This window comes from Mytilus galloprovincialis, chromosome 6 (genome assembly GCF_965363235.1).
Source record: "Mytilus galloprovincialis chromosome 6, xbMytGall1.hap1.1, whole genome shotgun sequence".
NCBI lineage: Eukaryota > Metazoa > Mollusca > Bivalvia > Mytilida > Mytilidae > Mytilus > Mytilus galloprovincialis.
In genome coordinates, this window is record NC_134843.1 from 57,208,571 (window position 1) to 57,474,963 (window position 266,393).

Below are 266,393 nucleotides of genomic sequence, written 5' to 3' on the forward strand. Positions count from 1 at the left end.
CCACTTATGAAAATTTCTGGATCCGCCACTGGTTTTTGCTTCTCAGAATTTTAACATGGAAAACTGTCAGCAGATTGCTCCTTGTTTGGGTTAACGAAAGAGGGTCCATATTTCTCGTGTTGAAAAAATCTCGTTGTTTACACACATATAATTTGTATGATATTTTGATTATTTAGTCATGCAACCTGGAAGCTTTCTTCATATAGAACATCTTGTGTCATTAAACCTGGAACTGCACTATACATTTAATGGTATATATATAACTAGATTTGTTACACCAAGAAATACACTTCACCAAAAATACTTCTTCAGTTGAGGCGTGGTAATATTTGGAAATTGTCAACGAAAACAATGTGATATTACAAATTAAATTGAGTTTTAGATACTTCATACAACCTCAATTACTAGGGTACAAAAAATAAGATCTCATAAAGATTTTGTAAAAACGCAATGAACCCCATATTCGAGAAATATTTGCCACTGATGCTCTCATGTAGCTTAGAAATTGAAATTTGACAATTCTTCACCATACTTTTCATTGATCAAATTGAAAAAAGGATTTTCATTATTAATTCAAATTTGTTGTTTTTGTTCTAGACAATTCCTGTTAATATAAAGCAAGTCGTTGTAAATGTTGCCATTAAACATAAGATTTTGAAACAAAAATATACTATTTCATCTATTTATATAGTTCACTATGGTATGGGTTTTGGTCATTGTTCTAGGCAGTTCGATTTCGGAATTCCTCAAGTTTACTTCTGTGTTGTTTGGTCTCTGAGGAGAGTCTTATTACTTACCTTTTATCGGGATAAGAATGTTCTTTTTCTTAAATGGCCATGGAAACCAGAAACGGAAGAATAATATAAAAAAGAAGATGTGGTATAATTGCCAATGAGACAACTGTCCACAAGAGACCAAAATGACACAGACATGTACAACTATAGGTCACCGTACGGCCTTCAACATTAAGTATTGTCACACTCGGGCCACTGATATATAGCTTGACGTTTCGATTGACAAGCACCTGCGGTTGCTGCTTCTTTTGTAGTTTTTTGCAGTCTTTTCAGCAGAGACGTAGTCATCGTCAGATTCAATATCTGATGCAGTATAATCACTCCGTTAAAGATCAAGAATTGAGATCACTTTCATCCCAAGATAAAAAAAAATCATTGTGAATTTGAAAATAAAAATGACGGCGATTTTATTACTGACTATGAAAGGCATCCTTATTAGCTGAATCTTTAATAGAAAGCAATGACTATATGTGATCAGAAATAAACCGCACCACCTAATTATCAAACTGAAAATTAAAAAAAAAGACACAAGAGAAAGGGAGTTGAAACCGAAAAAAATATGGGTTCAAAAATAAAATTTACGTAGGATAATCTGAATGAGGTTCTTGGTGGGGTTTCTTTATTTACTATAATAAAATATTTGATTTGATTATTTCTGTGTTATTATTCTATATTCTTTAAATTGTAACACCGAATTAGTTTCTAGTCTCTATTCTTTATTTGACGGTCCATTTTTCTCCATTCTCTACATGTTTTTGACTATTGAAAAACCCCATTTATACCCTCCTGAATCCTACCCCAGTGCAACGACGGTAATTGACAAGGTTTACTGCAATACATATGTAACTTGGGTAAATATACCTTGTACAAGTATACAAGTTTATTGCAATAAACGGAGCCTCGTGTATCTTGAGGGCACCCAGCTGTGAAACAAATTCATCTCCCATGCTATTGAGACTACCTGTCTTTACAGGTAAAATATTTGTATATAAGATACAATTAACGGACCTGTAGCAAAACAATGTACCTAACTGTAAGATGGATAAGATTAATCACATTTGCATTTATTTTTAATTATATCCGATACTGAAATAGACAATTAGTAGTCTTGGTGATTAGGTGGTGATATATAATTATGTCGTCTGCTACTGATAAATACGAAACTACGGTTAAATACGAAACTACGTTATTTAACGTAGCTGAAAAGGTGAAGACCCACACTACACGATAAATCGGTAGTGACCAATCTCTGTGTTATAGTAGTCTCAGCTCGAAAACGTACATCAACCTAAATTTCGGCGGCAAAATAAGTTTGTTACTTCATTTAAACGTGATAAAAGTTGCCTCCAGTATATGTTTAATCCATTTATTGCTTTTTAAAAACGTCATGTTCCTTTCCAAATAACTTGTCAAACATCGTTTATTTTTGTAAATTTTCTTGCATTCGTCCGCCATTGACCGATTTCTAAACTACGGATCTGAACCGGACCAGCTATGAACGAAATCCGTACTTTTACAATAATTACTAAGGACGCACGTATGGAACAGCTGACAGAAGAATATTGATCCCAAAGGGAAAAATTACGTATTCCACACGCATTAAGAGACTTTTGGTTACATCTAATTGATTGGTGTATATAATTCCCTATATTTTTTATGGATTGTTTCAAAGTTGCTTAACTCTGAGACTTAATTATATTATGGCCCAGTTTAATAACTTTTATATTTTTTGATTAGAAACACTGAATTTCATACACAAGATAGGTTTGAATTGAATTGTAATTGATATATTATAATTTCTTTACATTTTTTAAAATAAAAAATATTTTTTTAGTGGTAGCTGAGACTACTATAACACATGTGTTATAGTTAAGTCTCAGGTGCTAGGTATTAACTATTTAGTTGATAGTTTCTCACAAGAACTTTAGTAAAACTTAAACAACTTTTAATTTGAAATGTTACTTCAATTGTATACTCAGATATGAATTGAATAATATAAAAAGAACATTATTTACATATGACCCTTATACTATAGTAAAATCCAAACATTGTAGCGAACCGCGCGAATGAGCACTTCTCTTTCAAATCTCACCACTTCTCCCTATCAGTTTCAAAAAGAGAAGTCACTTCTCCCTATAATTCTGAAGTAGTGTGAGCCCTGTTATAGTTAAGTTTTTGTGTTTTGGTCAGTTTTTCTCATACTGTATGCAATAGGTCTACTATAATTGGTGTATGGAATTATTAAAAGGTGTACATGTCAAGCTGGCAGGTGTCATCTGACCTTTACCTCATTTTCATGGTTCAGTGGTCAAAGTTAAGATTTTGAGTTTTGGTCTTTTTTTTCTAATACTATATGCAATAGGTCAACTATATTTGATGTATGGAAATATTTTATAATCTATATATATCAGTCACCCAGGTTTTATTTGACATTGACCACATTTTCAAGGTTCATTGCTCAGTGTCAAGTTTTTGTGTTTTGGTCTGTTTTCTTAAACTATAAGCAATAGATCAGCTGTATTTGTTGTATGGAAGGATTAATAGGTGAACATGCCTGCCTGGCATGGCTCATCTAACCTTGACCTATTTTTCAGGGTTCATTGGTCAATGTTTAGTTTTCTTGGTTAATGTTAAATTTATGTGACAGTTGTAATAAAGCTTTATATTTAGGACTATCAACATAATATCAATGATTAGGAAAGAAGGCGAGACATTTCAGCGTGTGCACTCTTGTTGTTTTGTTTTCTGTTTCGTCAAAAAACATTGTGATCATGGCTAAACATACTAAATAAAAACATAGGAGGAAAGGTAGTTTTGGCTTTTATCTCAAAACCCAAATTAAAGGATTAAGAGCAAATCTGACAAAGAGTTAGTTGTTCATTATAGGTGAAGTTCTATCAACAATAAATTTTCAGACAAGTGTAACAACCCATTGTTGGGTTGCTGCCACTAGATTGGTAATTTTAAGGAAATATTGCACTTTTTATGCGACTGCAAAAAGTTTTTTGTGATCATATATTGGTATCGTGTAGTCGTTGTCTGAAGCCATTTGGTTTTCGCATAATTACTTTAGGATAAGTTAATAGAAATCTATGAAATTCAAATAAAAAGGAAGGTTGGGATTTATTTTGGGAGTTTTTGTCCATTGAGTTTAGGAATTAGGCATTTTAGGGACCAAAAGGTTCCAAAATTAAACTTTTTTTGATTTTATAGAAATTGAATTATGGGGGTTCTTTGATATGCCAAATCTAACTGTGTATTTAGATTCTTAATTTTTTGGTCCTGTTTAAATTGGTCTATCTTAAGGTCCAAAGGGTCCAAAATTAAACTTATTTTGATTTTAACAATATTTAAATTCTTGGTGAAGAACTTCTTTAATATCATGAATATGTTGAATCTGAATATTTACTTAGATTTTTTATTATGGGCCCAGTTATCAAGTTGGTCCAAACAGGGGTTCAAAATTTTACTTTGTTTAATTTCAACAAATTATCAAATTGGTCCACATGGAGGTCTGAAGGGTCCAAACTTGAACTTTATTTGATTTCATCAAAAAATGAATAATTGGGGCTCTTTGATCATGGTGATATGCTGCATCTAACCATGTATTAAGATTTTGAATATTGGACCATATATTAGAGGTTAATTATCAATTTAAAATTTTTAATTACTTGGACCACATTCATTCTGTGTCAGAAACCTATGCTGTGTCAGAAATTGAATCACAATCCAAATTCAAAATTCTGAGCTGTATCAAGCTTAAATGTTGTGTCCATACTTGCCCTAACTGTTCAAGGTTCAACCTGTACAGTCGTATCAAGCTGAGCATTTTTTTGGTTATTATCTTGAATCTTATTTCTTATAAAGATATACTGTAAACAGCAAATATAATTCGCAAAGTAAAGTCTACAAATATGATATTAATACACCAAAAATTGTCAATTGACCCCATAAGGAGTTATTGCCTTTTAAAGACAATTGTTCACAATTTGTTCTTCTAGTTTGCTCAATACTCTAAAGAATCTTCTCCTTTGAAGTGACATTGCACAATATATTACAGCTAAACTTGGACTGAATGAGTTTAAGAGTAACTAGTTTAAAGTTTGTATTTTATTTCCTTTTAGGTCAAGAAACATAGTCACTTTATAGTTACATGGCTAAAATGGAACATAGGGGTAAAATGATCACAAATGGAAGATTGATGCAAAAAATTTCAGGTGAGCACTTCAGGCTCTTGAGAGCCTCTTGTTTAATTGCTTCTGTAAGTAATATATATATTAATTTGAAATTCCTACGAGTGAGACACATGCAGATTATACTGTAAACAATATTTCAGAGTTAAATGAAGTCAAGCAAACAAATCATATTAGAATATGCGAATCATGTCTTTGATGTCCAATGAAAAATTAGTACAAACACGAAGAAAAAGTATGGGAATGTTTGTTTTTTAAACTATTGACCAGGGTGAAAGTCTTTGAAAATGATGACTGGCAAAAAGTCTGTGAAATGAAATAGCACAAATATTCCATTCTTTTAAAATATTATTGTATATAAAGAAAAACACATACTGATGTTTAATAATAGTTTTTACCCTTTTTAGGTTTAGAAAAACATGGACAAGAAATATAGAAAAATAATGAAAAATATAAACAGTTACAATAAAAATGAGTGGCAAAACAAGATAAACAGAATACAACAAGGCCTAAACGGTAAAACCACTTCTATATACTGTAAATTCAGAAATTATTGCTTGCATTTATTATTGTGATTTTTCACGAATGGACAACTTATTGTGATTACAAAAAAAAATCTGCATAAAGATCTATATATATCATTTATATCATGTATATATATATATATATATATATATATATGTTTCTGTTATCAAAACATGAGTTCTTATTTTTACAATACTCACCAGTCACATATTATTCCTCTCGATAATTTGTGAATTACAGAAATAAAAGTATTTGCCTTTGAATGATGACTTATATAGAAATAAGAAGATGTGGTATACATTGGTATACATGGTAAACAAGTGACTTATCCACCAGAGTTCAATAAAGTGGATGCAAGAAATTAAAGGCCAATGATGGGCCGGCCTTCAATAATGAGAAAACGCTTCCTTTATAGGTCAACCAATAAAGATCCCAATATGAAAAGATTTAAACAATCCAATTTAGTTCAACATGTTCAAAGTCAATAACAAACAAAAACAAATCATGTCTGTGAGCACCCAACCTTACCATAATCATGATAATATAGGACAGTGGTTCAAACAACACAACATATGAAAATTCTATAACAACTATTGCAAGTGGCTCAACTTTAAATATCACTGCAAGGCACTAAACAACGAATATTAAATTTGGACACAAAGCACTGAAATAAGAGAACTCATAAGTACGAATATCAAATGAAAGTTTCTCAAAATGTTCATTAAACATGATAAAATAAGCTTATTTATATTGCTGTTTTTTTGTCCATTTAAACTTTTTTTTTAATTTTGTTTATTTATAGGTCAGATATCTTGGTTTTTATGATCATCAACAGGTCCTGCAGGGTCTATTCTGAAGAGGAAGCTTAATTGTTAATACTTTTCTACATAATGTGCTAATTGTATTAAATAATGTGAAATGAACTGTGTGTTTTTCTGGAAAAAGAAATAGAAAAAATTCTACAAAATTGCTTTTAACAAATGGGAGTACTATCAAAGATGCACAAGAACACAATTGTGTAAAATGTAACAACCTACATATTCACTGATGGATTATAGAGAAATTAAGAAAAAAATAGTATCTTTGTCATGTTTGTTGTCGAAATAAACAACTGTCTTATCCATTCATGTACATGGCTCCATCATATCAAATATACAGAGAAGATGTTTGAAGAACAAGTTGCCAAAATTTATTCAACCAATTGAAGGAAGATGTCTTGTGGATGGAATTATTTATGCACTGTTTATGAACTGTTATGTAGGGGGTCGAATAATTGTACACAGCAGCTGAAACAGAAGACAAGTTAATTTAACATGAAAAGTGTTTATTTTATTTAATATGCAAATATGAGCACAATATTAATAACATCACAAGTGGTATGATATTCATAGCGTTTTGCTTATTATTGTATTGTCTTAAACATGCTAAACAGTCAGCCTTTTGTTTTTGTATGTCAAATACTCACCATGAAAATTTGTATTAAAGTTTCAATTATCTTTTGTATCAATAATTCAGTCTAGGAAAAATTAAGGGAAAACATTTCCTGAAGGGAAATTTGATGTTCAGAAATTTCCTTAGAGGAAATTTGAAGAACAATGATTTCCTTAGAGGAAATTTAATGTCTTTAATTTTCCCTCAAGGAAAAGTGTTTGTCAACAATTTCCTCACAGAAAAAAGTTTTTCCTTCAAGGAAAATTTGAAGCTGCAAATTTCCTCACAGGAAAAAGTATTTCCTCAAAGGAAAATTTGACGCCGCAAATTTCCTCAAAGGAAAATTTAAAGCCGCAAATTTCCTCAAAGGATAAAGAATTTCCTCCAAGGAAATAGAATTTCCTCTAAGGAAATAGAATTTCCTCAAAGGAAATGTTTATGCAACAAATTCCCTAAGGGAAATCTTTTTCCCTTGAGGAAAAATCTTTAGGGAAATTTGATTTCCCTTGAGGAAAACTACTTTTCCTCTGAGGAAATTGTTGAAAAAAGGGGCATAACTTTTTCAACAGTGGTGCTAGAGCCAAAAATTTTTAGGACAAATATCAGGGAACCAATGCCAACCAAGTTATCAACTTCATTTTGACTTAACTCCAAAAATTAAGGTGACAACTTTTGCACTCAGCGGAATTGCAAACTTGTCCCGGAGACTGTTATAAATTCTTTAGGCACATCCAAATTTGGAATTTGAAAAATTTGAAGAAAAAAAGGAAAACAACTACCACCCCCCTATTTTTGGCAATATGTCTAAAACCTGACATTTCTTTATACATAATATACAAGTAGTGTAAGGGAGGTAAATCCGAACATACCCAACATTGTATGTTAAATGTTTTAGAATTACCTCCCTTACAATACTTTTAAATTGTCTAAATTGTCCATTTACCAGAAATACCTAGTTTTTCCCCTTTTTGCCCCTAATTCCGAAATATTTTGAGCCATAACCCCCAAAGTCAAAACTAACCATTCCTTCATGGTATGGAAACTTGTGTTTTAATTTCAGAGAGATTCATACACTTAAACATAACTTATTGTTTGAAAACAACAAAAATTACTATTTTGGGCCCCCTTTTTGGCACCTAATTTCTAAACTATAGGGACCATAACCCCAAAAATCAATCCCAACCTTCCATTAGTGGTATTGAACCTTCTTGTAAAAATTTATAAAGATCCATAAACTTAAACCCAAGTTATTGTCTGTAAACTAGAACCAGATGCTCCGCAGGGCGCAGCTTTATACAACCGCAGAGGTCAAACCCTGAACGATTGGGGCTAGTATGGACACAACATTTAAACTGGATACAGCTCTGAATTTGGATAATGATTAAATAGATGACACCGCATAGGTTTCTGACACAGAATGAATGTGGTCTAATGAACTTAAAATGTTTTTTTTTTTTTTTTTTTTGCTTTTAAGCAATTCACTATGCTGTTGATTATTAATCCTTTGATATTTGAAGACATTTTCTTTTTCATTTTTGAAATCTGAAATAGAAAAAATTAAACCCCACCAATTTTTTTTTCACCTCCCCCTTTCCCTTATTCTAATCAAAGCGCGAAAGCGCTGTAAAGGCAGTTGATTACAGGTTGTGTGTATTTCTAGTCAAGTTATAGACTGTCGGCATTCCAATGGGAACAAACTGTGCCCCTCTACTTGCCGACTTGTTTCTTTATTATTATGAGGCTGACTTCATGTAGGAACTTCTTAGGAAGAAAGATAAGAAGTTAGCAATATCCTTTAACTCTACTTTTCGCTATATAGATGATGTTCTTTCACTAAATAATTCAAAATTTGGTGACTATGTGGAACGCATCTATCCAATCGAGCTAGAGATAAATCTAGAAATTGACAATGAGGGTCGGTTGAAAACAACACTTTACGACAAAAGAGATGATTTCAGCTTTCCAATTGTGAACTTTCCATTTCTAAGTAGCAACATTCCAGCAGCACCTGCATACGGGGTATATATCTCCCAATTGATACGATATTCCCGTGCTTGCATTTCCTATCATGATTTTCTTGATAGAGGGTTGCTGATCACAAGGAAGCTATTAAACCAAGAGTTCCAAATGGTGAAGTTGAAATCATCCCTTCGTAAATTTTACGGACACCATCACGAGTTGGTTGACCGTTATGGAATAACTGTTTCACAAATGATATCGGATATGTTCCTTACGTCGTAACTACAATCCCCTTCCCTTTCATGAATGTGACCTACCGAATTAGACTATTTACCGGATTTGTTATCACATAAGCAACACGACGGGTGCCGCATGTGGAGCAGGATCTGCTTACCCTTCCGGAGCACCTGAGATCACCCCTAGTTTTTTGGTGGGGTTCGTGTTGTTTATTCTTTAGTTTTCTATGTTGTGTCGTGTGTGCTGTTGTTTGTTTGTCTTTTTCATTTTTAGCCATGGCGTTGTCAGTTTGTTTTAGATTTTATGAGTTTGACTGTCCCTTTGGTATCTTTCGTCCCTCTTTTATATCATTATCTTCCATAGTAAAGAGGTGGTTTATAGTATTTAAGATTAAGAGTTCTCTTGTACCTAGTTCACCTATATTCATAGTCTACTATTTCAGTATATTTTCTGTACCTCGCTATGAAATGCATTTTTAAGACATAAAAGATCTTTTCCTTATTAACATAAATAGACTATTTTTAATTATTGATTATATACGCATATTCAATGACTCCAATCCTATGAAAAGTAGTTCACAAAGATTGACTAGTCACCGTACTGTGTGTATTACAAGAACATCAAGTAACATAATGGTAAATGTACATAATAACATGTCAACTCTTTTTTCTAACTCCAAAGCAAAATTATTTTTCAGTATAAAAATGGTAAAGTAATTTACCGGTATGAATGAAAAGGGAGTTTTTAATTAAGAAAACAATGACATCTGGTGGTCATTTATAAGAGCTGTCTCATTAGCATTTTAACCACTTCCCTTATTTGCAATTAAGACAATCATGACAATAGAAGACCAGATGCTCAGCAGGGCGCAGCTTTATACGACCGCAGAGGTTGAACCCTGAACGGTTGGGGCAAGTATGGACACAACATTCAAGCTGGATTCAACTCTAAATTTGGATTGTGATTAAATAGTTGACACAGCATAGGTTTCTGACACAGAATGAATGTGGTCTAATGAACTTAAAATACTTTTTTTTCCTTTGAGCAATTCACTTTGCTGTTGAATATTAATCCTCTCAAAAAAATGTTTGAAGAAATTTTCTTTTTATTTATGAAATCTGAAATGAGAAAAATTTAACCCCCCCCCCCCCCCCTTCTTTTTCACATCTCCCTTTCCCTTTTTCCAAAACTGATCTCAATTCAAATTTCTAATGGAGTTTGCAACAATAACTACTCATTTAAATACATCATAAAATATTAAAATGTAACAAAAGGTGCTTGTTATCACTGAATGGTAAAGATTGTTTTAATTTATCAGTTGGTAGTAAAAGTGAATATACATTGTATATTGTATAAAACAATGATTTAAGTTGATTCAACTACTATTCTGGACAAAGAAAGATAACTCCAATCAATTGAAAATTTCTTGCTATTGCACAATATTGTGCAATTAGATATTTCTTGCTATTGCGCAATACTGTGCAATTGAAAATATTTGCTATTGCACAATACTGTGCAATTGAAGATTTCTTGCTATTGCGCAATACTATGCAATTGAAAATTTCTTGCTATTGCACAATACTGTGCAATTGAGGATTTCTTGCTATTGCTGAATACTGTGCAATTGAAAACTTCTTGCTATTGCACAATACTTAATATAATAATTTTGGATCCTGATTTGAACCAACTTGAAAACTGGGCCCATAATCAAAAATCTAAGTACATGTTTAGATTCAGCATATCAAAAAAGCTCAAGAATTCAATTTTTGTTAAAATCAAACTTAGTTTAATTTTGGACCCTTTGGACTTTAATGTAGACCAATTTGAAAACGGGACTAAAAATTAAGAATCTACATACACAGTAAGATTTGGCATATCAAAGAACCCCAATTATTCAATTTTTGATGAAATCAAACAAAGTTTAATTTGGACCCGATTTGGACCAACTTGAAAATTGGGCCAATAATCAAAAATCTAAGTACATTTTTAGATTCAGCATATCAAAGAATCCCAAGGATTCAATTTTTGTCAAAATCAAACTAAGTTTAATTTTGGACCCTTTGGGCCTTAATGTAAACCAATTTGAAAACGGGACCAAAAATTAAGAATCCAGATACACACTTAGATTCGGCATATCAAAGAACCCCAATTATTCAATTTTTGATATAATCAAACTAAGTTCAATTTTGGACCCTTTGGGCCCCTTATACCTAAACTGTTGGGACCAAAACTCCCAAAATCAAACCCAACCTTCCTTTAGTGGTCATAAACCTTGTGTTTAAATTTCATAGATTTCTATTTACTTAAACTAAAGTTATGGTGCGAAAACCAAGAATAATGCTTACTTGGACCCCTTTTTGGCCCCTAATTCCTAAACTGTTCAGACCTCAACTCCCAAAATCAATACCAACCTTCCTTTTGTGGTCATAAACCTTGTGTTTAAATTTCATTGATTTCTATTTACTTAAACTAAAGTTATTGTGCGAAAACCAAGAATAATACTTATTTGGGCCCTTTTTTTGGCCCCTAATTCCTAAACTGTTAAAACCAAAACTCCCAAAATCAATCCCAACCTTTCTTTTGTGGTCATAAACGTTGTGTCAAAATTTCATAGATTTCTATTTACTTAAACTTAAGTTATTGTGCGAAAACCAAGAAAATGCTTATTTGGGCCCTTTTTGGCCCCTAATTCCTAAAATGTGATCAAAACTCCCAAAATCAATCACAACCTTCCTTTTGTGGTAAGAAACCTTGTGTTAAAATTTCATAGATTTCTATTACCATTTACTAAAGTTAGAGTGCGAAAACTAAAAGTATTCGGCCGACGACGACGACGACGACGACGCCAACATCATACCAATATACGACCAAAAAATTTTCAATTTTTGCGGTCGTATAAAAACCAAGAAAAATGCTTATTTTGGGACCTGTTTTTGGCCCCTAATTCCTAAACTGTTGGGACTTAAACTCCCAAATTCAATCCCAACCTTCCTTTTGTGGTAATAGACCTTATGTTAAAATTTCATAGATTTCTGTTTACTTATTCTAAAGTTATTGTGCTAAAACAAAGAAAAATGCTTATTTGGGCCCTTTTTGGCCCCTTATTCCTAAACTGTTGGGACCAAAACACCGAAAATCAATTCCAACCTTCCTTTTATGGTCATAAACCTTGTGCTAAAATTTCATAGATTTCTATTCACTTTTACTAAAGTTAGAGTGCGAGAACTAAAAGTATTCGGACGACGACGACGCAGACGACGACGCCAACGTGATAGCAATATACGACGAAAAATTAAAAATTTTGCGGTCGTATAAAAATGATGCAACGTAAAAACAAAACTTACTTGTAAATCTATGAAATTTTCTTTACAGTATGAGTTTTGCTCATTGTTGGAGATTGTACAGTAGTACCTGTAACTGCTTATACCCATTTCTTATGCACTTAAGTTTGATAAACTCACTAAATATCATGTATATACCACATCTCCTTATTTTTCTATGCATTACAATAACATTGACAATTGTAATTCAAATCTATTTATCAAAGCAAAATGAATTGCACCACTTTCATTTATGCATCCTTTGGCAAAATACAAGTTCTTAAATTACACAATATAAATTTATTTATATAAAAATAAAAGTTAGTATGCGACTAATAACAGGTAAAATAAAATGCACGGCTGTGTCATGATTTGCGAAATCTGTGCTGAAAACATAGGCATTGATGGTGTTTGCGTAATTTCATCTGTGAAGCTCAACATTAGCTTGTCAGTCGTTGGTGGACAGTCATATATCCTTTCTGCAGGATGAATGACTTTTCAGGAAAACTAATTTCACAAATCAAAACTTTCCTCCAGATTTCTCCTACAATATTAATCCAGTTTAGTTATTTTGGTTTAACTGGACACTGTCCTGATTTTTATTTTTGCAAACCATTCAGTCTCTTGCTTGCAAATGGTGCATGAAAATAGACTGGGAATAGCAGTAGACATATGTCTCTTTAAGGTGGGTTTGTGCCCTGAAAAAAGTTTTATAACATTAGCTTTTTTGAAACTTGTGAAAGCCTTATGCAACACACATACCTAAATAACTATAATATAGAAGAGAGCATCATTCATGTCATTGATATTTTTCAAGAAAGCCTATGCTATGCATTCCTGTCATTACATCATAAATTAACATAATTACTGCTAAAATAATTCTGAGTATGATATACCTCTTATAGGAAAACCGTATTATTGTAGCATTCACCAATAAATCTCAAACAGATCATATTGAATCGTAATCCCAAAAATTATGACGTCTTGAATTAACCCCATTTCTTTTAATTCTAAAACGATAAGTGAGGTTACAAACAGACTGTGGTTTGATTGCATGGCGATTATATAAATAACAGTATATATTTCTTAATTGTCGCTAAGTAGTATTCTTGACGCTTCGTGTCTCTAATTAGTGAGACCCAGATCGGCTACAACAGCGCCACATATTCAGTAACGATCAATTCATACTTTATTTAACTGAGACCGAAAATAACTATAACGTCATACGGCTTCACGTACGGAAATATGCTTTTAAATTGTATAACTTGCAATATAATTCATGTTCAGTCGACTTTTAATTGTAATATCAACGACTGAAATGATTTAAAAATATCCTTAGATGGCAGATACTTGAAATTGACCCGACCTCTTTCCACACGGAATTCAAATAATGATAGTTTGTAAGCAGGTTGACTGCTTATAATGCAAAATACACATTAATAAAAAAAAAATTAAAACGAACAATACACACTGGTCGTTTCTTTATTTCCCAATATAAATGAAAGAAACAAAACCATTCCATATCACAAAAAGAAGGAGAAAATTAAGCATTTCCGGATCTATTTCTGTCCAAATGACCCCCCACATAGATTTTTTGGATGTCGCGTAAGGAAAGATGACCACGATGACTTGAAAGTCAGGCCTTAAAGCACTGTCTTTAAAAAAATACTTATTGAATCTTGTTTTCTGACAATATAGTATATATCTTCTCCCGAGATTTTTTTTCTACAGGAAGATGTAATGATAGAAAGACATAATTATGTGACGTTACAATATGTTACGTTAACAACAAATATTGGTCTCTGTATTGTGGTTAATTCGTAACAAGTATACAAGAACTTGAACACACTACATGCGCATCCAAAAGTGGCAAACTCATCAGTTAATTGATGCCAATGATGATGGCAGTAAAATGGTAAAGGTAGAAGTTCTCTTTTCTAGTTTACACTATAAATGTACAGCCCTAGTCTTCAGTATATAATTGTTGCATTCATTCAGTCGTTCAGAATATTTAAACATCAACAAATATTAAGGAAAAGAAAACACTAGGTCTACATCAAGAGAAGAGATACGTACATACAACCCGTGTTTATGTGTAAGAGAAATATATCTGGTTAAACTATGTATAAAGGAAGAGACAATGGTATAGTGTGTGATAGCATTGTGCGAGGGAATTCGACGTTTGATGTACCACTGTTCACTCCAGTGCAATTTATGACAATGCCACTGCATCAATCAGAATGATTTTTTTTGCAGTGTTTTAAGAAATGATTTTGCTTTGTTGTCGCGTATTATTTGTGAAACATTCAATGTTTTAAAAAGGCGAATTTTCTTTATAAAGTCAATGCTTATGTTGACTTTTGAAGGCCAAACTTTCTACAGCCTTAAATACGCTAATGAAAGATCCAAAAACTATACCAATACATAACGACATGTTTATGAAATTATAACAAATCTATTGGTTAACAAATTTTTACTCGTTATTGCAAAATAATGAACTTAATATATCTGACATTTTCTCCCTACCCAGTTTACCCCTATACATTTTTATGATGTGGACTGGTCATTGTTTTTGAATCGTAGGCAATTTGATTGGATTAAGTTGTTATTAGTTTACCTTCAAACTTGTTTATGCTTTTCATATATGACTATTGATTAATTAGAACGTGCATGAATGTGTACGGTAACTAAAATGACCTTCAAACTGGATACTGGACGAGTCAATATTATGTTTTATCAATGAAAGTTAAGGTATGAAAGGTAAGAATTGCCACATATTCGATTTTCACAAAATTTTCGGAATATACAGTTGAAAGGTTATTTTTTAAAAGTCTATTGTGAAGAGTAAAGAGAAAGTTTACAAATAATACGTTTTGTTCCATTAAACAAGTCATTTTCGTAAGAGAAATACCGAAATATATTTTACGCACGACTACGGCAGGTAAAATTATTATTTATCATAATAAAAAAAAGCATTTTTCAGTCTCATTGGAATATGTTGATTACAATTAATCCCAAACTTAAGAAGTAAGTAACTAAAGTCAAAATATGTCCGATCTGCCTATTTCTGCACATCAAAAGTCAATACGATCGTTTTAAAGTCAATTTCGTCTACCTCACACAATCTTGTTAGGCACTATAGATATATTGCATTACGTTACTTTCTACCTAAAATCACGTGGATATGTTTACATATTTAGGCTTGACACGGTTTGACACGTGCCAGTGGAATCCATTTTGTTATAATTATTATATAACGATAAAAAAAAAAGTTACGATCAATTATGAATTTGCATATCATTATACGGAACGTTTATGAACTATTTTTCCATAGCTGTAAGTCGGTCATTTTGGCGGGAAATCATATACACATACACGCGTAGATTGACTGGTACCCGATCGTAATGTTACATATTAATCAAATAGCTAATGCCCGGAACGTAGTAGCGGGAACCAGGATAATACGTAGACAACATACATAACTAACGAAATTGAAAACGCTTACGGTTTCTCGTTCATAAACCGAATTCCGCTTTGAATTATAGAAAATGCAATATTAATCATGTTCAGTTGACCTTTCATTGTTATATCAACGTCTGAACTGATTAAAAAATCTTTAGATGTCAGATATCACTCGAAATTGAGCCGACCTCTTTTCCACACGGAATACAAATAATGATAATTTGTAATCAGGTTGACTGCTTATAATGCAAAATACACATTAATAACAAGTTTTTTTTAAAACGAACAATACACACTGATCGTTTCTATATTTCCCAATGTAAATGAAAGAAACAAAAACCACATCATACCATAAAAGGGAGAGGAGAAAATTGAACATTTCCGGATCTATTTCTGGCAAAATGACCTCCTACATAGATTTGTTGGACGTTGAGTATGAAAAGATGTACCTCATGACTTGAAAGTCAGGCCTTAAAGCACTGCCTTTAAAAATGATTTCAATTCAAATTTCTAATGAAGTTTTCAACAATAACTACTCATTTAAATACATCATAAAATATAAAATGTCATACAGTCATGATTTAAGTTGATTTGACTACAATCCAACATTTTATATTGGCAAATTTCCAATGAAGTTCATTAAACTAAAGTTTTTGGCAAATTTCCAATGGAATTCATTAATAACAAAGTTTTTGGCAAATTTCCAATATACATAATTTAAGAGCAGTTTATGTGAGCTATTAAAATGAGTTTCAATTACCAACCTTATACTGCTTTTAAATTATGTTTTGTACTTAATTGCCCATTAACCTGGAAACCCTTTCCCCCATTTTTGCACCTTATTCCTTAACAATTTGAGCCATAACTCCCAAAGACAATTCTTATCATCCCTTTGTGGTATTCCAATATCCAAACTCTAAATACATGGTTAGATTCATCATATCAAAGAACCCCAAGAATTCAATTTTTGATGAAATCAAATAGAGTTCAATTTTGGACCCTTTAGACCTCAATGTGGACCAATTTGATAACCGGTCCTAAATATTAAAAATCTAAATACATGGTTAGATTCAGCATATTGAAGAACCCCATATATTCAATTTTTGTTGAAATCAAACAAAGTTTAATTTTGGACCCTGATTTGGACCAACTTGAAAACTGGGCCCATTATCAAAAAATTAAGTACATATTTAAATCTAGCATATCAAAGAACCCCAAGAATTCAATTTTTGTTCAAATCAAACTAAGTTTAATTTTGGACCCTTTGGAACTTAATGTAGACCAATTTGAAAACGGGACCAAAAATTAAGAATCTAAATACACCGTTGGATTCGGTATATCAAAGAACCCCAATAGTTCAATTTTTGATGAATTCAAACAAAGTTTAGTTTTGGACCCTTTTGGTCCCTAATTCGTTGGGACCAAAACTCCCAAAATCAATCCAAACCTTCCTTTTGTGGTCATAAACCTTGTGTTAAAATTTCATAGATTTCTATTAACTTATACTAAAGTTATTGTGCAACCAGATGCTCCGCAGGGCGCAGCTTTATACGACCGCAGAGGTTGAACCCTGAACGGTTGGGGCAAGTATGGACACAACATTCAAGCTGGATTCAGCTCTAAATTTGGATTGTGATTAAATAGTTGACACATCATAGGTTTCTGACACATAATGAATGTGGTCTAATGAACTTAAAAAATTTTTTTGCCTTTGAGCAATTCACTATGCTGTTGAATATTTATCTTCTCAAAAAAATGTTTGAAGAAATTTTCTTTTTATTTATGAAATCTGAAATGAAAAAAATTGAACCCCCCCCCCCCCCCCCCCCCCATCCCAATTTTTTTTTCACATCCCCCTTTCCCTTATTCCAAAACTGATCTCAATTCAAATTTCTAATGGAGTTTGCAACAACAACTACTCATTTAAATACATATTAAAATGTAAAAAAGTGCTTGTTATCACTGAATGGTAAAGATTGTTTTAATTTATCAGTTGGTAGTAAAAGTGAATATATACATTGTATATTGTATAAAGCAATGATTTAAGTTGATTCAACTACTATTCTGGACAAAGAAAGATAACTCCAATTGAAAATATGAAAATTTCTTGCTATTGCACAATATTGTGCAATTAGATATTTCTTGCTATTGCGCAATACTGTGCAATTGAAAATATTTGCTATTGCACAATACTGTGCCACTGAAGATTTCTTGCTATTGTGCAATATTGTGCAATTGAAAATTTCTTGCTATTGCACAATACTGTGCAATTGAAGATGTCTTGCTATTGCTGAATACTGTCCAATTGAAAATTTCTTGCTATTGCACAATACTTAATATAATAATTTTGGATCCTGATTTGGACCAACTTGAAAACTAGGCCCATAATCAAACAATCTAAGTACATGTTTAGATTCAGCATATCAAAGAAGCCCAAGAATTAAATTTTTGTTAAAATCAAACTTAGTTTAATTTTGGACCCTTTGGACTTTAATGTAGACCAATTTGAAAACGGGACAAAAAATTAAGAATCTACATACACAGTTAGATTTGGCATATCAAAAAACCCCAATTATTCAATTTTTGATGAAATCAAACAAAGTTTAATTTTGGACCCCGATTTGGACCAACATGAAAACTGGGCCAATAATCAAAAATCTAATTACATTTTTAGATTCAGCATATCAAAAACCCCAAGGATTCAATTTTTGTTAAAATCAAACTAAGTTTAATTTTGGACCCTTTGGACCTTAATGTAGACCAATTTTAAAACGGGACCAAAAATTAGGAATCTACATACACAGTTAGATTGGGCATATCAAGGAACCCCAATTATTCAATTTTTGATGAAATCAAACAAAGTTAAATTTTGGACCCTTTGGGCCCCTTATTCCTAAACTGTTGGGACCAAAACTTCCAAAATCAATCCCAACCTTCCTTTTATGGTCATAAACCTTGTGTTTACATTTCATAGATTTCTATTTACTTATACTAAAGTTATGGTGCGAAAACCAAGAAAAATGCTTATTTGGGCCCCTTTTTGGCCCCTAATTCCTAAACTGTTGGGACCTCAACTCCCAAAATCAATCCCAACCTTCCTTTTGTGGTCATAAACCTTGTGTTTAAATTTCATCGATTTCTATTTACTTAAACTAAAGTTATTGTGCGAAAACCAAGAATAATGCTTATTTGGGCCCTTTTTTGGCCCCTAATTCCTAAACTGTTAAAACCAAAACTCCCAAAATCAATCCCAACCTTCCTTTTGTGGTCATAAACCTTGTGTCAAAATTTCATGGATTTCTATTTACTTAAACTAAAGTTATAGTGTGAAAACCAAGAAAATGCTTATTTGGGCCCTTTTTGGCCCCTAATTCCTAAAATGTTGGGACCAAAACTTCCAAAATCAATCCCAACCTTCCTTTTGTGGTAAGAAACCTTGTGTTAAAATTTCATAGATTTCTATTACCATTTACTAAAGTTAGAGTGCGAAAACTAAAAGTATTCGGCCGACGATGACGACGACGCCAACATCATACCAATATACGACCAAAAAATTTTCAATTTTTGCGGTCGTATAAAAACCAAGTAAAATGCTTATTTTGGGACCTGTTTCTGGCCCCTAATTCCTAAACTGTTGGGACTTAAACTCCCAAATTCAATCCCAACCTTCCTTTTGTGGTAATAGACCTTATGTTAAAATTTCATAGATTTCTGTTTACTTATTCTAAAGTTATTGTGCTAAAACAAAGAAAAATGCTTATTTGGACCCTTTTTGGCCCCTAATTCCTAAACTGTTGGGACCAAAACACCCAAAATCAATTCCAACCTTCCTTTTATGGTCATAAACCTTGTGTTTAAATTTCATATATTTCTGTTTACTTTTACTAAAGTTATAGTGCGAAAACCAAATGTCTTCGGACGACTAGGGACAACGATGACATGCCAACGTGATACCAATATACGACCAAAAAATTTTCAATTTTTGCGGTCGTATAAAAACGTTTCTTTTTGGCCCTTTTTTGGCCCCTTATTCCTACATATTTGGAAAAATTAACTCCAAACTGGATCCCAGCCTTCCCCGTGTTATATGTAAACTTCTGGTACAATGTCAGAGAGATCCATACAGTTACACACAAGTTATTGTCTTAAAACTAGAAAAATGCTTGTTTTTGGCCCCTTTTTGGTCTTTAATTCCTAGACTGTTTTCCCAAAAAACCCTTAAAATAAATCCCAACCTTCTACTTATGGTATTAAACATTGTGGTACAATTTCAGAACAATTGAAACTAGATAAATGCTGTTTTTGGCCCATTTGGGCCCTAATTCCTAAACCTTTGGGACAATAACCCCCAAAATCAATCCCAAGCTTCCTTTTGTGGTTATAAACATTGTATTAAAATTTTATTGATTTCTTTTTACTTATTCAAAAGTTATTATCCGGAATCAATCCATCTTGGGACGACGCTGACGACGACGACTAAAATGACACTGTGATACCAATATACATGTACTACCAATGGGTCGTATAAAAATAAGAAATAAATCTTAGTTTTCAATGTGTATAATGACATAAAAGAACTAACACCAGATAAGAAGCTAAGATACATATTTGTTTTATTTGAAATTTGTTGATTAAATCACAGACACTGACATAATAAATACATGATTCTACATTAATGATCATGGTCTATATTAATGATCACAATTTACATTTAATGAGTATATACAGAAATATTATATTAATGATTATGTGTACAATTTTCAACCTTTAATCTGCTTATTGCAGTATACATTAACAAAACATGATACCCTGGAATGCAAAAAAACAATATTAACAACATCTTAATGAAAAACTGTTTCTGTGATACCCATGTTGTCTTTGGAAAGTGGTTTTACCTGATGTGCTTCTTCTGAAAAATTGAATGGGTTTTGGAACAAAACCATCAGATGTGATATAACAAAAACCACAGTCCAAGGAGAATGGGTCACATAATACATTATACTTTAAAATGGGAGGAGCTAACAAATAACAGCACTTCAAAATGGGAGAAGATTAAAGCTTGATAGAAATTTCAATATCAATGTGATAAAAAAATATTTTAAAAACTTAGAAAGTTTAAAAAGAAAATATAATGATCCTATAGATGAAATATCCGACACTTGCATCTGATTCTATTAAAAATGCTAGGTCATAAACATACAAGTTACTTAAGTTTTAAACTCTCACCAACCTGTCAATGTCTGTTGTCAAACAACAGGTACTATAACTATCTAATTTACTATTAAACACTGTTAGATAAATAATATTATACAATATGAGAAAGAGGGTAAAAGTAATCAAGGATAATCTCACTACCACACCAGTTTAATCATTATATGAATACTGAGAAAAAATTGTATTCTAGTTCCTTAGTATTTTGATTTGTGAATAAAACAGAAATCAAAAAAATCCATGACACCTCCAGTGTTCTCCCCAGGATTTTGGGATAGCACCGGGGTAACGCGTGTCGAAATGATTTGTACAATATGTCGTGTCGCGTTGCATCGCTTATTTTTTCTTCTTGTTAGTTTTTGTGCCATTACCTTTTTGTCTTTTGTTTTGTTTACTGTGTTTATGTAGACTTTGGGTAAAAAGAAGTAAATCAAACAGTTTGTATACTTTAATATCTTTTAAGAATAACAGAAAGGACTTTTAGTCTTTAAACTAGTCACTTTTTATACTTTGATTTAGCCAATTTTGTCCTGATACTTGTATAGTTACACTACACATTCCCCATTTTTGTTAGATTACACCATAACAATTAACTTTAAACAAGATTAAATTTTAATGTAGAACGTTTAGTAAATTAAATACTATTTTCCATAGCTTTAGACATGATTCTTTTAGACATCAATAAAATTATTATTAAAATCATTATTGTGTTATTTCATGATAGACATGAAAAGTATACTTATATTATCTATGTGGACACTCGTGAAAGGTTGTCATGTCTAGCTGAGTTACAATCATTGTAAATTCATTTTGTAAAAGTTAATCATCAAACTTCTTTAATACTATTCAGCTATATATAGATGTTTTCAACAACCTTGGTTTAATATACAGCCCTAGCTCAGTCAGTAGATGTGTAAATGGATATACTACCTATTTAATATAATATGTCTGTGCTTTAATAAAAGTATGATTGTCAAAAATAATTTGCAATATATTTTTGTTGGTATATTCAAAGAAACTTGTTATCCTTATATAATTTTGCATTCAATTTGTACTTTATTTCTATTTTAAATGATGGATAATATTTTAGGAGCACATTTTTGTAATAAGCTAAATCAGGGGAAGTAACTCACATTTTAAAACTACGCAAATCATTTATGACCAAAGGCTGGAGTAATAGAGTTTATTAACAAATGTCTGCTTGTCCCTCAAAAGTCTCATAAGTCTGTGATCATTAAGTTATGATATTTTAATTAATTAAAACACAAGAATCATGTATATCGATTAAATCCAATCATCAAGGTTAACCTCAAAAGGTTAATCGATCACGTGGTGTAAACAATCTTCGTTGTCAAAACTGGATTGAACTGGTTTGAACTGGTCAATTTTCATCTGAAATTATATACCCCACGGAAAGGTTTACCGTTATATGATTTTTTTTACCGAAAATTTTAGCACCACGGTGAAAAATTATACATCGCGGCAAGAACGATACCACCACGGTAGAAAATTATACATCGCGGGCCCGTGGTCCTTTAAGGGCCTGGGGAGAACACTGACCTCTGCAATTGGAAAAACAGATTTTGACAGGAAGAAGATCCTTTTTCACAGATTTTATAGCAAATACAAATGTGGGGAAACATATGTTTTCGTAACCTACATCATCATTAACTGTATTGAAACATGGGATAAAAGAAGCATTTTTTAATCACCATTAAAACCTTTTTGCCTGAACAAACAACAAATCACAGACTAAAATGATGTCCTACAGGTTAAACTAACACACTATGAAATCATGTACCAGGAACCATTACTTCAAGCACAAATCACTTTGATATCAGCCCTGAATGATGCTGATTAAAAAATCTGAACACAATGGCAATGTATCTTAAACCAGAATTAATCCATCATTTCCTACATTAAGAAATGCCAGTACCAAGTCAGGCCTTAAAGTCATAAAACTTTCCAGTGAGTTTTTTGTACTCATACTCCAAAATCAACCAATCAAAATGTTGGATTTCATGTTTCGAGCATGATTTTTGTACTCTGTGCACTGAGCAAAGGTTTATGACTTCAACCCCAGGAATATGACAGTTATTTTCCATTTATACATATGATGTGTTTCAGCTTTTGATTTTGCCATTTAACAAGGGACTTTATGTTTTGAATTTCCTTGGATTTTGGTATATTTGTTATTTCACTTTTTTCCCTGCATCAATACACACAAAGAATATCATGACTGCTGAAAGATTTTGTTCCACTGAAAAATCAAGTTGATTTTCATTACAATCTACAACACATGTATATTGAGAGTGCTCAGGTTTCTAATACCAAAATTTCATTTGTCATAATTACAAAGATTTTCCTTCTTTTGTATTTGGTAAAACTTAAAAGATTCTTCAAATTGCATTTGTCAGTTACTGTATGTGTTAAATGGACTAAAATATAAATCATTAGTATTAAATTTTTTTGTATAGTTAATCGTTATCTGGATTACTCATATCCATTCTCATTCAAAATTATATATGGTCAACAAGCCAGGCTAACCTAAAACAGTATGTCCAGTTGTGAGTTTAAATTGTTTCTGGTACTTTCAAATTGTATGTATTTTGCTGTAATTTTAGAATCAAATAATCTTTTAAATACGTAAAATTGTATTTCCATTCCTTAAAATAAATGTTATTTTATGATGTTATATTTTCTAACACTCTTTCTATTTACCCCTGAACTGAATCTACTAACCAGCGAAAAAGTTCAAAATTCAAACCTATGACAAAATGAGAAAAAGAAAAACAAACAAGAAGGTGAAAGCTTTATGGAAGTTAGGCAAGGTGAATAATTGAAGTTAAAAATATAGAACTAAATATTGCAAAAACGGATTAGCATTAGTTTTTGCTTGAACGTTGAAAAGGATCCGTGTCAACTTGATTGGGATATATAATTTATCAAAATCATTACTTTTATTTTTTCTGCACTTTATTTTACAAACCAATATATCATCTGTTCAAATATTTTCTCGTTCATTACAGAGGTTTCTCAACAGGCTGATACTTAAATTATTTAACAGACTCTCCGACATATAGAGTATATATCTTTGTATCTTTGTATATATACATAAAATGCAATTGTAATGGAAATTGGAACATTTTTTTATTTGTTTTTTTTTTTAAATTGAAGTGGTTTTCTTTGACCAAAAAATATATAAATATTAAGCTATAATTGTTACTATGCTTCCTGAGAAACCTCTGTGTAATTAATTGATCTAATGACTAAAACTAGACTTCCTTTACATACAACATTAAACACTGACAAACTAATACCACCATCAACGGATCATGAACACATTCAATAAAATGCAAAATAACAAAGTATCACAGATTTCAAATATTAAAATAACTCATATTAATAATTTTCTAACACTATTCAAACATAATTGTTTTCTCCCCCAAATTGCACTACAAAAAAGTTGATCACAACACAAACTGAACATAAAAGTTCTATTTTCTTTAGAAATTTAGGGTTTTGGGACTTTCCTTTTTGAATTTTCCACGGAGTTCAGTATTTTTGTGTTTTTACTTTTTAGAAGGGTTTACTTTAGTTGAACTTGACACAATTTGAACATAAAAATCATATTTTCTTTTGAAATTTAGAAGGGTTTACTTTATCTACGAAAGGCAAAAAACTAAAGTAAAATATATTTCTTCATGGCACTAGCTGTAGGATATACTAGCATAAACACTACCAATAAGCATATCTGATAAAGGATATTAGACCTCCATAATATTGTAGCTACTATGTCCTGAGCGATAACAAACAGCTCTGCCGTACAATAATTGTCTTTAATCAAATGTAGGCATGCTTTTTTTCTATAAATGCAGTCTTTATATATTGAACTTTGTTCATACTATGCAAATAATAACTTTTAATGGTAGGCACACAAAATGCATATATGCTATAGCTTTTCATTAACAAATAAAATAAATATTATCCAATAGGGAGAAAAAGCCATTAAATGTTGCATTTTAATCAACTGTTTATATACCTACAAAAGAAGTGTGAATGAAATTCACTCAACTTGTATTTACTAATAAGGCTAACATTAGAAGGAACAAACCACAGAAACCAAGATACTGACCTTGTGTATATAATTTTAGTCAAGTTGGTATTAAATTTAGTCTGTGCTTTAATTCTCTATCAATGATTCCCCCTTTCTACAGTCTAATATGTAAAGAGCCTTCCCAATTTCTAACTTTTTACTCTTGAAGCAGGACAACTTTATCTAACAATGTATATCACTAATAAAAGCATACAACTCTTACACAGATAACAAGCTTTACATAACAATAGAACAATATCATGATACATCATTGACGACAATAACACTCGGAGAGTTATGTTTCTGCAGCACCATCTGACTAGAGTCTGACGTGTAGGTCACAAACACTGATAGTCTATTGAGGTTGAATATCCCTGGTTTACTGAAACCTGCTGACAATCTGACAGGTTTCTGTTGATTAGGTTCTATTTTCAGTTGTGTCATAGTCTGGCTCACCCAATTAAAACAGCTACTGTGACTAGGGTAGGCTTGGTTTGTCAAAAGATTTTCTGGTCGAGAATTCAATCTGGAAAAAAAATTAATATTGAGGATCCTTGCAAAATAGTCGTCTAACTCACATACATTAAATTAAGAATACCATTTTGATATGTGTCTTTGAACACTACAGCAGAACTTGTCTTCTTGTACATCAATAACTATCATGCCATTTTATAAAATAAAAATAGTCCCTGTAGTGTAAATTTTTAAAAAGGAACCCTTAATAACTAAATATCCTTGTAACTCAAACATCTTTTGATTGAACTTTAGAATAAATGCTTGCAAAATAAAACTTTTAGCTTTCATCTTGAAATCTTGTCCATCTGTCAATAAAATAAGTAAATATAAGGTTGGAAACTATCACAATTTCTTTTTAAATCCTTTGACCCAAGATCTGAAAATAAATCAATCATGAGTACAATCCTACTAAGCTTTAACATTTAGACAAGAATTCAGATCAAACATTAACTATTTACCTGTCAGGTGATTTACTGGTGTCTATTAACACCTCTACGGGAACTTTGGAACAGTTGTGTAGCATCACAACCACAGGTACAATACACACTCTGGAAAATAGAAGAAAAGTTTTCTCATGTAAATAATAACAATGTTGATGGCTCCTGTACCAAGTAAAGTATTTTCATTTGTTTTCATTTGTTTGACATGTTTGAGCTTTTGATCTTGCCATTTGATAAGGGACTTTTTATTTTGAATTTTCCTTGGAGTTCAGTATTTTTGTTATTTTACTTTTCATTGAAATAGCATGATACAATAGATAGTGAAACGTAACATTTTGAGGTCTTTTTATATCTCAATGAAACAACCCACAGCCTGGACCTGTCAATTTGACAGGATCATCACTGTTAGTTCGGCCATATTGAATAGGTGGCAGATTTTCATAATGGAGGTTAAAATGGTTTGAAAAATATGAGAAAACATCATTAAAACGGAGCAGTTGCATAGGATTTCCCGTCTAATCATACTATTTCAAAAAAGTCTGCCCCCCTCTTCAATATTGCCGAACTAACCTTGAAGTGGCCTATTTTAGGATTGGGCATTGAACTTTTAGAACAATGAACAATTTTCATACACATTAAATAAATGACTGTGTTAAGAAGTATGAAATTGTCTAAGTTCAAACTGCAAGTCTGATTTTGTAATCGGAAACAACATATAAAATTTTGAGATGAATTTGGTAATAAAAGATATTGTATTAATTACCTTGATGTCCGAAAATTGTGTGTTATATTACTTTTATGGCTAAAACTAATATCCACCAGTTGTGTAGTTACTTCTGAATCTAACTTTTTGTTTTCATCTTCATCTTCTTCAGTTTTTATAAACTTTAAAGGTGGTGGATCAGGTTTTATCTACAATTAAAGTCAAAGTATACAACATTTACATAATAATGATCACACAAGAAAACTAATGCCAATGGCTTAAATGCTAAAACATTTAAACATTATAATCACAGGTGTTCAAAACATCCACCCGACATTATTTCAATCATTTTCAGGGGGAAAACATGTGATATGATAATAATGAGTAGAGTATAAACCTTAACCAAGACAGACAAGCTGGTCCAATTTTTTTTTAAAGCTAGATTACAAGATAAGTCACCAGAAAGACAAGCAATTGCATCTGGAAATATTGTTCTGAATACAAAACCAATTAACTTTGCTTAATCCTTGGTTTGACTTAGCCTTAGTTCTTAGTTTAAATCATGACTTCAGAGTAAATGAGAAAATGCTATCACAAGACATACTGCATATATTTTTTGTTGCAAACATTGTAATTTTTCATACAATTTATCATGTAAAGAAACCAATCCTTAAACTGAAAAAGTTAATTAAAACAAAATCAATCAATTGTTTCATGTAGGATTCAGTTATTAATGAAAGTAAATAATCGTTATATCCCTTGCCACAGCCATTTTTGCCTTCAGATCCAAGTTGTATGTATACTTTCTTATACACCTATTTTTTTTTAAAAAGACGATATATTTCACTCAATTACATTGAGGGACACACATAATAGAAAGTTTTTAAAATAGATTTATATAAAAGTGGATATCAATCAAACTGACCTTACCAGCAAAAAATAAATCTCAACCATTATACTGCATGTACTGTGGATTCATTTAAGTTACCAATTTTGTGTTAGAAGAAAAAATTCTATTTCCAGGGTGATTAATTTCATGCTTTCATTATTTGCTCCTATTACAGTAACTTAACCAGGTGCTCCGCAGGGTGCAGCTCTATACGACCGCAGAGGTTGAACCCTGAACAGTTGGCGCAAGTATGGACACAACATTCAAGCTTGATACAGCTTGGAGTGTGATCAAATTTTTGACATAATATAGGTTTCTGACACAAAACCTATGTCAAGATCTCACAAATCTATTGTGCAATGCTGTGCAATTAAAGATTTCTTCTTGTAACTGTTCAAAAATATGAAATTTGAGAAATTTTGAAGTAAAAATTTTTAACCCCTTAAAAAAATTGGACAGAGAGATCCATACACTTAACCAAAAGTTATTGTCCAGAAACTAGAAAAATGCTTGTTTTTGGCCCCTTTTTGGCCCTTAGTTCCTCTACTAGTTTTTCCATAACCCTTAAATTAAATCCCCAACCTTCTGTTTATGGTATTAAACATTGTGGTACAATTTCAGGGCAATTGAAATACTTATACACAACTTATTGTCCTGAAACTAGAAAAATGTTTGTTTTTGGTCTCTTTTTGGCCCTTTATTCCTAGACTGTTTGCCCCATAACCCCTAAATTAAATCCCAACCTTCTACTTATGGTATTAAACATTGTGGTACAATTTCAAAGCAATTGATATACCTATACACAACTTATTGTCCTGAAACTAGAAAAAAAACGTTTTTGGCCCCTTTTTGGCCCTTAATTCCAAAACTGTTTGCCCCATAAACATTTAATTAAATCCCAATCTTAGAATTATGGTATTTAACAGTGTTGTACAATTTCAGAGCAATTGAAATACTTATACACAACTTATTGTCTTGAAACTAGATAAATGCTTGTTTTGGCCCCTTTGGGCCCTTAATTCCTAAACCCTTGGGACCATAACCCCCAAAATCAATCCCAACCTTCCTTTTGTGATTATAAACATTGTGTTATTGATTTCTATTCACTTATACTAAAGTTATTATCCGGAAACCATCTGTCTTGGGACAACGCTGACAACGACATGATACCAATATACGACCAAAAAAATTTAAAATTTTGCGGTCGTATAAAAATCACATTTGATCTATTGTTTAAATTAGTGGTGACGAAATGCATGAAATTGGTATCCCATAAAAAAGGAAATGAATCTACAGTAGATCAGCTCAAGAAAACCATGCTATTAGGTATTACATCAAAGGAGAAAGATGGTCACATGATGCAAAACATAGTCATTAATCTAGAGGAAGAAAAAAAAATCATTCTTATATATACGGAAATGCGAAATGAGTACCAACAGCAAATTCTAGGAAAATATCTGTATTTTACATTGCAGACATTCTCAATTGTATAGTAACATTATTTTCAAGCATTCATACATGTCAAAGGAATTAGCTGTCCTTGCCCTAAAATAATACAATTTAAGATTGCACATATCAAAGAAATTGTACTTTAACGACCAATCAATAACCAGAGGAATAGACACAATAAAAGGTTCCAGAATTTGCAAAAAAACTGTCAAATTCTTTAAAAATAGTTTATAAATGCAAAATAAATTTTTGTCCGGATAATTTAGTACAGAAAGGTCACTAAGACATAACAAAACATAATTTACATTTTTTTATGTTATTCTTCAAAACTATGAAGGTCTAATACACATAATGTTTTCCCAATGTTATTATTAATGATATCTGACAATAAATTCTAGTGAATATCTGTCAGTACTTTGGAAATGATAATTAATTGTGTTAAACCTTCATTTACTTTGTTGGAAGTTGAAATAAAGAAAAAGTATATCCAATTCCACACTCAGTTGATGTCAATACCAAAAAAAACGAAATAAGCAGAGTATATACAAAAGAACACATTTCTCCAAACAGAAAGTCTGGACAAATATCAATCCATATTAGAGATGCTATATATTTCATTCTTTATCATAGAACATATGCATTACCTACCACAGTTAATCCCTGAGTTAATCCTTGATTAGATGTATCTGAATTATCCTAACCAGAGGTAAAATTATTAAAATATGCTAAACACTTTCATATTTGATGCAACACGTAATAAAAACCGAATTCATTTCAAATCTATGCTTTGATAATATTAAATGCTCTTCAAGGGAAAGGTACATTTTAGGTGTTACTTGGTTGTGTTAATTCATCAAAACTCAAAAATTGAATGACAAATTAATTTAATCTCAGAATAAAAACTCTGGAGTCTGAAGTGGGACAGACCTACAGACGAACGGACACACAGACCGAAAAACAATACCCTAGGTGGGGCATAAAAATTCTTATCGGTCGTCCCACTGTCTATATCACTCTGTTCAGCTCTTAATATTATTCCGTATCATGTCTTTGTGACGTCAAATACGTTGACCCGGCCTTAATAACTTTGACCCGGAGATATCAGCGACGTCATAATGTTTGAACAGACGTTAATAACTTTGACCCGAACTTATCAAGTCATCTTTTGTGTGCTGGTGAAACAAAGAAAACAGTTCTGAAACACGCAAATATAGCCCGATAAATTGATTATCAGATTATCTGCATATTGATATTGTAAAATATCAGCTGCTTGACATTATATGAAGGCTTTTTGATCTCGTTCGCTACGCTCACTTGACAAAAAGCTTCATATTATGTCTCGCAGCTGATATTTTACGATATCAACATGCAGATAACCTGATAATCGGTACATATCACTCCAGCAGAAGTGATATATTCCAAAATTATTTATAACCAAAAATAAATTAAGAGCAAATTTTTAAAAAATAGCAATAACTTAAATTTATCCTTTATTAATAATTTTGTTACAAAATATTTAATTGAATGCGTACCTACAGAAAAGTAGCATTCTTATTTAATCTTATTTTACCAAATCAGATTTATAGAAACAGGTAACAAAAGAATAACATATGACCTGCCCAACAAGTTAGTGTCTTTTTGACTCAATTTTAAATGAAATGTTAAAGTCCAGTCAAATATATTTAGTTTCTTGTTTTCAAAATTGTTTAATAGTATCTTAAACTCAGGAAATTTTCCCAAAATTTGGGCAAAAGGATATATAGTTCCTTTATTTAAAAGTGGTTCAAAAGATGATCCTTCAAATTAGAGGAATTACCATTGGGAGTTGTTTAGGCAAGTTATTTGTGAAAATTTTAAATATTCGTTTAGAGAAATTTTTGGCAAATAGAAATATTATTAAACCGGAACAAATTGGTTTCTGTAAAGGCAAGCGCACCAGTGATCATCATTTAGTTTTGAGAACTCTTATAATAGAAAAGTATACTCAACAAGGCAATAAAAAATTCTTTACATGCTTTGTTGACCTACGAAGAGCCTTTGATACTGTTAATCATGATGGACTTTTTTATAAACTGACAAATATTGGAGTCAGTGATTTATTTTATAACACTCTAAAAGATATGTATAATAATATTGAACTTTGTGTAAAGGTAGACAAATATTCTATGACTGAAAACTTTACATCTAACAAAGGAGTCAAACAAGGGGATAATTTAAGCCCCACTTTATCTAAAATTTTTATAAATGATATTCTTGACTCTTTTGATGAGACCTGTAAACCTGCTATTTTAAATTCCTTACAGCTTAATTGCTTATTGTATGCAGATGACTTAGTATTAATGTCAGAAACAGCTGATGGTCTACAGAGGTGTATTGATAAACTATATAATTACTGTGATAAATGGGGACGCCAAATAAATATAAAGAAAACTAAATCAGTAGTTTTTAATAAAACAGGAAAACTAGATGAAAAAATATTTAATATTAATAATATACCTATTGAAAGGGCTAGGGGCTATAAATATTTAGGAATTTATGTGAGTGCAAGTGGAAGCTTTACAGAGGCTAAAGATGATTTATATAAAAAGGGATTGAAAGCTTTATTTAAATATAAAAAAAGTTTGAACTTATATAAACCTAAAATTAACACACTTTCACATATATTTGATCATACTGTGAAACCTGTGTTGTTATATGGGAGTGAAATATGGGGATCTTCAGTAATAAATAAACTAAATAAAAATGAACATAATCTTTTAAAACTATGCAAGGACATGATACAAGAAAGTATTCATGTCAAATTCTGTAAATTTTCTTTGGGTTTAGGTAAAAAATCTACAAATATAGCTGTATTGGGTGAAATGGGAAGATATCTCTTATTTCTTGAAGTAATTTTAAATATGTTTAGATATTATAAATATATATTAAAGTCTGATGATATCCTTCTCTCTGAAGCCCTGAATGTCTCTAGATCACTAAATAGTTTAAACAAAAATAGTTGGTATAGTTGTATTGCTATTCTTATGAAATATCTTGATATAGATCTTAAACTTGTTAAAAATTCAAAGATGGATTTAAAATCACTAATTTACCGGAAATTAAAACAGAAATATTCTTGTATCTGGAAATCTGAACTTTACAATGATAGACAAAATAAACAGCATGGAAATAAACTAAGAACTTACAGATTATTTAAAGAAAATATTTGTATGGAAAAGTACTTATTAATTTTAAATGAGGATGAAAGGCGACTGCTCACTAAGTTCAGAGTCAGTGCACATAAATTAGAAATTGAAAGAGGCAGATATGTGGGGCTTCGAGTGGAGGATAGAATATGTTAATTATGTAACACTGAAGTTGAAGATGAAATTCATTTTCTTCTTCAGTGTCCTGTTTTAGAAAATAAAAGATCTGAATATATAGATTACTTAAATAAGGTTAACAAAAACTTTAAAAGCCTCCCAAATAAATCAAAATTAATATGGTTAATGTCATCTGAGGATAATGTTATAATTAAAAAAGTAAGTTTATTATTGTGTACTTTATTCAAAGAGAGAAAATTAATTCTAGATACAGTTTAGTTACCGGTAGTTTGTCCATCTATATTATATTGTAAAACTATATATATATATATCTTTTCTGCAGAATTTATTTGGTTGAAAAAGACTTGACTTTGTTTAATTGTTAAATAATCAATGTAATCAATATGTAATCACTTGTATGAAATTGAACTTAATTGTACTGCTCAAATTATTGGGCGTCATAATTGACAATAAAAACTTTGTATTATCTACATTAGCTAATGAAGAATCCAGAGTTCCTGTCATTCACACAGTAAGAAATGCCAAACATCGATTATATATAAAACTAACTGGATATCAGAATGTTTTACACTTACTTTTATAGGATAAGATGTAAATATAGTGTCAATTTTTTCTATATGTACATGGTGCTGACCCACTCTAATCTGTACCTCACCAGTATCATTGATAACAAATGCCTACAAATAAATTCATGGTTTTTACACTAAACAACAAACACATCTGAATAGCTTCCATTTTATTTTCAGCCTTAGCTAAAGTATGAAAAAGTGATAAATAAAACATTTGAATGTCATGTAGTTGAGAATCTGAATGTTTATTTTTGGTTTGTGTTGCAGGGTTACCGTTCCATTGATGCTGAATAGACAAGGTGCTTCCTCTATACCCCCACTAGCCAAATTATTTTGATGGGGTATAATGATACAGTCCATATTAACAATGGTAAATCAGGTATGGTTAAAACTGATCTTCTTTAGACCACTCTGAAGAGTTATTGGTTTAAAAACCTACATGAAACATACTTTCAACATGTACCAATGATTAAACAACTCTGTAAAAAACAAAACATGAGTGTGTGTTCATACATTCAAAACATCATAAAAGGCTTACCAATATGTGTTAAAAATATGTGTTGACAATAATAGCTTACCTTCCATATTATTACTAGTGTTAATCCTATCTGTATTGCACATTTCAGATCACTAAATTCTCCAGCAGTTTTACCTAGAGTATCATCGGAGGATAATTTGGCCTTGGAGCAGAAGTAGAAGTCAGCACAAGGTGTTAATGAGCTACAAATCTGTAAAATAGGCATGGAAATTTAGAAATGATCCATGTAAACTTGTTGCTCCTTTAAATAAACTTATTCTAAAAGGTTACCTATTCAATACTGTAATAAGATCATTGAATATTGCTTTTATTGGTATACATATTGATTTTGTTATCAGTAAATTAAAAGCTAACTAAATATTACTAGTATGTTATATAAATATATGCATTCATGGACCTACAATCTGTCGATACCTGTAACTTGGCATTGCACAAGGTCATGTTTCTCTCTGGATGTTTATGACGTCTTTACACTAAATCCATTGGATGTTGGATGTGTACTGATTGATAGTTTAGTCTTAGATGCATGATTTTTTTATTAGTTGTTAGTGGCTTTGAACTAGCTGTCAGATAATTGTGAGTACTCTCAGATCTGTTCATTGTGTCTTTTTGTGTCGGGATGTATAAGTACCCGGCCACGTCCACTTGTATTTTTGTCCATCTGATGAGTTCAGCCTTTTACAACTGATTTTTATAGTTCGTTCTTATGTTGTACTGTTATACCACTGTCCCAGGTTAGGGGGAGGGCTGGGATCCTGCTAACATGTTTAACCCCGCCACATTATTTATGTATGTGCCTGTCTCAAGTCAGGAGCCTGTAATTCAGTGGTTGTCGTTTGTTTATGTGTTACATATTTGTTTTTCGTTCATTTTTTTATATAAATAAGGCTGTTAGTTTTCTCGTTTAAATTGTTTTACATTGTCTTATAGGGGCCTTTTATAGCTGACTATGCGGTATGGGCTTTGCTCATTGTTGAAGGCCGTACGGTGACCTATAGTTGTTAATGTCTGTGTCATTTTGGTCTCTTGTGGACAGTTGTCTCATTGGCAATCATATCACATCTTCTTTTTTGTATACGATGACTAAAGCGTGACAAAACAAAGGCTCATAAAACGTGTCACTGATCATAAATACCAATGATGTTTGAACGATGGAGACAATATCTTTTGTTACACGCTAGATTCCTGATAGTACTGCAGTTTCCAGATATTATTATGCATTACAGCATCAAAGCTTAATCTAAATAGTTCATTAATGGGTCAAATTTTACAAACACACAAAAAAGAAATCAGCTTTTCCTTTATGTCGGTCAAACTTCATAAAGAGGCAAGCATTATTTGTCATAATAGTGAATTTTTTGGCAGCCTCCATTGTTTTAAGAATTTTCTAAAAGGAGAACATAATTAATATTTTTTTTAATTCCTGAAAAGATTTCATCTTATTTCATAACTAAACATTTAACAATTTTTGTTTTTAATTTCTCAATATAAGTTTGAATGAATTCTATGCAAAAAGCTATACTTGTTGCTATATCATACTTTTTAGAATCCTAGTTTGAATCAGTTAACATATGGTGCAGTTCAAACAACAGGAAGTAAGTTCTATGGGAAACAAAATTCTCTTCTCCAACTAACAGATTAATTACCACTTACCTGTTGATTGTCAAAGGAAACATCACTAAATAATACACAGTCTTTCCCTTTTATTGATTCTAAAAATACAATTATTTAAATAAAAACAGTTTGTAATGATTGATTTTGTCTAAATAGAGAACATACTATAGTTGAATAATATAACATGGATGTGAAAAGGGTGTCCCCTGTGCTCCCTCTAAGTTGGCAAAAAATATAAGTACAACCTGGGCTGGAAAATTTACCAAAATATTACTGTGCTACAACCCATTCAAATTTAATTGCTTCTAAGATAAGTAAAACATTGTAAAACAAGAATGTGTCCCAAGTACACGGATGCCCCACTCGCACTATCATTTTCTATGTTCAGTGGACCGTGAAATTAGGGTCAAAATTTAATTTGGAATTAAAATTAGAAAGATCATATCATATGGAACATGTGTACTAAGTTTGAAGTTGATTGGACTTCAACTTCATCAAAAACTACCTTGACCAAAAACTTTAACCTGAATTTCGCACTATCATTTTCTATGTTCAGTGGACCATGAAATTGGGGTCAAAACTATAATTTGGCATTAAAATTAGAAAGATCATATCATGGGGAACATGTGTACTAAGTTTGAAGTTGATTGGACTTCAACTTCATCAAAAATTACCTTGACCAAAAACTTTAACCTGAAGCGAACTGACGCACAGACGGACTGACGAACAGACGAACGGAGGCACAGACCAGAAAACATAATGCCCCTCTACTATCGTAGGTGGGGTTTAACAAATATTTTTTTGGTCAAATTCATAAACATCTAATGCATTTGTTACTGAGTTAGACTGCATGGTCTGTATCTTCAAAAATTTGTATAAATATAAGATTTATTTTTGTATTCTAAATTACACTCACCTATATTGGTAGGACTTCTTATTGCTTTTAAACATATTTGCATAGTTTCTCTACTACCCACTTGTATTTCTACAAAACAATAATGTATTTGTATTATATAACCACCAGTAAGCTTGTGATACTGTAATGATATGTCAAATTTGTAAACATCGTCACATAGTTTTTAAAAACTGAATGTCTTAATTTTGTCTAAAGTTATTTACCTGATTTTTTTTGTTGGGAACTGAGGTGTTGTATTGTCCATCTATCACTGGCACAGGAGACTTGGTTAATCTGTACTTCTTTAACATGGGCTCTTTGTGCTTGGACCTGTTGTAAAATAGAAAATGTTATTTTAAAACAAGGATGTGTCCAAAGTACACGGATGCCCCACTTGCACTATCCTTTTCCATGTTCCATGGACTGTAAAAATTGGGTAATAATCTAATTTGGCATTAAAATTAGAAAGATTATACTATAGGGAACATATGTTAGAAAGATTATACTATAGGGAACATATGTACTAAGTTTCAAGTTGATTGGACTTCAATTTCATCAAAAACTACCTTGACCAAAAACTTGAACCTGAAACTCCCACTTACATTTCTATGTTTAGTGAACCGTAAAATTGGGGTCAAAAGTCTAATTGGGTTTAAAATTAGAAAGATCATATCATAAGCAACAAGTGTATTAAGTTTCAAGTTGATTGCACTTCAGCTTCATCAAAAACTACCTTGACCAAAAACTTTAACCTGAAACTCTCCCTTTCATTATCTATGTTCAGTGGACCGTGAAATTGGGGTCAAAAGTGTAATTTTGCTTTCATTAGAAAGATCATTTCATAAGCAACAAGTGTACTAAGTTTCAAGTTGATTGCACTTCAGCTTCATCAAAAACTACCTTGACCAAAAACTTTAACCTGAAACTCCCACTTTCATTTTCTATGTTCAGTGGACCGTGAAATTGGGGTCAAAAGTCTAATTTGGCTTTAAAATTAGAAATATCATATCATAAGCAACAAGTGTATTAAGTTTCAAGTTGATTGGACTTCAGCTTCATCAAAAACTACCTTGACCAAAAACTTTAACCTGAAACTCCCCCTTTCATTATCTATGTTCGGTGGGCCGTGAAATTGGGGTCAAAAGTCTAATTTGGCTTTCAATTAGAAAGATCATATCATAAGCAACAAGTGTACTAAGTTTCAAGTTGATTGGACTTCAGCTTCATCAAAAACTACCTTGACCAAAAACTTTAACCTGAAACTCCCACTTTCATTTTCTATGTTCAGTGGACCGTGAAATTGGTGTCAAAAGTCTAATTTGGCTTTAAAATAAGAAAGATCATATCATAAGCAACAAGTGTACTAAGTTTCAAGTTGATTGAACTATCGTAGGTGGGGCATAAAAAAACACACTCAAATAAATTATTGTAAAGAAGTATTACTAGCAGCTAAAATTTTCCTTTATTAAAATCCAAAGACAATAACCTTTTACCTAAAACAAAATTGCTACTTTCCAAGAGTATGTTAATTCCATTGACACTTGGACGTGGAATATATAAAGAAAAGATATAATTTGCCCTGATACTTCACCTAAATGGGCAGAAACATATATTCATAACAAATATGCTTTCTATTGACCTGGAAATAATATCATTTTTAAAAATATACTGTAAGACTAACCTGGCTCAAGTTTTCCAATTCACAGAAAACAACACAGGAACCAGTTGTGCCCCCTGTTTGTGATGAGTTATTTCCCCTTCTGGCTACAGCTCTCACACTGAGGGATTCTAAAGTGTTTATCACAGCAGTATGTCTTAACAGTCTATATCTGAAATATTTACAATTAACAGTTATAAATACCCTGAAATGATATGAAATCTTAACTTTTCTCAATTTATGTAAAATACATTAATGCTCATTGTATTAGTCTTGTATTATTTAAATTTTAGTTTCTTGTGTACAATTTGGAAATTAGTATGGCGTTCATTATCACTGGACTAGTATATATTTGTTTAGGGGCCAGCTGAGGGACGCCTCCGGGTGCGGGAATTTCTCGCTGCATTGAAGACCTGTTGGTGACCCTCTGCTGTTGTTTTTTATTTAGTCGGGTTGTTGTCTCTTTGACACATTCCCCATTTCCATTCTCAATTTTATCACAATGCACATGCTTTAGTTCAAACCACTCTTGGAGATTTACACAGTGAGTGTAAGTAATGTTGGTGATTCAACCTCAGAAACATGTCGTCTTTGAGTAATCAATTAGATACTGACATCGCTATTGTAAATAACATTGAGATTCCTTACCATTATTTGATTTTGCCAAAGGGACAATAAGGGAAAAGGCAACCAAGATTGATAATGCCATGTAAAAAGGTCACAATATCAATAAAAAGTGTATCATTTTTGATCTATAAAAAAATAAAAATAATGGGAATTTCTTCTTACTACCCTATACCACATAGAAAATGATAATTCTCAATTTCCCTATGATATATATTCAGATAATCCAAAAAATTCAGTTAGCCAACCTTTCAAACATATTTTATTGAACTAATTAGAATCTGATTTTTTTTTTTATCATAAATTTAGATATAAAGCATATCATAACAATAACAAGTAACTATTTAGGAATGCCTTCAGTTCTAGTGTTACTTAAAATATAAAGCTTAGGCCAGGGTTTTTTAATTTGTTGGTTTACGGATTTTACCAATGAAAAAGTCGGGTCGGTCGGTCGGCAAAAAAAAGAAAAAAAATATGCTATTTTGTCATCATTTCTTAGATTTTAGTTCCATGAAATCAGCTGTCATAAACATCGCATGACATTCTAATAATTTCCCGTAAACAAAAAGTGGACAGGGACTGCTTGGATATCGTCATTTCACAAACATGAAAAACAGATTCGCGTAGCTCTTAATCAATTCCCGATAACTTGGTGGGCTTGGTGAATTACGATCTTCAAGCACGAAAACTGATAAAGAAGAAAAAATGTAAAAACGTCACACATGTCAACAAACGTAATGGACTCGTCCACTGGAAAAACGAGAATATCGGATTAATCTGTTGTCATGCATTCCCGTTTTTTTTGGCCAAATAGACGAAATTTTTTTATGATCTATGAAGCAAGAAAATATCAAATGCATTTGTTAATATTTAGTACTTTAACTTGACGTCTTCTACCTGTCCACATTTGGACAAGTCTATTTCTATCAGATGATGCATCTTACGGACTGATGACAAATACGGTAAACGAATTGATTTTGTAATTGGTTTTAAACACAGGTTTCGTTTCGCAAAATTATTTGCGCAAACCACATTTCAAGGTCAGTTATAATTGATTTGTCTATTTTTAGAAACGTAAAATGGAAGTTTTATTTTTTTCACTACAGAAAGTGTTATCAATTTTAATAGTGATTAATGCATTTCATTTCATAAAAAAACGAGTATTTTAATTATTTTTTAGGGATAATGCATTTGTTACGGTCGGCGGGAATAAAAAAGCATGAAAAGTGAATTTTATTTTTATTCTGGAAATCGGCAAAATCGGATCGGCGGATCCGTAAACCAACAAATTAAAAAATTCTGGCCTTACCTTGGTTTTGGTGTTGAATGAATAGGTTCATAATAAAACATAAAATGTGTTTCGTGTACTCCTCCGATATCATTCCCCCGTATCCAGGCTGGCACAGATAATGTATTTTTTGGTTGTAACACACCATTTGGAAGAGCAATGTCTACGACACATGACTTAATGTTTGTCATTTTGGAATTAAATTCACAAGATGAGCTTTTATTTGGCACTTCAGATGACTCCTGATACACAGTTGGAAATTTGGGTATTTCACCGTGAGATCCTAACGTGAAAAATTCAGGACTGGATGATCCTACTTTGAGTTTGTGTAATGGACTTGAACCAATGTTCGTAAACTGTAACATGATGGCATGCACCTCACCGCACAATAATGTTTGAGGGAAATTACAAAACGACACTTGTAACTGTGGCATTTCTTGTTGAATAACTAAATCTAATCTACGATCAGGTCCATACATTTTACTGGCCTTTTCCTCTTTTGAATTATTTAATCGAGGTCCTTGAACTTCAAGTTTTTGTTTACCACGAACATATAAAGTATTGGAAGACTTGGGTCCTTCAGTTTGTGCTGTTCCTAAATGGAATGCAAGTCCAACTATCCTAAGTTCTCCAGTTTGGTGAGGAACAAGCACTAACTGCACCTAAAATATCATACATTAGTAATAAAAAAATAATACTTATAATCAAATCATAAAAAATGTCATTCTACATGTATATAATTGTTTTCATCTTGGTTGTAAAAAAACAATTAAATTGATGCTTTGTTATTAAGTAATCATAACAAATTTTAGGATTACTGAGATATATTTAAAAGAATATCATGGATTTATCATTATTTCAAAAGATACTAATTTTTCGTGGATTTTCATGTCAGAAAGACAAGTATGATTTACCAGTTATTTCAAAGATTATGGCAACCTTAAATTTGCCCTTCACTCATCTACCTTTTTAATTGTTTTTCAGATGCACAATGTTTTAAGTACACTTCAATAATCCTTCCCCCTGCTGCATTTTACAATACAATTACAGCTTTGTTTAATGTAGGAGTTACCTTCTTACTTTAAAAGTATGAGTATTTCCCTCATCAATGCAGACAATGTAAATGACATGAAGAACAGCAATAAAAGTGCCATTATCTCCCTTTGGTATTTTAATTGTGAAGTACTTGAAGATAAATAAATATTCTACCACTGTATAGAGTCAAATTTTGAGTGTGATACAATATTTATCCCCTAGAGACAGTTAAATTTTTAAATTTAAAACTTAACTGTCGAGAGTAGATAAATATCCTATTACACAAGATTGGGTGGAATAATGTTTCTTTAATGATTTATAAACAATATGCAGACAAATTCAATGATCTTCAAAAAGATGTGTTCTTTTTATGTGACGTCATCCGCCTTTTTCATGACGTTGCAATAGGAAATTCTGAGAAAAAGCAAGAAAATTTGATGTCACAATTGAAATTTGACCAATATAGAACTGAGATAAAACACATTTATTGAATAAAAATAATCTACAGGTCAGGAAAAGGATAAATTGTGTAAGAATTAGGGATAACTTATCTTATTTCAATCTGTAACTTTGATTTTCTCAAGTGTAACTACTTAATTTGTTCTTTAAAATTCATCAAGTCTGTTTTCCAGACAAAAGCTATTAATTTTGCCTTTTCAACCCATCCAAACTAGAGTTGGGGCAAAATTCCTTTGTTTTAATCTTTAAACTTAAAAATACAATATATTAAGAACAAACAGCAGCAATCAGTCCTGCTATTAATTAGTATGTGAAAACTCAATTGGGTAACAAAGTGCTTAAATATATATAGAATGAGTTGAAACAGTAAAATAAACTTGAGCAGTAGTGTTTGAATCATTATAAAATAACTTACAGGTAACTGTTCATTAGCCTGAAGAGTAACACTATCTATTACTTGAGTGTAGATGATTTCATTGGCTAAGGTATTCTGGAAAAAACACAATGCTTAATCAATCATATGACAAGATATTTTCAAAAAATATCATCATTCATTTCTTGAACTCTTCTATATAGTTTAGGCCAGACTTTTATTATTATCTGTTTAACGAGATCCGCCGACTCCACCTTTCCCGATTTTAGAATAAAAATAAAAGTAGTGCTTCTTACTTTTATTATTATTTTTCCCGCCGACTGAAAAAAATAAAATGTGTTATTCACGATACTCGCTTTCAGTCAATTTCGTTATCGGTAATATTTAATTTTTACCAAGTCAATGAAACAGTAATTTTCATTTAAAAGTAAAGAAATTCAAGGCATAAACGATATATTTTCTTCTAAAAGATTTTTAAGCTGGTGGCATGCTTTTCATACTTGTTACACGAGAGCGTACATCAAATCATTCTAACTTTCGGCAAAATCAGTTATTACATTGTACTTCATCAGAACTTGATGAAATTAGCCTAAAGTAAACTTGTCATCCATGTATTGCATTAGAAACGTCATATTCCTTTCCAAATAGCGTATCAAACATCGTTTATTTTTGTAAATTTTTCTTCGTCCGACATTTAAATTTGTAGAACTACAGATAGGAATCGGGATTTCATCGGAAACGGACCCGCTATGACCGAAATCCGGATTCTTGCGATAATGACTACAGACCCATGAATGGCACTGCTGACAGACAAAAATTGATCCCAAAAGGGAAAATTACGCATTCCACACGCATTAACATACTTTTGGTAAGATCTTCTTGATTAATGTATATATTTCCATGTATAAGCATTGTTTCAATTTATTGGTTAAAGTTGATTAAGGTTCATCATGACAAACGGACAAATATGGCTGTATTTACATGCCAAAAATTACTCTGAGTACAGACTTACCTGTGTAGTTGGAAAAGTTTTAATGCCTGGCATCCACTAGATATAATAAAGTTAAATGCATTTTGTGTTTCAGAAAGGTAAAATTTCTATTGGATTTTGATTGGCATTTTTTTTCCTTCATGCAAAAGGTCTGAAAATTGACTAAGTTGTGGACAACTATGAGATGCTCCCTCAGGTAAAAAACCGGTTTGTATTGTTTTGATTGTCCTTAATTGACATGGAAAAGAGGTATCTTCACAACTACAGGTGAGATAAAGAGTTCGTCTGAGTCAGTGAGTGGACAGTATCAAAGTAAGTCAGGTGTTTGTTTATTTTTACACCTTCTGCAGAAAGGAAAAAAAATGCCCAGCAAAAACCAATTTTTTTTTTATCTTTCTTTAACACAAAATGCATTTAACTTTTATATATCTAGTGGATGCTAGGCATTAAAACTTTCCAAACAGCACAGGTAAGTCTGTACACAGAGTAGTTTTTGAGGTGAAAATACAGCCATATTTGTCCATTTGTTATGATGAACCTTAACTCTGGGACTATTACACCAGAGACATATATACGCATGTGTATATATATATATGTGTCTCTGCATACACTAAGAGGTTCCTGACTGGGTGACTGGTATATACATATATAGTGTATATGCAGCGAGGTTGATATATTTGAGTGGTGCATGATGGCTCTATATTAGTGGAAATATAGAATCAAAACATAGTTTTTATGTTTATATTAATAGAAGGGTTAACCAGAGACATATATAAACTATATGTATTTATATTTCTCTTGGTTAATATACTGGTCTGTTCTCATTTCATTGTTCTTGTATTTTGATAAATTCTAAAAAAGAAAAAGAAAAAAAAAGTCACTTATAATGGTTTTATTTTTATTTTTAGTGTCGACTGGACCAATTTTGCACTTTTATTTTTTTTCTTATTTCGCCCCCTCGACCCTAATTTTTTACAAATTTTCTCGTTAAACAGATAAAATTAAAAGTGTGGCCTTACTATCATTTTTGGAGGGGGGTAAACAACAAATTTGCAAAAAATGAATATACTTTTTCTTTGATTTTCAACAAGCCATAAATATTTTGACAATATCTAACTGCAATAATTTTCAAACAAAACTTTCTGTTCTCATTATACCATTTGTTCATACAAATATTCAATATTTTTTCATGATTCAGTTTAATTTAAATTTTTCTACAAGAATAAATATTACTGGTAGAACTGAATCACACTATAGTAGATTTGTTGAGGCTGTATTGAAATTTTTGCTCAGAGTTTCATTTTGCATGGATGTCAGTGTTTATTAAAACCACAATATTACCACTTAAATCATTGAAGTTCTGAAAGTGATACATCATTTATTTTAAAACCTGTTTTACATGTTTTAGGCAGATGATGAATTTACCAAAATGCAAGATGTTTAACATGAATATCATCTGTCGAGGTAAGTTTCAATCAAACTTGTATCTTTAACATCTAACATATATTGGGGCTATTCCATTAAAATGTATGTGGTAGGGTAAGAAGGAACTTTCATAAGACCCACGACCCACATTCAATAATTTAACTTGTCTTCCTACCCTCCCACATACATTTTAATGGAATAGTCCTTACATTTTTTTATTTTGATTAATGAAATTATTGCATATAGTGGCTAAGATTTCGTACAATGGCATGAAATAAAATAAGACTTCTTGCTAGTTTGATAATGTATTGAAAGCAAAAGGAAGTATGTCAACTATAGTGACGTTACAATGGAGCAGTGCGCTTTACTGTACATCTAGTAAGCAGACTTCACATCAGAAATAGTAGGATTCATTAAAAAAATCTCTTATTTGAGTTCTACTATTTCAGTGATTGAAACAGCACCTTATTATTACCTTTACATTAGAGAGTACTTCATTGGTAATCAGCTGTGGTTTCTCTGTTCCTGGTAATGCAGGTAAGAATGTCCATAATAGGGACACCTCTGTCAACATTAACATCACTTTCAATGGGTTAACTAGCTGTGCTTCAACAACAATTGATTCTGAAAATAAACATCTTCATCATACATGTTATATTAGGAGTATCAAATTGATATGTTAAGAGTGGAGTTGGGAGGGGATGTTTGCACATTTAATATGCCTAATTTGGACCTAAAACATAAAACTCCAAGATTGGCCATCTGATATATATTTTCATTAATATATCAACATTGTATTATCAGAGTCCATTTGAAAATACTGATAACAAGAATGTGTCCACAGTACACGGATGCCCCACTCACACTATCATTTTCTATGTTTAAAGGACTGTGAAATTGGAATAAATTTTCTAATTTGGCATTAAAATTAGAATGATCTTATCAAAGGGAACATGTATACTAAGTTTCAAGTTGATTGGACTTCTACTTTATCAAAAACTACCTTGACCAAAAACTTTAACCTGAAATTTGCACTATCATTTTCTATGTTCAGTGAACCGTAAAATTGGGGTCAAAACTCTAATTTGGCATTTAAATTAGAAAGATCATATCATAGGGCACATGTATACTAAGTTTCAAGTTGATTGGACTTCAACTTCATCAAAAACTACCTTGACCAAAAACTTTAACCTGAAGCCAAAAACTTTAACCTGAAATTTGCACTATCATTTTCTATGTTCAGTGAACCGTAAAATTGGGGTCAAAACTCTAATTTGGCATTTAAATTAGAAAGATCATATCATAGGGCACATGTATACTAAGTTTCAAGTTGATTGGACTTCAACTTCATCAAAAACTACCTTGACCAAAAACTTTAACCTGAAATTTGCACTATCATTTTCTATGTTCAGTGAACCGTAAAATTGGGGTCAAAACTGTAATTTGGCATTTAAATTAGAAAGATCATATCATAGGGCACATGTATACTAAGTTTCAAGTTGATTGGACTTCAACTTCATCAAAAACTACCTTGATCAAAAACTTTAACCTGAAGCCAAAAACTTTAACCTGAAATTTGCACTATCATTTTCTATGTTCAGTGAACCGTAAAATTGGGGTCAAAACTCTAATTTGGCATTTAAATTAGAAAGATCATATCATAGGGCACATGTATACTAAGTTTCAAGTTGATTGGACTTCAACTTCATCAAAAACTACCTTGACCAAAAACTTTAACCTGAAGCCAAAAACTTTAACCTGAAATTTGCACTATCATTTTCTATGTTCAGTGAACCGTAAAATTGGGGTCAAAACTCTAATTTGGCATTTAAATTAGAAAGATCATATCATAGGGCACATGTATACTAAGTTTCAAGTTGATTGGACTTCAACTTCATCAAAAACTACCTTGACCAAAAACTTTAACCTGAAATTTGCACTATCATTTTCTATGTTCAGTGAACCGTAAAATTGGGGTCAAAACTGTAATTTGGCATTTAAATTAGAAAGATCATATCATAGGGCACATGTATACTAAGTTTCAAGTTGATTGGACTTCAACTTCATCAAAAACTACCTTGATCAAAAACTTTAACCTGAAGCCAAAAACTTTAACCTGAAATTTGCACTATCATTTTCTATGTTCAGTGAACCGTAAAATTGGGGTCAAAACTCTAATTTGGCATTTAAATTAGAAAGATCATATCATAGGGCACATGTATACTAAGTTTCAAGTTGATTGGACTTCAACTTCATCAAAAACTACCTTGACCAAAAACTTTAACCTGAAGCCAAAAACTTTAACCTGAAATTTGCACTATCATTTTCTATCAGTGAACCGTAAAATTGGGGTCAAAACTCTAATTTGGCATTTAAATTAGAAAGATCATATCATAAGGAACATGTGTACTAAGTTTCAAGTTGATTGGACTTCAACTTCATCAAAAACTACCTTGACCAAAAACTTTAACCTGAAGCGGGACAGACGGACGAACGGACGAACGGACGAACGAACAGACGGACGAACGGACGCACAGACCAGAAAACATAATGCCCCTCTACTATCGTAGGTGGGGCATAAAAAGTCTGTTGTGATGTATCTTCAAACACCCCCAAGGGTGACTGGGGAATAGAAATATGGTCACTTAGTCTTCTCCCGACTGGCAGTAAAACCCTTGCCCAAGTGGAGCGTCCATTTGGCTGTGCGGGATGTATTAAGTTCGCAGTCACGTCCAGTCAGAATGGGGATGTTAAATCCGATGTCTCGTGTGAAGAGAGTGCCACGCTCTTTGTACGTTAAGAACCCTTACAACAACTCTTTGAGGGCCCATAGGTGGCCTGTTGTAAGGCAAAATTTCTGTCCCTATCCAATATACCCTCATTTTCCAGTGGCAGTCCAAATTTCCCCGACCATCATCCCTTATGGCCTCTATTATGACAAGACCTACCTATTGTATTTATTGTGAACTTGTTCTCGTCCTGAATATGCATGAAATATTTGCCACTGGACGTTAAGCAACCAACAATCAATCAATGTATCTTCAAACCGTACTAAACTTCACAATGTTTCCTCAATGATATCATGGATGTTCCCATAAACAATAATCTGTTCAGTCTTATGTAAAACAAGTTTTCTAGCTGTGGTTAATTAAAGTGAGTGCTAGCTGTTGTAAAGCAGTCTTGAACTTCATGTAGAGTATCACAAAATGACGTCTCTAGATACAATAAGAGAAAATAATCCCTTACATGTAGCTTTTTGATTTAATTTGAATTACATTGTTATGTAAATATTCCAAAAGCACTAGTTTTCATGGATTTTTTAAGACAAAATCGACCTTTAAATTAATTTAAAAATATAATTCACAATAAAACACATCACATGATGTGTTCAATTCCTTAGTTATAATACAAATACAAATCAACTCACCACCTACAAAACCAACTGGATTATATTTGTTGTTGGTTTTATTTGTGAAGACCTGCAGTGTTGGTCGGAATGTTGGTGGAAGGAATCCATTATTAGCTGAGGACACCAGCCTCTCTTCCATCTGAGTCCACCGTGGATGATTGCATTCACTGTGATCAAACCATACACCTGACACAGCTACTTTGTCAGATACTGGAAAATTATAAATAATAAATGATTGATACTTTCTCTAGTTCTTAAAATATATCTCAGAATGTGAAAGGGTTTTAAAACTAAAATTGAATATTTCCTCCTTTTTCACCAATTATTGAATCTTTATTTAAAAAATATATATTTTATCATTTTCTTGAGGGAGTATAAAAATACAATTTAAAATTTTTCACTCAGAATTTTGCAAAAATCTTCATGCAAAGGATTAATAGACCTTTTATCAAGGATATGATGTATAAATTAATGACACAAAATCCATAATGAAAAATATCAAATTCTGGCAGATATCATCTAGTTGATTCCATTAAGCATAAAACAATGTACTTATAATATAGACAAGGTTGTTAAGACTTTACCTTGACTAGGTTGAGGCCTACTGCCTAATAATACTTTAGTTTCGTTAGAGTCTACGATTGGCAGTGGTAATTCAGGTAAAGGTCCAGAATGGTCACCTAATTCTCCTGCTTCCTGGGTAAGTAATTGCTGAAATATATCGAAGCGTTAGGTTTAAATAGAATTAACCATACTTCGGGTTAAATTTATCATTTTCATTATAATTTAGTTATTAAATGTTCTTAATGTACATGTATAATGTTTTTTTTCCAGCATTATTTATAATCAAACTGTGAACAAAGATATTTCGCATGTGGCCTTTACAAACACCCCCTGAGAACTGTGGTGCTGGAAACAACATGCTGAGGTTTTGTCTCCACAACTTTTCAACACAATTGATATAACAGAGTTGTCAAAATAATTATAAATGATATGTCAACCTGGTTTAATGAGAAGTTATCATTTGAGCTGAGTCAGATAGAAATCGACCTTATGTAAGTTTATGTACGCATGTACATGTATAAAGCCTATGGTGGATTTTCGAACATTTAAGGTAGCACAATACAAAGATTTTTCATCACCAATCAGACATCTTGAAACTGATGTAATTCCACTCATCTTTCTTAAATTTAATAAGTGAGGTACCAAAAGAAAGAAGAAAGATTAATCTTTCAAATTGTGATAATTTCATTATGACATAATTATTACATAATTAATTATTATGTAATTAGTCACTATATTGTGATGTCCATACTTGAATGAATTTAGCTTCTTTGTTCTTCATAGCATCCTAAATTTTTTTATAGATTCTTGCACAACACAGTTTGACCTCCAAAACTGTGTCTCAAATTTTTCCTATTGTATTTCATTCTCTCATAAATCTTCAATGAAGTTTGCAACATCAATTCATTAGAGACCACTAAATTCAATTGGGTATAAAATTTGTTCTATTGATGTTTTTGGAAATCTGAGATACAGTTTTGGCGGTCAAGCTGTGTTGTACAAGAATCTATAAAATATTTTGGGATGCTATGAAGAATAAAGACGCTAAATTCATTCAAGTGTGGACATCACAATATAGTGACTAATTACATAATAATTAATTATGTAATAATTATGTCATAATGAAATTATCACAATTTGAAAGATTAATCTTTCTTCTTTCTTTTGGTACCTCATTTATAAAATATAAAGAAGGATGAAATGAATTACATCAGTTTAAAGTTGTCTGATTGGGAGTGAACAAATCTTTGTATTGTGCTACCTTAAATGTGAAATAAAAGACGAACTTTGGCTTATTTTGTAGGGTTCATGTAACAACTAAATTTTCAAATAAGCACAGACTTTCATACAGATTTTGTCAATTGTCAACCTGACATCAAAGTTAACATATACATGTATTGATATTCATTTGCATAAGGTCGATTTCTATCCGACGCAGCTCATGATTAGTGTACACCCCAAGGCACATATTTTATCTGCCTAGGGGTAATGGTTCTTTAATATCTTAGAGAAATGTAGGCTTACAATGTTATTTTCCATATAATCAATATTTCCAAGGGGATGCAACTCTTTAAACTAGTTGATAGGTACTGATTTTTTACTTGTTGGAGACACTGAAGATAACTAATTAAAGTTTGATCAAAATCTGACAATAATTGTACCAGAGAGTGCTTAAAAGACATGATGTAAGGACAGACAGACACAGAGTATTTAAGGTCCTCTTCACTCAAGGGAAAAAAAATCTAACATATAATAACAAACCTTGTATACAAAGAGGTACTCTCTGAAAAAGGCTCCTTGCTGACCAGCTGTCTGTTTACTGTTTTCTGTCAGTAAGTGCTTGAAAGCAGCAGTAGCATTCTCCAAATGTTTTAAGTTGAAAGACTGTCGACCAAGAGTAAAATTAATGTGATCCTGAAATATGAAAAACTTTAATGTACAAAAATATTCAAACCTAGAAAGTCTGGACCAAATAGCAAGACAATATTAATCATGATATTGACATTTGCTTAATTTATTAGTTTGTCTTAGCCCATGATTAAAAATGCAAGAGGTTTCACAATGAATTATGTTTCAATTTCTGATACTGTGAATTCATTAATTTATATGACTTTTTTTTAGGACAGAGGATAGAAGATAGAAAAAAAAATAACTAATGAATATATTTCATGGTTTTTAACAAACTTTACATAAAAGACTGTTAAAAAAATTATTTTGTTGAACATTTCAAATTCAAGGCCTAACAATGACCTGTGAACCCACTTTACTCAATACATAAAATAAACATTAAGGATCATTTTAATTCCTGATTGTTAAATTTTAGATTTTTTCTCACCTCAGCTAATGCCCATCCTTTTCCCTTGTAAACTTGTAATGCTTGGGAATATGACCGTAAGGAATGTTTACGCTGAAAAGAAATAATAATTTAAATTTCAAGTTTATACGAAGAGTTCCATGTTCAAACTTTTTTCAGCTTATGCTCAAGTTTGTATTCGGTTTGTTCTCCAAACTCACAAGTAGACACTATACACCATTTGAACATGGTTATAACAAATCATTCTTCAATATTAAAATTAAACTGTAGTATAGATTGAGGCTTTTTTTAAGTTGCTGATATAAATAATGAGCTTTTCATATATCCACTTTGGTATTTTCCTCTAAATGATTCTTAAGATATCAGACATATCATATTTGGTGTTCAAGACCTTTCAATATATTATACTGGAGTGAAGATTACCAGTTAACCATACACTCTGATTGGTTAAATTGACATGGCATATGAGACAAAAATACCCTGTGAACAAAATGAAGATCAGAATAGTTATTAATGCTGAAATCCAGACACTCAAGTATAATATTGTTATTCAGGGTTTCGAAGGGATATTGGCTCATAATGTTACCCTTCAATTTGTATTATCCAATTCAAAATCAAAAAAGAAAAAAAAGAGAGATTTCAGTCATAATCTATCATTCAATTTGTTTATCACAAGTAATGACAAGTAGTGTTCCAGTATCATTTTCCTACTAAAATTATCAATCTATTATCAACAATGCATGACATTTTGAGTAACAATTTTGTGTTTCTCTTACCTGTCCAGCTTTACTAAATCGATGACCAGCTAAAATCATGTGGAATGAATACTTTCTGACTTTAGGAACTTCAATGTTAATGTAACAATGAGCAGCTTGTTCTAGCAGTAAGGCACTTCTCAAGTCGGAATCCTAAAAAAATGATGTAAAAAAAACAATTAAGTCGGAAAAAAGTATGATTGATATTAACTGTTTAATGTTCAGTAAGAGTTAGAACACATAGAAAATTAAAAAATCATCAGTTGTTCAGATCTGATATAAGGTTGAATAAACATAAATTAATCAGTACCAAATTACACCATAAGCTAAATTAGTAAATAATTTGAACCTGAAAAGCAATAAAAAATGGTAGACTATTGAAAAGTTTATATAAAAAAAACTTTGCTTATCTGTACAACTTGCTTTCACATGTCACAATAAAAAATCATAAACTGTGGAAACCTTTCTTTTTTTGTACAAATGTTTATTAAAGTGAGAAAAAAAAATTGCAGTACTCCACCAATGAAAGTGAATTCAAAATGGTCAACAGTGACTTCGACATGTTTAAATACAAATAGCTCTAACATTAGATTTATTTTCAAACAGATTAAAGAAAACGGGTTAAAATGTCTATTGTTTCAAATGTAAAGACAGAGACCCTTTCAAAGTACAAAGTTCAGTATTGAGGACATGACAGTTTAACTTACCTCACTAGTTAATTTGATGAACTGTAAAGCAGCTTCATGGTACATCCGTCGACTCTTTAAAGCTTCTGTACTAACAACTGTGGCCCGAGCAGCATACAGGGGATTTCTGGGAATATGAAAAATATGTTTGTACTAATTTTTAGCACCAGTAGAAAAAGCAAGGTTTGTGGGGACTTACTTTTTTATAGGTAGTTAACAAATATTTTCAGCTTTGTTATAAATTGCACAAAACCCCAAAAATATAAGTAGTTATTTGTCTACTACCATCATCAAAACAAACAATACATTAATTCAAATTGTCAAGTATACACATATTTAGTTCAAGGGCACTGGAACACATTCATTTAAAAATAAAACCAGAATCCTCAACTAAAAAGAAGTATTGAACATAAGAATGTTTCTATTAACATAAATTTTCCATGACATACTTGCAGGTCTGTAGGTAAGTCTGTATAGCACTCTCCATATAATGGAAAGGATACTTTTGTTCCTGTGGATCCATAAACATAGCTATACAGGCCATTTCCTGAAAAGAAAATATTTTTGCATTAAAAGAATAACACTTGAAACTGTTAGCTACTGATGATATCCTCCCCCAAATATTGTTGTTGAGTGAGAATCTGGAAACGCATAACAAGGGATAGCTGACTTTTATAAACCATGAACCTTAATTTCAAAAGTCCTTGTATTCTAGTTCCAGAGAAAAGTGTGATGAAAAATTTTATACTATCATGTGAAAATGAATATAAGGAAGTTGTTGAGGGAAGAATCTGAAAATGCATCACACGTTAAAGCTGCCATTATATATAAATCCTGAAACCAAATGTCAGAAAACCTTGTATTATAGTTCCTGAGAAAAATGTGACGACAAATATTCATGGGACGGATTGACGGACAGACAGTTGGATGGATGGACAGACAGAGGTAAAACTACAGGCTCTTAAGAGCCTGTGTCGCTCACCTTGGTCTTATGTGCATATTAAACAAAAGACACAGATGGATTAATGACAAAATTATGTTTTGGTGATTGTGATGTGTTTGTAGATCTACTTTACTGAACATTCTTGCTACTTACAATTATCTTCATATATAATGAACATGGCCCATTAGTTACAGAGGAAAATATTTTGGTAAAACTTTACAAAATTTTACAAAATTGTTAAAAATTGACTGTAAAGGACAATTACTCCTTAAGGGGTCCACTGATCATTTTGGTCATGTTGACTTATTTGTAGATTACTTTGCTGAACATTATTGCTGTTTACAGTTTATCTCTATCTATAACCAGGTGCTCCGCAGGGCGCAGCTTTATACGACCGCAGAGGTCGAACCCTGAACAGTTGGGGCAAGTATGGACAAAACATTCAAGCATGATACAGCTCTGAATTTGGATTGTGATCAAATTTTTGACATTACATGGGTTTTTTTTACACAAAACAAATGCCAAGATTTTACAAATCAATTAAAGATTTCTTCTTCAAACTTTTTAAATCTAAAATTAAATAGTTGACACAGCATAGGTTTCTGACACAGAATGAATGTGGTCTAATGAACTTAAAAGGTTTTTTTTGCCTTTGAGCAAATCACTATGCTGTTGAATATTAATCCTCTCAAAAAAATGTTTGAAGAAATTTTCTTTTTATTTATGAAATCTGAAATGAGAAAAATTTAACCCCCCCCCCCCTTTTTTTTCACATCCCCGTTTCCCTTTTTCAAAACTGATATCAATTCAAATTTCTAATGGAGTTTGCAACAATAACTACTCATTTAAATACATCATAAAATATTAAGATGTAAAAAAACTGCTTGTTATCACTGAATGGTAAAGATTATTTAAATTTATCAGTTGGTAGTAAAAAGTGTATATACATTGTATATTGTATATAACAAAGATTTAAGTTGATTCTGGACAAAGAAAGATAACTCCAATTAAAAAAAATTCTTGCTATTGCACAATATTGTGCAATAGGATATTTCTTGCTTACTATTCTGGACAAAGAAAGATAACTCTAATTAAAAAAAAATTTGCTATTTCACAATATTGTGCAATTAGATATTTCTTGCCATTGCACAATACTGTGCAATTGAAAAGACTTGCTATTGCACAATACTTAATATAATAATTTTAGATCCTGATTTGGACCAACTTGAAAACTGGGCCCATAATCAAAAATCTAAGTACATGTTTAGATTCAGCATATCAAAGAGGCCCAAGAATTCAATTTTTGTTAAAATCAAACTTAGTTTAATTTTGGACCCTTTGGACTTTAATGTAGAATTTGAAATTTGAAAACAGGACCAAAAATGAAGAATCTACATACACAGTTAGATTTGGCATATCAAAGAACCCCAAGGATTCAATTTTTGATGAAATCAAACATAGTTTAATTTTGGACCCTTTGGACCTTAATGTAGACCAATTTGAAAACTGGACCAAAAAACTTCAATAATCAAGAATCTAAGTACATTTTTAGATTCAACATATCAAAGAACCCAACCGATTCATTTTTTGTCAAAATCAAACTAAGTTTAATTTTGGACCCTTTGGACCTTAATGTAGACCAATTTGAAAACGGGACCAAAAGTTGAGAATCTACATATACAGTTAGATTCGGCATATCAAAGAACCCCAATTATTCAATTTTGATGAAATCAAACAAAGTTTAATTTTGGACCCTTTGGGCCCCTTTTTCCTAAACTGTTGGGACCAAAACTCCCAAAATCAATACCAACCTTCCTTTTATGGTCATAAGCCTTGTGTTTAAATTTCATAGATTTGTATTTACTTATACTAACATTATAGTGCAAAAACCAAGAAAAATGCTTATTTGGGTCCCTTTTTGGCCCCTAATTCCTAAACTGTTGGGTCCTAAACTCCCAAAATCAATACCAACCTTCCTTTTGTGGTCATAAACATTGTGTTTAAATTTCATAGATTTCTATTTACTTAACCTAAGGTTATTGTGCAAAAACCAAGAAAAATGCTTATTTGGGCCCTTTATTGGCCCCTTATTCCTAAACTATTGAAACCAAAACTCCCAAAATCAATCCCAATCTTTCTTTTGTGGTCATAAACCTTGTGTCAAAATTTCATAGATTTCTATCAACTTAAACTAAAGTTATGGTGCGAAAACCAAGAAAATGCTTATTTGGGCCCTTTTTGGCCCCTTATTCCTAAAATGTTGGGACCAAAACTCCCAAAATCAATACCAACCTTCCTTTTATGGTCATAAACCTTGTGCTAAAATTTCATAGATTTCTATTCACTTTTACTAAAGTTACAGTGCGAAAACTAAAAGTATTCGGACGCCAGACGACGACGACGACAACGACGACGACGACGACGACGACGACGACGACGACGCCGACGCCAACGTGATAGCAATATACGACGAAAATTTTTTCAAAATTTGCGGTCGTATAATAATATTCAAGATATTAACCAACAAGAATGTGTCCAAAGTACACGGATGCCCCACTCGCACTTTAATTTTCTATGTTCATTGGACCGTGAAATTGGGGTCAAAACTTTAATAAAGATCATATCATAGGGAACATGTGTACTAAGTTTCAAGTTGATGTAACTTTAACTTCATCAAAAACTACCTTGACCAAAAACTTTAACCTCAAGTGAACGGACAGTGGCACAGACCAGAAAACATAATGCCCCTCTACTATCGTAGGTGGGGCATAAAAATGGCAAAATTTCCTTAAAACTGCCAATTCAGGGACAGCAACCCAACAACTGATTGTCCAATTTGTCTGAAAATTTCAGGACAGAGAGATCTTGACTTGATAAACAATTTAAACCCATGTCAGATTCGCTCTAAATGCTTCGGTTTCAGAGTTATAAGCCAAAATCTACATTTTACCCTATGTTCTATTTTTAGCCATGGTGGCCATCTTGGTTGGTTGGACAGGTCATCGGACACATTTTTTAAACTAGATACCCCAATGATGATTGTGACCAAGTAATTTCAGAGGGGAAGATTTTTGTAAAAGTTAACGACGACTGATGACGGACGACAGACGAAGACGATGGACGCCAAGTGATGAGAAAAGCTCACTTGACCTTTTAGGCCAGGTGAGCTAAAAAGTATAACCCCACTTTTATTAAAGCAGGGGTATACTTATCAAAGATACACACAAAAAAACTCATATGCAAAAATAAGTACTTTATACTTTTGTCAATTAAAGATCCTATCTTAAGACTCTTACATTTGTCTTTTTTGTCTAGTTTTCATTTCAAGATTAACTAACTGCTACCTGTTGATAATTTAAAATACATCAATTATTGAAAATTCTAAGAAATGTTTTTTAAACCTACCAAAGCTCCAGCATAATGAAGCCATGCATGGTCATTATTGAAATCTCTCTTGGCTGTATGGTATGTTCTGTAGGCAAAGTCATACATCTGGAAAAGGAAGGCTAAATCTGCTAATCTTCTCATCTGTAGCTCAGGTGCTTCTGTTGTGTATCTAAAATTCATCAGATAAAAACATATTAAAAGCTGCTGTTCTTTAAGTTGTCAATTAAACTCAATACTTTTATACTCGGTCCAATATACTTTATAAATTTAATTCCCAGTCCAAATGATTCAAGTTTAAATGTGTATCCTGTACTTTCCCTTCACCTTTATATAAACAGAACCTTAATATTTTTAGAAGTAGTACAGACAGATTACAAAATTTGTTGCGATCATGCAAGTTCCAAATTTGACACATTCCCTATAATTTATAGTGGTCACATTATTTTTCTACTTCCAATTCACCAAATTTGTTTGTTTATGGTATCTTATAAAAATAAAACTTCCACACTTTGTCAGCTAAGAGCCATTAAAAAAATATCGATTGGAAACATATCTTCCCTTGAGTTGGCATGTTGATAATCAGGTCCATGCTTAGGTCTTGTACAAAGCAGGGTTCATTCTCACATCTTTTTATCTTGAAATGTCTGAAAACTGCCTGCATAACACTAACCATTAATTTATACATCCTTTTGAACTAAAGAAGCAAACTTTTAAAATAACCAGAAGTATTAATGTTGTTGTTAAGATTTTGTTTTTATAAAACTTACACAACAGTGGTGTTCTGATTTGTGGCTGCTTGGTTGACAGGTTTGTTTCCACCAAACCATTTCTTTGTAGCACTAAATAATGATCTGTGGATGCCCTTCCTTGAGGTAAGCTGGAATGAAATATGAATAATAAGGGATCACTTAATTTCTAAAATACTACCATAGTTTAATAAACAAATAAAGACTATAGGACATTTACTTTCTTATTTCCCAAATCTGTGTCTTTTAAAAATGTTTGACATATACAACATTTCATTTATTAAATATATAAATAGGGAATATGTCCCTGGGACAAGATGATGCCCCCACTTGTATATAATGTTATAAAGAGACATAAATCTAGAACAGTAAAAGTGACGCTATCAAAATTTGTACTTGATCTGTGTCTTGTGGTAATTAGCATTGTGCATAAGTTTCATAACATTTGGTGTGAGGAAAACTAAAGAATGGAAATGAAAAATACAGCGTTTTTTCATTTGTAATGGAGTATAATTTAATTTTGGATGTAACGCATCTTCTGATTGGCTGACATTATTTTGATATGAGGTAAAAGTGACGCCAACAAAATTCACACTTGGTGTGTTTTAAGGTAAGCATTGTCATAACATTTGGTTGAGGCATACTTAAGTTGGAGAACAGAAACCAATTTTGGGACTTAAAAATGGATGGACAGACGGACAAGAGTCAAATTCAATGCCCCCCATTACAGCTGGGGCATAAAAATATAACGTAAAAAAAATGATTAAACTCCTGAACTGATTTCCTGATATTAAACCATTATTTCTTATCAGTTATTATATAAATATAATATTAAGTGTTTTATGTAACATACTGGTAGCCCAGTCAAAATTATTTCAATACAAGAAAAATAAGCATTCTGTTAGTATTGCTTGGCAATATATAGTCCCCTACTGGTTAAAAATTCATTGTTTTGGAACAAAATGCTAACTTGATTTAAAACTTGTCATGGTGTAAGATATATAACAAATATCAGGTCTATTTCTTAAAGCATGATGAAAAATAATGTGGAAAATTTGTTATATAAGTGAATTTTATAACTCTGACGGATAGACAGAGAGCACGATAAATGCTTTTTTGATGAATTTTATTGATTCTATTAAAAACATGTCACATTAATGTCCTACTATTTGACATTTTGACATGTATAAATACAATTCTGTACAAATGTTTCTGTATTAACAGTAATTTTGAGAATCCAAAAATTACAGGAGGCACTTTTAATATAATTTGAAGGGTGGTGGATAAATTAGAAATATATCATGGAAATTATTGGAAAGCATCAATTAGATTTCTATGTATGGCTTGGTAAATAAATCTTCCAATCGCCCCTAGTCCCACACATACATTTAGTTTTGGCACATCCAACAGTGTTTTCATCACAATCACCAACCTGATCATTTAGAATCCTCATATGCTTTTCTGCCCATGGGATCAATGCTCGAACACAAAATTCATGTATAAATATTTTAAGTCTATCCTGATCACTGGTTGTCAAGCACATTCCATGTCCTGAAGATGGTTTGTTCTTATCTGAAGATTTGTTTTTTGAATAAGAGTAATTGTGACTTGATTCAGGAGATGAGGTACCATCTGGTGACAGCTGATCATCTATATGATTGATGGAGTTTGAAGAATGGTCCATCAATGACAGTGGATGGTCAAATAAATCACTGGAGCCTGAAGAAGCTGCTGAATATAAAGAGAAATAGAATAATTTAACAGTTACCAAGAATTTTAATACAATTTCTAAAATATATCACAAAATTCTTTGAATGTTAGAAAGTAAATGGGTTATTTGATAAATCCTTGATAAGTCAAGACTGGCATATAAAACTTAAAATCTTAAGGCCTTGAAGATATTATACTATTAAAACTACCAGCAATCTAAAAACTGATATTTTGAATCAGACTTTAAATGTAAATATAAAGGAGTAGGTTCAGTAAGACCCCTTTTTGGCCCCAAAATATAGCAGTTTTACAAAATTAATAAAATATAAACTTTTAGTTATTTATTGAAAGGAAGAATGCTTCTGCTACATAAATATGGGCTGTTTTAACAATACAATGCACATATATTGGGTACCAGCATCATTCAGTCATGCTAAATTATTGAAATCTTTACAATTTTAGTATTTTAGTCAAATTTTAGACGGTTTCCACCTTAAATGAAAGTGGCCACATTTGTGTTCATTCTCAATATTGAAATATAAGTTGTATTTGATGATAATACAGAACATATATAAATGTTGAGGATGAAAATGGATGCGGCCACTTTCATTTTTGACAAAAACTATCTGAAAGTGACATTTTTTGGCATATTTGATAGATTTTTCATATTTTAGCCTGAATCGGAGCGTTTTAATGACTACAATAGTTAAAATCTTGTACAGAAACTAATTGAATCAACTGAAATAGACACTTAAGTGTTTAAAAAGTGTCCAAAATCTTTCGTTAGATGAACCTGAAATTTGAGGCCAAAATCGGACCTTACCGGACCTACTCCTTTCTATGGATTCAATAATGTAAATGCATGGCTGAGACAATTCTAAAATACGCACCATCACCAGTATCTGACAGGTCTGCCATCATACTGTCTGTGACACTAGTCTGATCAATATTTCCTTCCGTCACTTTACCAGGAAAGCCAGCATCATCAGCACCACTTCCATTGGCTATATCATAATCTGCTCCTTCCTACAAATATGTAAGGCTTACACTGTCAGGTATTGTTTAATTATTAGACCACTGCCGAATTAAAAGGGATGAACATTTCATATGTATTTTGAGTTTTTGGCAGACAGGAAATGGAACACCGAAAGAGCTTACATACTTGTCACGCTATATGTCAAAACCAGATGAAGCTTTTTGCCATATATCAAGAACTGATGATGTGTTGTTGCTGAAAAAAATGTAATAGGGATGTGCTAGAGTCAGATGTGAACACACAGACACAAATAGATTTCCTGCATCATGTCCAACTATACACTTATATAGCTAAGTATATTGTATACAAAAGGTCATTATCTAATTTACAACTTTAGTTTTTATTTTAGATATTTGCAAAGTATGACATACAGTATGATACTATCCCTTGCCTACCAATTACTAAATAGGAAGTAAAGTTTATAATTGGACAATGAACTATATCCTCATAACAAAGGTCAGAATGACAAAAAGTAAAGAAATAAAAGAGGCTTCCAATAAACCTCTGAAATGCCTGCACATGACTGCATTGTGTTTTTTTGGTGTGTTTCCTTTTAAAAAAGAATTAGCTCATGCACAAAAAGGTAACTAAGGATATTTTGAAATATGCATTATCTCAATAGAAAGCACAACCATGCATTAAATTCTCCAGTAGAATGAAGGCCAAAAGAACCAAATTACAGAAAAACTGCAAATACATCAAAAACAAATGTGTATGCATATTAAACAAAATTAATTCTGAATGCAAAAAAAAAACAAAAAACAAATGAACGAAACATATGAACAAAGGTTTTTTAAATACACTTTGATAAAATAGGTTATTCCCTTTTAAACAAGTTTTTTTAATAAATGATAAAAATTCTTACAGATTTTCAAATTTCTCTCTTAATCTGTTTTGTTTACAAAAATCTAAACCATGCAGCTAAACTAGCAAACTATTTGGACAAAAACACAAGCTTTCAATGAATAATACTTTTATCAGCTAAATATCTATTTTTAAATGCTTTATTTCCAGTTTTTGACAGAAAAATAAAAACGGATTGATTGTGGCCTATAAAGTGAAGAAATTACAAAATTAAAGAAAAAAGTCATTACAATATGAACAAAATACATGGACAGCATTGATAAAGCTAAAAAGAACGACCCCACATACAATGGACTTACCCATGCTATGAAATATCTAGTTTTTTGTTGTTTTTTCTGGAATTAAAATTAACTAAACTATCTAGTTACAGCTATAGAAACTTATTAACTCTAGTAACATATTCTAGAAGTTTAATTTTCATTTAAAAAAATATGTACTTAAATCAATACCAAAGGCAAAAACCATAAACAAACCATTCTTAAAACAGAAATGTCTTTGCAAACATTTTGCAGATTCATATCAATTTAATAAATCTTTTATACGTCACATGTGAATATGAATTGCCATAAAGTGAGAAAATAATATTAACAGTACAATTTTTCTACTACCCTTGAACAATAATTAATTAATTGTACTAAAACACACAAAAAGACTATGTTCTATTATAGAAAAATCTAGGACTTTGTTTAAAAGTCTAACTACAAGTAATGGAAAATTAATTTTAGTATCAGCAAAATCATTTTCACAAGAAAATTGCACACATGGTAATAAGTTACAAATTAGTCTAGCAGCTAATGAATACCAGTTTTGCAAAAACTTTAAATGTACTAAGCAGTATGACGGTATCTCTAGTTTTAAACCTACCACAGGTTGTTCAGTGTTTTTTTTGTTAAGGAACTGACTCCATGGATCAGGAAGGTTATTGTCTGTCTTTAGACTCTCAGCTGTATGGATACTTCTGGAGTTAATGTTTAAAAGATGGCACACATTTGCTCCGTAAGTAGACTTCATACTTTGGTAAATAGCATCCGCTCTGAAATCAAATCCAAATAAGTTAATTCAATTATCTATAATGAATATTGTTTTCAGTTTCATGTAAACCACTTTTAAGTTGAAATATTACCTAGGTGGGCCATGAATATAATTTTGAGTTTGCAGTTAAAAATTTCAAGTATCATTTGATAAGATTTTTTTTATTATTTCTAAAACTTCTTAAAATGTACTAGATGAACAAATTGGTATAAATAGAATTTATTAAAATCTAAGGTATCAACTGAAAATTAGTCTGAACATGTATTTACCCCATACTATGTCAATAGATGCTTGACATAATAGTTACAAATACAACTGACATGTGGAAAAAGAAGAAATGTTTGCATGATGATTTACAACCTAGATTGAACAAAGCACTTAGCTTTTCCATTTAAAGTTTTATGTCTATAAGAAATCAGGTGATCATGTACTTGTTTCATTCAATCATTGGCTAGTTTAATTGTACAGTGTTTTTAGTAATCTTATTTTTTAGTGTAAGTCTAGTGCCTTAAATTTTACCAAACTGTTTAAAAATATTTCACATAAAGCTAAACAACATCTTTTGAAGATATGACATGCAAAATACTAAGGTTTCATATGTTTTCTTGGGAACTACAAATGCACTAGTATATATGGATTGAGAAACAAATTAAAATTGTAAACATTTTTTTCATTTAGCACTTAAGGATGTACACCTCTGAGAAGCCAAAAATTTCTAGAATTTAAACTTTTTTTCTAAACCTAATTTTTGGGTTTATATGACTGTAAAAAAATAATTGGTGAAGAAAACATGATATGGTGGTGTGCTTCTTTTTTTGCTACGGCCCTTTGAAAGTAACTAATTTTGATGATTTTCCCATTTTTCATTAATTTTTACCCATTTTTGGGCTATTATCGTGAAAATAATCACAGTTCCACAATTAAATTTTTTTTCATACGCTCAATAAAGGTGTTAATATAAGATAGTTTATCATATTTTGATGCTTTTTCTTGTCAAATTTACCATGTTGTCAATTTTGAAAATTTGTGATTTTTCTCGTTTAACTATACAAGAGTGCACACACTGAAATGTCTCGCCTTCTTTACTAATCATTGATATTATGTTGATAGTCCTAAGTATAAAGCTTTATTACAACTGTCACATAAACTTAACATTAACCAAGATAGCTAAACAAAGACCAATGAACCATGAAAATGAGGTCAAGGTCAGATGAACCATGCCAGGCAGACATGTACAGCTAACAAAGCTTCCATACAACAAATGTAGTTGACCTATTACTTATAGTTTAAGAAAAATAGACCAAAACACAAAAACTTAACACTGTGCAATGAACCGTGCAATTGAGGTCATGGTCAAATAAACCTGCAGGACTGACATATAGATCATAATATATTTCCATACACCAAATATAGCTGACCTTTGGCATATAAAATTAGATAAAAAGACCAAAACTTAAAAACTTAACTTTGACCACTGAACCATGAAATGAGGTCAAGGTCAGATGACATCTGACCGCTAGACATGTACACCTTACAATCATTCCATACAACAAATATAGTAGACCTATTGCATAAAGTATGAGAAAAACAGACCAAAACACAAAAACTTAACTATAACCACTGAACCATGAAAATGAGGTCAAGGTCAGATGACACCTGCCAGTTGGACATGTACACCTTCCAGTCCTTCCATACACCAAATATACTAGCCCTATTGCTTATAGTATCTGAGATATGGACTTGACCACCAAAACTTAACCTTGTTCACTGATCCATGAAATGAGGTCGAGGTCAAGTGAAAACTGTCTGACGGGCATGAGGACCTTGCAAGGTACGCACATACCAAATATAGTTATCCTATTACTTATAATAAGAGAGAATTCAACATTACAAAAATTCTGAACTTTTTTTTCAAGTGGTCACTGAACCATGAAAATGAGGTCAAGGACATTGGACATGTGACTGACGGAAACTTCGTAACATGAGGCATCTATATACAAAGTATGAAGCATCCAGGTCTTTCACCTTCTAAAATATAAACCTTTTAAGAAGTTAGCTAACGCCGCCGCCGTAGCCGCCGCCGTAGCCGCCGCCGCCGCCGGATCACTATCCCTATGTCGAGCTTTCTGCAACAAAAGTTGCAGGCTCGACAAAAATGCATATTATTTCAACTTTCTCGTTATAAATGATTGACAAAATACATCTCTAGGAAATTTGACAAGAAAAAGTAATATTGGATGTTTAACTTTCTGGTAAAATCATTTTATGTTCCCCTCACTCATTTCTCTCAAAATTTCAGCTAAAAAGACTGACTTGGTTAGTAAAAAAATTATCAAATTTCATTACTCTAAAACTACGTATTGGAAATACATAATTCTTTCACAGAGTTAAGTTTGATTATGATAATTATCAAACTCATTGCTATTTTCCACTTGTATCAATTATTTTGGAAATAATTCCAGAACGAGATTTCAATGAGACTGAAATGTCAGCAGAATACATCCTTAAATTCAACAACAATAATCCTCAAAAATTAGTACCTAGCATACAATAAATAAATGAAAGTTATTAGAAGAAAACAAACCATTACAACACATTAGAACAGAACAATCAGAAAAATACAATAAAATGAAGATTAGAACAACCAAACAAAATGGTGGAATAAAACATGACAACACACATAGCAAATGACCAATCAACATCAAGTTTGGTAAACACCTGACGCCTAGACTTTGATACTGATTTATGTCATACTTTGCATCCTCTCCTTCAATGACATCATGAAGTAAAACATAGTATCGTAGGGTACCAGGACAAAACCAGCGAGGGATTTTACTGGGATTCTGTGTCTGTTGTGTCGACTGCTGGTTCACTAGACTGTTGAACATGCTCAGTGGATCTGTATGTCCTGACGAAACAACAAATACACCTTCAAATTGTTAAAGAATTTTGGAAATCTTTATTTAACTTTTATTTAACTTACAATTTAAGTGTACACGACATGAGTATTTATGTGACACATATCAAATTACTTACCATTACTCTTAATATGGAAATTTACCTTTTTTATGTAAAAATGCATGAAATATATTTCATTATTCTTGTCCATTTAACTATGTGATCTATCAGCTCAAACAAAAGACTAATATACTTGTAAATGAATGTCCATCATAACTTTCACAATTTAGCATTATGTTGTTTATTTTGTTGTCAGACATATTCTTAAAAAATATAATCTATAATCATTTCCTTTGTAGTCAAGTATCCAATGCCTTCATGCATTCTTCTTGAATCAGATGTTAGCTTCAATTTTTTAGTTTCCAGTTTTGGTCTCTTGACATAATGCTTGAGATTAATTGCTAAGCATAACCAGATGCTCCGCAGGGCATAGCTTTATACGACCGCAGAGGTTGAACCCTGAACGGTTGGGGCAAGTATGGACACAACATTCAAGCTGGATTCAGCTCTAAATTTGGATTGTGATTAAATAGTTGACACAGCATAGGTTTCTGACACAGAATGAATGTGTTCTAATGAACTTAAAATTTTTGTTTTCTCTTAGAGCAATTCACTATGCTGTTGAATATTAATCCTCTCAAAAAAATGTTTGAAGAAATTTTCTTTTTTATTTATGAAATTTCAAATGAGAAAAATTGAACCCAATTTTTTTAATCACATCCCCCTTTCCCTTATTCCAAAACTAATCTCAATTAAAATTTCTAATGGAGTTTGCAACAATAACTACTCATTTAAATACATCATAAAATATTAAGATGTAAAAAAACTGCTTGTTATCACTGAATGGTAAAGATTATTTTAATTTATCAGTTGGTAGTAAAAAGTGAATATACATTGTATATTGTATATAACAAAGATTTAAGTTGATTCTGGACAAAGAAAGATAACTCCAATTAAAAAAAAATCTTGCTATTGCACAATATTTTGCAATTAAATATTTCTTGCTTACTATTCTGGACAAAGAAAGATAACTCTAATTAAAAAAAAATTTGCTATTTCACAATATTGTGCAATTAGATATTTCTTGCCATTGCGCAATACTGTGCAATTGAAAAGACTTGCTATTGCACAATACTTAATATAATAATTTTAGATCCTGATTTGGACCAACTTGAAAACTGGGCCCAAAATAAAAAATCTAAGTACATTTTTGGATTCAGCATATCAAAGAACCCCAAGATTTCAATTTTTGTTAAAATCAGACTAAGTTTAATTTTGGACCCTTTGGACTTTAGTGTAGACCAATTTGAAAACAGGACCAAAAATGAAGAATCTACATACACAGTTAGATTTGGTATATCAAAGAACCCCATTTATTCAATTTTTGATGAAATCAAACAAAGTTTAATTTTGGACCCCGATTTGGACCAACTTAAAAACTGGGCCAATAATCAAGAATCTAAGTACATTTTTAGATTCAGCATATCAAAGAACCTAACTGATTCATTTTTTGTCAAAATCAAACTAAGTTTAATTTTGGACCCTTTGGACCTTAATGTAGACCAATTTGAAAACGGGACCAAAAGTTAAGAATCTACATACACAGTCATGACAGTTAGATTCGGCATATCAAAGAACCCCAATTATTCAATTTTGATGAAATCAAACAAAGTTTAATTTTGGACCCTTTGGGCCCCTTATTCTGTTGGGACCAAAACTCCCAAAATCAATACCAACCTTCCTTTTATGGTCATAAACCTTGTGTTTAAATTTCATAGATTTCTATTTACTTATACTAGTACGTTATGGTGCGAAAACCAAGAAAAATGCTTATTTGGGTCCCTTTTTGGCCCCTAATTCCTAAACTGTTGGGACCTAAACTCCCAAAATCAATACCAACCTTCCTTTTGTAGTCATTAACATTGTGTTTAAATTTCATTGATTTCTATTTACTTAAACTAAAGTTATGGTGCGAAAACCAAGAAAAATGCTTATTTGGGTCCCTTTTTGGCCCCTAATTCCTAAACTGTTGGGACCTAAACTCCCAAAATCAATACCAACCTTCCTTTTGTAGTCATTAACATTGTGTTTAAATTTCATTGATTTCTATTTACTTAAACTAAAGTTATTGTGCGAAAACCAAGAATAATGCTTATTTGGGCCCTTTTTTGGCCCCTAATTCCTAAACAGTTGAAACCAAAACTCCCAAAATCAATCCCAACCGTTCTTTTGTAGTCATAAACCTTGTGTCAAAATTTCATAGATTTCTATTAACTTAAACTAAAGTTATAGTGCGAAAACCAAGAAAATGCTTATTTGGGCCCTTTTTGGCCCCTAATTCCTAAAATGTTGGGACCAAAACTCCCAAAATCAATACCAACCTTCCTTTTGTGGTCATAAACCTTGTGTTAAAATTTCATAGATTTCCATTCACTTTTACTAAAGTTAGAGTGCGAAAACTAAAAGTATTCGGACGACGACGACAACGACGACGACGCAGACGACGACGCCAACGTGATAGCAATATACGATGAAAAATTTTTCAAATTTTGCGGTCGTATAAAAATACTTGGCTAGAATAACACATGCTTTATTAAACACAAAGTCTAATAACCATTAATTACAAACAAATGGTTAAACTTGTGACCTTTAGATGTTACTTCAGTTATCTTAAAGGATACATCCTAAACAATGATTGAGGAAGTCATGGTCACTTGGTGGTAACATCTGCAGAAACTTTTCTCTGTATGCCTCAAACCATGGGGTTGTAGCTGTAAACATAAAAATATATGCATTAGTTTGTAATATCTTTTGTTCCTGTTAAGAATGATAACACATTTTATATAATGAATTTAAATGATTACCCTTGGCATGCTATATCAAAAGCAGTAGTATTGCATATATGAGCATAACTTTAATAATCTACAATTCTCTTAGATTAAAAATACCAATGTTATTATTCTTGAAATACATTTTTTCTGTAAGCAAAAACTATCATTGCGAATTGTTATAATTTCACTTACTTCATCATTGTTCATACACATTTCTTAATACATTGAAACAGGGATGTTGAAATCTTTCAACCATTGCCAAGTGACGTGAAGTGCAGTTAATTATTAATCATAATAAAACAAAACAGAAACTAGATCTATGATTTTGCATTAAACAGAAATGAACCCAAAATGAGCTCAATATCTGATATCTCTAGCAGATGTACTGGTAACAATGATGGAATAACAAACAATGGTTATGACAACACTTTATGCTAATGAGTGGCCATCTCAAGAATGATAACTATGTACATTCAAGACTACTGTTTAACTGGACTAAACAAAACAAAATTGTGGTTTTACAATATTAAGACCCACAAAACAAATGTGTGTAATATGGACATGAAACCAGTTAAACATGCTCCCCCTGCTAGGTTAATTAAAAAAAGACTGAATATTGTTGGAATACACAAGACTACACACTTTAGAAAACATACATGTTAATTGTAAATCATAGTTGCCAACAGATACCACATTCCCTCTGTTTCCCTCTACCAGCTGTGGTTGTGCTCCAGCTACAATATCATTGAGAATTTTCTTTGCTACCGACTGCTGCGGCAAAGTTGCTGACATGTCCCTCATGGTGATTTTCAAATGTCTTATCGTGTGAGGAACATTGTTTGGATCCCGTATGTGAACTACAAATACAAAAGTTATTTTCTAAAACTATGCATACATATTTTGAATAAAATAAGTCTTGTTAATTTATAAATGTGAAAAATCTTCACCTGACAAGAAAAAGTTTTTAAGTTCCAGGCAACTCTGTGTAACCCCAAATCTCAAGTAAACTAAACCAACATGTTGTTCTTAGTTTTGGTATGGTTTGGTTTAATACAGCATAGAGTGCTTCATATTTGAATTTGTTTCGAAATTCATATCCAATATGCAATCAGTTCTATTAGGACAGAAACAAATTGATATATTCCATTAGTGTCAATTCAATTAAATGTACTTAGATGTCGTAAAAAAAATCCTTCACTGTTTTTTCATCATTTATTAATTATTCATTTAAATTAATCATACAATTGATATTTACTAATTGTAATTTAATCAATAACATTGCAGGAAATCCGACCCATCTCTGTTTGCATGCATTTTTTTTTAAATCTAGTAACTAAAAGTGCAGCTTTATTTCATCTTAAATCAATTTGTTAAGTGTGCATCACACTTCACAGCATTTTCTGTCTGTGGTCTGTGGATATAACAAAAAATTTCTACAGACTTGAATATAAATTAGGAAAAAGGCTAAGGATATGTTTTTTTGTGATATGCTAGGGTCTTTTTCACTAGAATACAGTACAGACAGAGACAAATCAAATTAAATTCACAATCAAAACAATAATTGTTGCATTCTGAAGTTGTAACGTGGATTCTCTTAAACAGTTTATATTACCTTCCTTTCCTTTGTATTTAGAGTGAATTTTATGACCTTCGATGAGCCCTGCTTGTACTATAATATTGTCATGTTCAATAAACAGCAAATTATGGGTCAAACCTCATTCAATCATAGGCGCAGAAATGTTTTTTTTTTTAAAGGGAGATAATCTCATAACAGTAAACTATCAAAAGGTATGATTTTCTGTCTCTGTCTGTATTGTAAGTGGTGACACTAGCACAATGTGCATCTTTTTATTAGGCCAAATAAAAAAATATGTGTGGTTCCAGTTACATCTGAAAAAAAGTTAGGGTAGGTAGGTAGGGATTTTTTTTATTTTATGTTGTTTTTTTTACATTGAGTCTATTGGAGCAACATTCTGACTTCAACAGTGATTAATGAAAAATGACAATAAAATCTTAGGGTAGGCTATTTTTAAGCCGAAAAAGTAGGGACAGTAGGGTTACTGGAACCACACATATATTTTTATTTGGCCTTACTTACCATTTATTGCTAATAACAAAAAATCATAAAATCATGTATTTTTGTACAAGTGTTCTACCATTGTTACTAGTAGAGTAAGGTTTATTTTATTACACCTGAATAAAACAACTCTTCAGTTTTGTTCAAAACTTTAATTATAAATTATAACAGCAGATTTTTTTTGCTTTAAATAAATGATGCAAATGACACAGACCTCTTATTGGACATTGTTGGATAAAAAGGGGTCACATGACATTCATTATTCTTCATTATTAACCAACTAAGTACATTATTGCCAAAAATGACTGGTTATTAAAAATAACATATTTTCTGTAATGGCCCTGTTTTTCTGTAATGGCCCTGTTTTTTTCTGTAATGGCCCTGTTTTTTTGTAATGGCCCTGTTTTTCTGTAATGGCCGTTTTTTTCTGTAATGGCCCTGTTTTTCTGTAATGGCCCTGTATTAATGCCCGGTTTGTCTGTATAAAGCACAGTTAGGGTTTTTAATAAAGTTAATAATATTAAGTTGTAAAGAGTATAATACTTTTTTGTATTTTATTTAATTTAGTAACCAGCAACCAACATTAAACCAGATGCTCCGCAGGGCGTAGTTTTATACGACCGCAGAGGTTGAACCCTGAACGGTTGGGGCAAGTATGGACACAACATTCAAGCTGGATTCAGCTCTAAATTTGGATTGTGATTAAATAGTTGACACAGTATAGGTTTCTGACACAGAATGAATGTGTTCTAATGAACTTAAAATTTTTGTTTTCTCTTAGAGCAATTCACTATGCTGTTGAATATTAATCCTCTCAAAAAAATGTTTGAAAAAATTTTCTTTTTTATTTATGAAATTTCAAATGAGAAAAATTGAACCCAATTTTTTTAATCACATCCCCCTTTCCCTTATTCCAAAACTAATCTCAATTAAAATTTCTAATGGAGTTTGCAACAATAACTACTCATTTAAATACATCATAAAATATTAAGATGTAAAAAAACTGCTTGTTATCACTGAATGGTAAAGATTATTTTAATTTATCAGTTGGTAGTAAAAAGTGAATATACATTGTATATTGTATATAACAAAGATTTAAGTTGATTCTGGACAAAGAAAGATAACTCCAATTAAAAAAAAATCTTGCTATTGCACAATATTTTGCAATTAGATATTTCTTGCTTACTATTCTGGACAAGAAAGATAACTCTAATTAAAAAATTTTGCTATTTCACAATATTGTGCAATTAGATATTTCTTACCATTGCGCAATACTGTGCAATTGAAAAGACTTGCTATTGCACAATACTTAATATAATAATTTTAGATCCTGATTTGGACCAACTTGAAAACTGGGCCCATAATAAAAAATCTAAGTACATTTTTGGATTCAGCATATCAAAGAACCCCAAGATTTCAATTTTTGTTAAAATCAGACTAAGTTTAATTTTGGACCCTTTGGACTTTAGTGTAGACCAATTTGAAAACAGGACCAAAAATGAAGAATCTACTTACACAGTTAGATTTGGTATATCAAAGAACCCCATTTATTCAATTTTTGATGAAATCAAACAAAGTTTAATTTTGGACCCCGATTTGGACCAACTTGAAAACTGGGCCAATAATCAAGAATCTAAGTACATTTTTAGATTCAGCATATCAAAGAACCTAACTGATTCATTTTTTGTCAAAATCAAACTAAGTTTAATTTTGGACCCTTTGGACCTTAATGTAGACCAATTTGAAAACGGGACCAAAAGTTAAGAATCTACATACACAGTCATGACAGTTAGATTCGGCATATCAAAGAACCCCAATTATTCAATTTTGATGAAATCAAACAAAGTTTAATTTTGGACCCTTTGGGCCCCTTATTCTGTTGGGACCAAAACTCCCAAAATCAATACCAACCTTCCTTTTATGGTCACAAACCTTGTGTTTAAATTTCATAGATTTCTATTTACTTATACTAACGTTATGGTGCGAAAACCAAGAAAAATGCTTATTTGGGTCCCTTTTTGGCCCCTAATTCCTAAACTGTTGGGACCTAAACTCCCAAAATCAATACCAACCTTCCTTTTGTAGTCATTAACATTGTGTTTAAATTTCATTGATTTCTATTTACTTAAACTAAAGTTATTGTGCGAAAACCAAGAATAATGCTTATTTGGGCCCTTTTTTGGCCCCTAATTCCTAAACTGTTGAAACCAAAACTCCCAAAATCAATCCCAACCGTTCTTTTGTGGTCATAAACCTTGTGTCAAAATTTCATAGATTTCTATTCACTTAAACTAAAGTTATAGTGCGAAAACCAAGAAAATGCTTATTTGGGCCCTTTTTGGCCCCTAATTCCTAAAATGTTGGGACCAAAACTCCCAAAATCAATACCAACCTTCCTTTTGTGGTCATAAACCTTGTGTTAAAATTTCATAGATTTCCATTCACTTTTACTAAAGTTAGAGTGCGAAAACTAAAAGTATTCGGACGACGACGACGACGACGACGCCAACGTGATAGCAATATACGACGAAAAATTTTTCAAATTTTGCGGTCGTATAAAAACCATATATAGGGATCACTGTTCCTCCTGTTTTTCAACACATAACTTCTGTCAACTTTATATCTTGAATATTTGGTATATTAACACATACACTGTTATTCAGTTGGTTAATAAATGTATTAAGAAATGGGTGTTTTTATAATGGCTCTGTTATATGTCCTTGGTCAGTAATAATGGCCTCGGATGTCTGTAATGGCCCTTGGCGTTGCCTCGGGCCATTACAGACTTCCTTGACCATTATAACAGACCTTGGACATATAACAGGGCCATTATAAAAACACCCATTCATTAATACTATAGTAATAAATTCCATCGGTCATTAACAGAAAAAACGGACCAGAAAACAGGTCGTTTACGAACTTTTACATGATAATGACTGTTGGGGCATGGTTTCCGTCTGATAATGTCGGTTGGGGTATGGTTTCTGTCTGATAATGACCGTTGGGGCGTGATTTCTCTGTTAATGACCGGTGGGGCGTGGTTTCTCTGTTTAGAGAGATTTACCTATTATGAAACATGTTCCTGATTTTAATATTATATTTAAGTTGTTGAATTGTTTATTATATGTTTTCGTTAATTATAAAATTAAAGATAACTTGATTGAGTAAAATGAATGGCAGTATTATTACGACTGGTATTCACTATTTGTTATAGAAATCGTACAACTACTCGAGTTCGCTTTAGGCATTTTGAATTTACGAGAATTTTCCAAAACATGGTTTCTCAATGAAATAAACATAATAGTTCTTGAAAAACTGGTCATTATCATGATACACGGACTGCCCGTAGGAAGGTGGTATTGACTGTGACAGCGAACTCGCCTTCGGCTCAGTCATTATCACTATCTTAGTCAATACCACTGTCCTGTGGGCAGTTCATATATCACAATAATGACCAGTTTTTCAAGAACTATTATATTATTATTATTCCTATAATTTAACGTTTTTTATGGAAATTTGCAATGTCAAAATTTACCTACAGTCTAAACTGCTTACAAAACCTGCAATATGTCCTTCTCAATATTAATCTAGTACATGTAGATAGAACTTCATTGTCATACAAATACTTCAAATCTTATAATTTTGAAATTAATTAGTCTACAATGAGGTAAATAATAATTATAAGTAAAGTAAGGAATGCCTTAAAACACCAATTTTGTATACAAACACTAGTTATACATTTTTGAATATACATTTCTCTCATTCGTGCATTTGTATTACCAATGTTATTTCATTTGCATGAGGACAGTCGATTTGAAAATGTGTGTGATTACGATGATTGCCGTTATAGTTATTACTGATTTCTAATCACCTAACAGTGACCTCAAAGGAATTTACAAAAGAATGACTGGACAATGCATTGATGAGTGTATCCTAAAACACCTGTAGCAGACAGAGTTATTAGTTAATTTTTAGCTCCCTTTGGTAAAACTCTAAATTTCATATTTGATGTATTTCATTGTTAATTAATTTACATGAAGCTTATTAAGGATATATTTGTTAAATTACATAGCTTTTGCTATTTTAATTCATTGGTTAAAGATATTTATTTATATTGTAAAGTTTAATATTTGCATCGTTGAATACAAGTTGTACTTATTGATTAAATTATATATTGTTTTCAGTTTTTGGTTTTCATTTACTGTGGATTCATTATTATTCGTTGAATACCAATTTTCGTGGATTTCGTGGGAACGGACGAACCACGAAATCAAATCTTCAACGAATACCAAATTTTCTATAGGCTTGTATGCAGATTTCTCCAAAACCACGAAATTAAATATCCACGAACATATAAGTTTTCCTCAATCCACGAAAATTGGTATCCACGAAAATAAATGAATCCACAGTACATAGATATATTATAGCGCATCACTTTTGGCATCAGTCGTTTTCCGCACACATCAGTTTACAAACTAGAATTAGCTGTGGTCCGCATCCCCGAATCTTAGGCAGAATTGTTCCTGCTACATTTGGTAGTGCGGGTGGGGTGCGGAGTTATAAAGCAACTTTTTCTGGTTTGTAACTGAACAAAATTATAAGAAATGGAGCAGACATTTGAGTCAATGTTTGGTGCCACTGGATATGACAGTCCTAATCAGAGCAGTTTTGAATAGTTGTTCCTGGGGTATTTTATTTTCATAGTTTGGTTCATTTTGTAAATGTTTATTCAGTTATGATTAGGTTTGAAGAAAAACCTTGTTTGTTTGATGGTATCAGCATTGATATTACTGATTATTTTGTTCATTTTGAGACAGTTTCTCTTTGGAATCAGTGGAATGAATTTGAAATGGCATGTCAGTTGGTAATGAGTTTGAGAGGCGATGCTCAAACTATTTTGCGTTTCTTAAAGAGGCCACAGTTGTATAATTATGACTGCTTGAAAAATGTTCTCATTCAGAGGTTTAATCCTAAGGAGAGGGTGGCATATTTCAAATTTCAACTGCGAGTTTGCAGTTTGAAGAAAAGTGAAACAATTTCTGAATTTGGTCAGCGTTTTAAGATACTAGCTCATAAGGCTTATCCTGATAATTTTTCCGATTTGGATTCGTATTTTACTGACTTATTTACATCATGTTTGAATATTGAGATGGCTAAATTTGTCACATTTAAGCACCCTCATAATTTAGATGAGGCTTTATCACTTGCCATTGAATATGAAGCTGTTCATTTTTCTGGTGATTCAGAGACTATTGGTGAGACAGAAAGTTTAGATTGTTGTAAAACAGTTCATAACAGTTTTGAAATTTTAATTAATATTTTGAGAAGGCGATTGAAATCACAGAGGAAACATAAACCTAAGAGATGTTTTAAATGTCACCAGTCAGGTCATGTCAGGTCTAAGTGTCCAAATATGTCTATCAAAGTTCATGCTAGAGATGAAAGGTCTGCAGATAGTCAAGTAAAGCTCTCAGAAAAAGGCGGGATGTTGAGGAATGATCATTGTAGTTCAGATTGTGTTACCTTTGTTTAATATGGTTGTTTTTACATTGTGTTGTAAATATATAGTTATACTTTATTTTTATGTCAATGTACTCATAGATGTCATGCGTCTCAGTTATGGCTGTTTGGATATTCTTTTTCCAAGGGAGGGATGTCTCACATCCCAATTTGTTCTATTTTCATTTTCAATACTGGCTTGAATTATGGCTGATCTTCTGTGTAGTTTGAAGTGTAGACTGTTAGCTAGTTGTAGTTGGAATTGGCTTGTTTTATGAGTTGTTGCTTGTTTGTCAGATTGTAATCTCGAGCTAAATATTTAGTATTTAGGGAGTTTATGAGAGTCTGACTTCTTGACTTTCGTCATGGCAGAAACCAATAGAGTGAAAGTTAAGCTTGAAGTTAGGAACACTTCTAGCCTATACAGATGGATCTGATCCATTATTTGGTACCATGCACATTTGGGCATCGTCCATTTTATTTTGAGAACCTTGCTATAAAGCTGGGCATCGTCCAACTTTATTTTGAGAACCTTGCATACAGATGGACCCGATCCATCTTCGGTGGCACAACGTCTGTGTTACCGTTATCAACAACGTTGGATTGCAGAAATAGAACCCAGTGGTACACGTCAAATGTGCCACTGTGAGATCAACATTGGTGGACATTGCCTGGTATAAATTTTCATGTTGGATTTTAACATTAGCTGTGCCGTTACCGTATATGCCGTACCACTGATTCTGAAGCCTACTTACCAAGAAGACCTCAAGTCGCGTCCGCCAAAGATGTACCTAATTCCGATGTGTGTTTGTGTATGCCTTAAACAGTGACATTTATTTAAAAGGGATATTATAACGTGCGTTTGAATGACATTTAATCTGACAACGTTAGTTATCAAATGTTATTTCATATACATTTGTTTTCGAAGGGAGGAGGAGGGTAGCAGATAAGTGAAGTGGTCACCATTGAACAGATTGAACTGTCTCGGGATTTGGATTTGACTTATATATATTTGATTTAATGTTTACATGACTTTTGAGTTTTGTGTTTTTTATGCAGCAGATACATCAATTTGATAGATATTTTAGTGTACAGACTTTATTTCTGAAATTTATCGTTTGTCTTAGGGGGAAGGAATGTAGCAGACAGAGTTATTAGTTAATTTTTAGCTCCCTTTGGTAAAACTCTAAATTTCATATTTGATGTATTTCATTGTTAATTAATTTACATGAAGCTTATTAAGGATATATTTGTTAAATTACATAGCTTTTGCTATTTTAATTCATTGGTTAAAGATATTTATTTATATTGTAAAGTTTAATATTTGCATCGTTGCAAATTCTTTGGTTACCTTCTGTGAGAAATTTATATATTTTATATAACTAGTTTTAGATTCTTATTTTGAATCCTCTGAGGACTGACATTCAGTCCAACCAAGGAAAGCCAAGCTTTCCAGCCAGAATTTAGGTTAGTGCATTTGCTACATGCCTCCATAGTACGTAAGTGCATTTGCTACATGCCTTAATAGTACGAGTTAATTTGAAGTGTTTGAATGTTCCATTTCTAATTACTTTTGGCATATGATAATAAAAGTTGTACTTATTGATTAAATTATATATTGTTTTCAGTTTTTGGTTTTCATTTACTTAGATATATTATAGCGCATCACTTTTGGCATCAGTCGTTTTCCGCACACATCAGTTTACAAACTAGAATTAGCTGTGGTCCGCATCCATGAATCTTAGGCAGAATTGTTCCTGCTACACACCTATGTATAGATGGACTGGTTTATTATGAGCGAACTGGATAAACTCGGCCCAGTCAAGTGAAATAAATTGAGTAATATATTTGGGTCATTCCACTAATTTTTTTCCCTTTTGTTACAAAAATTCACTATATTGAATAAAAGTTAGTAGATATTTGAAGTGTACATAAGTCCTAATGATTGAATAAGGCTTAAATTAAAATATTGTTTGTTTGCAGTTTACCGACCGACCCTTGAAAATCCTCCCGACTGTGAAAATTTTATTGCTTTAAATTTGAAGAAATTTTTTTTAATACTTCTATTGACGCGATCCGGAACTTTGTGTCCTTTCCAGAAATGATTTAAAGTCTGGGTCAATAGACCACTTTCGAGTTCATCCGTCACCGGAAAAAACTCGTCAATTATACGCGCCTTTATGACGTCATTTACCAGATTGAGGGGGTCGCCTGTATCCCTGCACTATTTACGTTCATCAAGCGTCTTTGTGATCGTCATTGTGCAGGATAAACTAGAAATAATGGTTGTTCTGTAGGTACTGAATGGCAATTCCCGAATGACAGCAATGCTGATTGTCACTTTTGAGAATTCAGTTTGCCGAATAATTCGTACAATATAGAATTATAGTTTTTAAACCACTCGCTCGACATTGGAACGGAAGTGACGAAGCCCCTAAACGCACAAATGACGTTCACTAAAACCAGAGCTTTTGACGGAAATTCATCGAACTCGAAAGTTGTCTATTACGCATTTCAAGTTCGGTTTTTTTTAGCTTCCCGTCAAGCGTTCATGTGACCATTTAATGATAAAGAACATGGAAATTGTTTACAGGTATCCATGAAGTCACGGAGGAGTACTTTACGCTGTCGTCTCGTGTCAATTTTAAGACAAATAACAAACAAAAAAGTTTATTAGTAAACTGTTTATACAGATTCAGGCACATGTAATGATGTGTGATGATATCATTGACGATGATGCAGCGGATATTCATAACTGACACGATAACCATTCTGTCTCAAGCAAATCGAGTACAGAATCTTTGGAGCCTGACTTTATGGAACCAATTTCAGTGGTTAAATAATTCGACAGCAGCTTGAAGTATGGCATATTTTCTACAAATCATTGTAAAGACGACAAAGATGAAACCACTCCGTGCACAGGCACTTGTTTCTATCCATTGGAAGACCCACTATCAACATATGTTTCGTAAATATACTTTGATAGTGGGTCTTCCAATGGATAGACACAAGTGCCTGTGCCTCCGTGACTTAAATCTTCATGGATATCTGTAACACGTCTGTACGGAGGAAGGGCTCATTTGAAATGTTAATGGATATAGATCATGCCAAATCAATAAGAAGCAACGCTAACTACACAAAGATGTAGAGAAAATGAATGGTTAGCTTGAAAAATAAATATACTCTCTCTATATTAAATCTATCTTCGATTGCAATGAGTATGCTCCTTTAGGATAAGGGGGGCTGCCCCACTCATTGCAATTATTCTCTTTATTACAATATTAAATATACCCAAACTGTGTGGCCTGTGTGAATTCAATTAAAACATGTCCTTAGGAGCTATGCTGCCAATTTTTTTTATGCATTAAAAACATTTCAGTACAGACCATTTACTGTTAATGGGGTGCTATGGATTTCGCCCCAAACTTTAGATTTCTCTGGTTTTCATTAAAACCTGGCAAAAATATAACCTTATCACATATAATTAAATATTGTTAGAAATATGAAAACAGTCAAATGTCTTAATACTTTTTTTTCAAGTTGCCTTTTTTTCAATTGAGGAAGATTCAATGGTTATTTTTTTTTTTATTAAAAATACACTCTTTAATACATTGTCTTATAAATCTTTAATATCTACATTTTTCTGATGAAAATACCCTACTCATGAAAACATTCTAGTCAAGAAGCATACATGTCTGAATATATTTCTTTAAAACCGTTCTAGTCATAATGAAATTCCTTGTTTATAAGTGTTCCAGTATTTAATAATTATGCCATATTTTATGTCATAAATTGGATAATGACACTATGTTAAAGTTTCAGTTTTGGTTAAAAAGTTTTTTTTTATCTGAAAATGCCTGTTCATTTGATGTTGGTTTTCAGCATGTCCAGTGTTTGTTGTTTTAAAATGTTTTTTTTTTCTTCACAAGAAACTTGGTTTATAGTGTAACTGCTTGTTTAAACTGTATTTTGGCTGATAAAATAAAATATTTTTCCTACCTACCGACCCTTCAGTCTGAAGGTACAGTCGGAAAACTGCAAACAAACATATTTTTAAGGTTGGCCTAAACATGAAGCATTCGTTATCAGTAGAAATAAATTTAATGATAATTTTGACAATTAACAATTTGAAGGTTTTAAATGTAATCAAAATTTCCAGTTAAGATTCTACTATCAAAGTATTCAAGCCCAATAATGTCAGGAAGAATTGCCATAGAATGCACAAGTATTTCTCAAGGAGAGTGTTGTAATCTTTCACTCAGTTTAATTGAGGTCTGGAGCTGGCATGTAAGGAACTGCTAGTAGCCCTTTGTTTATATATACATCATTATCATTTTTTTTTTAGTTTCTTTTGTTACCTATTCTAACATCAGACTGAGACTTCATTGGCTAGAGGTATAGGGGAAGGGTTGAGGTCTCACAAAACATGTATTACCCCACCCAGTGTTCTAGGATTTTTTTGGCACCTTGACTTACCACGGGTAAGATCAATAAAAAAATTACTTACCCACATCTAAAAGTTAAATCCGCCAACCAATGCGGACGGCGCAAAGCGCCGTCCGCTGCGGCGAGCTTTAGCTCGCCGCCCTTATGGCCGGGGGTCTGGGGGCCGCTCAAGGCCCCCAGAAGCTCTGGGGTAAATGATGCAAAATCCTGCATTCTAGCCATTTCCTGGCACCTTTTTCATGCTTCAGAAAGTACCCTTTTTTGTGATGTCAAATGATGTTTTGTATGAAGCAATGATGACTAAAGTGTATTGAAAAGTATTTGAAATATATGGCTTCATTGTAACTATATACCTATACCACCAGAAAAGTACATTGAACTATAACAGTACTTCACTGACTTTCATACAAATAATCCACTGTAAAAAAAATAAGGGACTTACATGCAACTCTTTTTAAAAATCAGACATGCTCTTTATAAAATACTGAATATTTTCCAGGCTGATTCACTGAACATTAATGATTAAGGATAAGTCATTTGTTGCACATAGATTTTAAATTTAAAAACTTTTATGACATGCTTTAAATTATATGTTGTGAAGTTTGTCTGAACAAAGCTGGATTCGGATACGATTGAATTTTGTACAAAATTTAAAAAAAACGATTTCTTACTAAATTTGACAAATATGTTATAGTTAATACTATGTCATTTATTAAGAGCTATAATAAATGCAACTGTAAGTTTATTTTCCTCCGATGACAAGAAAAAAAATCGTTTATGTCCCGATTTAAGCACCAGTTATCAATCCGGATTTTCCGATTTTACCGACACCGTGACCGACTTTTAGAATGATAGGAGAAGAATGTGGTCTCTTTTGCGCTTGATTACACCTAGTACACGAGTGCTTGAATAAAAGCGCCGATAGACATCGACAAAATCTTCGATCTTTTATCAAAGTTTTTTCTCGTGATTTAATAAAAATAAAAAGCAGATATGGGAAAATTGAAGAGGACCGGGAAATTTCAAGAGTTTTTCGGCTTCCCCGAACTTGAAAATTGACTTACCACCGGGTGACAAAGGCTAAAAAATGACTTACCCGTTGTCCTAATCCACTTACCCCGGGTAACGGGTAATGGGAATCCTAGAACACTGCCGGCACCACATTTTTTAACCTGTCCCAAGTCAGGAGCCTCTGGCCTTTGTTAGTCTTGTATGTTTTTTTAATGTTTTTTTAATTTTAGCCCATTTATATAGTTTGGAGTTAAGTGTCACTTCTATTTTTACTGAACTTGTACTCAATTTTATTTAGGGGCCTGATGAAGACCATCTCCGGGTGCAGGATTTTCACACTGCATTGCAGACCCATTGGTCGCCTTCGGCTGTTGTCTGCTCTTTGGTCAGGTTGTGGTCTCTTTGATATATTCCCCATTTCCATTCTCAATTTTACTTAATTCCTTCATTATTAGCATTATGCTACATATAATTCAAAACCCATTATAATCAACCAGGTGCTCCGCAGGGCGCAGCTTTATACGACCGCAGAGGTCGAACCCTGAACAGTTGGGGCAAGTATGGACAAAACATTCAAGCGTGATACAGCTCTGAATTTGGATTGTGATCAAATTTTTGACATTACATGGGTTTTTTTTACACAAAACAAATGTCAAGATTTTACAAATCAATTAAAGATTTCTTCTTCAAACTTTTTAAATCTAAAATTAAATAGTTAACACAGCATAGGTTTCTGACACAGAATGAATGTGGTCTAATGAACTTAAAAGTTTTTTTTGCCTTTGAGCAATTCACTATGCTGTTGAATATTAATCCTCTCAAAAAAATGTTTGAAGAAATTTTCTTTTTATTTATGAAATCTGAAATGAGAAAAATTTAAACCCCCCCCCCCCTCCTTTTTTTCACATCCCCGTTTCCCTTTTTCCAAAACTGATATCAATTCAAATTTCTAATGGAGTTTGCAACAATAACTACTCTTTTAAATACATCATAAAATATTAAAATGTAAAATAAAGTGCTTGTTATCACTGAATGGTAAAGATTGGTTGGTAGTAAAAGTGAATATACATTGTTTATTGTATAAAACAATAAAAAAAACTTCATCAGCAACATTTTATATTGGCAAATTTCCAATGAAGTTATTTACATAAAGTTATTGGCAAATAAAAATAGAAAATGACATCATAGTCATGTCTGGCAAATGTCCAACATACATTATCTAAAAACATTTTAGATAAGATAAGGAAAAAAAGCTTCATCAACAACATTTTATATTGGCAAATTTCCAATGAAGTTATTTACATAAAGTTATTGGCAAATAAAAATAGAAAATGACATCATAGTCATGTCTGGCAAATTTCCAACATATATTATCAACTACTATTCTATACAAAGAAAGATAACTCCAATTGAAAATTAATTGCTATTGCACAATATTGTGCAATTAGATATTTCTTGCTATTGTGCAATACTGTGCAATTGAAAATTTCTTGCTATTGCACAATACTTGATATGGAATCCTGATTTGGACCAACTTGAAAACTGGGCCCATAATCAAAAATCAAAGTACATATTTAGATAAAGCATATCAAATAAGCCCAAGAATTTAATTTTTGTTAAAATCAAACTTAGTTTAATTTTGGACCCTTTGGACCTTAATATAGACCAATTTGAAAACTGGACCAAAAATTAAGAATCTATATACACAGTTAGATTTGGCATATCAAAGAACCCATTTATTCAATTTTTGATGAAATCAAACAAAGTTTAATTTTGGACCCCCATTTGGACCAACTTGAAAACTAGGCCAATAATTAAAAATCGAAGTACATTTTTAAATTCAGCATATCAAAGAACCCCAAGGATTCAATTTTTGTTAAAATCAAACTAAGTTTAATTTTGGACCCTTTGGACCTTAATGTAGACCAATTTGAAAACGGGACCAAAAATTAAGAATATACATACATAGTTAGATTCGGCATATCAAAGAACCCCAATTATTCAATTTTTGATGAAATCACACAAAGTTCAATTTTGGACCCTTTGGGCCCCTTATTCCTAAACTGTTAGGACCAAAACTCCCAAAATCAAACCCAACCTTCCTTTTATGGTCATAAACCTTGTGTTTAAATTTCATAGATTTCTATTTACTTATACTAAAGTTATGGTGCAAAAATAATGCTTATTTGGGCCCCTTTTTGGCCCTTAATTCATAAACTGTTGTGACCTCAACTCCAAAAATCAATCCCAGTTCCTTTTGTGGTCATAAACCTTGTGTTAAAATTTCATTGATTTCTATTTACTTATACTAAAGTTATTGTGCGAAAACCCTTTTTTGGCCCTTAATTCCTAAACTGTTGGAACCAAAACTCCCAAAATCAATCCCAACCTCTCTTTTGTGGTCATAAACCTTGTGTCAAAATTTCATAGATTTCTATTCACTTAAACTAAAGTTATAGTGCGAAAACCAAGAAAATGCTTATTTGGGCCCTTTTTGGCCCCTAATTCCTAAAATGTTGGGACCAAAACTCCCAAAATCAATCCCAACCTTCCTTTTGTGGTCATAAACCTTGTGTTAAAATTTCATTGATTTCTATTCACTTTTACTAAAGTTAGAGTGCGAAAACTAAAAGTATTCGGACGACGACGACGCAGACGACAACGACGCCAACGTGATAGCAATATATATACGACCAAAAATTTTTGCGGTCGTATAAAAATTAGAACAGGGCATATTCCGTTTCATAGACAATAAATTTCCAGCCAATTCCCTTCTTCTTCTACCACTAAGTCCAAATAATTATGACGTCTTGAAAGGCTATTATAATAATTTTTTCTTTGAAGCCTTAGTTCGACGTCATAACGCCAAACTCATATTTTCAGTTGGACTTTAAGAGGGAATTTACTGCTTTATTAAAACGTTTAGCTGATTTCTCCTCAAGATGCTTTATTTTAGGAGTATAAAATATATTTTTGAACCAAACTCGGTACATTTTGAAGGACCTGAATTTTCAGATAATGTAAAACAAAGGTTTCGGAAATTCGGGTCTGTCAAATTTTACTGAGTTTGGTGTAAAAATTATTTTATAATCTCGTAAAAAGAAATCAGAAAAACGTTTTAAAAAATGCAGTCGACATGTTCCCGCCTCGGATGGAATTGTTACTTATATTATTATTTTTGTAGGGATTAATTTGAAATATTTTGAACTATCAAACACATAAAAGGTAAGAATTTTTATATATGCAATTTTTTTTAGCTTTCAATGAAAATTTGCTGGCTCAATTGGGTCTCAAAGTTGAGAGCAAAATATGCTTTCAAAGTCCAACTGAAAATGGCGGCTTCAGCATTATGACGTCAAAGTAAGGCGTCAAAGAAAAAAATTATAATAGCCTCTGAAGACAGTGATTTTCCAACCCTCATTTTGGGGCCGAATTTCGGCCCCATTCCCAAAGAGAAATATGCTCTTTTTTTCCCAATTTTCAGCTCTAAAATTCCCAATCGTATATGGACATCGTCGCGAGATTTTGTTATTGTCGTATCTCCGTATCGTGTATTATTTTGTTGACAAATCTCTGAGCGTTCGGGGTATTTCGGGAGTTATCATTATCTTTCACTTAAGACGATGATTGGTTTGCAATCTTTTTTGGATTGCATTGCAATCTACGATATTCTGGTCACGTTTGCGCTTGAAACATCCGAATGAATAATTCAGTGACAAAGCAAAAAAATGAGACATAATGTAAACAAAATGAACGTAGATCATGTCTCATAATTCCAAATATTACACAAAGAAGCTAAAGGCGGCGGACGGTAGTAAATGCCGGAAGCTGGAAGCTTTTGGATTCAAAAAGTCGTTTCTACTTCCTTCTGATGAAACAAGTGAAAGAAGGAAAAGACCGACTCTCAGATACAGAACTGTACAGAACTGGAACAACTAGTTGACATGTTTAAAAATAAACATGAAGGAAAACTTGGAATTTTAAATAAAACTAAAAAATAAATGCTTCAGATTTCAAATGTGTCTTTTTAGAATTTCTATAGATTCTCATCATTATAAATAGAATCAGAAGGGATAGGTTGAATTTTACCTTTCAAGAGTAAAGTTACAAAGCTTGAGTGCATGCAAATGTGTCCTCAGACACATTCAACTTTTATTTTTAATCCTTTTCCTTAAAAAGATAGCTTATTTTGTAGGCAATTCATGCAGTTAATCCTTCTCAGAATGCAGGATTTTGCACCTAATTTTCAAAATTTTCTTGGGGGGGGCATGCCCCCAAACCCCCCTAGCGAGGCGCACACGGCTTATGCCGTGTGCCCGCCGTCGTAAAGACCAATCATATTTTTCCCAAACCATAATTTTTTTCCCAATTGCATGGGCCCCAGGACCCTTCCCCTAAACACCAGGAAAATCACTGCAAGACGTCATAATTATTTGGACTACCACTAAGTAACCATCATCAGACCTGCCAACTTTTGAAAATCTCCATGGGGGATTTAGCGCACGACCAGATTTTAAAGGGTTACAATTTAGGGACTTTTCTCTGTGCATTGTTTTTTACTCCTAAAATAGTCTAAGTTCTCTTCTTTTTTCTTTTGGTATACTAATGATGAGCTTGTAGGCCTTTATTTCTTTTATTTGCATGATTCTTGTACAATTACATTATAAAATTGACAAAATAACTGAAGAATAGAGAAAAATGGCATAAAAAAAATAAAGGATTCAAAGTAGAGACCCCCCCTTTTTCCCCTCCAAAGACCTTCTTATCTATGAACCTTGACTCAAAAGATCTAAAACTACATGTCCTAAAGTTAGAAGGATGAAGACAGATTTTGATTTAGTCTTACTTACAATGTATGGTCTTATCAGTATCAATGAGAAAATGGATAAAATTTGAGTTATCTTTCTTTGTATTCAGAGGTGCTCTTACTGGCGGAGGCTTATACAGTAACACAGTAGAAGTGAATACAAAATGGCGTCGATTTTAAATCAACAGACACACGACGTCTGGTTTCAAAAATTAAAAAGGATTTCAAGATAAACGATGTTTTCTCGAGAGTTCATTACAGTTCTCATCTTTCAATTAATTATGATTTTGTTGTGGAACTACGGCAAATGTTGCAAATTGTGCTTGTATGATATATTGATTAAAATTGAAAGGCTGTTTGACCCATTAGGTAATCTGATTACATACAACCAATAATTATGACACCTGTTGTGACTGTTGATTCGGGTAGGGTCGTTAACTTGTCATAATATGTCCCCAGGTAAAATTATAGATTTTTTAAAATTGATCAGAAAAACTTCAAAATCGGTAAACAATAATTTTTTCGGGTATATTTGGTGAAAATCGGGATTTTGACTAGTTTTACGATCCCGATATCGGGATTCGGGTTGAGGGATAAAAATCGGGATGATACCGCGAAAATCAGGATAGTTGGCAGGTCTGCATCATCATTATAGGGTTCAATTTACTGTCAATACATTTATTCAAGTAGCTGCAACTTGACAAAGTATTGGGTTAAGTATCCAACAGATAAACTGTATACCCTTTCAACTACTTCTCAACTTTGGATTTAATAATTATAAGGACAGTCAGTTTGACAAGTGACTGATGTGGTATCAGGTCCGTTCGCACCCAATATAGTTTCGCACCCTACACGTTCGCACCTCACATTTTCACCCCCCACGTCCGTTCGCACCCTACGTGTTCGCGCCCAATTTTTAATAAAATTTAAGTTAAATTGTTAGAAATTATTCATATGAATATAACAAATAATTGTATTCTTTTTGAATAAAATTTAAGAATTTATTAAATAGATTTTTTTTTTTTTTATCAATCTGATGATTAATTATTAAATGTTGATTATGTATGATTATTGCTAATTGGTATTTATAAACAGCCTAACTTGGTGTTATTGTTTACTGTTGTTTATAAATCATGATTGTTGTTTTAAATTGCTTTGATGTAAATACTAATAAAGTAAATATTAATTATAGCAATACACTTACCATGCATACCAGTTGTTCAACATGTTGTCAGATTCGCACTTAATTGACTAGAAACAGTGAAAAACAAATTATTTCAATACACTAACCAAAACACGATTAAGAATTATTCAACACACAAATGAAATAGTTGTTGTCAGAATAACATAATCTGAATTAAAAACAAGGACTTTTTTTTTATAAACTTGTCATGACACAAAAAAACTTGTCAGTATCTCGAATTATTTAGAAACAATGGCATATATATTTATACCAATACACCTCCAAAAAATTGGTAAAATTGGGTGCGAACGTGTGGGGTGCGAACGAACTTTTCGCAAAATTTGGGTGCGAACATGTGGGGTACGAAAGTGAATGGGGGCAAATGTGGAAGGGTGCGAACGTGATTGGGCGCAAACAGACCCGGATTCGACTGATGTACGTGTGTCACTGTCAGTTTTGAAAATTGATTTAAAATATATCGGGTAAGAGACATACATAAAGCATGCAGTGTGATAATTCCTTTTGCAGCTGCAGTTGTCATTGACCAACTTTTAGCAGAAAAGTAATGTCATGCTGTTTTGAAATTGCAAAATAATAAACATAGGGACCAAGTCTGACATAAGGTCCGCCCCCTTTTACTGATTATGCTCAAGAACTTATCTAAATGAAACGGAATCATTCTTCAGAGTTAAGACAAAGCATATATAAGTGTGGTTAATATACTAAAGAAGATTCACCTTCTGACGTTAACCGGCAAAAAGGTTGAACAAGTTCCACAAATGTCAAATTATTTTTCTGACATAGGACTTCCGCATCACGGCTGCATAACACAGCAACATGTGGATTAAACGTGTTCTGCACAAACTCTTGTGCATTCTGTTTGCACTGTGCCATTATTTCTATATATTTAAGAAGTTACAAGGCTGTTATTGATCGATGAGTCGTCGTTTTTTGCTCATGACGATCTGGATTTCATCTGCCATATTTACGATCATGCGCATTATAATCTTGAAAAGGGGAGGTAAATACATTACCTATTACCGAGCTTGCAATTCAATCAATTCATAAAATTCGTCTGTATTGCTTTGATCATTGAAATTTATTAAAATACAGACACTTTGTTCAAGCAAAGTCTGACTATTCTTCTACACTTTCTGCTGTTTAAAAACCTTTTGACTCCTTTGATCTTGTCGCAATGAAACATATCTTCAATAGTTTTCAGCCTGGTATTTAATATGCTGATGTTTATAATATTCAGAACAGAGTGCAGAAGTGAGTGTTGTCAGATCCTTGTATTCAAAGCATGATCATGGGATCTTTTTTTAATATATCAGATTGTGATCACTGTAATATTTGTCTGAATTGATAATTGTAATATTTGTCTGCATTGATCATTGTAATATTTGTCTGCATTGATCATTGTAATATATGTCTGCATTGATCACTGTAATATTTGTTTGCATTGATCACTTTAATATTTGTCTGCATTGATCACTGTAATATTTGTCTGCATTGATTATTGTAATATTTGCATTGATCATTGTAATATGTACTGTGTCTGCATTGATTATTGTAATATTTGTCTGCATTGATCATTGTAATATTTGTCTGCATTGATCATTGTAATATCTGTCTGCATTGATCATTGTAATATTTGTCTGCATTGGTCACTGTAATATCTGTCTGCATTGATCATTGTAATATTTGTCTGCATTGGTCACTGTAATATCTGTCTGCATTGATCACTCTACCTTGATCATTGTAATAGTTGTGTGCATTGATCATTGTAAATTATAAACTACCGGTAGACTTGAATCTTGATAATTTTATTAAAAAAAACCTATTTTTTATGATCATGCTGGATGGCTGTTTAATGTAAATTGAAAATAAAATGTCCTTTATCCTATTATTCTTATTAAAATGCCTAACTTCATCCCAGTTTGGACTTTGTATGCCTTAATTGATCCATGAAAGTTCTATGAAATGATGATAACATAAAAGTTTAATTTAGAAGATATGTATATCACAAGTTAGATTTCCAAAATTCAGACAGATCCCACTTTCCTCAATAAGAGCAAGGACTTATATTAGATAGTTAAATCCTTCATCAGAGTGATTGTTTGTATGTCAGTTTTGGTTTCTGTTGCTATGTGGGTTACAATGGAATCATTGGAAGAAACACCATCTTCCTAATAAATATAAACTGGTATAGAACTAAGATTAAGGTTTGGGTCAAATTGATAAAGTAAAATGTACTTCATACACCCTCTAGTTTGCAAATGTTGAATAAATGTATTATTTATCAAATGCTGTAGTTTTGTTTAAAAATGTAAAACAATTCCTAATCTTGTACAGCTAAAGATTACTAGTAAATGAAATTTAACCAAAATGGTGAAATTATACAAATGTTCTTAAATTAGCCTATTTTTACTAAAATTAGAAAAGTCTGCTGTAGAACGTCCCATTTATGAAATCAGAGACAAATTGTGTCATCAAGGCTTGGGTTTTTCTCATTGTTGAAAGCTGTATTGATGCATATAATTGCTAAGTTACTTCAGCTGGGATTTGATAAATAGTTTTCCCATTGATGATCATACCACATCTCTATGTTTTTATTTTGACAAATATTTCAATTTTCTTAACTTGATTGTTTGATTGTTGATGTTTTAACGCCATTCTTTAGCGCCTCTGTGGGGCTATTTCGTTGCGGCCAGTTTTTATTAGTAGATTAAGCCAGAGTGCCTGATGAAAAACACTGACCTTCAATAGGAAAACTGACAATCCTTGTCAATTAAGATTGGAGTCAAAATTACTTGCACAAGAAGGTTCTAACTCACAACCTCAACGTTGACTGGTTGAGTGATTACAGAAGTAGAACTTGACATAGTTCAAGTTGAACTAATAATGATTGTACAGTATTTTTTTTTTTTTTTTTAAATTTACATGGCCAAATAAATATACCTTGTCCTCAAGTAGTTTAAACAAAAATGCCCTAAAGATTTTAGCAGAAGATTCATATATACTAACTCTGTACAATGACTATAGTCATATGAATCAACACCTGAATTGATTGATTTTTTGGTGTTGTAACACGACGTCTTACAGCATTATATAATATTTCATAGCTGCCAGTTTGTAAATGAAATTTATCGTCATATGTGGTATTAATTGAGCAACTGCCTCAGCAATAGCATGATTTAGATTATTTATTTAGATTTTTACTTTTCAGGTTCTAAATTACATTGGTTTTTTTTTCTAAAATCTCAATTAAGCAAATTTAACCTAAAAGCACTAAGATGAATGCCATCTTCTACATTTTTATGGCATGTAATTTTATTGTAGAAACCTAAAAAATTGACATGCTCTTGCAACCTTTGGTGACTTGCTGACTAACTCCATCACATTTTGTGTGATTTTAAAGTGTTTCTTTATCGTTTTCCAATGACTGGAGCCAAAAAGAACAACTCACATTTTATCCAGAAATCAAATGTTATTTATTTTTTAAATAAATATAAGAGATCATAATAAAACTATGACTACTGCTTATTAAAAACAAATGGTTGACATGCTTCATAAAATGGTTCAAATATGACAAACATTATTGCACTTTAATTAAAACTAAATGCCTAATGTGATATTTTCGATATCTATGTTATCTGAAAACGTAAATAATTACTGTATACATTTCAACTCATTTGTTAGGCATAAATTGAACAAAGCGTTTAACAAGCATATCTTAGATGACAGTTTGACAGTCCTACTTAGTGGGAGTTGATCGGTTATACATGTATTGTTTATCAGCAATCCACCCATAAAATGTTTATACATGTATCTGAAATTTTTCCTAGAAATGAAAGTGAGAAATAAGTTTTTAACCAATTTTAGTGCAGAAAAACACACTTAGTACAGTTAATTATCAACTTTCACTAATAACTGTCATAATCTAAATAATAAACTAGACTCAAAAATGGTTTCAGCTATTGTTTAAAACATGAACTTTTCAAAAAGATGATCATAGAATATCCTTTATCATAAAGTATTCTTTCAGATAAATTAACTGCTCATACATATGTACAATACTTCCAGCTAGCATTTTAAGTCTTGTGAACAATAAAAAAAAAACTCATATTAAAACCAGAAAGCTATTTACAGCTTAAAAAAACACTTGAAATATACTTATATTGGAAATACTTATACTTTCCTTGACACTGAATATATAATCCCTAAACTAAAATTAGGAAATGATTATGAAATACACTCATATCCTCATACAACTTCCAAAGTTGAATTTCTTTAATATTCTAACTTAATTCTTCCTCGTTTTTTATTTTGATTGCATTTTTCATTAAACCCTTTCTTTCATCAGTCTATCAAATTAAAGAGAATAAAATATTTGTACTCTTTGGTATTGTTGTTTTGCAAGAATTTTAGCTCATATAAAACTGTTCATTCAAAAATTTTTCTCAGAAATAATGATTAATTTTATACTCTTAGAGATGCTAATACCAGCAATAATTTTGGATTAAAAATGATTATGTATTCAGAATTATGTAGTTTGATCATTATGCTTAATAATTCCTTAAGGTCAAGACATACATCAAGGGACATAACTCGTCAAAATCACTAGTAGGTTTGAATGAACCATTTCCATAAATTAACCCTGAGCTTTTAAGCAACCCTAACTACTTTAATTCTGTAACCTGTAAAAGCTTAAAAATCATTGAAGAAACTGCTTATTACAAACCCATTACTGATATTAATAATTATCTCCCTTAGTCCAGGGATAGCACTACATATCATCACATATATCTTTTCACAAAATTGTTATCAAATTACATTGGTCAATGTTTATAAATTATGGATTTCGTGTAAATTATCATTCATATAAAAATCTAACATCACACATTTACTCCTCACACAAAAATCATAACATCCCTCAAATACATCATAAAAAACTTTGCATTAAATATACATATGCATTTAATTAATTAAACATTTGACAAATTGTCAATAAAACATTACAATAAAATAATAATTTTGGCAATTAAACATATCAAACACAATGACAAAGAGACAAATGATAATTGTATTGCTCTGGATATAAAATGTGGATTATGCTTTTCATCAACGAAAAAGTTTTTCAATTGGCAGTTTTTACTCAATTGCAGCCAATAAGGGAACACTTATCCTTTTAAATCAAAAATTCCTCATTCAAGAACATTTCCGGAATTTGTTTATAAAACCAAAAACATCCAAGTGTTTTCTTAAGGGGGTAGACCTTGGTTCAGGGAGATAACTCTTTAAATCAGTTATGCGTTTGTAAAAGTCAAGTTTCGTCAATGAATTTTAAGCATTTACCTGAAACAGATTGGAAATAATCTATGTATCCTAGAAGCTTAGAACATATTTATGAAAATGGCTGACACAAACGTACTGATGATTTTAAGAGTTTTTTCCCTTAACCTAGGTCTACCTCCTTAAAATCAAATGAAATAACACTTTATAAATTTCATGTGTTTGAATATTGAAAGTTGATGGTTGTTAATTCTTATAAAAGCTGTGTGAAATAATATCATCAGTTGGGACCAATCTATCAGATTGGAACACAGTTATACAGGTCTCCCTGAAGCTCATTGTCTCACCTCAGAAATCTTTATTTCAGACAGAAGTAATTGTTTAGATAGTTCTAGATAGCATTTTTAAAATAGAACTAGACAGCTGTAAGTATACAAGATATCAGTTGTATGGTTTTGATGAAACTATAACTGCTGATTGCACTCAAATTTGTGACCATTTATGTATGTTATTTGATATGGTAGTTAAAAGTATTAGGTTATGAGCTTCTGTGATATGGAGTGATGAAAATATGTCTGGAACATGGTTAATGATTTATTATGGTTCAAAAACTAATAATGTATGAAAGAAACATGGTAACCCATTATTTTATTTATTTCACCCACTCCTGCACATTAATTATCAAAATACGATAATGTGTACAGGAATTACAATTTCTTTCACAGGATATATTAACAGGTCAATTTAAAGCTTGAGAGGAACATTCTTAAATATCTTTAACTAATTTTATGCTAAACTTTTAAGTAAATAAGTGGTCAATAATCATAAACTTTGTTGCAATAAAAAAGGAAGTGTGACTATAAAAAAAGGTCATAGTGACAAAATAAAAAGCCATACTATAGCAACGATTATATCATTTATACATTAAGAATAGATTCTAGAGACTGGAGAAGTTGTCAGACTTTATGGCACATCCCTGTGTAGTGACAGGGTCACTTTATAATGATGAGGGTGGTTTTTAATGACCTTGACTTCCCAAGAGGGTTTTTAACAACCTTGACTACCCATGAAGGTCTTGCACGGTCGTTAACTTTATTTCACTACTTGAGTATATATAAACTGGAATACCTATAACAGATGTGACAGTATGAATTGAATCAAATTTTAGAAGTGTAAATCAGTAACCCCCTACATACATTGGTAAATTATTGTCTCATGAGAATAGGTGATGCTTCTAATTTAATGTTAAAATGTTTAATGAAGTTTAAATATTGATTTATATAATGCCATTTTTATCAAATAAATCATTACCACATAAGAGTATCACAGTGTTCATGTAAATGATAAAAACCAAAACTCATTAACTGTGGAATCATTATCATTTCACAGGATACCAATTTTCTTTGATTTTGTGGTTATAGGTGAACCACACATTTAAATGTCCAATGAAATACAACTTTTTTGTATGCTTGTATGTAGATTTTGGCATAACCCTGAATTTGATAATCCACAAAATTACATGTTTTGTTCAATCCAAGAAAATTGGTAACCACAAAATTAAATGAATCCACAGTAACCAAAACCTAATATCACATGTCAATCAAACTCCAGGGGTTTTAGTCCCATACACTGAATAATTTGACCTTTTGAACCTTGACCTCTTTTTCTTTGTTTTTGCCTTGCCTTTATAATACTGATTGAGTAAAAATAACAGCACTAATCCTGTGCCTACAAAGGCTAGTACAGGGTATACCCCTGCAGTATCCACACTATGCACTGAATGTCTGTCTTTCAAATGAGGTTCATGTGGAAGCCCAATAGGTTCCTTAATTTCCTTTACTCCAATGTCTAATGTTTTTCTTTCATTTCCTATGATAACTGCTTCATCTAAACCCACTGAAAGTAACTTCTGCTGTTGAAAGAGATTTCTAAAATGAAGAGAAACAATAAATATAAATCCTGTTTACAATCAAAATTAAAAGTATTGAAACTAAAACTGCTCTAGTAGAAATATCTCCTTCAAAACTAATTCGCCTGAGCAATATTGACTAAACAAGTTAATGTTGAATTGTAAATTGAATTGACCAGTTGCAAAAAATGAGTAAACACTTGTGTGAGTTCTAGTGCTTGTCATGAAGTTGTCATTTAAGCTTGTTAAAGTTGAGACCGAATGCAAAAGGAAGATGAAAATGTGCTATATTGTGGTCTAGCAAATATTTGGTGAGAAAATTTCTTCCATATTTGCTTTTATACTTTTAAGTCCCAGAGTAAGTCTGAAAATAACTTATATATTTGCACAGTAGTTTAAAGCTAGTGGTTTAGAGTATGAGAATAAAACTTGTTTGCAGACATTTTTTCTTTATTATGTGATTTAATTTAATGCATTATTATTAAATCATGTCTTTTCTAGTGTGGCTTTACTAAGTTTGCTCTATAATGTGTCCATACTTATCTATGATAAACCATTTGGGGAACTTCAGTCGTGCATTTTATTCCCATGTATTCAGGGTCACTTTAATAATTTTTCAGTACATCAATGGGATGTGCATACACTTTCATGAATGTCACTATATGTGCTATTTTGCCACTTACATATTTGCTGTCTTGTTGATAGGATGTGGTTTAGCCCATACTTGATGAGGACAAGGAGGAAGTTTCTTTGACACTGTAGAACCAAGATGTCCTTCTATAACTTTAGAATATCTATGGAGGTGGTTACCTATAAATAAAACAAACAGTACTTCAACCCTACTTACTTAAATCATTTAATGAAACCAAATTCTACACAAGAAATTGACACAAGCAAACAACTTAACCAAAACATATTTCATTTAATCAATGAAATAACTATCTTTTTTATGTTTCTTTTCTCTAATTTTCAAAAGTATGATTTTATGACTTCCTCTCAGAAAAACAAAAAAAAAGATTAGTCAACTTCTTGTATCCTTTAGTTTTATAATCATCTCTTTTTGCTTCTAGTTTAATACCTGTGATAATAAAACCAATAGCCCAAAAATGAAAAGAACATAGTTACTTAAACAAACTCAGGGGCTGCCTTAAACTTGCAGTGAGGTGAGATTTTTTCTCTCTCTCCGTGTTTAAGTCCACAATGTGACTTTTAAGATGAAGGACAGCAATAAAAGCGGTGTTCCTTTGTTTTTTGTGCTTTTTTTTAACGTGCATGTACTGATTTTGTGTCATGGACGAATACCCATATCCATTCTTTTCATTAATCTTCATAAAAGTTTTTTTCAAAAATAAATGTTCATCACTAACGGAAAGCTGAATACTAAAATTTATGATAAAAGAGATGATTTTTCATTTCCTATCGTTAATTATCCATTTTTAGATGGTGACGTTCCCTTGTCACCATTTTACTGTGTTTATATATATCTCAACTTGTACGATTCACTCGTGTATGTAACAATGTTTTAGATTTTAACGAGAGAAATTTATGTATTACTGAAAAATTATTACACCAGGGTTTTCAATATCACAAACTAGTGAAAACATTTACTAAATTTTATCATCGGTATAAGGACATCATTCGTAAATATAGCTCAACATGCAGACTTCTTATACGTTCAGGCATTTCACATCCAATTTTTTATGGAAATATTCTTCATAAAGCACAAAGGTGTCAGTATTCACCTCAAAAACTAACAAAACCTTTGAATAGACTTATTAAGAAGGGATATAGTTACGAGACTGTTGTCAGGTCATTAAAGATTGCATATTTTGGCGTTAATATTGATTCACTTATAGGGTCTTTGCATCGGAACTAAACACATTTATTCAAAAACCAGTTGTTGGCATGACACGGGTTATGTTCTTCTCATATATGTTATGACGGTATGATACTAAACCCCTAACGGGAAGGATTGTGCCTGATATTCATATGATGAAATCATAATCTTTCAATTAGTTCAATTGAAGTCTGGAGCTGGCATGTCAGTTAACTGCTAGTAGTCTGTTGTTATTTATGTATTATTGTCATTTTGTTTATTTTCTTTGGTTACATCTTCTGATATCAGACTCAGACTTCTCTTGAACTGAATTTTAATGTGTGTATTGTTATGCGTTTACTTTTCTACATTGGCTAGAGGTATAGGGGGAGGGTTGAGATCTCACAAACATGTTTAACATTTTTGCGCCTGTCCCAAGTCAGGAGCCTCTGGCCTATGTTAGTCTTGTATTATTTTAATTTTAGTTTCTTGTGTACAATTTGGAAATTAGTATGGCGTTCATTATCACTGAACTAGTATATATTTGTTTAGGGGCCAGTTGAAGGATGCCTCCGGGTGCAGGAATTTCTCGCTACATTGAAGACCTGTTGGTGACCTTCTGCTGTTGTTTTTTTCTATGGTCGGGTTGTTGTCTCTTTGGCACATTCCCCATTTCCATTCTCAATTTTAAGTTTAAGATAGTGTTTTCTATAACCTATCAGGCTATGATTTCATTAACATAAACCCCCTCCTTTAGAGAACATATTATGTTAAAGCCTTATATACAAACCTTCCATTCTGGTGGGAAGTTCTAATGAGGTCAAGGACACATGATCTTGGCCAGTAAATAGAGGAACCATGTTGTTATAAGCTGTGTACTCCAACAGGGCACTCAGTAGCCAATAACAGTCTGCAATATAACAAACATTTTCTGAAGTACATGTGAGGAAAACAATATCAATTTCAACATTTTGAAGTTCCATACATATGTGATTTAATCAAAAGATAATAAGGTATTCATGAATGCAAACCTAGTGAAAGTGCTATAGGAGAAGCTGAGGGACATTTCAGGAATTTAGAATTGAGCTGTTTAATTTGTGGGAATTTCAGAAATAGTCAGTTAAATCATATGGATTTCAAGATTCTGGATTAAATCATATAATTATTTGGAAACTGGAAATCAGGTTTTGGCATTAATTTTCTATAATTTTTGTGCTATTTTCACATACCTGACCGATGTGAGAAAAATATTTCTCACTAGTGAAAAATCTGTTCTCAGCAAATGATTGGTTGAAACTTAATTGTGACGTTAAATTTTCTTGTTTTCTTCTGAATTTTCTTATTGTGACGTCATTGTGACCATGCCTGATGACGTCACATCAAAACTATACAACTATCCTCAAATCTTTGAAAAAGAAGGATAAAAAACAGATTCCACCACTGTAACTCATATATTACGATATTTCTCCACTCTCAACAGTTAAATTTTAATTATTTAAAAAGCTCTGCAAAGTCTCACGCTTTTAATATTAAAATTTAATTGTCTCGAGTGGAGAAATATCGTAATACACTTGTTGCAGTTGTAGAATCTATATTTCACTGGAATTGAGGATGTGTCCTTCTTTACCCTATATAATAATACAATCCTTACCTTTCTGCATATGACTGTTGTCAAGACAATTAGAATCACCATATAAGGCAACCCTGCCACTATCTGGTCCCCCTGATGATGTCTGATGTATTCCTAGTATAGGCACTGTATCCACTGATTTTGATTCACCTTTTAGCACTTCATGTCCTTGAAATAAAATGTACACAGTTATGATTTGCAAACCATGTCACTTTTGACAATTTTGTCTGTTATAATGGGGATGTCATCCTGTTAAAATTGGTACAAAGATGTTCTGGTTTTTGTTTGCTCTTTTCCAGTGCTAAGCAAAGTACTGTTCTTTTTTTAACTCCATAATTTACAAAAAAATAACATATAAATAGCAAATACACAACTTTTTTTTACACTTACCTTGGTCTTTAAGATTCTGTGTTATAAGAATCCCATCTGATGGAAATTTGGCAATACTTGTACCAGAGGCATAATACACTGCAAATAAAAGTACATGTTTTGATAATTTTGTCTTATTTTTCTGTCATATATTCCATTTATTCATTTTCTACTAGATTATATAGCAATAGTTGATGGTTTTATGAAATAAATTGTTTTTCAACCAAAAAATACCTGAAAATGTAATTGGACATGCCAAGCTAGAAGACAACATCTTTTTGGATGGTAAAGGGTAATAAAATGACACTTCAAACGAAATTCATAACCATATTGCTAATATTGTACAAGACTTTTCTGTAAGTTGAAAAACTCACGTTATTCAAATAATGAAGGGAAAAAAATTGCACAAAAACTGTATGGGACAGTTTGGACCTGTGTAACTGTTATTAAGCTAAATATGTCGAGATGATTTTTGTACTTAAGGAATGACTGTAATATTTTTTCTGTCTATTTGAAATAACCTAAAAAATTTGGTGCACACTTAATAACGTACATAGTGCGTTATTTAACAGTGTGCACCACATTTTTTATGTTATTTCAAACAGACAGAAAAAATATTACAGTCATTTCTTATAATTTAATTCTAAATTCCATTTTAAACCGTAGAAAAGAATGAAAAAACGTTGATGACGTCATGGTCACATGACTAAATTATGTCTATGGGCTCATAACAAAATAACGTCAGTCAATCAGAAGACACGTTACATCCAAAATTAAATTATCAGTATTTGAACAATATACTTACTATCATGATCTCCGATCATAAAATCTCCTTCATAAACTTCATCACTGAAAATATATATTCTTACATCATCAAAAATAGTAAAACATATCAAAAAAAGTATAAACCAGGTGCTCCGCAGGGCGCAGCTTTATACGACCGCAGAGGTCGAACCCTGAACAGTTGGGGCAAGTATGGACAAAACATTCAAGCGTGATACAGCTCTGAATTTGGATTGTGATCAAATTTTTGACATTACATGTTTTTTTTTACACAAAACAAATGTCAAGATTTTACAAATCAATTAAAGATTTCTTCTTCAAACTTTTTAAATCTAAAATTAAATAGTTGACACAGCATAGGTTTCTGACACAGAATGAATGTGGTCTAATGAACTTAAAATATTGTTTTTGCCTTTGAGCAATTCACTATGCTGTTGAATATTAATCCTCTCAAAAAAATGTTTGAAGAAATTTTTTTTTTATTTATGAAATCTGAAATGAGAAAAATTTAAACCCCCCTTTTTTTTCACATCCCCGTTTCCCTTTTTCCAAAACTGATATCAATTCAAATTTCTAATGGAGTTTGCAACAATAACTACTCTTTTAAATACATCATAAAATATTAAAATGTAAAATAAAGTGCTTGTTATCACTGAATGGTAAAGATTGGTTGGTAGTAAAAGTGAATATACATTGTTTATTGTATAAAACAATAAAAAAAACTTCATCAGCAACATTTTATATTGGCAAATTTCCAATGAAGTTATTTACATAAAGTTATTGGCAAATAAAAATAGAAAATGACATCATAGTCATGTCTGGCAAATGTCCAACATACATTATCTAAAAACATTTTAGATAAGATAAGGAAAAAAAGCTTCATCAGCAACGTTTTATATTGGCAAATTTCCAATGAAGTTATTTACATAAAGTTATTGGCAAATAAAAATAGAAAATGACATCATAGTCATGTCTGGCAAATTTCCAACATATATTATCAACTTCTATTCTATACAAAGAAAGATAACTCCAATTGAAAATTAATTGCTATTGCACAATATTGTGCAATTAGATATTTCTTGCTATTGTGCAATACTGTGCAATTGAAAATTTCTTGCTATTGCACAATACTTGATATGGAATCCTGATTTGGACCAACTTGAAAACTGGGCCCATAATCAAAAATCAAAGTACATATTTAGATAAAGCATATCAAATAAGCCCAAGAATTTAATTTTTGTTAAAATCAAACTTAGTTTAATTTTGGACCCTTTGGACCTTAATGTAGACCATTTGAAAACTGGACCAAAAATTAAGAATCTACATACACAGTTAGATTTGGCATATCAAAGAACCCCAAGGATTCAATTTTTGATGAACAAAGTTTAATTTTGGACCCCCATTTGGACCAACTTGAAAACTAGGCCAATAATTAAAAATCTAAGTACATTTCTAAATTCAGCATATCAAACAACCCCCAGGATTCAATTTTTGTTAAAATCAAACTAAGTTTAATTTTGGACCCTTTGGACCTTAATGTAGACCAATTTGAAAACGGGACCAAAAATTAAGAATCTGCATACACAGTTAGATTCGGCATACCAAAGAACCCCAATTATTCAATTTTTGATGAAATCAAACAAAGTTTAATTTGGACCCTTTGGGCCCTTTATTCCTAAACTGTTGGGACCAAAACTCCCAAAATCAATACCAACCTTCCTTTTATGGTCATAAACCTTGTGTTTAAATTTCATAGATTTCTATTTACTTAAACTAAAGTTATTGTGCGAAAACCAAGAATAATGCTTATTTGGGCCCTTTTTTTGCCCCTAATTCCTAAACTGTTGGAACCAAAACTCCCAAAATCAATCCCAACCTTTCTTTTGTGGTCATAAACCTTGTGTCAAAATTTCATAGATTTCTATTAACTTAAACTAAAGTTATAGTGCGAAAACCAAGAAAATGCTTATTTGGGCCCTTTTTGGCCCCTTATTCCTAAAATGTTGGGACCAAAACTCCCAAAATCAATCCCAACCTTCCTTTTGTGGTCATAAACCTTATGTTAAAATTTCACAGATTTCTATTCACTTTTACTAAAGTTAGAGTGCGAAAACTAAAAGTATTCGGACGACGACGACGACGACGACGCCAACGTGATAGCAATATACGACGAAAAATTTTTCACATTTTGCGGTCGTATAAAAATATACAAGTGAAATAACTCAAATACAATTACAAGAGGCTGTCAAAGAGACAGCAAACCAGATTTTCCTGCAGAGGTTAAACCCTGAACAGTTGAGTAAGTATAGACACAACATTTAAGTTCAAAACAGCTCTTAATTTGAATTGTGATTTAATATTTGATACAACATGGGTTTGTTTTTTAATCTTTCAAGAACCATAACTCCTCATCTGTAAAAGTGAAAATCGAGAACATCAAACTTGACCTCCATTTTGTCATCAGTAACAACATATTAAAATTAAATAAGCATTGGTTGAACGGTTCATGAGTAAATGCATAGACATGAATAGAAACTCCATTTTTTTTCAATATTTCAAGAACCATAACTACTGAACAGGAAAACGTCAAAAGTCATTATTGCACTTCACCTCTATTCTGTTGTCAGTAGCAACATATTAAATTTGTAAAAGCTTTGATTGAATGGTTCAAGAGTAAATGCATGGACAACATTTAGCTGCCGCTTACCCGCCATCCATCCCAAAATCAATAACCGATATTTTCTTCAAAATGGTTAAAAATGTAATAAAAATAATGTAAATATTAACAAAAGCAATTGCGTTGTATGGATCATGTCATCCGATCCAGTATAATTCAGTGAAATTTGGTTAGAAATTACAAGTTACACTGTATAACAATTTGAAAACAAACTTATATCAATATAAATCTACTTTCTTCATCAAGACAGTCATATGGCATGCATCTATAAATACATACCTAAAGGCCATGCCTAGAGACATTATCAAATCATTTAAGGCTGGGATATTGGCTCCACCTGTGTCTGGCATCCACCATTGTCTGAAATAATCATTCTCAATCTTAATAAACCAATACATATAAAACTGTGTTTAAGTTATAAATATAATTCTATAAACTAAAAAGTCAAGATTACACACACAACTTGTTTCAGCTATTAGTATTCTGTACCACTTAATATTTTAATTTGATCTATGACCTTGTAGTCAGCTTTAATTAACATTTTAAAAGGTCAAACAATGTACCAAGTTTGAAGACATTCAGATGTAAACAGAAATTCCTCCATCTATCTAAATCCTTTATCTTCTATATCATTTTGTCCTTTTTCACTATAAATATTATTGATCTTGAAATTGAATTGGTTTAAGGTCTCTCTTATTTAAATAACCAAGGTGGAAATATACAGTTGGGTTTATCCATGGTCAAACAAACTTCATACTTTATACCCTCTAAAACCATTTCTCCCCTGTTTTAAATCAAAATACTTACCCAAGTAAATGAAGATTGTGTCCATGGGACACAGATGCTCATGCTTGTAAATATGCGGCAAATTTTTCAATTTTATGAAATTTACAAAAGGACGTGACTTATGAACGAAGACAGTGACACCACCCTAATTCGAACTTGATCTATGTTTGGTTATGATAAGCATTGTGTATAAGTTTCATAACATTAGGTTGAGGCAAAGTAAAGTAAGAGAACGGAAAATAATTTTGGGACGTATGGCAGACAAACAAAGGTAAAATGTAATGCCCACGCCCCTACAACTGGAGCAAAGTTAATCCTGGCAACCTTAACTTACCTAGTATTTTCATCATAGAATTTGACCTTCTTCATAACTGATACATTATACCAATCAGCAAATATTATTACAGATAAACCATTGTCTATATCTCTCTTTAGTTTTGTCACTTCTTCTGGAAAGTATTCTTCCTCTGCATCAACAATCAACAGAGTACCGTATTGACTAGCATCAAAACATGTGAAAGGTGAACCTGAAAAACAGTAAATCAACAATCAACAGAGTACAATACTGACTAACATCAAAACATGTGAAAGGTGAACCTGAAAAACAGGAAATCAACAATCAACAGAGTACAATACTGACTAACATCAAAACATGTGAAAGGTGAACCTGAAAAACAGTAAATCAACAATCAACAGAGTACAATACTGACTAGCGTCAAAACATGTAAAAGGTGAACCTTAAAAACAGTAAATCAACAATCAACAGAGTACAATACTGACTAGCGTCAAAACATGTAAAAGGTGAACCTTAAAAACAGTAAATCAACAATCAACAGAGTACCATACTGACTAGCGTCAAAACATGTAAAAGGTGAACCTTAAAAACAGTAAATCAACAATCAACAGAGTACAATACTGACTAGCGTCAAAACATGTAAAAGGTGAACCTTAAAAACAGTAAATCAACAATCAACAGAGTACAATACTGACTAGCGTCAAAACATGTAAAAGGTGAACCTTAAAAACAGTAAATCAACAATCAACAGAGTACCATACTGACTAGCGTCAAAACATGTAAAAGGTGAACCTTAAAAACAGTAAATCAACAATCAACAGAGTACCATACTGACTAGCGTCAAAACATGTAAAAGGTGAACCTTAAAAACAGTAAATCAACAATAATCTTTAGTAAGACAAGAGATGACTATGAGAAAACTATAAAATCAGAAATATAATTGCTGTAAAACAACTTATTTTCACAAATACTTTATTTCATGGTTAAACATTTCTAAAAGACTTCCAGACAATTTATTTTCAAAATTTTCTGGATTTGTTGATGTATTCATCATGGAATGTCCTAGTTTGACATAACAATTTATATATACATTCTTTTCTACTCTTTAAACAAACAAAGATATATTGACTGTGAAAATAAGTTGCTTTCAGTATTTTTAAATATAAAAAAATAAGATATAAGCACCATAAATTACTTTCTCAATCATTCAAAATGACAAATAAACGCTAAAAGTTTTGCTTTGATTCACAAAAATTTCTATGTCTAATTTGGACTTGAATTTATCAAAACTATCTAAATTTATGCTTCAATTTTTTGTATTGCATAGTCACATGACATTCTTACCTAGAACCTCTATAAAGTAACCATTACTTCTCAGATGATGATACATATCTTTGAAATTTGTATGAATATGGTCTCCATTCCTGTAATTACAAAGACTTAAATATACATAGAATTGTATAAGGTTTTCTTAGTGTATTTAGCAATAATGAAAAAGGTCTGGAAATCATGGTTATCAAATCTCTTTTTTAATTGTTCAATTTGAAGAGAAAAGCTTATTATTTACCAATCTGTTTGTCCATTGTTGTCCTAATGTTTCCAAAAACTTATTTTTAGTAAGAGATGTATTAGTTTTAATAAAGTATCTGATACTATCAATGACAAATATCATGGCAATAATAAAATATTGCAACATTTCCAAATTAATGACACTTTAGACAATTGGTAAAAAAAACCTAATCAATGTTCCAAATAAGCGTTTTACTCACCAATCTAAAGGATCATTCTTCATTCTCAGATTGTCTCTGGGAAAGTAGCCAGGTGGGTATCTCAAATTGTGAAACTGATCCCAAAGAATTCTTTTGCTGCAAATAACTCATATAAATAAATTACACTTTAAACTGGTGGAAAACTTCATAAAATGTTATACATACATTCATACCAATGCCCAATGCATATCTACAGTTCAAATCTCTCATGCAGGAACAGTTTTTATTCACTGGAGATAAGTCTTGTTCACTTATATAGAAAATTTGCTCCTGCTTATCTTTTAAACATTGCTATGTACCTTATGTTGACAAATAAAAGAACATATGGCATTCAACTGTATTCTCATTTATCATTGATTGATATTTATTTTGGCTATTTCATGACAACCACCAGTTCCAAACCATTGCATTAAAACACACTGTGATATAAGCAGATTTTTAAGTCCCAATCTCAGTGCTGACAGGCTAGTAATCACTGAAGATGCCATGCTAAGACCAGTTGGCCATAGTAGCCCTGTATAATAATTCAAGTGCAGATCAAGCCTACAACTTTAGGTAACAAAAATACATCTATAGAAGCATTTGAAATATTTAAAAGTAATCTTCACTAGCTGAATTTACTTATATAATTATTTCGATTCATATTCACGCCTTCATATTTTCTATAACGGTAATGATTTTGATTTAGACTAATTACCTTCTAGGTGGAGTAGGTATAATTTTGACTTTGACAGGTAATCTAAGTTCAGTTCTTCTGGGTTCTGCTTCATCGTACTAAAAATTCACCATAAGTTGATAAAAATCAAATATTTAGTAGGTTCTTTAGCTTTTTAAAGTATATTACAGCAAATAGACTTGAGTGTACATAAAATCCAAGCTTACTTATTTGTTGCATGAACAATAGTTTTTACTTAACTATTGTAAATATAGAAACTGCTGAAGCTGGTTATTCAGTCATCTTTATGTAATACATATTCTGTGATTAGTTTGGTTAATGATGACAATGCTGTGCTCTTTGAAAACACAGAAACAAAGTTTTCACCAATCTAATGGTTCATGTAACAAACAAGCAAACTTAACATTATTGTCTTTTGTTCACAATTAACTAGATAAACTGTAAAAAAAAAATTTACACTTTCATCATACACTTTGATAAATGATGAGCTTGAAAACTACATCAACAATTCAGTATTGGAAACTGTGTTAGGGCATAATTTAATAGGATAAGTAGGTTAATTTTAACCCCGCCACATTTTTGTGCCTGTCCCAAGTTGGGAGCCCCTGGCCTTTGTTAGTCTTGTATTATTTTTAATTTTAGTTTCTTGTGTATAATTTGGAGTTTAGTATGACGTCCATTATCACTGAACTAGTATATATATTTGTGTAGGGGCCAGCTGAAGGACGACTACAGGTGCAGGAATTTCTTGCTGCATTGAAGACCTATTGGTGACCTTCTGCGGTTGTCTGTTCTATGGTCGGGTTGTTGTCTCTTTGACACATTCCCAATTTCCATTCTCAATTTTATAATGTAAATTCCATGATTCGAAACTGTAAACATAAATACTAAAGAATTATGATTGAATTAGTGTACCTTCTATCTGTACAGTAGAATGTGTGCATGAGCTTGAGTTAAATACTGCTATATTTTATCAGTTTTGGAGACGTTTGTTTTTGTATAGACACTTTTTTTATGTTGATTGGTTTTTTCTCTTTGATGTATACCCCACACCTCCTTTTACTAACTCAAATTGCAAATACTATATCCTCTGTCATATATACCTCTGGTGGAGATTCTACTGTTAGAGTTATCTGTCCTTCAGCTATTCCTTCCCAGGTGGCAGCACTTTTACTAACTGTTATGGATACAGCCAGATACCCTGACCACGGCCAAAGTGATGATGAATATGTGAAAGCAACCTCAATATGTGTACCATGCTGTGGAACATAGGGCTGCCATTCAGGCTGTCATACAATATAAAATAAAACTAAGAACGCATGTTGATATGAGCTGTCTAATAAATGCATGCAGCCTCCTAGGGGCTCTGAAAAGTGTTGAAACTTGTTTTCAATGCAAAATTGCAAGTAAAAGATTAAAAATAACTTCTTTTGATAACCTTCTGTATGTAGCAAGTTTGTTCAAATGGAACAGGTCTGAAAGGAGAAAAAAAAAGAAAACCGTTCTGGAGTTCATTATGAAAATTGTCTACTCTATGTATGGTGGATATCCTTCAGTTCAAAAGCTTGATGTTTTACTAATTTCTGAAGGAATCACATTTTATGATTATACACTTTTTTTTTATTTTCTTCTGATTTTTTTTTGTCACTACATACATGCATACCAGCTTTTTCAATTAAAAACAATAAGATTGTTAAACAAGGATGAAGAAACTATCTAAACCTCTTAAATTACAAACCTTATTAATAATCTTGCCTGATACACCCATTCCATTTAAAATGGTTACCTGTCAAGTAGAAAATTATTATTATAAACCACAATTCTTAAATACATTAAATCTATGCAAAACATTTATTTGTGAATGACGTATAAAATTATCAAGCAATATATTTTTTAAATGATGTAACTCATTTTAAAATCATTATAAAAATGTATAGTGTTTCTCAAATATGACATCTTGAAAATATATTAGCTTTGAAATCAAACTTTCTGGCAGAATGGCTACTTTTTGTTTTTATTATTCATCAACAACTTCATATAACAGATCTACATGTCAGTACTATAGCTGTTTCTGTGCGTTCTCAATCATTTATTAACACAAAACTTGTCAAAGTTGTTTAAAATAAAAAATAATTCATGTCTGATTATTTTAGACAGATTTCAATTCTTTAATTTCCAAGCCAGCAATTTGCAGTGTCACATGATTTGACCCCAGTCATCTGCATACTGTTTTCAGAACAGACATGACCTAAGTAATTTTAATTTCAAACTTCTAATGACCTACATTAACAATAGTTGGCATTCCCCCATAATAAATTGGCTGTGTACAATATGGCCACATGTAAGGACATTCTGTTAGGTCGATGTAACTTGGACTCAGACTGCAAAGAAAATATTAAATCAAATAATTTACACCAGCAACACTGTAAAAATTGTTTTTATTATTTTGAAAGAATGGAAGAGTGTATATCCCATTTATAAATATCTTCAACTTGAAGTTCAAGTATAACATTTTGACTAACAAGCAAGAAAATCCGTCTTAATCAAATTTCTTTCAATTTATGGTTTGTGAGGCCTCTTTTCAGGAAATCTTACTGGCTAAACAACATTTGTATTCCACTGGTCTTGAGAGTTGTCTCATTGGCAATCAAGGTTAATTCAGAATACTTGAATATTAGATCTTACATTCTAAATTCTGATCACATTACATTTTGTATTTGTAAAAAGTTTCTGATTTAGCATTAATAAACATGTGCATTAAATGAAACATAAACTTATGAATTTTAGTTGAATTTTTTAGCTGGAGTTTCCTCTAAAAATGTAGACATTTATACCTCCAGTTGAAGATTCATGTCTATACCAAAAAAAGAACACTGGTTACAAATGATGTAAAATTTATCTATACCTGGCCTGAGGTTTATATGTTCTGAGTGTCTGGTAAGCTCTGATAAGATCCAGTTTTCCATGACCTTGCTCAAACATGTTGACCTCTGGAAGTCTTCTTGCTGATGCCATCAAGGCTTGTTTCATACTGGCAGGATTGATAACATGTGATCTATCTAGTACAGCACTGTAAAACAAGTGAGTTTCTATGTAGGGTAATGTTATAAGGTCAAGGTTGATATACAGTAACCCCCATAGACTGCCATAGTAGCAGTTTAAAACCAGTTACATTTGTACAGAAAATGCATGGTATGTCTTTATAAGAGAATGAGTAAAAAGGTTTTCATTTTACACAAAGTTCAATTCACACATTGAAATCACTGCAATTGCTTCTTAATTCATTAACTTCAAATTACAGTTACACATGTTTTAGATTCTCAAAAAATTTCAAATTTATTTTCAAATACTGTAAATTCAAAAATTATTGCGAGGTTTTTATTATTGCGAATAATGCGTCTGAGTTGTAAACGCAATAATTAAAACTCGCATTTTGTAATATTTTAACTGAATTAAGCATGACTTTTCTCAAAATCGTAAAAAATTAAAATCGCATTCAAGTGTAAATTGACAGAATCGCAATAATAAATGCACGCAATAATTTCTGAATTTACAGTATATAGAAAAAATTATTAAAATGTACTCTATAAATTGAAAATTCTCTCTTACCTATACAAGAGAGTTACTGCCCCTGCTACAACTGGTGATGCTACACTTGTTCCAGATAGTGATCTACATCCTCCCCTAAAAACAGGAGTTAATTATTATTTTTAAATAAATAGAGTATAAACTCAATATTCATCAACACTATAATGCCTTGAATTCTAAATTTAGGCATTAAACTAGACAAAGTGATGCCCACACACTCCACTCTGAAGTAACTGCATTATAACAAAATCAATGTAGGACTTTCTTTGAGATAAAATGTGTCTGGGAGACACAATTGATACACCTGCAGATGCATGTGTATTTTAAAATAACTATAACATTAAACAGCTTATTCCCCAAAAATGACAAAGTTCAACTATCTTCCAAAAGAGCAAATATTAATAATAAACTGTGACCACAGAGATATGTCTCGCCTTTTTGTAATTTTGATAATGCATATGTTGAAATCAAAATTTAAATACATCTGCTGCATACAAAATACCATTGACTTATCATAAGTCGTTCCCTTTAAACAAACCTAACACAAACATTAACTTGTAAAATATATATGTAAAAATTTCAAAGTCAATGAAACAATGAACCATGATAAGGGGGTGGGACTTTATAATCTCCATGGAAATAAGAATTTCAAATGCCAATAAATTCCATACCAAATATTATTGACCTAACATAAGCAGGTCATTTAATCACAAACTAATACATATAAACTAAGCAAAGGTTTCAACTGAGAGAGTAGGGCCAAATATTCTCTAATGCTAATATAAATACAACTGAATACCATTAACATTGGCCCACCACTAATGGTTCCCCTTGAAAAATGTTGTACTGCCCTTATCACATACTAATACATGTAAAGTAAGTAAAATTTTCAAAATCAATAAACCATGAATAAGGGGGCGGAGCCAAATAATCTCCATGGAAATGAGCTAAGCCAATGCCTATACAACTGCATACCAAATATCATTGACCTAACACTAGTGGTTCCCCATACATGTAAACTATATATGCAATAGTTTCAAAGTCATTAGACCATGACTGAGGGGGCACGGCCAATGCTTATTCAACTGCATACCAAATATCATTGTCCTATCACTTGTGGTTCACCATGAACTATACCTAATTACAAACTAATACATTGTTGACGTCGCCTCCTACACCAGCATACCTATGTCTCGCTATTTGACTCCTAAGGCAAGACGAAAATGGTCACAATAGTATACACATATTGACTGGGTGTGAGGGTAATAGCAAGTTTGTTGTCCCTGAGATACCAACTATTGCTTGAGGCGAAGCCGAAGGGACAACAAACTTGCTATTACCCACACACCCAGTTATTAGGTGTTTCATTATACTGAACCACACAATCATTAAGTGTTTATTATACCAAGCTAAGTAACTTTCTAAAAGTGTACATATATCATCTGAAAGAAAAGAAAAATGTCACATAACTTGACATGCACAAGATGAACAATACGTTTGGTTTTTTTATATTCCATGTTGTATTTGTAAATATTTCATTACTTGCAATCAAGACTTGGAATAATTGTGTTAAACTTTAAGTGCATATAATAAATTCAACTTAAGTACACTAAAAGCAAATACAGGACTAGAAGACGACAACAGACCCATATTATAACGACAGAAATTGGATAAAATGAACAAATCTGAATTTAATCAGAGCCTAATATATCACTTTTAACTGCTATTGATAGTGTGTTTTATTAGACTAATAAAAGTTATTGACTTTTTTTATCAGTTGTACTTCATAACAAGTCTACAAGGTGAAGATAATCTCAAAATATTTTTGTATGTAAATACAATGTACATGCACAACACTTTGTAAATGTGTGTGTCATAATAAAAAGATAATGTGTTGTTTCTTAGCATATAAAAGCATACCTGTTATTTTTAAGATTATTAAATAATTTTGGACTGTTAAACTCCCAATTTGCTTTTTTGGAATATATGGGTGTTGTTGGAAACAAATATCACTTTGAGACGGGCCTATCTACACAAATCTATACTACAAATAAGTTATGGCCGATTCAAAAGAAGTGTATGGAGAAGTGCAAGCTCCCATGTTATGTCAAATCTGTGAGATTGCCAGAGGTATAGAGTGGAAGTGCTTGGATTGTGATTTACTTATGTGTCAAAAATGTAAGGAAAAAATTCATCCAAAGTTCAAGTTAGCCAATGAACACAAAATTATCCACATTAAAGATGTCGGAAATAAAGAAGTTCAAGTCAGCAGTTTTGAAGAAGAGTTACATTTTGGCGATATAAAATGTACCGACCATTCTGATCAAACCTGTTGCATGTATTGCAAGTCATGTGATAAACTTGTCTGTGTGAAATGTGTAATAAAAACACATAAATCTCATGTTTTTGAAGAGATAAGCAGTGGATATTCTTTAAAGAGAGAAAACTTGAGGAAACATAGTCTTACAATGAAAAAACAAGAAGAAATTTTAACAAATGAAATTGAAAAATTGGAAAAAATCCAAGAAGATAATAAAATTCAATACGAAGAAGTAAATGAGAAAATTACAACTCATGAAAAGGCAGTAAAAGATGAAGTAGAAAAGTTTACAAAATCAGTAAAAGATGGACTGGATACAAAAAGGGATTTAATACAAGTAGCCACTGAGAGAGAAATATACAGGGTCAATGAAATAAAAATGAAAATACAAAAAAGAATGAAGAAAGCAGAGTACCTTATAAGTATTAAAGATGGAAACAAGTTTTTCAAGAATATAAAAGATATGGAAATTTCTTTGAGAGAGGGTTTTCAATACACTGCACAAGACAATGATGTCAAAGAAATCTTACCAAAATTTGTTCCAGGAAAGTTCATCCAAGACCATTTTGGACTACTGGAATTAAACAATGGCTCTTCAAATGATGAGGAAAATCCTTGTACAAAGATTCAATTAAAGATCGGAAAAGAATACCTAGCTACTGTTGACACTGTTTATAGAGTTGCACACTGCACTGATGGACACATATGGATATGTTCAAATATTGGAACTTCTGGAATCCTACGGAAATTCAAACCAACAGAAAACAAGCTTAAAGAAATCTCAAGCTATGAAATTATTGTATATGATATGGCTGTTTCCCAGTGGAATGATATTCTATTATGCACAAATGACAATCGAATACAAGGAATTGAAGAAAGGACTGGTCGGTTAAGAAATTGTAAATTAGATGTAGGAGTAGGATATTTAATCCCTTCAGCCATTTGCAGTAAGGGATTTCTTACCGTGGTAGGAGCCATTAATAATGACTACCCTAAACATGGAACAAGAGTAGTGATAAAAATGAATGAAAAGGGACAACATGAGCATGTAATTGAAAATGATACATATGGACAACCAATTTTCACATATCCTCTTTCTGTAGCTTGCACAAATGACCTGCAAACTGTATTTGTGATTGATGGATTATCTCACGATACCTTTAGTGCATTCAGACTAGTCATTCTATTAGGAACAGATGAAATGGCGTATTACCAAGGACACTCAACCTTGAATAATTCTTTTAACAAGAAATTTTGCCCAATTGCTATCCAAGCTGCACCATCAAACAATATCATAGTAAATGACATCAGCATCAATGCATTACATATCCTCAGTCCAATTGGACAACTTTCAGCATATGTGAGCTTGAGTGACTTGGGTATACAATGTAGCTTTTCTCTATGTTGCACTTCAACCCAACTTTTTATTGGGTGTCAATCATTTCAAGGGAATGGATGCGAGTCAAATCAAGAAAGTACAGACATGGCAAAGTTATATGAACTGAACATAGAAGGATGTTCATATTTAGTTTAAAGCAAAAAACAGAACCATCTGCAAGTGATTTTTTATTTTAGTGCTATAATTGCATCCATTCACAGGAGTAAAATATTATGAACTTTCAAAATTACTCTGCGTGAAATCAATGCTTGATTGATATTTTACTGCAGACATGGTAGAATTACTATCTAAATTAAACTATCAAACAAATTTGTATCTAAAAATTTGATAGAATATCTTATTATCTGTCAGTTGACTGGAAATTGATTCAGATTCCAATAAAAAGGAACTTTGCACGTTGTATAAATAGTTTAAACCTGCCATATCTTAATATGCCTGTAAAGTCCTATAGTAAGAACATCCTCAGTGGTCAAAGTCCATAAAACACCAACACAAACTGTCAAAATCTCAATGGTGACAAAACTATGGTTAGAAAAATATTATAAGGAGGTAAAAAGTAATATAACAAAAATACTAAACTTCCAAAACGGACAGTCCCTTATCAAATGGCAAAATAAATAGCTCAAACACATCAAACAAATAAAAAAGAACTGTCATATTCCTGACTTGGTACAAGCTATTCTTTATGTATACAAGAGTGCACACGCTGAAATGTCTCGCCTTCTTTACTAATCATGGATATTATGTTGATAGTCCCAATGTAAAGCTTTATTACAAGTGTCAAATAAACTTAATATTAACCAAAAAAACTAAACATTGACCAATGAACCTTGAAAATGAGGTCAAGATAGACATGTACAGCTAATATCACAATATGTCCATACAACAAATATTGTTGACCAATTGCTTATATAGTTTAAGAAAAACAGACAAAAACACAAAAAATTAACACTAAGCAATGAATCATGAAAATGAGGTCAGTCGTCAAATAAAACCTGCGTGACTGACATATAGATCATAAAATATTTCCATACAACAAATATAGAACTTTGACCTATTGCATATAGTTTTAGAAAAAAAGACCAAAACTCAAAATCTTAACTTTTGACCACTGAACCATGAAATGAGGTCAAGGTCAGATGACACCTGCCAGCTAGACATGTACACCTTACAATCATTCCATACACCAACTATAGTAGACCTTTTGCATACAGTATAAGAAAAACAGACCAAAACACAAAAACTTAATTATAACCACTGAACCATGAAAACAAGGTCAAGGTCACATGACACCTGCCAGTTGGACATGTACACCTTAGAGTCCTTCCATACACCAAATAAACTAGACCTATTGCTTATAGTATGAGAGATATGGACTTGACCACCAAAACTAAACCTTGTTCACTGATCCATGAAATGAGGTCGTGGTCAAGTGAAAACTGTCTGACAGGCATGAGGACCTTGCCAGGTACACATATACCAAATATAGTTATCCTATTACTTATAATAAACGAGAGAATTTAACATTACATGTACTAAAAATTTTAACTATTTTTTTTTCAAGTAGTCACTGAACTATGAAAATGAGGTCAAGGACATTGGACATGTGTCTGATGGAAACTTTGTAACATGAGGCATCTATATACAAAGTATGAAGCATCCAGGTATTCCACCTTCAAAATATAAAGCTTTTAAGAAGTTAGCTAACACCGACGCCGCCCGATCACTATCCCTATGCCGAGCTTTCTGAGACAAAAGTTGCAAGCTCAACAAAAATTGAAGATTAAACTTGGTTTTTATAGCTGCATGTAGCTGAACATCTTACTCGTTTGACTATTGCATACAATCCAATTATATTGCAAACAATTAGCGAGAAAAATGAACAGACTAAATAAGGAAAAAGTTAGGGTACAGCAGTCAACATCTGACAGTGTTATAATCCTAACCACTATAAAAACAAATAACCATAATCAACAAGTGAAACTGCGAGCTACTGCTCACTGATGATACCCCCGCCGCAAGTGGATAATATTAATAGTGTAAAAATATGCAAGTGTTCGGTAAACAGGAAGTTGTCAAGTGATGAATCTGAAAACGCATCACACGGTATAGCTGACTTATATAAATCCTGAAACCAAATTTCAGAAATCCTTGTATTGTAGTTCCTGAGAAAAATGTGACGAAAATTTTCAACTTGGCTATCAGTGTAAAATCATACAAGTGTTCGGTAAACAGGAAGTTGTCGAGTGATGAATCTGAAAACGCATCACACGGTATAGCTGACTTATATAAATCCTGAAACCAAATTTCAGAAATCCTTGTATTGTAGTTGCTGAGAAAAATGTGACGAAAATTTTCAACTTGGCTATCATGTGTAAAATCATACAAGTGTTCGGTAAACAGGAAGTTGTCAAGTGATGAATCTGAAAACGCATCACACGGTATGGCTAACATATATAAATGTTGATACCAAATTACAGAAAGGGTGGATGTGTAGTTCCTGAGAAAAATGTGACGAAAATTTTCAACTTGGCTATCATGTGTAAAATCATACAAGTGTTCGGTAAACAGGAAGTTGTCAAGTGATGAATCTGAAAACGCATCACACGGTATGGCTAACATATATAAATGTTGATACCAAATTAAAGAAAGGGTGGATGTGTAGTTCCTGAGAAAAATGTGACGAAAGTTTCATGGGACGGACTGACTGACAGACTGATGGACGGACTGACGGACGGACTGACGGACTGACAGACAGAGGTAAAACAGTATACCCCCCCTTTTTTAAAGCGGGGGTATAACTATGAAAAACAAAATGGCATATAGACTTTCTAATGACAAAGTACAAACAAAATAAGCATAAACTGTTATAACAGAGATATGTCTCGCTTTTATGTAATTTTGATAATGCAAATGTTGGAATTAAAATTGCAACACTTTAACATGTATGTTTTGCAAATATTCAAAGTCAATAAACCATGACTGAAGGTACATGGCTAAACAGTCTCTTTGGAAATGAGATGTACCAATGCTAATATAACTGCAAACCAAATACCATATAGCGCATTGACTTATCATAAGTAGTTTCCTTTATACCAACCTAAACACAAACTATTACATGTAAACTAAGCAAAATTTCAAAGTCAATTAACCATAACTCAGGGGGCAGGTCAAATAATCTCCACAGTAATGAGATGTGCTTATGCTAATTTAACTGCATACCAAATATCATTGACCTACCACTAGTGGTTCCCCATAAACCTACCTAATCACAAACTAATACATGAAAACTGAGAAAAAGTTTCAAAGTCAATAGACCATGACTTAGGGGGCGGCGCCAAATAATCTCCATGGAAATGAGATATGCCAATGCTTATACACCTGCATACTAATTATCATTAACTTATCACTAGTGGTTCCCCATAATCACACCTAATCACAAACTAATACATGAAAACTAAGCAAAAGTTTCAAAGTCAATAGAATATAACTGAGGGGGCAGGGACAAATAATCTCCATGGAAATAAGATGTGACCATACTTATACAACTGCATACCAAACATCTTTGACTTACCACTAGTGGTTCACCATAAACTACACCTTCTCACAAACTAATACAATGTTGACACCGCCGCTGCCGCTGGAAACAGCATACCTATGTGTCACTTTTTTTCACTACGTCAAGCCAGACAAAAATCAAAACCCTGACGAAATGCACACTTTCAATATATTTAAAAATAAAACAGCCAGCAAAGTAAAAACTTATACTCTAAAATGACAAAGTTTAACTATCTTCCAAAAAAGCAAATACCAATAAAAATCAAAAACCTGACTACGTGCACACCTTCAATATATGTACAAAGACACAGCAAAGTGAAAACTTCATAGGATTTAAACTGTAGGAGGAGATATGTGGAATAACTATATACCCATAATGGGATGGATGGATGGGCCGACGGATAGGGGTAAAACAATATGCCTTCAAATCTTTCAGTTGTGGGGTGCTGCGGGGGCATAAAAATGTATACATATATATTGAGTGAACTATAAAATATGAATCATGCTCCATTTTGTAACAAGCCAACAAGTTTTAAAAAATGACCAGTGTCAATGTTATTTATTGCAATGTTTTATATTTATGAAATTACATTTAGAAGAATGTATCTGTTTATACTTACTTAAGAGCAGAGCCTCTAACAGCTGAACCATAGGTTACAATATCTGGTTTTATTCTGCCATACCCTCTAGGTAGTTCCTGAAATAATATAATTAGTAGTTCTTAAAGTATTGAAAAATATAAAAAAAACTTAAAGTAAACAAAATATTCTGCCACTAGGTAAATGAGGGAAAATATTAACTGCTAAGACTATTTAAAGTTAAAGTTAACGATTATAACAATATAATAAATTGTTTATTATACTTTTAAATATATATAAAAATAAAACAATGTGATATGATTGACAATGAGAAAACTATCCACCAGAGTCTGAATGACACAGAAATAAACAACTGGCATGTCAGTTAACTGCTAGTAGTCTGATGTTATTTATGTATTATTGTCATTTTGTTTATTTTCTTTGGTTACATCTTCTGACATCAGACTCGGACTTCTCTTGAACTGAATTTTAATGTGCGTATTGTTATGCGTTTACTTTTCTGCATTGGCTAGAGGTATAGGGGGAGGGTTGAGATCTCACAAACATGTTTAACCCTGCCGCATTTTTGCGCCTGTCCCAAGTCAGGAGCCTCTGGCCTTTGTAAGTCTTGTATTATTTTAACTTTTAGTTTCTTGTGTACAATTTGGAGTTTAGTATGGTGTTCTTTATCACTGAACCAGTATATATTTGTTTAGGGGCCAGCTGAAGGACACCTCCGGGTGCGAGAATTTCTCGTTGCATTGAAGACCTGTTGGTGACCTTCTGCTGTTGTCTGCTCTATGGTCGGGTTGTTGTCTCTTTGCACATTCCCCATGTCCATTCTCAATTTTATAGGTCACCATTCAGTCTTCTTTATTATCAGTTTACAATACTGAAATTCAACATAAACATGAATCTGAACCTACCCAGGTTGTCATTCCTCTTGAAGAAAAGCGAGCTATTTGGTTTTCAAAGTTAATTCCCCCGACTCCAATAACGTCCATCTGGTCTGCTGGATTGTTTAAGGTCCTGAAATTGAAAAAGTTAAATAATAAAAAATGTAGTCTCTTTGCAGTCTTTAGATTTCTATGTTGTGTTTTGCATACTGTTAGATTATTGTGTTGTTTCTTGTTTAATGCCATGTCATTTTGTTTCTGACATTTTATATCTCTTTGGTATCATTTACCTTTCATTAACTACATTTGCACCATTCTGATTCAGAAAAAAATATTTTAAGTAAAGTCAATGCAAGATATCCTTTTCAATAATTAATACATATAAATCATACAAATCATAATGCTGTATCCAGTGTCTTTCTAGTTAAATTTAACAAATTGTAAAATTGAGGCTTTGCTTGTCAAGCATTTTAGAAATTGAAACAAGAGGCTCTCAAGAGCCTGAATCGCTCACCTTAATTTTTTTGGTTAAATCTCTCATCAATGATTATTTTGGCTTTTCAATTTATTTAAATGTTCTTTGAATCGTCCTATTTATTTCAAAAGCAAAAAAAAAAATCATTTTCTCCTATGTTCTATTTTAGCCATAGGAGCTATGTTTCTGACATACAAGGAAATGAAATATAAAATTTATACTAGATACTCTGAAACTCATTTAGCCTAAGTTTGGCTGAAATTGATACAGCAGTTTCAAAGGAGAAGATTTTTTAAAGTAAGTCAACATGATGAACAAATTGTGAAAAAAGTCTTTAAAGGGCAATAACTTCTTAAGAGGTCAATTGACAATTTTGGTCAAATTGACTTATTTGTAGATCTTACTTTGCTTAACATTTTTGCTATTAACAGTTTATCTGTATCTATAATAATATTCAAGATAATAACCAAAAACTGCAAAATTTCTTTAAAATCATCAATTCAGGGGCATTATACCTGAAAAACCAGTTACCCAATTCGGCTGAAAATTTCAGGACAGGTAGACCTTGACCTAATAAATACTTTAACTTCTTGTCTTATTTGCTCTAAATGCTGGAGTTTTTGAGATATAAGCCAAAAACTGCATTTTACCCTGTGTTCTATTTTTAGCCATGACGGCCATGTTTTTTGACGAAATAAAAAATAAAGCACAAACTTTATTTTATACACCCTACTGATCATTCAGTTGAAGTTTGGTTGAATTTGGTTTAGTAGTTTTAGAGGAGAAGATTTTATAAAGTTAGCAAATATGATGAACAAATTGTGAAAAATTGTCATTAAAGGACAATAACCCCTTAAGGGGTCAATTGACAATTTTGGTCATATTAATTTATTTGTAGATCTTACTTTGCTGATCATTTTTGTTGTTTACAGTTTATCTTTATCTATAATAATATTCAAGATAATGACCAAAAACTGCAAAATTTCCTTAAAATTACCAATTAAGTGGCAGCAACCCAACAATGGTTTGTTTGATTCATCTGAAAATTTCAGGGCTGATATATCTTGACCTAATGAACATTTTTACCCCATGTCAGATTTGCTCTAAATGCTTTCGTTTTTGAGATATAAGCCAAAAACTGCATTTGACCCCTATGTTCTATTTTAAGTAACGGCGGCCATGTTTTTTTAAAGAATTAAAAATCGAAGCACACACTTTGTGCAGAATAATCTAAGGAACAATCATGCTAAGTTTCATCCAAATCCATTCAGTAGTTTCAGAGGAGAAGATTTTTTAAAGTTAGCAAATGTGATGAACAAATTGTGAAAAATTGTCATTAAAGGACAATAACCCCTTAAGGGGTCAATTGACAATTTTGGTCATATTAACTTATTTGTAGATCTTACTTTGCTGATCATTTTTGCTGTTTACAGTTTATCTTTATCTATAATAATATTCAAGATAATGACCAAAAACTGCAAAATTTCCTTAAAATTACCAATTAAGTGGCAGCAACCCAACAACGGTTTGTTTGATTCATCTGAAAATTTCAGGGCTGATAGATCTTGACCTAATGAACATTTTTACCCCATGTCAGATTTGCTCTAAATGCTTTCGTTTTTGAGATATAAGCCAAAAACTGCATTTGACCCCTATGTTCTATTTTAAGTAACGGCGGCCATGTTTTTTGACGGATCAAAAATCGAAGCACACACTTTGTGCAGGATAATCTAAGGAACAATCATGCTAAGTTTCATTCAAATCCATTCAGTAGTTTCAGAGGAGAAGATGTTTGAAAAATTGTTAACGACGACGACGACGACGGACGCCAAGTGATGAGAAAAGCTCACATGGCCTTTTAGGCCAGGTGAGCTAAAAAAGAGTTATGCAAAAAAGAAATAACCGATTATGAAGAAAACATTGTTTGTTATTGCCTAGATCAATATCTCACTGCAAATACATAAACATATCTATGTTAGACTTACCCATAAAGTGGTCCATCATTTCCAATGGCTGACACCATGATCACTTTATTAGCTGTAAGTTCCCAAACCTTGAGAAAAGATAAAACAACAAAATAATTTATGGTGTCAAATGCCTTCTTCTATAAATGTTGTAAATTTTTGACTTATTCAATGTTTTTCTTCTGAAATTTGATGGCCTTTCTTTAGTTTCAGATCAATATATTTAAAACATTTTTTTCTGAAATCTGGTATTGACAGTATTATTAATGATCCTTTATATTTATAGGCTGGAGACAAGCAGAAGAGTGTCTTGTTACTTTAACTAGAGGCTCTAAAGAGCCTGTGTCGCTCACCTTGGTCTATGTGCATATTAAACAAAGGACACAAATGGATTCATGACAAAATTGTATTTTGGTGATGGTGATGTGTTTGAAGTTCTTACTTTACTGAACGATTTTGCTTCTTACAATTATATCAGAGAACTATATTTGGTAAAAATTTACATATATTTACCAAATTAATGAAAATTGTTAAAAATTGACTATAAAGGGCAATTATAACTCCTTAAGGGGTCAATTGACCATTTAGGTCATGTTGACTTATTTGTAGATCTTACTTTGCTGAACATTATTGCTGTTTACAGTTTATCGCTATCTATAATAGTATTCAAGATAACCAAAAACGGCAAAATTTCTTTAAAAATTACCAATTGGAGGGCAGCAACCCAACAACCAGTTGTCCAATTCATCTGAAAAATTCAGGGCAGATAGATATTGACTTGATTAACAATTTAACTTCTTGTCAGATTTGCTCTAGATGCTTTGAATTCATAGTTATAAGCCAAAAACTGCATTTTACCCCTATGTTCTATTTTTAGCCGTGGCGGCCATCTTGGTTGAATGGCCAGGTCATCGGACACATTTTTCAAACTAGATACCCCAAAGATGATTGTGGCCTAGTAGTTTCAGTGGAGATTTTGTAAAAGATTACTTAGATTTATGAAAAATGGTTAAAATTGACTATAAAGGGCAATAACTCCTAAACGGGTCAACTGACCATTTTGGTCATGTTGACTTATTTGTAGATCTTACTTTGCTGAACATTATTGCTGTTTACAGTTTATCTCTATCTATAATAATATTCAAGATAATAACCAAAAACAGCAAAATTTCCTCAAAATTACCAATTCAGGGGCAGCAACCCAACAACCGATTGACTGATTCATCTGAAAATTTCAGGGCAGATAGATCTTGACCTGATAAACATTTTTATCCCGTCAGATTTCCTCAAAATGCTTTGGTTTTTGAGTAATAAGCCAAAAACTGCATTTTACCCCTTTGTTCTATTTTTAGCCGTGGCGGCCATCTTGGTTGGTTGACCAGGTCACGCCACACATTTTTTAAACTAGATACCCCAAAGATGATTGTGGCCAAGTTTGGATTAATTTGGCCCAGTAGTTTCAGAGGAGAAGATTTTTGTAAAAGATTACTTTAATTAACGAAAAATGGTTAAAAATTGACTATAAAGGGCAATAACTCCTAAACGGGTCAACTGACCATTTTGGTCATGTTGACTTATTTGTAGATCTTACTTTGCTGAACATTATTGCTGTTTACAGTTTATCTCTATCTATAATAATATTCAAGATAATAACCAAAAACAGCAAAATTTCCTCAAAATTACCAATTCAGGGGCAGCAACCCAACAACCGATTGACCGATTCATCTGAAAATTTCAGGGCAGATAGATCTTGACCTGATAAACATTTTTACCCCATGTCAGATTTGCTCTAAATGCTTTGGTTTTTGAGTTATAAGCCAAAAACTGCATTTTACCCCTATGTTCTATTTTTAGCCGTGGCGGCCATCTTGGTTGGTTGACCGGGTCACGCCACACATTTTTTAAACTAGATACCCCAATGATGATTGTGGCCAAGTTTGGTTTGATTTGGCCCAGTAGTTTCAGAGGAGAAGATTTTTGTAAAAGTTAACGACGACGGACGACGACGACGACGGACGACGGACGACGGACGACGGACGACGACGGACGACGGACGCCAAGTGATGAGAAAAGCTCACTTGGCCCTTCGGGCCAGGTGAGCTAAAAATGAAATATATAATTCTCAACAGCCTTTTTAAGTAATCTACAAACATTAACTATTATATTTATACAAAATAACTATTCTAGTGTTGTAATGATTCAATGTTGACAATGGAAATAACTAAATTCCCTTGAGGTTTAGTATACCTTATCTACAAATGGATGGTCCATGAAATCAGGTCCACCAATACTTAGATTCAGGACATTGATCTTCTTCAATATAGCATAGTTAAAGGCATCTAAAAACCAAGAGGTGTAGGAAACCTGAAATATACATGTACAATGGAGATAGTTATGCTATAACATTGGTGACAGTGGAAGTGTTAAAATCTAGAAATACAGTAAATTCCTAAATATTTCATTCATGCAATACATACTACTGGATCCCTTGACAAATAATGTGTATTTCTGAGACATTATAATCTGAATTGGTTTTTTTCTAAATTATGCTGCATAAATTAGGGAACATTAAATACGCACTTAATCAAGAAAGGAGTTGTAAAAAATTATTCATACTGAAAAACTTCTCTCAATTCAAATGGAAGTCATTGATAACATTAAAATTCGTAAAAAATGAGGAAAAACATCAATAAAAATTTCCCTCTCGATACTGTCTTTTGATTGAAAGAAGCTTCCAAGTTTGGTAAAAAATCCAGGATAGTTTAAGAATCTAATAAATGTTTTATAAACTTTAACTGCAGACTGTATGTAATGTTAACTGGAAGAAAAACTAAGTTCATTTATAAGTAAAATACGGAAAAGGTGATTTTTTTTTTTACAAAATTTACTTCTGAATAATATCTTATGATCAGAAACAAGCTTTTGTCTAAGTTTGGTAGAAATCCAGGATAGTTTAAGAACATTATAAAAATTTTAAAAACTTAAACCACAGAGTGAATGTTTTGTTTCTGGCAAAAAAACTAAGTCCATTTATAAGTAAAATACAGAAAAGTGGAAATTTATTTTTACAAAATTTTCTTCTTGATACTATCTTATGATCATAAACAAGCTTCTGTCCAAGTTTGGTACAAATCAAGGATAGTTTATGAAAGTTATTAAAATTTTAAAAACTTTAAGTGAATGTAATGTTTCCTCGCAGAAAAACTAAGTCCATTTATAAGTAAAATACGGAAAAAATGGAATTTTATTTTTACAAAATTTACTTCTGGATACTTTCTTATGATCATAAACAAGCTTCTGTCCAAGTTTGGTAGAAATTCAGTATAGTTTAAGAAAGTTATTAAAATTTCAAAAACTTTAACCACAGAGTGAATATTTGTGGCCGCCGCCGCCGCCGACGGAATGTAGGATTGCTTAGTCTCGCTTTTTCGACTAAAGTCGAAGGCTCGACAAAAATGACACAAATCTCCCATCATCATTGTTTATCAATTTTATACACTAACCTGATTATTAGTAAATACTCTGAAAACATAAATATCAGCATCTGGTGCAAAACCAAGACATTCTTTAGAGCTGGTTATAACACCTGCTACAAAGGTACCATGACCTAGTCCTGGAATAAACAAATGCATGAGGGTCATTCCATTATAAAGTGTGGGGGAGGACAGTATGTTGTAAATCAGCCTAAAATGAAGGTGGTACCTAACACTACAGGGAGATAACTCTGTAAAATCAGCTAAACGTTTTAATTACGTTGTGTTGTTAAAGGAATATTAAGCTTCTCAATGATCAAAATAAATGTTTGTCAAACTGCTATATAACCAGTGTAATTTTTCTGATAAAACGGTTGGTTCAAATTTTTATTTTTTTTTTATATTTTTGTCATAGGGTCAAAGTTAATACTCTGTCAAAATTTCAAGAAAATTAAACGAGCCAGATTAATTTTAGTTTAAGTGTTGGGTATATATATATATATACACTATTAGATCAATGTCAGAAAATATAAAGTTTTTTGTATGAGGCTGAGAAACTGAGCTCTTCCCCAGTTTTGTGTCGAATACAAAAAGTTCATATTTTTATGACATTGACCTTATATTGCTTTTATACTGCAACTTAAATCAAAACATTAATGGCTTTTTAAATTGTAATACAAATGTCAAACTTATTTTCATCCCTTAATAAACCCCTGATTGAGGAGAAAGTCTTCTTTGATGAAATTGACATTGCACAAAATATAGATGTGTTACTATGTTTAGGAAATAACAAAACTAGTTGCAGTATAAAGCCTTTAAGTGCTGATGCATCATAAAGCAAACACCAATAAATCAATTCAACAAATGAACATACATTTATATATATTGACTGTCACCCATTTCCAAAAATTATACCCTCCAACATTTTTTTTTTTACTGGAAAGCAAAGAAAGGGTGTACACTTTTTTAATACAAAAGTTGGTGGTTAACCTTGAGCTACAAAATCCATGAAATATTGGCATGCCAAAAATAATACAGAATGCACTTTAACATAAACCTAAACTCTAATTGATTGTACAGCCTATATTTATTTTTTTACAGTTTAATAAACGCTGTGACATTAATTAGTTGGTTGGAAATTTAATTGGTATTCTACAAAGGCTTTACCTTATCTAATAGAATATTCTTTAATTATATTTCTTTGTAAGGCATCTCCAATCAGAAAAAAATTATAGTGTAAAACTGATCAAGTTAAATCTGAACTAAAAGTTTAATTACAACATTACCATCATCCAATGACTTTTCATTGGTCCAATTTGATCGATCTTTTATTTTGCCTCTTTTGAAATGTGGATGGTTTTCAGCTAGACCAGTATCAAATACTGCTACCTTGACACCAGCTCCTGTGTATCCCATGTTCCATAAAATTTCTGCTTGAAGTGCACTTACAATCTACAAAAATAAACAATATAAATAAAATAACAAGTTATGGGGACAATAGTTAAATTAGTTATCACTTGTTCATGTTAGATTGGGAAATTTTCTGTATTTAATATTATACAAAAATACAAAAACATAAAACCTAGTAGAAAGATGTAAATCATAGGTTTTCACTTAAATTTGATTGTGCAATGTATTAAATCTTTTGTCCACATTGTTTTTTTTTATCCTAAAATCCTAAATCACATTTTTCATACTGAAAACAGTTTCACTTATCATTCTTAAAATTTTAACATTCTATATAATTCAAACTTCTTGAGAAATAATGCCAGGGTGGTTTTGCAATTATTTATTTAAACCAAAAAGCTGGATATATATGTATAAAGGTATACCTGTTTGGGAACTGCTCTCAACAAGTTTCTACTTCTGTGACGATTAGGTGAATGCCAGTAAGTTGCACTCTAAAAAAATATGTTATAAGAAATAATGTTATCTCTCATACATCATACTGTTGAGACAAAGTATCATCAACATCCTTCATGCAAGTTTAACAAAGTTCTGAGCTGGACACCAATTTTTCTATTATTGAGTATGGGGATTTTAAATTTTAACCATCCTCAGGTTGTAGAAAACAATCATTGAATATAATGTTCTCATTGACCTTGTCAAAGTGAGCAATATCTTTTAAATTGTTAGGGTAGTACACAATTGTAGTTAATGGTCAAGAAATTAAGGCTTATGAATGATGAAAAACAGCACAACCCTATATTTAAACATTAGCAAAAATATGTTGCACATATGAACTTTTCATTCAAGTTGATATTTTTTCATGAAATTTTATAGCATGGATACACTTTTAGGTATAAAAGGAGTAGGTATAGAAGGGTACATGTACCTTTGTAAAATAAACACATCATAGATACCAGGATTAAAATTTTGTATGTATATGCAGATTTCATCTACAAAAGAGACATCATTGATGCTTGAATCAAAAGTGTTTTAAACTAGAGGCTCTTTAGTAATGTTTAGCTAGAGGCTCTAAAGAGCCTGTGTCGCTCACCTTAGTCTATGTCAATATTAAACAAAGGACAGATGGATTCATGACAAAATTGTGTTTTGGTGATGGTGATGTGTTTGTAGATCTTACTTTACTGAATATTCTTGCTGCTTACAATTATCTCTATCTATAATGAACTTCGCCCAGTAGTTACAGTGGAAAATGTTAGTAAAAATTTACAAATTTTATGAAAATTGTTTAAAATTGACTATAAAAGGCAATAACTCCTTAGGGGTCAATTGACCATTTTAGTCATGTTGACTTATTTTTAGGTCTTACTTTGCTGTACATTATTGCTGTTTACAGTTTATCTCTATCTATAATAATATTCAAGATAACAACCAAAAATGGCAAAATTTCCTTAAAATTACCAATTCAGGGGCAGCAACCTAACAACGGATTGTCTGATTCATCTAAAAATTTTAGAGCAGATAGATCTTGACCTGATAAACAATTTAACCCCATGTCAGATTTGCTCTGAATGATATGTTTTTTTTTGCATTTTACCCCTATGTTCTATTTTTAGCCATGAGGGCCATCTTGGTTGGTTGGCAGGGTCACTGGACACATTTTTTAAACAAGATACCCCAATAATGATTGTGGCCAAGTTTGGTTTAATTTGGCCCAGCAGTTTCAGAGGATGGGTTTTTGTAAAAGATAACTAAGATTTACGAAAAATGGTTAAAAATTGACTATAAAGGGCAATAACTCCTTAAGGGGTCTACTGACCATTTTGGTCATGTTGACTTATTTGTAAATCTTACTTTGCTGAACATTACTGCTGTCTACAGTTTATCTCTATCTATAATAATATTCAAGATAATAACCAAAAACAGCAAAATTTCCTCAAAATTACCAATTCAGAGGCAGAAAACCAAACAATGGGTTGTCCGATTCATGTGAAAATTTTAGGGCAGATAGATCTTAACCTGATAAACAATTTTATCCCGTATCAGATTTGCTCTAAATGCTTTAGTTTTTGAGATATAAGCCAAAAACTGTATTTTACCCCTAAGTTCTATTTTTAGCCATGGCGGCCATCTTGGTTGGTTGGCAGGGTCACAAGACACATTTAATAAACTAGATACCCTAATGATGATTGTGGCCAAGTTTGGTTTAATTTGGCCCAGTAGTTTCAGAGAAGAAGATTTTTGTAAAAGTTAACGACGACAGATGACGACGGACGACGGATGCCAAGTGATGAGAAAAGCTCACTTGGCCCTTCGAGCCAGGTGAGCTAAAAAACAAATTGCCTAGAGAGCTAAAACAATAAAAATCTTACAAGTGAAAGGCTCCTTCTACTCTGTGTTCTGGATGAAGTGAATGTCTGCTGCCAATCTGTCTTATTACAACTATTCAAATCTTTTGGTGTTTTTGTATCTTCACTTGGATAGTCAGGATCTAAGTCAAAAGAAATCTATTTTACTTTTGGTCCAAAATATTAATCATAAGGAAAAGTCAGACATATTATTATAATAGATAGATCACTGTCCATTCAATCATTAACAAATGTTTGGTAGCTACATTTGTACGATCATATTTTCAGGTAGTATTTATAACTTTTTACATTAAATTGGACAAATTAATAGTGCATATTTTTTTTGCTGTATTCTCCTATAATTCCTACAGTTTAAAATTGATGGTTTTCATATTTTTTGTGCAAGATTTTAAAGACAGTTTGATTTTAGACAGATTTTTTGTGATAAGCTGTTGATTATATGTCTATGCTCATAGTAAAACATGAACCATATAGCTCAAAAATTGTATTTAATAGTAATTTTTTCCTGTCAAACTGTCTTCCCTGGTTACTTTGTATTTTCAAATAAAACAACCCCAGAATCCTAGTTTTATACTGGTTTTGACTTCATATTGGTCTATTAAACATACCTTTAACATATTTGAGTGACCTTGTAACCTTTTTATGAGGAGTTATTCTCTTCACAACTGGGTGGTTTTCCAATGCATCAAGAGCTTCCTTCTTTCCATCATTCAACTAAGAAAGAGATTAAAAAACAAATTTCAAAACTGTAACATCTATTTTTGAAGTTTTGAAGTTTTAAGACAGGAATAATAAATACATGTATTTGACTTTTTGTGTATGAATATTAATGATTTCCACAATATAATAAAACAAAACTGTAAATACATAAACAGTTCTGTCTAGTAAACTCTGGTCTTTGTTAGTCTTGTGTGATTTTTAATTTTTATATTCTTTTATATATAACGGAGTTTAGAATATGACATTCATTATCACTGAACTGGAATACAATTTTGTTTAGGGGCCAGCTGAAGCATGCCTCTGGTTGTGTGATTTTCACACTGCATCAGCTGTTATCTGCTGTTTGTTGTCTCTTGACACATTCCCAATTTCCATGCTCAATTTTATGAAAATAGTCGCAGCAATCATAATATTAAGTGATACTTATTTGGTTCCTGCAACAGTAAACACTATTTCTATATTAATAAATACAATAGAAAAAGTAGCATCTTCATGCTAAACTTCAGCATAAACTGAGAGACTGACCACCTTTTTTATCAATAGTAATGTAAAACAACTTATTTTCAGGGTATTTTTTTCAGACGTCTTGGTCATGATTTATTTAAGAGGCTTTCTAATTTCTTGATATATTTAAATAAGGAAAGAGCAAAGAACTAAATTTTCGGGAAAATTTACATTCACATTATATTTCTACTTGTGAAAGCCATGCAAACAAACTGTTTGCAAAAATTATTTGGTTAACAATATTTCAAGCCTTCAATAAAAAATACAAGGTTGAATTATCATTACAACATTAGAATCAAGATTATTAGTTACCTTAACGACATCAAAATCACTAGGATAATCATAGGCTGGGTTATCTCTTGGTAGAATCTTCCATGACGGAACACCTGATTCATGTAAGGCAGCTGTTAGGTAACGTTTCCTCGTCTGTGTTTTATAGTATCCATTGAAAGATACAATGTATTCTAAAAACAAACAAAATTATAAAAAGTGGCTAAATTGAATGAAGATAATCTGGTTTGAAACATTGGGACTACATCATAAACTATGCAAAATGTAAAATAAAGGTAAATATAATACTGTTGATTTATGTACTATTTGTGGGATAGCAATTTTTGTGGGTTTTGTTGGTATAGGGAAACCAAAAATGTAAATATTCAATGAAGTACAAAATTTCTATAGGTTAGTATGCAGAGTTTGACAAAAGAAGGAAATTGATTATCCACAATACTACATTTTTTCCACAATTCATGAAAATTTGTATCCACGAAAATAAATGAATCCACATTATCCTATTTGTTTTATTACAGTTGAGCAAAATTGATGAAGAAAGAAGAAATAAAGTATTGCATGTTTTGATTTTCAAAACATTTTCAAAATACACAAAATCCGGATCATTTTTGAACTTAAACAATTTTTTTAATTGACTTTTCTTTTTCCTGTTGGTACATACCAAAAAATTTTATAAAAAATATGCTTATAAATCTTACAGACCAAATTAGGATTGATTGATTTATATTTGGTTGCTTAACATCCAGTGGCAAATATTTCATGCTTGTTCAGAACCATCAAATTAGGAGGTAATGTATAATTACCATGATAATTATCTGAGACTAAGAAAAATAAATGTATGCTTACATGTTTCAAAAATAGGCTAAGTAGATCAGTAAATTTTATTTTTCACTGATAACTTATAGAATAATAAATGGGAAAAGCCTCTACTTTTTAATCATGTTAATAATATATAATAATGTACACATGTCCTAATCCTAATAAAAAGGGATAGTGTCTTTAAAGGTAAACAGAACAGGTGTATAACATTTCTTACAAGACTTACCATGGTCAATTATAGATGAACTATATTCCATTTTCACTTCTTTAGCATTACCAGATGTGAAGTTGCAGTCACCATGAACAGGACTATAACAGCAGAGAGCCAGTAAGAGAATTAATCCTACATGAATAGGCCATTTGTATCTCTCTGTATTCAGTAAAACCATTCTTCAGTTATTTAATCTATTAGTGTCTAGCCGTTTTTCAAGTATATCCATTTCTTTAGTCTGGAAAAGAATTTTTCAATATATTGACAATATTTGGAAAATCATTATCTAGCATGTATTTTGATAACAATTTTAAAAGTCAAAAAAACTAAATTAATTTATTGCTAGCTTAAATTAACAAATACAAAAAGAAGGTTTTGCTAGGAATATTGACAAGTATGAAGGTGCGGAAAAGAAAATCATCCTTCAAAATGTTGCTTCAAAATCTAAATAAATGTGGAACGTGTTCATGATGCCTCTGCTTGCACATAACATTTTAAAACTCCACTCCAATCTTAATTGACTAGGATTGTCAACTTTCCTACAGAAGTTTAGTGGTTCTCTTCGGGCACTCCTGCTTCCTCACCAATAATAATGGACCATCATGAAATAGCACAATAGTGTCAAAAGAGGCGTTAAACACCAATCGATCATTCAAAACAAAGGGACATAACTACGATAAAAGTGACACTACCAAAAATTTGTTCTTGATCTAAGATTTGTGGGAATAAGCATTGTGTATAAGTTTCATAACATTTGGTTGAGGCAATATTACAGTAGTCTAGTGAACAGAAAAGACAAATTCAGTCATTTTCCATTTGTAAAGGGGCATAACTCTAGAAAGGTAAAAGTGATGACACCAAATTTCAAACTTGATCTATTTTTTGTGGTGATAAGCATGATGTATAGGTTTCCTAACATTTTGTTAGCTAGGAAAACTAAAGTGAGAAACAGAAAACAGTTTTGGGACGTTCATGGTTAAACGTAATGCCCCATTAGCTGAACTATGGTAAATGTATAACAAATTTGACATCATAATTGAAAATTAATTGTTACATGATGTCAGAAGGTTATTCTGAAACAGATCTAGGGTAATTGTGACATTCACATACAAATTACGGCTTGATAACAAAGTGACAATATGTCTATACGATGTAATATCTTTGCATCGGAACTAAACACATTTATTATTAATAAACCAGTTGTTGGCATGACACAGTCACAGGTTATGTTCTTCTCATATATGTTATGATGGTATGATACTAAACCCCTCACTAGGAGGATTGTGCCTGATATTCATATGATGAAGACATAATTTTTCAATCAGTTTAATTGAAGTCTGGAGCTGGCATGTCAGTTAATTGCTGGTAGTCTGATGTTATTTATGTATTATTGTCATTTTGTTTATTTTCTTTGGTTACATCAGACTCGGACTTCTCTTGAACTGAATTTTAATGTGCGTATTGTTATGCATTTACTTTTCTGCATTGGCTAGAGGTATAGGGGAGGGTTGAGATCTCACAAACATGTTTAACCCCGCCACATTTTTGCGCCTGTCCCAAGTCGGGAGCCTCTGGCCTTTGTTAGTCTTGTATTACATGTATTATTTTAACTTTTAGTTTCTTGTGTACAATTTGGAGTTTAGTATGGCGTTCATTATCACTGAACTAGCATATATTTATTTAGGGGTCAGCTGTAGGAAGCCTCCGGGTGCGGGAATTTCTCGTAGCATTGAAGACATGTTGGTGACCTTCTGCTGTTGTCTGCTCTATGGTCGGGATGTTGTCTCTTTGGCACATTCCCCATTTCCATTCTCAATTTTAATATCAATGAATATATTTAAAAGAAACACAGCAATGTCAGCATTGAGAAGCTGGCATAAATCAAAACATCAACATTTGAGTCCTTCCAGCAGCAATAGGGTTAATAGGTCTCTTCATAATTAGTTTGGCCATATTGTCTAGGGGGCTGATTTTCATAACAAAGGTAAAAAAGGGTGTGAAAAATACGAGAAAAAAATCATTAAAATGGAGCAGTTGCTTGGAAACATGCATAGGATTTCACATACTTTCATACTATTTCCACCTCTATCAAAATAAGCTGCTCCCTATCCAGTATGGCCCAACTAACCATGAAAGGGCCTTTTAGTTTTAAGCATAAATAAACCTTATCGCTATTTGTCCGCCATTACTGGATATCACACAGGTTCCCGTAAAAATTTGACGTCATAAAACAAACTATCTGACGCCACAATGGAAAAGTGATTGTTGTATGCATCAAAAGTTCAAGCGGCCGTGTCACCTGGGATTAGTGATAAGGTGAATTGCTATTGTTGATTTGACCAGGTGCCTATTTTCTAGATTGTGTTTGACTAGACCAGGTGCCGAAATGACTAAAATACTGATTAAATCATAATGGTAATTAAAAGAATTATTGGTATTTTATAACTCGTAATAAAACGTCTAGTGCCTGTGCTTTGTATCAGTTTTATAAATTTGTTAATTACGGTTTACCTACTGGGTCGATCACTTCACTTTAATTTCGTTTCAACTTTATGATATCAAGTTTATGTATTGAATTAATAGGTCATCTTAAAATCATATTTATTCTATTTCAAGAGAACCTTGAGATTATGTTTTATGTTTTTGTGTTTTCTTTCTCAACCAAACTCCATTTTGTTCTGTTTAAATGTATTATTTCCCTTTAAAAGCGGTAAGTCATACTGAAAGCAGAAAAGACAGTCTTAATTTGACTAGTACCGAGATTTAAAAAATGATTTTAATCCTTTACTCATCCACAAATTTGTGACTGGTTTCGCTTAAATGTATTTCTTTTGCTCTCTGAAAAGTACCTTACAACTAGACGAAAACTAAAAAGAAGTCCGAATGAATGCTAATCGTAATGGCGGAAGGAGGATGAGCAATTTTAAAGTTCCCCTAGAAAAACACTACGTTATTAGGGTAACTTATGTTATGTATGAATCAAATTTGATAAGTGAAAGGGTTAAATGATCATTGTATAAAATAAACAAACCATTCCCTCTCATCAATATCCTGTCTTATGTAGGTCATGATAAATAATATATATTTTCCAGAAAAATGCTATTTTGGGTAGTTTTGTCCAGTTCAAGGCAGTAAACAGCTCAAAACTTGTAGTGACAACATATGAAAAGTGTGTAATTATGTCCTGTTTCAAAATGTTAATATACTATAGAAGGGCCTGTGTCAAAATAGGTTATGTATTTTTTTTTCATGATCATATGAATTTTCTATCATTTGTTTTGGTTAACTCTTTAAGCCTTTAGTTGCGTTGGTAGACTGCCCTAGGGACATATATCACATGTACAACAATGTTAAGGATTATTTCCCAAACACATATTTACAAACTTGATCATATTTATATTATGACAATCATGTCAATAGTCACAATACACATGATACATGTAAATTTTTTTATCAATCCATTCCAAGATATTCCACACTCTGGCACCAGAGTCTTTCCTGTAATTGAAAGATGAAGATCATAATATTTCAATGAGTAATGACAAATAAGACATCAGAAAATGTAACTTAGAAAACATTACCTGACATTTGTGCAATCAAAGTTAAAGATAAATACTGCCAGAGTCTATAACTCGACGAGGTGTGCAAGCTGTACTACATTATCAGTCTTCATGCCGAGGGGCAGCCCAGGCTGGTAAAATTGCTCTCGGGCCTGTAAAAATCAGACCTACAGACCAACAGAATCAAACTAAAAATTTTCAAAAATTGAGCTGTGGGCCTGTATATTTAGCAGTTCAGCGTGAAGACTGCATTATACATATGTCCATCATTACGTTCACCAACATAAGATGTATATGTGAGTTAGCAACGTGTAATAGTCCTTTTTGTTCTTAGATACTCATAAGACTGAAGACATCTGTAGATCATGCAGATTAAAGTTTTTTTTATTTATCATGTGTTGCTAGTTAAACATTCAGTGGCAAATATATAATGCATATCCCATCAAAGATCGTAACATTCATCCTGAATATGTGATGTAGTGGATTTAAAGTGCCTCCTCAGATCTGCTGTTGCTGCTATTAATGTATACATCATGATCACACACTTGTAAGAAAGGGGTTTACTGTTGGTCATTCTAGGTATTATTTTATATCTTTATGACCCAGCATAAACTTTAAGATTGATCAAGCGTTTGAAGAAATTAAATTAAATTGTCCTACATGTACAGCAAGGTTTTTGAATTAAAACTTTGTCATAATATAGCCTGAATACTACTTACATACAGAATATATATCTATTACTCATTTGTTTACAAAGATCGTGATTGCAACTTTTTCTACAATTTCTACCTATAAAATTTATATGTCAAACGCATGTGTTGTTAACTGCATTTTTTACATGCATTTTAATGGATTAATGTAACAATATCTGACTAAAATGACAATCTGTGTTTGTCTTCACCATCAACTGAGGTAGTATTACCATCAAGATCTCAATTAAGCTGCATCTAAGATATTCGAAATTGACGAAAGGGCATTAAATTATCTCCCCCCCCCCCCCCCATCCTGTTGATTTTGCTTAAAATTATTATATCTGCAGAACTCCTGTGAATAACTTGAAATTTGTAAATTGTAACATATATTCTTAAAATAAATATAATAGAATATTTATTATGATTAAAATCATACCTAATCAGGTTTTACTTGTAACTGTATATATGGATACACCAACCTCAGACCCAACTTTTTAATGACATTTTTTTTTACAATTAACTCAAAACCCAAATGTTTATTGTATTAAGTAGTGAGCTTTTGAACTACATGTGACCATTTTTTTCTAAGGTTATACATGTATACATAAAAACAAACAAGAAAACATCACATACAAATGACATAGTCCAGATAATTTGGTCTTGAACATGCAAAAAATATGGTGGAATTGAACCAGTTTTATGGCACACACACACACACACCCTTTCCATCTTTGTTTACAGTATCTAGTCATACATATATGTTGTATAAGTAAAGCACATCATAAAAAGTCTGCAACAGGATCGTGATTAAATTTGAACTAGGAAAACAGATAGCACATACATACATGTACATGTAATTTGTAAAGCTGGATAACAATGTGCTGGCTAATATCAATAGAAGTTAGCTAAGGTAGCCACATGTGTTCAATGGATCCTGATGCTCAAGAAAGTAAATTAACCAGAAACAGCCCTCAGAACAGAGTTCATTAATTCAAATCAACTTTATGATTTATTTGTGACATCAAAGACAAATGTATTTCAACATGTTCAAAGAGATGTTAGTGTTTCAATTAAAAAAAAAGATTGATATGTACTATACAGAAAATGTATGGCATAATGTTCAATTATACAATGTATTCTGTCTAAAATTTACTTCTTGACCTAATCTAAAGTAAAAATGTCTTGTCCTGTCCTACTTCAAAGTTTAGGGATGATTTGCTAAGGCCACCATAAGCAATGTTATACATGTACAAAGGTTGACCAGCAAGTATTTAGAACAATGCAAAAGTGTGCTAAATAATATTTCATCATTTCTTTTTTAGGTGAAATGAAAAATTGTATAGATGGATAAAAACCGAAAGGAGAAACATAAGCATCTCAAAGCTGTTGAGAAAAAGATTAACTTTGTGGAACGAGATGAAGATGAGATGCCTGTTTTCAGTGGTGCTGTTTTACATGTCTTGTCCTCAAACGGTCTGACAAGCTGTGATAAAAGTGGAATTATACAAAAGGGAAAAATTATTAAAAACAATGATATGGGAAAGAAAGACATTAATTCGTTTGTTTTATCGCAGGCTAATATTGATAATCGCCAAAATAGGGACAGTTGTTATTGTAAAAATATGAATGGGTTGGATGCTATGGAAAATGGGGCTGCACAGAATAGGAATGATCAAGAATCTGGTACTTCTTCCAAGAGGCAAACAAGAAAAATCCAAAATGGTGGATCTGATGTCACCTTAAATGGATTTAACAGTTCTCCAGATTCAAGCCCAGTTAAGCCTGAAGCATGTGCATGTAGCAAGACTGTTAACGGAGATGTGCAGCACTTTTCAAATGAGACCAAGACAAGCCCAAAAAGTCCAGCAGTGCGTCCAAAGTCTATGTCCTGGAGTAGAATGGTAAAACAAAGAAAGGAAAATAAAATGAAAGAAAGAAATGGAAAAGGGAATAAGAAATCACACAAAAGATACATATATCCTGAATTGTGTTCTAGTTCAGAGGAAAGTTCTGATGATAATGTTAAATCATCTGATAAAATCACAACACTTGAAGGGAACTGTGATAATAATGACCGTAAAATGAAATCAATTAATAACCAAAGTTTGAAACTGTATGGAAATAACTTGGTTAGTGAGGATGGTACAGAAAAGTTATCATTAGCTCAATATATGAAACCTGTAACGGTACCAGTAAATAGAGAAAATGGTCATGCACAAAATTTGCCTAACTCTCAACCAGATTTAACATTATTGAGGGTAGCACCCTTAGCTGTTCCTGAGGACAGTGATACTGGACATTCATCAGTCTCAAGCTCAGAGGGGAAAATGAATGGATCAGTCATAGAAAATAATATTACCAGAAGTATGTCACAGGAAAATATAGACCATGAACAAGTAAACACTGTTGAAGAGGGTGCAATAGCAGGTCCTAGTAGTTCTGTAGATCACAGAGAGATGGAAAGAAATATTCTACCTCTCTATAGAAATCCTAGTATTGATAGTTTAGAAGAAGTAGGGGATTATATAGAAACAGATTTCCCATCTAAAGCCAGTCGACTTTTATTTCAGTCTAGTTCTCGTAGTTCGTCTCCATCAACTGATGAAGAAGACGAAGGATATGGAGTTAATAAAGCAAAAGATAAGGTGCTTTTGAACTGTGATGAGGTCGAACAGTCTTTTGATCCTTCTTGTCCTCAGAATCCTCCTAGTCATAATGTAAATCCTGATCACTTGAAGCTGAAAATCCTTGAGCATGTTGAGCAAAATAGTCCTTCAGTTCAAAGACCAAACTTTGATAGTGTTAATCATGCTGCCCATAGAATTGCTAGGTTGAGTAGTGGTGCTGGAAGTGAAAGTGAAAAAGGTGGTGTCATAGGTTCAGACTCGTCCTACGTGTATACACCTGAAACTGACTATCAGGAATTTATAGACTCTGATCTTCCGTCTTCAGAGGCAAACAATCATTATGCCGGAAACAGTGATAGAGATTATGCAATGCCGCCACTTGGCAGTTATGCAGAAGAATATCTTGATACTGATTCCAATTTAGGAGCAAGTAATCACCTTGTTGGCGCAGAAGGCGGGCCTACTAATAATCTAAACCTTGAAGGTCGTTGTTATCCTTTTGATTATATTGACAGCAATATGGAGGTATACGATCCTCATTGTGATCAGCCGGACGATGACAATTATTTGCTTCGGGTTATTTATAAACATGAAAAAGTACCCATTGCTAATTTTCAGAACTCTGAGAGTAATAAACAAGAAAAGATATTCTGTAAACTTTCTCTGGATCGTGACAATCGATCGTTATCTGCATCTTCTGAGGAGGAAGAAAATGCACTCCATCATTTCTGTCGTGATACACCTGGTCTTGCCTCATCTGCTCAGCAGACGAATAATGATTGCTCAGATTGTATGGGTGTAGAAGATTTAGAGAATTTAACTCATACACTGCAAAATGCTGTGATTATGCACCTTCCCTCTAGGCTTGAAGAATCATCAGAGTGAGTAATGTTTTTATACGACCGCAAAATTTGAAAAATTTTTCGTCGTATATTGCTATCACGTTGGCGTCGGCGTCGGCGTCGTCGTCCGAATACTTTTAGTTTTCGCACTCTAACTTTAGTAAAAGTGAATAGAAATCTATGAAATTTTAACACAAGGTTTATGACCACAAAAGGAAGGTTGGGATTGATTTTGGGAGTTTTAGTCCCAACATTTTAGGAATTAGGGGCCAAAAAGGGCCCAAATAAGCATTTTCTTGGTTTTCGCACTATAACTTTAGTTTAAGTAAATAGAAATCTATGAAATTTTGACATAAGGTTTATGACCACAAAAGAAAGGTTGGGATTGATTTTGGGAGTTTTGGTTCCAACAGTTTAGGAATTAGGGGCCAAAAAAAGGCCCAAATAAGCATTATTCTTGGTTTTCGCACAATAACTTTAGTTTAAGTAAATAGAAATCAATGAAATTTAAACACAATGTTTATGACCACAAAAGGAAGGTTGGTATTGATTTTGGGAGTTTTGGTCCCAACAGTTTAGGAATTAGGGGCCAAAAAGGGACCCAAATAAGCATTTTTCTTGGTTTTCGCACCATAACTTTAGTATAAGTAAATAGAAATCTATGAAATTTAAACACAAGGTTTATGACCATAAAAGGAAGGTTGGTATTGATTTTGGGAGTTTTGGTCCCAACAGTTTAGGAATAAAGGGCCCAAAGGGTCCAGATTTAAACTTTGTTTGATTTTATCAAAAATTGAATAATTGGGGTTCTTTGATGTGCCGAATCTAACTGTGTATGTAGATTCTTAATTTTTGGTCCCGTTTTCAAATTGGTCTACATTAAGGTCCAAAGGGTCCAAAATTAAACTTAGTTTGATTTTAACAAAAATTGAATCCTTGGGGTTCTTTGATATGCTGAATCTAAAAATGTACTTAGATTTTTTATTATTGGCCCAGTTTTCAAGTTGGTCCAAATCGGGGTCCAAAATTAAACTTTGTTTGATTTCATCAAAAATTGAATAATTGGGGTTCTTTGATATGCCAAATCTAACTGTGTACAATGGTGTATGTAGATTCTTAATTTTTGGTCCCGTTTTAAAATTGGTTTACATTAACGTCCAAAGGGTCCAAAATTAAACTAAGTTTGATTTTAACAAAAATTGATTCTTGGGCCTCTTTGATATGCTGAATCTAAACATGTACTTAGATTGTTGATTATGGGCCCAGTTTTCAAGTTGGTCCAAATCAGGATCCAAAATTATTATATTAAGTATTGTGCAATAGCAAGAAATTTTCAATTGCACAGTATTCAGCAATAGCAAGAAATCTTCAATTGCACAGTATTGTGCAATAGCAAGAAATCTTCAATTGCACAGTATTGTGCAATAGCAAATATTTTCAATTGCACAGTATTGCACAATAGCAAGAAATATCTAATTGCACAATATTGTGCAATAGCAAGAAATTCCAATTGGATTTCAATTGGAGTTATCTTTCTTTGTCCAGAATAGTAGTTGAATCAACTTAAATCATTGTTTTATACAATATACAATGTATATTCACTTTTACTACCAACTGATAGATTAAAACAATCTTTACCATTCAGTGATAACAAGCACTTTTTTTTACATTTTAATATTTTATGATGTACAGTTAACTCTCGTTGTCTCGAACTCGGTTGACTCGAAATTTCGGATGAGTCGAACTTTTCACGTGGTCCCGAACTTTATTCCATACAAAAGTATGTAATTCGACTCCTGATGAGTCGAAATTGGATGAGTCGAAATTTCGGTTGAGTCGAACTAAATTTACGGTCCCAAGGTTAACAAAAGCATTCAAAATTAATTTTTTATCTCGAACAAATACACATATGTCAAAACATGACCTCCGGGATTTAAATGGATTGAATAGTTAATCTGACAATACACGTGTAATTAAATTTCCGGTCACTGACCACTGTATTGATTTATGACATGCTATTTTCATGAGTGTTTACCTAAGATTATCTTTTATAGAATTTTGACAAATAATTGGTGATACATTGTTAATGTTCATGAAAAAGTATTTAAAATGTTTACAAAACAATTTATTTGTGATTTACGCTAATGAGCTTGGGTGTGTATAAAGTGAGGATTATGGCTTCCATTGATGATCACCTAAAAACTACTCAAACGGCATCTTTAATCTTGTTATATTTTCTTTTGAAAAGAAAGACTGAGATAAAACATAATGAATAGAAATCAAAATTTTCTTAAATCTCTTGTAATCGAGAATAAACAATGTTTGTCAGCTATAACCGACCTGAATAAAGAAACTATCAATTGGAAATTACTCTCTTGGAAAAGCCATAGGATTTTTTTTTAATTGAAAGAATTGAATAAATAAAAATAATGTCATCATAACAATAAAAGACTGTGACATACAAATACATCGATCTGATACTAGAATATCGATCCCCTTGCCATATTCACCCGGATTTATTTTAGCTTTACCAAGCTAAGCAAGAGTTGTGTCCCTTAGATTGTCGAACTTCCGGTGTTCGTTTGAGTCGAACTACGTGTATCTCGAAATATTTCTCTGGTCCGGCTGACTTCGACATAACGAGAGTCGACTGTATTTAAATGAGTAGTTATTGTTGCAAACTTCATTAGAAATTTGAATTGAGATCAGTTTTGAAATAAGGGAAAGGGGGATGTGAAAAAAAAATTGGAGGGTCAATTTTTTTCATTTCAGATTTCATAAATAAAAAGAAAATTTCTTCAAACATTTTTTTGAGAGGATTAATATTCAACAGCATAGTGAATTGCTCAAAGACAAACATTTTTTTTTAAGTTCATTAGACCACATTCATTCTGTGTCAGAAACCTATGCTGTGTCAACTATTTAATCACAATCCAAATTTAGAGCTGAATCCAGCTTGAATGTTGTGTCCATACTTGCCCCAACCGTTCAGGGTTCAACCTCTGCAGTCGTATAAAGCTGCGCCCTGCGGAGCATCTGGTTAATTATTGGCCTAGTTTTCAAGTTGGTCCAAATGGGGGTCCAAAATTAAACTTTGTTTGATTTCATCAAAAATTGAATAAATGGGTTCTTTGATATGCCAAATCTTACTGTGTATGTAGATTCTTAATTTTTGGTCCAGTTTTCAAATTGGTCTACATTAAGGTCCAAAGGGTCCAAAATTAAACTAAGTTTGATTTTAACAAAAATTAAATTATTGGGCTTATTTGATATGCTTTATCTAAACATGTACTTTGATTTTTGATTATGGGCCCAGTTTTCAAGTTGGTCCAAATCAGGATTCCATATCAAGTATTGTGCAATAGCAAGAAATTTTCAATTGCACAGTATTGCACAATAGCAAGAAATATCTAATTGCACAATATTGTGCAATAGCAATTAATTTTCAATTGGAGTTATCTTCTTTGTATAGAATAGTAGTTGATAATATATGTTGGAAATTTGCCAGACATGACTATGATGTCATTTTCTATTTTTATTTGCCAATAACTTTATGTAAATAACTTCATTGGAAATTTGCCAATATAAAATGTTGCTGATGAAGCTTTTTTTCCTTATCTTATCTAAAATGTTTTTAGATAATGTATGTTGGACATTTGCCAGACATGACTATGATGTCATTTTCTATTTTTATTTGCCAATAACTTTATGTAAATAACTTCGTTGGAAATTTGCCAATATAAAATGTTGCTGATGAAGTTTTTTTTTCCTTATCTTATCTAAAATATTTTTAGCTTAAAAGTTGTGTCCATACTTGTGCTCATTTCAGATTTCATAAATAAAAAGAAAATTTCTTCAAACATTTTTTTGACAGGATTGATATTCAACAGCATAGTGAATTGCTCAATGGCAAAAAAATTTTTAAGTTCATTAGACCACATTCATTCTGTGTCAGAAACCTATGCTGTGTCAACTATTTAATTTTAGATTTAAATAAGTTTGAAGAAGAAATCTTTAATTGATTTGTAAAATCTTGACATTTGTTTTGTGTAAAAAACCCATATAATATCAAAAATTTGATCACAATCCAAATTCAGAGCTGTATCACGCGTAAATGTTTTGTCCATACCTGCCCCAACTGTTCAGGGATCGACCTCTGCGGTCGTATAAAGCTGCGCCCTGCGGAGCACCTGGTTTAACATATGAACATGTATATATTTTTTTTACCATTGAACAAACTTTGAACTGACAACTTACTAGATTTATAACCTTGTAAATGACAGATTAATTGATTCGAACTATGTCACAAATTCTTTAGTTTCTATGCCAGTTTTACATCTTTTGGCTTATCTGAGTCTTATAAGTTATTTGAAAGGTCACATTATTTTGAACACAGAAGTTCACCAATACATTGTTTCATGTTTATAACAAAATTGAAAAGAAAACATATTAAATCACTATATACACACACATATAAAAAAAGCTAAGCAACAGCCATCATCTCCTGTCTGACAAAATTTTTTTGAAGAGTTATGCCTCTTTTTATGAATATTACTTGTTTTATAAATATATTTCTATCATCTAATTACAGGGAAAGTTGTGAAGACCCAATATATGAAGAAATAGACAGCTTAGATTCGTTTTTATCTACCAGTGATAACAGTCTACAGGTGGTGGAAGAAGAACCTTGTCATGGACCCAGAACTAAAGTTAATGTTAGTTTAGTCTTATAGTTATTTAAGGAATGACTGTAATATTTTTTCTGTCTATGAAGAAATAACATAACAAATTTGGTGCACACTGAATAACGCACATAGCGGGTTATTTAACAGTGTGCACCACATTTTTTATGTTATTTCGAATAGACAGAAAAAATATTACAGTCATTTCTTATAATTTAATTCTAAATTCCATTTTAAACCGTAGAAAACCATAAAAAAACGTTGATGACGTCACGGTCACATGACCAAATTATGTCTATGGGCTCATTACAAAATAACGTCAGCCAATCAGCAGACGCGTTACATCCAAAATTAAATTATTGTCAATTATTTAGTTTAATATCATTGTACACAATGATACATAACATATTGTTTCATCACTACCATGACTACAGCATCGTAGAACATGGGTGCAATCATTACTGTGTAATGAATGGCTTTCTAATAGATAGGTAGTATATCATTGATTCATGATACAAGGATTTCTATAGAGAGGTAGAATATTTCTTTCCATCTCTCTGTGAGTAAGGTCACTACTTGGACCTTCTACTAGATCCTCATCAACAGTGTTAACAACAAAAACATGCAAAATTAAAATCAAAATCTTATAAAGCCAATACAATGAACAAAAAATACACAGAACATTTATTGTGACATTGATAACTATTTCCATGTACATATTGCCAGTATTTTCTTAAACAAAAAGACCAATTTTAAGATATATTTCTGTTATGCCTTATTCTTTGCTTTTTTCCAGACTCTTCCTAAGTATGAACGTAGAAGACGTAAAGGCCATAGAGGATCAGATGTGGATAAAGTGATGATCTGGAACGAATATGAGGCATATGTTTTACAGGTCAAACAGATTGGAACGTCTGCTTGTGGTCCTACAGCTGTTCTTAATATATTGGTAGGCTATACTTAAAAACAATGTATAAATACAAGTGGGAGGTTGAGCTATCTGTACTATAACACCAGGTTTAACACACTATTTTCTTTAAAAAAAATGACGGTCTATCTAAACCTTCCTAAACCAACTTCTGAATTAACATGTACATGAAATATTTTGCTTTGGATTGTAAAGCTCCATTTTTGTGTCTCCTGGAAGTGTTTATTGTCTTAACACGAACTCAGTTAAGCAAATTGCATGACAAAAAACATTTGAATATGGAAACAAATCATGAAAAAACTCATTGAAAGTTTTCTCTTAATATGATTTTCTCTTTTTGGAGATTTTTTTATCGCTGCTGTGTAAACTCATCTATAGAATATTTTTTTTAAAAGTTTAATTACATTTTTCATTTTCTATTTGTTTATCAGAAAGCTTTTGATTATCAAGTTGACAAAGAAGAAGTATGTAAAAAGGTGACTACAAACCTAAGAATGGAAGCTGCACCAGTACCATATTATCTTTTCTCTAGATACAATGCAGGTAAGATTTAGTATAATAGTGACACCATAAAATGTGAATTCATTTCTGGTATCATTTTTTAGAATACCAATTTATTCATGAATGTTGTAGCCACAGGTCAACCAGAAATTTAAATGTTTAATGAATTACAAATTTTATATAAGCTGGTATATCATGTATGAATTTGACAAGACACTGAAATCAAATATCCACAAAAAAAATATTCAATCCACGAAAATTAGTACCTACAAAAAAATGAATGCACAGTATTACTGTTTTTGATGTGTAATCACTTTATAATAGTTGTCTGACAACAAATAATTGTTGTTCAACTAAATCAAAAGCTTTATCCTGCAATTGGGTGTTCTACTAAACAGATACAGCCCTACAGATATTGCTATGCTGTATCTGTATACTATACAGATATCGCTTTAAAGCTCCACCCACTGCCGGACAGAGTATTGTATGAACCTGTGTGACCTCAGAATGTGTATTGCAGTTGCATTCCAATGATTAACTAATTGCAAATTTATGATTACTTTTACATGTTCTGTTTGTTTTCAAACATTTCTTTAGAACAATAAGAATCACACCAATTTTCTGATAACATACACACATGAACGACAGTCTTTTCTACAATGACAACTATCGATTTCAAAACTTTAATGCGTATGATTGTGTAAAAAAAACAACCATGTCAATTTCAGCATGCATGTTTAATGAATATTGAGTCTTAAGCGTAGGACAACTCGTACACTCCTGTTTCAAATTGGACAATGTTTTGTTATTTGTTTTTCCTGTTGAAGTTAGTTGTCATGTTAAAATAGATAATTATTCGTTTTGAGCAATGTATTATTGTTGACCATTCGGGATTCTTTTTTTGTGAACCCGTCTTCAGCTGAACATGCTGAATGTGTGATTACTGTATCGTATTACTACACGGGCCTCAAGGGATTTCAAATCGAAAATAAATGCAAAACATTTGTTTTTGTGTCTTTCAAAACACAAATAATATACAAATACAGCTGATATTTAAAGACAATAACTGTTTAGTGTCTTTAAATATCAGCTGTATTTGTACTCGGCTCGAAACAGGTGTAGTAGCTCGCTTGTTTCCTACCCTCTAACAAATACAGCTGATATTTAAAGACACTAAACAGTTCTTGTCTATATATATGTTCAACATCTTTTTGTGGTAACCACCTTGCCTATCTTGTAGTGTGCTCGCCTCTAATGCTGGAGTTAGTTAATCCCCTGGTAGGTCAAAACAAACGCTTAAGAATTGTTCTTTGCTACTTTTTCACTAAGCATGCTCATTTAGGAGTAAGGACAAATACTGGTTGACTAGGATTTAAAATGACGTGTTCTCTAGGAAGACATTTTTTAATGTGTACAAGTACTGCCTGTTTCTCAGTCTTATATTATACAATTTATTTAAATAAACAGTGAAATCTTTATTATAACTTGTAAATGTTTTAGTAAAAAGTTTGTGTTCAAAGCCAAGTTAACAAGAATGTGTCCACAGTACACAGATGCCCCACTCGCATTACCAATTTCTATGTTCAGTGCCACTGAATCAGTGGACAGTGAAATTTGGGTAAAAGTTTAATTTGGCATTGAAATTAGAATGATCATATCATAGGGAACATGTGTAATAAGTTTCAAGTTGTTTGGACTTCAACTTCATTAAAAACTACCTTGACCAAAAACTTAAATAAAAAATTTTAACCTGAAACTTGCACTATCATTTCTTTGATCAGTGGACCGTGAAATTGGGGTCAAAAATCTAATTTGGCATTAAATTTAGAAAGATCATATCATAGGGAACATGTGTACATGTACTAAGTTTCAAGTAGATTAGACTTCAAATTCATCAAGAACTACCTTGACCAAAAACTCTACTATCGTAGGTGGGGCATAAAAATGTGTGAAAAGGTTTGCCTATGTACTGTTTCATGTAACATATTGTTTATCAAAAATGAATGGAAACGTGAAAATTTAAATGGTTTGTTGAATTAAGTCGATGTGATTTTAAAGTGTTACTGATGAGTGTAAAACACAAGAAATTCAACACGACTATGTCTATTTATTTACAGGGACAACTGCAGATTCTTTAATAGATGGGATAACAAAGCTGACTAAAGGTACAATAAAGGGTCGATTCTTCCACTTCTATCCGGCTAGAAAAGTACAACTATTGAAATGGTTGGGATATTGGATGAGGAAAGGTTGGTTCAAATTTAATAAATTAAAAACTAAATGAAATTGATTGACTTGCATCATGAAAAATAATAATATTAAATTATTTTTATTTTATTTTTTAGTTAAATGGCAAATTCATGTTTGAAATGTCTGGACTAGCCAACAATTTATACATCAATTCTATTGCAGGGGGAAAAAATTAAAACCTTTAAGAAAAATGTTTCCTCAAGGTTAATTTACAAACCTATTATAAAGTTATCTTGAATTGCTTTTAATAAATTATGAATACTAATAGTTAATAGACAGTCAGTAATGTTGAAAGAGCCTAAACTTATGTTATCAACTCTTAAAGTTTTTGAATTAATTAATTGTCTAGTGATATATTGACATATCACTTTCTTGTCATAATAACATTTTTGGACACCTACAATAATTGTGAAAATAAAATTTATTTCAATTTGCAGTCTGAAAGAATAAGAGCGTTCAATAGATTTTTTGAATTATTTATACTGAACGATTTGATTTGTTTTCTCAGGGGCTGTGCCATTAGCTACACTTAATCTACAAAGGGGAGTTAAGCCAGGATGGACAATCCCTGATGCTTGGCATCACCAAATGGTTTATGGTGTTAGTTCTAAAGGTTTGTACCTTATGGTTAGGCTAAATTTTATTTAAGGGGACCTTAATGTCTAAGTAATCTGTCTAGTTTGACTAGCCTGACAACACTGAGGTTGTGAGTTTGAACCCGACTTTTGTCAAATATTCAACTGATTTTAATGGAGGTAGACCTAGGTTAAGGGAAATAACTCTTAAAATCATCAGTACGTTTGTGTCAACCATTTTCATAAATATGTTCTACCGGTAAGCTTCTTGGATACATAGATTATTTCCAATCTGTTTCAGGTAAATGCTTAAAATTCATTGACAAAACTTGAATTTTACAAACACTTAACTGATTTAAAGAGTTATCTCCCTGAACCAAGGTCTACCCCCTTAATGGACAAGGATTTCAAATTTTCTTGCAAAAAGTTGATTGTTCTCTCTTGATAATCTGGTTTCTTCCATCAATAAAAAAATTGCCTTACAAAATACCCAATGTACTGTTTAACAACAACAAAAAAGCAGACAAATTCATTTTAAACTCTTGAATTTTTCGAAGAAAAGATGAAATAAACTAACATTTTTTGGGGAAAGACGGCTTTGAGCCGCCAATAGTCCATTTGCCAATTACCGATTTGATTATATTATTACCCACTTTTTAAACGAATTACACCCTTTGTGAATCGTAGACTGGTTCCACACCGGACAAAATGGGCTTTTGCCAATACAAAGCATAGCAAATTGAAAGTGATGTATCAGCGGCTCAACTAATTTTTCACGAAAAGCAAATTCTGATGACAAAATTATTTAGCTTATTAACAAATTAATGTAATTAAAAGATTTGAAAACCTTAAAGACTACTCACATTACGCACAGGTAAATTTGCTCTTTCTGCTAGCTCCCCATTGTAAAAAAAATTAATGTCCCTCATAAGGGAGACAACTTAAAAGGGATCTCTAATAACAGGGTTATTTGATGGGATTTGGCAAATAGCCTATTCCCTATGTGGTTGGCCAGAGTGCCAAGCTCTTGCGTCAATCTATTTGTTTTTATTGTTTGGAAAACCCCCCAAAAAAGGAGACACACATATGAAAAGATTGACTTAAAACACTTTTTAACACATATCTATTTCGTTTCTCGTGAAATCATCGCATCTTCAGCTCTACCTTACACTGTTTACGTTTCTTTTACAATCCGGAAAAATCAGTATTACGAAATTTTATAAATATATCCAACCTTCAAGGCTACATGGTAGTGACGTTATTGTTGGAATGCCACACTACGTAGAAGCAGGGATATCCCGTTTACTGATTATTAAAACCATTCTCAAAATTCGTGTACTAATTAAAAATCGGTATTTGTTTAATTTAAACATAATTATGTTTGCGGTAGATGATTCAAACATCAACATGAAGTGCTTTAATTTGTAGGTCATTCAACTTGCAAATTTCGTGGTAAACAATGCTAATGGGGATACATAAGATTGGAGAGAGAAACGGCTTTTTCATTCATTGTGTAAAAGTCTGTTTTGAGAATCTTTCTCCAATACAGAAGCACCTCAATTGATGAGTTATTATCCACTAAAATAAAAGTTAATGTATCTGAACACTTGAAATGTGTATATGATAAGTAGTCTTCCATTTAAACAAAATTTTGTGTACCAACATGATCATTGTAATGGTAAAAAAAATATACGAAAATTAAAATGTTGCATGTTGTAGTTTAAACCTATTTATTCATGAAATTTACAATATATCAAAATCCGCTACATTGACAACAACACTTAAGTAAACTGCATCTTTTATTGTCGACATGTTTCGCCGATTAGATCGGCTTCATTTGATTTTTTTATCTGACAACCCTGCATACCATCTGGTATCCACTTAAGGGAACTCTACCAGCACAAAACATAAGAGGCGTTGGTTCAGCAGCTCTTTATTTATCTTTTGATATTCCATCTGAACCCCTGCATCCACGGATCTGCCTATACCACACAGCGCCGACCCCACGGCCATCTCTAAACCAAGCAAAAACGAAGAATTCCAAGAAGCCAACAAACAACTGATACCATCAATTACTGCCAAGAAACCACCAAACAAAAGGAAACTTATATGAAGAACAAACAGAGGACTACATTCCTACAACAGGACGGACAATATATCAAGATTTATATGTACCATCATTCTGTGCCATCAGAAAATTAAATGTAAAATTATTTTAGTGTGAAACCTTAAAAAGGATCTTTCAAAAGTAAATGGAGATGACACAAAACAGCCAAGATAGATTTCTAGTACTATTTAAAACCTGCAGGAAATTAAAGTTAAAAGAAGTAAGATACAAAGAACATAAATCCTTCCCACCACCATTTCCAGTTCAACCAACATTGCCAAGAAATTTTGCGACAGTAAACCACTTTACGGCATTCCCGACGCGATTGGAAGTAGTACCTCCGGCCAAAGGGAACCCAGTCGAAGTGGTAGGGGTGTGCCCTATAAGTGTTGTCCAAATTAGGAAGAAACTTTATAAAACTGTACACTGACATTGCACTTTTATGTTACACAAATTTAATTTCTATTTAAAAACACATTTTATTTATACACTTACTGTTATAATAGTTTACAACCATTTTAGAGTTAAAGACAATTCGAAAAATTATAGATTAACTCTAAATTTAGTAACTTCATTTGCATTGTACTATGTTTGATTCATATTCTGTTCAACATTACATAATGATATAGAGTATCCCATAGCAACGTCAACAATGGACATATGAGTGTTAAGGCAGGACATACGTTTTGTTGTAATAAAAATATAGGTTTTGGCAAAAAAAAGAAAGAAAAAAAAAAAGGGTCCTGATGAAGCCGATCTAATCGGTGAAACATGTCGACAATAAAAGATGCAGTTTACTTAAGTGTTGTTGTCAATGTAGCGGTATTTGATTTTTTTATCTGACAACCCTGCATACCATCTGGTATCCACTTAAGGGAACTCTACCAGCACAAAACATAAGAGGCGTTGGTTCAGCAGCTCTTTATTTATCTCTTAATATATCAAAATGTAGGATCTGGAAACAAGCTTCACACAGCTTATATCAATCATATTGGTTTTTATAAGTACATGTATCTCTATGATGAGAGTTATAACTGAGAACTTTATCAATGGAAATTTAAAACTGAATAGATTTTTCAGTCCTCACTTGAGAAAAAAAATAAAAATCTTAAGAGTACTGTCACAAAAAAAGGAGAATGGCCCTAACCTGCAGTTCAGTGGTACACAAATAAAATTTTGAAAAACATTGTAGTAGTTGTTAAATTATAGAATTCAGTTGAATATTAGATAACTATAAACTTTCAACTTTTATCAAATGTTTTGATTGAGAAGGTACAGATCTCTCCCATTGGTCCAAATTGACTCCATGATGGATTTTTAACTAAGGAAATGAAATAACATAAAACAACAATTGATTGCAATATTGTCAAACTTTCTACATGTTCTACCTGTTCTTTTGTTCATTCTTTGTATGAAGACTATCAAAAGATACCCCCCCCAAAAAAAAATTAGAAACAATGGCCGTCTTTCCCCTCAGAGCTCTTCAGCTCTTTGATTTATGAAAAATGATTGCAGACTTGAATATAATTTCCTCAAGGAGAGAATTTTCTTGAAAAAAATAATACTGCCACATTATTTTTAAGCTCTTGCTTCTTTAGAATTTATTTTATGAATAACTGAGTTTGATTAACCTGTGTTTTAATTATAGGTGTCCACTTGACAAATCCATTGGAGATTGTTCCAGAGGAGATAATAATGGAACAGTTGACAAGTGATTCTGTCTTATTGATACGGAGACAAGATGTTGTAAACAGATTCCGGGACTGGGCTCCACTCAATGAATTCCTGAAGAAAAGTGATGATCGATGGCAGACAATGAATGTTTTAGGTTTGTTAGCGATAATATAGGTTGATAAAAAAAAAAATGTTTGGGTATACTTTGGGCTTCTAAAAGGGTGAAGAAGATTTAAAAAGGGGGGAGGCAATCAGAAACCTTCATTGAAATTTTAAAGAATGACAGGATGCTGCAATGGTCAAAAGAAAATAACAAACACACAATATTTGCCAAATTAATACACAGAAACTAAATATTGGGAAACATGAACCCCCTAAATGAACTTGAATGTCACTCAGGTGCTCTGGAAGGGTAATCAGTTCCTGTTTAAGAGTTAGGTACCTGCCACTACAAGGAATATTCATGAAGTTGAATGTAAGCTTTTTATACGACCGCAAAATTTGAAAAAATTTTCGTCGTATATTGCTATCACGTTGGCGTCGTCGTCGTCGTCGTCCGAATACTTTTAGTTTTCGCACTCTAACTTTAGTAAAAGTGAATGGAAATCTATGAAATTTTAACACAAGGTTTATGACCACAAAAGGAAGGTTGGTATTGATTTTGGGAGTTTTGGTCCCATAATTTTAGGAATTAGGGGCCAAAAAGGGCCCAAATAAGCATTTTCTTGGTTTTCGCACAATAACTTAAGTTTAAGTAAATAGAAATCTATGAAATTTTGACACAAGGTTTATGACCACAAAAGGAAGGTTGGGATTGATTTTGGGAGTTTTGGTTCTAACAGTTTAGGAATTAGGGGCCAAAAAAGGGCCCAAATAAGCATTATTCTTGGTTTTCGCACAATAACTTTAGTTTAAGTAAATAGAAATCAATGAAATTTAAACACAATGTTAATGACTACAAAAGGAAGATTGGTATTGATTTTGGGAGTTTAGGTCCCAACAGTTTAGGAATTAGGGGCCAAAAAGGGACCCAAATAAGCATTTTTCTTGGTTTTCGCACCATAACGTTAGTATAAGTAAATAGAAATCTATGAAATTTAAACACAAGGTTTATGACCATAAAAGGAAGGTTGGTATTGATTTTGGGAGTTTTGGTCCCAACAGAATAAGGGGCCCAAAGGGTCCAAAATTAAACTTTGTTTGATTTCATCAAAATTGAATAAATGGGGTTCTTTGATATACCAAATCTAACTGTCATGACTGTGTATGTAGATTCTTAACTTTTGGTCCCGTTTTCAAATTGGTCTACATTAAGGTCCAAAGGGTCCAAAATTAAACTTAGTTTGATTTTGACAAAAAATGAATCAGTTAGGTTCTTTGATATGCTGAATCTAAAAATGTACTTAGATTCTTGATTATTGGCCCAGTTTTCAAGTTGGTCCAAATCGGGGTCCAAAATTAAACTTTGTTTGACTTCATCAAAAATTGAATAAATGGGGTTCTTTGATATACCAAATCTAACTGTGTATGTAGATTCTTCATTTTTGGTCCTGTTTTCAAATTGGTCTACACTAAAGTCCAAAGGGTCCAAAATTAAACTTAGTCTGATTTTAACAAAAATTGAAATCTTGGGGTTCTTTGATATGCTGAATCCAAAAATGTACTTAGATTTTTTATTAGGGGCCCAGTTTTCAAGTTGGTCCAAATCAGGATCTAAAATTATTATATTAAGTATTGTGCAATAGCAAGTCTTTTCAATTGCACAGTATTGCTCAATGGCAAGAAATATCTAATTGCACAATATTGTGAAATAGCAAATTTTTTTTAATTAGAGTTATCTTTCTTTGTCCAGAATAGTAAGCAAGAAATATCTAATTGCAAAATATTGTGCAATAGCAAGATTTTTTTTTAATTGGAGTTATCTTTCTTTGTCCAGAATCAACTTAAATCTTTGTTATATACAATATACAATGTATATTCACTTTTTACTACCAACTGATAAATTAAAATAATCTTTACCATTCAGTGATAACAAGCAGTTTTTTTACATCTTAATATTTTATGATGTATTTAAATGAGTAGTTATTGTTGCAAACTCCATTAGAAATTTTAATTGAGATTAGTTTTGGAATAAGGGAAAGGGGGATGTGATTAAAAAAATTGGGTTCAATTTTTCTCATTTGAAATTTCATAAATAAAAAAGAAAATTTCTTCAAACATTTTTTTGAGAGGATTAATATTCAACAGCATAGTGAATTGCTCTAAGAGAAACAAAAAATTTAAGTTCATTAGAACACATTCATTCTGTGTCAGAAACCTATGCTGTGTCAACTATTTAATCACAATCCAAATTTAGAGCTGAATCCAGCTTGAATGTTGTGTCCATACTTGCCCTAACCGTTCAGGGTTCAACCTCTGCGGTCGTATAAAGCTACGCCCTGCGGAGCATCTGGTTCTCATTTGAAATTTCATAAATAAAAAAGAAAATTTCTTCAAACATTTTTTTGAGAGGATTAATATTCAACAGCATAGTGAATTGCTCTAAGAGAAAACAAAAATTTTAAGTTCATTAGAACACATTCATTCTGTGTCAGAAACCTATGCTGTGTCAACTATTTAATCACAATCCAAATTTAGAGCTGAATCCAGCTTGAATGTTGTGTCCATACTTTCCCCAACCGTTCAGGGTTCAACCTCTGCGGTCGTATAAAGCTACGCCCTGCGGAGCATCTGGTTGAAATATAAAATATATAAAAAAACAGTATACACTATAAAAAATTTAAAAAAATAAAATACTCTATACAATTACAATTACAAACTATAATTGTTAATTTATTTCTTTTTAATTGAGTAGTTATGTTAATAGTTGTGAATTGCTCAGGCGCATTTTTGGCCTCTGGCCTTTGCTAGTCTTGTATTATTTTAATTTTAGTTTCTTGTGTACAATTTGGAAATTAGTATGGCGTTCATTATCACTGAACTAGTATATATTTGTTTAGGGGCCAGTTGAAGGACGCCTCCGGGTGCGGGAATTTCTCGCTACATTGAAGACCTGTTGGTGACCTTCTGCTGTTGTTTTTTTTCTATGGTCGGGTTGTTGTCTTTTTGGCACATTCCCCATTTCCATTCTCAATTTTATCATAATAACCAATAATAATTAAATTGTTTATAATTTGATAGGTCAGGTTGTAAATGTTTTAAGAGAGGCTTGTACTGCACTGTCACACCAAGGACCTCGGTATAGAGCACAGCTAACATCACATATAACGATACCTGCTGCATATAAAGCTGGAATCACTTTATTTGTTCGTCAGAATACAGAAGTTTGCCAGGAATTGTTCAATGCACCTGATTTAGAACTGATGAATCCAGAAGAAACAGAAGAAGGATATTAATGATAGAAATTGTTATTTATAATTTAATTTATGCAGTTTTTTGGCCAGTTTATGAGTTACTTTATTCAAATATTCCAATCTCTGTTCCCATTGGACTGATAGATTTTGTTGGGTTATTCCTGTAAAATTTATGCCTTTATTCAAAATAGAACTATTTTTTGCATATTCCATTGATACACAATGGCTTTCTTTGTCTACTATCTTTCACTTAGTTTGTAGTCTCTGAAAATAATCTTACTTATTAGGTACAAGTGGGATCACTTCATGACTATCTATATTTTTTGTGCATGCATTTCTCAATGCGTTAGAAAACATGACAAAATATTTGACTCTGAATATTTATATTATTTGTTTTTTATTAGTCATCGTTAGGAGTTGTATAAATTAATAGTTAAATAAACATTTACATTTATAAAAAGTTCTGAAATGTTACTTGTATAATAAGATCATAACTTTTTATAATTTGTGCATAATATATTTTACAAATTTCTTAAAATATTGGTTATTAACAACATTTTATATGTCTTCATGTTCTTTACTAGAAATACAAATCTCATCAATCCCATCTTATTTTGAAATTTGATATTGCTTTAAAAAAATGTTAGATAGCCTATCTTAATTATTTGTTTACTTTGTATGAATATCGTTAACCAAGAAATCCAGAAATAATAGAAATTGATTCCCCATACAGAAAATGTGAGGTTTTAATTTGTATTTAAAAAAAACAGCTGATAGGAGAAATAAATTAAGCCTCCCTAGATAGAATTTATCCAGACCAGGTTATAAGTTTAAAGAAATACTGTCAATTCTTTATAACCATGACCTGAAAGTTATTATGTTTAAACTTGTGATATGATATGTTTCATTAATCTTATGAAAATGAAATTCTAGTTCAAAGCAGTGCTGGATCCTTATTATAATAAATTGTATTTCAGTTCGATCAGTAGTGCTCTGATTTAGTAATTACAAAATTTACACAATCATATTTTTACATGATAAGGAACAAAGTATCTGTTTTAAATTTCCTACCCATTTTGGTAAACCTTAGTGAATATTTGCCTGTTAAGCAAAGGATAACCAATCAACCAATTTTTAAAACAGGAACCAGTTACAAATTCTTCATTTCAGTAAGGGGAGTAACTCATGACATTTATACATAAAGTACATAAGAGTAAAATCAATTTTCTTGAATGATTTCCTAAAAACTGTCATACAGCATCTCCTTACAGATGGTGAATCATAGCATGTTATGTTTTTACATTTGATGCCTGAATGAATATTTTGTAAGATGTAAATCACAGACATGACCATTAAATTTTGGATTTTTTTTTGTAAAGTACCTGCAATGTGAAATTCTTCTGACAATTTTCTATGCCCAAGATGTGCAATTGTTCTATGCAGCGTCTGTCAATATATTCAATTGATATATAATGTATTCCAATGTGCTTAGACACAAATAATTCAACCTGTCTATCATCATTCATTTTTTTGACTCATGTTAATTAGTGTTGTGTAGATATGGATATTTTAGGAAGTGTGGTACATTTGTATTTTCCAAAGTATAATGAGTGTATTTTCAAGATTTATTACCATTTGTAATTTAAGAATACCTGAGAAGAGTGAACATTTTCTTGTACTTCATTTAACTGTAATATATACCCTGTGTTTGATCATGAAATTTAAAATTGACATTATGAAAACCTTGTTCCGCTTTTGCTTCTCAGGTGATGTGATACTTTTCTATTTTCATCAAGTAAAAATGAGCATGCTTTCAAAATTACTTGAAAATTTTTTTCAGAGACTACTAATGAATAGACATACTATTTATTCATTATAATTTGGGAGTAAAACAAATTGTTTATTTTTTTGGAATAGAAAAATCACAAATGATATGTGTTTATGTATTACTTGTTCTGTTATTTTGTTCATTAATAACAATTGTTGCTCCAAATTGGTTGTTAAAATAAATATTGCAAAAATTATGAGAAAATAAGTTTCTCTAAAATTAAAAAGTAGAAATTTAAAATTAGATAGCATAAATGTATGGAATATTTCCTGAAATAGCAATAATTTAAATAATTTAATGTCTGATCCATTGTACTCTTGAAATATAAATATGTTAAAAGCTATAAAGAAAGCTGGTTTGTTGATGAAATATTAAGTTTCATACAACAATCAGATTGGAGAAAAACAACTGTTGATCAATGACAATGACATTAAACTGCATTCATGCTCTCTCCTCTGTATGATTTGAGAAACACCTTAAAACAATATATATATTTCATAACTGTAAATTTGAAGTGGTTGGTCCTCTAGCTTTGCATTCAATTATTATCTCCCTTGTTTTCAGTTCTTATCTCCCTTTGATTTGAAATGAGTAGCTTCCCTTTGCATGTTTTGCAAGAGCAGGTTCTCTCTGCTTAGTCCTTATGAGAAAATTGTAACCTTTATGCAAATGGCTTAACCATGCTGATATAATCTAACTAAAGTTCAATTATGAAAAAGAAATATTATTAGATTAAAGGTTAAATGTATTTATATTCCCTATAAACCCATGGTTCATGTTGCTAGATAAAACCTCAGTTAATTAATACAAAATTCATCTTCAGCAAATAAAATGAAAACTTCTAAAGAATTAATAACTAAATATTCAGCCATTTTAATCAAATTTTTCTCTGTATAAGTATGACCAAATTTTTACCATTTTCAGACAAAGTTTTAAGTCATGCACACAAATTGAATCAGTCCATAGGTGAATAAAACAAGATGTTCTTATTCACAGAGCTCAAAATTTTTATTGCAGAAGTATAGGTTAAATTAGGTGTTTCATGTGGATTTTTCAGTTTGAACAAATAATTTTTGTAAATGAGATATGAAATTTGCAATAAAACTGTAAATACCACAAATGGGAGATAACTCTTTCAAAATGACATAAAAGAAACTTGTAACAAGTAATTTACATTGTTATTATAACATTTATGATATTGGTGAGTGTTTATATAATAATTGTAAGTGCTTTATGCTGATTTGTCTGTGATGTGCTTTGTACACAAGGTTTAAAGATACCATTGAAAGTTCAACATCTGTAAATAGAACAGTTCATTCTTTGGTCACTATTTTTAACTGGAATATTTAACAAATAAATTTCTGTTGGAATTAATTCATTGACACATTCTGACGTAGTAAATTGAACAATCTATATTGATAATCACTTCTTTCGGTTGTCCACACCTAGCCAAAATTTCACTTAGAAAGGGGGGCTTTGTCCGAATTATCAGAGAGATGTATAAAGCTTGTGCTCAGTTTTGAAGGCCTCACAGTAACTTATAAATGATAAAACAGCAATAACAGTGTTGTACTTTTCCTGTTTGTTTGTCAAGTTTTTGAAATGATTTTGTGCCATGAAACATAACACCATGTACTTTTCAATTTATTTCTTATCCTGAGAATAGACATGGGGTAATTGAAATATGTAATTGTAATTGACCATAACTAATTACAATTTCTCAAGTAATTGAATGTAATGTGTCATTAAGAATTTTTTCAATTACATAGCAAAAGTTGTGTGTAATTGACAATTACATTTCAATTACATCTCAATTGCATTTAAATTTTGGATCAGAAAGATTGAATTGTGAATGTTCTCAAAAAAATAATGAAAATCGATGACCTTAGTAATTGTTCTTAGCTGACAAAGCAAAGCCTGTACATTATAATCTGAGAAACAATTTTCAAGGTAATCTAGACTAAGAACTTTCATTGGTATTTTTATACCATGTGTTATATTAGTGGATATGTATATATATATATACACTGTTATTTATAAGTCATTATGTACTGTTTTACAGTTTGCAAATAAATTGTAACATTATACAATACAAACGTCATTTTTTAACCCAGATCTGAGTTATGAATCTACAGGAGTCCGTTATATACTGTGGATTTATTATTATTTGTGGATTACCAATTCTCATGGATTTTGTGGTTAAATGTGAACCATTAATTTAAATGTGAATCATTAATTTAAATGTGAATCATTAATTTAAATGTGTACTAAAGTGCCATTTTTTTATAGGCTTTGTATGCAGACTTAAGGATGTTCGCTGCTCAGTTTTAAAATAAATAACTTTTCATAAAACTAGTATGTATTGATAGGGAATAAATTGGAGAATTAAAAAAGCAAAAAAAAAATATAGGGGTCAATGTGCTTGTTTTTGAGATATTAGACTGACAAAAAATTCCAAAACATGACAAGCAGACATCCTTAAAAATACTTTTTTCCCTCAATCAAAGAAAAATAAATGAATCCACAGTATCATTTGTTTTTTTTTTTTCATATTTAAATGTAGCACTACAGTTAACTTAAGTTGTTCCCATTAGTTTGTTTGTCTTATATTTCATGCATTTTCAGAATTATAACTAATTTATGATAAATTACTTCATAGTATCTGAGCAGTGTTTAGACAAATTTCAAAATGTTTTCCTCAGTTTTCCTCATTTTAAGACATGGAACATACCAAAATGCACACAAAATCAGTTCACAACTGAAAACATTCCCACCAAGGGAAATTCTGTTTTTATGCCCCACCTACGATAGTAGAGGGGCATTATGTTTTCTGGTCTGTGCCTCTGTTCGTCCGTGCGTCCGTCTGTGCCTCCGTTCGTCCGTCCGTCCGGTTAAAGTTTTTGGTCGAGGTAGTTTTTGATGAAGCTGAAGTCCAATCAACTTGAAACTTAATACACATGTTCCCCATGATCTGATCTTTCTAATTTTAATGCCAAATTATAGTTTTGACCCCAATTTCATGGTCCACTGAACATAGAAAATGATAGTGCAAAGTTCAGGTTAAAGTTTTTGGTCAAGGTAGTTTTTGATGAAGTTAAAGTTACATCAACTTGAAACTTAGTACACATGTTCCCTATGATATGATCTTTCTAATTTTAATTCCAAATTAAAGTTTTGACCCCAATTTCACGGTCCACTGAACATAGAAAATGATAGTGGGAGTGGGGCATCCGTGTACTATGGACACATTCTTGTTAAAAATATATAAATAACCTGCTTATGGTACTATAAGAATGGAATGCACATCAATAGGACCAATTTTGACATTTTCTGTGTGTTATCATTCTGGACAATAACTATAGGCATACATTCAAGACTATTTATAAGAATATCCCTTGGTGTAGATGATTAAATGAAACATCCCTGATACAGTTAATCTCTACATATTTTATTTCTAAATGAATTCAATACTGTTCTTGTTTAAAGTGAAATTGATTCAAATATATCAGAAATAACAATAAGTTTATCAAGTCTGTATGAGAATCTGTTAAATATGAATAGAACTGGTAAACATCAGAAATTGTTGTTATTGTCACTACCTTGTGAGCTGCTATTGAGTTTTCGCTCAATTTAGTAAAATGTCTGTAATTGACAACAGCTGATCTTTTGATAAGCTGTCGGTTTGAAATGTACAACATTTCAGAGTCTGATTCTTTGCTGAAACTTTCACTATTTTTAAATCCTGAATTCACAAGATCAGTTGGCACTTTATCGTCCTTTTTCAATTTTGATGACTGATTTTCAATTTCAACTTCACTCCTACTTTTAGATATGCATTTTCTTTTAGAAATATCACATTTCATGTACAGAGAGTTACATCCATTGTAAGTTTCATTACAGAAAGGCCTAGGTGTATATTGTACATATTGATTCCAAATGTCACTTATTCCATCAATAACCATAACACTTCCCAAAGACATTGGAGCAAACGGTGAGTGTGTCGATCTTCCATAGAATTCAGGATAATCAGAAGTAGGATCAATTCCTTTTGCTTTTTGTTGTTCTCTGAATTCTGTCCATATACAGTCTGTGAACGAGTGAAGAGGATAAAATATTGGATCAAAAGCAGCTATTTCTATTGTTTTCATTTGCCCACCAATCCACACATGAACATCATTGTGAATTTCTTCAATGTTGAATTTCTTTTCGGCTGCAGGATTTGTTATTTCCCCTAATCTGCTCTTTGATAAAATATCCTCTACATTTTCTTTTGACATTAATTTCCCTTGTCCGCCTAAAAACCTCATGAGGTTGCCATACCCAAATTGTGTTTGCCAATGACCAAAGGCTCCCTTTTTGATGACCCCATCACCACTTCCTATAAAGTCAGGTGACCAGATGATAGAACTGTATGGCTTGTCCATTGCTTCGTCCAATGTTACATCCCAGTACGGTATTGTTACAGTCTTTACTTTCTGTCTTAATGCATTCTCCATCCTTTAAAAAGAGAAGATTAGTCAAGTCATATAATTATGATGATGGATGGCTGCTTATCATTCAGTGGCAAATGAAATGCATGTGTCAGGACGAGAATATGTTAATGTTTTAAAAATATTAATATAAAAAATAAGGAGATGTGGTATGATTTACCATGCTTTGTACTAGACTGACAGGCTGATCTGGATATTTGGAATGATAGTTCACAAGGTAACTTGTAACCATTCCCGAACACATCAATCAGACTTCAAGCCATCAGCCTTTACTCCTTAATGTTATGTGACTGTTTTATTTGAGATTGTTAGTTGATTAATGTCCAGTGGCAAATGTTTCATGCATGTTCAGGACCAGATCAAGTGACAGTTTGAAGGATACCTATTAGATATTTTAATGTAAGGACCAGAACAAGTGACAGTTTGAAGGATGCCTATAAAATATTTGAATGTAAGGACCAGAACAAGTGACAGTTTGAAGGAAACTTATATGACAGTTGAATGCTGATTATGCATATATGTATAACTTAAATCACTGGACGAATTTGAGTCTGAACATTTTGTATAGACACATGTCTATTGTTGAAGTGTGTATGTTGTCCTCTATAATTATCTTGGTTTTTTTTTCATTATTTTTGTCGTTGGGTTGCTGTCTCGTATTCTAGATTCATTTAAGTTATCAGCTTGTTGATTATCATGTGCGAAAATTGGACCTGGTCCTAAGACCATACTCAGTATTTATTTTTAACCTGTCCTTTAATCCATCTGTCATGATGATGGATATAAAGAGTGAATGGATGTCTTCATTTATAGAAGTATTCTTTTTTTCTAGCTCTTTTTCGTTATTCTGTCCACCATTGTCTTCTATTTCATAAACCTTTCCAAAACCCTAATAATACATATTCGAATTAGAACTCTTTGCTAGCCTTTTGAAGATTTAATTCAGATACTTACATCAGTAGAAAAACTCTATGCCAGCCCATAAAATTTGGTCCCTGATGTGCATTAGCATTAGCAGACGATCGAGCATGGATATTAGCCAGCAGGTCATATTTGTTTAAACTAACTGACTAAAAATAAAGTAGAAACATTAAAAGTTACTTCTGATGATCAAACTTCATTAGGTTGAGTAGTGATTGAAATATTGGATGAAATAGTTGTGATGGCTCAATAATTGGTATTTTTCTGTCTCCGATTTTTCCATTTATTGACAGTGTTCAAAAATAAAATATTCTTTCTGTAGAACAGAATCACTTTTTTTCCTGTGTTCTTAAAGAATAAAATTGATTCAAGCCGGGTTTTTATGCCCCACCTACGATAGTAGAGGGGCATTATGTTTTTATGCCCCACCTACGATAGTAGAGGGGCATTATGTTTTATACCCCACCTAAATAGTAGAGGGGCATTATGTTTTCTGGTCTGTGCCTCCGTTCGTCCGTGCGTCCGTTCGTCCGTCTGTGCGTCCGTCCGTTCGCTTCAGGTTAAAGTTTTTGGTCAAGGTAGTTTTTGAAGAAGTTGAAGTCCAATCAACTTGAAACTTAGTACACATGTTCCCCATAATATGATCTTTCTAATTTTAATGCTAAATTATAGTTTTAACCCCAATTTCATGGTCCACTGAACATAGAAAATGATAGTGCGAAGTTCAGGTTAAAGTTTTTGGTCAAGGTAGTTTTTGATGAAGTTAAAGTTACATCAACTTGAAACTTAGTACACATGTTCCCTATGATATGATCTTTCTAATTATAATTCCAAATTATAATTTTGACCCCAGTTTCACGGTCCACTGAACATAGAAAATGATAGTGCGAGTGGGGCATCCGTGAACTATGGACACATTCTTTTTTTTCTTTAAAAAAAACTTTTAAAGCATTTTTTGGGGTTATTTTTAGGCATCAGAGGCATTTATGTAACTGTTTTCCATCTGTTTATCGTCTTGAAGATGCTTGAAAAATTACTAAGCCACTAGACGTTAAGCAACAAACAATCGACCAATCTATCTTTTACACACATCTGACATTGTGGGATAACTATTTCTATTGTTAAAGACATATGATTAAGGTGTCTGATGTTTATTTTTTTATAAAATTTGTTTTGTTCGATCGATTGCTGTGTCTGAAATTACTCGACATCTGTTACTCGTATCTACTTATTACAATGTACTTCAACATTAAAATAACCACCATCATACTATTAACTTCATAGAAACATCAGAAACTGTTCACTCAGATAACGGACCAACACAAAAGCAATTTGAAAAGTCATTCCCATATAATAATTAAAAAAAAACAACGCCAAGCTGCATATCCCAAATTATAAAGACCATTAAATGATAACATTGTGTTGCCGGTTTCTTTGTTAGCCTAAAGACATATATGTACATAAGATATGATTACAATAATTAAGTTTTAGGCAATTAAAATATCTTATTATAAAAATAAAGAAATTAACCATAACCAGAACACGAGTTCTGATAGTGGGGGATTGAACCATATTTAAATGACAACCAAAAACCATCTGATCCGTTCTGAATGTTTCTTGAAAGTACTTTCAAAGAGAATGGCCTTTCGCCTCCTTTGTAACGTGACGCTTTACAAAGGACATTCACGTTGATTGAATATGGAACATATGGTGTAAATGAATATATATAATAACTCTTACCGTGTCATTCTTTAACAGATTAAATGCTACATTTAAATCTCCTCTTTCCTTTTCAGACAATTGTCTGTACTCCTTTCTTAATCGAATATCACTTTCATTAGGATGGTACAACAGAGATCCGAGCCATTCTTGGTCAGCAGACGATAGTGGAATCTCGAACTTTCCAGAGTTCAGTTCAGCTGCAGTTTTAGGGCGGGTATTTCCAAATGAGGATGCCGTCGAGTTCACTTCGGTGGCAACAATTTTCTTTTTTCCATTGACCACCGAAGAATGGATGAAAAAACTTTTTGATTGTATGCTGCTTACAAAAAGGCATAGATATACTGTTATCCACAGAATCAGTATTCGTGTGTCCTTCAAAAAGAGTAAAACGATTAAAAGTTGACGATTAGAAATGAAATTATTTAATATCGCTATAAAAACGTTCAAAATGTTTGTTTTAATCCTCAGGCGAAGTATATACATTTTGCCCTCAAATAGTGGTGAGTAGTTCAAATCCCACAAATACTTCTATCCTTTTGCCTTTACAAAACAAATACACCAGAAAAAAATTTGGTTTAGTTGACCTCCCTCCCCCTCTCAATTTTTTAAACCAAAATTGATCTTTCATATTTAAAAAAAAATGTCATCATAGCTTTATTTTTTATACTTTTATATGATTATACATGTATTAGAATGTGGCCACTGGACGTGAGGCAACCAATAACCAATCAATCTTAAAATTTGGACAGACTGTCGTTTTATTATAATTTTGTGTATATATACATAAAGTAGAAACTTCAATTCAATGCTTAACAGTTTCTCATATGTCTCTAAAAAAATCAAGTTAAAATTAGAAAATAATTGTTTTAAACATAACTTTCTTACCATCTCATTAACTTGTTACAATACCAGAAACACGAGCTTTCTTTTCATTTCAAATCCGTTTTCAAGTTTCATTAAGTGTTGAATATAAACATAACTATCCGTATTTCACCAAGTAGATCTAACCATGTTCTCAAGATATTGATAGAAATCTGCACAGTAATAAGGAAGTGCCTACGGTAATCATCTGACAAATTTCGCGACATAAATATAAACATTTTCTTCTTCACGCTATTAAATTTTCTAAAAATATTAATAGTGTTTTCTTCTTATTAACAGGGACAACACTTGTTAAATAAAGCCCTATTAAATGTCGGTATGACTATATGAGAAAAGGGGGACACTTTTGACAAATTTTCAAAATGGGTGGAAGTTAGTTTTAGGTAAAATATGATAGTTGTGTTTTGGTCTGCCTCATTGGATTTAACTTACAAAGTCTTCTTTTATTCAAATAACAATGTTGAATTATTTTTTATTCTCAGCCTTTGTAAAAGCAATGCTACGTTTCTGAAACGAGTTAGTTAGTCGGAGGAATTGTATCGTGTAACACAACCATTTTCCGTAACAGAATATTATATTATTAAATACATAGATTGGAACAGTATACTGAATCATAGTTCACGGTATACCCATGTTGCATTACCACGAACTTAATTGACTAAAATGAATATCGTGTAGTTTCTCGAATTACGAAAATCTACGATCTTTTCATCATACATGTATTTGTAATGTATCCTATATTGTTTCTTATGATATCCTAAATAATTTGACTTATTACTAGAAACAGTAATGAAGTACAATATACTAAATGACATAGTGGCGTTGGAAGGATTTAATCAACTTTGAGAAAAGATATTAGGTATCCAATCTTTATTCAAATTACATTTATCGATAAATTTTAGATTTAAGAGACCACAGAATGGGCCTTGAAGAAAGACAATACTGCTATACAGTTGTACATTAACAGATTAGTTCTACTAACCCATATTTCATGTGTGTCAGTGGTAAATATCTATTTCTTTTAACGTATTAACCTAATCCTTGATACCAGTCACAGTAGAGTGGATAATAACGCCCAACATCATATGAGTAGGCGAAATTCATCTCTGAAACAACTCTTCCTTTTCCATTTTTTTCCAAGTACAAGTATACTTTATAGCCAATGCTCTGTGTTGAAGACCGTACTTTGGCCTATTATGGTTTACTTTTATAAATTGTGACTTGGATGGAGAGTTGTCTCATTAGCACTCATACCACATCTTCTTATATCTATATATTTAGTTTTAATTAATAATTAATTGGTATTTCGCATAAAAATCTTAATTCATACGTTGACAAATAGAATGAAATTCAAAACAGTGTGGCTGTGGCCATTGATTGACAAATTAAATGCATCCATTGACTGGGACAATTTATGTGAACGTTTGTATGTAACGACCACTGCTCACTATGTACTTTTTAAAGACACTTAAACTATGGGGTCACCAAAGGTTCTCAACACCTTAATAAAGTAATTCGAAAAATTAATCCGAAATAACACGATGTTTTGATTTATATCAATTATATAATTCAAAACATAAAGGTTATTCCTGATTAATTTTTCGAGTTATTTTATAATTACAGGCGTTAAGAAACCTTTGGTGACCCCACAGTTTAAATGTCTATCGTAGGTACGTCGTGAACAGTGGTCGTTACAGACAAACGTTCACGTAAATTGTCCCAGTCAATGGATGAATTTAATGTGTCAATCAATGGCCACAGCCACACTGTTTTGAATTTCATTCTATTTTTATCTTTAAAACTCAGCTCCCCAATATCGATCTGTTCAGTGTTTAATAAATTGGGATTTCGCGTAAAATTGATGTTCCATTATATGTTCAATAAATTAGTCTCCCCCTTTTATTTTTCTTAATACGTTTTATTTTGTTTTGATTTGTGGTGAAAATAAAATTCCTCACGTTGGCAAACAGTTTTCAGGTTGTTCAAGTATCTAAAATTTTCAAGTTCTAGAAATAGTTTGAATTAACTTCGTTTCTTTAGAAGAGATTGTGATTGTAATATAAATGCCCTACATAATGTAATAGGCTTCTGTCACAGTTTATTTTTACATGTCCGACCCAGAGACCTACTTCTTCTTGTTTCATAAAGAGAAAGTGTTTAACTTTTGTTTGATATTATATGAAAAGTGCAGCAATTATTTTATAAAGTCATACTAAGGCTGCTATACAATGATCATACAAAAAAGTTAGCTAGTATAATGACCAAGTGGTTGTACAACCTCTTTTGACATACTGATACAAAAAAATGAATAATATTCATATTTAAACAAAGCAAGCTATAAGTATTGCCTTATGCCCTTACTTAGAATTGATTATTCCAACTTTTCTCCCTCGTCCAATGAGTTTTTATTCTTCTCTTTGTTTCTATTCTTTTTTCTTTTTGAGAAAAAAGGGGGGCATTAATCATCTCTTTGCTAATGATAATAGTTTGATGCATTTTTTTTCTGTACAGTTGATCTGGAGATTGCGGAAGAACGTGTCTTTTTGTATGTACATGTATATGTATTTGTAAACGCTACGAAACGGCAGGGAAAAGCTTGGAAAGCAAATACAAATACATTATATTTTCCGACAATGTTCATTTATTGTTTTTATCCTGAAATTTACACCCAACCCTTTAAAGGTTAGTTGTTTTAAAAAATCTAATTCATTGTCTTTAATTTTTCAAAGAATCGCCATAGTTTAAACGCGAACCGCGAAGAGGACCCCAAACTGAACTTGTCGAAGTTCAACATGGAAGTGGGGTTTTGTATAAGACTTGTACAAATAAAGCAAACATTTTTAAGACACGAATGTAGAACGACATGATTTCAAATTAACATGAAAAGTAACAACTCTAAGAATTGTCGCAATGACATATTTCATTCTGCATAAAGCACAGTACTGACCCAATCTAATTAAAATATAGATCTCTGATTTCGTTATACTACATGTATGAGTATGTGTAGTAAAACGAAATCAGAGATCTATATTTTAATTAGATTGAGTACTGACCCCAATCTCATTAACATATAGTTCTCTGATTTCTTTATACTTATACATGTAAGAGCAAGCAAGTTAATATAGGTCTGAATTTTAATAAAATTGTTCTGACCCAACACAGTTTATTGTACCAAACTTACGAAAAATTCACGAATCGCAAGAATCAAGCTTAAATTGGAAATTGAGAATTTTCAGCGCTGTTCTTTTTCTAATCCCGGTTTTTTATATAAATCATCTATAATATATGAAGATTTGAGCAGTTTTCATCAATTTGGCAGATGTTTAAAATTTTCACGTTTTTATTCACGAGGATTTTCTTTCCAGTTACATAAAAGAGATGAGTGACCTGTCTAAAGGCCAGACTTGTCAAAATGACATGACAACAATTAAATCACTTTTGCCGGACAATGGACAAGCTCAAGGTGTTTCATATTCTCTTGTCAACCGAGGTTGAAGATGTAAAATACTTTTCTCTTTTCTTGTTTTCAAGTGTTAAATTTCAGTCAATAACAAAAAAATAAAGCAATCAAGCCACGAAGCAGATAAAAGCATATAATTTTGTTTCATTCAACTTGAAATGACATCCGCGACAGTCAGCTGTTTTGAAAATTTCTATTTAAGTTTGTCGCCTTGGTATAGTATAGTGTGTGAAAATAGCATTCCGCTCAATGTGTTTATGTTTAAAACCAAAAGAAGAAATGTAAGGAAAGTAATCTCAAATTTCTTTTGTGCGATATGCGAAATAAACTATTTGAAATTTGAAACTACGTGGTCAACTGGTGACTGTATGAAGACCGTGACATTTAACATTGGACAGATACAGATATGTCATTTTTATGGAAAGAGTGTCCATTCTAAAATGGTTTACACAAATCAAAACTAAACGACCGTAACGCCCATCATTTGTTACGAGATGTCACTCAAAGTTATATAAGACTATCCTAGTATTTATTTGCGTCCGAATAAGAGGATTCAGTACATGTGTATAAAGTTTAAACACAACCAACAAGAAGTGAATTTAAATAGAGTTTCACTTACAGGGATGTATACTCAGTACATGTACTTGGGAACATCAGTGTACACTCCACTTTTATTGGCTTTGTGTTTTCTTCTGGTATGGATTATTTATCTTACAAAAAAGGATGATAGAAAATGTTCTAATGCCCCGGGTCCAATGGCCTGGCCAGTGCTCGGAAATCTTCCAAGTCTTGGGAAGAAACCTCACGTATATTTGACGGAACTCAGGAAAAAATATGGTGACGTTTACCAGATCATGATGGGCAGTAGACCGACTATTGTCATAAATGGACTTACTGCCATCAGAAAGGCGACCGTTAATAAAGCGGAAGACTTTGCCGGGAGACCAGACTTTTATACATTTAAGTTTCTTGCAAACGGGAAAAGTATGGGATTTAGTGATTATGGACCAAGATGGAAACTTCACAGAAAAATTGCACAAAATAGTCTTTCATCGTTCACAAATAAAAGAAACAGTCCGATCGAACAGGCAATTATTTCTGAGGCCGAACTCTTGACAAATAATATGCTATCATCAAAAGGAAAACCTGTAAATCCACACAATGAAATCTATCTTTCCGTGGGGAACATTATTTGTGCACTTTGTTTTGGTCAAAGATATCAGAGAGACGATGAAGACTTTGTTTTTCTAGTGAAAATGAACGATAAATTCATGGCAACAATGGGTGCTGGAAATCCCGTCGATATAATGCCGTGGATGCGCCATTTTACAAAACGATCTTTCAATACGTTTCTTGGAATACTTAAAACTATGGATAATTTTAGTTTGAAAAAGAGACAAGAACATCTGGATACTTATAACCCGGCCAATCTTCGCGATGTTACTGATGCATTAATCCGGGCCACGGAAGAAATACCGGAAGAAGCAAAGTCCGCCGTGGGACTAACAGATGAACATATACTTTTGACGGTGCAAGAACTTATTGGTGCTGGTTTTGACACTATTGCAAGTACGCTACAATGGAGTGTGCTATTTATGGTAACCCACCCAGAAATTCAAGAAAAAGTCCATCAGGAAATACGAGCGTATGTTGGGATGGACCGATATCCCGAATTCGAGGATCTCGAACATCTGCCGTTCACAGAAAGTACAATAATAGAAACCATGCGACACTCCTGTATATTCCCGTTTGCTCTTCCACATAGCACAACTAAAGACACGGTTTTGAATGACTATTTTATACCGGAAAATACTTTAATTTTCTTAAACCTCTGGTCCGTTAATCATGACCCGGAAGTTTTCCCAGACCCGCAGAAATTCAATCCCTACAGATTTCTAGGTGAAGACAAGAAGTCTGTGAACAGGGTAGATTTGTTCTTACCGTTCGGTGCTGGAAGAAGAAAATGCCCTGGTGAACAGTTAGCCCATATGGAACTTTTCATATTTTTTGCCACAATGTTGCAACGTTGCAAATTTTCCGTAGTCCCTGGCAAAGTTCCCGTTATTGACAGCAAATATGGTCTAACATTAAAACCGTTGGATTTTGATGTACTTGTGGAACACAGATAAGTAACTTTCAGACTTACAGCAGTATTATAGTTCTTTTTGATTATTATAGATATGAATAAATAAAAAAGACACACATTTTCGTAGAAGTTATTATTCTTCTTTTATAATAAATGGAGCACCTGAAATCTTCCCCCAGTTTTTAATAGGATTCGTGTTGCGTAGTCTTAATTTTTCTATATTGTGTTTGGTGTACTATTGTTTGTCTGTTTCTTTTTTTAGCCACAGCGTTGTCAGTCTATTTTCGATTTATAAGTTTATAAGTGTTCCTCTTGAATCTTTCGCCCCTCTGTGCTAAAATGGAATACGAAGTGATGTTTCCATTCTTGTCCTTACACTGCAGGGTGGCAGGTTTACTTTTGTACAACTATACTTTCTTATAATCTAACGCATTTAAATACATGGCAAATGTGTTTAATAAATAATATTCATATAACTATTAATCATGATACATTTTGATCATGCATAGAAATATACATTGTATTTTAGAGAACAGTTGTGAAAAGCAGCAAAATGCAAATAGTACAGCATGTTAACTATAAGGAACTCAGTGGTTCTCAATATAAAAAAAGAAGATGTGGTATGATTGTCAGGCAATGATACAACTCTCCACAAGAGACCAAAGTGAGACAGAAATTTACAACTGTAGGTCAGCGTACGGCCTTCAACAATGAGCAAAGCTCATACCGCATAGTCAGCTATAAAAGGCTCCGATTTGACAATGTAATACAATTCAAACGAAAAACTAACGGCCTTATTTAAGTACAAAAAATGAACGAAAAACACTGAATTACAGGCTCCTGACTTGGGACAGGCACATAAAAACAGAATGTGGCGGGGTTAAATGAATGCATTTGCATATTTGATAGTCTCCAAAGGTATTGATATATACATTTGGTATTGCTCTGTAAGTTTAATATATGTTTGTCGCTGATTATATTTTTAGAAGTTTTCTCGTCTCAAAAACTTTTGTTGTTGCCAGATATTTGGTGGTGTCTTAAATTTGTTCAAAACATAACAGACTCGCGGCGATTTTAAGAAAAATATACACTTCTATTGTGGAAGATCGTAAACTATGACGACCTATACACGTCTTTTCTAAATGTGCCGTGTGTGGTCGGTTTAATATATCTACGGTGAAAGACACAGATATTATTTTATTCATTAAGGAAGTTCACTGCATGGTCCTCGTAAGTCTTTGCCCCGTCATAACTTCTTTAAGATTGTAAACAAAAAAGAAAAATAAAAGGCGGAACTTTCCAAGGGGACAGTCGAAGCGCAATAGCCGAGAGATAATCTCACAATGCTATGACAAAAGTACGAAAATCGACCAAAAGAAACACACTTCTTAGAAAATTTAAGACAAAGTAACACGAGCCCCACAAAGAATATGATTAGAGGCGATCTCAACTGCTCTTGAATCAAATCCTGCTCAACTGGTAGTAGTGACACATTACTATGAACCACACAGTTTCCAGTCTGTTTCAAAACACATATTTGAGCCTCTAGCTTTTTTTGCATTACAGATATTTTAAAAAAAATCTTCTATATTTACTTGCCATGTTCATTTAGAAACAATTTTCATGTACCCCCCCCCCCCATTCGTGAAAATTTTAATTACCAAATAAACTTCTTCCAATGTAGAATTGTTGGTAAGAATTGTTGACTAATAGTAAAGATTATCTGCAACGAAGAAAATATTTAAAGGTAGTCTAGGCTACAAGCGGATAAACGGCTTTCCACGACTACATTTAGAAGTATGCTAGTTTACCGTCCCTACCACTCTCCATGTTTCAAGGGAGAATTAAGCAATATATTATTCGATAAAATCAAGATTACATTGATATCATCATTACATAAGATAATATACCATAAGTAGAATGCTCAGTTCAAAGAATTGTTTTGGTCGTTCGTTTTCTCGTTTGCATTGTTTCACATTGATATAGGTTACTTTCATAGAGTGTTAAAATCCCGGTCGAAGTTTTGACCCGTATTCAAAGTACTGACGTACTGTTAACTCTGTTTTAATGAATGGTGATTGGTAAGTACGTTTAAAAGGCAAATATGCTCAGAATTTATAGAAATGGTTCAAAAATTTGTTTTTATTTCTCTTGTTGAAACTAAAACAGATGATCTAGATAAGATAAATATTCCAGGATTTACTTTTCATCTGAAAAATAGAAAAAATATAGCATGAGTTAAATCGGGGGGGAATAGCTTTCGGCTATAAATCCCACTTGGAAAATTTTGTAAAGCCAGTTGAAAATTTCAGTAGTTTAGTATATTGGTGGAAAATTTCTTCCGATTTACTTAAAACTGACCAAGATGTCATGATAGGAAATATTTATATCCCTCCAGAAAATTCTGTCTTTAAGGTTCCTGATGCTTTTAATGAATAAGAACAAGAATTTTTGAAATTTTCTGTAGAGTACAATTATATACTTTTAAATGGTAATTTTAATAGTAGAACTAGTCGAGATGTAGATAATTTGAAATTGTTCATAGTCAGCATGATATTGTTGATACTGATAATGTAGATATTTTAAACAATCTAGTTTTATATGACATGTCTAAAGTTAGATGTAGTATGGATTCAAGTAAAAACTATTATGGTAACATGTTGTTAGAAATGTGTAAAAATAATAATATAATTATCCTTAATGGTAGAGTTAATGGTGACAAAGAAGGCAAATGTACTTGCCGTCAGGCCAGTGTTGTTGATTATTTTATTTGTACTTATGATTGTCTATGTTTCGTTGTAAATATGTATGTTCCAGACTTTTCCAAGCTTTTCTCAGATGTCCACTCTCCGTTAATATTATCTTTAAATTTTGAAGATGGTATTGAGGAAGATGTGCATATTGCTGAGAACAGCGTGGAAAATGCAAGAGAAGTAAAACGGGTAAAAAAATGGGACGTTGAGAAAAAGAATGAATTCGTAGAATTTATCGATAAGGACAAAATTTCAGATTTGGTTGCCGAATTAGAATCAGTTGACAGTAACCTTTTATCTTAAGGCAAAATTAACGCTGTAGTCGAAAAAATTAACAGCATATTATTGGATGTTGCAGATAATGTTCTAGGTACATATAATGCTAGCCAAGGGAGTCGTACAGGGGAAAAAAATGGGCAAAAAGGGGAACAAACCATGGTTTGATAAGCAATGTTGGAATAAGAGAAAGATTTACAGGGGAGCAAAGAGAAATTATAACAGTAATAGATCAGAAGCAAGAAGGGAAGAAATGAAAAAGAAAGAACGGGAATATAAACGCCAGATGGATAAATCGATGGGGGAATATAGAAAAAAAAATCAAAAACATATGAAAAACCTGAGGACAAAAAAATTGGAATATTGGAAAATTTTAACTAGGGGAGGGAAAAGAAATAAACCTAACATAGCATTAGATGTACTGTTTGATTTTTTCAAAAATTTAAATAACGCGGAGAATACAAATGATGTCACAACTGAGCCGAATGACATTCAAGGTGTAAATGAAGTTTTGAATTCAGAAATTACCGCAGATGAGATTATTAAGTGTATACGAGAAGGCCAGTGGCGATGATTTAATAATCAATGAATTTATTAAAAGCACATCACACTTTTTTATATCCGTTTATGTGAAACTTTTTAATATGATTTTTGATTCTGGTACTTTGCCTGAAATATGGCTTATGGGAAATATCATACCTTTTTATAAAAACAAGGGTGACCAATCTGATCACCAAAATTATAGACCAATTACTATACTCAGCTGCCTGGGAAAACTTTTTACATCTGTTTTAAATTTTAGATTGAGTTCTTTCTTAGAGGATTATTTATTATTAAATGAAAACCAGGCTGGCTTCAGAAAAGGTTATTCAACAGTAGACAATATATTTGTTATTCATATATTATTTCAGTTGCTAAAGAGAAAAAAAAAAAGAAACTATATTGTGCTTTCGTTGACTTTGCGAAAGCTTTCAATACTGTTTGGCGGTCTGGTTTCTGGTCAAAACTTATAAAACATTCGATTAACGGAAAGATGTATAACGTTATTGTCAACATGTACAATAATATCAAATCACGTATTCACTTTGGATCAGATCTTTCTGAATTTTCCCCTTGTTCCATCAGTGTTAGGCAGGGAGAGAATCTCTCTCCTTTGCTTTTTTCCATTTATCTCAACGATCTGGAATTGTTTTTACAGAATAATAATATAGAAGGTTTTTGCACTATCTCTGATGAGTTAGAAATAGAGTTAAATGTTTATTTAAAATTGTTTGTCATTTTATATGCTGACGATACTGTCTTAATGGCAGAATCTCAGATAGATTTACAAAGACAACTGGACTCCTTATATGAATATTGTGAGTTATGGAAACTTAGAGTAAATGTGGAAAAAAGTAAGATTGTAATTTTTTCACAAGGTAGACTACCGCAGAATATTGTTTTTAAGTATGATAATATTACTCTAGATATTGTGAGTGAATTTAATTATCTTGGTGTATTACTGTCTAGGTCAGGAAATTTTTCAAGAGCTAAAAAAAGCAATGTGAAAAAGCAACACATGCTATGTACGATATTATTCGAAAAGGTAGAGTACATAATCTGTCAATTGAATGCCAACTTAATCTATTTGATAAAATTGTTAAACCAATACTTCTGTATGGGTGTGAAGTCTGGGGTTTTGGGAATAATTCAATAATCGAGAGGGTTCATATTAAATTTTGTATCATATGCATATGTCGAATGGTTTTATCAATAACAAAGCAAGCAGGGGCGTAGCTAAAAAGAAACGATGTTTGGGACCCTTTTATGCAGATTTTTTTTCTTCAGTTTTCGGTCATAGGACGGTTAAAAGAGGGGCTTTATGTAGATAGCACTTATAAAAAAAAAATATAGTGAAAAACTATCAATAAATCTTCTGAATAGAGTAATACATAAACAACACATATTTGTGATACAGAATTTACTCAAAATTGTCCAAAATCTGCTCTTCGGGCCTAGGCAGAAACAAACTTCTCTATTACTTTAACTGTAACAGTTAATATTCACACTGAAATCCCGACGAATATGCAGAAATGCTAGTAACTGTCGTTGTTCATTGTTGATCGTACTTTGTTTTCAACATACGTAGTACACTGATAGATCTCCATGGTAGCACTCGCGAGATGTTATAAACCATGCAGCGTACGTGTTCGGCATCGAGCGACCTCCCAATTGAATTCGTCAAAATTACATGCCAGGTCAGTTTTGTACTGTCTCAGACAATGTTGAGATTTGTTCGTTTGTTATAATTCTTACAACACGATGAAGCAGATACAGCGCAAAGAAGCGATATTCTGATAATACTAAACGCGAATCCACTCTCCAGTTCCCTTACCATATGGTGTATGAACGCAAAAAATAATGAGACTGTTTTGGCGTGTTTGCCAGGTGATTGGCTCTGGTAGTCTGTCGACCACATCGCCTCGGCATATATTCAACGATATTATAGGGTTCTGATAATTATAATACCGATTGGTACATCTAATTCCAAACTGATGAACCGTACACTGTAAAATGTGCTCCAAAAACTACATGTCTTAGACTGAGTATTACAAATTCAAATCTTGTAAATGATACAAGTTACTGTCCGATTTTGACATAATCTCCAATAAAACTTTTATTTTGAAACCAAATGCCGTTATTCAATGATATTTCATCAATTAAAAAAGTGACAACATAGGTGTTTCCATTAACGATCTATGAATTTTTATTTTGCCATTTCAAGTTTTTTTGCAATGCCGAATCGATGTGCACGCAACTGCGTGTTAGCGTATGGGGAGCTACGCGCCTGGGCCAAGGAAAACTCAAAACTGCAAAAATTTCAGAGAGTGGGTGTCTTGATTGCTGTTCTTCATATAAACAACATTCTTCTAACACAATAAATGATAAAACACTGTTGACACATTCCTGACAAATCCATTATAACTTATTGGCCGTCATCACGCAGAAAAAACCCAGAGAATCGGAGAAAACTATGCGGCGGCGCTGCTGTCATACTTCGACGTCATAAATATCTCCAATGTCAACGTTATTGTCGAAGTATCGGCAATACACTGAAGCGGGATTAATTTTTAGAGGTCCTGTTCAGCTTTTTGAAAGTTTGAAAAATCGAAACATAAGTCTGGTGAGTACTCTTATTCCACTTTATTTCAAGTCACGTGTTTTTCCTCCAGTTATTTATTCAAAAGACAAGTTTGAAACTTGAAACCTGTTTTCAAGAAATTGTAGTATGATCTCTTATCAAGCAAAGACAATATATTTATCACTGGTTCTTAACTTAACGTAAAACGTATTAGGTTTTGATGAATTGGAAGAATTCATATTGCCTCAACAAATGATATATATATACTATTTTGACTATATTATTTTGTCACTGTTGGACTTGAAATGCAGGTTTTGACATTGCTTCTTGAAAACGCTAAATTAGCAAAATGTGTTTTGGTAATAGCGTTATTTCTACATGCAAAAAGTTTAGAATACAAAATATTTATAGAACAAAAACCGAAAAGACCCAGAACTGACGAACAGAAACGATCACTTCGGTGAACGATTGGATTAGCCGACGTTGCAATGATCTAAACCAACCTAAAAAATCCTCTTCAATGTATATACATTTTTCAGGTAGAACTATGAATAATCAATAATAGTAAACACATTCTAGATTGCATAATCCAGAAGATTTCAAAATTAAAAAAAAAAAAATAAAAAAAAAAGGGAATGGATGATAGAAATTTTATGTTACATTAACTAACAGTTGGTTCAACAATTAATAGGTTTATAATGGCTATGTCCAATCAAGAAAAAGAAAAGGAACGCTTCTCTGTGTCTGGCTTTTGTGAGGCCATATTAAGTACAGCTGAATTTGAGTGTTCGCTTGAAGACATTCTAGACAAGAAGGCCGCTGAGGCAAAGAGGGCAGTCTGGAAAATGGAAATAAGTATGTCATAGTATCAGATTCTAATATAATGTGGATAAGCCGGTCAATTGTCCAATAAATATATTCCTTTTGAGTCTGTCATTGTATTAAAACCTGCATTTTTTTCCTCAATTTTGTTAAGTGTTTCCTGTAGTACATGTATTTGTCTACGTTTGATAGTTTTCTCTTTCGTTTCAAATTTAAACTGAAAATTACACAATGATTGAAATACCTTCAGTCATCTATAGGTCAATATACGACCTTCAGTCATCTATAGGTCAATATACGACCTTCAATGGCAGACAAAGGTCGTATACAATAGCACGAATATGTGTCTCTTAAATTCGCGAAAAATCTATATTCGACAATCAAAAAAGAGCGTAACATATGAACAGTTCAATTAATTCTTTTCCAACTTCATTTTTTCATTTAAAATTGATTATAATTCATAAATGAAATGAAATAGCATATTTTCCTCATTTGAAGATTTATTTGATTTATTTTAAAATAGAAAGAGAAAATAAGGTAGAGAAGAGATCAGAAAAAGATGAAAGTATGAATATAGAAGAAAAGAGATCAGAAATAGATGTTGATATATCAACAGAGCAAAGACGGGGTAATTTTTCTTTGATATTTTTGCCGATATATCGCTGTAACGTTTGCTGGTTGAGTATCTTTTAAAAAAAAAAGTGTATCTGGTTGCTTATGAAAAAAATACGAAGATGTGGTATGGTTTGCAATGAGACGAATTTCCACAAGAGACAAAATGACATAAAAATTCAAAACTGTATGTCACAGTACGGCCTTTAATAATGAGTAAAACTCATACCGCTTAGTCAGTGTTTCTATTGGGAAAGTTTATCAAATTTTCTTCACTGAATATGACAATTCTATTAAAATCAGAAAAAAAGCTTTCCTATTATCTCAGATGTAAGTTTTTATTTTTAACTCTAAGTTCGTTGTTATAACTGCTGGAACTAATAAAACGAAATGCCGATAGAAAAAGCAAGTAATGTGAATATTTTTTTCTTTCTAGAAATGATTATAACAAAGCCGATCCACGTGCAGAGAATTGGAGATAACCCATTGAAGAATGCCGTCGGACATGCCAATAAGGTACAATAGAAAATTAAGGGGACATTAGTATGGTGTAGGGGTTAAAGATGATAAGAATTCAATGTTATATTCTAAGTGGAACAGTGTTTTCATTGCTGTTTATATATTCACAGTGAATTGATGGCCAATCGGTCAATGTACTCACCTCTGACAGCAAGACCCAAAACCCATTTTTTATTTACAGCTAATTTCCTAATGCTTGTAGAGTAAAACTTTGGTTGGCTTGCTTGCTCTGTTTGTACAAACGTTTACTCAAGCATTTTATTTAAAATTGATATCTTTAAACAATATTTATAAGCATAGTAAACCCGTATACTATATTTAAATGGAGTGGACGTTATTCCATATTAAATTATACAATACTCAATAAAAGCAAGCAAGCTAACCAAAGTATTGCTCTACATGCAGTAGGAAATTAGCTGTAAATAAATTGTAATCTTGAAATATACTCTACCCTTCTGAATTTGCTTTGGTTAAACAGGTAGATGGACGTGCCTAGTTTATTATTTTCTAAATAGTAGAAATTAAAGTTCTTCCATTTATAAAGCCAAATTAAGATTGATTTCTTTGTGTTCATATGCTAGTGGGTTTCTGATGGTTATATTGAAAATCACGGTATTTTTAAAGGGTCATTTGAATTTTATGTATGTCATTATTCTTGATAAAATTAACAAATTGTTTCAAATTAAAAACAGCTTTTTTTTTGCCATTTTGATAAAAAAAAATATTACTAAGCTCTTCGTTTTGAACCGTATTTTGAAATTTATCTTAAATGAGTTATCAAAATGTTTGCAACGTTTTCAATATCAAATTTACTTATGTTGTATAATCATTATAGGATCCAGTCCAGAATTCTGAATCTAAAAGATCAATTAATGACAAAGAAACGATGAAGGATGAAAAGAAAAGGAAAAGAGAAATGAAGAAAGAAGAAAAATTACTGGAGAAAAAAGCCAAAGAAGAAGAACAGAATGTTAAAGCACAATATAAAGCAATCGACAAGAGTAATAAAAAATACTCAAAAGATGTCAAGTCAACAATGAAGAAGGAAGAAAAGAGGAAAGTACAGATGAAAAAGATGGGTGAAAAAGCACAAAGGATGTTGGAAAAAGGTATTTCATGAATATGTCTACCTTCTTCAGTCTTTTCCTTACTTCCTTAACGAATATTGATGGTTGCCATTGACGTTCTGACTTCAACATTCACGTGCCAAACAATAAGAGAAATGAACAAATTTCTTATTCAATTATCATATTTCACATTTTTATGATATTATTGATAAAAATTAATTGGTTAGTTCAGATTTCCGAGCACTTAAAAAAACAGGAATAATTTGTGTTACATTTTGCAATTTTATTAGGTATATCTTGATAATGTCGGTTACAAGAGAGTAAAACGTTGACACGCAAATTTCGTATCAACACTGCCAAAAAGTAGAAGATTGCACTGAATTAAAAACATTGAAATTCTACATCTATGTTTATCTTTACAGAAATGAAGAAGATCGAGATAGAAAGAGTAAAGGATGAAAAGAAGAAACTAGTCCAAGCTATTGATGTTGCGAAGGAAAAACAAAATGATTCGAAAATAGTCAAAACAAATGAGGAGACAGAGAAAAACGAAGACGAAAACATGAACAAGGATCAAACTATCAATGTTGATGGGGGGAAACAAAATGATTCAGAGAATACACAGAAAGAGGCAGGGACGATTGAAGAAAGGAAAACTAATTGCGATGTCATTGAAAAGGGTGAAAGAAAAGAAAATGACAAAAAAGACGCAAAAGACATTGAAATCAGTACCAACAATCCTATAAAGAAAACTACATTTGCTGCAAGAATCAGTGGATTCTTCCGATCCTTATCGTGTATCAAAGGAGAGAAGAAAAGCAAAGATGTATGATGATGAACTGTTGTTATTTATTTTTATATTTTTTACGTTTCATTTTCTTAATAAAAAGTCAAAATCATTGTTATTTAGCCTTGAAAAACCTGTTTTATTTTTAGACTTTAATTTAGCTTCAATCTATTATTTATTATAGTCAGCTAAAAAAGGCCCCGACATACTTTATGTAAAGCAATTAAACGAGAAAACTAACGGCCTTATTGATGTACAAAAAAAAAAAAAAAAAAACAAATATGTTGAAGACCGTACCTTGACCTATAATAGTTTACTTTTATAAATTGTGGACAATTTGATGGAGAGTTGTCTCATTGGCACTCATACCACATCTTCCTATATCTATGTAGCACATCAACAAACGATAACCATTGAATAAAGGGCTCCTGACTTGGGACAGGCACTTACAACCAGAATGTGGCGAGGTTAAACATGTAAGCGGGATCGCAACCACTCCCTAACCTTGGACAGTGGTGTAATAGTAAAACACAAGAATGAACTATAAAAATCTGTAGAAAAATACTTAACTCATCAGATGGATACGAATAGAAAAACATCTAACAAAACACAGAGTGGACTTGGCCGGCTAGCTGTAGATCCCAACAACAAAAAGATACTAAGTACAATCAGAGAGTACAGTACTCGCAGTTACTAACTAAGACTAAAAACTTAATACATGCCCGCTTTTAGCTCATCTGGCCCAAAGGGCCAAGTGAGCTTTTCTCATCACTTGGCGTCCGTCGTCCGTCGTCGTTAACTTTTACAAAAACTTCTCCTCTGAAACTACTCGACCAAATTTACTAAACTTGGCCACAATCATCATTGGGGTATCTAGTTTAAAACTTGTGTCCGGTGACCCGCCAAACCAACCAAGATGGCCGCCATGGCTAAAAATAGAACATCGGGGTAAAATGTATATTTTGGCTTATAACTCTGAAACCAAAGCATTTAGAGCAAATCTGACACGTGGTAAATTGTTTATTAAGTGAAGATCTATCTGCCCTGAAATTTTCAGATGAATCGGACAATGGGTTGTTGGGTTGCTGCCCCTGAATTGGTAATTTTAAGGAAATTTTGTCCGTTTTCGATTATTATCTTGAACATTTTTATATATAGAGATAAACTGTAAACAGCAATAATGTTCAGCAAAGTAAGATCTACAATTAAGTCAACATCATCAAAATGGTCAGTTGACCCCTGAAGGAGTTATTTCCCTTAATAGTCATTTTTTTACCAATTTTTCGTTAATTTTTATAATCTTTTACAAAAATCTTCGCATCTGAAACTACTGGACCAAATTTAACCAAACTTAGCCACAATCATCATTAGGTTATCTAGTTTAAAAATGTGTGCGGTGACCCGGCCAACCAACCAAGGTGTAAAATGTAGATTTTGGCTTATAACTCTGAAACCAAAGCATTTAAATCAGATGTTACCGTTGAAGGGGTTATTAACCTGTAAATTTTGTAAAATATTACTTGGAGTAAAAAAGTCTACTCCTGATTTTATGATTTATGGTGAATTGGGGAGATATCCCTTAGATATTTCAATTAAGTTACGAATGATAAACTATTGGTCCAAGTTGGTAACCGGAAAACCTGACAAATTGCCTTTTATTTTGTATAACTTAGCAACTGTCAAATATGGTACAAATATTTGATGGTTAAAACAAGTCAAATCAATTTTAGACACGTGTGGCTTGTCATATGTATGGGACAATATCTTTTTTGTAAATAAAACATGGCTACATGTAACCATCAAACAGAATTTAATAGATTAATTCAAACAAAAATGGCTAGCAAGCCTACAGGAATCACCAAAAGCATTAAATTATCGTTTATTTAAAGATACTTTGGAGTTTGAGAAATATTTAGATATTTTGGATGACAGGCAAATATCCTTATTTCTTTAATTTATAACTTTGAACATGAAATTTCCAATAGAAACTGGAAGATGGTAAAACATAGAAAGAGAAAACAGAAAATGTGTATTGTGTAATTCAGATGCCATTGGTGATGAATACCATTACATTTTTAATTGTTCAGCTTTTGATAACTGTAGAAAACAATGTATTGCATTTTACTATAGAAATAGACCAAACATATTGAAGTTTTATGACTTAATGAATTCAAAAAAATGTACAGAACTGAACGAACTATGTTAACTTATTAAGGAGATCAATAACAAATTGAACTTTTCTGGGTGAACAAATGTGAATGCCTCTATCTACTTTCGTACATTATTTATTTATGTAATTGTATTGAAATATGTATAATTATCTCTATACCTTTGTAATTTGGTTTGTGAGAATAAAGATATATACATCTAACCTTGGAGTCAACAGCGTGTGTTACATTGTCCAAATTGCGTTCGCTCATGATAAATCGAATGAAGGAATTTGTTAAAGTAAATTTAACTATAATTATTTAAAAGAAATATGGCCTTGAGTTTTTTTATGGACTAGAGTCCCCGTGACGAGTTTCAAATCGAATACAAATCTTTAAAGGAAAATAAATTCCGACAATTTGAACTGCAATGGTAGAAATATGCCGATCGTTGGTTCCATTGTAGAGATAAGCTGTTCTTATATAGTTTGATTAAAACAGTGCCTCATAAAAAAATGTGTAATTTTCAAAAAGTCTTATTGTTTTCTCGTTTGAATTGTTTTACATTGTCATATCGGGGCCTTTTATTACTGACTATGCGGTATGGGCTTTGCTCATTGTTAAAGGCCGTACGGTGATCTATAGTTGTTAATGTCTGTGTCATTTTGGTCTTTTGTTGACAGTTGTCTCATTGGCAATCATACCACATCTTCTTTTTTATATTTCAATTTTCACTAAAATCACAGTTGGCGAGAAGAAATATCTAATCACACTTAAATTGACACCCAGATACAAAGAATGCATTCTCAGATCCAATCATTTTGGGAGAGGGGTTCAAAATCGAGGAAAAAAAGGGTTCCTATCCCTGACCCTCCATTTTGAATCCGCCAATGCATAATTGCATATCGGTTATGAGTGTTCTTTGGTGCTAAACATTACTACAAAATCATGCAAAATCTACCACTGAAATTAATATGATGTTTTCTGGTTCTTTTTTTAATTTTAATTTTAATTTTTATTTGAGACTACTTGGACACTGTTATAGTAGTCTCACATTTTATACTTTTTTTCCATTCTAAATTCCAGAAATTTTCGACAACTCTCTGATTGTTTGGGCTCTCCATAATGAGTGCTTAAAAAAACACCTGTATGTGGTTTGCAAGGAATGCGTTTGCTTGTTAAAACAACAGTATTAAAAGTACTGCCATATTTTTTCCGTTAATCAAGCTGAGGATATGAATGACTGGAAAATTTACGACATGTATTCATATACCGGTATCACATATCCCCGTTTTTTGTTGCAGTGAGTGCATGTTAGTCAATAGCACTCCATTTAACTCATTCAATTCATTTAGGGACTATAATCATATCTTGTAATTGTGTTCAAAGGGACTTTTTATTATGAAATCAGTTGAAAAGAAATACCAAGTGATGACAATTCTTAGATCTCACAGTGGTCATTAGGGTTTGCTATGCTTAACTATTTAGCTTGCCTAATACAAAGCGGACTAGAAAAACGGACTTAAAATGCAAATGGTGGTATTTATATCCTGTGCAACAATTATTTTTTTTTAGGGGGGAGGGGTGTTATTGTGCCGTGTGGATTGATGTGTCAATGAAATACATCTCACCAAAGGATAGCTAAATGTTACTCAAAATGTAACTTTTAAAAGAAGTCAGAGGACAGTCAGTGAGTTACTATACCTGATATCTCCATCATTGAAATGGTTTATCATTAAAAACAGGGTCACTAAACTAGGATAATCCGTGAAAACATAGGTACTTGGGGACAGGACACGTACCTATATATTATGCGTGAAAATGGTTGAAAATGATCGAATTATATGAATTATAGCCTAGGACAGAGACTTTATTTAGTAAAGAAAGTCCATGCCTAGGATCTTAAAGTAGCTTGGTGATTATACTAGGGCTAGTCGCTATAATCATGATCCCCAGGTGTGTGTATATATCTTTAATTCTCCAGTGTACTTTAAAATAAAATATGACAGATGTCAGGTTTGTCAAAAAAATAACCATCCAGTCGGACATCCAGCAGAGTCAAAATGAAAAGGATTGGACCAGCTACAGGTCACACTAAATAGATGAGTATTTTTCTAAATAGGTAAATTTTATTTAACATATTTATTCACAGCTCAGTATGGTGTTTAAATATATAACTGTTACACGAAAGCTCTGATCTTTTCAGTCTGTCCACGCTATACATCATTGAGGGATACCTATATACAAAATATTAATAAAATCTTTAATAATTTCAATTTTATTAAATTGCAGTCAGCTATAACAGTGAGGCATATGACTGCACTTTTAAATAGCAGTCTACCAGTCATTATAAAAATCACCATAAAGTATATTAATGTTCGTTTTTTATTGAGAACATCTGTATAACTTGTGTTTCTTTTAATATGCAACCTAATCTTTGTTTTTTTTGTTTTGCTTGTTTGTTCATGAACATTAATAATGTGTTTAAAACTGTCGATATTTATAGTTTTTTGTCTTTCGGCTTAGCTGTGAATACCACTGTCACTCTAATAACTATTCATAATTGTCATCATTTTATTGTCTTAATTTTGTATGCCATAACCATTTAATGTAAATGTGTTTGTGCTAATAAATATTGTCTATTTTCTATTGTCTATTAAATTTGATGTATTTTTTAAATCATTACGTCGCCAAAATAAAACAGAGGCCATATTTCAAATTTCCCGCGTACTCATACTCTGACTGGACTTATAAATTCCGAAGGAAAATTGAATCGAGGCTGCATTTTACCTTGACCTTTTAGTCACAACTCAGGTATTCGTAACCGAAAACTAGAAAACTTTTACAGGTGAGTACGTTTTTTAAGACCATTTTCAATTAAAAATATATATTGTATAGAACAACGAAAGTTATTATTGAGAAAAACTTCCAATCACACCTGTAGTCATCATGCTCACCTGTGTTCACAGGTGTGTTGTTTCAAATGTTTATAACTGGACCGCCATTTCCGTAGAATTAGTCACAATAATAACAGTGTCATGTAATTATTATCGTTGCAACGAAGAAAACAAGTGTTTTATTTAATATTTCAGTGTGAATCGTTTTGATAAGAACAGGTAATAGTTTTAAATAAATGTTATTAGGATAGTTTCACCTGAGAAAAGGCACTTCCGGTTTACTTCCTGAAGTTCATTTTACCACAAATTGGTAGTTTTTGACAAATTTACTGTTTTAACAGGTTATTTAGTTACATTTCACTCTTTGGGTGATTTTTTTGCAATAAATGCAAATAATTCGGGGATTTTCGCTCAAGTAAATCTATTTAAAAAAGGAGCAGTTATATGATTGCCAATCATATGTTAATTTTATAGGTACAAAAGCATTATAAAAGTTTAATCTTTAGCAAGATAGGATATTGTTGTACGCGGACCTTTTTACCGAATGCATTTTTTCTTCAAAATTTTTCCTAGTGTGATACTATAACCCCTTTTCATGTCAATAGTCAGGTATCAATCATCACCATTCACTAATGACTTATGACTAAGCTTTGCTGATTATCATTTATATGAATTTAATTTGCCAAACAGATTAATTCATTTAATATATTTTTTAAACCCCTTGTTGAACATGAAAGATGCACCTAAACATATGAATGATGTTCACCAAAATAACAATGTTTTTGATGGAAATGCAAAGAACTCGTAAGTGGTATATTCTCATAAATGGGTATTATATATACAATAACCATTCAGTATTTTCCCTAGGCTATTCAAGCATAGCAGTACCGCTACGCATCAATTTCGACCGCCATGCTTTCATTATTGCCGCTATGCACCCCGGCATTAACTTTGGCAAAAAATGGACTCAAAGTGGTGTGTTCAATTCAAAAATCATCATTGATTTGTTTTATTCTAAAATACCTGAAAGTTCTCTTTACAACATAATTGTCTCAATGCATTTGAAGTATTCAAGATTGAATAGTTTGATTTTCATACACATTTATTTTGAATTTTAGATGTTGTCATAAAATGCTGGTATACCTATTGCTATTGTCTGTCCTGGTGCAGACAGGATGGACACAAACTAGAGACACTGTTATAACTAACACTGATGGATACAAGATGGATAGAGCCCCGTAAGTTATGATTAATAAGATTAATGTCCTACTTATTTTAAAAGTTGGCATGGTTTTAGCCTTAATAGGAAATTTTTTAAAGTGTGTTTTTAACAATTATGTAAGGCATTTAGTATAAAAAAAACTGACATCCATGTTAAACTTATTTAGCTGATTTAGTAATTTTGACAATCAGACAGGAGTTGATTGGACTTTCACTGAGGTAAATGATTTAGCTTCACTGAAAACATCGCTGACTTTAAGATTAAGAACAATTGCTGTTCTTTAAATTGATTTAAATCAAAGTGAAGACACATATGTTCAACATTTTTTTATTCACAAAAGTTTACCATAGTCATTCTGATGTTTGATATTTCTAAAATCTTTCATATGTCCGAACCGTGTTTATATATAATTATTTAATTATTTATATTTTTTTCTTTAATTGTTCAGTGGATAAATAATTACATTTTCTTCTATTTATAGCACCTTCTTGGTGGTGGCGCCTAAAAGAATCAGACCAAGTATGGTCATTCAAGTCTTTGTGACTATTCTACGACTAGAATATCAACAAGTTAATGTGAAGATATCTGTGGTTGAGGGAAAAGTGATGTATGCAGGATCTGAATTAATGTTTGATCGTCCTGGAAGCAGAATAATGCAAATGAGGGTATGTATCTAATTAAAAAAAAAATTGTACACTAGAATTTTAATAAAATGTGTAATCATATCAACAGAAAAAAAATGTGAAGCAAAACAAAAACACTGCGTTTGTATTTTTTTAGGTTTGACTCTCAAATAAGGAAAGTCCTGTTAAGGTGTTACCCAACACCTTCACTAAAATTAATTTGGCTCGTTTAATTTTCATAAAATTTTGACAAAGTATTTACTTTGACCCTTTGAAAAAAAAATATAAAAATTTTAAAATATTTGAACCAACCAATTTATCAGAATAATTACACTGTTTATATAGCAGTTTGACAAACACTAATTTTGATTATTGAGAAGCTTAATATTCCCTTAATAATGCAATTTGATTAAAACGTTTAGCTGATTTCACAGAGTTATCTCCCTGTAGTGTTAGGTACCACCTTAAACATCCAATGTTTGGTCATAAAAATTCCCTACACAGCATTTAGTAGTAGTGTTTTGAACCTGTACCTTATACATGTGCATGATTCACTTCCATGTATGATGACAAAAGATGACTATCAGTCAAAAGAATCAGACAAATTTTATGGAAATGTACAATATATTAATGTCCTAAATTGCAAGAATATGAATTGTGTGATCGACATTATTCATACATTTTTTCCAAATAATTTTATTTTAGATGCCTGGCAATGCTCAAGAAGGAAACTATATTTTAAGAGTGGAAGGCAGTGAATATGGAAGTAACAGTGGGAATATATTTTTTAATGAGACCAGATTAGAATTTAGTCCCAAACAGGCTTCATTATTAATACAGCTCAGTAAACCTATTTATAGACAAAGTCAGACCGGTAAGTAGATTCAAAAGCAATATAATGTCCAAATAAAATTCCAAGATACAGTTAAAAAAAATGGAAATTTTTGCAGCATGATTTCTTGGGAGGGTTTAACATAATAAAAAAGTAACCATGCAAATTAAGTGTGTTTACAGTATTTGGTAATGATAAACACTATTTTGATTTTTTTCTTATTTCAGTGCATTTCAGAGTGGTACCAATTTTGCCAAATTTAATGCCTAAATATGGGAGTATGACCATATATGTACATGTAAGTAAAGATATTTGTAGCTTATACATACTCATTTTCATTATACCTACAAAATCTAGCAGTATGTTACCCTGAGAAAACTGATTTTATAGATTTTTGGCCGCTGAACATCAAACATCTAATATTACTTGTATTTCAGGAGATAAGCTTATTGAATATGAACATGATGAATATATCCATCTTTTACCGGAGTTTGATTTTCAACTTGCTATTAAATTTCAAGTATGTAGGAAGATGAGTTATCCTACCTGGATACATTTTATCTGAGACCAAACCAACCACATGCTTTTCTGACATTACAAATTGTAAAACAATCCAACAAAACAAACAGAACAGCCTGATTTTTTGCTTAATTTGCTTAATTTGAATAAAACAACATACACATTATGGCAGACAACAACAATAGACAACCAATAGAACACATGTTCCTATAACAGGCACAGAACAAATGTGGTTGTGAACACTCAATCCTGTCCTAACCTGTGACAGTACTTCTGTTGTAATAGTACATAAAAAGAATTTAAAAATATTAGCTCATAATGGATTGGCTGTTTGATTTAATATATGTTCAGCAAAAAATAATGAAGATAAGTTTCCTTTCAGTACCTTGCCATAATGTGTTTTTATTTAATTTTAGGATCCAACAGGTTTCCCTGTAAGAAGATGGTTGGCTGTTCAAACAAATGCAGGAGGTAAAAATAAATAAAGAAAAGATAAAAAATAAACCAAAACAAATTAAACACCTTTACACTTTAAATTTTATTTGCTGCATGCAGCAATTATTCAACGAATTCTGGGTCTTAAAAAAGTTTGGTCCATTTATATATACTTGTAAGGTATTTTGTATTAAGGAATAGATATGTATTTTTTAGTTATAAGATTTTAAGCATGGTTGTGAACAATGTGGAATATTTAAAAAAAAATTGTTGTTCTCTCTATAACAAAACCCAACCAAAGCAGAGAGTTTCTACTGAATTTTCTTATTTGGGGATTTGAGGGATTGTCAAAAACCTCTTGATGGTCCGTCTATATCCTAATAGTGATTAAGTTGAAAAGAAACTGTAAAAATCTGACATCAACAACAAATTCTCTGAAAATAATAAATTTAGTATGACAAAAGACAACTGAAGAAGTTCCCGACTCTGTGACATGTGGCTGGATGAAAAAGTAAAATATAAGTACAAATATGCATAAATGCTTGATCCTTTGTTAGAAGTGTCGATCATCTTTGTTTTCGAAATTCCAATAGGGAACATACTTTATATAAGTGTCATCGACAATCATAACATCTCCTTGTTTTTAGTGGAAGAAGACGTCAAGTCTTCTGAAGACTTAAGGGGCTGACCTTTGGCATAGAGCCTCCGTATGCCGCATTCGTTTCGTGTATTACAATTTCATAACAACTTAGATTCCTGACACCGATTTTTACACATGATTAGGCATCTGAATCATTTAATTTGTAAATTAGGATTGAAAAACAATCACTATCGTAAATATGACCCTTTTATTTATGTAAATTATCAGATTTCATCTCATCCACATGAACGTTATTTGTTTACTTGTCACAGGATGTTTTAACTGTAGATATTTGTATTACGCATGCGTGAATTTGGTATCGGGACAACTCGCTCTGTTTACAAGTTCGCCCTTGAAGTTACGAATTTGCAATCCTGCAGACAAGAAGATTTTGTTTTTTTGTAAATAAAAAGGATATATTTCTTATTAAATTGTTGTCTTAATTCATTGTTTTCCTTTGTCATGTGAATTAGATGCCCTTCTACTCCAAATGGTTTGAATCTATTTATAAAATTATTCAAGACTCAGTTGACAAGAGCAATACGTTGCTGTTTGGAGAATGTGATTAAAATCTAAGCTCATAGAAAAAGAAATATAATAGAAACTCAATGTACCTCCTTCTGAAGAATGTATTGCAATATAAATATAAATTCCTTTTGACAAGAGAAATCTGACTTTTGTCAGAAATATTTTTTTCACATGTACAAAGGTAATCACGTGTGTCGGCCATATTGGTTTGTTTACAACTATGTGAAGAACCATGACCTAAACATAAATAGTCTCTGAAAGCGTAAACTTCAAGCAATACTATTTTATCAATCATGAATATTTTCATAAATTTAAATTTGATTATTTAAAGAAATAAAATTATAACAATTACGATTTTTGATAAGAGATTCTACACAGACATGCTTTAATCTATTTATAGCCAAATTAGTTTACCTGTGTGAAAATGTAAATAATTTGTTTACCAAACAAGTAAAGACAAACTATGGATGGAAGATAATAATTTACATAAATACTTCAGGACATTTAATTGATTTTAATAAATATAGGATTTAAAAACTGCAAGTGGAAACAAATTTATTCATTAGCTACATAATCAGCTGATAATTTTATTTCACAAACATCGTGGTGATGTTATTGATAAAAATCACTCCATCAATCCTCCAGCCCTTTCACATATTAAGCAATAGATCTACTCATTATTGTAGAATATTTAATGAATATACATTCATCGTCTTATTGAATATATCGGGTAATCAGATATTTTTAGCTGACAATCTGGGTATCCCATTGGCCGGAGTCTACTGTACTACCAAAAACATGATAAAGATAGTAAATAGTATTTTTTCACTAATTTATTGACAATTTATTGACATAATACTGGTTGTAACATATTTTATTTTTGTATTTAGGTTGGGACCCCCCACCCCACCCCCACCCCAATTATGAGTGGTGTCCCTTAAATGAGGGACTGTCCCTAAAACAAGGGGTCATTTTACTGTTGAAAAAAAATAAAGTACATTTTGAAGATTTTTATTAAACTCAAAAGTGGGAAAATTCATATTTGGAACAACTTTTCTAAATGAGGGGTCAAATTATTAAAAAAGATATAAGTTTAGAAACAACAGAAAATTCTTTTGACATGTTTTGACTATTCAGTACTTTATAGATGCATAGTTCTTGGGGTAAAGTTCATCAAATAATATGAATATAAATGACTTTTTTGGTGCTCATTTTTTACAGTGGGTTATACTGATCTTCCAGTTAGGTTAATCTCATTTGGAGTGTTGTTCCCAACCTGTTAAAGGTCCATCTTTGTGCATAATTTAAAATTGGAAATTTCAACAAGCATCTAATATTCTTACTCTGGAAAATAAACCCTGGTCTGCTAGCTTCATGTATATTTTTTCTACCGAATTAAAACTAGAATCATGCAAACAGACTTAAGAAAAAGGCATGTAAGTTAATCATACAAATATGACACTTTTTCTAGACAATCAAGATCGTGCAAAATACATCGCTAAAAATTGTAACCTTTAAAAAAAAATTTGTGCAGGACAAACCCATATGGGAATTGGGAACTTTCAAAAGTTGGCGGGTATGTAACGAGCCTTACTTTTTAAGCTCCATTTGTGGGCAATATGTTTTCTGATGAAGTTGAAATCCAATCAACTTGAAACTTAGTACACATGTGTTCCTTATGATATGATCTTCTTAATTTTACTGCCAAATTAAAGATTTTACCTAATTTTCATAGTCAACTGAACATAGAAAATGATTGTACGGATGGGAAATCCATGTACTTATGACCTTTTCTTGTTTGAAGAAAAAAAAATACATTATAACGATAATGGAACAAAGCAGCCTGGGTTAGTGGGGCTGCTTTTATGGTAATTCAAGTTACCTTTTATTCACCTTCTTCCACTTCAGAGCTATCAGCTCTTTGATTAATACACTTCACTGACTTTAGTGTAACATGAAACTTTTTTTCTTCATAAGCAATGAGAGGTCAGATTCATTTTATTGTTGAAGCAATTTTAAATAATTGTATAAATAAACCAAATTTTTCAAAATGTCTTGAAAAATTTGGTTTATTTATACAATTATAAAAAGTATGTTCCCTATTGGAATTTTGAAAACAAGCAATTTTAAATGTTGCTCTGTTTTTGATGTTTTAAAAGTAAGTTTCCCTCTTTTTTTATCAGGTCTTGTTAGTCAGAGTTTTGAACTGTCAGATCAGCCTAATTATGGTAATTGGTCCATAGTAGTAGATGCATTTGTAAGTATAATTAGCAATTTTATAATTAATGTTGGCACTATTTTAATTTTAAAACATATACTTGAAGATTTTATGTAATGTTATTTTTGTGGAATTTGAGATCAATGTCCGTAAGATCAATTTACATTCATTTTTGCAAAGTGTCTTCTGTAAAGAATTTTTGTTTTATTTTGCAACTTGACTGAAATTTTATCAGGATTTATGAAGTTAGTTTTCTATACTTATATTTTTGGTAATAAAATTTACCAAATTAAAATGTTATGACTATCATGGGTTTTTTTAAAAAGAAGGTAGACCTAGGCTGAGGGACACAACTCTTAAAAATCACTGGGAAGTTTGTGTCAAACTTTTCATAAATTTACATACTAACACTAATGCTTTTTATTTGACAAGTTATCTCCCTTATACCAGGTCTTCCAGCTGAAAGTGTGTGACAATCAAAAGATAAAAAATATTTATAAATTAAGATTTTAGATCTGCACTCTGAAGATAAAGCTGGTGGACTCTGTCAGTGACCATTCAGAAATATTTTATGTTAACCTATATTTTTCAGGGAACAAGATACAACCAGTACTTTTTAGTAGAAGAATATTGTAAGTCTAATGATATAATAAATTTTGATAGAATAGAGAGAAATACATTTTTAAATTTGATGTGTTGGTTGGAGATTTTTTTGTGGCAACTCTTTAAGTACAGTACATTTATTTGCATGAAAATGAAAGCAGACTGAAAAATTAATACTGAAAACAAAGGATATGATTATACCTACCCTCCATCCTTAACTTGGCATTTGGGACGAAGTGGTATGGGTATTTGATAAACATCCAATGAGTAAAGTATGTTCCATTAATTATAATATTTTTGTACATGCTTTTTCAGGGGATCCCAGATTTGATGTGAATGTAACAGTTAAACCATATATTATGGACAATCAGAGAACCATTGGAGGGATAGTTAATGCAAAGTAAGTCTCATTTTATACAGTATAAGGTAAACGTTATTTCCAGATACTTTTTTTTATTCTATACACCTTTTACTGACTGACTGAAAATTGCTTTATTTTTGCAGGTTCCTTATATTCATATAACTTCACTTTTGTTAATATATAGTCCTCAGTAATTATGGTAATATTCTAAAACGAAAATAATCAGATAAGTAAAGTATCGTGGCGTTTTCAAAATTTTTTACTTATACATGTTCTTGCATATTTCCGTAATTTGACATAACACTACAGGGAGATAATTCTGTAAAAATCTGCTGAACGTTTTTATCACATGCTATTGTTAAGGAAATGTAAGCTTTCTCTATAATCAAAATAAGTGTTTGTCATAATGCTATATATTTTCGTTTGAAATTTTTGCGTTTTAGTCAAAAAGTCCAATTTAATATTGTGTCAAAATTTTATGAAAATTAAACTAGCCAAATTAATTTAGATGAAGGTGTGATAACCTTAATATACATGTAACCATATGTTTGTACTCTTTATATATATAGTTTTACCACTGGTCCCCTATCATACTATATTTTTTGTTCTGTATATATATAGTTTTACCACTGGTCGTCCAACAGAAGGTAATGGAACAGTTGTTGTCAGTGTGTACCCACCAAGTTCACTTTGTTACCAGAATCCTACAGTATATTATAACAAGTCAGAAATAACTCCTGTCATGTTACGTCAAGTTTACCCTTATGTAAGTAGGACATTTATTATTTACAGTAGTTTTTAATCATACATATAATGATCTATTTAAAATACAAAAATCTCATACTGCATATTCATTTATTTTCATGGGTGCCAATTTTTGTAAATTGAGGAAAACTTGTGTTTTCTTGGATATACAATTTTTTGGTTTTTTTTCAAGTGTGCATACATCCTCATATATAATATGTCATTAATTGAACATTTTTATCCCTGGGTTCACCTGTATTCATGGAATAATCATGATTAATGTAGACACATTAACCAATTGAGAAAGAACAGAATTTTTAATTAGAAATAAGGAGATGCCAATGAGACAAAACAGCACAGCTTCAAACAGATAACTGTATCACATTATATATGTAATAGAAATTGACGCTGAAAATATCGAATAGAAATTGACGCTGAAAATCTCAAATAGAAATTGACGCTGAAAATATCGAATAGAAATTGACGCTGAAAATATCAAATAGAAATTGACGCTGAAAATATTGAATAGAAATTGACGCTGAAAATATCGAATAGAATTTTAATCGCAATAATTGATAGAAATTATAATATCAATTTAATACATGCTCATAACAGTCTAGTAGGCAAAAAGATAATTACAAAACAGAAAATTAACTTTAAGGTGTAGTAAAGGTATCTGCATATGTATGAATAGATAGAGATGTAGGCTAAACATCAATGTGACAATTGCAACAACCAAACAAATTAAAAAAAAAATAAATGCTTTTTAGTAGTCTTAACTCAAATAGATAACATTGGAATTGAAAGTAAATAAAGAGAATATTGAAGTAGAAAGAAATCCATATTTTACTGTACATTTAATAGGTAAAAGGACCAATATTCTTTGAATTTGACATGGAACAAATAAGACAAGAAGTGAGAAGGTTCTACCCACAGTGTGTCACATTAGAGGATTTTGAGTTACAGTTTAATGTCAGTATATATGACTGGTTCTTTATGATGACAGAGGAAGGCTATGCTAGTACTGTAATATTCAGTTCCAGGATAAGATTACAGTGGGTTGGAGATATTGTCAGGACATTCAAACCAGATTCTACTCTTAGTATTCAGGTATTTATATATTTTGTATGCCTCTGTCGTAGGTGCCTCCCCATCCGAATCCACGTCTGTTTGACCAGTTCATTTCTTAATTCCTGATTTTGTGTTTTACCTAAAAAAAAACTAGTCATATTTTGTCCTATAATTTAGTTCAAACATACATTGCTCATGTTTGTAGGATATAAAAAGAAGACCTATCTTTTTTTCTTTATTTTTAACCAACATTTTTCTATACATATTTGACTCTCAGAAATATCAAGTGATAAATTTGATCTGCTAAAATAAAATTTGATAGATATTCAACAAGCCAATATTGAAATTTATTAAGTGCCCCAATTATGGAGATTATAAGTTTTGTGTGTCCAAATTAGAAATAATAAGTCAAAGAATCATCTACATGAGGAATAAGGATTATTGTAGAAAATGTGATGAAACTTTTATATTTTTTGTTTTCAATCTGCAGGTGGCAGCAATGCATTTTGATGGTTCAGCGGTTAATCCTGCGAAACCTATTCACTTTATAGTAAATCCAATATCAGGTTCTACAGGATCAGTAGCCACACCAGCACCAGTAACACCCACTAATGGAATAGCAGAAATTAATTTAGCCATAACAGATAATACCATAACGGGTCTGGATATTTATGTAAGTTATAGGCATATTTTTTAGATATGAAATGCATAGCTTAATTAGTTTTATTCTTCATAAATTGATCCCAAATATGATATGTATGCTGTAAACCCAAATTATCTTTAAAGATACTTTATTTTAGCTTTCAACCCTTTTGAAACTCACTTCATGTTGATTTGTTTTTACAATTTTATATAAAGGAAGATCCAGGTTTTATGTATTCGTGACAATGTTTTTCCACTCTGGAAAAAAAATGCTTGGAAAATAAGTTGGTTTACTGTAATCTAGAATCAGCTGTTGCATTATTTAACCAATAAAAATTGATTTAGAGACACATGATTCACAGAAATTTGCATAATATATCCTCTAGTCTTTTAGTGACTGTTTTCAGTCATTTTGTGATGAAATATGGAAAATTTAGGCAATAATGTAAACTCCACTCTTTCCTATACACACAGAAATTATTATATTAGGTTGATCTATAAAACTGTCTTTAATTTATCCGTTGTGGTCAGAAATTGTTTCCCTTTATATTTGCAAGTAAATATTCTTTGTTATTACAGGCAAGATACAATAATGATCTAAATACAGAAATACAGATGAAGGCAACTCGGTACTACTCACCAAGTAACAGTTACATCACTGTGTCCACATCTACAAAGAATCCCAGTGCCAATGAATACATGATATTCCATGTTAGAACAACTAACTATATTCCTAGAATTTACTACCAGGTAATACATTGTCAAAGTTATATACAAATACAGGCAATTTATAAATATTTTGGAGGTCAGTGCAGGTTCCAGGGTTTCCGCTGGCGGTCGCCATTTTCGCAATTTGCGAAAAAATAATAATTGTGGCGATAAAAATTCGTCCTTTGCGAAAGAATTTGGCGAAAGAAATATATAAACCGATTTATTTTCCTTCATCTTGTTTATTTACTTTTTTTCGAGTTTCTCGGACTTTACCCGATCAGACAATACTCGGAATTCACCTTGACCTCATTAAGATTTAGACAGAAAATCAATAATCAGCTGATTGCATTTTATAGCTATCGACAACAAAGGACTAATTAATAAAGGTGTTGATTGAATTGTTTCACAAAATGATATGGTCAAATGGCTTCCGCTATAAATGTCACATACAGAATTTATTTACATCTTTGCGACGCACGTGTTTGAAGCAAACTTTTGACATCTCTCCCTTTAAAGATAGTTTTGAAAAGAAAGCTGTTGTTGTGACGAAAATTGTTCAAAAGCAAGAAAAATCTCCGATTTAAAACTTTAATTCTTTTATCCTTTGACTTTAATAAAGTCGTTTGAGTGACACATGCACGTGTTTCAAGCATAGTTGTACGTCTCAACTTTTTCATTTACGATGGTCAAGAAAAGAAAACTGTCGTTATGAAAAAATCTATCCAAAAGGCTGGGAACAACCCCTCGAATGAGAGTAACCCTTCAATGTAATGACTACACATGAAATGAGGGATCAATTTCATGTGATAAAAGCTTTTGTTTTGTTGTAAAAATTACTTTTTAGTACAAAAGGGCACAACAGGAAAAATATATTTATGTTACTTGGCGAAAAAAATAATAAAGTGGCGAAAAATATATTGTTTTGGCGAAAGAGGTGGCGAAAAAAATAATTGACCCAGGGGAAACCCTGAGGTTCTTTCTGCACATTGTAAAAACCAATCAATTATTATTATTTATATAAGTTATAGTTCCTCTATTTGGATTTGTGTGTTTTAGAACTCTGATTATCCTGGATTTAATGGCAAAAAAGATTATCCACAAATAAAAGTACTTGACAAATTTAAATTTTCTATTAGATTCTATGCAGAGTTTGTCTCAATTCTGATATCAAATCTGCATGTAAATGTATTTTTCGATATGTAAATCCTGGTACCACTATTTAGGTGTTGTCTTTTTACCTGTTTAATTTTTTTTTTTACTCTCGCTTGCTCTATTTAGATTGTATTTTAATCAATCTATAACATTATGGTGTTTGAACAGGTTATTGCCCAAGGAAATATCATCATTGGAGAAGAATTAGAAATGATATCTAGGAGGAAGTCATTTGCTATAGCTCTCTCTAGAGAAATGGTGCCTACAGCCAGATTAGTGGTGTACTATGTCTCAGGACAACCAGAAGAAATTGTCATGGACAGCATTAGTTTCTATGTCAGTGGGCTCCGAGCTAATCCAGTAAGTTTTGCTGTTGGATTTTTGATAAAAGTTTCCATACACACCCTCCCCCTAAAACAAATAAATGAACAAAACAAACAAAACATAAAACAAAAACAAATTAAAAAACAAAAAAAACTCACATACAAACATTCAAAAGCAAATCCCAAAAATACTAGATACCTGCCAAAAGAAAAACAGGATCTGTATTGAAGAATTTGTTTAGAACATAACTTTCATAAGAATAACATTATCAAAGGGATGTAATTCCAAATCCTGAAGTTTTGGCAGGACAAAATGAAAATAAAATTTGGTATAATTGAAAAAATAATAATGCCTTTTTGTTATTTTGAATGTTACATAAAAGAAGGAAATATCTATTTAAAACAAAAAACAACATCAAAGAAGTCTAGAGACATTGAGAATTAATTAACAGCCTTTAAAACCAATTCTCCAAATAAATAGATTTAAACTGATTTGACAACTACTATAAACAAAGTTCATAACTTTTGGACAATCAAATGAAAATATGGCAGGGTCAAACATGTTTTATGGAATTGCACTTCCAGTTGTATTAGTTAGTAGATTAATAAAACAAATATGAAAGAACATGTAATATTAGCAAATATAGACAAAGCACATGGCTCTAAAATAACAGTACAATATATAACAAAAACACAAAATGTCAAATCTTTTCTCTTTTATCTTAGGTTAAAGCAGAGGTTAATCTAGGTAAAGATTTTACCAGGGATTCAGTAGAGATTCGAGGAGAATCTGACCCTGGATCTTACATGGCTTTCTCTGCCATGCCTCTAGATATCTACAGTAGAGGAATCAATGATGGACTCACAGAATACAGGGTGAGTTGGTGTACTGGGTATTCCACAGGAGGGACTATTCTTTAAAGATAATCGAATTATTCAGGATCAACCTCATGGCAATCTCTTTGTAATCAGACTTATGACATCATTGAGATGAAAAGGACACGACAATCTTGAGATCCAAAGGTCAAGAGTATATTGAGATCCAAAGATCAGGAGAATCTTGAGATCCAAAGGTCGAGAGAATCTTGAGATCCAAAGGTCACAAGAATCTTGAGATCAGGAGGATAATTTTGCTGATAATAAATAGCATTGACATAAATTTTGTCCTAATTTTGGAAATCTAGTTGGTAATCATTGTTTCAATAACTTTAAAATAAACATAATCGATTATTGATTGAATTAATAAATGATAAATAATATTGCTATTAATTCATATAAGATTATTGAATACATTTAATTATTGTGATGTTTGTGACTGCATGTCATATTATAATGATGTATTTTTACTCTTGTAGTTGATTGATGAGTTAAATTCCTATGACGGAGACAACAGAAGAGCATGGCAACACTTGTGGAGGTTGAGTGAGACAGAGTTTGAATATAAATTCTTCACCTCTACTGGACATGGAATTGATACAACCACCACTCTTTCTGTATGTCCTAGTTTATGTTTTTTTATGTACATGCATTATGGATTTAACCATAAACATGGTAGATGTTTAATTCTACTCTAATCTTTATTGACTTAAGGATTGTTAGTTTTCTTGTTGAAAGTTGCTGCTTCTTTCCAGTCACTGTGGTTGCCACCACTGATGGCCACAATAGAGCCAATATTAATGAAAGTTGTGTTAAAGACCAACAATCAATCAAATAAATTAGCTTGACAGTGATGAGATGTAACAGACACTACTGTGGATCTATTTATTTTTGTGGATACCAACTTTCATGGTTTAAGAAATAATGAATTAACAGTACTTCCTGTTTGTCAATGAGTTGAATTTTTCAATGAGTTGAATGAGCATATTTCAACAATACTTCTGAACAGCAAGGCTTCATATTTGGTCAACAGTTTGGCAATGATTACTTTTGATCCCTTATCATCTAATGGGATCTGTAAAACAACTACTTCCTGTTTTGTTATAGTGTGGATTCATTTTGTTTCCATGGGAACCAATTTTTGTTGGATATTTGATTTCATGGTTTTGCTCTAGTCTGCATAAAAATCTATATGAATATTGTCATACTTTGAACATGTAATTTTGTCTTTTATAACTAAATCCACAATAATTGTTATCCAACAAATAATGATGAATTCACAGTACTACATTACAAGTAGGGATTAGACTTAGCATGACATTGTAGACATTATTGTTGAAAATGATCTTAAACAATGTGTGTGTCCTTGGTATCTAAATTTTTATCATCCTTGATAACAAGGCAATAACAAGAAATGTTTATGGTTTAGATTGGAACTTAATAACCAATTGTTTGTGTATTTGTAGCAATCTGGATTGGTAGCTTTGTCTGATGTCACCATCACCAGAGTTGTTAGTAAGTATATAAATACATATATTAAACCAGCCTCCCGCTGCAGAGTTTTCTCGCTGTGCTGATGACCCATTGGTGACCTTGGGCTGTTTCGGCTCTTTGGTTGATGCCTTACTCCTTTAAATCTTTCATACTTGCATGAAGGTTTCAAACTTCTTGCATTGAAATTGTAAAGGCTGCCAAAAAAAGCCTCATTGCAACCTTTTTTTGGTTGTTGGTTCCATCATGTTAATGACATCACAAATTGCCAAGGCCACCAATGTATACTTTTGTTAGAGCTTTTACTTGTGTGAAAAGACTTACATAACAAGATAAAATATATAGGACTTGCATTTAAGAGATGTTCATCTTGTAATACCAACCCTTTTATGAAAAATTAGTGTTTCAATTTTTTTTTTAACAAAATTGGATTTTACAATCATACAACTATTTCAGATCCCTGTAACTTTACAAGAGATGGCACCCTGCCTTGTTTTACCGGAGAAATCTGTTACAGTATCAACAAGACATGTGATGGACAGAAATTCTGTAGTGACTGGGCTGATGAACAAAATTGTAAGTGTTTATTCACAGTCCATTTCATAAAGAGTATAGAAAATTTTGGCATGCATATATTTTTGTGATTATTGAACAATGAATAAAAATGTGTGATTGATTATTGCGATTGTTGAACAATGAATAAAAATGTAAGTGTTTATTGACAGTCCATTTGATAAAGAGTACTGAAGATTCAAAAATTTTGGCATCCTTTATTTTTTTTGGTGATTGTTGAACAGTGATTTAAATATGTGATTAATTATTGTGTTTTTTTATCAATGAATAGAAATGTGTGATTAATTATTGCAATATCAAGAAATGGATCATACAAAACATGCAATCATAATTTTTAATGCAAGTTTTCATTTTTGGGAAAAATATCAATTTATATATGAATAAAAACATCACAAAATTCTCAAGCAAAAATTGTTTTTGTTGGGAAGGGTTTGATTTTGAGAGTGTTCTATATTTTATCTTTGAAATAATACAAATAACATTATCATTTAAAGGTCCAGTTGAGGATCCTCGTTACAACAATAGAACTGAGGGAATGATACACAGAGTTAGCAGAGTTCTTAGATTTTATGAAGACAGCGCATGGGCTTGGAAAGAGTACTTTACAAAGTAAGATTACACTAGGTCACAAAAATTACATATACTGGTAATATGTAAAGAAATTGAGTAAATAAAAATCCATTTTAAACAGCTTTTTTTTAATGATTAATAGTGTGATTTGAGGGTTTTTCTTCACCAAAACAAGGACCATTTCCTTTTATGTTAAATATGTTATTTGGGAACATCAAGGCAACACAAATATTCCTGGGTAGACTCTTGCAAACGGTCATGCATAACATATAGACATATAAGTTTCAACGCATTGGTTAATTCTCAAATATAACCAGCAAAGAAGAAATCAGGGAAATATTATTTAAGATAAATATTTAAATAAAGTATTCCATTCTTGATCCTTTTGTTTCTGTGGATCACTTTAATCACAATAAATGAAAATGTAAATAATCCTTACTTATTAATAATTTGCCATGTGATTATAGACTTTCCGAATTGATTTTCCTCTGAGTTCAGTATTTTTGTGATTTTACTTTTTCCTAAAGCAAATAAGTATATTAAAAACATAGAGATTAATACATGGCCTTTTCTATATTGGCAGGGGTATCAGTCTTGAGATGTATAGTCACAAAAACATATAGAAAAGGCCGTGTATTAATATCTTTATCCGACAATTGTTTTATGTATGGCAAATAAACAAATAAAATTACTAAAACAGTCAAAAACTGTATAAAAAAGTTAAATTATGAATCCAAAAAATACACTAAGTATCCAACAATAGCATCACTACCTCAATATTTATTTATGGTATCATTTCCTATAAAGGCATTTTGAAACATTGAAAATTTGGAAGTTTATAAGTACGCCATGTTTGTTGTACTTTAAATTGATTCATAATTATCCATTGCATTTGTTAGCAAGTACTAAACTATCATCATTACAAAAATCTAAATTATTGGATTTAGCCAAGTTAACATCAAGTTTTTCAATAACAGCTTGTTCTGTACAAACAGAATTACCACTGGATCCAATACACCTTATCGCTATTTGAACGTCTTACATGTAACTGGACATCAAAAAGTTCCAGTAAATTTTGATGTCATCATAAAAATACATCTGACATCACAATGGAAAAGTAAACATACGATACCGGAAATACCAGAAGTAACTTGCACGAGAGGCACTATTATGGGTTTTGTGCACGAGATGCCCCTTATATGGGTTATCAGCCTGATGGGAAATTATGGCTTGTGTACTTCCGTTCATTATACATATGTAAAAGCTATCATATCAATGCTAAGTATATGATAAATGCCAATATAACCCTTTTAACATTGACATTCTTTATGATAAGTTCCTGGCTCTTAACATATGTGTAATGTATTTTCCAGACCAGACAGGAAAGTGCAGTTCAGGGTCCACCCTCCAAAATACCCTCTAACCTGGATGATAAATGGTATTGCTGTTAGTAGGAGCTTAGGACTGGGAGTTATGAGCAAACCTATAAGGGTAAGTATTGAAATAAACCATTGCATAATTTGGAATTTTTGGATAAAGCAGACACTGGTTTGACAATGAGCTTCTTATTTAGATGTAACAATTTGCAAATATAATTTTTTAAATAGCCAAATAACTTAATGGTTAGGAAAAGGTGTTAACTAATATTTCAATATAACACTTATTTCTGATTTCTTCAATTTAATTTTCAGTATGATGCCACTAGATTTATGTACATGATAGTAGAAGCCCCAGATATTGTGGTCCGTGGTGAGCATGTTGGTGTAAGGGTAACAGTATTCAACTACTGGCCTGGTGATAATTTCATTGAAATTTTAGTGACAATGAAAGGATCTCCACACTACGATTCATTGCTTGTTGGTGATGAAGGATATGTTGATTCCAGAAATCCACTGCGGCACCCTGGAGATCATCAGACTATCGTATTTGTAAGTTACTTATAAAAATTACAATATGTAAGAATAAAGAAGCTATGATATGATTGCCAATGAGAAAACTATCCACCAGAAACCTAATGACTAGATGTTAGCAATACATCATCTTTTAAATTACTACAAATTGATTTGTATTAGAACTTTGTAAATTTGTGACATAAGAGTTATTCCCTTTTCTATGAGGATGAGTTTGAATTGAAGAATATTTGAGGTTTTCTTCAGTGAAACAACAACACAATTACACAAATGTCTAAATAACATCTAGAGAGCAACATTAAGACACATCAGACATCCACAAGGTTTCTGGCTAGGGACAATTTATGAATGACGCTGCTTTGCTGCAAAAAATATCCATTAATCAATGATCAACAGTTCTTGTGTGTCAGTAAAATATAATATTAATGAATATGAATATGAAATTTTAACTTTTGTTTTACTTTTAGTCAAATTCACAGATAAAGCTGGAATTATTTTTTATATGATAGAGTAGAATTGATCTTTGCCAAACAAATGGCTAAAATGTTAAGGGTTTTGGTGGTAATTGATCTTGATAAAAACTTACAAGACAATTTGAGATCAAACTAATTAATATTCTTTTTTTTTAGTTGGAACCTGGAACTTCAAAGGATATTTTTATGCCAATTATGCCAAACATTGTGATGGGCAGCTTCAACATCTCTTTAGAATGCTGGTCATTTATGGATAGAGATTTCTTCCATAAGACTATTTATGTTAAGGTAAGTACTGTAAAAGTTTATTCATGTTTTAAAAAAATAAGTTTATTCATGTAAAAAAAAAGTAAGTTTATTCATGTTAAAAAAAGTAATTTTATTAAAAAGGTAAGTTTATTCAGGTTAAAAAAGTGTGTTTATTCATGTTAAAAAAGTAAGTTTATTCAGGTTAAAAAAGTAAAGTTTATTCATGTTAAAATAAGTAGGTTTATTCATGTGAAAAAAGTAAGTTTATTCATTTAAAAAATGTAAGTTTAATCATGTTAAAAAAAGTAAGTTTATTCATGATAAAAAAAAAGTAAGTTTATTCAAGTTCAAAAAAAGTTTGAAACAAATTAATTTGATAACATTTTTTTGGATAAATTTTGTGATACATTAGCCATTTAGGATAGCAGCTGAGTATAAGCCATACTTACTACATTACAAGAGGAAAGCTTGCATTGTTAACATCTCCTTCTAAAAGTCATTGTGTTCATAAATCTTCAATTTATGTACTATTGAAATCTAATAGAATTAAAAAATGAAAGCATGAATCAGATTATTTTAGTTGCTTAGTATGTCTTATATGTTGGTAAATAAACTGTACTTGTCACTCAAGGAATTAATAATATAATAAGTCAAATATGTTTTATTAAAAATTTTAATATGATTTTTTTACAGGCTGACGGTGTAGAGAATTATTATCACACCCCATATTTGATTGATTTGATTAGATACAGTTCTATCAAAATCCCAGAATTGAAAGTAAATGTTTCTGACAAGTTTATAGAACCTGAAGTTAGAGAACATTTGTATGTTCCTGGGTCAGAGAAAGCTGTACTGACATGCTTTGGTAAGTTTACCACATTGTGTAGTATAAAATACAGCATTTTTAGAAATGTGAATTAGATTAAATCAGAAGTGAAATTTTTTTCAACATGGAACAATTTTGATTATTGCTTGAATAGACAGAAATACTGCGTCAAGGTTGATAAGACGATAAATGTAAAAGTAAGAAGATGTGGTATGATTGCCAAAGAGACAACTCTCCCATCAGCACTATGAAGAACACAAATTAACAAAAATAATAATGATGGATGGCTGTTTTACATAACGTGGCAAATTAAATGCATATTCAGATAGAGAACATTTTTATGCTATATTGATATGAACATTGCATTGTACTTGATTTTGAACATTAAGACACACACTTTATTCAAACAATATTTAAAATCTTTTGTTCATGCAAATAATTGTTTTTTCGGTTAAAATTGCCTATTATTATTTTGAATTCTTTGTTATGCAGGTGATGTTGTAACCCCAGGTTTTTTCACCCAGTTCCCTACAGCAGAAGACATCATGCGCAGGCCATATGGTGGTGGTGAAATGAACATGTTTAACTTTGCATACAATCTTATAACTCTCAAGTTTAAGAAAAATAACCAGCAGCTACCAAATGACATCTTGAGAAGGACACTTGGATATATGAATATTGGTAAGACCATTAAACTAGTGTTGCACCATGCAATAAGACAATTATTATAAAGTGACGTCATAGTGTTTTATCAATAAATGCCGTCCAAAAACTGAATAAATTTGTTCAGTTTGTGGCAAAAAGTTAAAACTTTTAAAAAGAATTATATATGGTGAAATTCAAAGATGCAATGATGGAATTGTAATTAAAAAAACTGTGCCAAAAAACACAAAAAAACACACCATTATAAATAGTGATAATAATTAACGTGGTTGCAATCAATTCTCTAACAAATTATGACAAAGTAAGTGACTTATGCAACAACTGATTTAAATTAGAAATATTTTGGTAAAGAAAATCACACCAAAAATTTAAGGATAGGATCTGAGTGAGGGATGAACAGGAAACCTGAAATTTACCTATTTTGTTCGACTGTACTTTTATTTTACTACAGTAAACACTCTACTGGAACACTTAACTTATGATTTGTTTTTGTGACAAGAGCTTCTAAAGCCAGTATTTAAATTTAAAGGCTTGTTTAACATATGATGATTGTAAAATTTGTTTTGTTTTAGCCCTACAGAGACAGCTGAGTTACATGAATGACGATGGATCATTTAGTATGTTTAGGGATGATGAGGCTCCTAGCATATGGTAGGTTTAGTCTGTTTGAACAACATTAACATGTAATGAATTAAGGATGATAGTTTGTATGAAAATGAAATTTAAAAAAATGGGGATTGATAGTTCAGAGTGTTCCAACTATATGTCCCCATTCAAATGCTTTGATCGGCAAAAAAAGGGGGGTTCCAACCACCGGAACCCCCCCTGGATCCACCAATGATAATGATTTAATTCTGAAATTACAGCCTGATTTTTATTTAGTATAAAACATTGTCTTTAAAATCTGTTTGAAATACTTTAAAAAGAGGTGTATAAAATTGGTCAACATTCTTTTATGGCATTATTCTTGGAAAATGCAAATTTTGGATGAATGCATATTTCATATAATTTATTGGCTAACAAATTTTCTACATAGTATCAGAATCTTGAAATTCTACAATATTTGATATATATCTGTTTACAGGTTGACTGCATTTGTTGCCAAAACGTTTCAGGAAGCTCGATTTGGAGAGTGGGAGAAAGACATGTTTATCCCTATTGAGTTATTGAACAAGATAGCTTTGTATCTCTGTAGTCAACAGAACAATGTCACTGGGGAATTTATGGAAAGCAAAGCTCCTATTTATGACAGAACTTATGTAAGTTGTATAATTCATCGTCTCCTACCACACTTTGAGGGAGGGACGAAATGTTGGAAACTTTTCATCTGTCTTCTGAAAGTGGCATTACAGATAAAAAAAACTAATCAACTAGGTAACAGTGACATTCTGCTGCTGCATAGCAATCATTTTTAGCATTTCTCATAAGATACTGTATAAAAATTCAAAGTTAGTGATGAAATAAGGTCTGTGAACTTGCATTTTAAAAGTTAAGAATTTTGTCTCTGGATTTTTTACATGTCTGGTAATTATTGAATCCTATAGAATATGGAGAAACTGAACTTAATAGAAATAATTTTAACAACAAACAATACAGATGCTTTGTTTAAGACTCATATTTAGAAAAATATACATAATATGAGAGTTGAATGTAAAAACACAGTGCATTTATTCAAAACTATATAAGAAATAATAATGGGAGTAACAAACTATATGTTTTGAGATGTCTGTTTGATAAATGTATGATTTTACTTACTATAGATTTTGTTTTATTATAGGGACATCTTAAAGAGATGCAAACCCAACAGTTGATGGGACATCCAGTACCCTTAACATCTTATGTTCTTATTGCACTTTATAAATTGAAGGATGCTTCAGGGGTAAGTCTTAGTTATTAAGTATGCTCCAGATTTAGTTTTTATTCACTCCTCAATAAATGAGGTACTGCTTCAGGGGTAAGTCTTAGTTATTAAGTATGCTCCAGATTAGTTTTTATTCACTCCTCAATAAATGACGTACTATGATATACTGCAGTTGTTTTTTCATCCACAGTTTTTCTTCCAACACAGTAACTCCCAGTTTCATAGCTTTGACCAAATTTCAATAAAATTGAACATAATCTAACATGAAACATAAATTTCAGTCTGTATTGCTCATTTTGAGATCAATAGAATTAAGTCAACCTGTAAAAAGATATATGTGAAATATCGTAACAATTAAAAATACTGATACTGATTGAAAAAATATTGAGTAAGAATTGTGATTGAATCAAAACACTGTATCACATAATTGTTGACATATAAAAAAGGTCAAATTAGCTTCAATATATCAGAAACAGAATATGTTTGGTTTAACCAATAGTAATTTAACATATTGAATATGATTTTAATTTAGGATGCCCAGAGTTGTATAACAAAGGCAGCACAAAGAGCATCAGAGTATTTGTCCAAGAGAGCGACAGAAATTGGTGAATCCCAGGAAGTATTTCATATGGCAATATCAGCTTATGCACTGTCTCTGAGTCAACAAAACAGTCAGACGTTATATAATAAACTGATGGATCAAAAGCGATCAGGTAAATACATATACAGTAGGAATGACATTATTTTTGTTAACATTATTACTGATTAGTTACTTGTAACCTACCGAATTAGACTATTTACCGGATTTGTTATCACATAAGCAACACGACGGGTGGAGCAGGATCTGCTTACCCTTCCAGAGCACCTGAGATCACCCCTAGTTTTTGGTGGGGTTCATGTTGTTTATTCTTTAGTTTTCTATGTTGTGTCATGTGTACTATTGTTTGTCTTTCATTTTTAGCCATGGCGTTGTCAGTTAATTTTCGATTTATGAGTTTAACTGTGGTATCTTTCATCTCTCTTTTGTACAGTATAGGGTTAGAATTCTTTTTATGAAAATTGATTTCTGATTGGTTACTTTACTTGTAAATTAGGAATTATTTTTTGTAACATGATTCCTGATTAATTACTTTGTAAAAATGAGGAGATGTGGTATGATTGCCATATGAGACAACTATCTACAAAAGTTCAAATGAAGTGGAAGTAAGCAACTATAGGTAACGATTCAGCCTTCAACAATGAGAAAAACCCATACTATATAGTTAACCGTAAAAAGCTCAACATGAAAAGTCTTTTCTTGAGCAGTACAGCTGAATTTTTTTTGTGTAATAAAATTTCTGATTTGTAAATTATCAGCAAAAGAAACATCAATATGCCCCAAGAACAACATGATTAAACTATTATTATTATGGAAATTGAAAATGATGAAAGAGAATTTTGTCAAATCCATAATAATCATCACACAAATGTATTTTCAGGTAAAGAAACCTATTTTGCTGACGATGTAGTCCGTGACAATCCATCCACCTTTATAAACACAGTCCGATACCTTCTACCCAGACTGCCTCTGGTTAATGATGGATATGCTGTTCAGAGTACTGCCTATGCTTTGTTGGCTTACATGAATCATGAAAAAAATCAACAGTCCAGTAACACTAAGCAGGAACGTGACTCCATGATGAGGTGGCTTCAGTTTATGAGGAATTATTTTGGTGCTTTTGCATCCACTCAGGACACACTGGTTGCTATGGAAGCACTGAGTGAATTCACCAGGATTGATCCAAACAGAAATGTATTCAACATGCAAATACAGCTGCAGTCGTCTGCTACTCATGGCTGGATGAAATACCTGTATCTACTGAAGGATAATTATACCAATACACAACAGGCATCGGTAAGATATACACATTTTATATCCCAATGTTTAAAAGATTTAATTTTGGCTTATTTATGGTACCACTATGTTAAAATAATTTGATTAAATACACATTTTATATGCTAATGTTAAAAAAATCAAAATTTAGGCTTCACTTATTGGTAAACAAATATACAAATTTAGGCTTTATTTTTGTTTTCGATTATTTTGCAATATGAGTGTATGTAAAACATTTTACCAATACATCAAAAAGAACATTTCTACAGCCATGATACTTTAATAATGATGATAATTTTTTGCTATTGGTCTTTTCCATGTGATATAAGTTGATGTTTGATTAAATTCTGATTTTACCACAATTTTGCATTTTCCAGATTCCTAATGTATATGGTCAAGCCTCAGTCACTGCTTTAGGTATTGGGAGAGCTATGTTGCAGGTTTGTTGATATATATTTCATTTTTTTGAATTTTTTCCACAAATGAATATCAGAGCTCAAAAAATGTCTATTGAAACTTGATAATATAAAAAAGAAGATGTGGTATGATTGCCAATGAGACAACTATCCACAAAAGACCAAAATGACACAGACATTAACAACTATAGGTCACCGTACGGCCTTCAACAATGAGCAAAGCTCATACCGCATAGTCAGCTATAAAAGGCCCCGATAAGACAATGTAAAACAATTCAAACGAGAAAACTAACGGCCTTATTTATGTAAAAAAATGAAGGAAAAACAAATATGTAACAAACAAATTTTGTTGTATCAAATAACGTAAAAAGTGCAAGGAAGTATCTCATTCTTCATATTTTCTCTATGTTTTGGATCAACATCATTGACACCGTCTTGACACGACCTTTGTCAGAAGTGAAATTACACAATTATTTCATGTGAAATTATTAGTTTTTACTTGACTTGGAAATCACAGTATCTCAATGCAACCAATATGATAAGTTTTACTTATTGTCTGACTGACAGCAAAAAAGTTTTTAATTCACATTTTTAAATTATTTTGTTTAGCTGACAACAACAGTAAATGTAGAATGGGAAGAGAAAGTTCGGGAAACAGTTGACTTTCAAACATTCTACGATCTCTATCTGGATGATGAACCCAAATTTAGTGGCAGGAATAATTCTATCTTGACTCTTCATCCTTGTGTCAGGTATGCTACCTTTTGTTAGAGCAAAGAGAGAGAGGTCCAATAAAACATGTAACACAAATGCTAAAACTATAAGGTGAAAAGACTAGTGAAACTAAAAACACAGTTGTATTCTAATCAATTTTATTATATTTGATATAACTTAAACTAAATAAAATATGCTTTTCAGTTGTGGTAGTTATCCCTTTATTTTCCAGAATGATGTACGTAGCTCCATTTGCAATAGTGCTTCTCCTTCCTATGTTTTTCTCTATGGATTCATTTGTTTTTGTTGGTATAGAAAAAATAAATTTTAAAGAAAGATTATATTTTCTGTATAATTTTTGTCATGTTTTTGATAATAAAAAAAAATTGCCAATAGATGACATTTTAATTGTCTGTTATAGTTGGGTGTATCAAACCAGAAGTAAACAAGCTGGACTAAGTGTGTTAGAGATAGACGTACCCTCTGGTTATGTTGTGATGAATCATACCCTGAGGAATATAGTACGACAAGGAGTACCTGCTAATCTGAAGAGAGCAGAGTACTATGCCAGGAAAGTCGTCCTGTATTTTAGTTATGTAAGTATTTGAAAAAGAAAAAAATGTTTAGCAGTATATTGAATTGAAGTTCATGTCTTCAGACCATTTGGAATATTGAATCGATTAATAGGTTTAACTTTTATAGGATATTCAGTAAAATAGGGTCTGATTTCAAAAACTAATTTTGATAAATAGGTAATAGGCTGAGGTAAAGAAAGAAGAAGAGCTTATTGAAATTTATGCAATTGGATTCCTGACATATTTTCAAATTTAAATTTAGTTTTAATCGGGTCAATTAAAATATATTGAATGTTAGTTCAGGTGAATTAATCAGTTAAATTTGACGGAAATTGAAAAGTATAGAATATTTAATTCTTTATTGGAAAAAAAGAGAGAAGAAAACATTGGGGCAGGGGGGCAATTGGAAAATCATAAGTAAAAAAAATAACCTAATGGCCAAAAATAAAAAAGATTAAGAGGCAAAGAACGATAACGAACAAAACATGTTAAACATTAAATGGATTGTTCCTAAAACTGAAAAATAAGTAAAAAAGTTGCACTAGGCATGAGTGAATATATATATATATATGAATTTGTTGAGAAAATCAGCATGCATGAAGAAGTCATGCTTAATGAATTTTTACTAAATTTTCAGCTGGATAACAGTAAGACTTGTGTGAAGTTTGATGCGTACAGATGGTACCCTGTAGCTAACATGACTATTCAGAATAGGATGAGAGTATACGATTACTATGAACCAGGTATGTACTTTTTAAATTACTACTAGATAAACCAGTTTGTGTGCCATCAACTGATCACCTGTCAAATAAAGATAAAAAGATATGGTATGATTGCTAATGAGACAACTCTCCACCAGAGACAAAAAGATGCACTAGAAGTTTATTCTTTTTGCTTGTTTTAGTCAAATTTTTAGTAATTTTAGCTATTGATTGAATATTAGTATAGGGATGAAAATTGCATGCTGGACATACAAAATCCTTAAATTCTGTGTACAATAATAATAGATTGTAGCAATATTGATAAAATATAGATTCTACCACTGCATCGAGTTTTGGTGGTAGAATTTGTTTCTCTAATGATTTTTAAACAATATGCAGGCAAACGTATTCCTTCTTTTCGAATGATCTGCAAAAAGATGTGTTCTTTCTATGTGACGTCATCAGGCATGGTACCTTTTTTCATGCCGTCACAATAGGAAATTTAGAGGAAAGCAAGAAAACTCGACGTCATAATCGGATTTTAACCAATGAAGAACTAAAATCAAACGAACCACACATTGATTAAATTTTGTTATACAATGGGCACGGAAGGGATAAATTGACGAAGAGTTAGAGAAGATATTTCACCTTGTAACCATGTATATATATATATATATATATATATATAATGTTGACTTGAAACTTTTTCTTTGAGCACTATTATAATGCATATGAATTTTTTGTTTTGTCTTTTCCAGGAATGCATAGGACAAGATTCTACACAACTTATGATTTATTCAACTTGAATATTTGTTATGTGTGTGGTTCGTACCAGTGTCCATATTGTCCATTCTTCAATGTCGCAACAGTGATAAAGGCAACATTTACATCGATAACACTTTTCCTTGGATTCATTGTAAAACATTATCTATCAAGAGTGACTTAGCAGTGTCAGTCCTGTAACAGAATGTCTTCTCATTGTTATTGTTTTTTAATATTGATATATCTCAGAAATTACTGTTATGCATAAAAATATACAAAAAGGACTTCATTATGTACATATATGAATTCATCATTTCTCAAACTGTCCATTCCTTATAATTCATTGAACACTTCTTTTTGTTGACTTTATGAAACATAATTTGAAATCATATATTTGTAAACTAACCCTGTGATTCATACCAAATGTTATGCAATGGAAGATTTTTTTTTAAATTCAAAGGTTGTTATATTTGTGTCTTTATTATATTTGTGCTATTAATTCAAGACTCATAATTCTCAGGTAAAACTGCTTCCGAGAAATTTTGGCTAAACTTTTTTATTGCTTGCATAGGTGAAATTATAAAAAAAGAATAATGAATTTGGGTGTTTAATGTAAATTTATATGTATTCTAGGATATTTGAAAATAGACCTCAACCCCCCTCTTCAGAGTTAAATGGTAGTCCTCTAAGTTTTTTTAAATGAGCACATACATGTAAGAGATATAATTGTAGTCGTGGGAAATTTGTATAACCAAGATAATAGATATACATATGGAAATCTAGAATTCCAAAAGATGTACATATTATAAATTGTTTCGCCTTAATCAAATACTACATTACATGATTGTTTATGATGTTACATTCATCAATTAAAGGTTAGTGATAGATATCAAACATATCATATTCTTGTGACATTCCATTTTTTACAAGCATTTGCAGTTTTGTATCATATTTTTTAAATGAATTTATTTTGAAATTATTGAAACACATTACATTTCTTTTATATATATTTCATATTATAATTTTGACTTGAATTTACTTTACAAAATATGATAATCAAAGTGATTTTTTAGCATGGAATCTTTTCCACATTCCTAACATTCCAATATTGAGAGGCATTGTCTGCATATCTATATTGATGAATTATAAAATGGATTCTTTTATTGGACACAAAATTATTTTAAATTTTTATATATTAAAGGTCTCTTTTATAGAAAATATTATTCATCCCCTGACCAGGGACTACAATTCCATTGCTGAAGTGTTGATCTTGTTTAGAAGGCATTTTTTCTTTACTAAGGTTGTACCTTGAATACTTCTGTCATTGTAAGAAAAGCAGCAATGTTGTTTTGGTTTGATTCATAACTTCTTCTATTTAAATTGTCATATATGTGCTGATTGAGTGATTACAAATAACATATATATATATTTATGTTTGAGGATTACACATTTTGTATATATTGTAGATATCATTTTGTATATATTAAACCTTTAATCATTTGAACTTTAAAAAAAAGGTACCAAAGGTACAAACAGATTGATTACTAAAAGACTATTTCATGAATGAATTCACATGCCTTGATTTGAGTAATACATCCACTGATCAGTCTTAATTTCAACAATATAAGAGGATACAAATGTACATCCTCTTTAATTTTTGTGGTGTGTTATCCCTCATTTTGTTAATTTTGGAACAAAATGAAAGTTGACAGGAAAAAAGTAATGACATCAGAAGAGTAAGTTGGTACAAAATTATGAAGGTTTCTGCAAATTTTGAATTACAAACCCAAAAACATTGATTTTGCTGTATAATAAATCTCTATTTCATTGAGAATATGAAAAACCACTTTTCAGTGCCATATTATATTTGTTCTTTTCCCCTATGTATATATATCTTCATATCTGATGTATAAATGTGCTGTAATTTCAGAGTGCTTTCATTATCCTTACAAAGCGTTATCCAGAAGTTTAGTGTAGTTAATGTCGCATAAAACCATGCAAGTACAAAGGTTACAGAGAAGTTAAAAACATTCATATAAAAGATGGAAATGGCATACATGTGTAATACATTTTTGTTTACCAGATTAGAATTTCATTTGTTTAATAGCATATTGATATTACTGTTTCCCTCGCATAAATTTATTTCTGAAAAATGCAAAAAGGCATGTCAAAATACATTAAAGCATAATCTGGATAATTTTTTATGGAGATGAAACATACATTTGTATCCTTTAATTTCCATATTAACATTTGTATAGCAAATATTGAGGACATATCACACATCAGCATTTGCAAAATGAAATTTCATAATAAATGACATTCCATATTGTACATTTTTCATTTGTAGAAATGACATTTAATTGATTTTATTTTAAACCTTTTACGTAAATCTAGTTTTTGTAATTACTATACATATGTAAAATTGTAATAAAAAAAGATGTTTTTATACATTTAATCAACATTCCTTAATATAATGGAAATAAATATTTTAATAATGATGAACTTGTTTCGTTTGTTATTTATTGCCTAAGCTTATACAGATAAAAGAGGATGTGGTATGAGTACCAATGAGACAACTCTCCATCCAAGTCACAATTTGAAAGAAGTAAATCATTTTTTTCTTAAAACAAGTCAGAATTTTAGCAGGTTCTAAGAAATCCAATTCTGATTGTATGCTGTTGTATGCTGTGATTGCCTGAGAATTCACCTGCTTTATATTCTTAAAATATTATTAAAATATTATGCTGATCTCTTAAATTTTTGCTTGAATGTTTCTCTGCTGTCTTCCATAATCTGTTATCTACAGGCCCTTTTAGTCTTGCAGTGGCTGATTGTATTGAAATGCTGAATCAGTATAATTCAATTCATTTTTAGCTCACCTGTCCCGAAGGGACAAGTGAGCTTATGCCATCACTTGGCGTCCGTCGTCGTCCGTCGTCTGTCGTCTGTCGTCCGTCGTCTGTCGTCGTCTGTCGTCGTAAACTATTTCAAGAATCTTCTCCTCTGAAACTACTGGGCCAAATACTTTCAAACTTTAACTGAATGTTCCTTAGGGTATCTAATTTATAAATTGTATCCGAAGTTTTGATCTATCAACAAACATGGTCGCCATTGCTAAAAATAGAACATAGGGGTCAAATGCAGTTTTTGGCTTATAACTCAAAAACCAAAGCATTTAGAGCAAATCTGACATGGGGTAATATTGTTTATCAGGTCAAGATCTATCTGCCCTGAAATTTTCAGATGAATCAGACAACCCGTTGTTGGGTTGCTGCCCCTGAATTGGTAATTTTAAGGAAATTTTGCTGTTTTTGGTTATTATCTTGAATATTATTATAGATAGAGATAAACTGTAAACAGGAATAATGTTCAGCAAAGTAAGATTTACAAATAAGTCAACATGACGGAAATGGTCAGTTGACCCCTTTAGGAGTTATTGCCCTTTATAGTCAATTTTTAACCATTTTTCGTAAATCTTAGTAATCTTTTACAAAAATCTTCTCCTCTGAAACTACTGGGCCAAATACTTCCAAACTTTAACTGAATGTTCCTTAGGGTATCTAGTTTGTAAATTGTATCCGAAGTTGTGATCTATCAACAAACATGGTCGCCATTGCTAAAAATAGAACATAGGGGTCAAATGCAGTTTTTGGCTTATAACTCAAAAACCAAAGCATTTAGAGCAAATCTGACATGGAATAATATTGTTTATCAGGTCAAGATCTATCTGCCCTGAAATTTTCAGATGAATCAGACAACCTGTTGTTGGGTTACTGCCCCTGAATTGGTAATTTTAAAGAAATTTTGCTGTTTTTGGTTATTATCTTGAATATTATTATAGATAGAGATAAACTGTAAACAGCAATAATGTTCAGCAAAGTAAGATTTACAAATGAGTCAACATGACGGAAATGGTCAGTTGACCCCTTTAGGAGTTATTGCCCTTTATAGTCAATTTTTAACCATTTTTCGTAAATCTTAGTAATCTTTTACAAAAATCTTCTCCTCTGAAACTACTGGGCCAAATACTTCCAAACTTTAACTGCATGTTCCTTAGGGTATCTAGTTTGTAAATTGTATCCGAAGTTATGATCTATCAACAAACATGGTCGCCATTGCTAAAAATAGAACATAGGGGTCAAATGCAGTTTTTGACTTATAACTCAAAAACCAAAGCATTTAGAGCAAATCTGACGTTGGGTAATATTGTTTATCAGGTCAAGATCTATCTGCCCTGAAATTTTCAGATGAATCAGACAACCTGTTGTTGGGTTGCTGCCCCTGAATTGATAATTTTAAGGAAATTTTGCTGTTTTTGTTTATTATCTTGAATATAATTATAGATAGAAATAAACTGTAAACAGCAATAATGTTCAGCAAAGTAAGATCTTCAATTATGTCAAATTGACCAAAATTGTCAATTGACCACTTAAGGAGTTATTGCCCTTTAAAGACTTTTTTCACAATTTGTTCATCATGTTGACTTACTTTAAAAAATCTTCTCCTTTGAAACTGCTGTATCAATTTCAGCCAAACTTAGGCTAAATGAGTTTCAGAGTATCTAGTATAAATTTTATATTTTATTTCCTTGTATGTCAAGAAACATAGCTCCTATGGCTAAAATAGAACATAGGAGAAAATGATTATTTTTTTGGGCTTTTGAAGAAAATAGGACGATCCAAAAAACATTTAAATAAATTGAAAAGGCCAAAATAATCATTGATGAGAGATTTAACCAAAAGAATTAAGGTGAGCGATTCAGGCTCTTGAGAGCCTCTTGTTTTTTTGAGACTCGAAAAATCAATATGGGAGGGGATGAGAATTGAGGATTTTTTTATTGTGGCCATATTTTAACACACTAATACTATGGTACTGAGGTAATCTTCATAGTCAATGTTTCTTAGTTAAGGGGTTCAAAGTTTAACAATGTCCAACATAATCTACCTACCTATTCTCTACCTAGGAGGGTAAAATTTTATTTTAGAAAAAGATGTATAGTAAGTACATGTATGCAAGTTTTTTCTCTTAATAAATTATTAGTTAAAAAAATTGTCTTGATCATTTTTGTCGAGCCTGCAACTTTTGTTGCAGTTAGCTTGATATAGGGATAGTGATCCGGCGGCAGAATTGAATAACTATATTTGGTACGTGCGTTCCTTGCAAGGTCCTCATGCCTGTCGGACAGTTTTCACTTGACCTCGACCTCATTTCATGGATCAGTGAACAACGTTAAATTTTCGTGGTCAAGTCCATATCTCAGATACTATAAGCAATAAGTCTAGTAGATTTGGTGTATAGAAGAACTGTAAAGTGTACATGTCCAACTGGCAGGTGTCATCTCACCTTGACCTCATTTTCATGGTTCAGTGGTTATAGTTAAGTTTTTGTGTTTTGGTCTGTTTTTCTTATACTATATGCAATAGGTCTACTAAAATTGGTGTATAGAATGATTGTAAGGTGTACATGTCTAGCTGACAGGTGTCATCTAACCTTGACCTCATTTTCATAATTCAGTGGTCAAAGTTAACTTTTTTAGTTTTGGTCTATTTTTTTAATACTTTATGCATTAGGTCAACTATATTTGGTGTATGAAAATATTTTATGATCTATATGTCGGTTACGCAGGTTTTATTTGAACTTGACTTCATTTTCACAGTCCATTGCTAAGTTTTAAGTGTTTGTGTTTTGGTCTCATTTTCTTTATTTATAAACAGTAAGTCATATATATTTGTAATATTGAAGAATTGTTAGCTGTACATGTTTGCCTGGCATGGTTCAATATGTTCAATAAGGCATTGTTTACCAGGTGAGCGATTCAGGCTCTTGAGAGCCTCTTGTTATTAAGTAAATGTCAATATGTAACATGTCATAGCCTCGATGGTTGATCCTATTTTCACACTTTAGTGGTCATATGAAGTTTTCAGATTAAACTCAACTGGTATTTAGATTCTGATTTCATTTTGTGCTCAAGGGGTCAGGTTATTTTTTTTAGGTAAAATGTATATTTCATTGATAATGCATGATGGGAAAACACTATTTGCTATATTGTTAAACAGTTATTTGTTTAATGTCCAGTGGCAAACTTTTCATGCATCTTCAGAATTGAAATTCCTGTATTTGATAAATGACTTATTTCATATACTGTACTTTAATTTGTTGGTATCAATTTTCATGGTTTGAGCAAAAGTTCCATGTTCATGATTTTCTGGAACTAAAAGTTTAATTATAGGTTAGACAATACTTGGTCATGTTTTATGAAGATTTAAGCCCAAGTATATGTATACTGAATATTTAAATTCAGACCATTCAACATTAAATGCTTACTTTTTATTGATAAATTTACATGTATATGTGTTCTCCGAAAAAAAAAAATCTTTGCTTCATATATCAACAGTCTGGCATTGTTTTCTTGAAAGAAAAAAAAATCCCTCAAATGTCAGGTATATAAATTAAATAAGTATTATTTTACCTACATTCTTAAGGTGCATTCACACGATACGATTTTCCGTTCGATTTTCCATTCGACTTGACTCTGTTGCACAGGTAAATCGTACAGCGTTCTGTTCACACGATACGATTTTCCATTCGATTTTCAACAGATTTGAACAAGTGCTTTTATATTTCTAAACGCAGCAACTTCCGAAATTTTCTTTATACGCAATTATTATCAAAGTTTAAACAAATATTATTGAATTATTGAATGGTGGTTGGTTAATGAATTTCCAAGGACTATTCCTAAATTCTCCAAAATATTGTTATGTCTTGCCAGTTTTTTTGTGTAGCTTTTTATACTTTTGTATCATATGTATGATATTTTATGTTTCTTTAATATCTAATTATATTTTTAATATTATTATCTTTAATACATATTGCACTACCATCTTGAAACTACCATAGCGACCGTACTGGCCATAACAAATATTTTCTTCGTAAACTAGTCCAAATGACGTCTGGCAAGGCTATTTTATCTTTTTCTTGGACGCCTTCAAAGGACGCCTTCGTAGCGTCCCTGATTTTTTTTTTAAAATAGCCTTGCCAGAATTCATTATTATTTGGACTTTTCGCAAACCTGTTATTTAATACTCCAAATTATATGATTATCAGTCTTGAAACAATGGTGAAAAATAAAGAAATTTATTCAGCATGTAATCTCTGTTTTGAAAATAAACACCATTTTTGAAAATAGATTCTACACCCAACATATTGATATATATCGGTGTCAGAATTTATAATAATACAACTTCTCTCCTCAGATACTACACGACGTATTATGTTTTATAAAAGGCGAAATACTCGAAATGTAACCTCCGTGGAATGCAATAATCGTTGAAGTTTTGGTAAAGAGGGCTTTCTTTCACGTCCGCACTTCTATCGAGTATGGCATGCCAAATTAACATTTATAAAAATATTTATTACGGATGGCGAATATATAAATTACAGACCAATAACATACATTGTATATTCAGACGACATATGGAGACCCCATGTGACACTCTTAATTTTTCGATTATATAAATATTAGTGTAACAGAGTTGATTTTCTTCTCAGATCTAGAAAAAAAGTAACCGGATGTTTTTACATTAATATTATTAATGCAAGTAGATAATTTGGTCAAATCGCGGGTCATCTGCGATAAACACATTGTTGTGAGTATCAACATAAACCATTTTAATCAAACAATCGTCGCACGAAATGTCACAAGACACTCGTGATACAGTCGCACAATTGTCTAGTAACGAATACCAAACTTCGTACGATGCTCGCACAACATTGATTGTCTAATGTGCGACAGTGGTACGTTCGTCGGCCAACATGTTTTCGTTATATTTATAATAATAAAATTCGGCGGGAATGAATGTTTAGAAAAACATACCGTCTACCGTTAAAGAGAATGGCTATTCAATCAGAACGATTATGCTTGGTCCTGCTGAATAGAGGCGCCTTTCCGGATTCCAACAAGGGCAAAGTATGGTTCTGTAAGCGTTGATTTGTGCCCGTGAACAGTAAAGGAAACAGTGAAACACCGGACATTGGTTGGTAAGCCATGGATCAAACGGCGCATGATGTTTTGGCAGTATAGTACACTGATGCAAGAGTTAAAGCGGGAATCTGTCGATTATTTCGTTGGATTCATACAGATGGAGCCTGGTCGTTTCAAAATATTTCTCTGAGAGTCGTGTCAAAGTGGCACAACAGTCGTACGACAGTGGCAGGACAGTGACACGACAGTGACACGACAATAACACGCGCATCCCATGACATGAAAACCTGAACAATAGCCCCAAACAACTCAAGATCGTCGTACGATTATCGCATGACTGTCGCACGACTGTCACACGACCGACTTGTGACATACCCACGACAGTACAATTGCAATTCTTTTTTCCTGTCTTGTACCCATCGTGGAACCATCGTGGACATGTCTTAGCTGATGTGACCACTCGAAATGTTTTTTTGACCATTTTGCACGACAATTTTTTTATAGATCTTCCACGACAAAATATCGTACGATTTGTTGTGACCGGGGCTTTAGTACCAAATGGTATACATATATTTCTCTTTCATTAACAGTTTAATTTCTTCAAATATGTGGGTGAGTTTAAGTAAACAATGACACCAAAAACACTATTTTTTTCGAAGAAGGGCTACTTTTATATATGTTTTGAAATATCATATGAGTGGTTTAATTGGTGGTCTGACCACTAAAGAAGGCCAATAGTTGCATCTGTTGAATTCTTTCAATTGAGTTTTTTTTTGGGGCATTCATTTACTATACGAAATGTGTTTTGTCTATTTTTGAACCCCATACGATGACACGCATCGTTGTAAGTATAACGGAATTTGATGATACTGTTGTAAAAGTGAGAGCTCTAACGCTATACAACCAGGTTCAATCCATCTACATTTGAAAATGCCTGTACCAAGTCAGGAATATGACAGTTGTTGTCCATTCGTTTGATGTGTTTTGTTATTTGATTTTTCGATGTGATTAGGGACTTTCCGATTGAATTTTCCTCGGAGTTCATTATTTTTGTGATTTTACTTTTTAAAGTAGTTATATCAACGTCCTTTGGTCTCTGTAGGACAGTTGTCTCATTTCGTCAATTTTACCTTATGTTTATCTCGTTTTATCATCGCTTTTTATTTGTTTTGAAACTTGAAAATATATTGTCTTTGAAGTGAGCACGTCAATCAATCGTATAAATCAAATGGACCGAGTTCACTTGAAACTCTAGAGTTAACTTTACTAACTCGGGTTTCAACAAAACGATTTTACTTGAGCCACTCGAGTTAACCCCTCGTACCCTGGTTCCAACCCTCACCGAGACAGGGTTAAACTTGAGAAACTCTTGAATGACGTCAAACCAATGAGAATATTTTATTTTTTATGCTTGGCTAGGACCTTACCCTAGAGTTAGTTACAGTAATGTTGTTCCGAATATCAACTCTTGTGCGTTCACGTGAAAATCTATTAGGCAGCAACCATTTAGCCACAGTCTGCTTACAAGCATTTAAAAAATTCGCTTTGTTTAACAATCAAATTCATTGCTCATCTATTTACACTAAAATTGGTATCCCAATAATAATGAATCCACAGTATAATATGATGGATAACTCCGATTCTGATGTATTTTACAACATTAGTAAAATAAGCACAATGTTGACTGTGTTTAATGTAGTAAAACATAAGCTGAAACATTTAATGTTGATCGAAAAAATAAAATCAAAATCATCTTATGCAGTATGAGTCTTGAAATTGAAAATATATTGAATCAACTACAATATAAATAAAAATATATGAGTGTCAATGAGACAACTTTCAAAGTCACTATATAAAAACAATAAACAACAAGTGAAACTGCGAGCTACTGCTCACTGATGATACCCCCGCCGCAAGTGGATAATATTAATAGTGTAAAAATATGCAAGTGTTCGGTAAACAGGAAGTTGTCGAGTGATGAATCTGAAAACGCATCACACGGTATAGCTGACTTATATAAATCCTGAAACCAAATTTCAGAAATCCTTGTATTGTAGTTCCTGAGAAAAATGTGACGAAAATTTTCAACTTGGCTATCATGTGTAAAATCAGACAAGTGTTCGGTAAACAGGAAGTTGTCAAGTGATGAATCTGAAAACGCATCACACGGTGTGGCTGACATATATAAATGTTGATACCAAATTACAGAAAGGGTGGATGTGTAGTTCCTGAGAAAAATGTGACGAAAGTTTTATTGGACGGACTGACTGACTGACTGACGGACGGACTGATGGACGGACGGACTGACAGACAGAGGTAAAACAGTATACCCCCCCTTTTTTAAAGCGGGGGTATAATTAATGGTCAAAGTATGACCTTCAACACGAACCCTTGCTCACACCGTATAGCCAGAGGCAGGGGATGATTAAATAGGGAATCACTGAAGCATAACTGGAGCCCCTCTGAGACAGCCAATGTGCCCCCTCTTATGAAAAGTATGGATCCGCCACTGGAAGTGGTATCGATTTTATTTTTTTATTCAACTTAGAAAGGTTTTTTTTTACATTTTGTTATTCATTTTGAACCCTTTCAGTAAAGTCAACGGATTTTACAAAGCTCATACGGTTGTTTAGTTAAGAGGGCAAAACACTACTGAAAATGACACTTTGCCACAATTTTCTTAATGGTATTTAATATTCTTATTTTCAAATCGAGACTAGTGGGGTCTTTTGCATAATGTTCCTCATTTTCATCCCTTTTAAAAACAATAATCATATGCATAACCGTATCCAAATCCTTACTGTATCTCCACTTTTTGTTTCAACACTTGCTAAACTGTACTGCTATTTCGCGGGCATCTAGTGTATTAATATATCAAACTACATGTGTCAAAGCTACACGAAAAACTGGTCTCAAAAAGTTGAAAAATCTGCAATTTCAATAACACATGTGGACACAAACATGATGGTAGTCTCACATATAAAAAATCAGCATAAAATCTGGAGGCGTATAGAAAAATGTCCATATACCTTTGATTTTCAACAATTTTCAAAGTTGATAAAACAGCCGAGCGGAAAGCAATTTAAACTTGATCTGTAACTCACATACCAAGAATCAGCCCAATATCTGAAAGCGTTTAGAAAAAAAAGTCCGTATAACTGTGATTTTCAGCAATTTATCAAAGTCCATAGCCCGTTATTTCGGCAAAAATTAGCCGAGCGGAACAAAACTTAAAATTGATTTGTAACTCATCTTGGTTAACTCACATGCCAAAAAAATATTCCAATATCTGAAAGCGTTTAGAAAAAAAGTCTGTATAACTGTGATTTTCAACAATTTATCAATTTTTTTAAATAACTGGATTTAAGTATGGTTGCAATTTGGATACAGTAACTCCTCATTACGGAATCCTGAATCGTTTGGAGGTCTGTTCAGACCAATTTTTCTTTGATTCAATATGGATTAAAAATCAAACTTGTTTTACTATATAGTAACCAATGTTACATCTACAAAATAAACACAGAATGGAAACTTTTGTCTGGATCATAAAAAAACATAGGTGAAAAAATTGTCAAAATATGTGCAATTTATACTATTGTAACTACGTACTGTGGATTCATTTATTTTCGTGGGTACCAATTTTCGTGGATTAAAAAAAACTTTCATATTCGTGGATATTTAATTTCGTGGTTTTACTGAAGTCTGCATACAAATCTATAGAAAAATTATCATTTGTTGAATATTTAATTTTGTGGTTTGACTGTGCCCACGAAATCCACGAAAATTGGTATCCAACGAATAATAATGAATCCACAGTATATTGTTTTGGTGAATTATTTGTAAAAAACAATAATGATAATACATCAAATTTGTATTGATAAGTTCATTATGAGCTCTTTTAATGGGAATAAAACAGCCTCTTTTAAACGCTTTGTCGATTACCACTGTGCCTGAAGTGAAATATTTATAAATAGATATCAGAACGCGGACGTGATAGAAAGCCTATTTTATTTTAGAACATTATCGATCTAATTTAGAATAAGAATAAGAATAAGAATAAGAATTTTATTAGTATAAAATCCAAACAATAGGATTGTTACTAAAATACAAAACAAAAACAAAAACAAACAGACAGACAGGCTATTAATTACACTTGAAACGATAGACATTAAACACTACAAACATGTAGCATTGAAAGATTTTTTTTTTTTTTTATAGATTATTAATTTTAATTATAATACTATTTTTGACATCATGCCTCCTCTTTAAAATTATTAATTCAAATATCATGCTTATGTATAATATTATAAGTTGAGACGTCAATTACACAGTTCATATAATGACATTATAATTGTTTCTCTCATTATACATTTCACTTATATAATTAACAATAATAAGTAAAATATCACATTCTTCACAGGAAAATATAAAATCAAATTTGTTTTCTTCACTCATTGAATTAAAACTGGGGACAATACTAGAAATTTCATTAAACATTTTGATCCTAGTTTAGAAGAAAGCCGGGACATGAGGAAGGTAATAAGATGAGTTAAAAGTGATTAATATCCTAGATTTGCATCATATACTGCTTGCACATTCAATGCACGAAACTGCTCGCGACAGACAAATGCTGGCTCCTCGTCATCCTTTTGAGATACATAAATATACGTTGATAGTGGGTCTTACCATGGATAGAAACAAGTGCTGTGTATGAAACACTCCGTTGATCTTTCTTAGTTTTTTGTAATTCTTGAACAGGCAAATGCATCAAATGGCCCTCCTCCTCACTTTGGAAGTACTAAGGGATGTGTTGCATCTACTAGCACTTGTCCTATTAACGCCATGTAAGTCCGCCAGTTCTTATAGGAAAAACATCCCCCTTTTAGCGTAGTACCTCAGTGCATCTGACATAATCTGGATATAATATCCATTTCATTTCAAATTGATCAAATGAAGAAAGACTTAGTTTGGTTCCAATATTAAGATTCGTCTTCGTCTTTTTACATTTGCGGCATCTTTATACCAGTAGAGAATAATGTGTGCTGCATGCAGTCATCTTAGATGGTTTAATTCATTTTCGCGGACAAACTACGATCGAGATACGACTGTATATATATATATATATATATATATAGCAGTACTTAGTAAGTTATCCAGTGTTTACGTATTATGCACGATCATTAATTACGACGGCTTTGTGAAACGGCTATAAAACCTACCATTTATTTATGATCATGGTTGTATAATGACGCACAGACTTACGAAGGCTTTGTAAAATTTTGGCCAGGTTTATTAACAAAAGATGACACTGTTTCCTTTACGAATTAAAAACGTTGTGAAAATCGGAATATTGTTGATTAAAATTATAAGCTTGATTTTTTTCAATCGACTGATAAATTAAGTCGATTTGGCGTTCACACGATCCGATTCCAGTCAAAGCGTCGAATAGAAATAGCGTACGTTTCGACTTGACATTCGACTTCAGATTTTAGTGTTCACACGGTACGATTTTAGTCGAAAGCAGGTGCACAGGTAAAAATCGAATGAAAATCGAATGAAAAATCGTATCGTGTGAATGCACCTTTACCCAAATTGTTTTTGTTTATTCTATATATGTGTACCGTTATAAATGCATGAAAATTGGCAAAATTCAAAATGGTTTGTTTTAATCTTTGATCAGTAGGCTCTTTTCCCATGGAAAATGCCTCAGGGGATTGTACACTTCGTTAGTGCAAGTATTAAGAGTTCACTTTCATAATTAGCTGACAATGAAAAGTCATTCATGTATAGCATTTCATAGTGCATGGAAAACCATGAACTATGAAAATAAGAGGTGGAAAAACTGACTTTTCATTGGACGAGAAGGGGTGAGTATGCTCTAAAGGGAAAAGTTTTACTCCAAGAGCAGTAATACCTAAAACTTGAGGCTTAAAGAATCGTCATTAGAATATTAATTTTGAAAACTATGCATAATATTGTCCAAAGCATTTATATGAATACACATATAACCACTTACATCACAGCTCCTTTGTTGTACCCAGGGTAATCTGAGACGTATCGGATCAGCTCAGCTCGAGTTTCTATGTTTGTTTTGTATGCTTTCCTTTGTTCTGTAACATTTTGGCAGTAATGTCTGAATAAGTCTGTTTAAAGGTTTGGTTAGCTTTTGAGGTGAATGTTTACATTTTTGTGTTTTGTAAAGAGTATTACCATAAAAGATTGAATGTGAATTTCTGTATTCTTTAACTATTCATATGAGATCTATTTTTTGAAAACTATTTTTCTAAATATTGAATGATTTATCTGGTTCAAAGTTACAAGAAAAACACTCATATTAATAAAAAAAATATTTATTGCTATAAAAAGTGATTTCATGACAAATGATAACATGCAACAACATAAAAATAAATGTATATTCATAAATATAACAATAATCACAGATGAATATGTGCGAAGTGATAGAATTAACAAGAAAATAAATATTAAAACCATGATGGATAAAATGAAGAAACAAAATTCTTTTCGAAAAAAGTCAATGTATTGCCTAAAATTGAGGTAAATGAATAAGGAAACATTTTAATAGTAAAATTTTCCCCAAAGATAAGACTAATATTTCAAATGTATATGCTTTAACTTTAAGAAAGCATGCAGTGATCAGACCAACATTTGTTTTTCTTTGATTTCAAAGCAAATAATCTAGAATTTCATTTTACTTTTTGCTACTTTGAAATTTAATATAAAAAATCTAGATATTTGCCCAAATAACAACAATGAAAAATATTTTAAAAAATCTACTTTCCCCAAAACATCTTTAAAATTTCCATCATGTAATTGTTTTTAACTATTACATATTGTTTTTAACTATTACATGGATATATGTATACAATTATGAAACAGGATATCAATTCTGTTATAATGTTACCTTCTCCCACATAAACATAAAATTCACCACAAAAGGGCACGAAATATCGAAAAATGCAATAAATTTTACACATGGGAGAAGTGTGTGATTTCTTAAATAATCATAATTATACATATAGATTATATAGACACATTTCAAAAATAAAATTAGTTTCAAAATGACAATTGCTTAACTTGATCACAATGTTCCAAATTAGATTCAAACAATTGAACTTGTACTACATACATCTAAATCATGATTTCATTTTAAAGAAAAGCAGTATACAATTTATAGAATTTATTCTTGCAGCATGTGAAATTGATTTCAATTGCATCATAGAACCCTTTGGTCGTGACTCGTGACACAGATTCAGAGTAAACATGTTTCTTGGTGCTCTTGATCTGACAGAAATTAACAAGGATGAATTTATCTAGCGTTAAATCAATGTACTAGACTGTAGCTCAGCACATAAAATGTTTAACTATTTAGGTATATAAATATTTGGATCTGGCAATTTTGGAAAAAAAAACTCAAGTAAAATGTCCCCTTGTATTATAAATGTAACAGGTATGCATAATAAAAGTACTACGGCACTGACCACCTAATGGTCTAAAGGTAGCGCATTTAAATAAATTTATTCGTCAAATTTAGCCAACATAACATTTTATCTTTTTAAACCCTTTTCTCCATGGAAATTATTTTTTACATACTTGATTCGCATAGGAATTTTTTAATGAAAAAAAATCATCAGGTTTAAAGTATTAAAATGCATTGGTAAAACGAATATTTCATCAATGAATTTCCAATCAGATATTCTCATGAATATTCTTTTTATATTAGATATATACACATTTGTTAAAATCTGATTCAGATTTGTCTTAGGTAAGACTTTTCAACAGAGGCACTACACAGGCGTCAAAAGGCGTCATTATGGAGTAAAAAGGGTGGCGTCAAAAGGCATCATTATGGAGGAAAGGGTTAATAGCTTTTCAAATATTTGTTGCATGGTGCAAACGTTTATTAACTAATTAGTATTACTTTAAAACAAATGGAAAAGTGTTGCTTTGAATTCGATTAAATTTCATATTATTTATAAAATCAATCACACTATTTTATGTACAAACTAAAGCATAAATGTGAAATATGTTTTGGCCACAAGCTTTCATTTACATATGAGCATGTCTGCTGCCTGTTTCTTACAGCACCATAACAAACAAATCTGCTATAGTTTATTTACATGAAGTAAGTATATTCTCATAATCCAAACATTTAATGATTCTGATAAACCTAGCATGGATTAATTTAAGGTGGTACCCAACACTTTCACTAAAATTAATTTGGCTCATTTAATTTTCATAAAATTTTGTCAAAGTATTTACTTTGACCATTTAACAAAAATATAAAAATTTCAAAAATTTTGAACAAACCGTTTTGTCAGAAAAATTACACTGGTTATATAGCACTTTGATAAACACCAATTTTGATCATTGAGAAGCTTAATATTCCTTTTACAATACAACGTAATTAAAATGTTAAGCTGACTTTACAGAGTTATCTCCCTGTAGTGTTAGGTACCACCTTAATAATAATTTTCTTGGATATCATGGGTACAGCAAACCATGAATGCAAGAACTCACCAAATAACATGTTTTCAAAAGGGGTTTAAGCAGGATTTATTAAATCAACAAATCAAATATGTGTGTTTTTAATGCAAAAAATAAAAGTCTGTATATACTTCTGACTACTATCTAGCAAACATAAATAAGTTTAATAAATGATCACATGATAAGCTGGCTTGATATAGATAAGTATGAAAATGCATTTGGTACAATTTAAATGCAGGCATAAGGCAGACACCCATATTATTACATGAAGATAACATGTCTTTATTTCTTAATTAAACAAAGCAATAATAAAATAATCATTTTATATCTTTTCATATCATTGATAAATGCATTCAAATTTGGAAAAAATTGTAACAGCTGAAATAAAACTGATAAATGAAATTTTGCTGTACATAAATTATGAGTAAGTGTTTTATATGAGCATGCTAAGCAACTTTTATTTCAACTCTGACCAATTTTTTTGATGATCTTTCTTGTAAATTTTAAAAGAAAGTACCCGGTATGTTATAATTTGGTGTGTTTGTGCTTTTATTAGTGTTGGACACAAAACCTTTGCTACATAGCTGGACTATAAAAAAAAATTGAAAAGGACACAGAAATTATAAAAATATCCATAAATATAACATATAAAGGTGTTTAGTTCTAATTGAGCTTATCGAATAACAGAAACATTTTGACATTTAATATATACAACCAATTCCAAGATGCACAGAATTAGGCTGTATTGTAGCTATATTCTTTAGTGTTTGTCAAAAGACTTTCCTTACATGACTTACATATATATGTAGCTTATATCAGTATATCTACAAAACAGTATCTTTACCATGTAGTTATTATACTGTTTAAAACATTTAAGAAAGGAGATCTGGTTGAAGAGGGATAGAGTTGGAAGGGATGTCAATCTTAATTTCCAGAAAACAAATACTGAATCATCAGTTCCCCGAAATATATAAAGCATTCTTTGCCGGATCGTAAGAAATTAAACAATAATCCATAGAAGTGTATATCAATAATTCCATTAAAAAATATGGCCAAAAAAAAAAAAGAAAAAAAGAAAAAGATCAATCCACCCTCTTAGAAAGGGAGCTCATAAAATTTTAAAAGTATAATATAAAATAACAGTTATAAACATTTTGACATTGTGTATTTATGTTCCTTGTAGGTAAACATTATAAAAAGAAGATTCCATCACTGTATCAGGTGAATATAACATTTCATCAATTCAAAAAAATAAATTCTTGACCTATAGTGCAGAAGAATTGTAGTACCACACTTAACAAAGTGGTAGAATCTGTTTTACTAATTTTCAGACAATGTAAAAGGTGAATTTCAATATTCTTTTCTGAATTCTGAAGATCTGTCAAAACTTAAGTTCTCTTTTTGTGTTGTCATCAAGCATACTGGATTTTATTCCTACTAAACCAGAGATTAATAATAGATATTTGAATGTTAATCTACAATGAAATTACATTGTGTGCATAATGTTTGTTGTGTAAAATATGAAAAAAAATATTAGAAAAATAAAAACTGACTTAAAATTAGAGAAACCAATGCTTAATACATTAGTAAATTAGGTATGCATCATTAGATCAATTAAAAAGAAAACTTAAGAGTAAAAGAATCTTTTGTTTTTCAAGGTTACATCTTCTATTTGTATTGTACATCACATGCTTACGGATACAAATATAAATTATTTTGTTTTTTCTTTTACAGAACAAAAAAGAAATATATCTTTGTATGCCATTTCTTTCTTCAGGTAACTGATATTTCTTAACAATTTTCCCATGATTTCCTGAGTAAAAAATCTGCTAATATGATTTTCTTCCATTCAAATATAAGCACTTTCTGATGCAATCTTCATGAGAACTCAAACTGGTGAAATATTTCCATTCAACACAGAAATACCTATTCCATGATGTTAAAATTAGAATTCCTGTTTATGATTTTGAATTCCACAAGAATTAAAAGACTTTAAGATATAAAATCTTAGTTTTACTTTTCTACTGATATCATTTAATTTGGACTGAGAATTGACAAGGGAGATAACTGGAGATCATTGTTCATCAGACGACACATGGACAATCTCTTTAGGCTCCGCCCTATCCATGGCATCTGATAAAGCTTCATGTTGGCGTAGTTGTCTAACAGTTTTGTGTAAAACGTCTTTCATTCGTTCATTTTCATTATGTGCTGCCTGCCACATCACTTCAAGTTCATCTTCTGCATCTCTGCAAAAAAAAAGAAATACACAAAAAATTAGGCCATCTTTATTCATAGTTAAAGAAAGAAAAGTATATAAAATGTATCTTCCTCTTATGAAAAAGAGAAAAAAACATGTCATCAAGACACTTGATAAGAAATAATTCAAATGCATTAATGAGGGCAGTAAAGTATTATTTTCGTGCAACGTGTTTTGTCATTTTTATTTCAAGTGCAGCCGTGAAAAGGGTTTGTTAATCATTATGTTTTGTGAAATCGATCAAAAGATTAATGTGCGAGCAATTTTTAATTGTTCAATTGTCGTGAAATGGCAATTTTATTTTGCGTTCTTCTGTGCAGATACCCCCCTTTACGCCCCTCATTAATTTATTTTGAATGTGAGCAACTTATCTAAATATTTTGTTACTTCTCTGAATTTTTTAAAGACAACTCATTCAAAATGTTTACCAAGAAGCCTCTTTTAATAATTTCCGTTTATTAAAATTGCTGATTGAAAACAACATCATCTTGGTTATTGTTTTATAATTTAGCAGTTAACATCCCTGAGATGCTTTTAACTTTTCACAGTTAATCAATGCAAACATTCTTGATGGTAAATGTACAAAAAATGTAGGATAGTTCAACAAATTTAAAAACTAAAATGTATACAAATGCACTATAAAGAGATTTGATTATAGATCATACTACACAAAGAAAGGTTTATTATTTGCCATTATCGGTCATCCCACTATCTGTATCACTTTACTCAGCTTGCAAATTACGGTTTTGTGACATCAAATACATTTGTACTTGTACAGGAAAAAATATGTATAAAAACTAATAAGTTTGGAAGACAATAACAAGAGTATTATAAAAAAAAAATCAATTTTTTTACCAATTTACATAACTCACAGAAAAACTTACCTTTTCTCGTCTGAAAATCCATGCATAAGATCTTCTTTGTCCTTTATTAAATGTCGTAAATGTTTAATCTCCCTCTCATATTCTTTTTTCTGACTTAAGAATGTTTGGTCTTGTTCTGCTAGCCTTGAAATGAATTAAAAAAAACATTAATTGTTGTCTTATCCAGTCACAGATATTTAATCTTGAAAGACTGAAAAACATATGGAAGAAATTTCCCTTTCCATTATAATCTGAGTTAATATTTTTTGCAATTTCAAAAGATCAATTTGAGATTTTAACATGCCTCCTGTAGCTCCCATGCTGTAAAGTCAATTCAACCATCTTGGGTGGGACTATATAGTAATGCAACAGAAAGAGTATATATGTAACATAATATAAACACTTACAATGAATGGTAAGATATAAAAAAATAAATGGGGTAGGTGTCGATTTGACACAGATGATGCTCCGCTCGCATTTCATATAAAGTTATAAAGGGACATAACTGTAGAACAGTAAATATGACCCAAATTTGTATTTGATCTGAGTTTTGTGGTAATAACAATTGAGTATAAGTTTCATTACAATTGGTTGAGGTAAATGCAAGTTAAAGAACAAAAACAAAAAAATTGGCAAAATTTAGCAATTTTTCCATTTGTTAACATGGTAAAGGGGCACAACTCTAGAACAATAAAATTCACAACCTCAAAATTTAAATCTGATCTGTATTTTGTGGTAATAAGCATTGTGTATAAGATTCATAGACTTTCGTTGAGGTTATCTATAGTTAGATAACGGAAATCAACTTTGGGAAATATAGACGGACAGACAGACAAGGGTTAAAGTTGATGCAACCTCCGCTACGGCGGGGGCATTATTATAAAACAATTCTATCAAATGCAACACTAAAAATACAGATGCTCACCTGCCAGACACAGTATTAATCTTGGCAGCTGCTCTCATTTTGTAAAGCTGTAAAGAAAATCAAAAATGTGTAATTTTAAATACAATTATATAGCTTTTAGAACTATGCTCGGCCATTTTATTTTCCGTTTTTAGAGTTGGTCCTCTATATGTGGAGCCCATTTAGAAAATATGACAAACGATGATGGATGGCTGTTTAATATCCACCACCAATTGTAAAACAAGTTTTTATCTTCTTTTGGGTTATGAATAAACTCTCTACACTTACAAATAACCACATACATAATGTTTACTTTTCAAGAAAGATCACTTTTAGAGAACAATAAAAATAAATTTTTACCATGATGTTCCCTTATGGTATAGATATCTTTAGATCCATTAGACAGATATAAATCTAGACAGTACTGACTTTGTCATATACCAACCTTGAGTTTCTCTTCCAGTTTTGCTTTCATCATATTATCCTGGAGTAACTTGTTAACAGCTTTCTTTGTTTCTATTTCATTCTCCTTCGCCTATTTAAATATATAATATCTATTTGAGACCTGAAATCATGTGTCTTGTTCTTTTTTATTGTGTTGGTATAATTAATAATGAAGTTCTGCTTCCAATTTTTCATAAAAACAGGAAATAACAAGATGATTGTAAGATTCATATATTTTTATTTTTAAGAAGTATCTACTGGATGATTTAAACAGTTTTTTTGTACATATTTATGCTTTCAAGAAGTTTCTACTATTCTAAGCTGACATCTATTTTATATTATTTACCAACCTACATTATTAAATCAAAATGATTTGATATAAATTGACAAATTTATATAATAATTGAATTATGTGTTTGTCTCATTCTTCCGCTACAATGTCTTTTCAAACTGATAACATGACAGTGATGTGTATTACAATGATGTGAAAAGATGAAATACATCAAAGTGAATTATAGATTTACCTTTTGCAACAATGAATGTTAAAGTAAAATTCAAAATTTGGAAAATGTCTTCACAATATTTCTTAGCAATGAGAACCTTGTCAAAGTAACAGCTAGTGTCTCTTAGAAACAAGAATTCATGTTTGTCATCATTTTAGAGATTTATGGGATATGTTTTCTTAAGTACCTAATGCTACCACATATCAATATCTTCAATATCATAAGCTCTCCAATTTTTATTTTTTTGAGATTTTCAAACTATTGGTCTTAGGCTTGTTTAAATTCATTCCTAAATCATGTCATACACTATTCTTAGTGAAAGAAATTCTATGATCTTGATTAATGGTCATCCCTATATTATCAATTGTTTTATCAGACAAAACTTCCTCATTCATGATAATCAGTCATCTCTATATTTAAACAACATAAATTGTATGTTTTAAGTAACATATTTTAACGATCATGCTATCATAATAGTTTTAAATTATACATACAATACAGTTTTAGAATGTGAGTTATGATACAAAATTATATAATTAAAGTGATTTGAATGTTTGTGTGTGATTTGAAGATGATATCCATTTACCAGTCTCTTCCATCTTTTGAAGTATCTCTTGTACTGTTGAAGATAATTACTAAACCTTATCTTTACGTGTTAACATGACAAAATGCAATATGTTTGACAAATACAGTGTTGGACCCTCAGAAAAATTAACTACAACCCCCTCCCTTTACACACATTTAATACAGGTTTTTAACTGTAACAAAAGTCAACTATTGTTAAATTATAAGAAATTACATTTTAAAAAATTTTCAACGTCACAAAATTTCTTGTATCAAAACAGGGGAAAACTTTTGAAACACCATTTATCTATCAATCTAAAATCAGAATTTATGAAGAGGTTTTATTACTAGCTCCTTTACACTTTCCATGGTAGTTGTCAGATTTTTTTATTTTCTAAAAATCTTACCACTTTGGCATAATTATCTCTTTCCTGTGCAACCTTCTCTGCCTGAAAATATTATTCAAATTATTTAATAAGTTAAGGTTTATAACCCCTTCTGTAGCCATTTTTGTATGAATTTTTCAAACTTCAATTGTATCAAAACTACAGATATAATGAATAATAGAGATAGGCCATTTAGTACATATACCAAGGGGAAACTTGATGGAAAGCATAATTATTTTCTGTTTCATTGCATTTACTAGAAAAAGAGTACTTTGTGGCAAATAAACAAAGATTTTTATAGAAAATCCACAGCTTTTAATACAAAGATTTTTGTTATAAAATTTGAAATAAAGATTTCTCACTTGCTTTTCTATGATGTGTTAGTGTTTATTTTCTACAAAAAGTTCTAACCAACCTGTAAATACCAAAATACCTCGTGCTGAGTCACTAAAGTCGAGCGCACCCTAAAAGGTGTACTTGATTTGGTCCATATTTTTATTTGTTTTAATCAATAACTACATTAATAAACTTGTTTTAATGAAATCAATGCTAGCACTGCATGTAATAATCCTATATCTATCAGTCATCAAATTGTCAAATATGAGAGTACAAGGATAAAGGTAGTGGATTTTCTATAAAATTTCCATATGTTTAGCATTGAATCAACAAAAGGGTACATAATCCTTAAGAACCTAGAAGGAAATCATGTCCAATAGTTTAAAATGTGAAAGCTGTAAATTATTTAAGAAGTTGCATTGATGAACAAGAGTTATTTTGTTTGAATCATAGAGCAGGTTTTTTTCATTTAGAAAATGACAATATTTTGTTCAAACACAATTTTTCTTTAGATGAAAGAGTTGCAAGTATGTTAATAAGTTGTATGTAAATGTGGCTAACTTGTCTTAATCTGACTGTAAGAAATTTTTAAATGTTTTGACTATTACAAAATTGTGACAGGATAAGTTCAGTAGGTATTTTGTACTACGATTTGGTTCCTTACATGAATTATATTGCCTATGTAATTTTGACATGACACAAATTTTATTTTATTTCAAACTCTAATACTATTGATTGAAGGTGTAATCTTTTTTTTATCGTGTGTTGAGTTTTTTAATCATTGACATATGCCAAAATTCATGTCTATTCATAAGTTATCCTGAAATAACCAAGTTTTTTTTTAAATTTTTGTTTTACTATGACTTTAGTACCTACCACTCTTATAATATTGCCTAAGTAATCTTGAACTGACTGTTCTTTTGTTTCTGACTGTTCTATAGCTCTTTGCAGATACAACATCTTGTTTTGAGTTTTCCTGAAATGCATTGAAACCATATTAAATCTCTAATGTGTACTGAAACAATTGAAAACCTAAATACACTGAAATCATAGCGTGTAACTATTTACAAAGTTTTATAAAAAACCATTCAGTCAATACCAAAAGGACAATAAAAATAGTGAAAACCAACAATAATGTATAGATGTGACAAAGTCCATGGTTTGCTCTGGGAAACCCATTTGCATATAGCACAACATAGACTGTGAACAATACTATCAGGTTCTTGTAATTCTCTGAACATTACAATGAAATTTCATCACTTTTTACGAAGGTGTTGCTGATACAAAAAGTCTTCATTTTGGAATCTCTCACTGGTCATGAGCAGCACAATGGAATCAACATATGGAGCAGAAATTGCTCATCAATTGGGCCAGCTGAGTTTTGCACAAGATTACTGTGGAGTTTGTATTGTTGGATATCTACCAATTATTTTTATTTTTTTTTAAATTTTGTACACTAGTGCTGTTTTTTTTACACTGACATGTTCTGTATTTAACTTATCATTGCCCAAATGGTATATTCTTTTTTTAGCAACAAAGAATACCATATAATCGAAGTTTGCAGGACATAAGGTTTAGATATTGTGATAGGATCGCCTCCTTACCAAAAGCAGCCATGCCTATATTATACATATATACATTAAGTACTGACCTCATACTTCTATGCATAGCTTTTTTCTCAGCTTGATGTCTTTTGATTTCTGCTGTTAACTCTATCATCGTCTGAGTCTGTGATTTCCTCTCATTTTCCATTGCCTGTGAAGTAAAGAAAAATTATATTTATTGTATGTTTTTCTTTCTTTCAAAGAAAGTATAAAAGGAGTTAAAAGGATAAGTAGCTGTTTATACATGAAATATAAAGAACCTTCAATTTCCTTTAAAAAAATATCTCAAAAATCCTTGAGATAAATTTATAACTTATTTTGGAAGTATGTCACTGCCATGTTTTAAAATGGGGTTTAGCATAGACTCATCAAAACCTCATATTGAGTGCTATGTTAGAGTTTTCTGTTATGGTAATTTCCCATTATAATTGTAAAACTTTTTACCTGTAATTTGATTCTCAGTTCTTCTGTGTCTTTTCTATGATGATCTTCTATATCTAACATTTCTCTACAAAAAAATCAGAAATTTAATATTTGATTAAACAATGTCCTGCTATCAACCTTAAATGTACTAAAAACAAATTACTTTTGTAAAAATATCAACAATTACATAACCTTTACTTCACATTTTTTTTTCCGTATCAAAGGTATTCAAGCCAATCAGGGTAACCACCAAGAAGATCATAACAAGGTGTCTCACAACACATGGAAATGATTACTTCTCATTTAATATGGGTTTGGTTCACTTAATAACTCAAAAATTAATATGGTTCGGTTCATTAATTGTGATACCTTTGAATTGTTGATCATTGATATAGAATCAACAAAAATGAGGAAAAACATCAATAAAAATTTCCCTCTCGATACTGTCTTTTGATTGAAAGAAGCTTCCAAGTTTGGTAAAACATCCAGGATAGTTTATGAATCTAATAAATGTTTTATAAACTTTAACTGCAGACTATATGTAATGTTAACTGGAAGAAAAACTAAGTCCATTTATAAGTAAAATACGGAAAAAGTGATTCTTATTTTTACAAAATATACTTCTGAATAATATCTTATGATCAGAAACAAGCTTTTGTCTAAGTTTGGTAGAAATCCAGGATAGTTTAAGAACATTATAAAAAATTTAAAAACTTAAACCACAGAGTGAATGTTTTGTTTCTGGCAAAAAAACTAAGTCCATTTATAAGTAAAATATGGAAAAAAAGGAAATTTTTTTTACAAAATTTTCTTCTTGATACTATCTAATGATCATAAACAAGCTTCTGTCCAAGTTTGGTACAAATCAAGGATAGTTTATTTTTAAAAAATTTACTTCTGGATACTTTCTTATGATCATAAACAAGCTTCTGTCCAAGTTTGGTAGAAATTCAGTATAGTTTAAGAAAGTTATTAAAATTTCAAAAACTTTAACCACAGAGTGAATATTTGTGGATGCCGCCGACAACGACGGAATGTAGGATCGTTTAGTCTCGCTTTTTCGACTAAAGTCGAAGGCTCGACAAAAAGTCTTACAAAAAATTCTATTTAAACAAATTTCTGTTTCTGCAATTTCATAGATTCAGCTTGAACTCTGGTCAATAATTAAGGTCACTTTACTCAGCTGTTTAACCTAGGAATTAAGGAACACTCAACCATGTAGGCCACTAAGTGAACACATGTAAACAAAGTTTAACCAATACTTACTTTTTGAGATCAGCAATCTTATTGATATACTGGTCTACAGTAGTTTTATCTTCTCCCTCTCTGATTAGCTCATCATGTTTCTGTTTTGTATCCTTCCATTTTCGTTGTAATTCTTCAAGTTCTTTATCTGTGTCTGATTTTTCTGCCCTGATCATGACCAGCTCTTTTGTAACTTTGGTCACTTTAAATAACAAAAAATATATGAATAATACAGTTTAAGTAAGAGATATCCCATTTAAATGGATGTGTGAGAGTAGCAAGGGAAGTAACAATGGACAGGGATTGTGTTTCATTTTTGGTTGAATATCATTTGATGTATGTAAAATAACTAAAAGAAACTATTTAGTGTTTTTAATCAGTAGAGTTATTGTTCTTGTAGTCCTTAATTCAAATTCAAAATTAGAACAGGAAAATCAATGTTTGTTTGTCAAATTGTTATTTCTATGAATTTCACTAGACTGTTCTTTCATGTTAATCCCCACATAAATATGTAAATTAACTGTTGTATCTTTTAAAGGTTCAATCTTAAATTATACCCATACCTCTACAAATATGGACTTAAAAACTCATTTTTAAAAGGTTAAGGTTTTGCAAAAAAAATATGAAGCATATTTTAAAGTATCATAACATTATCTGTATGCATTTCATTTTATAAAACTGGAATAATTAATCTGATGTTTTTGGTCCATTATTTAACAATCTTTGTAATAAATTCACACAAAGTTTCATTATAAATAATGGGTTTCACCTTCACGTATATGAGCTTGCTGTAAATCATGTGCCTTTTGATCTTTTATGTTGATTTGTTCCAATAAATTCTGATTTTCTTCCAGTATCAATTTAGCATTTTCCTTCAATTGTTCCCTGTAATAAATGAAGTAAACGTAAGTATTGCCTTTTTCACAAGGAAGTACAACAATTTACCAAAAAAACATTAATTAAAACCTTTCCTCCATTATAATTTATGGTGCCTTAACCCATAAGTGTGGACACACAACAATGTCTTAAATTAATAAGCTACCGTTTCTATCAAGATTTAATGTGTTTATTTTTTGTTTTATTTTTCAGAACTGTTAAAAAGGGGTCAAATTGACAAATTTAAATCCATTATTAACTAAGAAATCTTCCTTTTTAATATGAATGCAAATTTGAATTTAGTAAATAAGTCATCTATCCATAGACATCAAGATGAAATACTCCATTATTTGTTTATCTCTATGCATCCAAATTTTCAAATCAATGAGGTTCTATCTACAAATAAAGAGCTATCGTTGAAGACCATCAGAGGACCATAAAATGTCTGTGTTTTTAAATCTTTAGGTTGCTGTCTCATTAATGTATACTGAACATCTTAATTTTGTTCACAATACTAACCATTCATGTATATCTACAGGTCCTTTTGTTGCTGTTTCTTCTAGGTCATGTTGTAACTGCTCATTTTCATCCACTATAGATTCAGCATTTTTTCTTAATCTGTCAAAATCTTCCTGTAAACATATAATACATTTGGTTGTAGTACAAAAAAGACTGTTAAAAGATGATATTTATTATCTACTTTCTTTTTTTATATTTACAATAACTGTTCAATTAATTTCTCATTTTTAATTTTAAAAAAGTCTTTAAGAAATTTGTATTATAGCTCATGATGATAAACGCATAATGTCTAAAAAAAAAAAAAAAAAGACAACATGGATTCTGCTATAGATTTCCATTTAATCTACAACCCTACAGTCATCTCCCCATAAACTGTCACCATTAAAAGTACACCAATTCAGCCATTCCATTCATATTGCCAATATGAAAATTTATACTAACCTGATATTTGAGTATTATTTTATTTTTTTCTTCCAGTCTGTCATCATATGCCATAAATAAGGGAGACAGATATTTTGTATCAATCTGAAAACCAAAAAAAAGTTTTCATGAAAGCAATTTTTCTAATAAGTCAATTAATTAAAACATAAATATTGCCTAAATATGTATTTAGCTCTTATTCCATACAAAGCAACAGTGTTTTACTGGTAAAATATACATCTTTTGAACTTTGGTGGATAGTTGTCTCATTGGCAACCAGACTTCGGCTATGATGATATATATAATCAATATGAAAACTTTCTAGATTTAAGTCATATATTATTTATCATATCTTATTCAAAACAGTTTATTTCATACTGTTATAAGATTTCATGCTAATGTCAATTTAAATTTATTCTTCTTGGTTCAACATCTATTGAGAACCCACAAAGTTTAATTGACGTTGTGCGACATCTTTCCTTCACAATAACATCTTCAGTATTTCATTCTAAGGATTAAACTCAGGACCTATAGCAAGGCACATTAATATAATATTACAACAACATTTCTAATCACTTAGAATTCATGAGAAAATGCTTGTAACATATATTGTCAAACTATTGAATTTACAAGGTAAAGTTATTTTGACCACTATATTGTTACAGTAGTAAATGTTTATGCTTTTACCACTTACCAGCCAAGAGGGTATTGGTCCATCTCTAGGTAATCCCAGCAGACCAGCAGTTGTCTGAAATAGATTAAACCTTATATGAAATTAACGTGGAATCTTTGTGTTTCTATTATATATTCTAGTAAATTAGCAGATACTTTTTGAAGGTGAAAATATAGAGCACATGTCATACCAGCTTTAATATTTACCAGAATGTCTATATTACCACCATGAAAATGATAGGCTGCGCTCAATAAGTGAAAAATTATACCTGTTTTGACCCCAAACGTAAAATCTTCTTGAATATTCATTATATTCCCAAGAACTAATAGTTTAAACTTTGCATTTACTTATAAATTATCTTCATGCACAAAACACCTCATTTTGTAATACTTAATAGTTTGAATTTAAGCCATTTAATAGCACATTCTCTTTGTTCAATCTTATTTAATTCTAATAAAGTCCAATGATCATGATGATACTTTAAAATTGATCAATTAAGATAAATGAGTTAATAGTTTCACTATGATATCTGTTTAATAAAATTTGTAAATAATCTAAAGCATCCACAGACACTTTAATTGGTGTAACAATTAGTTACCTTTTCTTCAGCAGAAAGTGGTCTAAATTTAGCCTGATAAGCACTGAGTTCTACTGTCAGTCTGTGTATGCTGTTCTTCAATGTTTCATTTTCTGCCTTCAGTTCTTGTAACTGTTTCTTTAACATCAAATTCATTGCTGTGTCATGATCTGTAAAATGTAAAAATTAAAAGTTTTTTTACATCCAATGTTCATTGTTTTTAAAATAATTTTAATTTGATTATTTTTGCACATAATTGTAGCAGTATTAGTAAACAATTCATAAATACTTGAATTTTAATTTTTGATTGCAGTTATTGTATACTGTATTCCAAGAAATCATATTATATTGTTAAATGATTAACAATCACAATAACAAAATAAAATGTTGACACAGAGATTTGTCTTTCCTGCATGCTCCAGAGCTGATGTGAAACAATTCAGTAATACAAGTTCTGACTCCAGTTGTTTATTTATAGATCTGAGAAGATAACCCCCTCCCCAATTTATGATTTATAAGATGACCTCTGGGTATGTATACACCTACCTCCATGTTCCAGAGCCGATGTCACGTGTTTCAGTGATATAACTTCTGACTCAAGTTGTTCAGCTTTTGATCTGAGGATGTAGTTTTCTCCCTCCAGACTCTGCTGTAAAGAATCGTGACTCCTAGCTGTTGTAGCACCACTCCTAGCTGTGTTAGCACCACTACGAGCTGTATTAGCACCAGATCTGTGACTTCTGTCAGGAGATTCTAAAATAAAAATGTTCAATTATTGCCAAATAAAAAGTAATAACATTAACCTAATTCAAAATCATTTTGTTTTTTGAAGACATTTAATGGTTCTTTCTGTAAATTTGAAAAAATTGATAACATAACCAAATGTGATATAATTGGAGAAGGAAACTTGAGTACCCTTGATTGACCTTTGGCAGTGACTGAAATTTTCATTCACTTACTAACAGATACCATGGTACTATCACCTTTATTGCAAATGACAGGGCCACACAAGTCAGCACTGTCAGGTTAAACGAGAGTACATTTAATCAATAAAGTTGCTAGGGAAACAAAACACAAATTTCACAAGGTTGCAAACAAATTAATTAAATATTGCATATAATTCCACAACGTTGTTTGCTGAAAGTATATAATATGTCAAAGTTATCTAAGAGATTAAGTAGGAAGATATGTCAGTGTTTTTTCATTAGAATATTTATATTATAGCTACACATATTATGAACAAACCAGTATATTAATTTTGTTTTTCTACTGTTAATTGGCATTTACAATTTTACTAAAAGTACTTTTTTTTTTAAAATAAAATATAGTGCAGTATCATATCAAATAGTATGCTCTAGAAATATAATATTTATACTTCTTTAGAAAAATTAATACATTGTACAAACAAAATTTTGGTTTTCTGTTTTCTGTATAATCATGTCACTATAATGCTTGTTGGTTGCTGGATCAAATGATGAAAAAACTATTTAATACTAGTATTGCCTTCAGTTATCATGATTTTGTGATTTTTCAATTATTTACAAATACTGTGCTTTTGTGATCAGACCATTCCTATTTTTGTGTCAGCAAGTCATATTTTAAAACATTCAAATATTGTGCTTTTGTGGTCAGACAGTTTCATTTTTAGTGTGAACAAGTCACATCTACATCTAAATATTGTGCTTTTGTGACCGTACAATTTTAATTTGTGTGTGAAAATGTAATATATATATTCAAATATTGTGCTTTTGTGATCGAACAATTTCCATTTTTGTGATCATGTCACATTCATATTTAAATGATGCTTTTGTGATCAGACAATTTCCATTTTTTTTAAGCCACATATTTATTTAAATAGTGCTTTTGTGATATGACCTGATTCCATCACACATGATATCTACCTGCTCTGAGAGATGACTGTTTGACCTCTACTGCGATTTCTATTGGCCTTTCCTGATGGGCAGGAGACTCATCTAAAGAAGTTCACACAATATACATGCCAAATGAAACAGAAGGGTATACATAGGGTATATAAGGAAAATATAATGTAGTTAATGCAATCCTTTTCATTCCAAAAAATGCTCCTAAAGAGCATTTAAACGATCAAATTCAACTATCAATTTTTACTGTAAATGTCCACTTCAAAGTGTACAGGAATTACATTGATAAATCTCTTATTAATGTGTCCTCTACAAGATTTTAAATAATAAATAAATTTATGAATTTACTGGTTTGGAAATTTTGATTTTGATTTTTCAATAGATAAGACATCATTTACAAAAAATAATGCATATTAAGAATATAAATTGTGTTGTTTTTTAATGACATTTTTGACTATCGTAATTCTAAACTAATCAATTACATTTCCTTGTATACACTAAATAAATATAATAAGATCTAAACTAAACTGATAATGTAAATTAAATAGTGGTGTTTAAAAAAAGATTAAAATTATACTTTAGTAAGAATAACAGGATATCAGAGAACCAAATACCGAAATTATATACTAGTATCTAAAGATCTATTTTATTATGGAGAAATATGGGTTAAACTAATCAGTGTAAATAGAAATTAAATGATACACAGCAAAGTAATTGTTCCCTTTAATATCTTATGCAAAATAAATGGCATCAGATGAAAATTTGTATTCTTTTGTATTAGAAGTCATCTTTGCTAGCCAAGGGTTACAATCCACTTCCCTTCTCTCCACCCTTGGCGGATTGAGATAGAATTTCGGAGACACAAGGTAATGATTTTCATTGGTTGCAGTCGAAACTCGCTGCATCCTATCAAAAAGGGCCTATAACATGATCATGTGTAAATGTAGAAAGTGTATGTAAACAATTGCCATGTGCTTATTATGCAACAATTCTTTACATCCCTAAACATACAACTATATTTAGTGACATTTGAATGACAACGTATATTTTTGTTTCCTGCTTTACCAAGAGTGTAGAATCTGACGCTTTCTTGTTTTTACCTCCAAATTGAAGAGTTCAAAGTGCTATCATTGGTGAAGAATAATGTATTCTGAATGGGCGTGACTTTAATCTACCGATAGATGGTGCAACATTGTTATCACAAATGTTGGCTCAATCTGCCAAGAATGGAGAGAAGGGAAGTGAACTGTAACCCTTGGTTAGCGAAGATGATAAGAAGTAGGATGGATTGTTCTTATGAATTTAACTAAACTTGTACAACTGAAAATGTAATGTCGCTGAACAGCATATTAAGGTGTATGGGAATTCAGGATTTAAAAGTTACCTTTTTTTTTCCTACCCACGTTCATGCAAATTATTTAACACATTTAATGTTAGCTTTTGAATTAAAGTTATAATACAAAGAGATTTAAATTCCCACAAATAAATATGAATAACATTTATAAAACTAAATAAAAATGGACTAACAGAACTTATTCATGCATATACTTATGGGTACATGTCACATGTATATATTTGTAATTGATAAAGAAAAATCTGAATTAGTTACCTCTTCTTGATTTTTGACTAGGAGTTTTGTGGGGTGTTGTAGTCTGTCTTTCCACAATTACTTTGGGTATCTGCAAAAAAACAAAACAAACAAGAGTTATTTCCCATTGATGCAATGAAGATTTTCTATTCACTTTGTATACAAAAAAACATTTTGTTCTACTTCTTTTTTAAAATATTTATAGAACTACAAATGTATGATCATTTTATTTTAAAATTAAAACCTATATATACAGCATTTTGTATAGTACATGTAATATCATAAAAACATTTTATTTCTGTTTAAATAAATAGTTAAATAGGTAAAATTCTAGACCCTCATGGAAGTGGAAAGAGGTAATCTAGTTCAAATACCAATAAAAATGTAATTGGTAAATGTCAATTCTGATAAAAATCAATAATATCAATTGCAAAATTTGATTTTTTATATCCACAAATTCAAGCTGTATAAATATACAAATAATTTCAACCAATATATTCTTTTCTAATCCATCTAACAAGATCTAACCTAAATGGAACTAAAATGTTGCAATTCATTATAAACATGTATAAAAAAAAACCACCCTTAGTCATGTGTTAATCTTACAAAAAAATGCACCAAGCAAATTCCTTTAAGAAAAATTACATATGATATCAAGGAAAGCTGATGTAGAGTATAGCATAATACTAACTATACATCAGAGAGACGACATGCCAATAATTCAATAAAACCTGAAAAATTGTTGTTTGTAAACCAAATAGATCTAATTACTCATGAATTAAAGACTGTTTTATTTTCATTCTTTAAAGGAATTAATAATTCATTAAATCATTCTGTTTTTATTTTGCAATTTGAAAGAGATAAAAAGACAATAATGAAGTAAAACACATAGATGACATCTTTAAGTTAAGCATTCTTGGTAAAATAGAAAAATTAAATCTTCTTCAAATTTTAAGGTAACTAAGGGACATAATCCTTGAACAGTAAATGTCAAAATTATCAAATTACATATCTCGGGTTTGAATTTCGTCAGTCTTTCAGATTATTGACATCTACATGTTATACTTGTACCTCAATATAGAGTGTAATAATAAATACTATTTAAATTGTGTATATGTTCCAAACCGTATGAGTATTTGGACCGTACGTGTACGGTCTGGACCGTATGTGTACTTTTTCAAAATATGCATACGGTCGGACTAATATTAAGAAGTTTATTAGATACAAATGTATATTCATACGGTCGGACTAATATTAAGAAGTTTATTAGATACAAATGTATATATCAGATTGACATAACTTGTATCTCAAATTAATATAAAAAGTTCAATAGTAATTGAAATAAAAACTTAATATTTAAACTATTTAAGAAAATCACGCTTATTTAATCTGTTAATCTCCCTTATTTAGTATATCAGTTATTCATTAATTGCAGCCCAATATGCTCATTGAAATTGAAGTTATCGGAAGTAAACATAATGTGGCAGGACAATTGTTTTAGAATATTTAGGAACTTTAAAAACAAATTCATGAACAAAACATGTAAATGTAAAATAAAAATATGATGTCCTTGTGGAAGCAAGTGTCACCTTGGGCGAGAGAACCAAAAATAGGATTCAGATATACAATTTAACACATATTTAATTTCAATTGTTCACTTCTTCATTTTATCCATCTAATTGTAATAATAACAGATTAAAGATTTTGAGAAAATGATTGTTTAAATTTAACCCATATGATCCCAAACGCGTATGGTCGGACCGTACAAGCATACATATATGGTCTGGACTGTATACGTATGGTCCAAATACTCATATGGTTTGGAACATATACACACATTAATTAAAAGATTGTTTAGGCAAAAAACTGTGAACAAAATTCAAAGTAAGGGTTCACATGTGTACATTTTCAATGTTAGAGAATATGGATATGTTATCATTATGCTTGTAATTGTACACAGTTAAACATGGTACACAAACAATTCATTACTGATCAAATGTGCCAACAGGTAACTTAATCAAAGACCTACCCAAACTGAATTCTCCTATAAAAACAGAGTTTTGAAACTTTTCTTTTCAGTAAAGCTGTTTGTGTAATAATACATGTATGAATTATATTTGTTTAACTCATTTATGAAGTCATGATGAACTAGTGTTAATAGTCTTTCATCACTACAAATATGCAACCAATAACCAATAACCAGCTATTTATTTCAACACATAGTTAAACCTTAACACAAAACTTAACCCAAACCATTCAAGTTTAAAAAAATTCATAAGGGTTCTGCGGAACCCAGTGTCTTGCTAACTTTTGCTGTATATCGCAGGCTCAACAAAAATAAGGAAAAAAAATCAATAAAAATATTCCTCTTGATACTATCTTTTGATTGTAAGAAGCTTCTGTCCAAGTTTGGTAAAAATCAAGGATAGTTTATGAATCTAATAAATGTTTGAAAAACATTAACTGCAGACTGTATGTAATGTTAACTGAAAGAAAAGATAAGTCCATTTATAAGTAAAATAGAGATACACAGGTATAAAATTTTAACAAATTTTCCTTCTCGATACTAGCTTTTTATCATTAACAAGCTTCTGTCCAAGTTTGGTACAAATCCAAAATAGTTTAAGAAATTTTAAAAACTCTTACCACAGAGTGAATGTGTTGTTTCCTGGCAGAAAATCAAAGTCCATTTTGTAGTTATAAACATTGTGTTAAAATTTTATTGATTTCTATTTACTTATACTAAAGTTATTATCAGGAAACCATCCGTCTTAGGACGACGACGACGTGATACCAATATATGACCGCAAATTTTTTTTTGCGGTCGTATAAAAATCAAACCTAAACCATATTAAAGGTGTTACTCTCATTTTTTTCTCTTGCTACTTGGTAAATTTTCATGTTATAAGTTTTTTTTAATCAAAAATGCACGTTGCTTAACTATTTTATTCAGTATATGATGTTATGATGCATAAACAGACAAATTGTAGTTGACAATTGTAGTTGTTTAAATCTTGATCTCTTAGCGAAAACTAAATGGAAATTAAGATTAACATATACATCTAGAATGTGAAGAGTATTTTATTTCCTGGTAGAGATTCCAAATGTGCATATAAAAACAATTACACATGTAGTAAATTAAAGAAAATTAAGAGAATATTGTATTCCTGAATGAGCCCCATTTCAATTTAAGAGAATATCATTGTAACAGTATGAAGTTAGATTTTTTTTAATTTTTTTTGGGTCTAAATAACAGTGATTTGATCCCTTTGTCCTAACTTACGATATCTTCAACTTCATTATCAGTATCATCTTGTTCCATGTCATGATAGCGTTTCATCTCGGCTCTAACTCTCTGTCCCGTGTGTTGTAATGATGGTTGCCCATTAACTGTCTGCGACTAAAAAATGTTACAACATAACTTACATTTAAAAATTCTAATCTAAAGTCATGCAGATATTATCTGAAATTGCTACAATGTAAAAAAAAGAGTATAAAATCATTCATGATAAGCTAAGAATAGGATTACAATATATATACTCCAGCACTTAGTTAAAAAACAGACTGCAATCAATCATACACTAAAGCCAGTATGGATGTAGCAAAGATTAATAAATAAATTATTTTAGCAGAACACAATCAAACTTTTGAAGACATTTCATATATTACCTGTCTTTTACGATCTTTATTGGGTGTGGCATATAATGCACTTAATTCAGCTTCCCTTTTAACAGCTTCAGGATCAAGGACCCGGTATTCGTTATCTGCGTCTAAAATGTAATCAAGTAAAAGAAATTTAAAATAGGCAGACAGAGAGATTAAGTACATGTGTCACAAAAAGTCAGCTGTAATTTGACAAAGTTGAAGACTGGAACAAAAGTCATCCGTTTTCACTACTGTGCCAAAATAGCATCTTCAGTTCTGCAGGAATCACACACAAAAATTCTGCACTAGTATATTATTTTCATGAAATTTTCTGTTGAAAGTAAATTAATTCTGACTCACATTTTGTTTATAAAGTAATGATACAACTACTAATCGTGTCAATAGTTATTGTACATCTTATCTTTAATTAAATTTTGATGGCTCTTTTTTGGTTTATGCGCTACTTTTATAGACTTGGACATTTTGGAGCTTGACATATAAATAGTATGAACAATTATATTTTGTTGAAGACTGTACTAAACCAACTTTCATTTATTTTTGTTTTTGGGTTGCTGTCTCAACATTTTCCTCACATCTTATTTTACTCATACAAGTTTATACTTGGTTATTTCAAGGAAATAGGGAGAGTAATTAGAAATAACAACAAAGCACCATGAAAAAAGAAAGGGCACCCTGGAAACTACAAAAGGCATAGATGCACTATAAAAACCGTGGGCACTAAGCTCTCTGAGAACGACCTAGCTGGAAAATTGAGTACCTACCAAACTGTTGTTGAGAGGTACCTGGTAGGGGAGTAGGAGCCTTATCTCTATCAGAGTGAAGGAGAGATGGTATGACACACGGAGTACCTACCAAACTGTTGTTGAGAGGTACCAGGTGGGGGAGTAGGAGCCTTATCTCTGTCAGAGTGAAGGAGAGATGGTATGACACACTGAGTACCTACCAAACTGTTGTTGAGAGGTGCCAGGTGGGGGAGTAGGAGCCTTATCTCTGTCAGAGTAACTGATCCTCTTCCTTGATCCACCAGTTCTCCCAAACTCTACTGATGAATACCTGTGTATGGTGAGAAATAAAACAAATATAATTTTTAAACCTATAAAAGTTATTAGAACTTTTACATGTATATGTAAATAGCAATGGAGAATAGTGGCAACTCATGTATTGTAGATTCAGTTATTTCAAGTTATTAATTCTTGGATTTAAGAATTTTTTTATTTCTGTGGATATTTGATTTATGGGTATGCTGAGGTTTGCATACAAGTGTATACAAAATTTGCACTTTGTTAAATATTTGACCATCTAAGAAGACTCAGGAGGTTGATATTCCAATGAGTGGAATACTGCCCCTGGAATAGATTACCTTAGCTGTATTTGGCAAAACTTTTAGGAATTTCTGTCCTCACTACTCTCAAACCTCGTACTTTTTTTTAGTGTCACTGATGAGTCTTTTGTAGACAACACGTGCATCTGGCGCAAATATAAAATTTCAATCCTGGTACATGTATCTATTATATATTATGCTTTATACACAGCTTACCAAATAAGACGACATATAGTTTATAGCCCTATTACACGAAAGATAACGATGAGAAAAATGGTTTTTATAATGTTTGTTATGAATAATTCAGTTCAAGTTAAAATCAATTAAGTCATGTGATCTAAAACAAAGGTTGTTAACTAAACATGCTCCATGTAATGTATATAATGTAGAGAGTTAAAGTGACAAATCAAGTGAGGTGAATTAGGTTATTTATAGCTAATAGATGATGTTGTGAGACCATGGATGAATAAATAAATTTGGTGTTTTTACTGTCTTCTGATTGGTTAAAATTATTAGTTTTATTTTCAATGTTGTCAATTTTGATGGCGACACGCCCACTCTGACGTTGTGTATTCATACGCCAACATGTGTGTACGTTGTTATTGTTAATATAAATAATATAAAAAGTTCTTTGAGCCTTATTTTTGATAGAAATTTATTTATAATGAATGGCAATAATTTATTTTGATTTTATTGAACCATAAAACTAATTTTTGACTCTTCACATTTTACATAATCCGCTTCGCGGATTATTCAATGTAAAGAGTCAAAAATTAGTTTTATGGTTCAATAAATTCAAAATAGATAATAGCCATTCATTAAATATCTTTAAAATCTGAATGTAAATAATGACCCTTTATAATTGCAAAAAGCTTCCACTGGACTTACATGTAGACCAAATTTCTAAATTTAAGGACACACCAAGTTCATATTGATGGAACAAATATTATAGTTTCTACATACATGGCGAAAAAAAACCCAATAGTATACAACTTTCAGAGTCTTTAACATTAATCAGCAGGTGGATTATGATTATAATTGAACAAAATATAAAATGTAGGTCATAGTGTCCCAATTGCTGTGAAATAGTCCCTACTATATGAAATGATTGCAGCAGTGAAATATCATTCATTCAATTACCATCATGCGTTTCTGAGATGTGACATGACAATAACATAAAGCTTAAACCACAGTCAATAAAAAAACAGGTCATGCTGACCCAATGTTATAGATCTGTACAATAAAAGATGTGAAATACAATTGATACACCCTGAAAATATATGCAAACTTAACCCATGTCACTAGTAAGGAATGCAGGTCATGATCATTGTCAACAGATATTTATAAAAATATGGTAGCCCATATAGGCAATTTTGAATATCACTGATACATCACTATAGTTTTGACTTTTGAGATCAAACAAACCTAAGAAAGGTAAAAACAAAATTTATCAACCATGAAATTAAGGTCAAGATGATTCATTTTTTTTCTTATTGATGTTGGAGAAAATTTGAACAAATTAAGACAGAAAAATAAACAGACAAGGGTAAATCTATAGCTGTAGTAGGTCATAAAAAAGAAGTTAATATCATTATTACAATTAGGAAAAATACTAATGCATATCTGTTAAAAAATGTGTAACCAGATTGAGAATGTGTTTAATGTGTACGTGAGTGAAATTATGTGTACCAAATGGTATAAATCAACATGACATATGAACATGTACATTACAATGACCTACCCTGCATGATGAAGGCTATGAAATAGATGGAATTATAAAATAAAATGTTTTGATAATGAAAAAGTATTTAATGTGCTTTTCTAAATCAAATAGCCTTAATAATGAATTTTTTGTTATGTAAGACTGATATTGTTTATAAAAACTTTAATAATACTTATAAAAGGCAACAGAATGAATATGAGTTATCTCCCTTTGACAACTTCGGACTTAATTTTCTCATTGTGAATTAGGCTTATAATTAGTATATTGTTAAATATGAATTTCTTACACTCATATATAAATCTGCAGGACATATTTTGAATATCTTTTCTAGTATTTTTGTTTTAAACTGAATATTTTGTTATTTTGAAAACATGATGTGAAAGCTTAACACCATATGCATTTGGTAAGATAGTTCTGAAAAAGAGAATGTGTCCATAGTACACAGATGCCCCACTGGCACTATAATTTTCTAAGTTCAGTGGACCGTGAAATTGTGGTAAAAACTCTAATTTGGCATTAAAATTAGAAAGATCATATCATAGCCTTGGAAACAAGTTTCAAGTTGATTAGAATTCAACTTCATCAAAAACTACCTTGACCAAATCTTTAACCTGAAGCGGAAAAGACAGATGAACAGGCTGACAAACGGATGAAGGCACAGACCAAAAAAACATAATGCCCCTAAGTGGGGCATAAAAAGCAGCCCCTTGAAGTATCAACCCACTAGGAAATATTAACTAAAATCCATTTAAAATTCAGTAAAGTATAAGAGTCAAAATTATCTAAGTAGCAAAAGTAATCTGGTACTTCAAACATTTGAAGTGTTTTTCTTTAATTGCATCACTTAAAAGTTATTTACAAATTTATATTTCATTTGCATTGAAAACTATACAACAGGAAATGTATGTCCATAAGTAGCTTTCATCACAGTGCATCAACTGTTTGGAAAAACAAATTTAATGTCCTGTTTACTACCGATACTTAATGTGACAAAGAAGTGTAGGACGAAACTTTTCCATCAATTTCTTTGTTTTTAAGATTTGCATATAAATATATTTGAAGCTGTACTTACATCATATTGGTACCATGTGACTGCACCTGATGTAGTTTATTTTCAATGTACATGTTTATGTATAGCTACATAGTTTTCATAAAATTTATTGATATTTCATTAATATCTTAAACAATTTTTTTATTGTAAGTTTATTTGTGAAAGTTTAAGAGACACTTGGTTGTAGTGACAACTTCATCAATATACAATGTATTTCAAGTAGTTCTAAACCCCCCCCCCCCACCCCCTTTCAACCCTGTTGGTCCAAGTAATCATAGTTACAACCCCCTCCCCCTTTTTCCATCCTTCAGGTCCTTAATTTATTTTAACATGTTGTTGCATACCCCGGTTCCTCCATCTGTTGGTAATCGTACAAACTACTCTCTGGGTCACTTAGAACATCTTCATCATGGCCAGCTGGTGGCATTCTCAATCTGCCAAGCATGGAGGCTTTTAGTACTCCAGTAGTCATGGCTAGGCCTGGAGTAATGCCAACAGGGGTTTCTGGTGGCGGGGTCCTTGGTACAGCTGAAAAGGCAGCCACCGGAAGAAGAGCTGCGGATACGGTGCCCTATAATTTAAAAATAAGCCTTAAATTGTAAACATTTTAAATTTAAATTAAAGACATGTACTGGTAAATGTATAAACATATAACATGTAGATAAACACCATCACATACAAGTTTTAGCATAAAACTAATAAGCAAACAAACAAAAATACAAAACAAAAATACAAAACAAACAAACAAAGCAAAGCTTATTATTTCTAGATGTCTGGGTTTGCTTAAACTACATTTCATTTTGTATGCCAACACAGTTGTGGTACTGCTAATTACCATGTTTTGGAAAGTTAAATAAGCATAGATTTATTTTAAAGTTTCAAACATGATCCTCATTATCAAATACTAGTTACAATTTAGTACTTTTGGGAACTTGATTTGTTATAACAGCTTACTTGTACATGTATTACAAATTATAACAAAATTCGCTTAATACATACATGTACATGTATAATCAAGTTACATTTTCTTTAGCTCATCTTTAACCTAACTTTAGTGTTTAGCCCATAGAAAATTAATTGTTGGTTTCCCCTAACATGGGAAAATTTAAAAGACCCAGCAGGCAGGCTTTTTTTTGGGTTTTTTTTTGTAACCATGCGTGATTTTATATCTATAGGTTTTGTTTCTATAGCGAAACTATAATCTTGCATATTTCCAACACTTTAAGTTGTCTCTGCAAAAAAAAATTTTTTTTTTTTTTACAGAAAAATTAAATGACCCGGACGGGTTAGGGAAAACCATCAATTATTTTTCCATGGCCTTATTTATAAAACTGTATTTGTTCTATCGGGCCTAAAAACAGATTGGCTTGTTTCTATTTACATGTAGCCCTTACCAGTACTGAAATTAATGGTTAACCTGGTTTCAATATTGAAGCCAAAATCAAATGAGGTTTGTTCCTGTTCAGTGATAAATTCAACCTGTATTTAATATTAAAGACCAAATCAAAATTAGGTTTGTTTCCAGATACCTAACTGTCCTTATTCAGTAATGAATTCAACCTTGTTTTACTTTTAAAACAAAATCAAAATTAGGCTTGTTGAATTGAATTGTTTCGATGAATCACAAGTGTTTTCATAAAGTTTCATCTTTTGAAGGACTGCCAATTTACCAACCCTTTCATCTAACTCTGGCACACGACGCACATAACTTTTGACCTGATCAGTAATTTGTGTTGCACTTTTAACTGAAGTAGCATCAGAAATTGTAACATGAACCATTTATACTTGTGTATTGGCTATTATAAAGGAAATGCATGCATACATGTAATTGATTATATAAGTACATTTGTTTGGAGGAGTATTACATGTTTATATTTATATACACCACATTAAAAATACTGTTTTGTCCAATATACAATGTACTAAGATAAGTCTTGAGAACAAATTTCTCTAATTTAATGGCTCAGGATCCGATGTTTTACCTATTTTGAGTGGATATGTCTGAAATACCTCTTCTGAATATGATAATGATTTACTTTTGATGGCATTTTAAAATGTGGTGTACCTGATGGGTTTTTTTTTAAACCTTTACATGAAGAATATATTATAATCAGGCATAAATCTTACAATTTCACCAATTTTTGGTGAATGGGTAATTCACCAAAAACTGCTTTTGAAATGAAAATCATTTCATATTCTACTTGTGCTGGTGAAAATACCTATGCTGAGATGTTATGTTTTCACACTGTGATTTCCTTAGTTTTAGAAAACTTTACATTTGAAGAGAGAACAATATACAAGCTTGTTTTCAAATACAAATGTCTTTCAACAGACTTATCTGACATACTGTACTGTACATGAAGGTTTTTAAATTTCAAAATTCCAATTTATGTTTCTCTTCAGAGCAAAAGTTTAGATTTTGAGAAGAAGAGATAAATTAAGATACCATGTCAGAGGATGTTATTGTTTATATCCATGATTACTAAGCTTTGAATTATAGGATGTAATCATCATGTTCATACCAGTTCTTAAATAAGTATATTTTGTAAAATTCAAACACAATGTTCAGTTTTGGAATGACTTAAAAGTTTGAAATAAGGCACCGGTACTGTGGCGGTACATATATTTTTCTAATAATATTTAATGTTCTAAAATGTAGCCAAAAAGTTTCAAGGCAGAGATATGCAGATTAAAGGAGCATCAGATGTGCCACTGTGAATATAACTTTCATAAAGTCTTTATTAAATTAGTTGTTAAGTGGATCATGGATGCCTGGAACACTGTGTTAGATCATGTCATTATAAATTTTATTGACTAACTTGTCAAAGGGTCTACCTTCCTTAACTTCATGTACCTTATACTGTATCGTTGGAAATTTTGTCTCGTTAAAATGTTTAACACATACATGTAACAGTTTATTAACATTCAACTTTTGATACATTTATAGCTTACAACTTTTCCTTACATTCAATGTACATGTATATATTTATTATTCCTTTTCCATTTGGTGGAATTACATTATTATTGCATTAGCATAATTCTAAACTGTCAAAGTGTCAAATCAATTAAAAAGCATAATTAACATGATAAAATATAGACAAAAACAAAATGCATGCAAACTCATAGTCTCAAACCTTTTTTCAATGACGGGCTTGGTGAATATGTGTGCATTCAATTTTCTTCACCTGAAACCAAATCTTAATTCTATAATTTTGGCAAAATTTTATTGCTCGGGTGACATTACTTGATTTATAAATGAAGTTTTCTAGAGAGAATCATCATATTCTTTAAGGCAGTAACTTAGTTACTGTAAAACTAGCATTCAATTATAGCGTTAACATTACATTGTATATCACCATGATCACTAACATAGTTTCTTATTCTAAAAGTTATCAATTGGCAATGATTAGAAAATGCGCACGTACAAAAATTTATTTCATTGTCACTTTATACATGTAACATTGAAAGGAACTGATATTTTTCAATAGTTTACATGTACATGTATCAACACTATATACAGTACTTAAAAAAAATTTAAAGTGGGTTTCAATGAAAATATGAGATATTTACATTTTCTCACAAACCCAAAAAGGTAAACATGGTAAAGCAAGAATCTGCAATCTAGTTGGTTAATTACCCAGGTGTAAATAACACCCACTGGCCCACCCAATTTAATTAAAGAATAACTTATCAAAGAAGTCAAATAGAGAAAAATATTCAACGAGTGACCGAACAACATATTAATTCACGAATGCGTGTAGCGCATGAGTTAATTATCAGTGTTGTTCGGTCACAAGTTGAATATTTTTCTCTATTTGAATTCTTTCGATATTTGAATTATTTAATTAGATCTTCTTTTTATTACATTGGCAAATAGCTTTTTTTAAAAGAAATTAATGTAAAACATGTAAGGAACTATATCTTTTTTCTATGCATTGACAATTTGTTTTCGAAGTTTTGACAATGCCTATTGTTGTATGACGTCAGAGAGTGAAATAAGCATGTTTATTTCACATGTGAAATTATCGGTTTTTATTTAACTGGGAAATCAATGTAATTCATTGCAACCAATGTAATAATAGCATTTTATTTCATTAGGTGTCAAAACAATAAAGTATCAGGAAATCAAAGTTATAAATGCTTTTTTGATGGATACCAATCAATCAATATGCATGATATCAGGTCTGTTCGCACCCAATACACTTTCGTACCTCACACAGTCGCACCTCGCACGTTCGCACCCAAGGTCTGTTCGCACTCTACACGTTTGCACCCATTTTTAATTCAAATTCCAGTTGAATAATTGGAAAATCATGATTGTTGTTTTAAATTGCTTTGGTGTAAAATACTGAATGTATTTATAGCTTGGTATGAGTAAAACATTAAAGATTTAAATGAAAAACACAAAAAATAATTGTTTTTAACAGCTTGGTCCCTTTGATCTTAAACAATGAAACAATAAAATATAGCAAAACACGAATTATAACCAAAACATGATAAAATTTATTCAACACACAAAAAAAAAAAAAAAAAAAAACGTAGTCAGAAACTCACTTTATTTTGAAACAAGTCAGTCAAACAAAGTTATAGCAATACGCTAACCAAAACATGATTATTCAACACAAAATATAACTTTGACAAAATCCCACTCATAACTTTATTTAGAAAGGATTATTATTTTTTTTTAACAATACTTTATTTTGAGACAATGACAACAACTATATACTTATAATAAAGGGCTGCGCTTTAGCGCATGATACGCCCGTTACTCTTTTAACTTGTCTTTTATGCTTTAAATGAATTTATATGATCAACTAGAAATATATATACAAATCAAAAGGGATGTTACATTAATATGTTCACCAAAGTTTCATAAAATCCCCTTTTTTTAAGTATAAAAATTCATTACTTAAGAAAAAGTTAAATCTAAAATTTATAAAAATGGAAAGGGAGCTTATGTCAATAGATATAAACAATTTATCAAAGTTGCATAAAATTTTGTGAAAGTGTTAGTTATTGTCCCAAAATTGGAACATCCCCCCTTTTTTAAGCATAAAAATTCATAACACGGAAATGTAAAATCTGAAATTATAAAAATTGAAAGGGAGCTTACATCAATAGATATAAACAATTCACCAAAGTTTCATGGACATTGGTGAAAGCCTTTTTGAGTTATTGTCCAAAGTGTTGAAAATCCCCCTTTTTTTATGAATAAAGCCCCATAAATCCAAAACTTAAAATCTGAAATTAAAAAAAAACAAAAGGGAGCTTACGTCAATAGATATAAGCAATTCACTTAAGTTTCATGGAAATTGGTGAAAGTGTTTTTGAGTTATTGTCCGAAGTGTGGACGACAGACGGACAACGGTATACCATAATACGTCCCGTCTAAAAGACGACGGGAGTATAAAAATACACTTGCCAAAACTTGATTACAAAGTTATTAAACACAAAACCAATTAAAATTGGTTGCGAACATGTAGGGTGCGAACACGACTTTGGGTGAGAACATGTAGGGTGCGAAAGTGAAAGGGGGCAAACATGAGTGGGTCAAACGTGAATGGGCGCGAACAGACCCGGATTCCTCTATCACCCTCTCAGCTGCATGTATTCATGCGATACTTAATATAGTATAGAGAATGTTTTATCATTATATGATTATTGTCTTAAATTTTAAATTGAAAGAACACATACTTAACATGCTTAACTTTGACACCACAAACAACAAAACAGCTATTATAAAAATTTGTAAGGGTTCCGCGGAACCCAGTGTCTCGCCTACTTTTGCTGAAATTCACAGGCTCAACAAAATGAGGAAAAAAATCAATAAAAATATTCCTCTTGAAACTATCGTTTGATTTTAAGTAGCTTCTGTCCAAGTCTAGTAAAAATCCAGGATAGTTTATGAATCTAATAAATGTTTAAAAACTTTAACTGCATACTGTATGTAATGTTAACTGGAAGAAAACTTAGTCCATTTATAAGTAAAAAACAGATACACAGGTACAAAAAAATATCAAAATTTCCTTCTAAATACTAGCTTATGATCATAAACAAGCTTGTCTCTAAGTTTGGTACAAATTAAAAGTAGCAAAAGAAAGTTTTTTTTTTTTTAAATTTAACCACAGAGTGAACATGTTATTTCCTGGCAGAAAATCTAAGTCCATTTAAAAGTAAAATACAGAAAAAATGGATTTATTTTTTAACAAAATTTCCTTATGCATATTAACTTTTGATCATAAACTAGCTTTTGTCTAAGTTTGGTACAAACCCAGGATAGTTTAAGAAAGTTATTAAAATTTTAAAAACTTGAACCACAGAGTGAATGTAATGTTTCCCCGCAGAAAAACTAAGTCCATTTATAAGTAAAATACGGAAAAAATGGAATTTTATTTTTACAAAATTAACATTTGGATACTATCTTATGATCATAAACAAGCTTCTGTCCACGTTTGGAAGTAATCCAGTACAGTTTAAGAAAGTTATTAAAATTTCAAAAACTTTAACCACAGAGTGAATATAATGTTTCCCTGCAGAAAAACTAAGTCCATCTATAAGTAAAATACGGAAAAAATGGAATTTTATTTTTACAAAATTTACTTCTGGATACTATCTTATGATCATAAACAAGCTTCTGACAACGTTTGGAAGTAATCCAGTATAGTTTAAGAAAGTTATTAAAATTTCAAAAACTTTAACCACAGAGTGAATATTTGTGGACGCCTCCGACGACGACGCCGACGCCGACGGAATGTAGGATCGCTTAGTCTCGCTTTTTCGACAAAAGTCGAAGGCTCGACAAAAACAACAGAAGTGAAGCAAGACATTTATTTTTACAGTCTATGAACAAGTTCTGCTGAGGATAAAAGAAGACTGTTGAAAGACTAAAGTATTAATTCCACTATTGATGAAAATTCAATTTATGTTCCTTTTAATAGTTGATTGGTCAGTAAGAGAGGTTGACATTCAATAAGTTGTCTTACAGCTGAGCCATGGGTTAGAGTAAAGTATCTCAATCGTATTAATAATATTATCCATTCAAAATCTTGCATTTTTAATAAAGTACAGAAATTATTAGTCCGAGATTACTCTGACGTCCAACGGCTGTTTTACCAGACAAGTTGGGGCCGTGGGACGTCAGAGCTCGTCCCATATCAAAAAGTGGATATTTGCCCACCCAAAATAGATGCGCTGCTTCGTCGCTTCTGATGCCGACTGACGGCCTTGGAATTATATAAATCGGGCATCAATCTGTTCATTTTTCATTTATCTCTTCATTTATGTAAGTTTCACCTACCTGCCAACCTTTATTTTTCCATATTTTAACAGTTTTCACAGTGACCCATCGATTTCGGTATTTTGCCTTTCATTTTCAAAGATAATCACGTGACCACGAGAAAACAGTGATGATTTATGCAAATGACCATAATGTAACACCTCGTTCATTTACGATGCAAGTTATCTAAATGTCCGAGAGCTTCCGATTGTAATGTGGTCGGAATGAAATGTTTCATACGGATCTCCTGTAAAGGAGATGAAAAAATATAAATATTTGCATATTTTGAGTCTCGAGACCACAAACTCTCTCGTAACTTGACGTCCATTTGAAAGTGAAAGTCAAAATGCCGAAATCGATGGGTCACTGAGAAAACTGTTAAAATATGGAAAAATAAAGGTTGGCAGGTAGGTGAAACTTACATAAATGAAGAGATAAATGAAAAATGAACAGATTGATGTCCGATTTATATAATTCCAAGGCCGTCAGTCGGCATCAGAAGCGACGAAGCAGCGCATCTATTTTGGGTGGGCAAATATCCACTTTTTGATATGGGACGAGCTCTGACATCCCACGGCCCAAGCTTGTCTGGCAAAACTGCAGTTGGACGTCAGAGTAATCTCGGACTAAGAAATTATGTGTAACATGTGTAAACTAAAATATATTTATGATCAGAACATTTTTGCTTTTTATTTTGCTAATTCCAGCTATTAGTGAAAGGAACGGATATTTTGTTATGTACACCAATTACCATAAAAGTTATTACAAGTATGGTTTTTATTTTGATTGTAAAAGTGAAAACATGATCAAGCATGACATGATTTTCCGCCACAATATTTTCAGTAAGTTGTTGCGTAAATGGGATTCAATTGCCTAAACTGGATACTTAGTTTTGTCTAAATGCGAATATGGTCATTGGAAACATTTATGCGTTCAATATTCTCTCTTACATAGGTCTTATTCTTCTTTCCCCGTCCGGTCATATTTTTTTAAATACCGGAAGTCACCGAAACTATTATAAACAACCGATTGCGCATATCCAAAATTTAGGACGTCCTAATAATTTTCGAGCTGTGAACCCGGGCTAAGCACCAAAATAAAAAAGTTTTTACAAAATATCGCGGTCAATATGTTTTACAATAACAATACGGAATAGAATGGAATCTTATTTTTTTACAACAATTTTGAAAATAATGCTTCTTTTAATCGGGCAGTAATGGGTCTTAATTAAAAAGATTTGTTTTATAATACTTTGCAATTGTGATTTATATCTTCCAAACAAATATACGCTAGAAATTATAAGTAATAGATGCTTGTTTGAGCTACAGATATCATGAACACAGATAATACAAAACTGTTTAATTTTGTAAAGATCATAATAGAGTTAAGATAATCATTTGTACCGGTGAATAGAAAGCCTGACTTTTATCAGATTCAATATAGTTGTCATCTTCGCTAGCCGAGGGTTACGATCCACTCCCGCTCTCTTCTGAAGAGAGCGGGAGTGGATCGTAACCCTTGGCTAGCGAAGATGTATAGTTGTTTAGTTTTCACATATGATATCATTAATTTTTTGTAAGATTTTTCTATTAAATTCTAAAACTGATCGAATCTGAATGCCAGAAATAGTTTGCAATTGACAGATACTTTTCCATATAACATAGTGTGTACGATATTACCCGTGACAGGGTATTTTACCATGATGCAAAAGTAAGGAGCCTAATATCGTACACGCCAGCTTTTTTAAAATATATGTTAATGTTTCTTAGGTGACAAAAAGACTTTTAAAGTTAACTTAGTTCTGCGTATCTTAATCGGATTTTTATTTACATAATCAATTGCAAAATGAAACAAACAGAAAACAAAATACATAAAACAACATCAATTCGATAGAGGTATGTCCAAAACAGGATGTTGTGTCGATATCGATACACGACTTTTCGTATGTATGTTGTTATGTCCACATGGCCTGAATCCTCTGTATAAAATGTTGATATCGAATCGATATCGACAAGCATTCCATATCCCTAAACCTCCGTCTTTGTTGTCGATATAGACGATATCGACGATATCGAATCAATATCGACAAACATCCCATGATTTGAACAACAGCCTAAATTCTCTGTCTTTGTTGTCGATATCGAATCGATGACAAACATTCCATAACTTGAACAACGGCCTGGAACCTCTGTTTTTGGTTGTCGATATCGACGATATCAAATCGATATCGACAAACATTCCATGAGTGGAACAACAGCCTTAAACCTTTGTCTTGGTTTTCGATATCGTTGATGAAGTTAATCCGTAACTTTTCTTTTTAAATCCAGTTGACATACGATATGAAAAAGAAGATGTGGTATGATGGCCAATGAGACAACTGTCCACAAGAGACCAAAATATGTTTGTCTATGTTGGCAATGCATTGAAGAGAACATGTAAAATATCTTAACTTGACATTCATCCATACATAGATGTTAACGTAATATTATAAGAATTTATGGTATGGTCGCCCAAGTATTTCGGGGTCTGCGTGTTTCATTTGTTTTTAGTTTCAACGTCAAATGTTGTTGTTTGTCCTTGTATGTCTTATTTGTTACCGGGTTTGTCTTTTGTCCTCTGTTTGCCCTTCTTCTTAGATAGTCCTGGGTTGTCAACACTTCAAGTCTTTTAAGATCATGTTTTTTCTCCTTTAATAACGTATATCCATATACCATATATCATCGGGGAGAGGTTTACAATTTTCTATATCGATATCGTATCGCTGTTGTCGATATCGACGATTTCGACGTCTTGTTTGTTCATACATTTTTAAATTCAGAAAATTTCGATATCGATTCGATATCGTGTTGTCATTGTCGATATCAATGATATCATATCGACAGTATGTATTTTCATGCTATCTTCACTCGTCGATATCGTACCTACATTTCCGATATCAACGATATCGACAGTATGTATTTTCATTTGTCGATATCGATTCGATGTCGTACCTAAATTGTCGATATCGATTCGATTTCGTACCTAAATTGTCGATATCAACAGTGTGTTTTGTCACGGTGTATTCGTTTGTCGATATCGATTCGATATCGTGTCGATATTGTCGATATCGTGTCGACATTGTCGATATTGTCGATATCGACATCTTGTTTGGTCTTGGACATGTATGATTCGATAGGGGAAGAAAGAGTTCAAAATGCCTGTACCAAGTTAGGAATATGACAGTAGGTATACTTCCATTCGTTTGATGTGATGCCGTTTGATTACGGACTTTCTTTTTTTAATTTTCCTGGGAGTTTAGTATGTGTGTTGTTTCATTTATTTTCTGTACATTCCTTTAATATTGAAATAAGATTAGTTGACTTATCTCCCCTCATTTGGCAAAGTTTAAACCAAAAAAAAAGAAACAATCGAAAAGTATTCTGCATTTGTACAACAGGAAAAATGTTAATATTAAAAATATATTCATTTATCTAGATGAAAATTATCATTCATCAAGTCCTACGTCGGGAACCGGTTGTTCAGTTGTTTTCGTTTGTTGATGTGGGCCATAAGTGTTTCTCGTTTCTCGTTTGTTTATTTTAGACTAGACCGTTGGTTTTTCTGATTGAATGTTTGTACACTAGTCATTTTGGGGCCCTTTATAGCTTGCTGTTCGTTATGAGTCAAGACTTCGTGTTAAAAGCCATACGTCTTCGATCTATGGTGGTTAACTTTTTGTGAATTGCGACTTTGTTGGTGAGTTGTCTAATTGGCACTCATACCACATCTTCTAATATTTATAAACGTATGTAATGATTTTGTCAATCACTGTTAATAAATCCTTCTATTTCTCTTTATGATATGGGAATAGACTCCTATATATATGTACGACTATACAACTTTCAGGATCTTGGGTGCTATATGCATATGAACTAAATTAAAATTACTTTTGAGAAGAGAATAGTAATGATCTATACATTTAAATACACTATGTACAGTAGTTATATTTTAAGAATTGAATGCTTCTTTTTGTAACTTCATTGGGGTGTAAAAGCGTTGACCGAAGTACATTTTGTATGAAGCGAGGAAGTGCTTCATACTAAAAATGTGCGCACGGTCAACGCTTTTACAACCCTATGAAGTTACAAAAAGAAGCATTCAATACTTATAATTACATTTTTTTAGCAATGATCATGAAAACACGAATTTTATTATTGTTTTATTTAATTCACCTGTGCACTTTATTGTGGGACCACGTGTCATCATGAATGAAAAGTTTTATTGAGCAATGCAATTGCTTGCGGAATAACACGTGATGTGCAGTTAGCCAATCAGAATAAAGTATCATAATGCAACATACATCCAATGTAATTCTTAGTTTATAATCAGTTTGTGTGGTCCGGATGCTTCAAATGTCAGAATGGAAATTCTTCATTTGGAGGATTCCTGGGTTTTAGAAATACCTATTGCTTCAGGTAATGCATTCCAGTCAGAGATGATCAGAGATGGTGTTCGGATGAATTGTTATCATGTATGCACCACCTAGGGGTATTATGTTTTTCGGTCTGTGCGTCCGTTCGTTAGTTCGTTCGTTTGTTCGTCCGTCCGTCCGTTCGTCTTTACCGCTTCAAGGTAGTTTTTGATAAAGTTGTAGTCCAATCAACTTGAAACTTAATATACCGTAACGTTCCCTGTGATATGATCTTTCTAATTTTTTTATGTTAAAATTAGTGTTGACCCCATTTTCACGGTCCACTGTACATAGAAAATGATAGTGAGAGTGGGCATCCGTGTACTATGGACACATTCTTGTTTGGTTGAAAGTCGATACGATACATTTTAAAAGTACTTGCCACAGCGAAACTCAATTTTGAAAAATACTTGAACTTGCATTCTTGAATCTTCAATATAATATATGACTCTAATAAAATAACATAGTAGCTGGCTTATCATGTATTATCATGCTTGACCATTTTCACATGTTCATTAGGATGGTTCCACGGGTGTCATTCGGTTCAACGAGAGAACTGATCGTAAATGAATATCTAACGGCGGTCAAGTATTGAGAGACGATCTTGAAAGTTCTGGTAACGGATCATGAAAGACATTTAATCGAGAAATCATATGAAAGGTCAATAAATATTCTAATTTAATTAATTACACAGGCAAATTAACGACAAAATAAAACTGTCTGTCAAAATGGTTCAACATTATGATCAGTATGTGAGAATATCAAGTTTTAAAAGTACATAGTTATTACAAAACACCAAAAGGAAGATTGCTTCTCGACATTTCAATGACATAAAATATGTAAACAAACATGATTTTTTCACAAATTCGACTAGAAAAACTACTTTTATCCGAATAAGGGCATTCTATTTGAATTAATCAAATAGTTCTCATAGTTATTTTGTAAAAACATAATCTGAAATTAGGTAAATAAAGAACTATTTACACAAAAATTGATTTTTCGGATCGTGAAAGATCACGCACCGCATTTTTGAAGATCGTGAAAAGGATCGTGAAAGATCTGATGCAACGAAATCGTTCAAATTACTCTTCAATTATATCATAATTAATATTTGTTATTGGTATTGAGAAAAGCTAGATAGGTCAACATCCTCAATAGGTTTAAGCATTTCAAAGTACAATGTATTAATATTTTCAGAAAATGAAATGTAAAATAGTTGGATGATTGTAGAATGAAGCTTTTTATTGTCATGTGAAGTACTCAGTTATCACGAGTTGTAGGATACCCATATTTTGTATATTGGATCCTATAAACTACATGTCCGTCAGACAGGATTCACCTGACCCCGAATTCGCCTCATTTTATGATTGTAGAATGAAGCTTTTTATTGTCATGTGAAGTACTCAGTTATCGCGAGTTGTAGGATACCCATATTTTGTATATTGGATCATATAAACTACATGTCCGTCAGACAGGATTCACCTGACCCCGAATTCGCCTCATTTCATGGATGAAGATTCATTGTTGTGGTCAAGTCCGTATCGCGGATTCGTTAAGCTTTAGGGTAAGTAAACTGTTTTATGTTGTTTAGCCTTTTGGATATATATCTTTATGCTATAGTCACCAAGGTAATTCGTGTATGATGTACATGTCTGTCTGCATGTTATTAAGATGTCCATGTCTGGCTGTCGGTCAGGGTTCATATACTTTTGACCTTATGTTCCGAATCAATTGGCCAAGCATAACTTTTACATTTGTCAGTTTCTAAGGCACTGTAAGGATCGGAACACATTGGCCGAGTTCACTTGAAACTCTTCAATCGATTTCAGAGTTAATAGATTATCACGTGAACGCACTAGAGTTGATATTCGGAACAACTCTAAGCAACTCTAGGGTAAGGCTCTTACCAAGCATAAAAAATAAAATACTCTCATTGGTTTGACGTCATTGAAGAGTTTGTCGAGTTTAACCCTGGCTCGGTGAGGGTTGGAACCAGGGTACGAGGGGTTAACTCGAGTGGTTCAAGGTAAATCGTTTTGTTGAAACCCGAGTAAGTAAAATTAATTCGAGAGTTTCAAGTGAACTCGGCCATTTATTTGGTGTACGGGATATTTGTAGAGATCTGTATGGCATGGTTCATCTAATCTAGAATTCTTTTTATGAGCCATTGACAATCTTAAGCGCATTTGACACTTCTAGGAAAACCCTTGATATTATAGACTTTCAACAAATATGCTATCATATGTAAAGAAGACGAGATATTACAGCATTTGCGATCTGGTATTCTATAGTCTGTAGTATATAGTTAAATCAATTCCACATTTGCGTTGTGTACAAAGAACTTAAGAAAGCACTGTTGCACAAAATGTTGGTTATCGTTCAATCTCAAATTACTCTTGAAAGATGCTGTTTTGCTGTAATTTTTTGTTTGATGGATATCATTTCGGTTTAAACGTTGCATATCCATATTGTTTGCTAAATAGTATCGGTCTTTCTGAATTGCGCTTGACCGATTCTCAGAGCTGAATCTTTCACACTTATTTAGACACGTTTTTAGTTGTTGTTTTTTTAACTTAATTTCGAGGTAAAGTGTTGAATAAAAAAAATTAGCTTTAATGTTCATCCTTATCAAAATAGTTACAGGCTTCAACCAGTTGCAGGTTTATCAAATGGTAAAAGAAATACTGATTGGTCTGGTCACGTATTATCTCTCACGATAAAAATAACGCGTTGCCTGATCTTTCACGATCAAGTTTGATGGAAATTCAACAAATTCAAGGTTTTCATATACAAGTTAATGCTTATTCTTTCACGATCAAGTTTGATCGAAATTCAACAAATTCAAGGTTTTCATATACAAGTTAATGCTTATAAGGGAAGAAAATACTTTAATTTTACTGTGCTATCAGATAAACCAAAGATTAAATTTCAAATATATCATGATAAACTGAAATATGACCATTATAGGTACAAAAAGCGTGTTATTTGTAATTAATTTCTTTAGACATGCATTGCGCCTTTTGTGTTTTTTCATAAAGTACTGCATATTTTCTTTATCTTATTTCACAGTTATGTTGAGGAAGTTAAACCATTTTGACAGACATATTTTTTGTTCGGATTTGTTCCGCGTTTTGAAAATTAAGCGACTTTTTCAAAGATTCTGAACTAGAACTTACATTAAATGTCATTCACGATCTGTTACCAGAGCTTTCACGATCGTCTCTCAATACTTGACCGCCATTAGATATTCTTTCACGATCATTTCTCTCGTTAAACCGAATGACACCCGTGGGTTCTTTAGCACGGATAAGATATATTGATAACAAACGGTATAATATTTTATTACGTACTTTTGGTTTAAAATATACCTTGAATATACAAAATTGATATATCTAACGGTTTATACGTAAATAAAATTTATTTACTAAATATCCAGTGGCAAATATTATATTGTATATTAAGGATACGATAAACTATTAATTTATGTAACATGATTGTTCATTTTAAAGTTAAGTGTACCATATTTTGACACTACAAATATGGTAGGTTCATGGGCTTTTAAATTTTAACATGCAGAGATTGTCACTTTCTTAACATTATACATGTCATCGTGACAAGGTTAACTAATATGCATGATATTATATAAAGTTTGTATATGTCCTCTTACCTTTTATTGTTATGTCGTAAAAAGCATCACAACATTGAAAACTTATACATTCTTAAAATCAGGAAACATATCTTTAAACAGCAAGGGAACTTATTTATAATAATTCAATTAGTTAAAATGTTGATGGTTATTTTCCGTCCGCTGGGCTTGGGATTTTGAATACTAACTATATATTTAGCAGATTTAAATGAAATTTTAAAACAATGCCGTAGTGCTAGAGAACTTCAAAGAAAGCAACACTTATGATTAATAAGATGCTGTTAACACATGACATGGGTAAAATCTCTTTGTTGTTACTGTGCCATAATCTGGGTAATGCACATGCAGCAAAGGTATGCATAAACTATATACCTCAAATATACTGCACCGTTCAAAAGTACTCATACTTTTAGGGGCGGACCCTGGATTTTGACAGGGGTGTAATTCCATCAATTTAAAAATAAAATATTATTACCGAGTTCAGCCAGGCTTAACACAATTTTTGACGGTTTTGCCGATG

At 31.7% G+C, this 266,393-nt stretch overlaps 8 protein-coding genes and 1 long non-coding RNA gene across 23 annotated transcripts in view; 5 read left to right on the top strand and 4 right to left on the bottom strand.

Moving 5' to 3' along the window:
- LOC143079945 (uncharacterized) overlaps positions 1–7,008 on the top strand; it is a 14,931-nt gene extending 7,923 nt beyond the window's left edge. The window contains exons 2-4 of the long non-coding RNA XR_012979556.1: positions 4,919–5,011; positions 5,395–5,503; positions 6,315–7,008. This is a non-coding gene — a long non-coding RNA (uncharacterized LOC143079945). The remainder of the gene's footprint in view (positions 1–4,918; positions 5,012–5,394; positions 5,504–6,314) is intronic.
- Positions 7,009–25,297: 18,289 nt separating this feature from the next.
- Positions 25,298–87,280, bottom strand: LOC143079946 (trafficking protein particle complex subunit 8-like). 6 transcript variants are annotated; one of them, XM_076255567.1, is made up of 30 exons: positions 87,012–87,280; positions 67,908–68,108; positions 67,102–67,191; positions 64,217–64,391; positions 61,295–61,463; positions 60,730–60,765; positions 59,421–59,556; positions 58,253–58,548; positions 56,842–56,951; positions 56,093–56,243; positions 52,194–52,291; positions 51,766–51,871; positions 51,080–51,211; positions 50,325–50,396; positions 49,751–49,903; positions 48,010–48,136; positions 47,444–47,635; positions 44,492–44,640; positions 41,643–41,717; positions 39,755–40,395; positions 37,846–37,993; positions 36,389–36,494; positions 36,186–36,254; positions 35,309–35,367; positions 33,696–33,845; positions 33,124–33,225; positions 29,874–29,921; positions 26,948–27,096; positions 26,203–26,292; positions 25,298–25,754 (listed from the first exon to the last, which is right to left on the bottom strand). In XM_076255567.1, exons 1-30 carry the CDS (start codon positions 87,166–87,168, stop codon positions 25,487–25,489), a joined length of 4,455 nt encoding a protein of 1,484 aa, XP_076111682.1. In that variant the 5' UTR covers positions 87,169–87,280; the 3' UTR covers positions 25,298–25,486. The 6 variants fall into 6 exon arrangements, with proteins under 6 accessions (XP_076111682.1, XP_076111681.1, XP_076111684.1 ...); XM_076255566.1 differs by having other exon boundaries at positions 58,253–58,551; XM_076255569.1 differs by lacking the exon at positions 60,730–60,765.
- Positions 87,281–89,744: 2,464 nt separating this feature from the next.
- Positions 89,745–131,556, bottom strand: LOC143079948 (membrane-bound transcription factor site-1 protease-like). 4 transcript variants are annotated; one of them, XM_076255572.1, is made up of 28 exons: positions 131,473–131,556; positions 128,867–129,089; positions 127,843–127,994; positions 126,915–127,020; positions 126,310–126,428; positions 124,363–124,431; positions 123,817–123,982; positions 122,561–122,670; positions 121,305–121,421; positions 119,079–119,146; positions 116,649–116,751; positions 115,765–115,841; positions 107,889–107,963; positions 107,185–107,349; positions 106,564–106,660; positions 106,018–106,065; positions 105,383–105,565; positions 104,301–104,377; positions 103,604–103,699; positions 103,179–103,258; positions 101,874–102,066; positions 101,033–101,113; positions 98,099–98,142; positions 97,315–97,392; positions 96,946–97,092; positions 96,085–96,204; positions 94,162–94,288; positions 89,745–93,497 (listed from the first exon to the last, which is right to left on the bottom strand). In XM_076255572.1, exons 2-28 carry the CDS (start codon positions 129,027–129,029, stop codon positions 93,170–93,172), a joined length of 3,189 nt encoding a protein of 1,062 aa, XP_076111687.1. In that variant the 5' UTR covers positions 129,030–129,089; positions 131,473–131,556; the 3' UTR covers positions 89,745–93,169. The 4 variants fall into 4 exon arrangements, with proteins under 4 accessions (XP_076111687.1, XP_076111689.1, XP_076111688.1 ...); XM_076255574.1 differs by having other exon boundaries at positions 131,367–131,516; XM_076255573.1 differs by having other exon boundaries at positions 131,363–131,488.
- Positions 131,557–131,709: 153 nt separating this feature from the next.
- On the top strand, positions 131,710–156,560 carry LOC143079949 (uncharacterized). 2 transcript variants are annotated; one of them, XM_076255576.1, is made up of 9 exons: positions 131,710–131,809; positions 134,426–136,611; positions 141,164–141,287; positions 142,051–142,203; positions 142,614–142,725; positions 144,801–144,932; positions 145,442–145,546; positions 149,264–149,443; positions 152,470–156,560. In XM_076255576.1, the coding sequence occupies exons 2-9, from the start codon at positions 134,447–134,449 to the stop codon at positions 152,682–152,684; spliced, it is 3,186 nt and encodes a 1,061-aa protein (XP_076111691.1). In that variant the 5' UTR covers positions 131,710–131,809; positions 134,426–134,446; the 3' UTR covers positions 152,685–156,560. The 2 variants fall into 2 exon arrangements, with proteins under 2 accessions (XP_076111691.1, XP_076111692.1); XM_076255577.1 differs by having other exon boundaries at positions 131,738–131,823.
- A 1,337-nt stretch (positions 156,561–157,897) lies between these two features.
- LOC143079950 (putative tyrosinase-like protein tyr-3) lies at positions 157,898–162,631 on the bottom strand. The gene is made up of 4 exons (XM_076255578.1): positions 162,489–162,631; positions 161,622–161,975; positions 159,915–160,030; positions 157,898–158,967 (listed from the first exon to the last, which is right to left on the bottom strand). Exons 1-4 carry the CDS (start codon positions 162,489–162,491, stop codon positions 157,935–157,937), a joined length of 1,506 nt encoding a protein of 501 aa, XP_076111693.1. The 5' UTR covers positions 162,492–162,631; the 3' UTR covers positions 157,898–157,934.
- Positions 162,632–166,322: 3,691 nt separating this feature from the next.
- LOC143079951 (cytochrome P450 1A1-like) lies at positions 166,323–168,160 on the top strand. The gene has a single exon (XM_076255579.1). The coding sequence runs from the start codon at positions 166,506–166,508 to the stop codon at positions 168,072–168,074; it is 1,569 nt and encodes a 522-aa protein (XP_076111694.1). The 5' UTR covers positions 166,323–166,505; the 3' UTR covers positions 168,075–168,160.
- A 5,969-nt stretch (positions 168,161–174,129) lies between these two features.
- On the top strand, positions 174,130–178,106 carry LOC143078223 (uncharacterized). Of its 2 annotated transcripts, XM_076253153.1 has the most exons (6): positions 174,130–174,223; positions 174,873–175,036; positions 175,527–175,631; positions 176,052–176,131; positions 176,970–177,243; positions 177,624–178,106. In XM_076253153.1, exons 2-6 carry the CDS (start codon positions 174,880–174,882, stop codon positions 178,031–178,033), a joined length of 1,026 nt encoding a protein of 341 aa, XP_076109268.1. In that variant the 5' UTR covers positions 174,130–174,223; positions 174,873–174,879; the 3' UTR covers positions 178,034–178,106. The 2 variants fall into 2 exon arrangements, with proteins under 2 accessions (XP_076109268.1, XP_076109269.1); XM_076253154.1 differs by lacking the exon at positions 174,873–175,036 and having other exon boundaries at positions 174,135–174,223.
- A 4,777-nt stretch (positions 178,107–182,883) lies between these two features.
- On the top strand, positions 182,884–212,691 carry LOC143079953 (CD109 antigen-like). Of its 2 annotated transcripts, none has more exons than XM_076255580.1 (34): positions 182,884–182,983; positions 184,151–184,270; positions 184,736–184,919; positions 185,583–185,751; positions 185,937–186,007; positions 186,645–186,699; positions 190,015–190,088; positions 190,642–190,681; positions 190,968–191,052; positions 191,635–191,779; positions 192,622–192,867; positions 193,319–193,501; positions 194,050–194,220; positions 195,502–195,693; positions 196,383–196,532; positions 197,012–197,149; positions 197,999–198,047; positions 198,480–198,599; positions 199,091–199,205; positions 200,540–200,657; positions 200,858–201,094; positions 201,706–201,837; positions 202,492–202,663; positions 203,117–203,305; positions 203,860–203,938; positions 204,372–204,546; positions 205,065–205,166; positions 205,681–205,861; positions 206,627–207,042; positions 207,399–207,461; positions 208,047–208,189; positions 208,573–208,747; positions 209,364–209,469; positions 210,186–212,691. In XM_076255580.1, the coding sequence occupies exons 2-34, from the start codon at positions 184,164–184,166 to the stop codon at positions 210,371–210,373; spliced, it is 4,770 nt and encodes a 1,589-aa protein (XP_076111695.1). In that variant the 5' UTR covers positions 182,884–182,983; positions 184,151–184,163; the 3' UTR covers positions 210,374–212,691. The 2 variants fall into 2 exon arrangements, with proteins under 2 accessions (XP_076111695.1, XP_076111696.1); XM_076255581.1 differs by lacking the exon at positions 182,884–182,983 and adding an exon at positions 183,233–183,251.
- Positions 212,692–224,504: 11,813 nt separating this feature from the next.
- Positions 224,505–258,809, bottom strand: LOC143079954 (centrosomal protein of 89 kDa-like). 4 transcript variants are annotated; one of them, XM_076255586.1, is made up of 24 exons: positions 258,728–258,783; positions 253,636–253,686; positions 250,846–251,072; positions 249,469–249,483; positions 247,350–247,459; positions 246,410–246,510; positions 246,024–246,140; positions 242,762–242,831; positions 241,174–241,245; positions 239,819–240,025; positions 239,294–239,442; positions 238,717–238,770; positions 238,044–238,127; positions 237,603–237,715; positions 236,977–237,092; positions 236,229–236,409; positions 234,984–235,047; positions 234,587–234,690; positions 233,812–233,911; positions 232,621–232,662; positions 231,148–231,237; positions 230,724–230,770; positions 229,820–229,942; positions 224,505–228,924 (listed from the first exon to the last, which is right to left on the bottom strand). In XM_076255586.1, exons 3-24 carry the CDS (start codon positions 250,971–250,973, stop codon positions 228,750–228,752), a joined length of 2,262 nt encoding a protein of 753 aa, XP_076111701.1. In that variant the 5' UTR covers positions 250,974–251,072; positions 253,636–253,686; positions 258,728–258,783; the 3' UTR covers positions 224,505–228,749. The 4 variants fall into 4 exon arrangements, with proteins under 4 accessions (XP_076111701.1, XP_076111697.1, XP_076111699.1 ...); XM_076255582.1 differs by lacking the exon at positions 253,636–253,686 and having other exon boundaries at positions 258,728–258,809; XM_076255584.1 differs by lacking the exons at positions 249,469–249,483; positions 253,636–253,686 and having other exon boundaries at positions 258,728–258,809.
- Between the last annotated feature and the right edge of the window lie 7,584 nt (positions 258,810–266,393).

Coding starts and splice junctions, on each gene's coding strand:
- LOC143079946 (XM_076255566.1), bottom strand. CDS start 87,168: ATGGCACAGTGCAAACAGAATGCACAAGAGTTTGTGCAGAACACGTTT. Junction 56,952..58,252: donor TGAGGATTCTAAATGATCAG/GTTGGTGATTGT, acceptor ATTTCATTCCAG/CTTACCTCAAGGAAGGGCAT. Junction 44,641..47,443: donor TCCAGTTGGTTTTGTAGGTG/GTGAGTTGATTT, acceptor GTTTATTTTCAG/AATCAATTGTTGTTGAAGCA.
- LOC143079948 (XM_076255572.1), bottom strand. CDS start 129,029: ATGGTTTTACTGAATACAGAGAGATACAAATGGCCTATTCATGTAGGA. Junction 105,566..106,017: donor CAGGCAAGATTATTAATAAG/GTTTGTAATTTA, acceptor ATTGTATGACAG/CCTGAATGGCAGCCCTATGT. Junction 96,205..96,945: donor CAACAGTCATATGCAGAAAG/GTAAGGATTGTA, acceptor GTTATATTGCAG/ACTGTTATTGGCTACTGAGT.
- LOC143079949 (XM_076255576.1), top strand. CDS start 134,447: ATGGATAAAAACCGAAAGGAGAAACATAAGCATCTCAAAGCTGTTGAG. Junction 141,288..142,050: donor GACCCAGAACTAAAGTTAAT/GTTAGTTTAGTC, acceptor GCTTTTTTCCAG/ACTCTTCCTAAGTATGAACG. Junction 144,933..145,441: donor GGGATATTGGATGAGGAAAG/GTTGGTTCAAAT, acceptor TTGTTTTCTCAG/GGGCTGTGCCATTAGCTACA.
- LOC143079950 (XM_076255578.1), bottom strand. Junction 160,031..161,621: donor ATCTGTTAAAGAATGACACG/GTAAGAGTTATT, acceptor CTTTATTTTTAG/TCAGTTAGTTTAAACAAATA. Junction 158,968..159,914: donor CATAGAGTTTTTCTACTGAT/GTAAGTATCTGA, acceptor CTCTTTTTAAAG/GATGGAGAATGCATTAAGAC.
- LOC143079951 (XM_076255579.1), top strand. CDS start 166,506: ATGTGTATAAAGTTTAAACACAACCAACAAGAAGTGAATTTAAATAGA.
- LOC143078223 (XM_076253153.1), top strand. CDS start 174,880: ATGGCTATGTCCAATCAAGAAAAAGAAAAGGAACGCTTCTCTGTGTCT. Junction 175,037..175,526: donor AGTCTGGAAAATGGAAATAA/GTATGTCATAGT, acceptor ATTTTAAAATAG/AAAGAGAAAATAAGGTAGAG. Junction 176,132..176,969: donor CCGTCGGACATGCCAATAAG/GTACAATAGAAA, acceptor TAATCATTATAG/GATCCAGTCCAGAATTCTGA.
- LOC143079953 (XM_076255580.1), top strand. CDS start 184,164: ATGCTGGTATACCTATTGCTATTGTCTGTCCTGGTGCAGACAGGATGG. Junction 186,008..186,644: donor GTATGACCATATATGTACAT/GTAAGTAAAGAT, acceptor ATTTAATTTTAG/GATCCAACAGGTTTCCCTGT. Junction 194,221..195,501: donor TTCCTAGAATTTACTACCAG/GTAATACATTGT, acceptor GTGTTTGAACAG/GTTATTGCCCAAGGAAATAT.
- LOC143079954 (XM_076255582.1), bottom strand. CDS start 258,760: ATGACCGGACGGGGAAAGAAGAATAAGACCTAT. Junction 246,511..247,349: donor CACCTCTCAACAACAGTTTG/GTAGGTACTCAG, acceptor ATTACATTTTAG/ACGCAGATAACGAATACCGG. Junction 232,663..233,811: donor TAGGCAATATTATAAGAGTG/GTAGGTACTAAA, acceptor TAATATTTTCAG/GCAGAGAAGGTTGCACAGGA.